We start from the raw sequence: 218,466 nt of genomic DNA on the forward strand, positions 1-218,466 counted from the left end.
ACAACAAGAACAGGAAGGTAGAAAAGTAGCCAACTACTATGGAAAAATCATAAAGAACCCTGGGATCATAATTTGAATCTTAATTCCACATGCAGTAGCTGAGGAAAGGGGGAGCAGGTTGTAAACATCCATGACTTTTACATTTGTTAAATATCAATAAAAGCGCTTTAACAACTTCAAATTGTGATGAGATTCAAAATAGAGCACATAACAAAAACCTGTATAAACTGTGAAATGTTTTGAAAATCACAATAACCTTTTTTCTTTCTTTTTGTATTAGTTTCAGAGGTAGAATTTAGTGATTTGTCAGTTGCATATAACACCCAATGTTCATTACATCAAGTGCCCTCTTTAATGACCATCACTCAATTATCCCTTCTCTTCACCCACATCCAGCAACTATTTCCTAAAGTTCAACATCTATTATGGCTTGCCTTCCTCTCAGTTTTCATCTTATTTTTTTCCTTCCCTTCCCCTACGTTCATCTGTTTTGTTTCTTAAATTCCACGTATGAGTGAAATCATATGATAGCTTTATTTTTTAATGATTCATTTTCACCTCCAAGTTACCATCCAAACACCACTGGCTATAACTGCACTTAGGAATTGAAGCCTAAGAATCTGTCAAATGCTTACCAATGATCAGTTACATCAATGCTGAACACCCTCTCTGTTATCAGTGCAATACTAATTCTTAATACAGCCATTAATTACATGTTTCTTGTGGCCCAGGGGATTACAATAGAATTATAGAACCTTAGAATTCAAAGACACCTTACAATTGTGTTTCTTCATCATAAGATTCATGTGGGGTACTTGTTAAAAACTCTAATTTCCGGTCCCAGCATCAGAACTACTGACTCACTGTCTCCAAGAGTCCTGAGAATCTATATTCTATATAAGAAATCCAAAGATACTGTTATGATCAGAAGAAACCTAGAAAACTGTTTCTAGGCAACTTTTTTTTCCCCAAACTCCTACATGATGAAAGTATTGCTCAGACAATACCCTTTAACACGGGTTAAGTTCACATTTTCAAAGGGTAATATATTCTGTTACTGGTATTTCAATCAATAAAGAGTTGGGAAGACAAGATAGCATACAAGAAATAGCAGCAAGTACTATAACTGTGAGTTTTGTGATGACATATACTGACACTTGGTGCTCAACACCGTTGCTCAAAGTACTGTTGACAATGATATACATAAAATATTAAAGTATCTAATTTCAGGTTAATACTTGATAATATTATCTGGATAGCATGACACATCGATTTGTCTGGATAGCATGACACATCGATTTGTTTCCATAATAATAAATATCAAAAAGTAGGAAGATTTCTACTTTCTTATTTTTATGACAAAGTCAGCTAACCTATGTGTGGAATTTTTAAAGCACAAGTCATGCTTGTGCCAGACAATGTAGAAAGGAACAGGAACAGGTTAGCTTCCTTCATTCACATGTGTCCCTGAGCTTCCTCAGAGCAGGTACCATGACTCTTTTTCCTTGTGCGCCCCCCCCCCCCTTTGCTCTGGCACAGAGAAAGACCTGTGTTTCTTTCCCCATCTCTAGAGTGTAAAGGACTGATGAGTCATGTTTTAAGAGGTTTCAAAAGAGCTGAGAGTCAACACATTGCTTTCAATGGTCTCCCTTCTTCCTTCTTCTCCACTCAGCACAGGCTGGGCTGAGGAGAGCATCACAGTTTGTTGCCTTGTGGTGACTCTATCGTCCTCTCAACTTTCCTTGATTGCTAAGTCTAGGTATATGACCTGGCCCAAGTCTCACTCAAGAGGCAGCATTAGCCAGCTATCTCATATTAGGGCACACACTTCCTCTTTTTAAGATTTATTTATTTATGAGAGAGAGAGAGAGAGAACTAGGAAGAGGAAGAAGAGAATCTTTAAGCAGACTCCTGCCGAGCATGGAGCCTAAGCACCAGGCTGATCCCAGGACCTGATCATGACCTGAGCCAAAAGAGAAAATCCTATGCTCAACCTATTGAGCCACCCAGGCGCCCTAGGGCACACAGTTTCTTCACTCTTCTTTATATCTCTCTCTGAGTCTGGTTCATTTTGCCTTTTTGTCCATATATATCATAAGTTACACATTGGGAAGAACTAATACCAAAGTATAGAATTAAGAGAGAAATCACATGGCCCACTTTGGTTTGAGGGTTTGGTTTACTTGGTAGAAAAGGAGCCTTCTGCATGGCTCACCCTCTCTTAGTGGAGGTCTACTTTAAGGCTTGTGTCCAAACTCCAGTTCAAATAAGGTATTCCTTTGTTTTGCTTTACACTTTTATATCTTACTCAGGGATTACTTACAGAGGAAGATAGCTGCCATGGCATGATTTCAGAATTCCTTGCTTTTGTGACAAAACTTTGGCTTAATAGAGCCCAATATAATCCATTCAAAAATACAGTTCTTGAATATATGTAAACTGCTATGATAATCCTGGGTCTGTTTGCCCTCAGATTCATGTTTTATTCTACACAGTCATGCAGTAGAGCTGACTGCTGCAGGATGCATTTCCCTGGCTTATGTCCCTGCTCCCAACTGTGTTCTATTGTTGAATGTATAAATGAATGACAATGTAAACCATGTAAACTAAGTCAGTCTGCATGGTTATAAGCCAGGGTGACTGAGAGAATCAGGACTACTATGGTGCATAACTCCAGGGGACAGCATTCTCTTTGAAGTATACCTGAATGGCATGTAGCAAAATTGTGCAGAATGGAGCTTATGTGGCCATTTTAGAGGCATGAGCCAGAAGGCTGTTAGCACTGGCAGAGATAGAAATGAAAGGAATAAAAGAGTTCTAAGTATGATAATCTTATAGGCAGAGTGGAATAGTAGGCAAAAAAAAAAAAACACTGGATTAAAATCACAAACTGGAATTGTTAATACATAAGTGATAGAGGGAAGTCACCACAATGGGTAAAATCACTGAGGAAGAAAGTACGTATCAAAATTTAGCAATGATAAGATTGAATTTGGAGCAAGGCTAATGGCCAGAATAAGCAGGAAACAGTAAGTAAAAGAAATGCAGAAGTAGGAGAGATGAATCATCTGATGTAATACTTTGAAAGCCAAGGAAGAGAAAAAGACCAAATGTGTCTAATGGACAGAAAATAGGGATGTTCAGGTGATGAAAAATGAATGCAGGGTCTGGGCAGTAACTAGTTAAAGAGACTGTGGGAAGACCACGTGCTTGGCTCTGGTGCAAATTTCCTGTTATAATTTTTTTTTGCTCTATAAAGTATTATAATTGACTTTAGGTTTTGTGGGCTTGTGATTGGGAGCAAGGACGATATTTGGATGTATCTAACAGCAATAGTTCTTAGACCTTAGGGTACATAAATATCACCTAGGGACTTGTTAGACATGCCAATCCCTAAGATCCACCTCACAAGATTCTGATTAAGACTTTCATGAGCCTGCTAACTCAGTGCCATTTGAAGTGTGCTTTGAGGATGAGAGAGTTCACAAACTATTTGTTACTCTCCTGGAAGAAAGATGTACAGATAATGAGAGTAAGGGACTAGAAACTTTCTGAACAATCTTTCATTGGTACAACACCTAAGCCCCATAATTAGTGGACTTTCCTCACTGCACAGAGCATAGAACAAAATTTCAGCCCTCTAGAGATTAAGAAAATATTAAATAAAAAGACCTTTCTCCCGTATAGTTTAAGAAGCCCTGAGCTAGATAATTCTGATGCAGATAGTCCAAAAACCAAAATTCAAAGAAATGTGCTTTTAAGTTCCAAGAATATCTTCATTTGATCACATTTGAAATATATTTTATGTGTATAACAAAGGAATATTATTTATATATGTATTTATCTTTATATTATAATGATATCCAAGTGGACTCTTATATAATTTCAAATAAGTAGGTAAAATTGGGGTTCCTGAACCCAGAGACTTTTGTTGTATTTTTATATTCAGATTTGACTTATTATTAAGAAGTAGCAACTCATTTTGTTTTGCTTTGCTTTGTTGAAATTAGTCATAAATGCCTGGGTGTGTTATAAATATTTATGATTTATGAATAAGAGTATGCAAGTGATGAAGTCCTTTCAAAATAAACACAATGATGGTGATAGACAAGTCTTCAAGATTTTGTCAATGAATGTGTTAGAAAATAATGACATTAACAATTTTTCTTGCTTTTTCTTCCTAAGAGCAAAGGGTAATGAAAATTGAGATATAACAAAATTATTTTAGGAAATTTAAACTATCACCATTTGTTCCTGAATTTCAAAGGACTAAAATAAAATATAATAATATCAGATCTGGTTGTTGTTATTGTAGAGAAAAGACCAGCGAGAAAGACACTAGACTCATGGTAAGAATAACACTGTTTACCATTTTTCTTCCTAATCATTAAATCCTTGAGTATCTCATTTATAAACATGAAAAACTCAGCTACTGGCTTGCAGAACTGATGAGATATTAGTTAAGCACAGAGATTTCTCATTGGTAGAAATCTGGCTCCCTTCCATAACCGCCTTCTACTGCTCACTCATGTTCCCAGGTTCCAATTCCTTTGCATTTTTCAGCTTTTTTTTTTTCAGCCACCAATTAAATTGCTAAATTTCATTTGCATCAGGAAGAGTGCTGCCTTAGGTTTGCAAAGATGCACAAGCTACCTCATATGAACTATATGGGTGGCCCCTGATGTTCTTTTAAAAACAAATAAATTTGTTAAATTTGTTTAAATCCCTATTCCATTACAACATATGTACACACACACACACACCTTTCCACATTATAGGAAAATTATCAAATTATGTGTTATTTCCACACTTTATCTTCCTTGAAGCACAGCCTAGCCTCATATATTAATATTTTATTCCCAAACATAACATGTCAAAGTGGAGAGTTGTGTTGACTAGTAAGAAGTCAGAAGGAAAGAAATGTCCCTGCTTCCAAGAAAACTATTGTTAGTACAGCAACCAATAAATAAAAAGGAAAGGCAGGAGGGAGCCTTTTATGCTGAGAGAAATGCACACGATGACAAAACTTATAAGGCTAAGAAAAAACAAATCATCTTTAGGAGAACTTTCACTAGAAATGGCTTTGCCTTGCAAGAGGAAAAATGCCTTGCTGAATCAGCAGTGTTCGGTGGTAGGGTGTGTGTGTGTGTGTGTGTGTGTGTGTGTGTGTGTGTTGGGGGGTAGATCTTACGTGGTTTTCAAAATACTAAACTCAAACTCACAGGCAAAAAAAAAAAAAAAGATTGTGTTGCATGTAAAATGAGAATGAGATTAGGCTCAGCAAACTGCAAATCGCAGATGAGGAAAATCAGGCACAGGGGTTGGAGAGAGAAGTTGGTAGTGTGCCCATTTCATCCTGGTACTTCGTTTCATGAATGTGCTACAAGAAGGGGGAAAAAATGAATGAGCTCTAATTCTTGTTCAGTCATTGAGCTGTTCAGTCAAGCAAGATAGCAGATAATGAATATCTACAGTGAAAAATTGATTTGTGCACTCTCAAATTTTTCATTTTATGTTTTAGAAATGTATAGATGTGTCAGGATATCTTGCTAGTTTGCTTTTTTTCCAATATTTTATCAGCGAGAAGAAATAACTTGACGATAACTGAGAAATACAAATTAATTTTATCTTGAAATGCCAAATACACTATTGTCTATCTACAACAAACATAAAAAAATAAGGTTCTCTGAAGAACTAAATAACACAGTCAATAATATGCTTTTGCTATGGAAAATAAAAAATACCCAATCCTTCAGAAAAATATTCGGTCTGGATTTTTATGAACTTTAAAATTATAAGCCATAAACTGTGATGTATATATTGGATTAGCCAGAATATTTTTTCACCTAGTGAATTTATTGGGAAATATGCACATATAAATTATATAAAGATTTAATGAGCATTTATTATCATGACTGTTTGGTATTTACTGTAAACCCTTCTTTATGTTGTCTAAAGAATTATGATGGATGAAAAACAGTTTAATTTTAGATATCAGATATTTGCAAACTTAGCAAAATTTGAGGATGTGACATTATAAATAAATTTTCCTTAAATAGGTCTTCAGAAAAAATTTTCTTAAATTTTTTTCACAGGTCAACTTCACTTCATTCAAAAACTATCTAGGGACAGTTAACTGAGAGCCATTACTAAATTGATGAAAATGAGCAAATCTCAGATACAAGAAAGAAATAGTTTATAGAGATAATCCAAGAAAAACCTAAAGCTGCTGAAAGTAAGTGAAATAACTTTAGCTATTATTCATTCACTCACTCATTCAGTATTTTGTGAATACTTTGCAACAAATATTTCATTAATACCACACAGTGATAATAACTGCCATTTATAGAGTGCTGATAATGTGTCAGGCATTGTACATGAGCAGTTTCAGAAAACTTAAGAAACTAGCCAAAGATTTCCAAACTATTAAGTACAAACCCAGTCCATGTAAACCCCAGTCCATCTGAAATCAAAGCCAATGTTCTTTCAACCACACTAATTTACATCTTTCTACTATCCTCTATAGCTTGCGCTCTGGGGCTGGAGATGAGAACATAATAAAAATTACCATATACTGTGGTAAGTGTTCTTAATGAGGTTCAGGAAAGTCTGACTAAAAAGATACTGACTGAGCTGGATGTTGAAGCATAAGCTGGAGTTTCCTAGGTGAAAGAAAGAAAAAGAATTTCATGTGATGGGAAAAGTAACGACAAAAAGACCAACAACAAAACCCCAGCATATTTGAAGTCAGGGAGACTATAAGAAAATATGGTATATTTGACAAATATGTATTATGTATCTACTGTGGGCAAAATCTACTATTTATTGGCATTAAGCAGACAAATAAAATGTGGCTATGGACTCGAATATTTTATGATCTTAGAGTAGGATAAGTAGGATAGAGTAGGATAAATCCTATAAACAACCAGGTACTCTAAAGAGTATCACAGCTGATACTATAGGATTAAATACAGAAGCCACAATAGAAGAATTAGTTTCAAATGAGAAGTTCTATAAAGACATCTAAGAGGTAACCCTTGAATAGAGTCTCAAAAACTACTTAAAAGTTCTCTAAGTACTTTCTGCTTCCAAGTAGGACAGAGAAGACCTTAGTTCCCATGGGAACGCCAAAAAAACATGGACAATATAAAAATCACACTTATGTGGGACTATCAAAGAATAATGGAAACATGAAAATCTTGATGAATTGATTTCCAGAAAGAGGAGCCCTTCATAAGAGAATAGTGAGTACTGGATGGTCTGGATTCAGGAAGAGCAGACGGGCTCTCAAAACTCAGAACTTAGGATGCCTGGGTGGCTCAGTGGTTGAGCATCTACCTTTGGCTCAGGGCATGATCCCAGGATCCAGGATTGAGTCCCACATTGGGCTTCCTGCAAGGAGCCTGCTTCTCTCTCAGCCTATGTCTCTTCCTTTCTGTGTCTCTCATAAATAAGTAAATAAAATCTTAAAAAAAAAAAAAAAGACTCAGAACTTAACTGGGTGGACACAAAGGCAACTGAACTACTGGCAATGATGGAAGCAGGTGGGAAATTTCCAAGTCTGAAAGACTGTCAAGTACTATAATTTACTCAACACAGCAAATCCTCTCTACCCCACCCCAAATTTACTGAGAAAATGGAAATGAAGGCAGGACTGATAAACTGAAAGAAAACATACCATCTGTCCCATCTCCCACATTTTTCCTTTGTCCCTATGCCTGAAATTGAGGAATCCAAAAAGGGTTACATAAAGTCCCAATCAAATCCTGATAAGAATGAAGGGACTAGCCATTCTTTAGGGAACTGAAAGTTTAGGCTTGCATTACCCAGAAGTGAGCTGCAGCCCAGTCCTAGCCAAATGAACTCTTATTTAAATGCGAATAATCATCGCTTCTCGGCCTTTTGGCTAAGATCAAGTGTAGTATCTGTTCTTATCAGTTTAAATGCGAATAATCACCTTGTCACTATAGCCAATAGTTGAGAGAAGAAACTTTCTGGAGGAAAAAAAAAAAAAACTATTATTTTTCACTTCTCACTTTTCTGAAAAGTAAAGCATAGAAAGAAAAGACAAAAATACACCAAACAGAAGCATTAGTTGAACTGTGGAATTATATCAAGCAGTCAAATATATATGAAATTGGAGTCCCAGAAGGATAGGAAAGAGAGAATGGGCAGGACAAAAAAAACCTTAGAAAATAATGACAGAAATGTTTCCTCATATGTTTAAAAATACATAAACTGGAAACCCATGAAGTTTAGTGAATCTCAAGTAGAATAAATTCATAGAAAGTGCACCTAGGCATATCACTGTCACACTACTGAAAGTCAAATGTAAAGATGAAAATTCTAAAAGGAGCCAGAGAGTCAGAGTAAAATGTATAACACACACCGAGAAGTAACAATCTCATTAAAAGGACTGCAAGGCTGACACAATGGATTGATATCTTTAAGGTACTAAAAGAAAACAACCAGAATATAAAATTAGCCTAGAATCATATAGGTAGCAAAAAAAGCCTTCAAAAATGAAGGTAAATCACACACATTTTTAGATAAATAAATACATGATAAATGATAGCTGAGAGAATTTCTTGCCATCAGACCTGCACTACAAGAAATGCTAAAAGAAGTTCTTCAGTCTGAAGAGAAATGATACTATTTGGAAATTCAGATCTACAGAAGAATTGAAGAATGCTGAAAATGGGAAATAAGGAGATAAATATGCCTCCAATTATTTTTCATCCTCTGATTTATTTGAAAAACATCTGACTACTTAAAGCAAAAAAAAAAAACATTTATATTGTGGGGTTTATAAGATGTAATGGTCATATATATATATAAGAATTATAAGTGATAAAATGGAGCTATATGGATTATAATTTGGTGAGCTTCCTACATTAGACATGAAGTGAAATAACATTAATTTAAGATAGAATATGATAGGTTAAAGGTGCATACCTAGAGCAACTACTCAGAAAAATAAAATAAAAACCCAACAGGTTAGATAAAATAAAACACTAAAATATACTAGGTTAATTTTTTAAAGATCTTATTTTTTATTTGTTTGAGAGAAAGAGAGAGAGAGCATGAGCAGAGCAGGGGGGTGGAGGTGGACAGAGAGGATCAGGCTCCCTGTGAAGTAGAAAGCCTGACACAGGGCTCAATCCCAGGACTCTGGGATCATGACATGAGCTGAAGGCAGGTGCTTAACCAGCTGAGCCACCTAGACTCCCCCTAGATTAACTTTTTTTAAAAGAGGAAAGTAAGATCAAAAGAAAAAAAGAAAACAAATGGAAAATAAAAGATGTTAAACACCAAGCAAACCATATCAACAGTTACATTAAATGTAAATGGAATAAACATGCCAAAGAAAAAAATGATGTTGTCAGAGGGATTAAAAATGAGTACTAATAATAATTAGCAATAGTTAAAAAATAATTACTAATACTAGTAATATGCTCTCTATAAGAACGTCATTTTAAGTGCAATGTGAATAGGTTGAAAGTAACAGGATGGAAAAGACGTACCATGCACATCCCAATAGGAAGAAAGTTGATATGACTATATTAATATCTGAAAATGTTGACTCTAGAACAAGGAGTATTGCCAGAGATAAAGAGAGATTTTCATAATGATAACTAGATGAATTAATCAAAATGACCTAATTTATCTAAATGTGCATGATCTCAAAAATGGAGCTAAAAAGTAAAATGAAACAGAACTTTACAGAAACAAACAAAATATAGACAAATTCACAGGAGACTAACATTTTTGCAAAAAGAAATGGATGAATTTATAATTATGGTAGGAGATTTCTTTTTTTTTTTAATATTTTACTTATTTGAGAGAGAGAGAGCACACAAGCAGGAGGGAGGAGCAGAGGGAGAGGGAAAAGCAGGCTCCTCAGGGAATAGGGAGCCAGACATGGGCCTGGATCACAGGAACCTAAGATCATGACCAGAGCCTAAGGCAGACATTTAACCAATTGAGCCACCCTGGTGCCCTTATAATGGTAAGATATTTCAACATCCTTCTAATTATTAGAACTTTTTCATATGGAAAATAATAAGATCAGATTTGGACTTTTCACTCTGGTGGAATTGTCAAAGAAGTTTTGAAGGGGAGGAGAGAGAGAGAGACTATTAATTAGTAATTATTCCAGTTACTAAGAGATGATGATGGCTTAAATTAATGAAGAATAAGTAGGAATAGAGAAAAGTAATAAACTGGAGATATATTTCATTTCTAAAATTCATAGAAACTAGTCACTTCTTGGATGCTTGGTACAGATGGGAGGTGACAATAGGAAGACTTCTAGAATCTTCAAGGATTCTTGCTGGGAAACTGGATGGATGCTTTTCATCAAAATAGTATAAAGGAGGAGAATCACAACTGAGAAGAAAGGCAGTGAATTTGCTTTGGATATTTTTGTGATATCTGTGAGATATTATTGGAAATGTCCAGTCAGCAACTGAATATGTGGGTTTGAGGACAGGAATGAGGTCACGTTAGAGAAAGTCACAGTGACTGCTGTCATTGGAATGGTTGAAAGATCCCAAGAGACAAGTACAAGGCCAAATACAGACCCTTGAACTCCATCTTAAGAAAGGGTAGACAGAGGAAGAGGAAACTTCTTTAGAAACAAAGAAGGAAAAGATAGGATAATAATCAGAAAAAGTCAATCAGGAAATCAAGAAGAGAGATAAATTAGAGGATAGCATCCAGGGGAGCTAAATGCTACAACAAAGTGAAGACCGAAGCACAGTCCTTGCATTTGGAGAATGGAAGATTTCTCCCAACTCTAACAGAATGACTTTCATGAAGAGAAGGGATGAAAACCCGACTGTATTCGATTGAAGACTGAATAATAAATGGAGGTGAAGAAAAATATAGGTTATTCTTTGAGGGATCTTGACTTTTTTTTCTTTTTTTTTTTTTTTTTTTAGGGATCTTGACTTTTGAGCTGAATAGGAACTTCTGACTTGAAATCAATAACTGGTGTCACCAATAATTAAAAAGTCTACTAAGGACTTTCAGAAAGAGGCCATAGGCACTTTCTTCAATTTAAGTGACCAATAAACTCTTCCCAACTGGAGAGATTATCATAGCTTCTCTTATGTTACGTTGATTTTCCACCTAAGTGACGTCTTAAAAAATAATTAGCTCTTAATACTGTTTTTATCAACAGTGCTGTCTATGTGAAGGGTCTAGAAAGGGCATACATTTATAAAGAAGAATGTAATAAGCACTTAAAGGCAATTTGGGCAAAAGCCTACTTATATTTTTTACAACAAAGAGTAGAAAGATTTGATACATCTTTCTTTGTAACTTATACAATGGAGATACTCTCCAGGGAACTCATGTGATGGAAAGGGTGTGTAGAAAAGAGGTAAATATTGGAGAAATCTAAATTACAGTCCTGTAGATAAAATGTTTCTCCTTAAGATAGCCCCAATTCCAGTACCATGCATACATCTAGGAAAATGTCTTACAATTCAAATTGCATCACAGATTAGTGGGTTCTCTGAGCTCTGCACTGTGATTTCTAGAAATGAAAGCAAAGGGAATGAGAAGGACTCTAAGGAGTGGTAGTAAAGACCAAAACTCCAACTTTATTCCTGCAAAGGGGGGGAATGGATATTGTACAAAGTGGAAAAAAATCCTAATTTTGTGTGTAGAACTTGGCATTTAAAAAATAAGACTTTAATTCAAGGCCCTGAGGATCCACCACCCGACCGATCCACTCACAGATGAATCTGCCCCACACTTGGAAGCACCAGGTCTGGTTCCTCCAGCGTCAGCACGTGAAGAAAGTGGTTTAACAAGCTGGGCTCAACCTCATGAACGTCTTCCAGGCAGCTGGAGACTTGAAACACTTCTGTCTGCAGAATGCCCAACGACCCCCTGTTACCTGGTCTATCTTCAAGTACGAATCCTTTCAGACCCCAGAAAGCCTGTTCTGTCCCTTTTTGTAGTAAAACAAATCTTTTGGTGGTTTTCCAAATCACTTTTCAGGAACCAGTGAATATTCAAAGGAGAACTAAATGTGAAGCTTGTACAAAAGCTCATCCCTCTAACACGGGCCATACTACATAACCTCCTACTTTTGTCAGTCCTTAACATCGACCTCTCTGAATTTTCACAAATTTCTATTTCACAAGGGAGATTATTTTATATTCACTGGCAGCAGCATACAATAAAATACTTCAGTGTAAAAAAAAATAATCATAATCATCTAATCCAAAACAACAGTTTTCTCTTCTAGTAGTTTCTGAACGGCCTGCCTAGTGACCCCAGAGTGGGGAGGGCAAGCTGTTTTGGAGGAAGCTTGCCTCAGTCCACCGCCAGGAATGCTTTCCTGTGTGCTGGTTCCACGCTCAGCCCCGAGTTGTAGGAAGGCAAGGAAGTCAATGTTCGCTTGGTCTGCTGGGTGGCGCCAGATCATCACATAACTACCAAATCCCAGCGACAACAAGCATTTCAAAAAATCTTAAATGACTAAGTATAAATACATACCTATGATCTTCGTTATATATTTTAATTTTTACTTTAAAAATCCGAATAAGGATGTCAAAAAGGAAAAAAAAGAGTATGAAATTTCTGGTGGAAATACACTAATTTAAAATGATTTTTTCCAACATTAATGCTAAAATATTTTTATATATATAGAAACACCCAAAGGTAACGTCCACACCTATATGACCTTTCCAACCAGAGAGGCAGGGATAGGTACAATATGGTTTCTGAAAAGTGAATATTTGAGTCTTATAATTACTGATATGGGAAGACAGCTCTGGGAAGACCTTGACCTTGTTTTCCTACCAGCTCCATTGTGTTGGTCCCTCATAGGGTTCCTAAGTTTCTCTTAGGCAAGCGTAGTCTCATCTCCACACTCAACTCACAATCAGGCCCGACTAGTCTACAGAATGCTTATTCACTCTCTCCCCATTAAAAATATTCCTACATCCCGTAACTTCAAGATTTACTAAAGCAATAGCTACTTTATTGAGGGGGCTATGCAGAGCATGCTTATGTTTTTAATGATTCTGTGGTAGAGACCGCTAGTTGTCTATCAAAATCCATAATTCTATTCTTCCATAGAATAGAGTTCATACTGAGTACGTGGCTACCCAGCTAAAACTATATTTTCCAGCCTCCTTTGCAGCTGTCTCCAGGATGTGACTTAGTTATTACCAAGAGAATATGAGAGGAAGTGGTAAGTGCAATTTCTGCTTCTTTGGTTTAAAAGAAAATTGCTAAAAATAAAAAGAAAAAAAAAAGAAGAAAAGAAAATTGCTTGCCCCAACATGTGCTCTTTTCCCTTGCCTTGAGCCAGGACATGGACATATCTGTAACTCAGCTTTGATCATGCAAATGAAGATATTTCCTAAGAACTGATGGATCTTGTAAAGCCACTATGTTTGGGACCTACTTTTTAAATAGCAATTTAGCCTTTACCTAACTAATATAGATATTAATAGACCAGTGAGTTTTATCTTCCATGTTTGCATTTTTAACACAGGCAACAAAGAGACCTAGTTACTTAACGACAAGGAGCCCCTTTCCTACAAGAATTCTGCACACCTTGGCAAGTCAACTGTGTCTGCTACTTTTATAACACTAATGACTTGGAAAGCAAGACTGTGTCTTACTAGCTCTAGCATTTAGCAGGGGTTTTTAGTACAATGGTAGGTGCAGAGTCGATGTTTTAAAATATCAGCAATAGGGAGGATTTGCAGCTTCCGAAATCATGCCTCAGAGGCAGCCACCTAACCTGCTTACACACAGGGTGAACCCTGCAAAGGGTAGGCTTTATGAGCACTTACATTGCCACATAGCTAGATATAACATCAAGCTTGAAAACAGACCATCTGGCTAATTTCGACCTGCCAGAAAATATGGCAGTTGATCAGAAGATCAGCAGTGAATAATATTGACGTTGTCAACTTTCCTGACAGCTGATTTGTACTCTCATAGTAGGTGTCATAAAATTCCATAAATGGTAAGGTACCTAGAGGTTAACAACATAAAAAAAAAATACTGCAGTATTAATTTACCAGATGAGAAGGAGGATAAGAAATTTGAATTTTTAGCATTCAGGCTGCTACTTGAATGCTGTGAGAGAGCAATCCTGGCTCTGCCTGGTACATCACTGAAGGCTGTGTTTGTGTAAGTGAGGGCACACCTGGGCACACACTGACTTCACTGAGGCCTGATTCTCTAATGGGCATGACTCGAGAGCATTTCTCAGTCTGCTCTCTGCACAATAATCTTAGCTTCAGTTGTCTATTTGGTCTGCCAAGTCCAGGTACCAATCTGTCACAAGTGATTGAAAGTGATTTTTGTGCTGGACTTAATTATAATGGCAAAATGAGTCACGGAAGAAAGCATTCAACCTATAGTTTCTTAGCCTAATAAATGTTCAAGAAATACAAGTAATATCTCAATGGTGATTTTCAGTCCCTCTTCACTAAGAAATCCCACCCAGGCGGTATAGATGGAGAAAACGTCTTTCAGGGCCCGTGGTCAGTCTCAGATGCAGGAATCCTAGAATAGATTGTTTTAGTTTGATGTTCTCTGTGTCTTAAAGTGAACCCTTTATCCTCCACTCTCCTTTGTCAGGCATTTCTTTAGATTCACCTTCTCTCGCTTTTGAAGATTGAATATGAGGAGATGAAATGTAGCTCTGGGCTTGGGAGAGGCATAAACAAGCCGCCTATCTGATTCCACTTTAAGTTGCCAGAGGATTTTGCTTTTATCTCTTCCTGTCCAGCTCAGCCTATCAAACAAATATTTTAGAGTTAGGGCAAAAAGTCATATATGAATAAGGCATTTGCATTTTTCTAGAAACTACCAAGAATCTGGGCATGCTGACTTCTAACATTTGTTAGTCCCTGGAAAGAATACAAATGGCGGCCCAAATCAAGCCAAGAATTTAAAGAAAATGGCTACTCTCCTATTTTGAGAAATAAACCATAATAACCTGAAAGGCCAGGTTTGAATTTAGAATTCTTGAATTCATTGGGATTCTGTAACAATACATGGCAGCAAGAGAAAGCCAGTCCCTTGTGCCCAAAAGGAGGTAACCCATTCCTTTCTCTTCCATTCCTGCTTTGACCCCACTCTAGGAGGGGCCTGGTTGCATGCCCTTCCCAACCTGTAAGTCCAAGCTCCATCTATGTCCCTGTAAACACCAACCAGTCTTTTGGTCCTTTTTGGGTCTCAGAGGGGGCCTTTAGCTGTGCAATATTTCCTAGAGATAACAGACTCTAAGAATGCCTTGCACAAATGTTGGAAGTAGGCTTGAGTTGTTTGGGAAGTAAATTCTGGGATTTCAGGTATCCAAAGCTTGGTCTAGAAGAGAGTCCCAAACTTTTGATGGACATACTCCTTGGTTTTGCAGACTTTTACATGGAAAGAAAGCATAGTCTGAGGAAGTTTATAGCAGGGGATTCAATCCCTCTTCTTTGATTCTAAGGGTGATATTGAACCTAGGGCAGCAATAGGTAGCCAGGAGAAGATTTGGGGGTTGGGTTTTGGTCCTGTTTCCTAAGTATTACCACCCAATTTCAATATCTGGGAGAGTATCCTTTTGAGTACATCAGTTGTTAGCTATGTTAGATGATGGCAGGGAGTTTGATAACATCAAATCGGCTCCCTAGGATCTGCTAAAGGCTAGAGGAAATATTTCTGAGTACAACCATGATAAGCATTGAGAATGGAGATTTCAAATAAATTATTTTTTAAAAAGAACTGTAACTGTAGCACATGTCCTATTGCCCTAGTTTCTAAATTAGACTAATTAAGATCTAACTTTCTAGTCCCAAGAGTGGACCTATAGCAATTATTTTTTCCCCTTTAATTAAATGGGTACTTATATAGAGACATATGTAAGACAGTACTTGTAAGACATAGTCAAGCTTAAATTCTAGCTCCAATGTCTCCCCTTAACTAAAGGAATGAAAGAGATGATATGTGGCCAAAGAGTTAGGTGTTATATTTTCTCCGCATTCCCTAGGTAGGATTCAAGGCGAATGGGTCACATTACTAAGAAAACAGTTCTGTTTTTTGGCTGTTCCAGGAGAGGTCCATCACTGCATGTCAGACAAGATGGTGAGTGTCCCACTGACTCAGGCTATAGGGAAGGGATGGCGTTTAGGCCTTCCATTTTATGCATCCAATTGAGTGTTGTCCTAACATTACCAACAGTTATGGGGCCTCCTGACAAAGAGCATTCTGGACAGAATGCTACTCTAAGAATTGATCCTGGTGCTAAAAGTCAACTCTCTGCTTCCACTGCAGACCTACATACATCCATAATTATTTTCTCAGGTTGCACACATTTATATACAAGTTTTGATTGATTTAGGTTATTAGAGTCTGTTGCCCAGAGAAAGAAATTTCATTAGAGTGTAGCTGTTGCTTAGGGAGCCTCAGGTTTCATGAGGAGAATGGTCCAGGAGATTTCTACAGAAACAGTTACCTACAATGATATATAAAAAAGAGTTTTTACACCAATTACTAAACTGTAGTTTTTATATACTGAAACCACGAGGCACTGTGATTACCCGAGTGATTGGCTGGGACACTGGGTAGGGTAACTAAGTTACCTAGAGGAAAATAGAAATTTGTTAGATGTATTTACATATCTCATTTCCAGTAAAAAGCAGGTCTGTCTTGTTTATAAGACACTTCTCTGAGAGCTAACATATTCTTTCATAAGCAGGAGCTCCAAACTATCTCTAGACAATAACTATCCGATCAGGGCCGGGCATATAAACCCAAATTGGGCCAATCCAATTATTCTAAGCATTTGGAATGGGTAAAATGAGGGCAGCTTTGCTTGTAAACATGGGAACTTATGTGAGTCCTATTTAGCCACCTGCATGAAGCAGCAAAACTACTGATCTACAGGGACAAATGAATTTATCAGTATACCGGAGAGAAGCAAAAAAGTGTTTTAAAAGGAAGGAGAATAATTTAATGTCCTGAGGACTTGATGTTGATCACTTCTAGGTTCTGGTCTCTCCTAAAACTTGTTTGCAGTTTTTCCCTTGCTAACCAAAATATCTCTGTATCCTCACATAAATCCTCTTTCCTGTTGCAGCATGGTGGGTTTCTATAGCCAGGCAACCTTGACTAAACATTATTTGAAATTCTCATTTACCCTGAAAAGATCTCTTCAAACACTGGGAAAATAGAAATGAGCTTTGCTTTCCTCTTGATGCATACTGTCTCCAAAACCATTTTCTAATTTATATTCTCTTAAGAGGGGGATACACACACACACACACACACACACACACACGTACATGTATTATCCACACACATATGTATTTTTTTTTTAATTTGCATTGATTCTCTGTGGCTATTTTCAATGGCTGAATTCCTCTCTATAGTCCATCTGTCCTGTCATCATGTAAAAGATTTTATAGCTATTCTGTTTCCTTTTCGGGTGTGAGAAAGATATTGGTGCTGTTGTACTTAAAATAGTTATCCACATTGTGTGCATCTCTCTCTGACTGTGATGTGCCTATTTCACAGTGTCATATCCTCCTGCTTTCTCAGACTCATGTTTCTACATCTCCCTCTCATTTGTCATCTACAGGTTTTTGTTTTGTTTTATTTTTGTTTTCATTTTTGGTAATGTCTAACTGCCATATGGAATCATGGCCTAAATGGATATATACTCAGGGTTCTTAAACTTTTTGGTCTGAAGAAATCTTTCCACACTTAATCATTTAGCATACCAAAGAGCTAGATATTTGTCATAATAGGAAATAAAACTGAGCAATTAAAAATATTTATATTCCTTTTAAAACAGCAAAAATAAAATTATTAATGTTCACATAATGTATTCTTATTTTAAAAACCTTTTTCCAATTCGAAAAAAAAACTGCAGACAAGTCATACCTTTTTATATTTTTCATATTTCTTTTATGCCTTGATGAGTAGAAAACAGCAATAATCTTTTATTTATCTCTGCATTCAGTTTGTTGCAATGTCATACATGTTATAGCCTATGGAAGCTCTATTGTACACTTATGAGAGACTTAGACTGAAATAGACAAATAACTTCATAAAATTATTATGAGAACAGTTTGACTTCATAGAGTCTTAATCACTTGGAGAAGTACTGCTATGCACTGTACAATTGCAATATTAACCTAACAATCAAGAAGTAAAAGAGTAAATATTTTAACAAACAAACAAAAAAAAAAAAAGAAATCTCTTCTGGTGGTGGTTTTTAACTGAACCAACCAAAATCATATATTTGGGGCATCCTACACCAATAACTTCTGAAGGAGAAATCATATTCCTATTTTAACTTTGCTGATAAAATACTTTGGGGAAATTTAAGTTGAATCTGAAAAAGCTTAAATATCAATCCCTATAGTGGACTGCTTTGTTAACTTTTCATCATCATGTGGGTAGATTGAATAAATTAGTAACAGACTTTACCTAAATGTCTTAGATGACTAGCATTACTTTTTCCTTTGAATGCCTACATATAGAAATGGACTATTTTAGTATTTTTCAGTTTTGCTATGGTTTTATCCTAACCTACTGATATAATAAGCATATAAATAAATATGCTAGGCAAATTCAAATCACAGAATTCTACAAATCTCTAAAAGGAGGAGAATGTATGGTAAGAATATATATGCTATGAATTGGAATATCTGAGAATGCTCAAACACCCCAACTTTTAAATTTTTTCTTCAATAATCTCTAAGCAATTTGATTAAATAAAATGTTCTTCTTTAAACTCTTTTGAAAATGCACCAGAGCAGAACTCACTTAATCATATTCTGTCTCTCCTTAAATGATTATTTCTATGCTAAATTCAATATTTACAAAGATATCTAAACTTATCTTCTTGTTCTCTTCTCTAGGATGCACATATATAACCCTTCGAGGTGATATAAAGTTAAGGAAATCAAGTTAAGAAGGAGCTGCCTGTATTGCACCAAATCATTGCACAAGGCAATAGGGCAATGTATCTACACTTTCACTATTGAGTTCTAGGTTTTTGCTTCTTTCTTCCAAGAAGTGATACCAAGGTAGAAACAAGTTGAAAAAAATGAGGATATAAAACTAAATAAGTAACTATTTATACTGACTTTAGCAATCAGCAGGAAAAGCAATTTGGTCAGCAATTTCCAGGAGTTCTTTCAAGATTGAACCCTTTTATATACAAATCATATTCTCCACTTTCATGTTTCCATTTTTTTGTATATAGCTGAATTTTCTGTCATTAGCTTCAAAAAGATCAATCTGACCTGCAAGTAATTTTATGGCTGCTAAAGAAAACTCAACTCTATTTTTTTTTAAAGGGCAACAGATTTTTTTTAAGATTTATTTATTTATTTGCGAGAGGGAGAGAGAGAGGGGGAGAGAGAGAGAGAAAGAAAGAGAGAGAGAATGAGCGGAGGAGGGGCAGAGTAGAGGGAGGCAAGCAGACTCCTGACTGAGCGGGGGGAGCCCCACCAGGGCTCAATTCTAGAACCCTACGATCATGACTTGAGCTGAAACCAAGAGTCAGAAGCTTAACCAAGTGAGCCATCCCTCATCTCTCTTTAAAGGCAGATAACAAAATCCAAAATATAGCAACATACTAACAATAATAACAATACCTAGCATCCAATCACACTGCTACATATTTTAAAATGCAGAAAATGTGATCCACAAATAAAAGGAAAGTCAATAAATTGAAAAATAAAACCCCAAAATAACAGTGGTTATAGATTTAGCTAACAAGGACTTAAAATTATCAATGTATTCTCAAGAATTTAAATTTATATATTAATAATTGAACCTAAATAAAATTTGGAGAGAAATGGAAGTTTTTTTTTAAATGAAACTGTTAGTGCTAAAAAAATATTATATCTAAAATGAAAATCCTACCGGATGGAATTCAATGAAAATTAGACTCCGCAGAAGAAAAGATTAAACAACTCAAAGACATTACAATGGAAACTATGCAAACCAATGCATACAGTAAAACATGAACAATGCTGTGTCCTGTGGAGAGATGTGATGCAGTCTATCATATCTTTAATTCAAGTCCAGAGGAAGTGGGGAGAGGAAAGAAAAATGTTTTGAAGAATAGTGGCCAAAAATGTCCAAATCTGGTATTGACTCTTAGCTCATGGATCCATGAGCACAACAACCCCAAGCAGGATAAACACAGTGAAAATAACACTGCAGCACATTATAATTAAATTGCTGAAAAGCAGGTAGAGAACAGAGTCCTGTTACTTAGAAAAGATATCTTGATTGTAGATTTCCCAGCCTCCAAAACTGTGAAAATTAAATGTGTTTAACATACCCGGTCTATGATATTTGTTGTAACAGCCTGAGCTAAGACATAACACCATGGAGATAGAGTCATGGAACTCTTATCTCAGCCATGTATCAACAACCTCCAAACTTCTTTTACTTGACAGAGAAATAAACTTTTGTCATCTTAAGGTACTTTTTCTTAGTCACTGTTATAGTTAAAACATGTGCTTTATATAATTATCTATAACTTCTAGGATCTCGTGTAGACTGATAAGTCAAATATATACCTGTATCGGCGTCTCTAACAAAGTTCCTTATTTATTTCAGTTCAGTGACTCCTCATTGAGTAACTGCCAGGATGCAGGCAGAGTCCTAGGTCCTATGGGAAACATAAAAATGAATAAGACTTCATTATGGTGCAATTAAAAATACACACTTCTTCCTGGCCCACTGGCACATGAGCAGCTGAAACAAAGAATTGTTATGATATATGGGGAGAGTGTTAGTGGAAAGAAGTAGCAATTGAGAGAAACTTGGATAACATTTTTAGAAAAGGAAATATTTGAACTAAGTCTTGAAGCAATATTAGAGTTTTGACAGATATTTTGCAGGAGGGGAGAAAAAAACATTTCCAGGCAGAGCAAGCAGATTTAGCGGTCACTCACTCCAAGTGAGAGATTGGAGATGTGCTACATAACCAAGCACCAATGAGTAAAGATTAATCTAAAAATGTGGGGTTACATTATGGAAGACCTTAAATACTGGCTGCAGAGTCTTGCTTTTATTCTTCATGCAGTAAGGAGACATCATCTTTATAATTCACTTACCATTTTTATTTGGATTTTTTTTTAGATTTTTTCTATTTGAGAGGTAGAAAGAGGGAATGCAAGTTGGGGGGGTGGTGAGGAAGGGCAAAGGGAGAGGGAGAGAAAGAATCTCAAGTAGACTCCCTGCTAAGGGTGAAGCCAGATGTGGGGATCCATCCCAGGACCCTGAGATCATGACCTGAACAGAAATGAAGAGTCAGTTGCTTAACCAACTGGGCTACTCAGATGCCCCTTTATTTGGATTTTCAGTGTAATCTTTTCTCATTGGCTTCTTTCCTCATTGAATCGTGTATTTTGGTAGCTTGTTATAGAAGCACCCCATCAAAAATGCTAAGTTAATTTACTATTGTCATTAAAATTCCTTAAATTTCAATGAAACTATGGGATGCCTGGGTGGCCTAGAGGTTGAGCGACTGCTTTCAGCTCAGGGCGTGATGGAGTCCCACATCAGGCTCCTTGCAGGGAGCCTGCTTCTCCTATTTCTCTGCCTCTCTCTTGGTGTCTCTCATAAATAAATATTTTTTAAAAAATTTCAATGAAACTATAACACTTGCTCACATCACGGTGCAACGCCAGTGACTGCTCCTGGTGGCTTTGGCAGCAGAGAGGGTCTGCCACACACAGTGACAGAGGCACCAGGCTAACATGGGCTCTCTCATCTTCTAAATAGTTTCCAGGGTCGGCGGTTGACATTTTCAACATTGACATCACAATGGTATAGAAGAGAAAGGTTAAAGAGGAACACTTGGTTCTTAATCATTTGGGCTCACAAGTGACACACTCATCTCCATTCCAATTCCATGAATGAGAACTAATTGCAAGGCTCCACTCAGATAAAGGCAATGATGGGTGAAACGACGTCTCCAGCCAGGCCACCATTGCCTAGCAGCAGCTCTATCCCGAGGAAGCCCACCATCAAAAATCTTCACTATGTAGAGGTCTCTGCCGCAAGAGTAAAATTGTTTTATATATACTGTTTTTATTTTTATTTTTTTTATATACTGTTTTTAAAAATTGAATCTCACACCTATAAAAGACAACTGTAAATACATTAAGGATAATGTGATAAACCAACATCATAGTGAAAGGCACATCCTGGAATTTTTGTTGGTTTCATGAAAACCCACTGTTTATAGATAATGGTGACTCAAAAGACATTATTCCAGAATGTGTCTTTGTTGAGAAGTCCAAGATTTACAAACATAGGACTTCAGAATAAAGACTTAAAATAAGATTTGTCCAGCCCTTCAATGTACTGGTGAAGATATCAAAGCCCCAGAGGATTGAAGTGACAAGCCAAAAATATAATTTTACACAGTGAAAAATGTCTCATCTTTCACTTCCTTTATACCATCAGGGTGGTCACTTGAGGCATGAAAAAGAAAAAGAAAAACAAACTGATTTTGGCTTCTAGAACTTCAGAGTTTATTTAGAGTTGATCATACAAGGAAACAGAAAAAAAGAAAGAAAGAAAGAAATGAAATACAGGGGGGGAAAACTGCTTTTACAAACAACAGATTACAGTATGCCCACTTTTCCACCCTGTGCACAGAGTCAGTCTCAGGGATCACGCAGCTCAGGGGTCAGCCCCTCACTGGGTATGTCTCAACGATGCAAGGCCCTCCTAGGAGAATATATCTTACTTCCAGAAGCTCAAACCACTGACTTCTAAGAAAATCTGCCTAATTTCTCTTTGTGTATTTCTAGATTTCTAGATCATTATTACCCAATTCAGGAAATTCTATAAATCTCACCCTCACTCAAAAAAAATCTCAGGTCTTTGACTCCCAAGGTCCCACTGCCTGAAGTAGCAGACTCCTTCCTCTAAAAAAATGTCATGAATGAGAACTATGTGAAGTCAATAAACCCAATTCCAAAGTTTCCAAAAAATACTATTACTTTAATGGCCATTTTGTCTCAAGAAGGAAAAAAAAAATGTATATGTGATATGTGTATGATGGATCAGATTTTTTTCAAAGGATATTTATTTGACAGTATTTTTATCCCACACAGATTATGTACTGTTGTGATCTTAAGAATTTCACATAGTTTGGCAAAGAAAATTATTTCATATTTATTTTATATATAAATATTTATATAAATATATATTTATATACATATATATATATCTTTTATAAATATGTTCCAGAAATTTTTAACCTTTGTGATGTGGAGCTATAATAACTACTGAATTAATTTCACTGAAGATGAAGATTAAAGGTTTTAATCTTGAAAGTGCTTTGGCAACTATGTTTCTTGAACAGGTGGGAGGGGGGATTTTCAGCTGGAACCCACACCAGAAAGCTACCCTCTCTTCTATGAGGAGCTTAAACATGCTCCTTTTGGAAGGCAAGTAACAATAACCAAGTACAGAACATGAAATCAGAGAAGAAAAACATTTGATAGTGCAGTCAGTCTCCATTGCAAGGAACTTGAGGCAGACATTTAGCAGATCTTAGTGAGGAAAAGCAAATATATGAGGAACATATTATGAAAAAAACTACTTTAAAGTGAAACTTGGGCAGTCACCTTATTACATTGTCTCATTTAGAAAACCCTTCTTAATTCCTTATCCTGTTTTATTCAGTGGATATTGTCCTTCTGCCACCGGTAAAATGTCAGCTCCCTGAAGGCAGAGACCCTGTCAGATTTGTTCACTGGTATAGCCCTGGTTTCTACAGCAATGCCTGGAACATGATGGAAACTCAGTATTTCTGGAAAAAATAAATACATCTCCAGAGCAAACTCACATGGTACACATGAGGAGGATCCTAAGACTGAGGTATTCCAAGGGAAACAGGAATTTGGGCAGACCTGATTAAAACTACTATCCTCCTAACAACCTATTATTCTCTTCTTCCTGAACTGAGGAAGCATATTTTTAAATCCATTCCATGATGAGCAACAAACTTGTGATACATCATTAACATATAGATTAGCATTTACTGTGCTATAGCTAAGTAAGCTCAAGTTGGCATTCTAGAAAAATGAATATCGCTTTCAATTATGTTATGGTTTTAAGCAATCATAATTAATTATAAAGTTGTTTTCATAACATCAGGAGTATTGTTCTAGGTTTTCCTGTAGATAGAAATCTAGACTTTGGAGACTAGATAGCATAATATTTCAGGGGAAGACCTACACTACTTTAAAGGATTTACACAGGGAGTACCTGGAAGGTACAGTCAAGTATGCGGCCAACTTTGATTTCTGCTCAGGTCATGATTTCCCCTCAGGGTTCTGAGATCCAGCCTTGAATTAGGCTCTGCACTCAGCTGGGAGCCTGCCTGAGGATTCTCTCCCTTTTCCTTCTGCTTCTCCCCTTGCTCTTTCTCTTTCTCTCTCTCTCAAAATAAGTAAATAAATCTTCAAAATAATAATAATAATAATGAAGGACTTAAGTAGAAAGGATTATAACTCAGAGATTATAGTCAGTTTTCTCACTGAGATAGTCTTGGCTTCAAACTTGGGAATACTGTGAAGATCACCATATTTATTTGCTATGTGTCCTTGACTAATTTATAAGAGCCTCAGTTCTTCCATCTGGAAGGTGGGTAATAATGTTCCACAGGGTTTTTCGTATGTTTAATGTAATGTAGATGAAGTGCTTACTTCAGTGTCTGACACATAATTAGAACTCAACAATGGGTTGTCATTACCATGAAATTCTCTGCTAAGATTTGCCAAAGCCAACAAACAAAAGGATGCTCTCTCTCATTAACATGAAAATGGAAAAACTGTGAAACATGTTATATCGAGTCATCGGAATGTAGTATTCTTTTGGATATTTGGATCTGACATTTCAGAGTTTTCAGAGAAAGGGTTCTGCATTTAATCTTTACAGATTACAATCTTGGCTCTAACACTTCCTTATTTCAGTGTTATAAAATCTTGGAAGGTCAGCTTCCTAAATCATCCTAATTTAGCTGCCACTTTCATGCATAGGAAAACTTCTCATTATTTTACTTTCCTATACATGTTTAAAGCATAAATCAGAAGAGGAAAATAGATATGACCTTAAAGGTATTAAACAATGGCAAATATTAAATGTTAAAGCATGGAGTTAAAAATTATGTTTTTTTCCCTTTGCTCATTTGTTTCGTTTCTTAAATTCCACAAAGGAGTGAAATCATATGGTATTTCTCTTTCTCTGACACATTTCACTTGGCATGATACTTTCTGACTCTATCCATGTCATTGCAAATGGCAAGATTTCACTCTCTTTATGGCTGAATAATATTCCACTGTATGTATATGCTATATATCTATATCTATCTATCTATCTATCTATCTATCTATCTATCTATCTATCTTACATCTTCTTTATCCATTCATTGAGAAAGAGAGAGAGCAATCAAACCAAGAAGCAGACTCCTAACTACAGAGAACAAACTGATGATTATCAAAGGGGAAGTGGTGAGGGGATGAACGAAATAGCTGATGGGGATTAAGGAGTGCATTTGTCTTGATGAGGACCAGGTAACATATAGAATAGTTGAATCACTATATTGACACTTGAAATTCATATAACACTGTCTGCTAACTAACTAGAATTAAAAACAAAACAAAACAAACCATTAAGTTGAGATTAGTAAAATACTCAAAGCTCATTACTGTCATGGTTATGGGAACTCTGTATCTTAAGTGGCCCCCAGAGAGGCACACACTATTCCCATTCTGTCTCTTGACCTTACTTCTGCACAGTCTGAATAATGCTGCTATGCCTGGGAGTTAGATGGCCCAGTATTTTAGGAATACAGAGACTTTGATATCTAAGATAGAAATTCGGTATCAAAATATCTTAGACAAGATTGTTCTAATGTATTTTTTTTAAGATTTTATTTATTCATTCATGAGAGACACAGAAAGAAAGACAGAGACATAGGCAGAGGGAAGAAGCAGGCTGTCTGCAGGGAGCCTGATGCAGGACTCAATTCCAGGACCCAAGGATCACGACCTGAGCCAAAGGCAGAGGCTCAACCACTGGGCCACCCAGGTGTCCCCATTCTAACATATTAATAGTAATATTTTATGTAAGATTACTGCTTTTGATTAATATAGACTTTATAAAACATAACCAGAAATATTAAATGAATACTTTCATTTATTAATAACATTAATTATTCATTAATACAGATCTATATTAGTAAAGATTGATACACATACAGTTAAAACAGAAAAAGAGATGTAGAGAATATTTGCAAGATGATGATATTTTGCCAATCGACTATTTTTCAGGAATCATCTTCCATTCTGAGGCTGTTCTTTTCAATCACAGTGAATCTAAATCTCTTCCCTTCATCTTTTGGGTGTCAGGATTTGTCACCCTTCCCATAAACAAAATTGATTCTAGGAAAAGGAAAAAAAAAAAACTTGGAATTTCTGGTGAAAAAGTTGACAATAATTAGTCTTTCTGAATATTTTAACAAGTCATTTAGTCTTTCTTTCTGTAAAAGATAAATAGGCAACGTCTAACAGCAAAACCCTCTCCTTGGTCTAAAATACATAATTATATCATTATTAATCATTTTCTGGTAATTTATGAAGTAAATTAACACCAACAACAGCTTGTCACGGAAAATGCATTAGTCCTGTTTTTCATATAGGAAGGCAAAAATAAAGCAGCAGAGGGGTGTTCTTCTAAATATAGAGACTCAGGCAAACATAGCGTAATGAAATGGTGATGAACATGGTGGAGTTTTAAATTTAAGGCATTAGCAGTCATCTTTTTATGCACGTAACATAAGCCCTTAGGGTTAAGAGTGTAGCTTCTCAGATGTCCTCCTTCAGCTCTGAAGCAAAGCTTACTGAAAAAGACAATATTTTCTATTGCTAGTACTTTCAAATCCTCACTAAAGCGAAATTGTAATCCAGCAGAAATGTAAACACCTGAATCCAGCCATTCTGTGTTTGTGAGTGAAAAGGAATTAGGAACTAGAGGACAAAACAGAAATAAAGGATGTGTCAAAATCCATTCACCTTTCTTTTCAACTAGGGTAAGAGAAGTGGCTTGAATGGGTTGATGCCAAGTATTGCCTTGACTTTTATGTTCCTTACAGATACATGAAATAAATGTGAATTTCAAAGTGATAAAATAAATTTGTATAATTTAAAATCTAATGGAAATTATACTGAGATATGTTTGAAAGAATTACTAGATATTATTATTAGATATTTCATTAACTCTTTACTGTTCAGTCCAAAGAGAGCCAGTAACATGGAAATAGACATAATCTCTAGCATTTTTTTCTTTTAGTGATAATAATCAATAATACTTCACCTCAAAAACCTCAAAATAATTCCAAGAAACAGAAAAATACTCCTGTTTTTCGGGTAGATGGGGACCCATAAACAACTTGCTCAGGATGTATATATTGCATTTTGTCACAATAGGAATCAGCAAGGACTGTTGTCTCTTTAGAATTTTATGGCATTAAATTGCTTATTGGAATTATTCGGCAAATTTTTAAAGTGACTTTTAGGGAAACTAACCTCATAATTGAAGGCAACAGTTTAAAATTGTAAACACTCAGAAGTGTAGGGCGTTACATAAAAGCCATTTGTCCCAGCCTTTTCAATCTGTTTCTTTGACCAAGGAGTACTATGTGTTCAATGGAGTCCTTATGCAGTCATTAATCTACTCTCCACTAAAGTGGATGGATTAGTGCACTCTTCCTGGACATAACAGCAAAAGATGGAGAGGGAAGCTGAAGCAGAAATCATTATTGTTTCATTTTTCTCTATGTTCCCCCTTCTCAAAGAGGTGTCCTCTGTATTTAACCAACATATGTATATAATATTCCAATCAGATAAAAGTAATTTTTACTTCCTAATATTAAAACACACTAGTATAACCAAAGCCAAGAGCCTAGAAGAAAGACTTCTCAATGGATACCCTGCTGTCTGCTTTTTCTTTCAAACTAAAACTAGAGTTTTAAACACAATATATATATTTTTTGTTGTTGTGTGTAGAGTACTGTCAGTTTCAGAATCATGATTCACTTTCTGAGAAATGGCACATTTCAGATAGCATCTGAAAGTCTCTAACACTGGCCTGCCCCCACGAAGAAAAAATGTTCTTCATTTCCCTGGAAGTTCAGTTTAGTAAGAGCTTTGAGTGAATATACTGAATATAAAACTAACATGATAGAAAAATACAAAAAATGTTTGGATTTTGCCCAAGAGGACTATTTGACTGAAAGAAAATTTTAAATCTAGATAAAAATGGATTATACTAAATGTAAAATTATTCATCCTCTTACTTAAGAAATCATGAAAATAATATATTTTATGTAAAGCATGAGCCACTTAGTTTACTATGCTATGCTAAGGCACCATTTCTGTCAATCTCAAGGATTTCCTCAATTCATTTGTGAGAGAAAAATAAATAAATCACTGGATGTGTATTGTCTTAAGATAATGGCCCATTCTACAGTTTATATGGGAACAATTTACAGCCCCTGATAAATGAGTAGCCATTCATTTTAAACACTACTTAAAGGGAGCAACTCTAGTTTAGAAAGTCTCATTACAATAAAGATCGTGAGACAGTAGAAATTGTCATTAAAGTCTGATAGTTAAGCATTATCACAAATAAATAAATAAATGGATTATTTGGGGATGAGAATTTTCACTGCTGTTTAACTGAAAGCAATTACATGGCCTTGGTCATCAACTTGGAAAATAGAGAGTCAAACATATTCTAAATGCTATTATTTCCTTATGCATTGATGTCCAATGAAGTTTCATTTCTTTCTATTCTCCATACTCGATAATTACATACTAATTGTAAGAAATTAGAGTTATCTAAAGGTTAAGGATGTATAGATCAAATGGCACACTCAGAATATCTTTTAACATTGACACGCCCATCGTTGGAATTGAAGTCCTGTTAATGCAATCTCAGCAAACCTAAAACTATCTCATTATTTCCAAGACATAACTTTCAGAAGGGTCATTCCGCATTGGTTTCTTGTTGCCTAAAAAGAGATGGATATCTCCCTCAGGGGGCCAATAATATCAGTACCATTGGCTAATCTAATAGATTCAGATCTAAAATTAACTAGGTCTCTTTACCATGTAACCCAACTTACACAGAGAAACTTCTCCATTCTACTTCCTTCCTTTGGTCATTCCTTCACTTATAGTTATTGTTTATTCATAATGAATGTTACATGCCAGGCATAGCTTTACAGGCTTCATATATTCTTTTATTTAACTCTAGGTGATGAGTACTAATATTATGTTTAAATAGGAGGTAGAGAAAATATGGCTTAGGAAGTATAATTGACTTGTCTCACAACCATTAGGTTACACAGCTAGGTCTTGAGCCCCATCTGACATCCAAGTTCACACTGCCAGTCTCTAGGGATACTATTACTGTGTGCAGAGCACATGGCCAAGTACACCACATGTTGCCTTTGTGTCAAATGCTGTCCAATCTACTACTACCTCTACCTTTTGTAGCTAATTGCATCATCTCTCACGAACTGCCCAGACTGGAGACGCATATTTGACCTCTCCCTTCCGCTCAAAGCCTAAAGCTAGTCACTTATTCTTTTGGACTCTATCTCTGAAATCTTCACAACTGTTCAACTCTCAATTTCTACTCCTCTCGTGGCACCACAGAGAGTTGACTTCTGAGACTAACAGGCCCTATTTCCATTCTGCTACTTTCCAGCTGTATGAGCTTAGACAAATTATATAACCTCTCTCTGAGCTTCTGTGTTGTTATTGGACAAATAGCTAACCTGTAGGGAATGGTGTTAGTTAGAGATAGGTATTTAAAATTGCTAGCATATATAATAGCTGTGTTGGCAGCTATTACCACCATGGCCCGATTTTAGGCCCCTGTCACTTCTTAAAATGCAATGCCTGGTATAAAAGAGGCATTTGCCAATGAAACACCGGGACACCTGCACCCCGATGTTTATAGCAGCAATGGCCACGATAGCCAAACTGTGGAAGGAGCCTCGGTGTCCAACGAAAGATGAATGGATAAAGAAGATGTGGTTTATGTATACAATGGAATATTACTCAGCCTATTAGAAATGACAAATACCCACCATTTGCTTCAACGTGGATGGAACTGGAGGGTATTATGCTGAGTGAAGTAAGTCAGTCGGAGAAGGACAAACATTATATGTTCTCATTCATTTGGGGAATATAAATAATAGTGAAAGGGAATATAAGGGAAGGGAGAAGAAATGTGTGGGAAATATCAGAAAGGGAGACAGAACGTAAAGACTGCTAACTCTGGGAAACGAACTAGGGGTGGTAGAAGGGGAGGAGGGTGGGGGGTGGGAGTGAATGGGTGACGGGCACTGGGGGTTATTCTGTATGTTAGTAAATTGAACACCAATAAAAAATAAATTAAAAAAAAAGAGGCATTTGCCAAGTAGCCACTGAAAGAATGTTGAAAAATCGAAATAGATTCAATAAATTGAACGAATAAATGATCTCAGATATTTAGATTACAAATAGCAGCTAGAACTAGGTCTGTTTGACTTAAGCAGTTTCCCCAGAGAATTCTAGAGAAGATACCTGTTGGGTTATTCTTCACAATAAACAGAAATGGATGGTTTGCTATAAATTGATTGTGAGCCAGACTCATGATTGCAGGGATGTGCATACCTATGAAATAGAGACAACAGTTATTTAGATGTTCACATTAAAGGATGAATAAAGAAAATATACCCAAAATACTTTTTGTAGACAAGAATAGTCATTTCGTTTGAGGAGGTAACTTGTAGAAAAATAACCATTTTCAAAATACAGAGAAATCTGGAATAAATTTAAAAATCAAAGAGCAGAAGAACAAATATTGGATTATTCATGGAATAATTCTAACTTCACATTTATGCTCAATGAAGAAGAAAGCCAGATACTAGATTCAATTTAGTGAAAGCAGTTGAAAAATTTCTTCTTTTAAACAGTAATTTTCTGCTCACTTTTTATTTATGTTATATGATTTATCCTTATAATGTTTCAACTATTAATTCTTAACCAGATTTGTTTGTACTTTATTTCTATTCTTCAGGCTTGTGGTAATTACATCTGAGTTCAGATTTACTTTTTTTAACTTTTCTGAAACTATTCTGTGGCCTCAGAGCTTTTAGGATTTGTGCTGTGAATGAATATAGGATTTTTTATGTGATTAGAAGAAGAGATTTTCTGCTTTAATAATTATTTACTATAATAATTTATATCATGTGGCTCCATTGTAGCATTTGTCAACATTTAAAGTGGGGTAAAAATTTAAATGATTGTTTTTTTTTTCTTTTAAAATTAAATATTTCTGGGCAGCCCCGTTGGCGCAGTGGTTTAGCACCACCTGCAGCCCAGGGCGTGATCCTGGAGACCCTGGATCGAGTCCCACATCAGGCCCTCTGTATGATGGCTGCTTCTCCCTCTGCCTGTGTCTCTGCCTCTCTCTCTCTCTCTCTGTCTCTATGAATAAATAAATAAAATCTTTAAAAAAATTAAATATTTCTATACTCAATTCAGATGTTTCCTTTACCAATAATGCAATGGTTTTGTACAATTATTTTCAGACTCATGAAAAAGTCATTTAAAAAATTGCAACAGAAGTGATCAGAACTGAAAAATAATGTTAGAGAAGGAAAAAAACCTGTCTTCTACACTCTTTCTTTGTGACCAGGGTATGCAAATTAAACTGAAAAAGACAGATTAACAGAAGAAATGGTTTATTTTATATCCCCAGAGGAGCTTCACAGAAAAAAAAAAAAAAAGTAAATACCCTGCAAAATGTTAGGCTTGACAGCTTATCTGGTTTATCTATCTTTTTAACAAAGGGTGGTATATTGTGGAGAATAACTAAAAAAAAAAACAAAACAAAACAAAAAAACAGGGTAGGGTGCTTCTGGGGCAATACATTATGGGGAGGTAAATATATAGGAAAAAATAATAGTAAGGGTTATTTCATAAGGTTTATTAAATAGACTCATTGCAGTGCCAACTTTCATCTCTTGTGATAAAGATTGTTCTCTGATTTGGTAGAGAGGAGGAAAGATACCTTTACAAGGGAAATTTATGCCCTGGTTTTAGGCAAATCGAGGGAGAGTAGAGAGAGCTCTTTTTTTCTGTGCTGTTTCTCCATTTTCTTCAGCTCTAAACAACCCTTCAGGCAAAGAGGTCTATTTTGGGGTGGCATATTCTGATCCCCTTCAGAATCAAGCATAACCTTGGTAGTGTAAAATGCATAGCAGTCTCCTACCTGCAAGATCAGGGCTACAATGCCCAAACTACAAGTGAATATAGACTTAGGTTTGAATTGATGAAAGAATGCAAAAAAAAGTATAGTCCGTGTCATTCCTATTCTCACTTGGGTGAATACTTGAGATTTTTTCTGTTCTTGAGCATCCCCTGATCAGATACCTGAAAGTCAAAACACTCACACAGAAAACTATTCGGACATGTAATACACCAGTGTCACTGCTGATCCCTTAATGATTGTTACACCCTCTTAGAGAACCCTAGACTTAAATTAGAGGCAGTGGGTGATAGAGCTCTGAACTTGAAGTCCGAGAACCTGATTAGGGTTCAAACTCAGCTGTCAATTAATAGTATGACCGTAGGCAAACCATTTCATGTTGTGAGCCTCTTTCTTCACCGATGTAATGAGAGGATCAAAGAATGATCTATAAGGACTCTTACATAAAAGCAGCTGGAAAATTTGTCTACATAGGCCAACAACTTCATCCAAAGCAATCTTTTTATTTCTCTAAGACTGAAATAGCCCATGCCCTCCAATCTCAGTTCCTTGAACACAGTAATGCCAAGGCCTTCAGGAGATGCTAGAATGGTAGCAGGAGTCCAGTGTGACCCACCTACATGTCAAAATCCATTGGCGCTACATAGTATTATAAATTAACCAAGAAATTAATAACATGAGTACAAATTTATAGAAATTTATCAATATGACAACTTAAAGGATGCGTATCTTTTACATATTGGCTAAACTCACAATAGTCTAAAGAATTAAAATAGACTTATGAGACATCCATTAAAGTTGTTTTTGCATTTCTAATTAAATTTTCTCCAATTATTTTTTGAGGATTACTTGTATGGAGCATAGATACTATTCAAAATGCCATTTATTCAGGGAAATCTATCATGAAGGAGTGGTTCTCAAATTGTAATGTGTTCACAAATCATCCAGAGACCTCAGAAAACAGAGATTCTGATTAAGTAGGTCTAGAGTTGGGCCTGATAGTCTGTATTTCTAACAAGTTCCCAAGCAATGCTGATCCTTCTAGTCCATGCACTGTACTTGCAATAGCAAGGACAAGCACTGATTCTAAACTTTGGATGTACATTAAATTCACTTAGGGAAATGTAAGAAAATGCTAGAGTCTGAATTTCACCTCCAGAGATACTAATCTAATTAATTTACTAATTTAGTTTTGGGAGATAGACTGGACATAGGATTTTAAAAAGCTTTCCAGTTGATTCAAACAGGCAGCTAACTTTAAGAGCCACTGGTGTATAGGTAATGACAAATAAAAGTATTAGAAAAGTAGGGACCTACTTGGTGTAAAAGAAGAAGGAAATTAATTAATTGCTTAAAAGTAAGCATTCCTGAACAATAATGATTTCATGTGTGAGGGTTAAGTTTCCCTCACAGGTCCTATCTCCTAATTGGCAGGTAAAATTCAATTTACAAATAAGCAAATATCACTAGATGGGCCTCAACTCCTAATCAAATCCCCACCCTGGTCTTTTTTTTATTATGCAGCAGCTGCAGAGACACAAACATAGCTTATACAACCAATTTCTCTTTTCTCCCTACAGTTTGCTGGACGGCAGGAGAGAAAAAGGAGATCAGAGTCCTGTAGAAATGCCAATGCCTTAATTCTGCACATTTCCCCTTAGTCATTCCTCTGGGTCGATCATGAAACCATTTGTCCTACCAGTTGCTGTTGCAGCTTCACTGCCATCTTCATTTATTTCAAAAAAAATGTGTTGCATGACCTGGGAAACAAACACTTCAGCTGAATCTGTTGGAAAATAGGAAAGTGTATTTAAGGATTAGAACTCAGACCCATCACTTATTGCATCCCATATTATATCACATTATCAAAAGAATAAAGAACAGAAAAAACAACAACAACAACAAATTCTTCCCAAGTTAGTTAATTTGCTAGAGGTGGAAGGTAGTTTAGCTCTTGCAGAAATGATACAGAGACCCGTAGAGAAAGATCAAGTTTAGCCCGGATACAAAGGCAGAGATAGAAGGGGATAAGCCTCAAATCAGGTATCCCACTAAGTGAAATATCTGTATGGACAGAAGGTTTTGCCCCCCTTAGCTACGGTCCACAGACAAGATGAAAAAGGCTTTACAGATTTGAATTAATCCCACCTATGTATTCAACCTCAAAGCCAACTTGCCTTTCAAATTCTGTATTCAGTTTTGATCTGACTTTAAAACAAAATTTACTTTCTTTCAAGACTGGTGAGGCTATGAAAGTCTAAAGAGCTTTTTTGTCATCTGTTACAAAATCACTTCAGAGCCATGCTTTAAAACCTGTCAAATTTCTCAGTGTAAGATAGTGTCTTACAACATTCTGTTCCGGTGTGGATACAAGCTGAGAGAACATGCCCCTCTTCTCCCCTTGGTGGAACTGATGTGTGTGTGAAGCGTTTCTGATCCTGTGACCCGCAGGGATAGTCTTCTTGAGAAGGGGGAAGTGAAGCCATGAGTTCAGAAGCCATCAGCCATTCCCGCTGTGTCAGGACCACTTAGATCTGACAGTGTTCCTCAAAGAGACAACGGAAGCATGGTCTTGGGTTCAGTGGTGGCCAGAAAGTAGAGGAAGGACGATGGGCCTTGAAACTTGAAGAGGAAGGAGAAAAAGGAGCTTTGTTTCTCTTGGGAGAGAAACCTGATGTGATCAGACGGGCTCCACCAAAACCACCAGATTTACAAGGATTCGGGTAGCAATACCTTATAGTAAAGGGGACCCAGCTCTGGCAGCTGACCGACTAGTAAAGCCCATCAGGCAAGATAAAGAGATGTCATAGAAGGGACTTTTGCACAAAAAATGGCTTCCTAAAAATAAATTCCAAATTGCTTGTCATCACTCTATCTGGGCCCCTGAATACCTCTTATCTGCATCTGTTACCCTCCTCTCCTCATCTAGTAGCTCCAGCTCATCATCAAGCACCAAGGCCATAGCCCTAACTCTCCTTCTACTTAAAACCCCCTTCCCCAGAACTTTCCCTGACTGGCTCTGTCGTTCTTTAGGTCCCAACAAAAATGTTACTTCCCACCCTAACTCTGCCTTCATCTGACCTAATCGCTATTTATTCCATGATATTTTAGTTAATTTACAGCATCCATCACCTCAGCATTTCATTAACTAATTGCTTATTAATTATTCATCAGCAGATGTATACTTCACTAGAAGCAGAACTCCGTCCATTTTATGCATCCCTACAGAACTGCCTGGCATGTGGTTGGCTTACAATAAATATTATCAAACAAATAAACCATGGGTATGAATATGTCCAATGATAGAAACATATAAGATGGAGAAGAGGGGACATGCACATCTTGAAATACAAGAGAATGATCTGGTACAGGATCAGGCAAGTAAGCATGCTCTTTCCTGAGGGCTGCCTAGAGTAAATCAGGATTCACATATGGAATCCAGAGAAGATGACCTAGAGACCCATATCAAGCCATGAGTGAAGAACAAAAAGCACATTAGGGTGCAGCGGAGAATTTCACCCAGTTTAGCACTGGTACCAGGTCAAGTGACTCCATGGCCCTCAGATTAAGTCTCTGGTCTCATGTATCCTGTCTTACCACAAATAAAGCCTGATTTTTGGAAAAGAATGGGACCTGACAGAGAATAGACGAGAACAAGGAAACTAGACTCCATAAAGTCACTGATTTCTTCACGTTTGTAATAATTTTCCTCCTTTTCTATGAAAATTCCAAGAATGTCTCTGTCAAGTTAAGAGCACAAGAAGCCTTCTACAGCTTTGCTAGAAGATGTCCAAGTAAATAGTAATGTGCCATTGCCCCACTTGGCTTTTTGGTGTTTTTGTTTTTGTTTTTTTACCATTTACTTAGTATCTATTATGTGCCACATGTTGGACAAAGTGGTTTACATACATTCTTTCATTTATTTTCACCATTACGATGTATTATCTCATTTTACAAATTAGAAAGTTGAGGCTCAGGCAGCTTAAAGGTTTTACTAAAGGTAACACAAGAAGTAATAGCACTGTGAAGTCAAATATTCATCTCCAAGTTTCCGAAAGTGACTTCCGGAAAACATTTCATTCAAAGCTTGTGAATTAGGTAAGTGTAAGATGGTAGGTCTTGTGTAAATATCCCACAGCACTAGTGTCGGACTGGCTCACGGTAGCTTTAGTGAATGTTTACTGCAGAAGTGAGAAGTGGGGAGAGCAGGGAACTTACTGTTCTCCTAATGACCAGATATAGCGCCAGTGATGGCTCTGGCTATTTTATTTCCAGCAGTAAATTAGAACCAAAGTAGTGAAAGCAACTCAAATCGGCAACTCTCCCAGGAGGGAAAGAGCAGAAAAGGTTGGATGTTTGTTTTTCTCTGTTTAAAGTTATTCTCTTGCACAAATGCTTTTAGAAAGCATTTTGGAGGTATTTTCATGATAAATCTGCCTATAAGAAGAGATTTTATAGAAGTCACAAATTGTTGGGAATTCGTACATTGAGTGACTGTTGGAAAAGTCTGATGTACAGCAAGTGAGCCTCTGAAGGCCAGAAAGAAGGCTAAAGGGGAGAGGTGCTTGAGGTTGGTGAGGTGGCTGTGCTCCAGGGCACACATAGATAGCCTGCCGTGGCAGTATTTAACGTTGACAGCCTCATTCCTGATTGCTGATGAAATTGTCAGAGAAGTCAGATCTGTCAGTGTGAGAACAAGTAGCTAAATTATGTGTGAAGCTAATAATGAACATCTGTCACCAGTGTACCCCACCCACCTCCTCCACCAGGAAAGCTCATTCATTCTATTCATTTACCCACGTAATTGATGAGTGAATGAATTAATGAATACTTCTCCAAAGCTCAGATATTTACATAGGAATACACAATATTTCCATGTTATGATACAAAACCCCATCAGACAGACAGGCTTGTCTTTTTTTTCTTTTTTTTTTTTTTTTTGGCCTTTTAATAAAACAGAGGACTGAATTTAAAAGAGGGTAAAAAAACTTGGGGTGAATTGGCCCTCTTTGTCTTTAGTTAGATATTTTTATTATTTTATTATTCTTTATCTTTAGTTAGATATTTTTGAACCACCGGTATTGCCAAGACAAGAAAAAAATAAATAAAAGATTGTCTAGGGCTTTGTTGTGTGAGTGAGCATCTTAGCCATGTGCCGTTTCCCAGGTGTGAGTTAGCATAAAAGCTCCATCTCCTCAGATGTGTTGTTAGTCTCAAGCTAAATCTGCAAGCTGTGGCATTACAATTTCTACATTGTGTTCGTCATCCAGCAGCTTGTGGATGCCTATTTCATGGGCTCCAGTATTACCAAATTAACATTTGCAAATTGGTTTATAAGAGTTTTATTAGCTCCGTGTAGATGAGAGTCTCAAAGTCGTAATTCCCATTATTCAGATAAGGAAATCCAAACAGGGCTGAAATAAAAGCCCATATAATACTTTACCTACATAGTTTTATTACAAGCATGGTTAGAAGGCTTATCTAACATTCTGAAATGCTTTCTGACTTTCATTAAGGAAAATGACTTAAATGCAAAATAAAGTGCTTGTTTACAGACAGCGCAACATGACTGTGACATTTAGTCACTGTGTGTGTATGTATTTTCTGGGGCCAAATGCTCTTTCAGATCAGTCCGTTAGCAGTTACTAAGAAAGCATATTAACATAATAATATAAGAATTATTTATCACACTACCTGTTATTCCAGAAAGGTCACAGCCACCACTAAATATCTCGGTCATATTCAAAGAATACAAAGCTTCTTTGAAGTCTAATTTTTGTTCTACTTTAAATCTGTTAAAAAAAAATGAAGAGGAAAAGTCTTGAAAAATTGTATAACATATGCTACCAAAATGTTTTCCACAAAATGGATGACTTGGAAGAGATTATAATGTGAAATCTTTTGTTTTCATTAGACCAATTACATTTCCCCCAGCTCCACTGAGCAGTTTCTGAAGTTGCTAATAACTGGCTTCCCAGATAAATGGTTGGTGGGAAGGGGGGAGAAAATACTACATTTTTTGAAGTTATAATTATCTAACAAAACAGGGTGAGAGTTCTAAGTTTTCAATTGCTTGGCTCCTTCCCTAGAAAAGTAAAGTTTCCCTCCAGTAACTGTATGCACTCTGTTTTTCACACCATCAAAAATGGTCCCTGGCATACTTCCAAAATACTATGGAAGGAGAAGAGGAGCCACCACCCTTGGATTGTTGGCTACTGAAGCACAGAGAGACATTAATAATCTATTATCCTTCCCATCCATTGTCACAAGTGATGTGACTTCCTTCTATTTATGGACACACCTAATATCTTCCCAAAAGGTTCTATAAAAGGGGTAAGAGATAGAAAGGGAACTAAATGTCTTTAAATAAAATAAAAGATAGGGCAGCCTGGGTGGCTCAGCGGCTCCTTCAGCCCATGGCCTGATCCTGGAGACCCGGGATCGAGTCCCACATTGGGCTCCCTGCATGGATCCTGCTTCTCCCTCTGCCTGTGTCTCTGCCTCTCTCTCTCTCTCTCTCTCTCTCTCTCTGTGTGTGTGTGTCTCTCATGAATAAATAAATAAAATCTTAAAAAAAAAGATTAGAGTCATTACCAAAAACGAACTCTATTTAAAAAAAATAAAAGATAAAAAATTATAGGAGGGGGAAAAATTGCTGGCCACTACTTCCTATGCAGGGCCCTAAGTTAGCACTGTAGGTTCCATTCAAATCATCAAACCTCAATTTATCTGATGTGAAGACTCTAACCAAAGAATCTCATAGTCTCACAGGCTGATCTGTGATTCCAAGTTAACAGAACACTGACTCTCACTTTACCATTTCACTAAAAAAGAAGAAAAAAAGAAAAGCTAGTACTTCCTGAGTCTATAGAAGCCAGAAACATCGACATGCATTTTAAAACCAGGTTGGACCTTTATGAAAGAAAAGAACAAAAAAAAAAAAAAAAAAAGAAAAAGAAAAGAACAAGGAATTCTGTATATTTCTTCCATCAGTGAAATTCCAGGACAAGTCCTGCCTAAGGAGCTCAGCCTGAACTGATGAGCCTTTGCCCCTGTGCTCTCCAGTTTGGATACAGGCAAGGCTGGTCGAGAACAGGATCCTTGCTTAGCTAATAGGCAGGCCCATACCCAGGGCTGGAAATCAGCTTGAGCAATCAGTCCAATTAGATTACTGTTTTAGTTGCCAAATACTGAACAAGTTTTTTAATTATAATTCTTCAGAAAAATGAACATGCTATGGCAGAAATGTACAGGGCCTGAATTATATCTTGGTAAAATATTATGTACTTTTGGAAAATATTAACTTATGCAGAGCCCCAAGGGTGGCCACAACATGGGCATTAAAATCTACCGATAATGAAAATAGCTTGTTTTATGCCACTGCTTTCAACTTCTTTCTTTCCACTTCCAGCTAAGAAAGATAATATGCAGCCTGATGGTTTTGAAATCTTTTCATTTTTTTTCCTGTTTTTATTACCACACTCCTTTTAACAACTAAATGGAGTGTAGGCATCTAAAAGGTGGAAAATAAATGTTCTAGTTCACCTAAAAACTGGCTATTTTTAGCATAATAGTTTTAGGATAATGGCAAGAATCCTGCAAGACTTATTACAACTTTTAATAATGCCTAATTATTGGTGGAGACTCATTTAAGCTACAGTCCTGCTCATAATATAGTCCAATGAAACCTACAGCAATAGAAACTTATTCAACCATTTAATAAAAGTATAATCTACAGCCAATTACTAATTATCCATAATTACTGGAGTCATGAATAGCCAGGTGTGAAGTAGCACTTCCATGTGTTAGACACTTAATAGAGATTACAATTTCTAATCTTCACAAAAACCTGAGGAAGTTAGCATTATTCCCATTAATTAAGAAGGTGGAGGATTGAAGAGGTTGATTTCCAGTCTCAAGTTTAAGATAAACCACAAGGCTGGTATTCAAACTCAGGTCCATTCCAAGTCAGTGTGCTAACCCACATTGCCTTCTAATCAAAATATAATTTGAAATCATAATCTCAATAAATATATATACTGTGTTAATTATGTGCCTCTTGCAAATTATGTGAGTCTTAATGTTTAGATGTGGTTCATTTCCCCCTTTTCTTGACCTTCATCTAAAATTGTCAAAAGAATACATCTAAAGATAAAAGAATAAGCAGCAAAAAGACTGAATAGACAATTAACAATTAAGTAATCATAAAATGAGTGTTTTCGCATATGTAAACATTAACTTTTGTCAAATTACTGCCATACAGAACCACTGGGTTTAAAGGGGCTCAGCACAGACAACAGGTGCAGAAAATGAAGAAAACAATTCAGAATTTCCATTTTTTTTAAAGATTTTATTTATTTATTCATGAGAGACACACAGAGAGAGAGAGGCAGAGACACAGGCAGAGGGAGAAGCAGGCTCCACGCAGGGAGCCAAACGTGGGACTCGATCCCAGGTCTCCAGAATCACGCCCTGTGCCAAAGGCGGCACTAAACCACTGAGCCACCCAGGCTGCCCTAGAATTTCCATTTTAAGATGAATCCACTCCTGGTCTGCAGGCCCTATTGTGGATTGGTGGTGTCCCTTCCTTCCCCCTTATACTAAAGACTCTTGTTTATTGACAAAAAGTCTTGGATGGGTCTCCTTGGGGTCCCTATCCTTAATACTTAGAATCCCGGTTTTGATACAGTGGGCTTGAGTCATCCTTGAAATGTTCAGGTTGCCAATCAAACCAAATCTTAGGTCTGCCCATGAGGATAAAAATGTGACACAATCCTTGACAGTGGCAGACCTAGACTATTATATGAGTACATGGTAGTTTTTGTCACTTTCTGACCAATCACCTAGACTGTGTGTGTGTGTGTGTGTGTGTGTGTGTGCGCACGTGTGTATCTATGTAGGAAAAACTCTGTTAGCCTCAAGGGGTGAACTAAAAATGCTTTCTGTCACATACAAAACATATCTGGACACTGTTTAATGTAAACTCGATTCCAATTTGGATTAGTATCCAATAGGTTAAAGTATGTGAACATTTTGTAATCCCTCCAGCAGCTGGTCATGGCATTTCTATTCTCATATTCAGCTTCATTTACCACTTTCTCTCACCCATAACACTAACATTCACCGGTTTAGAGATCCAAACGTGGCCAAACCTGGGACTGATGTCTAACCCAGCAAGAACATATTTCATGTCCTACAGAAGGTGATGTCTCTTTTCCAAAGACTCCATCATCCACATGCCTCGCTGCTCATAGTGTCATTGACATTTGCTCTGTTCTGTGCTCCCCCTCGTGCCTGCTATATTACACCTGTTTTCTGACTCTTGCAATGTTGGCTCTGCCATATGTTCGCTGTGTAACCACAGGCAAGATAGCTACCTGTCTGTCTCTCAACTGTAATGTGTATATAGAAACTGATCTCTGTCAAATTTATCTTGAGGATTAACTGAGGTATGGTAAAGAGGTGCATCTAGGACAGTGTTGGCACTATATTAGATGTTCAGCATGTGCAAAACTGAGTGAAATAATAATAATATTAAGAACAAGAGATAATATCGAATACTAAAGTCTTATCAACATGACTTCATATTAACTCTCACAATAACTCTGAGGCATTTATTATCATTGTCCCATTTAACAATAAAAGAAAAATCTTAGGTAAGCTAATTAAAGTTACGTAGTAAAAAGGTGGCAAAGCTCTCTGTCTTCAGTATTATGTTCTATTTTCCATGATCTTGTTTCAACACTTGTTAAAGATACTATGAGATGCCACATCAGTCAATATTTTTTTAAAATGGTACCTCTCAGAAAGACCATGGCTATTGTTTAGTTATTACTATACTTTTTAATAGAACTCTAGTATTTAACAGTTTAAAGTCCAAGACCACCAAAAATTCATTGACCACTATGAAGCCTCTCCCAAGGAAAATATATGTAAGACCTTCTATACATTAACTCGCTAATAGTTTCAAGGGTTTCGAGGACTCTCTGAAGTCTACCACAGAACTCTCTAGAAGTCTAGGGTGCACATCTAAGGACTGCTACAAAAGAATAAGAAATCACTGTCTTCTCATTTTCTTAGTATGTCAAATTTAGAAACTCCAATCTATTTCTTCATAACCCATATCTCATTAGTCAATACTCCAATAATCTTTCTATTTCACCAGTTCCTTACTATCCCCAGTGAGCCTGTCCCCTTTAAACACTACCCACTTTGTGCCAAATTATTGCAGTGGTTTCTTAACTGAACTTTTGGGCTCCTGTCTTTCTCTCTTCAACACATCTTGAACACCAAAAGTCTTCAGATTAGAGCAACAATTGTTCAGTGAACAACTGCTATTTTTCAGATGCATCCTTTGTGCTGGTGTCACAGAAATGAAATATGCATAGCTCTAACCTCAAGAAGTTTTTTGTCCATTGAGGAAGATGAAATAATAATATAACTGCTAGGCAGAAATAAACACAAGGTACAAGGAAAAGTTTCCTCAGTAGGGAAAAGGGAAGATGTAGTGTTATCTTGGTTGGAAAGATCAGAAAAGCTTTCTAAAACCTGAACTTGGTTTTAAGGACTAAGAGAAGTCATCCAGAAGAGTGAGGATAGTGGTTGGAAGTGGGGAAAAGATTCAGATAAGTTATCTAGCATGAACAAAGGCATTGTAACTACCAAATATATCTCTCTAAAACACAGCCTTAATCACTCCACTATCCTACTTGGAAGTTTTCAACAATTCCCCTTTCTGTATGGGACTTAACCCTCTTGATTCTTTCAAAGCCCAGTTCAAGTTCTTCCTCTTCCATAAATCCTTTGTTTACAGTCCAGTTTCTGGTTCTCCCTGTCTCTTGTCTTTTTTCATGAATCTTCTAGTACTTACTAATTGTAACTTTCTTTTAATATTTACTGTCTAGTGCTGTATATTGTTAGTAAATTTTTGTGCAAATCTTACACCACTCCATCTAACTGGTAACCATCTTATCAGTAGGCAGCATGTCTATCACTTTGCATCTGTTTCAGTTCCTTGTCCATAGCAGGGCCCAGTCAATCTGTGCTTTTGAAAAGGAGATAAAATTTCTAGGAAGTAGCAAACCAATAAGAGCATAAAGCTGTAAGACAGTAGACATAAGACCTAATTCTTTCTCCCAAAACTTAGCTAAATGGTGATCAATTCACTTTTTGAGCAACACAGTTCCCTTCTTTTTAAATGCAAGTCATCCAAGTCAGACTGTAGAACCATAATATTTAGTATTAAAATACTTTAAATGGGGATGCCTGAGTGGCTCAGCGGTTGAGCGTCTGCCTTTGGCTCAGGGCGTGATCTAGAGTCCGGGGATCGAGTCCCACATTGGGCTCCCTGCAAGGAGTCTGCTTCTCCCTCTGCCTATGTCTCTGTTTCTCTCTGTGTGTCTCTCATGAATAAATAAATAAAAATCTCAAAAATAAATAAATAAATAAATAAATAAATAAATACTTTTTAAAGTGCTATGTGAATGAAAGTTACTTCATTTGCCTTATTTGTATGTATTAAATAATTACTTTTGCCCATACACATAATCATAAAAACATATTCTCAGAGAGTTTTTCCTATAGAGAAGATATGATATATAGAAAGTGCGTGTCATACTCTTCAACATGAAGAACTTTGACTACTAAGATGTTTGTAAGATTTCATATCACATTTAGACAAAGTAACATGATTATTTTTTAGCTGCTAACACAAGTAATGTCCAAAATTAGATAGCTGGTATGCTATAAATAATAAACACTAGAAAGCACTCTAGTATTTTTAGATTATACTCTATCTTATTGGCCTTAATTCTAAACTAGTCCTACATCAAAGGGAAAGGAGAGATGTTTCTTAAATAGTAACAACTATAATCTAAATAGTCACTCACATGTTCCTTCCTAGTGTTACTAATACAGAAGCATTCTTATGATTAATTTTTCTCTCTTTGGCATGAATTACAGTTTGCTACCAAAGAGGCTTTTTGTTGTACATTAACAGAATTTAGCATAGTTGGGGTTACAGATTGAATGGGGCCCCCTGCCCCAAATTCATTTATCAAAGCCCTATCTCTCAGTACCTCATAATGAGACTTATTTGGAAATAGGATCATTGAAGATGTGATTAGTTAGGTCAAGGTCATAATGGAATAGAGGATGACCTTAATCCAATATGATTAGTGTCCTCATAAGAAAGGAGAACGCCATGTGAATACGGATGGCTACATGGCAACAGAGGCAAAGACTCGAGTGGTGCATCTACAAGCAGAAGACAAAAGATGGTAGATCACCACCAGAAGCTGAGCAGAGGCAAGGAAGGATTCCACACAGTCTCAGAGAGAATGGCCCTGCTGACATCTTGATTTTGGATTTCTAGCCTCCAGAACTGTATTTTGAGAGAATGGATTTCTCTTATTTTAAATCCTAGGAAACTAACCCAGCTGATTAAACTGTTCGATCTTACCAAAATCTCATTTAGTTATCAATTTGAAAGCATAATGCATTCATCCAGATATAAAAGAACCACAGAATTGAGAAATAAAACCTAAAATTGTCAGTCCACTCTAAAGTATTTACACCACCTATGTAGTTTTCCCTCTCTGTACTGAATGAGGATTTTAAATGGGCATTTTCTGTTGTAAGGAAATTATTCATTATGGAGAAATATACTTCAGAACTTTCAATCCATGGTCTTACTGCTCGGGAAACATAATTCAATAAATGTGTCCTGATGGACTAAAATTGTTTGTGAACTTAACACATAAGCAAATCCTTCCTTTGATAAATTGGAAGATTTTTCCTTTTGTGAAAAGTGAATGAATACATTTTAAATATAACGTTGTGTTAATGGGATTAAATAATTGATAAAAAAAAAGATTTCAGTCTTGTGAATTTAAAAATCTCATTTTTATTTCCCTAAAGAGGTTTCCAAGAAAATGGTTGATGTCTCGTCTTTCATTATGCTACGTGTATGCAAAAGTTTCATCAGGATCTTCACAAGGAATGAATTAAAGTGTGATTGGAAAGTTGAATTCTGATTTTTGAGGTATTTAAAGTTAGATAAAAGTAAATAACATGGAATTGTTTTCTTTGAAAATATTTGTATAATTTAATCCAACAGTATTCATTTAGCACACTCTATGTGCCATGGAATGTCCTAGGTATGGTGGAAACCAAAAGAAGGAGACATAACCCCCTATTCCAGAGCTCACATCTTAATAGGATAGACAAGAATGTGATCAAGAGATAGAAATGTAAAAAGTGCCATAATATAAATTTGTATAAAGTGTTCTAGAAATAAAGATAAAGAATGATTTTAACTGAGCATGTTGGGGGAAATGTACACTGAAGAGTTAATTGCGAGAGGACATTGAAAGATGAATGAGAATTTACTGGCTAAATACCATGGAGAAGGAAGGGCCTGCCAGACAGAGGGATAGGCATTAGAGACACTGAGAAGTCACAGAAGACTTTCTACTTTGGGGCTGCTGGGCAGTGATCTTAACAAAAGTAGAAAAATAGCCATCACTTTATTAGAACCTTCTATTTGCTAAATTTTGTGCTATGAATAGAAGTATGTAATGAGGTACTGTAATTGAAACTGCCACCAATTTTTTAAAAAATCTTTGGTGCCTGGAATCTGTTTGAGAAAAGGGAGGACAACTGCCAATTAATATTTCTGTTTTTGTATCACTGAAGATTCAAATTCACCTTTAAGACAAAGCATTCTTTTGTTTGGGAAAAGCAACAGGATGAACTTTTTATTATGCATATAGAACCAGTGGGATGGAGATAGTGAAGTTTGAAATGATGAAGGTATAATTTATTCTACATGATATGAAAATGTTTCCACTGAGGGTCAAAATCTGCTGCTATAGATTCTTATCATACTTAAAGGCCAGAAAATCTCTGTTACCTTCTGTCTGTGATGGAAAAAGTTGGAGGACTCTGGATGCTGGGTAGGAGGAGGTCAGAAAATACTGGGTGAGGATGGGTTCTGCTACCAGGACAGCAACGGACAAGGGAAGGCTCCCTGGTGACAATGACCTATACTTCAGAAATACCCAGCCCTGGCACATGGTTTTTAAATTACTTTCCACCTTATAAACCCCTTTTATTAATATAAAGCTTTCAGTAAAATTTGGTTAAACATTGAAGTTGTTCTTACTCCTAGTAGTTTGCCAAGGGCTACTTCAACAAATTACCATGAACCAGGTGGCTTAAATAACAGAACTTTATTGTCTCAAAGTTGTAGAGATTAGAGGTCTAAAATTAAGGCGTGGGTAGCCCTGGTTCCTTCTGAGGACAGTGAGGGAGAGGTGTGTTCCACGCCTCTCTCTTTGGCCTGTAGATGGCCATCTTCTTCCTCTGTCTCTTCTTCCTCTGTCTCTTTCTGCTATGTGTATCTCTGTATCCAACTTTCTCCTTTTTGTAAGGACTCTAGCCGTGTTGGATGGGGGCCACCCTAATGACTTTACTAACTTGATTACCTCTGTAAAGACTCTGTCTCCAAAAAAGGTCATATTTTGGGGTGCTGGGAGCTAGGATTTCAACATATGAATTGGGAGGGACATAATTCAACCCAGAACTGTTTTTCTTGGAGAAATTAAGAGAGAAGTCTGTGTCCATACTATGAGAGAAGTTGTATGAGCAGTGTGACCACAGTTTAGAAAAACTGATAATAAGGTCAAACAGTTTGGAAAAGCTGTAGTAGTGCAGTAGCCTGGATGGATTTGTGTGCTGTGCAACATTCTTGTGGAGATTCTTAAAATTCCCCTGAAGAAGGGAATTCTGGCAAAAGCCCATATTTCCTGCTCCCAACTGAGTTTGGGACTTACACATTATCATCTAGGCAATTTGTTAATTAGGCTGATGATGCTGGGGCCACCTCGGCTATAAGTATCATTATTTCAATATTATACTCATAAAACCACAGCTCAAGACAGTCTAGTGACTCTCCTAAAACCCCATTGCTAGTACCTGGCATGCACAATTTTCAAACTCAGTGGTTTTTGGCCCCAAATAGAGATCTTTCCAAAGGAGAAAGAGAGAAAAATAAATTTGAAAATAAACAAGTTAATCCCCCAATTGTTATCTATTAGAAAATAAACTGTCATATCATTTTATCTCCAATGTTTCATATGTAGTAGGAACAAAAAAAAAAAAACAAAAACAAACAAACAAACAAAAAACACCACCATCAGCAACAACAAAAACACCTCTTTAAATGACTGAATAACATCCAGGTAGAGTTCTACAGGTGCTAGGGAACTGGACAAGAGGTTGGAGGAGAGAATCAGATTTTAGAGACATGAAGAATAAGGGGCAAATAAAAGGAAGAAGAAGAAAATTCTGAAGACAAGATTTTGGTAAACATTAGTTGGGAACAGAAAGAAGAGAATGTAAGTCAGGGAGAAGGAAAATTTTACAGAGGAGAGAAAAATAAACAGAAGTAAGTAGTGCCCTAGGGGCCAAAGAATGTAAGATTTTCAAGAAAAAGGGGATGGTTAATAGTATTAGGATCAAGAACCCAGAGTTAGGGTGAGAATAGGATATCTCCTTTTCCAGGATGTCAAGGAAGGTAAAGGAAGAGCAGATCATCAAAGATGTACATAAATTTTTGAGTTCCTGGGTGGCTCAGTCAGTTAAGCATTTGCCTTGGGCTTGGGTCATGATCTCAGGGTCCTGGAATTGAGTCCCACATCAGGCTCCCTCCTTAGTGGGGAGTTTGCTTCTCCCTCTCCCTCTGCCCCTCCCCCCGTTCATTGTCTGTCTGTCTCTCCCTCTCTCCCTTTCTCAAATAAATAAATAAAATCTTTTAAGAAAAAAGATGTATTCAAATTTTGGGGTGAAGGGTAGTGAGGAAAGTTTCCTTAATGATGTGTTTTCTCTAAGGACCAGAAGCTGAGACACATGTTGAGAGTAAGAGAAATCAATATAAAGTAGCCCCTGAGGAATAGAAACCAAGTTTTGGTGTAGTGCATGTGAGTATTAAAAAAGAAAGTTCTTTGAAGAGAAACAATGAGCTCCCAGCGCCAGCCTCAATGAGGCCAGAAGGGACTGTTTTCTGGGTTTTTACTTAACAAAATCAATAGTCGGGGAGCGGGGAGTGGCTTGAGGAATAGTTTGGGGGTTGAGGATGATTGGGGAGAAATTAAAGCAGGATAAAGACCAACTAACAAAAAGCATTAAAGATACTGGGTGAGAATAAGATTGAAATGACTGATTGGATCCCAGCTAAAGTGGAAAAGAAAGGAAAAGCTAAGAGGTTTACGAGACAAAAGGCCTAGAAGAAGGATGCACAGACCATGCTGGCCTTGAGGAGTTTGCAGGAAAATTTAGAAATGAAAGGACTGAATATCATCTATCAAACATCTGCCTCTTTTAAAAAGCTGAGGCAGAGGGTGAATTGAGTTATAGGGGCACAACTTACTCTGGAGTTTCTCCTACCGGCTAGAAGCGTGATATTAAGAAATTAGTGTCTATGATTATTATTTCCTGAGGTAAGCCTTCGCAATTTCCATTTTGTCTTAACTATTTAAACCTGGCCAAAAGATTCCCTATTTGTCATTCAATGGCTATTAGAGCACCAGCTGTCAACAGTGATTTAACATATCTTTTAATTGTCTGATATCATAAGTGTTTGGGGGGGTGTTTTATTTTCCTTAAATGTAACAGAAGATAGATATTTTCGAATTCCAATTAGGAAAAAAAATAGAGAAAGATAAATTGTATAATAAAAAAATTAAAAAAATTCCTTTTCATCTTGGTATTTTAGCTTGAAGACTTGCATTTCTTCATCTATTTCGGGGAATATTGAGCACTTAAATTCAGTGCTCCTCATGGCAAAGCAATACTGCCAATGTTCAGGCTTGCCTTTGTATCCATAAAGTGGAGCTATATTTTCAAATGCATTTTTCTTCTCATCAATAGCCTATTCAAATATTTGTTATCTTTCAGCCAGCTATTCAAATGCCTCCATGAGTGAAAACATAAGAACCAAATAATAAAATGACATTACCAACCTAGGGAGGCTTACTTCCACTTCCTCTTCTTGCATCTCAGAGAACCATTTTAGGATTTGATGAGCAGTGATTCGCTTTTCCATTTCTTCTATGTTCACGTCCTCTGCGGGAAGAATGATGATTAAACTAAACCCGTCACCTTTATAAGGCAATTCCAAAACCTGGTAGTTCATGGAGGGCTCAGAAAAATAACCTGGAACAGAGAAAGAAAATATTAAATAAATATTCTTGGCAATTCCCCAAATCATGCTTCGGAGAGTGATTTTTCATATTACCGTATTTTGTTCTCAGAAGAGCCTTCATCATTGGAATTTTGACTGCTGCACCATCTTTCTTAGTAAAATTCGTCAACTGTGTGTCCTCTTTTCTGAATTTCTGCTTCCAGTCGCCCTTGAAATAAATAGCATTCACCAGGACAAGTCGAGTCAGAGGGCCAAAGTCTTCCCCTGAAAACATGTCTTTAATTTTCCCTGTGACGGGGGTGGAGGACGAAACAGGGAAACATGTGCAAGAGTGGTTCAGTGGGGCTGCTTTAAATAGAATTAAAACAAAAATTTCTTTTGCAGATCAGTTATAAACAGGGTGCTTTTTTACCTAACCTTGGCAATTCTGACAGTAAAAAAGGGAGCACTCTCAAACATTTCACTTAGAAACAGGTACCAAGAGAATCTCACTAGGAAACAGGAGATACAAGATTGTCTTAGGCAAATCTGGACAGACCTACTAATAATGGACTCTCCAGCAAGAATATTTGTGTAAATCGTTTTTCAGTCAGAAAGAACAAGACCTGAATGTCTCTTCCTGCATATTTATTGATGTTTTTCAAACTTTGTCTCAAGTTTTTCCAGCAGGTCCATCAGAAGTAATAAGTTAATGGTACACCTTCTACTGGTGTAGTAATGGTAATGGTAAACCTCCTACTACTGTGGCTACCACCACTGCCCACTGGGAAAGGGACAAGAAAGGAGTTGCTAGCATGATTTTCTTCTTTTTAACAACCAGTCTGTTATTTCTATGTCCAATGGCTATTTCAGTTAAGAGATAAAAGCATGACCGAGCGCCATGGAACTGTCCAGGGATGTTCATTTTGAGTCCTGTTAATGATACTTACCTGCGAACGCCACTCAAACCATCCATCCCACATTTTCAACCATGCCCCCCTGTGTGAAACTTCCTATAAGGAATATGGTAGCACCTTATGCCATCATGATTTTTGTAGCAGAATAAATGAACAAGGAACCAAACTACTGTTAAGCTAGGATCTAATTTATGTTTGTTATTTCACAGACATTATTATCAAACCTTCAAATAACCTCTGAAACATTTTTAAAATATCCTCATTTTAGGTGAGGCATAGCTTAGAACTGGGTAGGATTTGAACTCTGATCTGAGTGACTTTAAGCCTGTGTTCTTTCTACGGTGTCTTTCCACAGTCACTGAAGAATTTTGGCTGGATTGTATTGCAATTAAAGTTGAAATTATCGTGTTTATGATAGGACTATCAACATTTATTATTAAACATTAACACATCCAACTAAGATGTGTTAATTATTTACAGTATATGTGGGAAAAAAGGCACTTGAAATTGACAGATCCAATTTTTACCTGGCCAAAGATATTATTTCTGCTGCCATAGGCTAAAAACCTATGCTTAAACAAAAATTATTATTAAAGGTTTTCCATTAAAAATTCTGTAAATGGGTGTCTCCCCCAAAAATTCTGTATGCTTTTCAAAGCAGCTTACAATTTCTCTCAGTTTTACAATTCAGAATTAATTTGAATAACAGGGCGGCAAAACAGGAGATCCCTCTGAGCCGTAGTTTAGTAGGAAAATATTCAACCATTCTTACTTAGGATATTAAAAACCGTGAATACAATGGCAAATAATGAGTGTATGAAAATGGGAAACTTTACCATCTGTTTTGCTTTCTACCCAGGTACTTATTGTCTCTGCAGAAGTCTTTGCATCCTGAAAATCCACCAGTTTTATGGCACTCTGAAAAAATTCCTTGTTGCTATGGAGATACTGTTCTTTCACAGTGAATCCTTCTTGAAGGTAGAGGGCATTGGCAAGATTAAATGTAAATTCTTGCTTTTTCTCTGAGATGGCAGAGAAAAATGACTTCAGCACAGAAAATTCTTCCCCTAAAAAATAATTATAATGTATACTGACATATTGAACAACATAAAAACAACAGCTTTTCAGCTTTGCTTCTAAGCGCTGATTCATATCACCATTTTTTGCACCCTTACGTATAACTAACGGTCCTTTCTGAGTTAGTATAAATATTTTAAGCATTTGTCTTCATAGAATATGCATTTTATAAAGAACTCAGTTTTTATATAGGAAGAAAGAATGTCCATGTAAATTTGAAATTTGTCAAAAACAAGAATGTGCATTTAAACAGGCTGAAGGAAATTCCCTTTTTATAGTCAAATTTAGCTCATTCTTACTTGTTGGAAATTTATCTTTAGAACCTCATTCTTTGCACAACATGTGATATTTATGGAAGGAGAATTCTAATGAATACTGATGGGGGTATGACAGTGATGAGCAATCCTTTTCAATATTGCTTTTATTCCAGCTTAAGAATTGCTCTCTTGTGAGCAATGGCACCTGTCCATGTTGTGAAATTTATGAGGCAACCCCTATAAGCAGCTCTAGAGATGTGCAAGAATCAGAATTGCCTATTTCTTCAGGTTCACGAATGTATATACTTTGGCTGTCTACATGAACAATAAAGATCTTTAAACATGCCAACTATTACCACTAGCCAAATGATGCCACCAGAGTCAGCTAAAAATCACCACTGTCCTATTATGTATTGCTGTCTCATTCTGACTGCACTGTTGTTGGGAAGGTGTATGTGCCTAGGAGACAATTCAGCTTTGATCTTTGTTCAGGGGCTATTCATGACCGAAGGTGTCGATGTTTTTCATCCCCTTCTGGCTTAATCCTGGGACTCAGTCATTTTAAGTCTAGGAACTATATTTCAAATCAAAGTTTCACTCGGGGCCTTTGTTACATTTTGAGCTGAATATAAAAATGCCACTTTCATAACTTGAAAGTTGAGTATGTGCAATTAATCTTTATTGAAGAAAACATAAATGGTTCTTCATTAGAAGATACCCACTGAATAAAGAGAGAAAAGTTTTAATGAGAACTTGCCTTGAGCTGTCCATTGGAAATACGGCATCTGTGTGTGTGTGTGTGTGTGTGCGTGTGTGTGTGTGTGTGCATTTTATTGGAGAGCTAGAGGCATAAGGCATCTTTGTGCAGATAAGAACAGGTTCCTTCCCTGGTGGGGAAGGAGGAGGGCTAGAGCCCCATGACCTCATATCTTGTCCGATGAGTGGAGTCTACATTTCATTCCCTACTTGTCTCCTTGTTTTCCCCTGCTTCTGTGCAGGTACAACTCACATAACTGTATTGGAGGCTCTGGGAGGTAAATTTCATTATATTTCAAACTCCACGATTCTCCATTCTTGAGGATATAGATATAGACATAAACAATTTTAGCCATAAAAACTTACTTCTCTATGGTTGGGTTTGTAGAATTTCTGTTAAGTCTTTACAATCTTAGAATTCTTACGTAAGGAAGGGGAGGCTAATCTATTTTATTTGTTTCTGCACTGATATTATGTGTAATCGTTTGCTATTTGAGGCTGAGGGAAATATCGCAATAACTGAGAAGCTACAGAGAAAGACTTTCTAAGTCAAGTCATGTGAGTTTTTTCAAAAGAATTAATTAAGGTCAGAAATGAAGTGGCTGAATTTAAAACTAATCTTCAGAAGTTTGTAATTTATGAACATCTTAGAAGGAATGGGGGGAAAAAGGAGTGGGGGAGAAAAATAATTCCAACTCATTTGTTAGAACAAATAGATTTATGTCATGTACTTAAGGTCTAAGACTGTGTGACAGTCAGTTGCCCTTTGATAAATCACTGGACTCAGAAGTCAATGAAAAATGTCATCAAGTAGCACAAGTTTGGAGGAGAATATAAAGTTATCTGCCTTATAAATTTGATTTAATTTACAGATTAATAACTTCTTTTAGCACAGATCAAAAGGAATGTGTATACATGGCTCCTAGTAAACAATGAGAATGCACTTATTTCATTTCCTAAAACAGAACCATACAACACCTACAGGTCATGGGGTGAATGTAACCTTTGGTTTGATTGTAGTAGAAAATGTTCCAGAATTCAATACATGTTTACTTCTCCTGGTATTACAAGCCCAAAGGCCAATTATTTGTGAAATGCGAGAGACCCAAAGATGAAAAACAAAGGCAGTCATAGGATTGTAGATTATTTTAGCCTAAAGATCCATATAAATTATTTATTCAAACTCCTCTTTTTTTATAGTGAGGAATCTGAAGTCCAGAGAGACACAGTAATTTAAGAGGTGTCAGATCGTAAGGTTATTTGGTTGCAGATCTGGGATTGGAATTCATGGTTGATTCTTTTTCTATGACGCTCTTGGAATAAGGAAGCACCTCCATTAGTCTTTGATTAGTAAGCAGCATATCAGAGGCATAGCAAAAATGGAGCATTATCAGAGCCCAGTAGACTGGAGGAGGTAAATTCTGAGCAGATGTTTCTACTCAGGGGAAAGAACTGAGGACACTGAGTCTTGTGAGGGTAGGATCCCAGGAGTTGTATGTTCATCTGTGAAACAAGGCAGGTGTTAACATAAAACAACCCAATACCAGCAAATGTAAAACATAGACTAATTTACAGATAGCACCTTTGATAATCATTGGGAATGGAAGGCAGGGCCAGGACTAAGATGAGTCCAAGAGACACTTATGTTGGGCATAAAACTTAAGGAGATGCCAACAGATTCCATAATCAAGATAATATTTTACTGCAATACATTAAAAACATCAGTATTAATACAAAGAAATCCATGAGGAACAAAATGTAAAAATGTTAAATTAAGACAGGATCACTACTAGTGATTTTCCCTTCCATCTTGGGTTCTAATATGGCCCAACCCACGCACCACATTCTGATCTATCATACCCTTTGTCACCCCTTAACACCATTTTACTCATATTTCTCCAGACCCCATGGGTCTTTTCTCCATCTCCTTGCGCTCTTCCACTCTGTTCCCTTCCTTAACTCTATTTCCTTGTTCTTTATTCTTTAATTCTCTCCTCTTTTTTATTTTCCAGAGTTTATTTTTCATATTTTCTCTCTTTCTCTTGCTTGTCTTCCTTTTCCTTTTACAGTTACCTTGTATCTGTGCCCCTTTCTCTCTTCCTTAACAAAGCATTATAGAAAGCAGCTTGGTAGACTTTGTTACATGTGTTAACATACTACTGTTTAATTGTCCATATATAATCTCCCAAGGAAAATATCATATATTGTTCTTCTGATTTATGACTCTCACTGAATCATTTTTGGAATTCATTCTGGACAAGTCACTCAACGTTTCTTTGCCTCCCTGTCCTCATCTAAGCAGCAGGATTATGTCTACCTCACAGGGTAACTGTGAAGATTAAGTGAGATAGTGGATACTAAGCACAGAAACAGTGAGTGACCACACCATATATGTGATTGACACCATATATGTGTCATCCTCATTATTGATATGATTATAATATGTGTCATCCTCCTTATTTATATGATTATCATCATATTCTCAGTCCAGAGTTGATAAGACTTCTGTGTTACTCTACAAGATATAGTCATATAGAATAATTTATATTTCAGAAGCTCTTATTTTGCTGTTTTATCATACAATCAACTTTACATATCTTTATAAATGCTCTATTACTTTTCAAGGCAGTATCATGTGATTTAAATGTTTCTGGAACTATGTAGTGGGATTTGCTGAAATTAATACAGACAGTCAAGACTAAATCTGGAATGTGGTGGCTTCATTTTACATTATTCACAAAGGAAAATTTTTGCAATTACCTTGACTATCACTAACTTCTACATAAAATTGCCTTTATTTAAAACAAAGCAAATAAGACCCTGTAAAAAAAGAAAAACAAATGCTAAAATATAATTACTATGTTCTGAGGTAAACATACTGAAGTTAGTTAGTGATTAAATCTCCACACCAAAAATCTGGAAATTTCCTCTGTTGTTTAGGACATATTACCTGACAGTGATGTAAAGTTTAAAATTAAAATCATTGTGGAAGTTGAGAACATGAGGTGTCCAGAGAGATGGACAACTACTTTTTCTTTTTTTAAAAAAACATTTTATTTATTTACTTGAAGGTGGGGGAAGGAAAGACAGAGGGACAAGCAGACCCCCGCTGAATGTGGAGCCCATCCAGGACCCTGAGATCATGACCTGACCAGAAGGTAGGCACTTAACCGAATTGAGCCACTCGGACACCTCGACAACTACCCTTGCAAACAGGATGCCAGCACCAAAGTTTCTACACAGTATCTCCAGATAGGCCTTTGGGCGACTCTAAAACAACCCTTCACAACAAAAAGGCCTCAAATAGATTATGTAAGTGCTTTAAAAAAAAAAAAAAAAAAAAAAGGATTTCCTTTAGAAACCATTAACCAAACAAGCTTTTAAAATGTATACATTACCACTCTTTCTTGGTCTAGATTAGGTGAAAAAGTTAAATTTTAATTAGAAAAATAATTTTAAAAGCTAATAAAATAATGAGAGATGCACACAAAGATTCCTATGAGAGGATGCTCACTGAAGCATTTTTATAAGAAAAATACTGGAAACAACCTAATAAAGAGAGGTTAAGTAATGATATTTCCATAAGAGGCAATAAAATGCAACAATTAACAACTATATTCTAAAGCTGATGGGAGAAAATGATGACAACATAGTGAGAGTGGAAGAATAAATAAACAAATAAACATATATATATACATACAACATGATCTCAATTAATTAAAACTGGCTAAAACAGGCCAGAAGAAAATACACTGACAGACTCACAGTTTTATATCTGTATTAAAATATCTGTATTAAAAATAATATATTCTTCTGGTAACATTTTCATTAGGAAACAATTTAAATAAAATTATTTAAAATTCTCTATTTTATTATAATTTTATGCTTTTGATAACATTTTCCATGTATTTAAATTCTGCAACCCCAAGCTTCTCTCTAATTTTCAAAATAAATTTGGCCAGATCTTATCCATTATAAATAATCATATGTAAGAATCTCACCAGTTGAGTTTTCCTGAAGTTTTAAAGTTTGTCTTATCTGCTGTTGTGCTCTTCCTTTTGCTCCCAGTTGTATCATCCCAAGAACCAAAGTTGTTCCGAGGGGGGAAAATATAATGTTGTTCTCATGAGATAAACAAATAGTTTGATAAAGATCCACTGCAAATTCGACATTTCTTTGAACCAAGGGTCTTGAAGCTTGACTTCCAGAAAAAATCAATAGGAGACTCCACAACAAGATCTTATTCATTTTGACCTCTGTGCATTAATTCAAAATTCATTAGTTTTTCAAAATAATCAGAGTTTAACCAAAGTAAGTTCCAACATAAAACTTTCTAACTATTAGGACAGACTATTACAAGAAGATTCTCATGCCAATTTTCAGACTCAGCATCATCTATTAGGGGAAATAGGCCATGTGCTAATAGCATTATCATATTCTTTCAAGAACTAGTCCAAAATATAAAGCAGTCTTCTAAAATCAAAGGAGAACCTGTAATCCTGGGACACTATCAATAGCAAATCTATCTCTAAATAGCTATGTGATACTTTTTCCTATTTTTCCCATTGTTTTATTTTTTTTTAAGATTTTATTTATTCATGAGAGATAGAGAAAAAGAAGCAGAGACACAGGTAGAGGAAGAAGCAGGCTCCATGCAGGGAGCCAGATGCGGGACTCGAACCCGGGACTCCAGGATCACGCCCCCGGCCGAAGGCAGACACTAAACCATTGAACCACCCAGGGATCCCCTTTCCCATTGTTTTAAATGGGATCACTTCTAGCTCTTTATCAAGGAAATCCTCTGTCTACACTACTCTAAAAAGGTTTGTAGATCAAAAGAGAAACAATAAAAAAAAAAAGGAAGACACTCTACTGTGGTTTTGATCTATAATACTAGAAAGTCAATACTTTCTAAATTAGTTCGAGTAATCTGGCAAAGTCTTTGCAGTAGGAATTTTCACACTTTATGGAATCTCACTTCTGGAGGGCAAAATACCCCAAAATCCACCATGTACTTTATTCAAAGTGAGGAAAAACAAACTCAGAAAAATTGTAAAGAAACACAATTACAATCAAATATAAGTGGTACAACAATAACAAAAGAAGAAAGCAATTAAAAAAAATCAAAGAATAATTTGACTAACACATTTAAGAAAGTTACAATTGGAACCTTAAGCCAATTCACAACACTACTGACACCCTATGACAGTGCTCTCCACTAAAAGTACAGGAAATTCAGCCACCTGATTACATCTTAAGAATGAGTTTTGCAATATTATCACAGACCTCACAAAATGCTGACTCCGAAATCCTTATAAATTTTAGTAACACTAATTTTACCTTGCAAAAAATTCATTTTAGTAATCCTTAATAATTCCTAGATTAAAAGGTTACTAGGCAGTAACCATTTATTGAAGGTAAAGATGAAGGGCTCCAGAACAATGTATTGTCAGCCTTAAAAAATGAAGAACTATATTTCCAAAGTGTTCTGCAGACAACTAGAAGGGTCAGCATGACCCATAAATGGGTTAAGAGTCACTATTAGATATAAAGCTTACTAATAGTCAAATATTCTCTAAAACTAAGATATGGAGTCATTAGCCAACTACTTCAAATTGCATTCTAATATTTGTAATTAAACTCTGTTTAGATATACAATTTGCAAAGGAAAAAGACCTCAAAATGCAATTGAAATAAATTGTTTTAAAAAAATTGTTTTGGCAAACTGCAAATATAGATATATACTATCAAACCACGTTTTATTGAGGATTAAATTAATACATAAGGTTGTGAGTCAGTGCAACAATAGTAACAGCCAGTGAGTAAGAAAAGTTTTATACATGAAATAAATTTCAGTGAATCATTTTCTAATCTATTCAATATCTCAGAAGATTTATGATTGAAAATATCAGTTTGTAGATATATAAGCAAAGCGTTATTAGTACTTTTAAGTCATCAAGTGGCAATTCATTAGGCACATCCTGATGCATTTTATTTGTATTAGAATAATAAACAATATTATGAAGGATACAATTTTTCCCCTATAGTAGAATCAGAGGGGCATCCTCTCATTATTATGAATGATCTTAATAATTAAAATTTACATTATTTGATCATCCAATTTTCCCAGAAAATTTCTAGGCATTAAATAAATTACAAGCTTACACCAAAAAAATTGTTTTAAAAATTCACTTACATCATTGGGTTTTGGATCTTATCTCATCAGGAAGCATGAAGTACTGGTGAACTAAACAACATTCTTATAAGAATCCGACCTTCAAATTTATAATTATGCCAGTTGAGGAGAATAAAAGTAATGTGTTAATTTGATAAATTTAAATAATATCTGTATCAAAGTGAATTGAAATACCATTCCCCTACTCTATTAAACACTCATGATCAATATTATTGCATATGTACTTTACTCAAAAGCTATTTAATTTTGAGGTACTTACCCAAAATTGGCTTCTGATTATTCACTGTAATGTTATATAACTATAATGTGCCTGCTGAGAAACACTAGTACATAAAATACCCAATCAGTCAAGGCCAGCTTTATTTATCTTGAACATTGTATGATTAATTCCTCTAAACCCAAAGCAGGTGTTCACTACATTTGTATAAAAGAACTAACATGACCAGGTTAATGATCAATGATACAACTGGCAAGAATTGAGAAATAAAATGACAATAGAATTTTTAAAAATCATTAAACTTCTAAAATTTCATCCATTATTCCACTTCTTTTATATAGTAAGTAGAAACAGAATTTGGAAGAATGTACCAGGGCTTGTAAATTTGCTAGTAATTAGTTCTTTTTGTTTCTCACAGGACTCACACATCAGATTACCAGTGTATGCCATCATAAATATTTTAGAATGCCTATGAGAAAAAGGATAAAGCTAAATCAAGTCCAGAATGCACAGACAAATTGCTGCCGCATTTGCAGAGTTCTCAACAATTCATCAAATTATACAATAGTCACAGGAATTTCCTGTGGTTACATTTTAATTCTTAGCAAAAAGAGTGGATGTTGAAGAAATAAACTCCCTATGTTGAACAAAAAGACCAGATTAAGATTATTGATTTACCAAATTAAATGAAGATAACACTATTAAACATAGCTAATTTGATAATAAACATCAGTGTTACTTTTATATGTTTTTAGACTTTTACATGATTTTCTCTACTGACAGTTCATTAATAAAAAATGGACACATAATTTAATGGGTTTTGATCTCATTCTTCTAGTTCAAATCAATCACCTCAATGGCAATCAGATATTAAATACATTGTATTATTCATCAGTCATCTCTGAGAAGAGAAATGGAAAATTTGTTCCAGTTACTATTAAATATTCACTATTGATAACTAAATGTAATGTTATTTCTGATAAATTTATGAAAAAGAAATAAAATGAATGTAGATGACTTTAGAAGGAATTCATCAGGAAAACTTTCAAGAATGCTGTTAACCTCTTTCAGTGTCCTAATGGGGCTGGAGCTCGCTGACAGCCCTGATGATTGCCATAGGCCATAATCTCCTAATTCACTAAAATCCTTAATTGCCCATCTAGGCATCTCTAAATGTTTTCTAAATCTTGGGTTATAATATTACATATGCAAACTCATTTCCAGCTTTTAACTTAACACTATTAGAGATCATTTTCCAAAACAGTCATGCAGCACAAAAGCATGATCTTTCTTCTTACTCTACTATGCAATTCATAAATAATAAGTCTGAATATCCAAGACTATCATTCAATCAATGCTTTTCTATCCCTGTGGTGACACCAGCAAACATCCATCACAAGTACTGTTGGCTACCAAATTATTATTTCTCCATATTACTCAGATCATAATGTGATTTATCCAGGAACAGGCCATTACTTTTCCTTCCAATGACAGAGACAGACACTCTGTCTTAGTAAAATCATTTAATGAAGTTGTTCTGTAAGGACCTTATGTTAGAGCAGTTCAAGCAGAATGTACATTTTTCTGTCTCTTGGGGAGTAAAAAAGAATAGCTATGAATTTCTTCTCCCTGGTTTAAGCTCTTTTAATAGATAATAAAGATACCACAATTGTCCATAAAATACTACTGCAGACTTTTTAAATATTTTCACAAATCTGTTCCTTCTACAACTCTATTTTATCCCTAGAGCGTCAGCAAAAAAAATTAAAAATTCATTAGTGAGAGCCAAACTGTCTTGGTATGAATTTGCACATTATCACTTCCCCACTGTAAAAAATAAACCTAGAATATGTATAAAAATAATAGCAAGAGGTTATGGGTTCAATATCATTATCTTTCTTAGGATTTTGTAGGTTTTTTAAAGTAAAAATGTGTTTAATTCCAAATTTTAAAAACATAAAAGCAACTCTTCTCATTAATGAAGGACTTAAAAGCTTAAAAGGTAATTCTTCTATTTGAGCATGGATTAGTTTCAGGCATTATTTTCCTCTGTCAGTTAGCTCCATGTATTTTGTGTGATAAAAAATGCTCTGAAAAGATAACATATTAAATTATATTTAGTGTAAATCTACATACTACAAAGTAGTCTATTGAAATTTCTGGCACATTCTATTTTAATGTGACAGTAGAAAAATGGATCTTAAATAATTGAACCTAAGTGTTAATTTCAGAAATAGCTTATAAAGTCTTCAGTTCTATTAACATTTGATAGGCGAGACCCTGCTACCTGCCTAGCACAATTAGATGCTATAAGACAGCAGAGTAAGACATAATAACTAAATGTCTTTTTATTTTTCCTTTTGTGTGCATTTTGGTTCCAAACCATTAGAAATAGTAACATTAAAAGAGACTTTCATACCTTTAAAAGCTCTATTCTCATTAAATATACTTGTGAGACAGCTCTTCTTAATTCCTTTCCCGGAAGAGGGCCTGAAGTTAATTAAAGATGGGATTAGGGTTACACACAAGCACAGTGCCTTGCACACTATAGAGAGAAGCCTGACTATAGGAATGAGACTATTTCAGACTAGTCATTTCAAACAAAGTCATTTCCAAGGGTAAAAGAAGAGAAATACATCTAGCAAAAGAATTTCTAATTTATACCAGAAAAACTAGTGTGCTCATTCAACTTTGCTTAGTAAATCACTGCATTTTATGTGCCTTCATTCCAGAAAGCTGATGGCAGGAGAAGTGCATTCTATTATACATCTATATGTGTATACCTGGGGTCTGTAACACTCCCTTACATATGTCTTAAATAATTGGTTGGGTGGATGGATGGATGAATGGATAAATAGATGGACGGGTGGGTGTATGAATGGAGAGTAGAGCCTTTGAAAAGTATATGGTACCCATATTACATCTCTTGGACATCTTAATATTCCTCTACATTTCTGGAAATGTGGCTCAAATTTCATTCCACTGTACTGTCATCCATCTATGATTCATAAATCATATGCTTTAAGTTTGAAATGATGGATTATCTAATCAAACCTCCCAGCCAGTGCAAGAATTCTCTGCAATATCCCTGGGAGAGAGTTACTCAGCTTCTGCTAGAACATCGCAAGAAATCTTTTGTCCCAAGGCAACCTTTTTCTTTTTTAAAAAATAATTTACTTTGAAATACTTTCAAATTCACAGAAAAGTTGCTGTTAAATACAAAGAACTGTGTTTCCCCAGTTGTTAACATTCTTCGTAATATGTGCGTTCACTCTAACATCTGATCTTTCCCTATCTCATTCTCTCATATAGATATAAAAAATATATAAACTCAAATACATTATATACATGTGTTAGATACACATTATGATTAGTATTTTCTGAATCATTCGTGAGCAAGCTACAAATATATATTTTTTAATCACTCAAACATTTCTTCCTTCCTCCCTTATTCCCTCCTTTTTATCTTTCTTTTTCTTCCACCCTCCCTCCTTTTCTCTGTCTCTATTTAAAACCATGAATTCATACTGGTATCTCTAAACCCAATCTAAGACCTCACAGTTCTTTCTAGTTTTCCTCCTTTGAAATTTTATAAATATCTTCTATAAAACTGAGATACTTGCCTCTCATCCTCAATATATTCACTGATTTATTCATATACTTCCTCAGTATTGGTTTGCTCAGTGTAACCAACCTCCAACTATGGTGGCCATCTCCCCCACTTACCCTCTCTGCCTTTCTACCATGTAAATCCCCCTCCCACTGCCCAGTCGCCATACTCATGGATGCACAGAGCATATCTCTGAGGGGTCTTCTCTCAGTTCCTCTTTCTTCCTTTCACAGCCATGCAGCAGGCCTACTGCCAACTCCTCTGCAACAAGATGGGAAGGAGAGGGAAAATAAGAAATCTTCTTGTTTTAGTAGGTTTTAGGAAGTAGTTGTAAAATCTACCTTCTTAAAATTGTGTCCATTGGTTCTACTTCTACTCTTTTATCTTCAGGGAAGCTTTGAAGTATATGAGAATAGGTTATATGTCCCACAAATTCTCTTTCTTAAGCTAGACTTCCCCATTTCTTTACCTCTTCCTCTGAAACATGGTTTTCAGAACCTTTATCACTCTAATAGCATTCTCCAACATTTGTTGATTGATGCATTAAACTATATATTTCTTTTATATCTTTCCCATATGTGATTGTCATTCAATGGGGATAGAAAAGCAGTGTATATAGAAGTCACAATGCCTGACCAGGATGTACTTAAATGTAGGTGGAATAAGCAGTGTCTTCTGAAAACCTTTCCTTGGCCACTCTCTCTACCAACTAAAACATTTTCTTTGCTGATGCTGGAAATTCTACTGTTAGAGTTCATTCCATTGACTTTATACTAATAAGAAGTGAAGAGAAAGTTGAAGCGTAGAACCATGGTCTTTGGAGTAAAACAAGCCTGGTCTGCAATCTCAACTCTGCCATAGATAATTGGGCATTCTTCAAAAGGATGCAAAACTCAGATTTTAGTCCTGTAATAGATATATGATTATTGTGAGGCGTAAACACAATGAAGTTTTGCAGTTGCTGAACAGAGTAGGTTCCTATATATTATTTCCCTTACTTGCATGTGTTGTTGCAAAATTCTTCTTAAAATACCAATATTTTTGCAAGAATTCTTTAAAATGCAAATGTGTAGTAAATAATTAAAGTTGTATGAATGAATTAATTGCTCCTACAGAACATACTAAATAAAGCAGCATAAGAATGTTGGTTACCTGTTATATGAGGATATTTATGAAGAAAAAATGGATCGGGGCACCTGGGTGGCTCCATGATTGAGCGTCTGCCTTTGGCTCAGGTCGTGATCCCAGGGTCCTAGGATTGAGTCCCATATCAGGCTCCCCTTAGGAAGCCTGCTTCTTCCTCTGCCTGTGTCTTTGCCTCTCTGTCTCTCATGAACAAATAAATAAATTTAAAAAATGGATCAAAGGGGCAGCCCCAGTGGCACAGCAGTTTAGCACTGCCTTCAGCCCAGGGTGTGATCCTGGAGACCCAGGATTGAGTCCCATGTCAGGCTCCCTGCATGGAGCCTGCTTCTCCCTCTGCTTGTGTCTCTGCCTCTCTCTCTCTCTCTCTCTCTCTCTCTCTCTCTGTCATGAATAAATAATTAAATAAAATCTTTAAGAAAATAAAAAGTGGATCAAAAAAGTGAGGTATTGTGTTTCAGAACCAAATATTTCCTACCTGAGCATCTATGTAGAGTGGGTCCTAAATAGAGCCCCAGTCTCTTTGATTTTTTATTTCTAAGGCTATTACCTCTTTGTATGTGGTATGTCACTCAAGAATATGATAAAATAAAATATAAGAGTACAACATATGCAATAATTCCTCAATACATACATGGAAGAATGGATGTAAAGCTGTGGACATGAATAAGAAAAGCTGCTACTGACTGACAAGGTCTAACTGCACTATCAGAATCATTTAAAAGAGACTAGAGAGCCACCTGAGTGACCCAGTAGGTTAAAGTATCCGCCTTTGGCTCAGGTCATGATCTCAGGGCCCAGGGATTAAGCCCTGCATCAGGCTCTGTGCTCATCAAGGAGGAGTCCGCTTCTCCCTCTGCCTTTCCATACCTTCCCCCTACCCCCAGTTGCTTGTGCTCTCTCTCTCTTTCTCTCAAGCAAACAAATAAAATCGTTTTTAAAAATTAAATAAAAGAAACTAGAAAGTGTGTAAATAAGTGGAAATGGCTTACTTAGTTAAGTTTGTAGATAGTCACTATATTGGTGCTTTTCATATTTAATTTCAAGGTAGGTTTTACAATAAAAATTTATCAAAAACATTTGTCTGTAGAAGCAATCAGAAGTGCATCTGGTCAGAACACACTGTTCTGAAAATGTACATTTTTATATAAACCACTTGGGAATAAATGATACCAGTTGTTATTGTCCCTTCTTTAGTCCAATTTATCTTTTATTAAGAATATACAGAAAGTGAAAGGTGATAGATAAAAACAGCACTAAGACACCATCTGAAAACAAAACTTCCTGAAGTTTAAATGTAAAATAAAAGAAAGGCACAGAATTCTTGATTCCTTATCTGCATTTTATCTTCATACTTCATGTGACAATGAAATATTTATTTCTCTTTCAATTATAATTACTTCTTATTTCTTTTTATCTTCACTTCGCTACTTGTTTCTTGACATAATTGCTTGGCTCTTCGTTCACGATCCAGAATTTCTTTGGGGAACAGGTTTTTCTCATCAAATACAGCTTTCAAAGCTACAAAATGATGAAGAAAATGACACGGAAATTATACTTGGTAAGAGACCCAATTAAGTGAAATAGTGGGGAGAAAATTCTCGTTTCAATTCATCTGAAAATTTGTGTGTTTCTAAAACCAAGAGCGTATTCGGGGGAATTTTATCTTAGGCTCCTGTTATTCCTTCTACTTCAATTTAAATTAAAATGTTAAATTTTAACAGAGTTTGTTCTATTAATGTATTTATACCATGATAGAGATCCACCATTTCACAGTAGAAGACTAAAGAAGCTTGTGTTTTCCATTTTTGCTTTTTAATCTACTTAACAGCTATCAAAGACTCATAAAAAGCCAAGAACAAATTATTCTGTATTGAAATAAGACAATTAAAATAATCAAAACACAGTTTGACTGTCTGCATGACTAAACAAGTGCATCTGCAATCACGTCCTTGTAAGATACTTTGATCTGCAGGGATCTGTGGTTTCAGAAAAAAAGAGCCAAATTATCCCCATGAGTGGCTATATTATGCATCAGTGAGAAGTAGGAGGAAATTGTGCCATGCATTCAAGAAAATAATTTTGGCCTTTTGCTTAATTTTATCATTTCAACAAATGTTTACTGAATGTATATTATGCACAATGTTCTATGCTCAGACATAAATGGGGCACAAATATGACTAAGCCACAGGCTTTCTTCCAATTGGTAGAAAGTAGGAACAGTGCCCAAATAACCAAAATATCAAGTACAATAAGATACAGTTCTAAGAAAATATGAGCAACATAAATTTTGTTTAAACATATAAAGAGGTTATAGTAATATGCAGAAATCAGAGGAAAAGCTTTAAGAAGGGGATACTATTTGAGGTAGATATTGAAGTCCAGGTAGGATTTTAACTAATAATAAGGACCATGGAGGTGGGGAAGAGTTGGCAAGGGGAAAGGAAATATCAACTAGAGGGAAAAAAGTGAAAAAAAAATGTATGGAGAAACAAGAGCTACTATTCAGGTAATTCGGAATAATTCAGTACAATGTGACCAAAGTTCAAAATATATAGAGAATAAGGTTGGAACAGGACAAAAGAACACTTTAAATGCAAAGCCCAAGGAATATGAAATAAACTATATAAACACTGAACAACTTCACAGTGTAGTGCCATCTTTATATATTTGGACTGAAAAAAAAAGAACTCTCTCCACTTACCATACAAACGTGATCGTATGAGTCAATATCTTTCCCCTTTTTCTCTTGGATATTATATGAGAACAACCAGAAAAATGAGAAAAAATAATATGGCAGACAGTCTCCACATGAGTAAAACCCAAAGACAGAGGTAACCTGCAGCCTGCAAACTATGAAGAAGGGAGGTCTAAGAGCTGAGACTGGACAAAAGTCACGTGAATTAAAGTGAGGAGTATGGAAAGTGTAAGAAGACCAGTATCAACAGCATCTCAGAAAGTTCTAGCAAAAAGACACTCACTAAAGGTGAAGGGCTCACCCTGCAGTATAAATGCTTTATCCTTCATTCATATCCATAGATGTTAACAGAGGTGAACAAGGCTAGAAGCCAAAGCCCTCCACAGCACCTCATTGTCTTCAGAGAAACAGATGAGGCAGGGCTACATAAAGAATCATACACATGAGCTATGTTTTGCTAAAAACAATCTGCCCCTGAAGGTTGTAAAAACTGAAGGCCATTCCAACCCCATATGACAAGCTCTCCCCTAGGAACCCACTACAAATTTCAAGTCTAAAAAATCCAACTCATTAAGATTAAATAATTAAGAAGGGAAATTTAAAAAAAAAAACAACTGGTATAGCATGGACATAGGGGACTATAAGCAAAATTAGAAACAAAACAAATTTTAAAAATAGCAGGAGTAATCAATACACAGACCCACTGGAAAAATGCTGCCATTGGCCAGATATATACTGTTACTAAACACTTTGTCACAAATTACATTTTGAAACTTGAAAGAGTGTTTCCCTCTGTAAAGGGAGATCACAGAGCAGAAGTGAAAGATGTCAGGAAATGGCAAACCAGGAAGTTAGGAAGGTGACCTGGAACAACTCAGGAAAAATCTCTCCAGTGAGAAGAGACTGGTAACACAATGGGGAGTGGAGCTTACAAATAAAAGAAATAAATATAACAAGATGAAAATTAAGAGAAGACCTGAGAGAGGAAAGTGATACTGAAAAAGAAATAGATCCAATGAACACAACACTGTGATGAGTCCTCAAGAAAGAACACCAAAGCAGAACAAATACTGGAAGGCATCATGGATGAAGTTTTCCTTCAATGAGAGGCCATCTGACATAAATGGGAAAGACAGACCATGGTACCAGGAATGACAGAGTCAGAATAGTCCAACAAAGCATATTGGAGTAAAATTATTAGACTTCAAAGGGAATCATTTGGCAGCTAGACAAAATAGTTGAGTCACGTAAAAGGAGAGAAATGGATACCTTACATTAGCTCTCCTCAGGGTAATGATGAGTACCAAAGACAGTAGAGCAACATCAGCAAGAAAATCGAGGAAAGAACACGGGAGGTGTGGGTGTGAAACACACCCAAGCTGTGCCACAAATCTAAAAGTTACAGTTTCAACCTGCAGGGAATTCAGGGACTAGTATTTCTAAGACAGCTTTTCCAGAATATTACTACAAAGCAAACTGATAAGTGACCAAGGAAAATGCAGAAAAAGATTTAGTGGTGAGCCCTGAATATTTTTTAAATGTAGACATGAGATTAAAGTAATTTGAAGTCTGAGATAATAAAACAGAAGGTAGAAGCCACATGCCTGACAATGTAGAAATGATGCAATTAACAAAAAACTGGAGGGATAAGAAGGAAGAAGCTTCATTCATGATAAATCAGCTAAGATGCAAGGGGCTTAAGCCAACAAGTCAAGGAATAGTCATATAAGTAAATTTAATGAAATAAAATAATCCCAAAGGAAGATCAAATTATTGAATAAAATTAGGTAAGAGAAGAGAAGGAGAGGAATGAAAAAACATGCTCATTTTACCATCAGTCAGCATGGATGTAATAGTTACTGTCCTAGAAAACTGAAGGGCTAGAAGAATTACATAAACCAATGAGTACAAAGGTGCCATTAGAACAAATATATAGCACCCTCTTAAAATAAAACCAATGAAAAAATTACAGATCCAGTGAAAACTTTAAAAAACAAATAAACAAGAAATGTCATAAGGGTGTGAGAAATATAAAACCAAAATGTCTAATATATTAATAAATGTGCTCAATTTCATGATAAAAATGATTTTTCTTAGTTGGATCCAAAAAGCAAAACCCAACACGCATCTAAAATGAAGTGATTCCAAAAAATTTGAAATAGAAGGACTGGAAAAGTATAGCAGGCACATCAAAACCCAAAGAGAGCAGAGGTCAAAAAATCTAAAATCATCAATGCATACAGAAACTCTCAGAGGATTCAGAGAAACTCATAGCAGAGGATGCCAGAAATAGGTGATACTGGGAACTGGACAAAGCCATGTCATGGAAGGGAGGGAGACTTCTCACTGGATAATTTTTTATATGTTCTGGTACTTGATGAGTGTGTATTTTTGTTTTCTAGCAATAGGACAAAAATGAATCAACCTCGAACTACCTGCTAAGCAAAGCTACAAATGAAAATACTTTCCATTTGCCTAATACCAGCAGTACAACTCTATGGGTTTCTGTACATTAGTAGTCACTTATGCCCCACAGGACTGCAGATTAGCATTTGAGAATCACAAGGCGTTCTGAATGCCTCAGAGCTCTCCTGAGATTCACTGTGACAGCAAAGAAGAGCTCCTTTTGAAATAAACTCTCGCTGTTTTACTGAGATATGTCTCTCAACTAGATGAGGAAATTTCACCATAATTGACTGGGTTTCAGGACAGTTAAACCAACAACTAATGGATAGGCCCTTGCAGATCTAAAGGGAGACAGTGTTACCCAAAAAAATTTTTGAGTTAAAAGACAGATGTTAATAGATTGATATGCAGAGGTGGATCACTTTTTCCTGGGCCCCAAGCCTACAATTTGGAAAGCTCTCTTTAAGAAAAAAATGTGAAATTACAACTACATAATTATTTATAAAAGTAGCTATTTATTCAGGATGAGAAAATAAGTTTCAGCTAACGATTGGAATTTTGCAGAGTTGGGTTCCTTTTCTTCTGAGATCTCTTTTTGGAAAGGCACCTCAAATGCTTCCCCAGAAATGATCCCTGCTTGCAGTCTGGCTCCCACCTGGAACATTAAAACTCCCAGCAGCTACTAATATTCACAGGGATCTTTGTAGATGAGGCCCATTAAGCAACCTTTTTGGCTTCATTGGCAAATTCTTTTACGTCGCAAAAATGATGTCATTCACCTAACACCTTCTAAAGGGATAATAGTAGCCAATTCATCTTACTATTCAGAGTAACAACATCTGCTAGGTCAATGGCATAATGTTGTCATATGATAATGTGAGTGAGTCTGCAATAGATTGTGCGATACATCCAAGAGACCGTTAACCGTTTATTGAACTTGTTTAAGATTCTAAAGGAATGTCTTTAACTTTGCTGTGATAACTCGCTTTCTTGAAGTCTTAACTGGCAAGGCTAAGTTCCCAGTTATTCAATCAAACATTAATCGAGGTGTTGCTCAGAAGCGATTTTGCAGATGCAATTAAAGTCCCTAATCAATGGGCTTTAAGTAAAAGAGATTATCCTGGATAATCTGGGTGAGCCAGATTTAATCAGTTGGCAGACCTCAAAAGTAGGGCTGTTTTTGTGCCAGTACCACACTGTCTTGATGACCACAGCTTTGTAGTACAACCTGAAATCTGGCATTGTGATGCCCCCAGATATGTTTTTTTTTTTTAAATTCCCCTGGCTATTCGGGGTCTTTTCTGATTCCACACAAATCTTAAAATAATTTGTTCTAACTCTCTGAAGAAAGTCCATGGCATTTTGATAGGGATTGCATTAAACGTGTATATTGCCCTGGGTAACATTGACATTTTCACAATATTAATTCTGCCAATCCATGGGCATGGAATATTTTTCCATCTCTTTGTGTCTTCCTCAATTTCTTTCAGAAGTGTTCTATAGTTTTGAGGGTATAGATCCTTTACATCTTTGGTTAGGTTTATTCCTAGGTATCTTATGCTTTTGGGTGCAATTGTAAATGGGATTGACTCCTTAATTTCTCTTTCTTCAGTCTCATTGTTAGTGTATAGAAATGCCACTGACTTCTGGGCATTGATTTTGTATCCTGCCACGCTACCGAATTGCTGTATGAGTTCTAGCAATCTTGGGGTGGAGACTTTTGGGTTTTCTATGTAGAGTATCATGTCATCGGCAAAGAGGGAGAGTTTGACTTCTTCTTTGCCAATGTGAATGCCTTTAATGTCTTTTTGTTGTCTGATTGCTGAGGCTAGGACTTCCAGTACTATGTTGAACAGCAGTGGTGAGAGTGGACATCCCTGTCTTGTTCCTGATCTTAGGGGAAAGGCTCCCAGTGCTTCCCCATTGAGAATGACATTTGCTGTGGGCTTTTCATAGATGGCTTTTAAGATGTCGAGGAATGTTCCCTCTATCCCTACACCCTGAAGAGTTTTGATCAGGAATGGATGCTGTATTTTGTCAAATGCTTTCTCTGCATCCAATGAGAGGATCATATGGTTCTTGGTTTTTCTCTTGCTGATATGATGAATCACCTTGATTGTTTTACGGGTGTTGAACCAGCCTTGTGTCCCAGGGATAAATCCTACTTGGTCATGGTGAATAATTTTCTTAGATCAGTGGAACAGAATAGAGAATCCAGAAGTGGACCCTGAACTTTATGGGCAACTAATATTCGATAAAGGAGGAAAGACTATCCATTGGAAGAAAGACAGTCTCTTCAATAAATGGTGCTGGGAAAATTGGACATCCACATGCAGAAGAATGAAACTAGACCACTCTCTTTCACCATACACAAAGATAAACTCAAAATGGATGAAAGATCTAAATGTGAGACAAGATTCCATCAAAATCCTAGAGAAGAACACAGGCAACACCCTTTTTGAACTCGGCCATAGTAACTTCTTGCAAGATACATCCACGAAGGCAAAAGAAACAAAAGCAAAAATGAACTATTGGGACTTCATCAAGATAAGAAGCTTTTGCACAGCAAAGGATACAGTCAACAAGACTCAAAGACAACCTACAGAATGGGAGAATATATTTGCAAATGACATATCAGATAAAGGGCTAGTTTCCAAGATCTATAAAGAACTTATTAAACTCAACACCAAAGAAACAAACAATCCAATCATGAAATGGGCAAAAGACATGAACAGAAATCTCACAGAGGAAGACATAGACATGGCCAACATGCATATGAGAAAATGTTCTGCATCACTTGCCATCAGGGAAATACAAATCAAAACTACAATGAGATACCACCTCACACCAGTGAGAATGGGGGAAATTAACAAGGCAGGAAACCACAAATGTTGGAGAGGATGCGGAGAAAAGGGAACCCTCTTACACTGTTGGTGGGAATGTGAACTGGTGCAGCCACTCTGGAAAACTGTGTGGAGGTTCCTCAAACAGTTAAAAATAGACCTGCCCTACGACCCAGCAATTGCACTGTTGGGGATTTACCCCAAAGATACAAATGCAATGAAACGCCGGGACACCTGCACCCCGATGTTTCTAGCAGCAATGGCCACGATAGCCAAACTGTGGAAGGAGCCTCGGTGTCCAACGAAAGATGAATGGATAAAGAAGATGTGGTTTATGTATACAATGGAATATTACTCAGCTATTAGAAATGACAAATACCCACCATTTGCTTCAACGTGGATGGAACTGGAGGGTATTATGCTGAGTGAAGTAAGTCAGTCGGAGAAGGACAAACATTATATGTTCTCATTCATTTGGGGAATATAAATAATAGTGAAAGGGAATATAAGGGAAGGGAGAAGAAATGGGTAGGAAATATCAGAAAGGGAGACAGAACGTAAAGACTGCTAACTCTGGGAAACGAACTAGGGGTGGTAGAAGGGGAGGAGGGCGGGGGGTGGGAGTGAATGGGTGACGGGCACTGGGTGTTATTCTGTATGTTAGTAAATTGAACACCAATAAAAAATAAATTAAAAAAAAAAAAGTAGGGCTGAGGCTTCCTGAAGAGAGGAAATAAAAATCCACCATTGGACAATAGTTTCTGCCTGTACCCATGGAGTTTGATCCTGTCCTCTCCTCCCTACCTGTGGACGATAGCTTAGCCTATGCCCAGTCTGCCATGATCTTCCCTTCCTGACTCAGCCCAACTCCTTTTGGACTTGCTCAACCAGCCCCCACAATCCCATTAGCAAATTCCTTGTCTTGAATTTCAATATATGGGCCTGCTGGTGCTGTTCCCCTGAACCCTGACTGGTACACTTGCCGTAAAGTACATTGTTGACCTCAGGACAATTGTGAAAAGCAAAGTGGTTCTTAACGAGACAGACAGACTGGTTTGTCAAGGTTCTGGTGGTTTGTGACTAGAGGCTGCTGGATACTCCTTGTAAAGAAAATCTATGTTTATTCAAATATATAGCTTATCTTAAAGCACTCTCAATTCCCATATAGGTGTTATGTGGTATGTCAAATCTCAAACTTCTTGCTTTCTGAGCCAACAATTTATAATCTTGAAGAGGAGCTGACTTAGAAGGGCTAGTAACGGCTAATGTATATGGCCTCTAAAGGCTTCCCATTTACCAAAAAATTAAAAAATAAATAAAAATAAATAAAGGCTTCCCATCACTTAAAACCCAAATTCTCTGTCCAGGCTACATGGCCCCACATGACTTGATCCCTATCCCCCTCCAACCTCGTCTTGTACCAGTTTTGATCTATCTCACACTACCCCAGCAACAGTGACTTTCTTTCTCCTCTTGGAACACATCAACATTGTTCGCAACTCAGTACCTTTACACTTCCCTATCCTTGGAATAGTCTGTCCCTAATACTTCATGGGACTGCTTTCTTATCTTTCAGGATTCAGCCCCAAAATCAGAGGGACCTTCACGGCTGCTCCCCTAGTCATGTCTTATCACATTATCATGCTTTACTTTCTTCATACTTCTTATTAATATCACCATCCAAACTTATCTTCCTATACTTGCTTATTTATTATTTGTCTCTCCCCTAGGTGATAAATTCAACAAAAGCAAAGACCTTGTCTGCCATTATAACTCATAAGCCCATAGCACCCAGCATTGTGTCTGGTTTATGGGAAGTGTTCAAAAACATGCTTGTTGAATAAATGAACAAATGAATGAAGACACCTCCAGGAATGAGAAAGGATAGGCTCACTTCTCAAACTTTGGATTTCTTGCATTCCAGAGACGTGAAGGCTCTGTAATGGTGGAAGAAAGGTAGCTCTCTATGTCAGACATCCATATATCCATCCACTTATCACAGCCCTTAAAAATCAACATCTAGTGTTATCAGTAACCACTTACACTTACTATTTCCTATCTGGGAAAATACGACATTTATATATTCATCAGTTCATTCTGTAGCTGGCTTCCCAACAAGGTTTTTTATAATGATACCCAAAAGGTGTTTTAAAAGTAATGAAAATGAAAGACGTAGTGGTCATGAAGCTATTAAAACATCTTCACAGAAATAAAATGATCCTATGAACTTAATAAAGCAAAGTTAATCTTTTGTCATCTGATGCTTCCCTTGTCCCTTGATTAGCAACCAACTGTATCAGGCAAAGAATAGTGGCAAAAACCTCACAGGCTCCGTGGTGAGAAAGGACTTGATGGCAGTCTCAATAATAATAAGTGTTCAGTTTCAGTATCCTGAAAACCTTTTAATTCACACCCTCAGTCCTATTCTAAGTCTTCTAGAGAAGAGCTTCTCAAAATTTGATGTCCATAAGAATCACCCAGAAATCTTGTTAAAATGTAGATTCTGATTCAATAGATCTGAGTTGGAGCCTTGATGATGCTACATTTTTAACATGATCACAGGTGGTGCCCTTGCTATTACCAACTGCCCATATCTTGACACCAAGCTTTGAGTTCCTGAGTCTAAACTCTAGATCAGTAGTGCCAAGTTGTCATTCAATTTAGCCATCACTGAGTAACATCAGTTAGCAAAGCAATGGCATGTTGGCAAGGTGGTGAGGACTGGTCAAAATGCTGTAACTGTCTTCATGTCTCTCTTAAATGATTGTGGTTCAGGACCTGTTGAACCTTTTTTTTAAAGATTCAATTTTATTTTAATTTATTTGGAGTTTAGTTTATACAGATATACTCATTTTTTTAAGAGCTGCTTTAGGTTTAAAATGAAATTGAAAAGAAGGTAAAAATATTTCCAATATATCCCCTGTCCCCACCAATGCATAGCCTCCCCTTTATTAACATTGCTCACCATAATGGTACATTTTTGCCCCTGAGGATGAATCTACAATGATTCATCATAATTGCCCAAAGTACATAGTTTACCTAAGGGGTTCACTACTGGTGGTATGTTTTATAGGTTTGGACAAAAGATTAATGGATATATTCCTCATTGTAATGTCATACAGAGTATTTCCACTGCCCTAAAAAATCCTCTGTGCTCACCCTATTCACCTCCTCTCTCCTTCTCTGGAAATCACTGATCTTTTTACCATTTGCCTCCTCCAGAATGTCATATAGTTGGAATGATCAGTATGTTGCTTTTCAGGTTGGCTTCTTTCATCTAGTAGGATTCATTTAAAATTCCTCTACACGTCTTTTCATGGCTTAATAGCTCATTTCTCTTTAGTGAATAATATTCCATTACCTGGATGTACCACAATTTATTTATACATTCACTTATTGGAGGACATCTTAGTTGCTTCCAAGTTAGGGCAATTATGGATAAAGTTGCTTTAAACATCCATGCACAGGCTTTTGTGTGAACATAAGTTTCAAATCCTTTGGTTAAACACCAAAGAGTACGATTGTTGGATTATGTGGTAAGAGTATGTTTCCATTTGTAAGAAACTGCAACTGCTTTCCAGAGTGGCTGTACTATTTTGCATTCTCACCAGCAATGAATGAGGGGCCTGTTGCTTCACATCCTCATCAGCCTTTGATGCTGTCAGTGTTCTGGATTTTGGCCATTCTAATAGGAATCTAATAGGAGCAGTGATATCTCATTAATGTTTTACTTTGCATTTCACTGATGACATATGTGGAACATCTGTTGAACTTTTTAAAAAATGTTTTTCACATATTAATCATGTCTGTCTTGTAGGACCCAAATTTTGGTGTGTGTGTTTGTGTGTCTTTCTCAGGATGATTTAGAGCTATTATATAAAGATAAAAATAATAGGAAGGAATTATACTTCCAAGATGTCTCTTGTTTACGCTCATTCTTTAGTTATCTAAAATTTCCTGGAGTACATCACATATAACAATCTTTCATTTCTTACTTAAAATGAATATATCTATACATGGGTTTTTAATTTTAATTTTTTGTTCCAGTAAGAAATTTTCCACAATATCAGTGATCCAGAACAACTGACCTTTGTCACCAACTCAAACATATGCTTCAACTGGTTTTATAGGAGCAACATCAACAAGAATCCGTGAGACACCACTTCTGAGACCCTGCTTTGTTCCCCTCCTGTCCCCCCACTGAAGTTTATGATCACCTCTGGCTTTTTCCATAAGTGATATTCCTTTCTCTTGAACAAAAGCCAGGGAACTGACAATGTTGAACCTTACTGAGCCCTGTACTCCTGGAAAGCAGGGGTGGTTAAGAAACTCCTCCATGCTTTTGAGTTTTGGAGACAGATAACTCTGCAGATAACAGATAAGTCTTCTCTCATACTCTGAGATAAGACCTCTCTACCCCTCCCCAAAAGTCTAGTAAGATTCCTGGATCACTAACCTACCCCTGTAACAGCTCAAGCCCACTTCCTTTTCTTTGAGGCATTCCTCTTTAACAAATATTCTCCCTATGCAATAGCCTGCAATGAAATCATGTCTTTAATTGTCCCATTCACTTTGTCTTTGACAGAACAACAACAACAACAAACAATTCACGTGAGCTGTCACTAATGCAGCATTTTCTCTACACTGGAAATTTTAAAGATTTTACACATACAGTGTGAATGGATTCTAGGGAATTTATTGGCAAAACCTGACCCAGAGACACTTCTAAGTCCTTGCCAGGTTTTTGAATAAGGGATATCAAAGAGGGGCTTCAAGCTGTTTGAGAACCCACAGGGAACAACTTGGAAGCTAAAGAGAGAGTATGAAAGATGTTTCAACTTGAAAGGAAAAGAAAGAGAATACAAAAGGACATTAAAAACCCAGTAGGTAAGACTAAAAAGTCACTGGGGGATTATGGAGTGTTTGAAAACTGTCCTGGGTTCCAAAGTGATAGTTTAGAATATTGAAAGTAAGTCTGGCAGGATGCCCCTCATCATACAATTGCCAAATAACCTTCCACACGCTGTAATTATGGGGATTGCATAAGTGCGTGGAAAATGCAGCCCAAAGATTTAAGTAAGCTGTTGTAATGAAAATGTGGAGGGGGGATATGTTGGTAATTGAGATTTTTGTTAAGGGCCCTTTTATAATATTTTTTTTCAATCTAGCAGCATCCTCCCGAAAAGGAGATGAACAATTTTTCAATGAAAGTGATAAAAATAGGTAATATTATAGTAAAATGGCTGGTTTCAGAAATAAGGATAAGAATAGTCTGCCTAGGGGATATGATTTGAACAGTATTTGAACGAGGGAGATGACACCTAGAAATATTAACAACATGGACAACTGAATAACATGGACACTTCTCATGCAGGAACCACCTCTTATTAGCTATGTCAGACCAGAGAAGTGACTTAAACTCTTTATGTCTATGCCATAGAGTCTATACCACAGACTCCTCATATAGAAAATAAGGACAATGATAATTTCTGTAACATAGAGTTGTTTAGTAGAATAATAATGGAATAATAACAATAAAATATTATCAGTAAAGAAATTCTTATTAGGTGTCAGGTCCTAGGCTACACACTTCACCTAAATTATTTCACTTAATGCTCACAGCAACATTATGAGGATGGTAACTAATATGATGCCCATTTTTAGTTGAAGAAACTAAGGCACAGGGAGTGTAATTGACTTGTTCGAAGTCATATAGCTAGCAAGGGGTGGAGTCTTGATTTGAAGCCAAGTGTATGCTTGGAATTTTGCCTTTATACCATTATTGTTTTGAGTCTCCCAAGTTTTATTCACTTTATAAATGGAAATTCTCCCAAAAGACAACCATAGTCATTATTAATACCTTAGGAAAGATGAATGCAATTTCAAAAGACACAAAAGAATGTAAAGGGCCAAGAGTGGGGGGGGCATGAAAATATAGGTAAGATGATAATATGCCAGTTATTGATATATTGCCCCTCAGCTCCAAATCCACTCTCCACTGCCTCCTTTGTGATAATAAACTAGAACCCTGTAAATATTTATTTTGCCAGCTGGTTGATGCTGATCCCTGTCACAAGAGAATGCTAGAGGGACAATGGAGAAGTAGATTTTTCTTCCAAGTGAGTCTCCTCTCACCATGCTTCTGCAGGGCAGTTTCTCTAGCACTAGACTCCTACAGCATGATTCCCTCAGTACCAAGTCCCCACCAAGGCTTTTGCAGCTCTAGACTCCCATGATGCAAGCATAGCTACTCCAGAGCCCAGAACCAGCAGCTTTCCTTGTCACCTTCTCGGGTGGCTTTGCAGCAGAGTGCCACTCGTCTGGCACTACCTGGTGTAGGACTTCCTTGTTTACCCTAAGAAGTAAGCAGAGGTCTACCAGAGTGATTCCTTGCTGTGAACACCCCCCTTTGTACTCTTTTGGTGGCTTTGCAGTGAGTTTTGAGATGTAGCACCTCCCTGTGGATGGCTTCCCATGTCACTGGAGAGCAGAATTTTGACACACTACACCTGCGGCAGCTCTGCCATCTTACCATTCAGTGACACATGGATAAGCCCCCTCCAGTGAGGTCTGAGTATCAGCCCTAGCTTGGATGGGCATCTTCCTTGGTCTGTCTCAGCTCTGAGGGGTAGTGGCCGTTCTTCAGGTCTGATATTCCCAGGTTCTTTAGAATTCTCTTTACTTCCTACTAGCTAGTATTCTATAATGCTCCTATATTATATCAAAAATTTAAAAAATGAGCTTAACAATAACATAAACTCTGAAACATGCCTGCACTTGCTCTTCAGTTACCACTCTGTCTTTCTTTCCTACTATAATCACTTTCTCAGAAAAGTGTTAGCTTTTCTTGTTGACGTCCCACAAGCACCTCTATCTCAGCATATTTTGAAAACACTCTAAACCATCTTTCTCCTCCTGTATTTCCTCTCTTAAAATCCTAGTCTTGTTTTGGACATAGTTTTCCAAGCTAGAAACATGATAGTCATACACATGTTCACATCTCATCAGGGCAATAACCCTGAAATTCCCTCTCCCTAACATTTCTCAACTCCGTTACTTCCTTTCTAGGGTTTCCTTATCTTCAAAATAATAACAAATGCCATCCAATGGATGCTTAGTATGTGCTAGTCATTGTGCTAAAGTTTACCCACACAGCTTCAAAATCAGGTATGCTTAGCCCCACTTTCTACATAAGAAAACTGGGATTGGCAGCTTATATAATTTTTCCAGATATAAACAACTAGTAGAAGGCAAAGCAAGGATTCAAAAGCAGATAGCTGGCTGCAAACAACAAGCTTCCATTAGTACAATATGCTGCCTTCAGTCTAGCCCTATTATAATGCATCTACGACACAGTTTCCAGAAAGCTTTCTAAAATGCAAAACTGGTCATGTCACTTTCCTGTTTTAAACATTTCAACAGAAGTTTTGAATAAACTTTCTGAATAAATAAATAATAAATAAATAATAATAAATAAAGTTTCTGAATAAAAGATAGGTAGTGGTAGGTCCTACCATCCTTCTCATTGTACCAGACAGAAAAACAAAAACAGGTAAATTGTAGAAATAATATTTTTAAACACATCAGAGGGTGGTGGAAGCAAAGATTATCAAACTAAAATTGTGAAGATGGTAAAACCCTTCTTAGATGGGTTAAGATTGCCAAATATTTAATTCCCTCTGTGGATTCATCATGTCCACAAACCGGATTGCCATAGACAAAGAGACTTTTCTAAGGGAAAGTAAAATCAGAAGAGTTTTGATGACTATGTGGGTTGGTATGATATACTGGAATCCAGAGAAATCCCACAACTACAGTGAGTATTCCCCACAGGATGGTTTCTGAATGCTAGGGTGATGGAGATTGTAGATTGGACTGGAGAGGCAAAGTAATGTTTCCTGTAATCTTGCAGTACTTAGGAGACGATATACCAATAATAGGTGAAGCTTAAAACAGACATTTGAAATCAGAAGTAGACTAAATCTAACTAAAGCTGTAACCAAGCACTGACCAAGCTCAATTCCTAATTGAATTAATGTGATGTGCCCTTCATGTTCTCTCCCAATTAAAGAAAGAGTAAACTATCTCTGGGAGAAAACAACATTAATTTCAGTATCTATACATTTTATATACACAATTTCCGTCATAGAATTAAAAATTTGTACAAAATTTACAAGATTTGCAAAGAAGAAGGAAAATGTGACTAATAATCATGAGGAAAAAAAATAGACAGTAGAAGCAGACCCCAAGATCATCCGGATATTGATGTTAGCAGGTCAGGGCTTTAAAATTACTATTATAAGTATGTTAAAGAAAACAGAAAATTTAGACAAAATGGATGAAAACATGAATGTTTTAAGTGAGGATTAGAATCTATATAAAAAGAGATTCAAATGTCATTCTCGAACTGAAAAAATATGTGAAATCTGAAATTGATCACATGAGTTTAAGAGCAGACTGGCAAAGACAGGATTAGTGAGTGCAAAGTCAATATAAAGCACTCAAGGCCCAAAGAGGAAAATAAAATGGAAAGAAGAAAAGATTGTAAGAAATATTTATTATGTATAGAATGTCTAATATATGCATATTTGCAATCCCAAAAGGACAGGCGAGTGGGAATTGGAAAGAAACAATATTCGAAAAGATAATGGCTGAGAATTGTCCAAAACTGAAAAAACATTCAGTTGAGAATTCCTATCAACTCCAAGCAATATAAATACTGAGAAAAGTATATTTATATCCATCATGATAAAGCTACTGAAAAGTAAGGATAAAGTGAAAACCCTTTATTAAGGAGTCAGATTTAAATAAAAAAAAAAAGATATTACATTCAAAGGAGCCACAGTAATATTAAGAGCTGAATTTTAAACAGGAATTTGGGAGCAAGGAAACAATGGGACACTATCTTTAAAGACCTGAAAGGAAATAAATAAATAAATAAATAAATAAATAAATAAATAAATAAATAAATGACCATATCCTATTTAGAGTTTTAAAACCAGTGACAATATCCTTCCAAAGCCATAATGAAATAAGTGCATTTTTCAGACACATAAAAGCTCACCAGCTGACCCACACTATGAGAAATACTGCAGAACCTTCTTCAGACTGAAGAAAAATAATTTTTGTGGAAGCCGACTATTACAAGAAGGACTAAATGACACAGAAATAAGTATTATACCCTCTGGAACAATCACAAAAAGAATAATACAAAGAGATATAAAGACAGAAGAATTAATAGAAGAGATAAAATGGAATAATTCAGAATACCTGATTGAAACATTCCAATTGGTCCTCATTTCTGATAAAATAAATTCCAAGCTCTTTAGCATAGTACATTAAGTGTTCCCAGATTTGGCTGCCATTTACCTATTTAACCTTAATTCTCATCATGCCCCTTCTAGAACCTGGCCACTTGGAACTATGTGTAGCTCCCTTAGTCCTCGTTACTCATACCACCTTACATTTGCGTAAGCTACTCCTTTGCCAGAAATATCATCCCCCATTTTTCTTACCTGACTGATAACAACTTGACTTTTACTATCTAGCGCAACATAATCAGGTTTCCCCCAAAACACCCTCAATGAATCTCCACATGGTCCCATAGTAGCCAGTGCAGATCTCTATCATAGCTCTTGCTGTAAAACACAATTATTAATTTCCTTATCTATTTTGCCAACTAGTCTTCAAGATCTTTTAAGGCTGGGCCTCCACATGTTAACTCTTTGTCTCCAGCCTCCAGCACAGGGGCCAGCACAGAGAAGGCCTTCAATATCTACCTCAGAAAAGGCTAAACACGTAAATGAGCAAACATCCCTGCAGTATCTGATAGTTAAAGACTCTACGATATTACACTAGGCCTGTTACAGTCCTCTGCCCTCCTCAAGACCTTTATTTCTAAATAGCACACCAGTACCTCAAACTCAACACATTCTAAACTCTACTCTACTCAGGTGTGTCAAACTCACTTACCTAGAGTCTCCCAGTGCAGTCAACTCGGAATCACGAGGGCCTCTGCCCTACTTCATGCATTAGGTGCCTTTCCTCACACAATTTCCTTGATCTTGACTCCCCTTCCTCTTCCTTCACCCCGTGGACTCCTGCGCATCCTAAGTATGTGACCACCACTCTGCATTGCTTCCTATGCCCCAAGCTACAGTTCATCTGGCTTCTCCCTTGGTGCTTCCACAGAACCTAGCGTCCCATGTCATGCATCTGGCTGTCCTCAAAGTCTGCATGTCTCTCCTTTAAGTTGGTAGAACTTAAGAAAGAAAGAAAGAAAGAAAGAAAGAAAGAAAGAAAGAAAGAAAGAAAGAAAGAAAGAAAGAAAGAAAGAAAGAAAGAAAGAAAGAGAAAGCTAGCTCTATTTTCACTTGCAGAAAAGGCAGTTAAGTTCAATATTGAAAAGAAAGCAGAGGATGAAAAGCTGAAGAAGAAAAGGTTTTATTTTTAAAAGGGGGGGCAGAAAACATCTTTTTAAAAAACTGTGGAAATTACAGAAAAAAGTTATATTGCAAAATCAAGGAGAAAAAAATTTCTTTGAAAATATATGAGAGCATTTTAGGCATGTCCATCCAGCCACCTATGCCACACCTGGCCACATGCACATCAACCTGCCCATAAGGAAGAATTCTCTTGCTGCAGAATGTACAAGGCTCCTCATGGGAGCGCGGGACCTTGCACCACTGAGGAGAGGTGTTTGCTGCCCTCACCGTTGACCTCTCCCACTTTCTTACTCCCCAGCATGGGCATACTCCCTGCCTTCTATTTCTCTTCCCTCAGTTCTGATTGCTCCACCTTGGTTTCTTCCCCTGTGCAGGTTCTGTGTCTCTACACTTTGTCCTGGCTCTGTGGATCCTTTCTTCCTGTCTGTTCCCCAGATTCCCTTCTGTGTGTGACTCAGGAGGACAAGATAAGCACTCTCCATGTTTATTCTTAAAAGATGAATCATCCAGGGGGGTGGGGGCGGGCAGGATGATAGACTGAAAGCCCTGTCAGATGCACAAAATGGTTTATGTAGAGCCTCGAAGTTTATGGATTCATGGTTTTAAAAGAAATGAGCAGAAACCATTAGATGATCCTCATGAGACCAAATAAATGATTATAAGTTTAGAGAAGAAAAACTCTTGAGTAAAGGCAAAGGAAGCTGATAACAATTCAACTGGAAACTATGGCAATGAGGAATGACAGCTGTACCTTGCTTACAAGTGGAATTTCAAAAAAAAAAAAAAATTGTTGACCAGCTGTTCTCCTTTTCCATAGGGAACCACAGGAAGATGAGAGGCTTCCACTTCCTCCAGTGTGGACATAAGAAACGCCTCCCTCCTACAAGGGTTATGATTTCTCAAGGATGATGCTGAACCCTCCTCTCAGAGGATTTGAAAAGTTTAGAAAGCACAGATCTCAGATGGTTCGAGTGTAGTTCTGATCTCTTGACTGTGACAAGTTGGAAATTCGCACTTTTCATTAATTATTTTAAATGAGTTCCCTGCAGTGTCCATATGCTTTCTGAGTGCCTCACTGAGAATCAGGTTGTGCTTCCTGCACTCCCCCCAGGGCCAATCTCTGCGGGGAGGATTCCTGCACAGGAACCTTTCTTCAGATTCTTAGGAACCTGGAAGCCCATAACCATCAGAGAAATAGAGCACGCTTTTGCACACCTTGTTTCTGAGTCTTCTGAGATCATTCACACATATTTCTAGGCTGAGCTTCCCGTCCTCCCATTATCTAAGCCCAGCACTGCAGCTGGAAGTCTCTAATCCCATGCACGTTAAGTAGCCTCTATTTATAGTGCACCATGCGAACAGAACAAAAGCAGATTGTCAGAGGCTCTGGTCTAAAGCCCTCTTAGGATATCTCTGTCTCTGGTATCAGATTGGAAAATGAAGATTGTTGGGGGGTGGGGGGACTCTCATCCGTGGCAGACTCATAAAATATATTCATGGCATTCCGACTTCAGGAGAGTGACAAAATAAAAATACTCTCTTTATGTGTTCCAGCCTGTTGGCTGCCCTTTCTGAGAGCACAGATCAGCAGCTGAGCTATAAATCGTAACAGGCAAACCACGCTTCCTTTCATGGCAACCTCAAGGCCAACATGTTACTCCCATGCCCTCTGACTTTAGTGGGGTTTGTTGTTGTTGTTGTTGTTGGGGGCGGGGATGTTGAGTGGTTGAGTTTAAGGGGGAGAGAGGATGGGAGGATATGACGGCTGACGACTCACTTTCAGAGAGTGATGAAAGCTCTGGAATTTGGGAGCACTCCTCCTCTGGCTTTCCCCTAAAGTATCTCTCCAGGTCCAGAAGAAAAGCTGGTTTCTTCACTTCAGGCAGCTCTTTCAGGTCTCTGATGCTTAACGACCTAAATGCACCTTCCCAACAGTAGGTTTTAGGGGAGGATACGAAAGAAGTACAGAATCATTAATTCCTTCAGAAGGAGCTAGCCCATTTCCAAGTTAACTTTTTAAAATTTAACCTTCCTGTTACTCAGCTGCTACAGCTGCAGCCATCAGCAAACCCTATAAACACAGCTGTTCATGATAAATCCACGGTCCTTTTATTCAAAGGGACCAAAAGGAACTCAAGGCTCCCCTTTCATTTATTTTTTATTCTGTATTCTTTCGCTGTTTTCCCTTGAAAATGTGTGTTCTGCAGTTTTGGAAGAGCTCCAGTTTCTCTTTTATCTACCAGGAAACTGCATCATTTTTGTCAGACGGAATCTTGTTTTTAGTATTTCACAACATATCTGAAATTTCGAATTTGCAGGTACCTTTTAATTTCGCTAACACGTAAACCAGAGCTGTGTTCCTGTGCCGCAGATGCACACAGTGAGGTGATGGAAAGGAAAGCTCTTTTATTCGTGCACTTAAAAGCAAAGTCTTGGACAATGGGAAAAAGTTTCCTTTTTTTTTTTTTTTTTTTGCTTCCTGGGCTAAAGGGAGAAGGCTTCACTCAAGATGTGATTTTACGTTTGTTTGATTGTTAGCAGCGCAAAGGTGGGAACTGTGCCTTTGTCGTCATGGTGGCTCGGTATCCAGGAAAAGTCAACTAATACACACTCAGCACTCTGTGTGGGACAAGTCATGTGCTATGTCAGTGGTTCTCAAATTAAACCAGGCATTTCCATCACCAGGAGGGTTTGTCTCTACATGACTCCCATTTCTGATCTAGTAGGTAGGGATGGGGGCCCACAATGTACATTCCCAGGTTGCAGACGATGCTCATGCTGCTGGCCGTGGAACATGCTTTAAGAATCAAGGTGTTATGTCAAACCAAAGGAGAAATCTTCAGAACCTGGAGAGTGTCATTATGCACTTCTAAGTGATGAGGAGATTGAGGCTCAAGATACTTTAATAACTTGCCTGAATTTACCGGTAAATAGCAGACCTTGGACTTCAGCTCAAGCATGTTGCACCCCAAAGGTCATGCTCCAAGGCATACTAGTAGTAATAATAATAATAACATTAGTAATTAGTAATTATATTAAGTTTCTATAGTATGCCAGGCACTGTTGTAAGTACTTTACAAATATTATCCAATGTGATCCTGTAGATTAGTTTATAAATGTGCATTGAATATTAAATAATGATATACATTTTGACAGCAAAATTTCAGTAGAAATTCTAAAATTAATGTTGGGTGGCGCAGCAGTTTGGCGCCTGCCTTTGGCCCAGGGCGCAATCCTGGAGACCCGGGATCGAATCCCATGTCGGGCTCCCGGTACATGGAGCCTGCTTCTCTCTCTGCCTGTGTCTCTGCCTCTCTCTCTCTCTCTCTCTGTGACTATCATAAATAAATTAAAATTGAAAAAATATAAAAATAAAATTAAAAAAATAAAATAAAATTAATGTATCTACTCTATGAAAGTACAGCTACCCCTCAGATATACGTTTAAAACAAGATTGGCAGTGAGTAAAATATCTTCATATGACGAAGTTTTGGAAATCACTCTCACTACATTTCTTTTTTTTTTTAAGATGTATTTATTTATTTTAGAGAGAAAGAGCACGCAAGCGTGTGCAGAGGGGCAGAGGGAGAAAATCCTCAAGCAGACTCCCCGCTGAGCCCTACTCAGGCCTGGATCTCAGGACCCCGAGATCATGACCTAAGCTGAAACCAAGAGTCAAATGCTTAACTGGCTGAGCCACCCAGGTGCCCCTCTTACTACATTTCTAAATAATATCCTTCAGTATGATATCAGTTCTTTTTTACGGTTACTTGTTTTATATATAATTCTTTTTCTGGTTAGCCCAAACTAAACTTACATTGGGCTTCCTTAGAGCAAGAATAATTTTTATTCATTTTCATCTCTTAAACACTTATAAGTGTTTGAGAGAGAACTGATGTTCCATGCCGACTCTCTTTTAGAAACTATACTGGGCACATTATGTGTGTTCTCTGGCTTAGACCTTAAACTTCTGCCATTTATATGCTGTGCAGCCCTGGACAAGTCGCTGATGTCTCTAAGCCTCACTTTCCTCCTTCATTAAATAGAGATTACAGGACCTTACCTTCACATTTATTAAGGGATACCAGCATTCCTGGCACACGGAGTAGCTATTTGTCTTATTCATACCAATCTATAAAATAATAACACTATAAAAATATGTCAAGAGTGATTACTTACTGGATGGTTTTTGTACAACTTCACCCTTGTAAAGGTTATGTGCTTTTTTCTTAAAGATATTTCTTTCCTTATATTTTATACCCAAATGTATGACTTCTGATGGTCTGACACTGGAAGAAAATAATACATGATAAAATAAAATATCAACCACAAAAGGATGAATAGGACTTTCAGGCTTTAAATATATATCTTACTGTTGACAACAACAACAACAAAACAAAACAAAGAAACACACACACAAAAAAAACCCCTCTATACTGTGGACCTAAGTGTCGACATTTGTTTACACTAATTAAGTCATTTCTTTGAATAAAATGGCTGCAAGCCAGGTGATGATATAAAAGGGTAAGAGCCAGAGAGGCCAGGAGGCTAGTTAAGCAAAGATTCCCATAGCAACTGGAAGGTCAGAGAAAAAATTATGCAGAAGAAAATTTCACAGAAGCACACACTATTCTTGCCTTGTGTATAAATTATACTGGCTAACTGGTGGTACGTGTCAAAAACTTATCCAGTGTGAGGACTGGATCTTCACTTATGGTATCCAAAATGCAAAAAAAAAAAAAAACAAACAAAAAACAAAACAAAACAAAACAAAAACAAAAAAAAAACCTCAGCATTTTTGAGACTTGTCATATGAATCTATAGGGAAACTTTAGATTAGCTTGAATCCAAGGAAACAGTGTTATCAGTAAAACACAGGGGGTGACATCATTATACAATTGTACATAATTCCTGTCAGAAAACAGGAAATGGTTTCAACTATAGTTATCATTCACTGTATAGACCTCTACCCTTTACAGTGACAAGTTATATTAGTATTTTTTTTAGAGGCATCAGGTCAGAAAACACACCCATTTTTCACACAATTACCAGAGCCCCTGGGGAGCCTGCCCTCTCCCTGCTGCCTTCTTTCCTTGCATCTGTTGCTCCTCCTGCTGACTGCTCTCTCACCCCCTTTTATCTGTAGGTTGGAGGCTGCCTCTTGAGTAGCTGGAGAACCTTGAGAGGTTTCCTATACTCTCAGCCTCAATTTCCTGCTCTACACAATGAGATTCTCATTGTGGTTTTAAAGGAGAGGAGATAGATGGCTGTTAGGCGATGTGCCTAATAAATAACACTATTCAATAAATGTTCATTTCCCTCCTTCCTTTCCCTCTGCTCTATTTGGACTGTATTTCCCAAACTCAAGAGTTTAAAATATCAATACAAGTGAAATTAAGTCTATGCATCTCAAAGTTAATATTGTGTGCTATTTATATAGGTTTAAGTAGCAATTTATTGATTGAGTTTTTTTACATAAATAAATTTTGCATTTTAGAGTTATTTTAGATTTACAGAAAAGTTGTCAAGATAGTATAGCACAGATTACCATTTATCACAACTAAGAAGCCAATTAGCTATTAGCTATTGACTATTAGCTAAACTCAACATTTTATTAGGATTTCCCTAATGTCCTTTTTTCTGTCCCCAGAAATCACATTATACTCCTTAGCTTCCTCTAGTCTATGACAGTTTCTTAGACTTTCCTTGTATTTTAATGACCTTGACAGTTTTGAAAAATACTTGTCAGATTTTTTTTTTCTTTTTTGTAGAATGCCCTTCTATCTATGTTTATCTGATGTTTTTCTTAGGGCTAGATGGGGGGTTATGGGTTGTTGGAAGGAAGTCAATGGAGATGAAGTGCTATTCTCATTACATCTTATCAAGGGTACATGCTATCAACCTGTCTTATCACTGTTGATGTTAACCTTACTATTGGTCAAGGTTGTGTTTGCCAAGCTTCTGCCCTATAAAGTTACTTTTCCCTTCCTTTCCATATACTACTCTTGGAAGCTAGTTTCCACACACAGACTATACTTAACAGGTGGATGACAATGGAAGTTAAGCTCTATTTCCTTGACAGTGTGAAGTGTCTACATAAATTATTTGGAATTATAGATTTTTTAAGGGAATCTTTGGCAACCAAAGACTGAAGCAGGTGGCATTTTTTCCCCAAAGCACACTGGAATGGTTCCCTCACAATGTGCAATCCCTCATGAATCAGAACATATTATTTAGCCACCATCTGGGCTTGGCAAACCACTATGATGGCACCCTTCGAGTCATTTTAAGATAGTAAGAGAATCTGTTAACAATTAGAAGTTAGTGGTAGGTACAGGAAGGGTGGAATGTAGTATAGTTATGGCTTACAGTTGTTAGGTTAATACTTTTTCCCCCAGAGAAGTATTACTGTTATAAACTGAGGTACAAACTGTAAAGGGAGGCCTAGAAGTAGGGAGGTCTACCTTTGGACTAGATAAAACCAGACCTTTATTTTCCAAAGACACTCTGAACTCTCTCCTGCTTTTAGGCAATTTGCTTCCTGGTTCTCTCATCCAGTGACACTACAATCACTTTGCCTACCTCCCCTGAGGAGTTAAATCCACAGAGGGAAATGTGTAGGCATAAAGTAGGAGGCTCTCCTGGGAATCACACCAAACTGTACTACTGAGATGACTGACGAGGAAGTACAGCCATAATGACAAAGTTCTAACTGAAGGGCAGTTCTATGAACCACTAGACAGCAGAGTCAACTCCACATTCAAAGTCTAACTTATTACTTCCTTTCCATAGACATTTGACATTTACGGGAATGGTCACTATGACAATGTGGACACAATTAAAAAGAGGTGAATATTCCCCAAATTCCAATACTCCTAATGGATGAAGATGAAAATGGAGAATAATGTAATAAAGGGCTTAGAGGGAGTTAAAACTTTACAAAAAGGTCTTACATGGTGATGCTGGAGGAGGGCCTACTATGGGCTCTGGCAGCCTTGCCATCAATTCTATGAGAAAGAAAGGCTCTAAGATCTCTCCCCTCTTGGTTCAGGATATAGAAGAGAAGAATGACATGTGACAAGTCCCCAAGTGCCCTACTAGGCATTAAAGGAAAGTGAAAGTGCCCAGAGTAGTGGCTTATGCATAGCAGGAATTTGACAAAATATTTGATCACTTGGCTCAGAAACCAATAGCTTCTCAATATTGTCACATGATGTTTGTTGGGCAGGCAGTATTGAGCAGTGGCAATATGCCCTAGCTCTGGAGCCAGAATGCCTGCTTTGGGATTTCTGGTTCACCTCTTGCTGGTGGGTTGACACTGGGCAAATCACTTACCATCTTTCTGCCTTGCTCTCCTAGTCATGAAATCAGGATGATAATTGTAACCATTCCTAAAGATTCAGGGACAATTAAATGAGTTAAATACATAAAGACCTTAGAGCAGTGCCTAGAATTTGGTAGGAGCGCAGTAAGTATTGCACTACTATCACTTTTTTTTTAATTTTTATTTATTTATGATAGTCACACACAGAGAGAGAGAGAGAGAGAGAGAGAGGCAGAGACATAGGCAGAGGGAGAAGCAGGCTCCATGCACCAGGAGCCTGACGTGGGATTTGATCCTGGGTCTCCAGGATCGCGCCCCGGGCCAAAGGCAGGCGCCAAACCGCTGCGCCACCCAGGGATCCCTGCACTACTATCACTTTAACCAAAAACACGAAAATATTTTCCATTCAAAGTAGAGAGCTCCATCACCCCTATGGCCAGTCCTAATACTCTTGGGAACTATCAGAATGATGAGACAAAAAAATAAGGAGATGTGGTACTTTCAAAAACAATCATTTGCAGTACTAATATTTTTAAGATTCGAATTTTAAAAATTGAGTAAACTTTCATTTGCTTTCATTCGTTATACATGGGCAAAGGATGATTATTGCCACAGATTGTTGGCAAAAGTAGACTTTCAATCCTCCAAGTGTTTTATGTCATATAAGGCCTAATTTAAAATGCGATTTTAATGTTTTGTGTATTTTTTTCTTATAGCTGTCCATAAATTCTCTAATTTAATTTCTCACAGAAGATCTACTGGCAGGATAATTAGGTAATCAACAGCATATAAATAATATTAAATATCAATTCCCTCCTAACCATAATAAGGACTTCAGAACATCATAATAATTTCTCACGTCTAAGAAACATCAATTTTAAGCATGCCTTCTGTCTTACACAAACTTACTGAGAAATTACTGGAAATTTTTGTTTCATTTCCCATCTGATTATTTTTTTCCTGCTTTCTGATAATTAACCCTTTCCCCATTTTTTAAATGGCAGCCAAGGTGAAAAGTGTCAGATAATAGAAGGTAGAGTAGACTTGCTCTTTGTTGCCCTAGAATAAGAATGAAGGTCAATGAGAGAGAGTTCTATGCATGAATAGATTTGACTTAACATTAAAGTCATTTTATAATAAAGACTGGTTCAATAACAGAGAAGGCCATCTTTAAGATGGTGAGTGCATCCCATAGGAATTATTCAAGAAGAGTCTAGGATGTGCTTCTCTCAAAGATATGACAGGAATCAGTCGAGTGCATGTCTAATACCTCTTTCAAGTTCATTATTAAATTGTTAAAGGTTAATAGACACGTGGGGGGGGGGAAGTTCAGTCTCACAAATAATCAAAAAATTCAACTGAAAACAATGAGAAGATACCATGGCAACAGTTTTAGGACAATGACAACATCCAGTGTTGGTTTCGAGGCAGCCATTTCCAGGTACCTGCTGGTGGGGGAAGGTCTCAGGGCAGCAACTTAGCAAGATGACCCACAGGCCTTCAAAATATTGGACTCGGCAACCCCATTTTAAAGAATCTATTCTAATGATGAAGGCCATTGGATACTCTAATATGTATGCATGAAGGTGTTTGAGAAATGCTTTCCCAGATAACACTGGTAAACAGTCTAAATGCTTGAAAGAAAGGAAATGGTTACAAAATTCCTATGTCTGTGGATACTTCTGTTAATTCACACGGAAATGTACTCCCAGTTTTTTTTTTTTGAATGATAAACCAGGTTATAAACTATGTATGCTAGTCTCTGTTTTCATAAGATACACATTGCTATATACTTGCTTATTTGCCTGGAACTGGAAATGCCTAAGGGTCGGCACTACTGTTGTGACAGGTGATTTTTCATCTTTTTCCTTCTTGCTTATCTATACATCCAAAATTTCTCCTAAGGAACATGTATTATTTTCACAGAAAATAAATATCCTGTGAATAAATATTCACAGTAAAGACACATTCTAAAGTTATACCATCTGAGTCATTCGTTTTATCTATAACTTTTCTAGAGAAGAATAATTCTGTGTGAGTCCAGAGTCAAACATTGCTATAAATGAAGAAAAATGCATGTCCATTGTGGGTTTTGTTCCCTATTTTACCCTCTCATTTATTTCTTCCTTTTTTTCTTTTCACTTTTGCAGAATCTAAGGAAGGAAAAAAAAATCTGTTTCTCTGTATCCACTGTTAACTTAGCATTAGGACTTTCTATTACTCTCTTAAATTCTATATTCGTCTTCATCTCCCCAGGACTTAAATTGAAAATGACATTTTACCACCTACCCACTTCTCACACATAATATTATACAATACCTTAAGCGCTATGGAAACCTGTTATTTATGTATAAGCCAGAAGATAATATATGCCAAGATTTTTATCCTGGAGAGAGGATCTTAGGAGTTAAGATGAGAATGCAGCTTTAAAGCATCTGATCTTTTCCCTTGTTTTTCCTGCTTCTTCTACTTTCTATTGGCTTTTCCTGTTTGCATCTCCATCTTTCTTACTGAAAGATGCCTCCATGCGAACATACCCCCACCTGCACACAGACTCACCAGCTGTGCTTTTCTCTCTTTAGTTCCTTGAAATTCTTTCATGTATTTTTAAAAATATTTTGCATATGGACCAGAAGTGGCAGGATTCCCTCCTTGTATTTACTAGTCTGATTAGGGATAGGGTACATCCTTCACAGTAATATTGTCTTAAGGAGAAAATTATCTGTAGTCTCTCAGCATTGCATGGAAGCCACGGAGGACACTTTCCAGCTGACAATTACATTGCACTTGTATGTTTTCCACAGAGGATCTGTGGTCGTGTTCCTGGGAAAAGTGAAGAATGTACCTGCCAAGCCAATTCCGAGGATACATTTTTAGCCTTTTTCTTTCAATGAGTTCAATAATTCCGAAGTGATGTTATTCTGTACTATCTGCTTGTGATAAAGTCCTAAAATTATTTCAATCTAGTCATCTGAATTAGATAAAGCAGAAATTGTAAAGATCACAGGCCTTTTTTGGATGTATTGTCATCTGAAAAAAAAAATGCAGTATTATAGAGGCAATTTTGCTTCTTACTGCTGGAGATTTCAAGAGAAAAGCTGATTTAAAAAAAAAGAATAAATGAGTGTGTCATAAGGAACAGGAAATTAGTATATTAGCTGAAATACTCTTAAACAAGAATGTGTTATGACACTTGCCTTTATTCTGCTAGGAGTGTGACAGGAAGAGAAACAATGTTCTGTGATACCCTGGGGTAACTTTAGCTCCTCATCTGTAAAATTGAGTTGGGTGGCTGGGTGGGGGCCTTTTATCGTGTCTAAAAATCTTTCTATTCCCAGCATTCTATTATTGTACAGGATTGGTCATGCTATATTTCTAAATTGAAAAGATCCTTCTGCCTGAAAGTAAAATGCCACTTGACATTTCAGCAAGCCATAATTCAAGGAAATGGAAGAACAAATACCAAAGTGTAATTCAGTGTAACGGGATGTTTAAAGGGGGGATTTTTTCCCCCTTCTTCTATCTCCCTGTCAGCAGAGGTCCAAAAAGTCTGAAAGCAAATTAATTAATTAATTAAGAGGCAAAAGGTATTCTGATATTTCAGAGTGAGGTGCTAGATTCCTTGTGCACCACAAGGAGGTAGCTCTACAACCAACCTGCTGACACGAAGGCTGACCACCACTCTAGGATATAAATGAACTGAAGATGCGGGAACAGAGGCAACAGTTATAGGTTAGCATTGAGTCCCACTGCCCTGGGAGAGGAAGGAAGCTTCCCCTTCAGTTCTAGCTTTTGCTTACACAGACCAGTCAGAGTTTAGTGTATGCCCCCCTGGGGTAACCATTAGAGGGACAGAATGGATCCATGACTCACTAATACCTGCAAAAGTCTACAGGCAAAAAGCTGTGACTGGAGCTGCCACGTAACTAGGGAAAGAAGGGGCCCCCATGGAGCAGTTGGTGGGATAAGAATGTGTGAGCTTCCTATGGGCCAAGCTGAAGTTGACTCAGGAAAAGTGCAATAGGAGAGGCCTGTCATTGTGAGGGACTATAAAAGAAATCCACTGGATGTGTATTACCACAGGTTAGTAGCGTTGAGCCACAAGAGACCAGTTAGTGGCGTTGAGCCACAAGAGACCAGCCAAAGAGTGCATTAATTTAGAAATGAGCAACGCAGAGGTAGTCACCAAAGGATCCTGAGTATAGTCATCAAAGGACCTGCCACCAAACCTCCTTAATGTAAATCATGTACTTTAGCTAATAATAAAGTATCAGTATTGGTGCATAAACTGTAAGAGCTACACCACACTAATGTGAGACACCGTGTGGGATGGGGGTAGGGTATGTTGGAACTCTCTGTACTTTCTGTGCGATTTTTCCATAAACCCCCCAAAAGTAATATTGTGCACATAGTAAACATTTTTTCATTTGTATCAAAGAAAATACAATGAATAAAATCATCCTCTCAAAAACAATAGTTGTTGAGTATGAAAGATGAAATTATGAGAGGGGCACCTGGGTGGCTCAGTCAGGTAAGCATAGGACTCTTGATTTCAGCTCAGATTAGGATCTTAGGGTCCTGGGATCAAGCCCGGTGGGGCTCCATGCTCAGCCCAGAGTCTGCTTGTCCCTTCCCCTACCCTGCCCCCACTTGCATGCTCACTTTCTCATAAACAAACAAACAAACAAATAAATAAATAAATAAATAAATAAATAAAATCTTTAAAAAATATATATGAGAGTATGAGTTAGCAAAAAGAAATAACTAAAACTGCCTGGCATAAGGAGCAAGAGGGATGAAAGAATGAGATCTAGCAGAGTGGGGTAAAGAGAAGAAAGGGCTTCATTTACAATGAAGAAAAGGTGAGAAGAGTTCAAAGGAGACTCATGTCTAATATTCAAAGTTAAACTCTTTGAATTTCTGTCATATAAACCTCTGTGCACCTTCCCACACCGGGAGTCAACCTGACGTACATTCTGAGACAGATACATGCATATATAGAGTATGTTGTTTTGGAGGAAAGGGGCTAATTTTCACAATTAGGTTGATGATGGAGCAGAAACAGAAGACTTGAAGATACTGAATAGAAATCAAGAATTCAGTGGAGGCAAGAAATTGAACTAGATATAGTAACCGTGAGAATAGAAGTTCCCTCTTCACCACATACACCCTTGAAGTAGTTGCTGCATGTTCCAAGGAGCACAGATGGAAGTCTGGGCCATCTTGGTAGGTCCTATCTTGACTCCACTTGGCATCCAGGTAACACTTAAAATTGCTTACTTGTATGTGGTGTCATCTTTGTTTTCCTTATCAAGTAGAGAACGTTCTCGTAGGTCTAAACTTGATTCCTCCTTAGAAAGTAAAGGAATATCCCTGATGCTTTCTTCTTGAATTTCACTTTTCATTAAATTAGCATCTCTCTTAGGAAGGGAAATATGGTTTTCAGTTTGCCAATGCTTTGCCTAAAAAAGAGACTTATTTTACCTTTATGACATTTATTTTCTTTGAACATTTATGTGCTACACTACTAACTGAAGTCCTGGGCACACACAAAAAATAAAAAAACATGGTTTTTCAAAGACCTTACAGTTATGCAAGGCAGATTATATATATAAACTTTAAGAAAGGTAGAAAATTGTAAGTGTCATAAGAAGCAAAGTTTCTCTGAAAAGATAATGAGCTACAAAAAAAATGATATTCTCACTTTAAAATCTTCAATAGCAAGATGTACATTAACTAAAAACAAAACTTTTGCTGAAAAATTATCAGTTAATTGTCATACAAATACTTTCTTTCCATCTTCCTCAAAAAGTCTCAAAAAGAAAATTATTGAGCATTTTTCAAAGAAAATATGTGTATTACACAATCGTTTTCACAAAACGTGGCTACGATTCTTAATCTCTAGCAGAAGCTCTCAATGACATTTTATTTTATATTTGAAATACAGAACCAATTTCCTTATCTTACGTCAATTCCCATCATATACACAGGAATATGTGAGGGATCACAGCCTGTGTGATTCGAGGGAATTAGGCATCCCTAGGATATCTGACTGGCCTGCAAACTGATCATCTTGCCAGAAGGGACTGCAGAGTAAAATGCCTACAGGGGCCAGGAAGATAGTGTCAACGAAGGAATCAAGCCTCATACAAGGTGATAAATAGGAAACAAAGTTCAGTCCCACTGGCAATTGGGCAGGGTGGGGACTACCGCAACTAGACAGAACCCATTTTACAGTTGCTCTCAGGGACTGACACGTGTTCTTTTTCAAGAGAATCCAGAAATCTGGATTTTGTATGAAATCTTTAATGTTTAAATATGGGCAGCCAAGTCCAATTTTAAACACTGGGTGAACAAGCACAACCCAAAACACTGGCTGGCTCCCCATGACAAAGAGAAGAGGTGCCAATGTCCACACTCTGCCCAATGCAACTGTGGTTAGTGTGTAAAGAGGGGCATTGAAGACGTGCATACATCATCTCATTTCTTTGGATAGAACCATCATCTGATAGTTTCCTGGGACAAGTATATCTCTATGGATAACTCAGCCCCACCTCCATTTTTCCAACTCCAGGAATAGTCATACCATACCCTAACTTTGAAAAATCTAACTTGAAGAACAACCTCTCGGATCCATAGCTTTGTTATAAAAAGTATTTACACTTATTTAAAAAATAACTTCATTCGTGAAATATATTCAATCGCATAGCACTAAATCTTAAATACTTTAAGCAGACTGCACGTGATTGGAAAATTAAATCTTAATGTGGGAAATTACATTATTGCTTTTCCTCCTGTTTTTATAACTGCCAGACCAGAACTAATTCGACGGAAGAACAAATACAACATTCAAATGTAAGGCAAAAGTCACGACACTGTACACATCAAGTTTGTTCAGCAAAAATTGTTCTGATCCTAATTATGTTTACTAATTGGGTCTCTTCTTCTTATCTATATATTACCATCTGCCTTCCATATCCTTGTGTTCTTTCTCTAAAAGAGTGTCTCTTCTCACCATTAGGACATTCATCGCTACTATTTTCTCATATCTACTAATTCATTCTCTTTCTGTGCCCACCTCCTCTCTTCCCCTCACCCTATCCCCACACCCTGCAACCAGCAGCACCTACATTCAAGACAGCTTGATCAAAGTGAGTCCTTAAGGGGGGAAAAAAAGCTCAAGCAGAAAAAAAACCCAGAAAACCCAGTTGTCCCCAGGTTTGCTTTACTTTCTAAGACTATCCCAGTTCTGAGAACTCTTTTTCCTGTCTTGAACATAGAGGGGAAAACCACCTATTTTCACACAGGTTTTTGGAAGCTAAAATCCCTCAAAATACAAAGACTTTACAAAACAGCTAAGGACAAATATCAAAGGCATAAAAATTAACAGTTTTACTAGCATATGCTTCTTAATTAAAATAAAATTTAGGGATGCCTGGGTGGCTCAGTGGTTGAGTGTCTGCCTTCAGCTCAGGGCTTGATTCCAGGGTCCTGGGGTCGAGTCCTGCGTCAGGCTCCTCATGAGGAGCCTGCTTCTCCCTGTCCCTATGCCTCTGCCTCTCTCTGTGTGTCTCTCAGGAGTAAATAAATAAAATCTTAAAAAAAATAAAATAAAATTTAGCAGCAGACACTCTCTGGTGGGCACAATATGGCACCCACACCTAGAATGGTGCTATTTCTTGCTTCAGCCTCCTCTAAGGAACTTACATTCCAGATGTTACCCATTTGATGATACTTTGTTTCTTTACCTGTCATTCTAACCTCCACTTCAACTTCCCAGAGCCCATGAGGCATGGCCATATAGCAATTCAGCATCATATTAACGTCTTCACCAACAGAAGCATCTTTCCAACTCATCTTGTGCTCAGAATCCAGCTATGGCCCTCTGCCTTAGTCACTACACATGTATACACACACCCATTCAAGTTACCTCTCAGAGGCTCTTTTTCCTGACTGAGAAAAGTCTAGCATTTGCCTTACTTTCAGAGCAGAAGAGACTGTACAGCTCTTGCCTGCTACCTTGAGACGTCCATATAACCAGCCAAACATGGGCCTGCAACCCTGGATTCTTTTCTGATTTACCGTTGCCCTTGTGTTTCATAGGGTTGTATAAAATTTCTTTTAGGACAAGTTGACATCATCAAACTGATTCAAAAATAGAGCAACAAAAGACTTTGACTTCCAACATGAAGATAGTTGCTGTGTTCTCATGGCATGAGTGGCAATGAAGTCTGCTAAATAGAACCAAGTCAACCAGCCAGACAGAAATTGAAGTTTCAGCCTGACCTCATGGCACCAGCCTGACTGCATATCACCATGCTTCAGCAGTACTGGTTAAAACAGATCAAACTGATATTTTGTCCCTCAAGTCACAAAGGGAACAAGAACAGAATTCCCATGAAAACAAATGGAAAAAATAAAATAAATGTGAGACAATGAATGTTTCCTTTCTACCATGCCCCCCCCCACTTCATTTCCCTAATAGGCAGGTATAAATGATAATTTAGTTTCATGGGAGAAATGGTTAAAGGCATGAGTTCTGAAATGAGCCAGCTTTAATTAAAAGCCAAACTCTACGACTTATTAGCCTCTGTGAGCTCAGAAGATTAATTCAAAGTCTGTGCCTCTGTTTTCCCATTTGTTAAATGGGAGTAATGAAAAATTCCTCCCTCATGAGATGAAGAATCATGATTACATGAGATAATCCATGTGGAGACCATAAAATAGGGCCTCAGCCATACAGGAAAAACTCAACAAATGTTAGCTATTGTTATTTGGGCAGGAGTAAATCAGACAATGAAGAGGAAGAGGGTTTATTTTTCTAAAATTTTCTATATTTGATTATTACCTCACAGTCAGTAGCCTCTACCTATTTAAGCATATCAGTAATTGTATCCACATTATGTTTTTACTAAATGTTGAAATTGAAGGAGTTTTAAAGGAGAAAATTTTCCCAGAAATCCTGAAACAGTTTGAGCTGCACAGGGCTGCCATCTTTCCATGTCTCCAGAGTCTTCCACTTGATGGAACTGTCATGGTTAATGGTAAACAGCACAAAAGATGCCTGGAGCTAAGCTCCAGAAATGGAAGTCAGTTCTTTCATGACTGATTAATATTAACAGCCGATGAGATTCAAATAGAAATCAGCCCAAGTTCATACTAAATGTCAAGTAAACACTAAAATAATAAAGAAGCAACATTTCTACCTGACCAAAGATCCAGACAGAAGCACCACAGACATCGGTCATGCAAATGCTGCAGTCTGCAGAGCAGGAGATAATCAGTAAGCGGCCACCTGGCTTACACATCTCTAAGGAACTTATCTGGTCTTCATGAGGTTGGAATGATCGTATCAGAGTCGGGGCCTGCGTGATTTTGCTCTTACTGGAATTAAGACAGTAGTCCTGAATGAAAAGAAATGTCAAAATTCTAAAAAGTCCAAATATTAAATTACTGTGGTGACATAACATTTTTTCTTAAAACATCTGATACAAAAATGAAAAAAGGTACATTGGGAACAATAATCTATTCTCCAATGCAAAAGAGTAGTCCATGATAACAGGGTTTTGACAAATGGTGTTAAGTTTCAAAAAAAAAAAAAAAAACACGTTTCTAACCGATTTGCCTAACATGAGAGGCACAAAGGAAGGAAGAGGGGGAGGAAAAGAATGAAAAGAAGAAAGAGTAAAGTCAGTTATTGGAGAGAGATGAACTTTATCATACGTAGATAGTTGTCTATCATACAATTTTATAATATTATTAGAAAATCAAGCAGGTAATCAGTGACACGAAAATCCCAAACTAATTCAGGATAATGATATTGGATGAAGGGCCAGTACTCCGTTTAAATTAAGTTTACAGTCTCATTTCAAATATGGTATATCCTAATTATTTATGCTCAAACAATGCTGCAGTACCTTACTGACAATACCGCATTCCTAAATTGGGTGATTGACTTGGCACACTCTCTCTCTAGAGTGGGGAAAAGGGTAGAGGGAGAGAGAGAATCTCAAGCAGACCCCACACACACTCAGCATGGAGCCCTACACCAAGCTGGATCTCATGACCATGAGATCATGACATGAGTCAAAATCACAAGTCAGCTGCTCAACTGACTGAGCCACGCAGGTGCCCTTGACTTGATTATATATTAACAGAAGATTTTCATACTGAGAACAATCTATTTTTCCCCCTAAATTATTTAAGAGCTGTCTCTGCCTAGTACATGTAAATGTTTCCTTCAAAATACTCAGACTGACCATGTCTTCTGTTATCCAGGAAAGAGACAAGACCAGATTCATAGTCATCTATAACAAAAGGCAATCAAAAATAACAAAGATAGTATGAGAATACTTTCAATTTACTTCTATATTCCAGATTTTCAATTGTCCATCCAGATCTCCTGTGGCGAGGTATTGGTTTGACTTATCAATAGACATAATAATGGATCCAGCTCCACCATGAGCCAAAAATTCAGCCAGAAGTTGCTTCTTAAAGGTATCCCAGAATCTGACATACCCAGATCCTCCACATGACACCAGGTTAGCTCCTCCTAATGTGTAAGACAACATTTAATTAAGAAAATGTGATGACACACACACACACACAAAAGTTCTTCAGTGGCTTGCCCTGTGGAAAGAATATGGATATTGGAGGGGCAGGTAGCCCTGATATCAACTTCCAGCACTTTAATCCTCTCAAATATAAAATGGAGATAATCCAATGATAACCTTACTGGTTTGTGTTGAGTATTAAATGAGATTGGAAATGCAAGATGTTCCATTATATTGAATTCCCTTTCCTTCATTATTTCAATATAATTGGGTTTTTGAAGTTATATAGAATTAATTTGTTACTCCAAATAAACTTAAAAAACATTAATTTCAATATTATGATAATATTCTAATTGCATGAACCCATCTTTCTTAATCACCCACTGGACACATATACCAAAGAAGTAAAATTCCTCATGTACAGAGCTATGGATGCATATATGTAGTTATAGCAACATAACTAATAATTTCTCTAGGTAGCTCCATGCTTAGGATTTTATTTATGATCTTGTTTTTAATATTTCATCAAGAATTCATGGGATGCCTGGGAGGCTCAGTGGTTGAGCATCTGCCTTTGGCTCAAGGCCTGATCCCGGGATCTGGGATCGAGTCCCGCATCGGGCTCCTTGGGGGAGCCTGCTTCTCCCTCTGCCTAGGTCTATGCCTCTCTCTCTCTGTCTCTCATTAATAAATAAATAAATAAAATCTTTAAAAAAAGAGAATTCTTTGGAAGCCCTTATGGAACACTTTTTTGGTTCATAGGCCTAGAACTAACCTTTTCATTTTCTATTTTTACATGCTTTGTAGAAGCACTCTACCTAAATTATTCTTCTGTGGCAAAGTTCCTATTATTATTTGATAAATCTGTAGATGACTTTCAATTTACTTCACAAATGTACTGCCGATTAACAATCATATCTGTTTAAGGTAGAAATAATAGCATGTAGCCGCTTCGGTGGAAACAATTTGGGAATACTGATAACATTAAGAAGAATTAGTGTTGAGGAAATGAGAGCAATTTCAGGATAATAGTTCATTTTGTGAATATAAGTGAGTTCCAGAAAATAGAAAGTTTTAGACTCTAATCGTTTCAAAGTCTATTCTAAATACTCTACAGGGTTCCTAAAACTCTATAAGGGTATACCTTTATTGATTTTTAATGTTGAAAAGTCTTTTATAAAAATCATGCATATTTTCTATCTGCAAATTGAATGTAGGAAAGTAAGTATGGAAAACATTGCTCAGACGTGTTTATTTTTTTCAAACATATAATACCTCTGTGACTGGATTGCTGATATTAAGAAAAAAATGCTTTTAAAACATAATTGCTTAGGGCAGCCCGGGTGGCCCAGCAGTTTAACGCCGCCTTCAGCCCAGGGCCTGATCCTGGAGACCTGGGATCGAGTCCCATGTCAGGCTCCCTGCATGGAGCCTGCTTCTCCCTCTGCCTGTGTCTCTGCCTCTCTCTCTCTCTGTGTGTCTCTCATGAATAAATTTAAAAATCTTAAAAAAAAACATAATTATTTAGATGGAAGGTAAAACAATATGAATTATTCTCAAAAGCAGATCTTTATTTGAGGAAGATGCGGGCAGTGTCAACACCATGCTAACACAGCCATTGAAAACAAGGTGGAAATCAAGCAAATAGTTATTTCATCTACGTAGTATTAAATGGCTGTGGTAAGGCATCTGATGGCAGCAGTCTTAGCATACATGTTGGCAGAAGCACTGAGCAGGACTCTGACTTATTCTGGAAAATACATAAAAACTGGTAATGATACCCAAAGCATTAAACCCTCAAAAAAATTTTTAGGAAAAAAGCAAGCAGCTCTTTTGACCTGGGATCAGTGGTTATTTCAAATGTTGCTATTGCCCCAATCTCCAAGTTTCTCACTATTTTCTCCTAGCCCACTTTGATCCTAGGTGCCAGTGCAATCTGACTCTACCCTTCTGGCACATGTAGATCTGAGCGTTGGCGCATATATTTGGAGCATATTACTTGCTGTGCCCTCTACCCTGTCAAAACTCCTTATGCCATGGCTGGAACAATCAATTCCAATCGTCACCCACATCCAATTGTTTGCCCGAGTTTTTTGCACTCTGATCTGACCTGTGCAGCACTATATGAGTCATTGATGAGGTCTGGTCCGCTCCTGCTCCTGGACCCTCTCTCCTGAACCGTGGCCTCGTTTGCTGTGGCCTGTGGCCTGCCCTGACCCAGCCCTACTGTTAGCTGCTACACTGAGTTAGGCTCTACGAGACCTACACCTACACAGGAACAGATTAAATGGTCTTCACTGCTCCCTTTCCCAACATTTTACAAATATGCCAATCTGCAGTCAAAATGGGATTGTATATCTTACCTGTCTCTGAGGTGTTTGTTCTTGCTTCAAGGAAGCAGAGCCTCACAACGGCATTATTGCCCTTGGTGTCGGTCTCAAAGGAGTGGGCTCCCAGGGCGGCCTGGTCTGGGCTGGGGCAGGTGGAGAGGCTCCTCCCAGCACTGAAAAGCTTGTGAGGCTCTGTATCTGTGGTGGACACAAAGCTAGATGTCTTAGGGAAGAGAAACATCTGCTTTTCAAGTGACTACTTATGAAACACAACAGGCCCACCTGCATCACGGTCTCTGGTGACCCTCTTAAGTCTCCATTAAGCTTCTAGTCAACGTCCATGGTACCTTCCCCTAGTCACTGCTTCAGCACCAACTTGAAGGATCATTTGATTCCAGTTTTGTTTTGCATTTTACACACACGCTGTGTTTTCCCTTGATATGAATTCACAGGCACTTCATTTTGTTGTGACTGTTAACATCTTAGAAATCCTGACATGCCCAAGACAAATGTGACTCTAATACCATGACATTTTGGCTTATTAATCATTCATATTGATCTCGCAAATAGTGTAATGAACATGAGCTATAATGACTATTTAAATATACTTAAATGATCATTTTTAGCAGTATTATTTGCTCAGGGGTTACCCTGGGGAGGATATTCCTGGTGGAACTTCAATCATTTTGTGACGTCATCTCCTGGCCACACTAATAAAACTGGGGATATTCAGAATCAATGAATAATCTGCACATAGTTACAAAAAATCTATACAGGGGTATCTTCCAAATCTCAAAGCAAGACATCTCTAGCAATGCCTCTCTTGTCTTTTAGAAGTTTGATATTATGCACTTTTTTTCTTATCTGCTTCTCTGTGGTTTTAATCGTAGCCACAATTAGATTTGCTGTAAGAGCAAGAGGTCACTCTCCTACGGGCCAATGTGAAGGGGAAGAAGAATTCCACCCAATTCACAGAGGGTTCAAATGAACCCTTATGGTTAGCTCTTCCTACAGAAAGCAGGCCAAGAGCTTTGTGCCTGGGCAAGTAAGCCCTAAATCTCTAAGGGTTTACTCGTAACAAATTACTCCTTCAACTTTCACATAAAAAAAAAACTGTGTTGGATGACCTGTCCTTTCCTACGGCCCAGTTCAGCCCTGTGTGTCTATCCAATTGGGACAACAGAACCTCACTGGGCCACGGGAAGAATGACATCTTCATTACCTAAATAAATAATCCTAAGGAAAAAATCTTCAGTATCCCAGGAAACTGAAATAAAATGTGAAAGGCGACTGTCAAGACATTTTGCTTAAGTATAAAATATTCATATGCTCTGCTAAACTCCCATAAAATACAATATACTCCCATCTCATGCTCTTCACAGGTTTCTAAAGCAAGAAATAATTTAAGATTTCCAGGTGGCATAATATTTAACGCGAGCTCCAGACTGCGCCTGGGCAGCCTATCAAGTGAACAGGAGCTCCTACTTTCCTACCAAGGGGTACCAGAGTTCACCCCAAAGGCAACTTGGTGAGGCTTCTTGGCAAAAACTAAAGTAGATGGAAATGAGAGGCCTGCTCCCTGCTGTCAGTAATTCAGAAAAGCTGATGTGGCATAAAGACAAGAAACAGCACGCCATGGAGAACTTGCTAAGCCAAGTACATCTCAAGGTTCTCTTTAGTCACTTTGACAAGACAACGGTCTCACTAATCCCCGGTGCCTATAGCCAATCACCTATAATTGAGGAGCAAGCTGCATCAGGTACATGCATAAACAACGAAGCCTATGTGGTCTGACTCCATGCCTTTCGAGTTTCAAACTTGCACTCACCTGATTTTGATTTTAGCCGCCTCTGGTAATGGGGGTGAAGGACGCAGTGAGCATTTTCTGTGCTGTTGTTCCACAGAACAATTTCTCCATCATAACTCCCTGTGTGAGGCAGCATGGGGAAGAGAGATTGCCAGGAAGTTGGAAAACATAAGCCACAGAAACGAGCAGAAGTCACTATCAGCAACACCTCACACGCAATCTGACACACAGAAAGTACTCTCTGCATTTTTGGAAACATGAATGAACGATAACTAGTATTTTTATTAAGCTTGAGGACTCACAATCCTCAGAGGGTAACCTGTGTATTCAACGTGATAGAAATTACTGGCCTTTTTATGTAATAGTAATAAGGTATTCAGGGTAAGGGCTTCGTAATTAAACTTGAGTTTGATTCCCAGGTCTGCCACCTACTGGCTGTGTAAGTGTGGGCAAGTGATTTAACTACCCGATGCCACAATTTTCTTCATCTATAAAACTGGATTAAAACTGTATTTATTTCATAGTGTTGTTGTGAAGAATGAAAAGTACTTAGAATAGTGCCTAGCATATTATAAGAGCTGAAAATGTTCTTAATCATTAATAACTATCATATAAGTTTATATAATATATAAATCAAATCCCTCTAGGTTTCTGTTTCCCACATCTATTCATGTGTGTGTGTGTGTGTGTTTGTGTTCTTTTCATTCCCTCCCTCCAAGATTCTTTATTGAACAACGCTTTCTCCAATCCTAAAACTTTCCCTATAGAAATTCCTTCCCTACCTCTCATCACAGAGAATATAGAGAAGCCCAAATAGTGAGACTCAGTCTGACCAAGCCTGTCCTGGGGAGGAGCAGTGCGTGCCCAGACCGGTGCTCTCAGCAGCGAGGCGAGGAGACCTCTTTATTGAGGAGAGTGTCAAGGTTGAGTGAAGAGCAGATGGGAAGAGCTGAGTTTGAGTGGGATGTATAGATGGTAACTTTCTTGGCATTTGGAGAAAGAAGAGTAATATATACTAAACTCCTTATTGTTCTGGAAAAAGCAACCCGTATAAACCAAAAATGGGCCAAGGATGATGGATTTGCATGGATTGGCTGTACGTGGGAGTATCCATCTTCTCCTATGATTCTTGAAATGCTTAAGTTGTAAAGTGCTTAACCAAACCTTTTCACAAAGGACTGGTGGGATGAGAATCAATGAAGAAATCATCTATCCAGCAGTCACAAAGGTATCTTATGACACTTTTGCAATAACAAAGATGCAGCCTTATAGTTTATTTGTCTCCAGCACATTTCAGTATGTGATACTCGCTGCAGGGGTGGACTTTTACCAGCTATAAAGCAAATTCAACTCCAGAGTTGGCCCTACTGGAAAGTAACCAGGTAAGTCCTGAAGACAGTGGAAATGTTAAGTGCACGCAGAGCAGTAAACCTTATCTTGTAACACCTCATAGATATCCTGGATCTTTTCCTATAAGTTTTCATCCCTCCCAATTGATGACACTTTGGGTTCAATTTAAAAAAAAAAAAAAGAAAAGAAAAGAACTTAGGCTGTCAAAATATGGATTCTACAATTTCATAGTGTAATTTATCTTTATAAATTGTTTGCTTTGGCCAGAAATGATACAACAAACTTCTGATCCTCTTTTATATGTCACATCAAAGCATGCCTGTGCATCGTTTTAGGGGCTTGGATTTCTAGACATCTGGGGAGGCCAGGATTTAACCAAAATTACTTAGACTAAATTGTGCCAAAGGCTTAGTATGTGCCCATTATGAAACATCTGAGTGCCACAGAAGTATGATTTGTTCCTGTCATCCCTAATGCTGTTTCTGGGAAAAGGACAATAAAAATAAAAGCTAACATTTACCGACAAGCTTACTGTGTGTCAAGCACTGTATTAAGCCCTTACACAGATTATCTTACTCAATTTCCACCATAAAGCAAGATATTGATATATTATTATTTGCCAGAGAAAGCTGTGATGTACAGTTTAAATATTTTGTTTAATATGATGCATTGGGGGACCCCTGGGTGGCTCAGCAGTTGAGCATCTGCCTTTGGCTCAGGGTATGATCCCAGGGTCTGGAGATCGAGTCCCACATCAGGTTCCCTGCAAGGAGCCTGCTTCTCTCTCTGCCTATGTCCCTGCCTCCTCTCTCTCTGTGTGTGTATTTCTCATGAATAAATAAATAAAACCTTAAAAAAATATATGATGCCCTGGAAAGTGGTGGTGCCAGGATCTGAAGCCAGGTAGCCTTGCTCAAGAGCTGACAGTCCTAACCACTAGCGTGTTACCCTGGAAGTAAGGACGGAGAGTATCTATCAGTGCAAAGGCTAACTCCCCAAGAGACCTATTTATTTTGCAGTTCAGAAAAGGCTTTTTAAGCGTGACTAAGCCAAAATAAACCAAAAATTCACCACTGGTTGTCCAATGAAGGTTCAACTAACCTGTAACAAGAGTTTGTGGAGGTAAAAACGCAGCACACAAGATATCATCACGGTGCTGTATTTCCCCTTTCCATTTTTCAGGCTGGATGAAGAATTGATTGAAGTTTTGTAGTCGAAACACAGTAATAGCCCTAGAAAAAGGAAATAGGATTTAGCTGTGGATCCAAACGTGATATAGATCTTGCGTGGTCAGCATCCACTTGTCATCCATAATCCCGAACCTCCCACATTAATTTTTTTTTATTATTACCTCTTTGAATGCTCTGGTACATTATGAATATTTAATATTAGAAAGTTAATTATCCTTTCACAGCCATTAACAGCAAACATATATGCATTTATCAGATTAATTATCCATTACCAAGACTCTAAAGCAAAGATTGCCCATATAGGTACCATAGAACCACGAAGAGTTTTTTGATAGTAACAATAAAAAAGGAGATGAGTCTGTGGAGAAATAATACTCAGTAGTTTAAACAAAATTAGTAAAGTTTCTTTTCATTAGAGATTCCAGAACAGTTCACATGTTAACATTTCCCGTGGCGTTTTCCAGACTTACCTGATCACAGAGTCCTACATCACATAGCATCTTGAAGAGCTATCATTTTGTGAAAGTCTTGGAAAATGCCACTCCAAAGGAATAAAACTCTGGACAGATACATTTTGAACAGAAATAATAGTTTTAAAAAGGCCAGTATCTTGGGGCACTTCTGTGAATTTGACAGGCCAGGATGGGCAGAAAATGTAATGCCTGGTGCCTGGTAGGGAAGGGAGAAGCATGAACATTAAATTGGGGGGCATCAGTACCACCTTGTTTTCACTTGATGATTTCAGTTCTGACTACCAGACTATACGAAGTCTCTCTTTCCTTCCAGAGGCATATACATCTCAAATGAGCATTTGTAACCACAGGCTTGGGGTCTTCATGCTCACTCTCTCTTCACCTACCCGAAATTTTGCTTCTATTCCCACCACTCCAAAGGTCTCCAAATTGCTCTGTCACTGTAAGACCTCACTCTCTGAAGGATGTGGCTTTCTCCTCCTGAAAATTCTCTCCTTTCTAGTACATCCTGCTTCTCTTCCTGCCTCCCTGATCTTTCATTCCTTATTCTCTATTTTCTTCTCCCTTTTTTCTCCCCTTCTTTCATTATAGACCTTCTTATAGTCATTCCCCGATTCCCCTCTCTCTGCTCAAGTGGGCTCATTCAGGGATTCTGTACACCACCACAAGTTCCAATCTTACTTCTATAAAAATGGCTCTTAAATATATCTACATTCATAACCTTTCCCAGTGTTGAGGAGTTCCCACTTGCCAGGTGACAATTCCATATAATATCCATATATCAACAAATTCAACGTTTTCATCTTCCCTCCACACCAGGTCCTAAATTGGTCCTGGTGTCCAAATTCCCTGTTTGTATCAAGAGACCAGCATTCCAGCTTCCTGTGTGTTTCTCTTGTCACATCAAATCCTTAGACTCCATCTCTGTGATATGTTTCCATATCCCTTCCTTTCTTTTTAAACAGCCAGTGTAAGCTTCCTAGTTAGTTCAGTGTTTTCAGAAGTTTGAGTGAGGGTCATGTTTGAACTGGACCATGATAGATGAGTAGGATTTAGAAGAGGAAGGCATTCTAGGCAGAGGGAATACCCAGGTCAAATATGAGGCTAATGCCTCATTAAAAAACATTTCAGGAACGCCTGGGTGCCTCAGCAGTTGAGCATCTGCCTTTGGACCAGGGCATGATCCTGGAGCCCCGGGATGGAGTCCCGCATTGGGCTCCCTGCAGGGAGCCTGCTTCTCCCTCTGCCTGTGTCTCTGCCTCTCTCTGTGTGTCTCTCATGAATAAATAAATAAAATCTTAAAAAAAAAAACATTTCATAGTTTTCAATCCTCTACATGGCAAATTTTAATGTGTGGGCATGTTATTCGAGATCCAATATTATTGGGGTCCAATCTACTTTTTTAGAAATAGTTCTATTGTTCTACCCTTGATATTCAAAGCATAATATGAATGCTCAGCTAAATATTTGATGAAGCCACAGGAAGCCATAGGGTACATACGGTTCACCTTTTCTTTTCTTTCTTTTCTTTTTTTTTTTTGTACTTGACAGGTGAACTAATTTTGTTCTCACAGAATTGGTCATTATATTTACATTCTGAATGAGAAGTCTGATCCTCTTAACAGATGACACAGTGACTCAGGATATCAGATGGGAGGTGCGGAATGGAACTAGTAAACTCCTTCAATGTCAAAAGAATAATATATATATATATATATATATATATATATATATATATATATATATATATAATGGAATATTACTCAGTCATAAAAAAGAATGAAATCTTGTCATTTACAACAACATGGATGGATCTGAAGGGTATAATGCTAAGTGAAATAAGTCAGTCAGAGAAAAATAAATGCCATATGATTTCACTCATATGAGGAAGTTAAGAAGCAAAATAAACGAATAATGAAAAAAGACACAAATCCCAAATAGGCTCTTAAACATAGAGAACAAACCAGTGGTTGCTAAAAGGGAGATGGGTGGAGGGATGGGAAAAATAGGTAAAAGGGATTATGAGTATATTTATCGTGATGAGCACTGAGTAATATTTAATATACTTGAATAAATAAAATTTGGGGTGGGGAGCACTATTACTTACTTGGAGTTTTCCATCAGAATAAAATTTGATTTAAATTTAAGATTAAAAAATAATTTTAAAAAAATAATTAATTAATTAAAAAAATAAAATTTAAAAGACTCTCCCTCAAGTCTCCCATCCCTCACCCTATACATTTGGTTTATATTTACTTGTCTATTTATTTACTGTCTTCTCTGCCAAAAATAAGCTCTAGGAGAGCAATAACTTTGTTTATTTCCTTTCTATATTAGCAGTGCTTGGAATAGTACCTGCACATAATAGGCATTTAATAAATATTTGTGGAATTGTATGAATTATTCTTTCTTTTAAAAATCAATAATTGAATACTAATATTCTTTAGATAACATTAATATGAGGCTTAGCAAGATAAGATACTATAAATAAAGTACCTTGCAGTTCTGAAGTTGCCATGAATCTCATAAGAGCTTTACATATATTTTTTTTATTTTTTTACCAAATCGTAGGTTTGATTGAAGAGATTACCCTTTGGAGATGGAGAGAGTGGGGTGGGAATGAGAGAGAAGTCAATCCCATATAACTTCTATTATCTCTCAGTCAAAATTCAATGTCAAATGTCTTTTTGCCAAGATACTCATACTAACTAGATATATTTAGGTAATATGAGCCAGAGGCACAAAATGCATTTCATGAGATGGTATAAAAACCATCCCTTCTGATATTTGACCTTGTGTGTCAAAATCTTGAGAAACTAATTAGCTGCCACCTTTCCCTTAAAACCTAACCTGAAACTTTCAATTGAAATGACAGTTATCCTTAAAATACCTTAAGAATCCACACTGCATTTCTCACTTGGTCCATTTCAAAGATAGCTTTTTTTTTAGTTTGTACGTTTGCCAAGAGTTAAATTGAAGTGCAGAATGAGCCAATTTTAAGGCATTTTAGGAGTCTGAGGGATTTGTTCTTTTGACATTGAAGGAGTTTACTAGTTCCATTCCACACCTCCCATCTGAGATCCTGAATCACTGTCATCTGTGAAGATGATCAGATCTCTCGTTCAGAATGTAAATATAATGACCAATTCTGTGAGAACAAAATTAGTTCACCTGTCAAGCACAAAAAAAAAAAAAAAAAAAAAAAAAAAAGCTTAAAAAAAAACAACTTCTTTTAGGATGAAAGCTGGGAAAATAACATTTACCAAAGCTTATCATGTAGTAATTGTCATGGAGAGAACAAAAGAACACAATCAACTATTTGCTCCCAGAGAGCCTAATTGCTTGTGTGCTGTTAGTCCAATTATCATAAGAATCTATCCTTGTTCAGTCCATTGCTTTTTATCCTTAAAAGAGGTATCTCAAAGACAGAGAATGAGTTCAACAGAAATCAGTTCATTTGTATTCTTTTTCCTAAAATTAGAATCAAATTTTGGACACAAAAGCCATCACAGAATTAGGTCTGAGGGTTATTTGTAAATTTCCAACATACCTGTTCCCCTTCTGACTTCCAACATGATTATTCAGAAAATTACACTTTGGAAATGTTCATTCTGGTTCTCATGCTAATAATAGAAACCAGTTGAGTCACGTAGAATTATAGTACCATAGTAAAGCAATTATTAAGAATTTAATATCTTGTAATAGATAAGTTTTATTGTTGAGGAACTTCAAATCCCTAATCTAATTTCACTTAAAAATACTTTTAGAAATCAAGTTATATCAACAGCTATTTACTGAGCACCTACTTTTACGGAGCTTTGTGAAAGATGCAATCAATAAGAGTTTCAGAATTACTTGAACTTATACAAAAGATTCTCTTTTATATATTTGTATAAGTCTAGCTATTTTACAGAGATCAAACCTTCATAAATAGATATTTCTCTTTTAACAGGAAGAAAAGAAATACAGTGGGAGAAACTAAAAGCCTGAGTCTATTTTTTTTTTCTGAGTCTATTTTTATAAAGTATAGAATCATAGAATTTTAGGGAAGGATAAAATTTTAAACTATTATGATTATTTATTTGATTTTTACCAAACCTATACATATTATGTACAGATGCAAAGTTAATTATTCATTTTATCAGTGTAAATAAGACCAGGTATTTAACCAAGCATTACTTAACTGGCTCTATGTCAATTCACAGTTTTGTCTCTAAATATATTTTGCTTAAAATGTTAAGAAACATGTTTTTAGAAGTTCTGATTTCGGGGCTTCTTCTTTTTGGGGGGAGGCTTCTTCTTTTTAATGGATTTAACATATTCTCTAGATATTAATAAATGTTGGTTTTCTAGATAACCAATATGGGCTCTTCAATCCAGGTTTTCCTTAGGACCATTTCACAGTGGCATTTATCATTTAGTCTGCCTCATGTAAATTGACTCCCCAATTAGAATACGATGCCCTTGACAGTAAGAATCATACTTCTTCACATTCAGTCCATCACAGTTCCTAACTCAGGGCTTGCTACCTAGGTGCAGTTTAAAAATATTTGTGGGAAGAAAAAGGGAAAAATAATAGTAAGCTAAAACTTTGATATGTTAATTTGATAAAAACAGGTTTTAAAAAAACTTTATTTAAATTCAATTTAGTTAACATAGAGTATATTATTAGTTTCAGGAGTAGAATTTGATGATTCATCACTTGCCTGTAACATCCAGTGCTCGTTCATAAAACATAGTCCTTATGTATTTCTTCAAACACACAAAACTGATTGACCAGCTTTGATTGACATAACCAACCTATTCAAACAGATTACTTGTTTAAAAGAATATAGTTGCTCTCCCATGACTTAATGACTCTATTTGTAACTCAGAAATGTTGGAAGGAGCATGAGCTTTGCCATGGAATTTCAATTTGGCTGCCCACTAGCTTTATAATGTCAATAAGCCTATCCATTTTCTCAAAATGCATCTTCTCCCTTGTGAAAGAAGACTGGTAATATTTAAGATTCCTGGTTTATTGTGAAGAGAGAATAGATTTGAATAACTATCCTGCTTGCTTCTTACTCTTAGTGTGACCATGAGTGATTAATCTCTCTAATTCTCAGATTCCCTATTTAATGAACATTGATTAAGGCATCCAACAAATATCATTGAGCATCTACTAAGAATGAGACACTATACACACACACACACACACACACACACACTTACACTTACTTGTTAAATGTTATAATCTAGTGTTAAATAAAATACAGGAAGCTAGATGGCGATTTCTAGAGAAGGGAAGAAAATAAAGGCAAAGGGGTATGAAACAGTATGGTTTACATGGGAATGCTCTGACAGCAGGTTCCTACATTTAAGCTTGGAAAGTACACAAGTGGGTACCGGCTGGCTCAGTCAGAAGAGCATGCGACTCTAGATTGTGGGGTTGTGGATTTGAGCCCCACACTGGGTGAAGAGATTATTAGAATGTACCCAAGAATGGGTGAGAATGATACTAAGAATAGGACCAGGCCAGAGAGAGCTTCAAATTATTTTGTAGACACCCTGAAAGGTGTTAAACAAAGGAAGTGACATAGATACAATGCATTCTAGAAAGAAATTATTATAGCAAAAATGTGCAGAATCTATTCAAGAAGTAAAAAGGAGACATTGCCAGAGAAAAGGATAAATTAGAAGGCTGTGACATTGATCCAGGTAGAAATGATGCCCTAAATGATATAGTTGTAGTAGTAATAAGAATAGGTTTGAGAAATATTTAGCATATAAAATAGGTAACACTAATTGGTTGTGAAGTTGAGTGAGAACGAAGAACCAAGGCGGATATTCAGGTCTCTGGCTGCTAACCCAAGCTCTGAAGCTAAGAGGGAAAAAGTGGGTTTTGAGGAGGGAACAAATAATAAATTCAGCTTAGAATATGTTGAATTTGAGATTGCAGGCAGACGTGTCCAGAAAGCAAATGGATAAGTGAGCTTAGAGAGATAAGGGCTGATGATAAAGCTTGAGATATCTACAAAATATTGCCTACCTTTCAAATGAAGCTAAGGATTAAGTTAGATAATGTATGCAAAGGGTCTAATGCTACAAATCACAATAAATAAAATAAATCAGATGCATATTTAGGTACTTCACTCAATAAATGTAATATCTATCTTATCCTGGGCAAAATTACCAAACCAATCTCTTTATTTAGATAGAGCCTGAAGTTCAAGCTACGGCTTAACTCATACAGCCTCCCTCTAGATTTTAAAAAAAGCCCAATAAGCTGTCAATCTCTCAGTTATTTTTTCTTTAATCACTAAACTCTTGAGAATTTGGCTTAATGGACCATCCTTCTCCAACTATAACCAAACAGTGGACCTGTCCATTTTCTACTCTGTTGAATGCCTCCTAATGTAAAGGACCTTACAAAATTCTGATAAAATCTGTCCTAACATAAGACCTTTGACTTAGGAAATATAATTTTACTAAAGATTTTATTTACTTATTTGAGAAAGAGAGAGAAAGCCCAAGTGGGGGAGGGGCAGCGGAAGAGGCACAAGAAGACTCCCCGCTGAGTTCAGAGCCTGCTGCTGCCCTGGGCCTCCATCCCAGGACTCTGCTATCATGATCCTCATGAGCCAAAGTTAGAGACATCCAGCTGAGCCACTCACACACCCCGAAAATATAATTTTTAAATCTACCAATATAAAAGTGAAACAATACAATTGATAATGCACTCCTTCAACATTCCATTCCAACTAAGGGATCCAATTCCTGACAACCTTGTGGAAGATAGAAAAGATATGGAAGGATGGAAGGAGTGGCAACTGTCCCCTCTTTCATTTCAGTCTTCCCAAATCTCCCTCTCCAAGATCACTGAAAGTCACCACCCATCGAGAGAGAGCAAAACATCAGGTGTTCCCTTCCTCCCTTCCTTTTAGTCCCTCCCTCCCTTCCTTCTGCTCTATGACTAACGTGGTGCTTGAACTCAGGACCCAGAGGTCAAGTTGCATGCTCTATGGACTGAGCCCGCCAGGCACGCCAGGTCCTTTAAACCACTTCTAAAGGACTCTACTCATTTAATCTTTTAAAATTGACTTGCCTAAGCCAATCAAAAAAAAAGCCTTACCTTTGATGGTAATTTCTAACTATGGATATCTTAAAAATATAATTAAGAGAATAGTATCTCCAAAGTTTTGACATATGCTGATAAATTCTTAAAATTCTTTTTCGTTACGTTCAAAACTTAAGTTGGATCAGCCATATACTTCACCTCTACCACGCCATAATATTTGAGAATTAAACTGATTTATTGCCACAGCCCAATTATAGAAATAATTAGGCCACTGTCTCTGGAGATTGAAGTCCTTAATGGATCATGACTCTTCTCAGGATGTGAAGAAGCCTTGTCTTTCAAAGGTGAGGATTATTGAATTAGTTCTTAATATCAAGTAGAATAATCCAGATTCTACTTTCTTTCCTTATAGTTAAACTATCCCTGAAAACTAAGCTGTATTTGGCACTATGTTTTCTAGTCTGCATATACGCATTCGCATTAGAAGAAAAAACCTTTCATGTGACTGATAAAAGTCCCCAAATATATACCACTAATTTTCTAGGTATAAAACTTGATTTGAATCCTAGCTTCAAATCATTAAGATCAAAATTCCACAGTGAATAATGTTGGGCAAATTACCTATTAGAGCCACACTTTGTGAACTGTTGAAATTATGGACAATATACTTTCTGAAAATACCACACTTTAATTTTCCTAGTGTTTATACAGTGCCATAGAAGAGGTCCTGTTTATGATCCCTTGGTTGTCTCAGAAGAAAAAGAAAGAGAAGTAATTTTCCTTATAATGAAATGAAAGAATTACTCCTCGAGAACAGTAAACAGGCCGTGAAAGGCCCCTGTCTGCACTGATAGGAAGGAAGTGCTAATACAGAAGTCCATGGCCTATATCCCTCTTTGCTGCAATATAAAATAAGTAACAAAAGAAGAAGAAATATGTTTCCTTCAGACTTGAAAGAATATAATTTACACATTAGGAATTTATTGACTACAAAGTCTAGGAAACTTTTAGAGTCAATACTCAGAAAGTGGAACTATGACCCCGTCTGGAATGGTTAAAGAAAAAGATTCCAAAAGCCAGAAGAAAGCCTTATAAACACCTCTCAAAGCTGCTTGAGCTACGTGATCTTACCATGTTTTAGTCACGAAGCTTTCAGTCAGTCCCACCTCGCTCACCAGCAAGTTAATGACTCCGAATCAGTCAAGATTTCTATGTTCTTTTCTCTTTCAGATTCTGATTCAAATAACATTCTCAAAAAAAAACAAAAAAAAACAAAAACAAAAAACAAAAAACAAAAAAAAACAAAAAACAAATAACATTCTCCTTTTTGCCTCCCTACAGTTTTGCATGAAGCACGCCGTACCTCTCCCAACCCATAACCAGTATGGTCTTCTGGAGAACCAGGATCTGTGAAATCTCCACAGCTCCCTCTTGCCCAACATTTAGTGTGTGGTGACAGTAACCACTGAAGTCCCATACCTGTAAGAGAAAAAATTGAGACAAGAATAGGAAATGTCTTCTTCAGTGGGTAAAACAACACAGAGTCACAGGATTATTTTAAACCTCTGTGTTTATATTCTGGATTAGGGCTGATTCACTTAAGGTATGTCATAATTAAAGAAAATTCTCTCACCATTTAAATATACCTGTTATTTTTATTACTCTACTTATAACCCTATCCATCTATTCTAATAATAGCTGATTCAAAGGTTTTAAGTTAGTGTGTATTTTTAAGGAGAAGACTGTAAAATCATGTAGAGGCACATTTTGGAGTCTGTTGAAATTCTGGCTCTTTCTCTAAGTGTATCTATCTAAATTTCAGTTTCCTCATTTATGACACAGGAAACTTACTCCTCTGGAATATTTGGAGGATTAAACATCTAATATAGAGCCTGAAACACAGTCTTTATGGATAGATTTCCCATTTTCTCCCAGTAAAATGTCCATTTGATAGTGGATGCCAGACCCAGGCCTACAGAGGCACAAGCACTTTTGAGTTTACTTCCTCAAGCAGGTGGTGAGGACCCAGGCCCAATGAGTGAACTTTACAACAGAACATCATTACATCACTAGCAGTTAAAGCTAAGCTCTGTCATGAAACACTGTTGTTTTATCATTTACAGAGAATAAGTTTAATTAAAATAAATTAAGCAATTAAATTGCATATACCCTTTGACTAGACTCCCTTTGATTTTCAACTTCTGGAAAATCATTGCACAGAGGCACTTATGTGTGTGAAATGGAATTATTTTGAATATTTTGATATTCTTAAAGCATTTGTCTATAAAAGCTAAATTCTTGAATCAATCAGGTTGCTCATTAATAAGGGACTAAACAATCAGACTATGGAATATCCATACAGTAGCATATAATGTAGCCATTAAGAAGAATATGTCATTTCTAGATTTCTAAGCTCTGCCAAAACTGAACCAGCTATGGAGCCTTTAGCAATTTGCTTTATTTATCTCCTTGGGCTTTAGTTTCGTCCTCTGTAAAACTGGCATAATAATAGTACCAAGGATACAGATACATATATATATGGGAGGATGTGGGGGGTGCATTTGCATGTGAGTGGGGGTGTGTGTAAAGTGCTTAGGACAGTACCTGGTTCTTAGTAAACATGCAATAAAAGTTAGCTAACAATATTATATGCATTCATATGAATCAATGTCCAAGATAGAAAAATGTAAAATGCCAAACAACATATTATATTGGGCTGTCGTTAAGAAACAAATGCTGCCCTTTGGCTGGAAGGATACTCGAGAAACCAGTAACAGCAGTAGCTACAAGGGAGGAGCTGTGAACAGAGGTGAGAAAGAAACTTTCTTCTCACTGTGTAACTCTTTGATATTTCAAATTTTATTGTATGATTACATTAATTATTCAAAACATTAATTAATTAAAAATCAGGTACTTCAAAACCATGATAAATAGGGCAGTACTTTTAAATCCCGGATGACATGGGTATTGGTTTTGGGTTCTAAATTATAAATGAGATTGGAAAATGTCATTCATTCGTGTCTTTCCATGGAACATGTCCAGAGCAGTTCAACCTTGATTTATGCATCTTACATAGAGGTTGCCAGATTTCAGAATTCCATTGTGCTATTATGATAAAGACAAATATACCTTCAAAAGCTGTGATTATTCTACTAAATTCACATTAACTTCTAAGATTCAAGGCTTGAGCTGAGATGTTAGAGGGCGCACATGCTCATCACCTATGTCATTTCATTTTCCTCTAAACATGGCTTTCACCAAACCCACCTAAAATAATACCCACAAATAGGTATTGTGAAGATCTGACTGTCCCCAGGTCCTATTAAGTCCCTTAGCTGGGACTATCTGCAAGCTTTTAGCAACCGTCTGCAAGTCTTCCCTACTCTGGACCCTATAACCGGGTAACATGACAAGAAAGTGTTAAAAGGAACCGAGTCTACTTGTTTTATTTCTCAGTTCAGTCTTTTACCCTAAGACTAGTAAGTGGGATACTCACTTGCTCCTCTTGCCTAAGCCTGTCTAAAATTCCAGTCCCAGTTATTCTGGTTTTATTCCACCTTGACTATTGGGGTTGGACTTGTCCCATTAGCTTCACACATCTTACCAGTTCTCCTGAAAACTAGATTACTTAAACCCACGCTCCTAGTCCTTGCCTCAAGCCATTAACCTTCCCAAAGGCCCAGTTCTGTTGACCTCCAGAGATTCCCATTGCAACCCCCCATAGCACTTCCTTGACACTGACTGACAGTTGCCATTCTGGAATCCCCCTGAATTCCTGGCTCCAACTTCCATCATGTTCTACCCACATATCCAGATGATTACCCTCCCTCGCAGCCTACTTGCATGCATCATACACCTCACCATGGAAGGCACACCTAATTAACACCCTCTGATTCTAGTTATGACAGAAGTTTGAGAACCATTCAAAGCTTATTCTGGGAAACTGCCTTCTGTTGCCTCCGAGTGTCACAAGCCATCTCCAATCAAAAACTGTCATTAGTGTCAGAGCTGAGGGGAGCAGAGAGGATTCACTGGTAGACATGACTTCAGAGAACAAATATCTAAGCCTTTCATGAAAATGTTGTTTTTGCAAAGTATAATAGCACCTTTCTCCCAGAAGAAATTAGTAATAGTCACAAAATAAGAGAAATGGAAGTATTAAATACTGTTAGTTTATGATAATAAATAATATGATTGTTCTTCCTACTATCCTTCTTTACTGTCTCACTTCCCCTCACATAAACGTGCAAGTTATAACATGGGTTGATTTTAAAATATTCATTTGCCCCCAAATTTACATCGATGCCATTTTAAAAAGTTTACTTGGTTGCCCTGATTTCTCATTTTATAAACTGAGAAGAAAACTAGAGGCATTAGCTGAAGCATAGGAAAATTATTTGGACATTTTATTCCCCAAAGTAGTCCTCTATCCAGAACACTGGAAAAGGCTTTCTGAGATAAGTAAGCCAAGTTGCATTTTTAGTCTAAATAATTTATTCAGAAAGATCATTTATTCATTTTCCACAGAGGCTTTTTTTTTCCTAACAGCTTTGTTATTAGATGGTGCAGGTTATTTAACTCTTCTTGCCCCATCTTTCCTCTTGCATGGCCAAAAAGGCAAACGCAAATAGAGCTATAGCTACGTCTCCTCACATAGTATTTTACCCTCCTTGTATGTGGATAGAAGAGCATCACTGTGTTCTCACCTTTACCGTCCCATCTGTGCTGCCAGTCAAAAGCCGTGTCTCATTTGCATCAAGGGCCATCGTGCTGATTTCTGCATTGCCATGGCAACCAGTAAACTGTTTGATTTTCTGCCCAGTGTCTATCATCCAGAAGGAAACAGTAGACCCCACATCAGAGCTGACTACCTAAGAGAAAATAACATTATAAAGAAATGAAATATAGTCCCAGAGAACACCATTTTTATTTCAATAAAAATATCTAACCCATGGATTTCCACTACTGAGACTTCCCGCACCCCCACCTCACAATAGTTAGAGACATGTTTGTGATGTATTTTCTTTCTTTTGGTTAAGCTGATAACATTTTGATTCCTAAGCCGGAACAGAGGAAATGAAGTCATGGTTCTCTTTACCAGCAAAGATAGGAATCTACTTCCCTTACCCACTGTTCAGCTGACTGTCTAGAGGCCATACTGGAACCAAATCCTACTGAAATAAACTTAAAAATCTTCTGTGTTTAGATGAGAAAGCTGATTTTATTAGTCATGGTGCTCTGACACCATTCACTATAGGAGAAGAAGTATTTGACTGCATATCACCCTCCATTTACCATTCAGAAAAGAAACCACTACCAGACATTATGGGGGGGTAGTGAATTTTAACAAACCGCTAGAGCTGCCGCTTTCAATGCTATTAGTCCCTTTTCTCCCTTTCTCAAGGTGCTGTATATATTTTTACAACTGAACACAATTATTGATAGGCCACTAAAAACAAAGAACACAGGAAGGTTAAATATAAATCTGCATATACACTCCAAGAGGAAGGCAACAGAACAAAGGCCAGAAGCGATAGGATTATATATAGTAGCCCGACTGTGAGAAATTTTATGGTGGCAAGTAAACTGCTAATTTCAGCTCTAGGTATTTAGTCATCCTTTAAGAAAGTAAAATCACCCCCAACCGTATGACTTTGGGACCCAAAAGAATGAAAAAGCAAGCAAACAAAAAAATAAAACACTGAATACACAAATAAGTAGATAGGAAGTTGCCTGAAGCAACATCTAGACTTTGAGAAAACTTAAATCATGTCTTTATCTGCACAGGTACTGATTACCATTGTATAAAGGTAAATTTATCAATGATATGCTACTTTGAGCATTGCATTTTTATAATTAAATAGGTTCAAGTTGATTGAATGTATATTCAGAAGGCCTGGATGGCTGGCCATCATGTGTGCATGCGTTCATTCGTTTTTTTGGGCATGCACTGAACATCCACTCTGTGGCCAGCTCCATGACAGTAGCAGGGCTTCACTAATGAATCCCTGCTCTGAAGGAATCTATAGTCTAGGCTTGAATATTAAAATCACCTGGGAAACTTTAGAAACCATGACTGTACACCAGATCAGAGACTCTGATTTAATTGAAGGAAGAAGGAGCATTTTTTTAATGAGCTTCCCAGGTTATGTAAGTCCACAGCCTGGGTTGAGAGCTATTGGTCTGGATAGAGAAACAGACAAGAAACAGATAAATCCCAAACAATACTACAAGTTTAGAGGGCTCACCCCTGGTTGCAGTAGGGGCACAGGGGGGAAAATCCCAAATCTACTCCTGGGATGGGGGATGGGGAATAAAAGGTGAGGAGGGTCAATCTACAATTGAAGAAAAGAATATGAATGTATTGGATGTCAAGCCCTTTACACTCACTATCTCACTTGATCTTTATTAAAACTCTGTAAAATAAATAACGTTATCACCCTCATTCTACCAGTGATGAAATTGAGATTCTAATCAGCTAAGTACTGTTCCCAAGCTTATATAATGAGGCTTGAATCATGGGCTGTCTATGGCAGACACATCATAAGGCCTTCTGTATTCCAGCTTGGCATCCCAGATAATTAAGAGTGTGCTTAGAAGAGAGAACTTGGAGAATATTCTAAGCATGAGAAGCAATATGAAGTGTAATGCAGCCAGAGTGCAGATGATGAGATAAATAAACAGTGCAATGGCAGGTGAGGCAGCAGGTTGGTGACAGATATTGAAATCCCTAAAGAGCAATGCTAGAGATCTTAACTATTGAGAACAAACTGATGGCTACCAGAGGGGAGGTGGATGGGGGGATGGGTGAAGTAGGTGATGGGGATTATGGAGGGCACTTGCTGTGATGAGCACCGGGTGCGAATGCAAGTGCTGAAGCACGGTACTGGACACCTGAAGCTAATACCACACTGTATGTTAACTAACTGGAATTAAAATATTAAAAAAGAGCAATGTCAGAGAATAATGAGTCATGTGTGTAAAGTTCTTACTGGGATAGGGGCCTTAGCTCTCATTGGATTATCAGTGGAGTGTATGACTCAAAGTTAGCAGCAATCATTGTACTTGAGGAGGAGGAGAGCAACACGGTATTTTTTCTTGTTGTTGTTAGTTGGTTTGTGAAGATACTCCTGGCAGTGGTGTAGAGAACAAACTGGGGCTGCAGAAAGACCATGTGGGGGCTGCTGTATTAGGTCCAGGTAAGAGATGTTCACCCGAAACAGCAGTTCAGAGGTTAAAAGGAGAGGAGAGACTGGAAAATAAAAGGATCACCATTGAGCAAAGAACTGATTGTGAGCACATGATGTCTTGTATCCTTTTTTTTCCCTGAAATTACAACTCGGAATCAAACAACTTTTTAAATGATGTAAAACTGTATGTATGTTACACATGGTCTCTCACAAAATCAAAAGTAGCTTAAATATTTAATTACCATTGTTCAACGATAGTATAATTTCTAGGACAAAATTGCCCAAACCTGAAATAATGTGACATATCTCTTCAATTATCACTCCAGGTAACTGCCTGGTTTCTATTTGCTATTTGCCTTTTTTTTTTTTTTTAGATTTTATTTATTTATTCATGAGAGACACAGAGAGAGCGCCAGAGAAATAGGCAGAGGAAGAAGCAGGGAGCCTGATGTGAGACTCGACCCCACGACCCTAGGATCACTCCCTGAGCTGAAGGGAGACACTCAACCACTGAGCCACCCAGGCGTCCCTCTTTTTGCTTTGATTTGTGCAACATGCCTAGTGGTTAAGAGCCCTGAGTCTGAGACTAGGATGCCTGAGTTTGAAGGTCAGTTGTCTGACCTTGGGCTCAGTGCCTAACACCTCTAAGCTTCAGTTCCCTCCCCTACAGACCAGAAAGAATCACAGTAACCATCTCAAACCATTTCTGAGAAGTTTAAATAAGCTAATATTTGTAAAGCACAGTGAATGGTATGCAATAAATGAGCCATAAAAGTTAACTAGTGTTACTATCCTATTTAAGCTTTATTTTTCTATTTTGGGTGATACCACTTTTCATATCCAAACCAATATAAGGAAAATATTTAATATCTTGCTTTCTTTCAACCATGACAGTGAATTTAGACAATTACAGCTTTAGAAAGCAGATTGTAGATGTACACTGAAATCTCAAATTATATCATACTGGTGAATTTCTCATATAATTACTTAGGAATCTGAATTGTATTCATTAAAAACAAAACCGTGGAAACATAATTTTCCAAGCAAGAGTGAAAATGTTGACAGTATTTTTTTAAAGAAAAAGTTAAAGGTTGTGAAGACTTTACCTATTTCTATTCAAAATGTATTTATTGAGCACTTGCATGTTAGGCATTTCAGTACAAAAAGATGAACATTCTCTGATAAAAAAAAAAAAAGGGAGGGGGGCAAAGTACAATGAGACCATGTTCAAGGAAAAGACTTATTTGCTTCCTGAGACTGACATCGCCCACATTACAAAGCATCTAATCATCGACTGCCCTACTTTTATCTGCTGTAGACATTCAATCAGGAGTTAGTAACTCCCACATTTTGCTGCTTTGCAGCAAAACTCTTCCTCCTTTGACCACCTGGCTGAGCCCTAACATACTATTCATCGGCTTTTAGCACCTTTCTCTGCTCATTTCATAATTGCTCATGAAACCTGAATCAATAATGACAACAGTGGATAGCCAGTCAGATCTCATTTTATGGCAATCTGCCGTAAGGTGGAGTCTCCAGGAAAACAATGTGTTGAAAACCGAGGGCTGACCATGTCTCAGACATACCACCAGCATTAACCAGACTCTTCTGTCACTATGACAATATCAAGAATACAAGAATAGCAAGGCAGGTGGAAAGACTTGCAAAGTTTGGTGAGAGAGGAATGCATTTAACATCACTTGGCAGGTGAAGGAAATGGCTTGACTATAGGACGGTGGGGACTTTATTTTTAGCAAGCTGTGATTTTCTCAGGAATGGAGCTCAGGGATAAGTATTGGTATCATATTTACATGCCAGATTTTGAGGAGACCAAATCTCTTCAAGTTTTCAGTTCATTTCTGGCTGCTTCTCACCAGGCAAGACCTCAGCCCATGAGGACGGTGCCCCGACAGTCTGCAGAGCAGAAATGACACTCCCCTAATAACTTCCCTCTAGTGCAAGCGGCCCTGAGGAGCTAAATGTTGTTCTCTGCCTTGTTTACCCGAGTTAATAACCATTTAGGAATATGTGGGTCTTCATGTCTCCCTCATCTGAAGCTGTCACAGCCAATGAGACGATTCTAAGAGATGTGAGGCTGTATCCATGTCCCTTAATTGTCTTCTTGTATTCCAACAACAGTAGGCATTTTAGTTGTCTTTACATGCATTCCAAATCCTAGGTCTAAGCAAGAAGGGAAATAAAAATTACAGCAGCCGATGTCGCTGGCTACCAAGGGATGAGGACATTTGATTTAATTGCTGTTTATAGTTCTATTTTTTAGTCAGTGCTGTTTGTGGCCCCATAATATAAAGCAGGTTACCAACTTTATTTCTATTGTACATCAAATCTCTAGAAGTTACATCTTAGTAAGTAGTGAGGTGAGGAGAATGATAATATCTAAGTACTGGTACAGAAAAAGGGCCCAAATATTTTAAGGCAGCAATTCTCCATTTATAAATCTTATTTATTACCTCTTTTAAGTTAATTTGTAGTTTGCTCTTTCAAATTCATTCCTTTTTTTTTTAATTTTTATTTATTCATGATAGGCACACAGTGAGAGAGAGAGAGAGGCAGAGACACAGGCAGAGGGAGAAGCAAGCTCCATGCACCGGGAGCCTGACGTGGGATTCGATCCCGGATCTCCAGGATCGCGCCCTGGGCCAAGAGCAGGTGCCAAACCGCTGCGCCACCCAGGGATCCCTCAAATTCATTCCTTGAGTTTATTGAATACCTAAAATATGCAAGATGTAGGATCTGGGCATTGGGAATTCAGCGGTGAGAAACTCCTGCCCTTATATTTATTTAGCGGGGCTAGAGAGGCACCGAGATGAGAAAATAAGAGGAAAAAAGCTATATAGATATATAAATATATAGGTAGGTATAGTCTAGCGGTGATAAGCATTATGGAGAAAACTATAACTGAGACAGAGGTAGAGATCAGCAGAGTGAATGCAAAGCTGGGGGCTCTGAGAAAGCCTAGGCAAAGGAAACAGCAATGCAAAAGGTCAAATCACCAGGTACCCACAAGAACTAGGGGGCAAAGTCAGAAGAATATCACTTCCCTTTTTTTTGGCTAATATGGATTTTGCTTTTATTCCTGCCTTGTTCCATGTATGTTTCTATACCTTATCTTTTGTCCTTTACAGAAAATCTAAAAGGGAGGTATTGCAATCCCTATTTTATAGATAAGAAAACTCTTGTTTAGAAAAGTTAAAAATCCCTTGCTCAATGCAAAGTTTTGGGGAACTCTGACTCTAAAACCTCACCACTTCCCTCATTCTAAACAAATAACTGAGAAAACAGGACATCAAAGAGTAGTTGAGACTGCATTGGACTCCAGGTTCTGGTCCTGCATGCTTAGAAGTCACCCATCCTACTAATAAGTACAAATCTAAACAAACTAAAAAAAAATTGACAACTCTTATTTTATCAATAATAGAAATGAGGTCGCAGGGTAAATTGCTACCCCCAGAATTGGAGAGATCAACAGACAAATAGAGAAAATTACAATTTACCAGAGCAGGAACTCATGAACTGGAAAGTCCACGGGAAGCAGCGCCAAGAGAGGAAAACTAGAACTACAATTGATGAATTGCTGGAGGCTCAAAGTGGACAAGTCTGAGAGTTAAAAATGCCAAGGGGAGCCAGTCAGGGGGGGCCTCGACAGTATTATCATTTTATCGACCAGGATTTTACTGTAATATTGGAGAAATATCCCCTCCTGCTTCTGGCCAGGGCAGAGAGCAAGAAACTATTTCAAAACACATTAGAGTAATTCTGTTCTTCCTAACAAGGTCTTCCCTCAGGAGAAACTAATGAGGGCCTCACCTGCTGGGGTTTTAACAATGCTTAACTGATCTGAGGAAGGAAAGTACCAAATTCTAGCTGGCTCTAGCTTTCTTATTGGACATAAGTGTGGTGGACAACTGAGAAGCATATGTGAAAAAAAAGGTAATAAAAACTTTTTTTAAAAAGCATATGTGAAGTTCACAGTCCAGAGACACAGGCTCACAGAAGACTATGACCTAATGCTAGTACTCTAGAATGCTTCTCCACCCCCACCACCCTCACTGCCACATTTCTAAAGGCATATTACAGAGTTCTTACTTGGTACCTTATGTCCCACTATCAAGAAGAAATTACAAAACATACTAAAAAACACAGTTTGAAGAAAGATAGCAAGCATCAGACTCAGGCATGGCAGGGATGTTGGAATTATCAGATCAGAAATTTGAAACAACTATGATTAATATGCTAAGGCTCTAATGGGTAAAGATAGCATGTGAGAAGAGATGGGTAATGTAAGCAGAGCAATAGAAATCCTTAGAAAGAACCAAAAAGAGATGCTAGAGTTTATAAATGAAGCATGCATGCCTTTGATGGGCTTAATACTAGACTGAATATGGCTGAGGAAAGAATCTTTGAGCTTGAAAATATATCAGTAAAAACCTCAAAAACTGAAAAGCAAAGAGGACAAAGACTGAGGAAAAAAAAAAACAAAACAGTATCCAAGAACTGTGGGACAACTACAAAAAGTATAACATTCACACAATGAGAATACTAATAGGAGAAGGATAAAAGGAATAGAAGAAATACCTGAAACAATAATTACTGAGAATTTTCCCAAATTAGTAACAGGTACCAAACCACAGATCCAGAAAGCTCACATGACACAAAGAAGGATAAATGCTAAAAATAAGGATATGCAGGCATATCAGAGTCAATGATGACATCTTGAGAGAAGCCAGATAAAAAAGATAACTTACTTCAAAGGAACAAAGGTAAGAATTACATTTGAACATGATAACAACAGATGTTGGTGAGGATGCTGAGAAAGGGGACTTGCACTATTACTAGGAATGCGACCTGGTGTAGCCACTCTGGAAGACAGTAAGGAGTTCCTCAAAAAAGTAAAAATAGAACTACCCCAGGATCCAGCAATTGTACTACTAGGTGTTTATCCAAACGATACAAAAATATAGCTTCAAAGGGGGTACATGCACCCCAATGTTCATAGCAGCATTATCACAATAGCCAAACTATGGAAAGAGCCAAAATGTCCATCACCTGATGAATGAACAAAGAAGATGTGGTATATATAGACAATGGAATATTAGTCAGTCATCAAAAATAATGAAATCTTACCATTTGCAAGAATTGAATGGACCTAGAGTGTATTACACTAAGCAAAATAAGTCGGAGAAAGACAAATACCATATGATTTCATTTGTGGAATTTAAGAAACAAAACAGATGAGGGACGCCTGGGTGGCTCAGCAGTTGAGTATCTGCCTTTGGCTCAGGGCGTGATCCCAGAGTCCCAGGATCAAGCCCCACATCGGGCTGCCTGTGAGGATCCTGCTTCTCCCTCTGCCTATATCTCTGCCTCTCTCTGTGTGTCTCTCATGAATAAATAAATAAAATATCTTTTAAAAAAAGAAACAAAACAGATGAACATGTGGAAAGGAAAAAAAGAGAGAGAGAGGGAAGTAAACCATAAGACTCTTAAGGACAGAACAAACTGAAGGTTGATGGAGGGAAGCGGGTAGGGGATGGGCTAAATAAGTAATTAAGAAAGGTACTTGATATGATGAGCACTGGGTGTGGTATGTAAGTGATGAATTACTAAGTTCTACTTCTGAAACCAATATTACACTATACATTAATTTCCTTGAATTTAAATAAAAATTTTAAAGTAAAAAAAAAAAAGAATTATATTTGACTTCTCCTTAGAAAACATATAGTCAAGAAGGGAGTAGAATTAAATATTTAAAGTGTTAAGAGAAAAAAACCCACCAGCCTAGAATTCTGTACCCTGTGAAAGCAACTTTAAAAATCAAGTAGAAATAGACTTTCTCAGACAAACGAAAATTAAGGGAATTTGTTGCTAGTAGACCTCAAAATATGTTAAAAAGAAGTTCTCTAGTAAGAAAAAAAATAATTTAAGTCAGGAAACTGGATTTACATGAAAAAGGAAGGACATAATGGAAAGAATTTTTCCTGTTTTTCTTATTCTTACTTGATCTAACATCAAAACAATAATTCCAACAATGTATTCAATTATGTATGCTTATGCATACATATATGATTATATACAGATATATGCTTATATATAAGGGAAATGAATGACAGCAATGATACAGGCAAAAAGAGGGAGGAATTAGATTATTTTGTTATTGTAAGGTAATAAAATGACCTGTGAATTAATATAGTGTTATTTGAAAGTGGACTTGGATTCATTATAAATGTATATTGAAAACTCTAGGGCAACCATTTAAAAAACGTTAAAAACAAAATATAAGTCATATGCTAAGAAGTGAGAGGAAATAGAATCATTTCAAATGCTCAATTAAAACCACAAAAGGCAGAAAAACAGTAGAAGATAAAACAGGAACAAAGAACAAGGGCAACCAGTAGAAAACAGTCACAAATAAGAAATCTATTAATCCAACTATATCAATTGAATGTCAATGTGCTCAATGAACAAATCAAGCCAGATTGTCAGATTGGATCAAAAACCAAGACCTGACTATATGTTGTATAAAAGAAACCCAATTTAAATATAAAACACAGATTTAAAGTAAAATGGAGAAAGATACATTACTAACATGAATCAAAAGGGAGCAGTGGTAGCTATATTGATTCCAGACAAAGCAGACTTTAGAGCAAGAAAGTTATTAGGAATGAAAAGGGGCATACAGATAAAGAGTCAAGTCTCCAAGAAAACAACAATTCTTAATATGTATGACTCTAACAACTGCATCAAACTACATGAGGCAAACTGGTAGAAATGCAAAGATTAATCCACCTTTATAGTAGAAGATTTCAGTACTCTTCTATCAAAAAGGGACAGGACCATCAGGCAGAAAATCAGTAATGATATAGCTGAACTCAAAACATTATCATCAATCAAGTGGATATAAATGTAAAATAAACTACCTCATATAAAAACACCAAAATGTACATTTTTCTCAAGCTTGTATAGAATAGCCACCAAAATAAACCATATTTGGGGGCATAAAACACACTTTAACAAATTTCAAAGAATAAAAATCATACAATGTCTGGTCTTAGACTACAATGAAATTAAACTAGAAATCAATAACAGAAAGATAACTGGAAAAATCCCAAAATACTTGGAGATTTTATTTTTTTAATTTTAATTTTTATTTATGATAGTCACAGAGAGAGAGAGAGAGAGAGAGAGGCAGAGACACAGGCAGAGGGAGAAGCAGGCTCCATGCACCGGGAGCCCGACGTGGGATTCGATCCCGGGTCTCCAGGATCGCGCCCTGGGCCAAAGGCAGGGGCCAAACCGCTGCGCGACCCAGGGATCCCTACTTGGAGATTTTAAACAGCATATTTCTAAATAACACTTAGGTTAAAGAAAAACTCTCAAGAGAAATTTTAAAATATTTTTAATTAAATTAAAATGTAGGTGTGTCTGGGTGGTTCAGTTGGTTAAGCATCTGCCTTTGGCTCAGGTCATGATCTCAGGGTCCTGGAATTGAGCCCTGGGTCAGGCTCCCTGCTCAGTGGGAAGTCTGCTTCTGCCTCTCCTTCTGCCCCTCCCCTCACTCACACTCTTTCTCTAAAAATAAATAAAATCTTTTAAAATTAAAATTAACTAAAATGAAAATACAAATAAAAACGTTTCAGATGCAGAGAAAGCAGAAATTAGAGGAAAATGTATGCATATATTAGAAAAGAAAATGAAAAGTTAATGCAATTAAAAATAAGCAGAAGAAAAAAATTAAAATTAGAGCAGAAACCAATGAAACTGAAATTCAAGAATTAATAAAGTTGATGAAACCCAAAGCTGTCACTTTAAAAAGATCAATAAAATTGATAAGATTCTTGCCAGGCTAAATAAGAAGAAGAAAAAAAAAAAAAAAAAGAGTGAGAAGACACAAATTACTCAGATCAGAAATGAAAGAGAGGACATCACTAAGGACCATACACATTAAAAGGATCATAGAGGAATACAATAAAAACTCTATGCCTACAAATTTGACAACCTAGATGAAATTGGCCAATTTAAAGACACAATCTTCTCAAACTCACACAAGAAGAAATAGACATAAGACAAGTCCAAATAGGCCTGTATCAATGAAAAAAAATAAATAAATCAATAGTTAATAATGTCCCAAAACAGAAAGTGTCAGGCTGTATGGGTTCATTGGTAAATACTATGAAGTAGTTAAGGAAAAAATGATGCCAATTTACTACAATCTTGTTTAGAGGATACAAACAGATGGAATACTTCCTGACTCATTCTATGAGGACAACATTACCCTGATACCAAAACCAAATAAAGACATTACAGAAAAAATTACAGTCTGATACTCACGAACATAGATATAAAAATATTTAACAAAACTATTGTAAATCAAATCCAACAGTGCAAGAAAGGAATCATACAGCATAAGCAAGTGATATCTATCCCAGGTATGCAAGGCTGCTTCACCTTTAGAAATGAATTAATGCAATCTATCACATGAATAGGCTAAAAAAGAAAAATCCTGTGATCATATCAGTAGATGCAGAAAAAGCATTTGACAAAATCCAACACCGATTCATGATAAAAAAAAAATTATCAGTAAACTAGAAGGGAACTTCCTCCACTTTATAGAGTATTTTCAGAAAAAAAAAAAACTTATAGCTAGTATCGTACTTAACGGTAAGAAATGTGAAACTTCCCTACTAAGATGAGGTGCAAGGCAAGGAGGTTCCCTCTCATCACCCCTTTTCAACATTATATAGAAACTTTACCTAATGCAGTAAGACGAGTAAAGGAAATAAATGCTATAAATATTAGAAAGGAAGAAATAAACTCTGTTAGCAGATGGTGTGATTCTCTATGTAGAAAATATGAAAGAATCAACAAAAAACTCCTAGAACTAATAAGTGATTGTAGCAAGATTGTAGGATACAAGGTTAATATACAAAAGTCAGTTTCCTATATAGCACAACAATTAAAAGCAGAATCTGAAAATAAAATTGTAATAGCATTTACATTAGCATCTACAGAAATTAAATACTTACATTAAGTATAAACTAAATAAATGGAGATATTCCATGTTCTGTGGAGAGGAAGACTCAATGTTGTCAAGATCTCAATTCTCCCCAGATTAGTCAATAGATCCCATGCAATGCAAATAAAAATCCCAGCAAGTTATTTAGTGGATATTGACAAGCCAGTTCTAAATTTCATATGAAGAGGCCAAAGACCCAGATGAGCTAACAAAATATTATAGGAAAAGAACAAAATTGGAAGACTGACACTACCAACTTCATGATTTACCATAAAGCTGCAATAATCAAGACAGTGTAAAATTGGCATAAGAATAAACAACTAGGGATGCCTGGGTGGCTCAGTGGTTGACCATCTGTCTTTGGCCCAGGGTGTGATCCTGGTCCTGAGATCGAGTCCCACGTGGGGCTCCCTTGATGGAGCCTGCTTCTCCCTCTGCCTGTGTCTGTCTGTCTCTCTCTCTCTCTCTCTCTCTCTCATGAATAAATAAGTAAAATATTTAAAAAAGAATAAACAACTAGATCAATAATATCAAATAGAGAGCCCCCAAAACAGACGCACATAAATAGAGTAAACTGATCTTTCACCAAGAAGCACAAGCAATATAATAATGAATAGTCTTTTCTTTCAACAAGTGGTTCTGGAACAACTGGACACCAACAGGTGAAAAGATGAATCTAGACACAGACCTTATACCCTTCACACAAATTAGCAAAATGGATCACAGACCTAAAAATATAGGAGAAAATTTAAATGATCTTGGATTTGGCAGTGACTTTTTAAACAAAACACAGAAGGTATAGTCCCTGAAAGAAATCATTGATAAGCTGGACTTCATTTAATTAAAAAAAAAAATTCTGCACTGTAAAAGACATTGTCAAGAGAATGAAATGATAAGCCACAAATTGGGAGATATTATTTTCAAAAGACACATACGATGAAGCAATGTAATCCAAACATACAAAAAAAAAAAACCCTTGAAATTCAACAAAAAACAACCCAATTTTAAAAAATGGGCCAAAGATGGGGCACTTGGGTGGCTCAGTGGTTGAGCATCTGCCTTCGGCTCAAGTCGTGAATCTGAGATCCTAAAATAAGCGTCCCAAAGCGGGCTCCCAGCAGACAGCATGCTTCTGCGTCTGCCTGTGTCTCTGCTTCTCTCTGTGTGTCTCTCATGAATAAATAAAATAAAATCTTTAAAAAAAAATAGTCCAAAGACCTTAACAGACACCTCACCAAAGAACATAAATGGCAAAAAAAAAAAAAAAAAAGCATATGAAAGGATATTCCACATTATACATTATTGGGGAAATGCAAAGTAAAATAATGTGATCTATGCATCTCTCAGAACAACCTAAATCTGGGACACTGACAACACCAAATGCGATGAGGATGTAGTGCAGTAGGAACATTCGTCCATTGCTCATGTGAAAGCAGACTGGTACAGCCACTGTAGAAGGCAATTGGATTTTTTTTTTAAACAAAACTAAATGTATTCTTACCATTCAATCCAGCAGTTGTGCTCCTTGATATATACCCAAAGGAGTAAAAACTTATGTCCACACAAAAGCCTATACGTGAAGGTTTATAGGTGCTTTATTCCTAATAGCCAATAATTGGAAGCAACCAAGATGTCCTTCAGGAGGTGAATGGATAAATAAATGATGGCACATCCTTACAATGGAATACCATTCGATATTTCTTTCAAATGAGCTCTCAAGCCATTAAAATATAGAAAGAAGACATAAATACATATTACTGAGTGATAAAAAACCAATCTGAAAAGCCAGTATGCTATAATGGTGGATACATGTGATTATACATTTGTCTGAACTCATTGAATGTATCACATTAAGATTGACCCTAATGTAAACTGTGGTTACATTTAGTGACAACGATATGTCAATATAGGTTCATCAACTGCAACAAATGTACCACTCTGGTAGGGGGTGTGGATAATGGGGAAGGGGATGCATGTGCGAGGACAGAGGGTATATGGGGTACTTCTGCACTTTCTACTCAATTTTGCTATAGACCTAAAAGTGCTCTTAAAAAAACCAGATTCTTAAAAAAAAAAAAAAAATGAGACTGTGATGATGAGAGAAGCTGAGGAAAAGGTCCTCTCCTACTCTTCTGTTGGATTTCACGTGGCTTTTATGGAGAATATTTGACAATATCCATCAAGGTTACGGACATAAATACTCTCGATGAGATCATTTCAGTTCTAGGAATTGATTCTACAGGTATTCCCTCACTCATGCTAAAAGTTGTGCGCTCAAGGTTAAAAACTACTACATTATTTGTAATATAAAATGCTGAAATCAATCTAAATGTCCATAAGAGCTGTCTAATAAACTTTGGTACACCCACGTAATGGAATACTGCGCAGCTATAAAAAAGAAAGAGGATATTCTAGGTAATAAGATGATCTCTAGGCCAGATTGTTAGATAAAAAAATCAATATACAGAACAGTGTTTCTGTGCATAATGTTCTATCATTGGTGTAAAAAGCATTTAAAATAATACCAATTCTTAAGTATCAAGAATTATACACACCCATAATTTAAAAGTGAATATGCATATGTACCTCTGTATGAATAGAATAGCCCTGAAATTTAAAAAAAAAAAATCTGCTCTGCAAAAGACATTGTCTGCATTGCAGAAAGGGTGATCCTGAAAGTCATAAAACTGGTTGCCTCCAGTGATGAAAGCTGAGTAAATAGAAGCAATAAGAGGAAGTTTTCACTGTATGCCCTTTTGTCCTTTTGAGTTTTTTTTTTTTTAAGATTTTTATTTACTTATTCAAAAGGGACAGTAAGAGAGAATATAAGCCCAAGAAGAGGCAGAGGGAGAAGGAGAAACAGACTCTCTGCTGAGCAGATAGCCCGACACGGGCTCCATCCCAGGACCCTGGCATCATGACCAGAAAGTAAACCCTTAACCACCTGAGCCACCCAGGTGCCCCTCTTTTATCTTTTGTAACATTGAAATGCCTTATTCCTTCCAAGTTAATCACATTTAAATAAGTGTGTGCATACATGTGTGCATTGTATATGCTTTGGAGAAGCCTTAAGACCAGGGCACCTCCCACATCTCCAACAAGTGACCAGAGCTCACGGCCTCAGGACTGACATGTAACCAAGTACAGCCTCAAGCTGACCACTGAAGAAAAGGCGTGTTAATAAAAGGAAAGCCACTTGGAGCCCAGCAAATAGGGCAGCAAGGAGAAAGTTTTCATTAGTGCTCATCCAGTTCTGTTCAAAAGAGAAACTCATTGATTTTGCCCTAAATACAAGCAGTAAAGAGGTATAATGTCTTGAAAGGTGGACACAGATTTCCCTCAAGCTTGTCCACTTCCCTTTGCCCAGATTTACAATTACCCAGGGAACTACCAACTGAATTGGTTAGATAGCTCAATTTCCCCAAAAATGGATATAGAAGAGAGGACAAGAGATGCAGCGTCACTGAAAGAATTCTAGGCCAGCCCCATTTTTAATGAGTGGTCTGGCTTTATGTTTGCTGTGATAGTGTGAGAGTTGGTCCTCAAGAAACAGCACCACCGTGGCTAACGTGGAGAAGGTCTAGTCTTCAAAATTCCAAAATCAACATCCCGTGCCGGATTATGGGAAGGAACCTCATCGATGGCCTCAGGCAGGGGTCCTGCTGGAGGCAGCCAGGCAGCCGCTGACGTGGCTCCTTATATACCATGCATATGATTAATATGTTTACTTCTAGAGATTGGGCAAAATAGTGAGGTTCTGGGAGGCAATTTGTGTATCGAATTATCTAATATGCATATATTTTAACCTAGAAATACATTCCTAAGATTTCACCCTAGAGAGATAAAGTCATGAGTCTGAATATATTTATGCACAAAAGAATTCATAATAGCAAAATTCTCATCAAGGCAAATGGATCGGTAAATTATGATACGCGTCTACAATGGGTTACTGTGCTGCTTTTTAAAAATGATGAAGTAGAGCTACATCTAAGGAAATATATTCCAATATATTATAAAATGAAAAATAAGTTTGCGGAACCATATTTATACAAAATTGTCTATGCACAGAGAGATATTTAGGAAATGCTGATGATATTTCCTCAATATTTAGTTCCTTATTTGAGCTTACTGCATTGTTTTCATGTCTTATAATAAGCACGTAGGTGTTTCACAAAGATAAGTTATTTAAATAATAAAAATGGTTAATATCATTATCTGCCCAAATGTGATGATGCCTGAATGTCTAGCTTGACTATAAGTATGTCTTAGATGCAAGGCAAACTGAAACATTACCTATTTTACAGAAACACCTAAACCCACATCATTAGGATGAGAGCCCCAGTGATGACTCAGAAATTTTATCTATTCCAGTTTATATGGTACCTACAAATATATTTTTTAAAAGTTTCTTAACCTTCATGGTTTTTAATAAAAGCTTCATTTAAGAACTCTGTGCAGACAGTTCATTAAAACTGCCTCCAGGATATTGAGTTACTTTGATTCTTTCAAAATTAGGCATTCCAGGGACTCCTTCATCCTGTCCCAACTTGTTCTCCTGCTAGCTGTGAGGGCACGCATTGCCGGGTGAAGGAAAGCATGTGGTTTCTTTTAAAAGATTTTGTGGGGCTTAACATCACTTTTTTTAGATTAGGGTGCGAGGATCCACCAAAAGGCAGGAAGATAAAGAAAAGTCACAGACTGCACCAAGTTGCTTTTATACAGGGATTATATTAGGTCTCCACTGAAGCCCAAACAGAATGAAATAATAACAAAGCGTCGGCAACACGTTAAAATGACAACAACAGAAAAGAGGTTTTCATTAAACTCAGACAAAGATAAATTCTACTCAAAAGACACCAAACCACATAACCACAGAGCAAGTGCCAGTGGACCAAAAAAGCACAGATTCCTTTTGAACATGGAATGGGAAGTGGTGATAAGTCACCAAACCTAGCAATCGAGCGTGCACTTGCTACTCAGCAGAGGCCAAAGGGTTGTAGGAAAATACAGAAGCAGAAAACAAGGATCTTGCCCTTACACCAAAAACATAGGAGGAGAGAAAAATGGGAGTTCTGTGTCTGCCTGGAAAACACCTAGAAATGTGAGCAATACTCTGAAAGGGTGGGGGGGTAAGTGTGGCTTGTCCTTGGAGACTTGGAGAGCTGAGAGGATGACAGATGAGCTCCAGGACTATTTATGAGCAGGAGCTGCAAGGGCTGAGGAGAGAAGGAGCAGGATAAACAACTACCTCATCTGAAGGGGGCATTCCTGGACAAAGCCCAATTCGGGGTCCCTGCCACCATCCTCACTCTTCCTAGTACATGCTTTCACATGATACAAGGTGCAAATGAAGGTTAAGAAGAGGGGGGGCTGGGGTGCTCAGTGGCTGAGGATCTGCCTTTGGCTCAGACTGTGATCCCAGTGTCTTGGGATCAAGTCCCACTTCAGGCTCCCCAGAGGGAGCCTGCTTCTCCCTCTGCCTGTGTCTCTGCCTCTCTCTGTGTGTCTCTCATGAATAAATAAAAAATTAAAATAAAATAAAAATTTTAAAAAGGAAGGAAGGAAGGAAGGAAGGAAGGAAGGAAGGAAGGAAGGAAGGAAGGAAGGAAGGAAGGAAGGAAATGAAGATTAAGGGATACCAAGAAGTTAATAAGAAAAAAGTGCCATAGAGCACCAACATGTAACCTGAGAGGTATGGTGGGAGGATACCCCTCCCCAGAGGGGGAGCCTGGCTGGGGCTGACTGTGGGGGAGGAAGGAGGGCTGCTTCCAAAGGCAGGCCACAGAAGGTCCATGCTGGGGAGATCCATGTTGTTACCCTTTACGTGTCTCTGCTCTCCACCTCCCACTACCACACACACACACACACACACACACACACACACGCATATTTAACAGTCAATACACTGAAGCTTAGACATGACAAGCTATCTGCCCAACATCTGAACTCTGATCTAACTAACTCAGCATTTCTCAAAACTTTTGACCTTGGGATTCCTTTATGCTCTTAAAAATTATTAAGGAATCCAAACAGCTTCCATTTATGTAGGGGAGATCAAGAGAGAAAGAGAGAGAGGCCAAGACAAAGATACTATGCATCTACCACACTGGAAATTTAAACCAAGCAACTGTTAAGACACAAGCATATAAAAGCAAACATTCCTCTAGCCATTAGAGCAATGAGGTCATCAGCAGTCATGTGGCCCCTAGAAAACTCCCTGTACACTCCTGAGACCGTAAGAGCGACAAAAGAAAGCAAAAAATTAATAATATGATGAAAACAGTTTTGATCTTATAGATTCTCTGAAAGAATCTGAGTCCCCCCAGGGGTCTGAGACAACAATGTGAAAACTGCTGTTTTGACCTCAAGTCCATGCTTTATTTTTCCAAGACCAGGCCATGGTATATTCAGCGAACGACATTCACAATCTGGTTCTCGGCTCCCTTTACTGCCTCAACAACTACATTTGCTGAGTACTTTGAAACACCGGAAGAGGGACCCCTGGGGGGCTCAGTGGTTGAGCAGCTGTCTTCGGCTCAGGTGTGATCCTGGGGTCTGGGATCGAGTCCTGCGTTGGGCTCCCTGCATGAGGCCTGCTTCTCCCTCTGCCTGTGTCTCTGCCTCTCTCTGTGTCTCTCATGAATAAATAAATAAAACCTTTAAAAAAAAAAAAAGTACTACTTTTTTTCGAGAGTGCTCAAACCTCTTTGAGGATGCTCATGGTCTATCCTTCAGTGTGGAACTGCTTCCTTCTCCCCTTAGAGGGTCCCATTCTGAGACTTCAGGGGCTCCAGTCTGTCCCCCACCCCAGCCGCAGGCAGAAGTGACCACCTACCATGGACAGCTCTCTGCCCTTCTCTCTACTTCATTTCACTGGATTGCAGTTTTCCTTTGTGAGTTAGGAAGGTGTCTGCCTTCCTCCCCTTCTTTCATCCCCAGGTGTAACGGGCACCTGCCGGCGACGATCACCAAGAAGACAGCCAGGCCCTGAGTCTCCTTGAGCTCCCGGGAGGAAGAAACTAAAGTGTATGAATCTGCTTCCTCATTCCTGGCACCTGCGACTTGTTCAAAACCATTTTACTTGCTTTGTCTAATTACTCTGAAATGATCAATTATCACTGGCGGATGGCACCGTGGGTGATTTGGTTTTCTTTGTCCTTAACTGCAATATGTTTTGATAGTTATAAACGTAATACATTGTTAAAGCTTTTCTCTATAGCTTAGCCACTGATAGTTGGGGACCACTTAGGTATGAAATGAACAGCACTGTGTACCTCATATATACATATTAATGCTTTTAATTATTTATACTCTTCACAACAAAAATAAGGAGAGGTGCAAATACCCAACTTGATTGCACAGGGACCCTTCCTACATCACATACCATATGTGCACATTCTACGGTTCCCTGTCACTTGCATATACTCGCGTTGTCTTAGCCTTATCTTTGTATCCCAAATGGAAGATTCCACATCTCTGCATCCCATTTCCTGAATTCCTCGTGGAATACCACTCATCTAATGGCCAGGCGACATAGGATCTTGTCCTCTACATACATGCTGGGCTCTTTAACTGCAGACCTCAATCTGCAAAAATGTTCTCCTGGAGGTCAATACATCTTCCGGAAGCCACCAGGGAGCTGAATTAACTGGTTGCCTTCATAAAGTTCAGTAAAACATTCACAGGGGGAGCGTTCCCCCCAAATGGAATTCAAAATGGATTGTTTCATCAAGGGTTTTTATCTCCTAGAAATAGCCAGAAAGCAGAATGTTTGGAGTAGTGACATGACACACTCACTACTCATTACTAACAAAGGACTTTCCACCCCTTGCACAAAAAAAAACCCGAACTACTCATTCCTGAGTGAACGCAGAAGCTTCTGCAGAAGGGAAGGGGAAAAAATGGGTTGGAGTTACTGTTTAATTGGCCACAAACTGGATACTGGCTCTCTGCTGGGCTCCCACTGTGTGGTTACAATCAGTCCTGAAGGGATCATTGCAGCAGACCAACCTCCACCAGCGCCTCTCCCTCTATTGATGCCACACGCAGGCCCTCCTTGTCCCCTACGAAGACCTGTGGTCCGGTAGGCATCTTTGCTCCAGAGGAGCCAGGCTTCTTCATTGACATTCAGGTAGCGCTCCCGTAAGCAAAGGCTGCAAAAGTGTCATTAAAGTGGTGGGGAGACAAACAACACTCGTGCTGCATACCAAGTGGCACCACATTTAACTGAATCATTTTATTATGAATACATTCCGGGCTGCCACTGCGAGCCACTGGTGTAAAATATGCTGGCAAAATGGATCTCTGCTAATTACATTTCATGCATATTTCAGAACTTTCCACAGGGATACAGGAGGATGGTGTTCATAAAATAGAATTTTACAACCAGGTTTGCTTGCATTTGGCATCACGACCCAAACCAGCGAGTAACAAACAGAAGTTCAATTGCATTACGTTTTGTTTGTTTTAGCTGGAAGATTGTAATTCCCTATAACTGTCTGTGCTGCTGTGGTCACTGGCTGAAAACGAAATCACGCTTCAAATCCACCTGAACACACATTATTGCAGAAAAGCACACAGCTCTTCAATCATTTCTTCCCCACAATTTTTTTTTCTACATTCTTCCTCAGTTGCCTTGGATCGAATTAAGGAAATGAGCCTCTAGACACGGGGAGTTGTCAGGAGAGGGACAGAAAAGCATCATTACCTGTTTCAAGACGGAATTGTAAAGAACGCAGGTGACTGCTTTCTTGTGGCTCTTCGCCCTTCTCCTGGCCTCGCTCTTCATTGCCAACAATGCGAGCTGGTTATTAAACGAGATGAAAAGCCGTCCATGGGCCTCATCAAAGTGGAAGACACATCTGAAGTCCTGGCTTTTGGGGAAAGGACAAGCTATCCTCTGGATGGACAGCTGGTGCTGAATATCCCAGAGTCTCAAAACCTGGATATAAAGTGATCAAGTCATATGAACATGTCAAGAATAATTGTAGATTTTTAGCCAAAATCGTTCTAGTTCGCTCTCAACCCCAGGCAGATAGTTGGGTCCTCCACGGTGCTATAATTGTTCATACTTTCGTCATGGCACATACTTTTTTTGTATTTCCCTTACCCATTTAAAAGTCTTCTCACTTGTAATCTTCCCCAGGGAAGGATTGTGTTTTGTCTCAGTCGCCTGAAGAGTGCTGTCTCTAGCCAGTGCTCATGGTAGATGAAATAATACTCCCCCCAAATGTCCACATCCTCATCCCTGGAGTGTGTGAATCGGTTACTTTGCAGGGCAAAAGGTTGTTCCAGATGTGATACATTAAGGACTCCGAGATGGAGAGATTACCCTGGATGATACGGGTGAGTCCAACGTAATCTGAAGGGAGATCAGACTGATGGGATGTGAGAAGGACCCTATCTAGTATTGCTGGCTTTGAAGTTGGAGGAAGGGGGCCATGAGCCAATGAAGGTGGAAAAGGCAAAGAAAGGGATTTTCCCCCAGAGCTTCCAGAAAGAAGGTGCTCTGCCAACACCTTGAGTTTAGCCCAGTGAGCCCCATACTGGAATTCTAGCCTACAGAACACAGATATATCTGTGTGGTTTTAAGCCACTGGGTTTGTAGTTATTGCCACATTAGCAATCGAAAAGTAATACAATCTCTCTAATATACGTAACATCATATATTATACTCTCTATATAGTTAATATATATTACATAAACACATTCCTATATAACTACATCATATAAAAATATATTATATACATATTACATGTATACATATATATTTATGTCTGTGTGAAATAAAAAGACTTGGTATTAAGTGAAACCAAGCTCAAATAAAGTTTAGACATTAGATTCTTATTCAAACGCAGGCAACCAAGACACAAAAATGACATGCGGATGGAATGAGACAAGCACTGAAGAAAATAGGAAGAACTGCTCTGCAGGTGCACGTGTTGCCACTATCAGTCATGGTACAAAATTAACATGGGCCCGCGAGGGAGAGCCAAATCCAGACAGTGCGAAATCCCTCCAAAGATGCTAGGGGCAAGCTCTAGGCTAGATGTTTTGAGTTCTAATCTTGGTTCTGTCCCTTACCATAGGGCAATCTCTAGCGAGTTTGTCTCTCTGAGGTTTTGATGTAGTATCTATTCCATCCAGCACTATGAAGACTGAACCAGACCCCATGTCAAGCATGTAGCATGATGACCAGCATGTAATAACTGTTCAATAAATATTTTTATTATTAAATGCATTCTATTATTTTTTCATTGCCCAAATATTAAGACCTAAGAGCAGAAGAGGTTCTTTCAAATAAACTAGTCTATCTTATCCAATGTAAGAATTATTTCTCAATTATCTATAAAAAGTAGTCCCTGATTAAATGAGCATTTATTAGTCTAGAAGGCAGACTGCCCTGTAGTTCTTACTGTATTTTAAATCATACACTCTTTTGGGAAAATAAAATATTCCAAAATGATGGTCTACCCCCTCTTCCTAAATGTGTACACACACACACACACACACACACACACACACACACACATGATTTTCTATGTAATTTCTTTGGGTACATAGACACAGCTCTCATACATATGTGCAGATCTTGGGAATGCACAAGATAGAAATCCCTATGGTAATTAAGTATGGCTAGCCAAAGACATATTCTTCTGCCTTTTGGTTCTACTCTCTTTTCCTCTTCTTCTACCTCTGGTCCAGGGTAAATGATCCCAGTTCCTTCATCTCACCATCAGAACTCACTCCACCATGGCAAGCTCTCAATTCTCTCACTCTGTTTGCATGTTCTCTCCAGGGGAGGATCATCTTTCAAGTGTTTCTTACTTTTAAAACCATAGTTGGATATGTCCATGGTCTAAAATCCAATAGTCAAAAAAATAAAAAATAAAAAAATAAAAAGTAAATAAAATAAAATCCAATAGTCCTGGAGGGCTCCATTCTCAACCCACCCCTCTCAATCCCAAGTCCTACTCCTCAGAGACAGCCTTTTTTTAATTATTTTTATTTATTTGGAGACAGCCTTCTTTAACCTTCCTGAGTTATAGGTTTCTCCATAACATCAAATAATAGCAGTGTGTGTACGTGTGTATGTGTGTATGTACATGTGTACATATTGCCACATTAGCAATTGAAAAGTAATACAATCTCTCTAATATACATAACATATACATTGATCAAATGATTCTCTTCTTTGAAAGAAAAGAGGTTACTCACATTTTTTTCTCCCTTTTTATTCCTCTCAATCTAAACTTTTTTTTATAGGCCTATTAGTTGTGATACGTTACAATAAAATACTTATACACTAATTACTGCATTATCAATTTAAAACAATATCTTCCTACTCATCAAAATGTAAGATGAACACTTGAAGGTCCTCAAGGACCCATGTTAAGCATGGTGCTCAGAATGGGTCAATATTTCGGGTGTATTCTAACCATTGTTAGGGGTTCTATGACTTCTTCAAACCACTTATTTTTTGCATTATGATTAAGTCACTCCATCATGAATTTTGCTTACCTTGAGGTTCCAACTGTGCAAAACTCTAAATCTTAATCCTGTGAACAAATAATCAAGCCAGATGTCTACCATCCTACCTTCAAAAATGCCATAATTAAACCAAGACTAGGATTTTTTTCTACTTTTGATTCAAAAGTAGACAAAGTATGACAATATAATTTTGAATCCTAATTCAATGATATTGACGGTTCCTTCCTGATTTGTCCACATATCTCATGAGACATAGTAGAGTTTCAATAACTATTTTGGGAATTTGTTGAAGACTGTGGCTCACATAATGACTATGTCTTTATCTAGCTCATTGATAGAGCTCAATAGCTATGATAAAGTCCAAGTAATACAGAACTCCAGAAAAATGTGCCTCACTTCTACATGGTTAATCACCCAATTGCAGATATCAAACAATCCACAATGACACTTAATGAAACTTTTTCAAACATCTTGTAGAAATAATTATGTTTGATGTTTAGGATAACCTCTCCATCTACAACAATTATAACAAACTTAAAATGACCTAGTCGACCCCTGCCAGTAAACAGCATTACCAATCCTTCTAACCCCAAGAATATATACCCATGAAGTAAACTGGGGTGTTTTTGGCAAGAATTTTTTATGGAAGAACTTATTCTGGTTCTTAAACATTACTAAATTGTTTTTACTTAAAACATTTTAGAAAGTCTCCAGAATATGTTATCCTCAAAAATATAAATTCTGTAAGAGCCAAGTCTTGCAAATATTTTTCAATTGTCCCAAATAAAAATAGAATTAATAAACTTTTTTGGAATGTTAAAGCCACAGGATTAGATACATCTAAATCATTTTCAAACACTCATATTGCTTATAATAGCCATACTCGCATTGTTCAGAATCCTGTCTTGTTTAGTATGCACTCCCTTCTAAAAGGTAGAAACTAACTTCATGTCAGAATAATAATCTGAGACATATTGAATATAGATTAATAATAACTTAATAGTATTAGTGGACCATAATTTCCACAGAATCATTTTCTACTGTATAGTTCAAATAATTTATGTTGCCTTTAATATTTCATTGACATATAGCCACATAAATTAAACGAAAAATTAAAAATAGATGAGCAATAACCACTAGTCTATGATAGGTTAGTTCTTGCTATTAGCAATTAAAACTAGAAATAGGTTTTTATCAAAATGTGCATAATCATTACTTTTTCTTAAAAGTATGTTCTATTGTTCTGCTTTCCCTTATTCCTTCGAAGAACCCTTAACCTTCTCTTAATTAACAATCCCTCATCCCAGTAAGTCCCCTTCTGTCTTTAATTCTCTAATTTTCCTCTCTGATGAGAATCAAAGCAACATGGAGAAATTAACATCAATGCACAGAACGGTGTTCCGGCATTTGCCTAGAAATCATATCACGGTATGTGACCTCCCATATGTTTTTCAATTTTTTCAATACTACCACATTCTATATGAGTGGTTCTTAACCCTGACATTAGAAACACCTCTGGTGCCTTAGAAATCACCTGTTTGGGCCTTTTTGCCAGGCCTATTAAATCAGAATCTTTAATGGGGCTCAGGCATTAGTATTTTTTTTTTTATTTCCCAAGCATTTCCTTTGCGTTGTACCTTGACTTCTCTACATGGTTTTAAGGTCAATGCTAATATCCTTGAACAAGAATTCTCTCTCAGCTTAATCAGTAATATCGTGTGGCTTAGCTGTAAACCGGGTAACTGTATTCCCCTTCTTTCTTAATCAGTCTTTATCCTTTTAATCGTGGAAAATATCTCACATTAATTCAGTTTTATTAATCAAGTCCTTTGAGAAAATGTAACTTAAATATCTAGTTAGTATTTGAGAAGCATGAGTTCTTCTCTTTTATGTTTAAGTTGACTTCTGGGATAGAATTAGGCCACAGTTCAGAGAGAAGTATATATTTAATAACAATTTTCATCTAGATTTCCTAGAGAAGTTTTCTTTCTTCTTAATAGAAAAAATAAATTGACGAACATCTAAGCTTAAAAATCACAACTGAACAATTGATACTTTTTAATTTATTATCTTCCACAAATTTTGATCTAAACTGTATGCTCTGTTTTCATCATGATACCTGAGAATTTGTGATGTCTATCCACGCTCAGCCTTCCTAAGTCTAGTTCTTGAAATGGCATGTTTGGGGGCGTTCTTTTTTCTTTTGTTTTAAGATTTTATTTATTCATGAGAGACACACAGAGAGAAGCAGAGACACAGGCAGAGGGAGAACCAAACTCCTTGCAGAGAGCCCCATATGGGACTCGATCCCAGGACCCCAGGACACGACTTGAGCCGAAGGCAGACGCTCAACCACTGAACCACCCAGGTGCCCCTGTTTAGGGTTTTCTATTTCATCAGCATTTTTATATTAGAGGAATAAGTACCTAAGCGTATGATTTAATATCAAGACAAGATTTAGCTATTCACATGATGATGAGGACAGATATTTTTGTTTAATCTTTACCTTGTTCTATCTGCTAGCTATTTAATAATGCAGGATTATTCATATACATAAGAACTAAAAATCAATGGCCTGAGACCAGACACCTGGATCCTCATTTCAATATTACTCAGATCTGTCAGCCTAGGTATGTGATTTTACCTGCCCACTTCCTCACCTTTCTCCGAAAGGGACGCCTGCCAGTTCTGCAATTCGGTCAATCCTGTCTCGAATGTACAGAAGTTACTCAACCCATCATCTATAGATTCTAAAACAACAGACAAACTTAATAAGGTGCACTGTGAAGCCTGGACTAAAGAAATTTAGGACACCACTGTGTTTGCAGTCGAATTTTGCTGAAGAATTTTTTCCTGCTCCTTCAAGAGATAGAATCATTTCACATAGAAATAGAAAAATGTACTGAACAATAAGAAAATAAATACATAAAACTGGCTTTTGTCCTATAAGTATATTTGTAAACAAGTAACTTCATGGATGGGTGGGTACATGGATAGATATGTGGATAAAGAAACTGCTTTCAGTGCACTTTTTAAAACCAACTCATCATTATTTACATATTGGCAACATGTCCAAGTTTCATTCAAAGTAGGAGGGAAAAAAAGATTCATGATGTCCTAATAATGATATAAAAGTAAGGGAAAAGTAGAAAATAGACTCAGATGACTATCAAAGTGAGACCTGTTTGGTTCCATCAAACATTTACTACTAACTCCTACCATCCTGTAACAGCCAGATATAAAATGAAATAAAAGAGAGAGGAAGTATATATCACTGGGGGATTTTGAGGACAGCAGTGAAGCAGCTTCAGCTCGCTGGGGTAATCCACAAAAATGGATAGCCTACTTGCAGATGATAGGATAACGGGAACTGATGGAACTGGGTCTCCTGAATACTCCTTTATGTATTAACAAGTCTATTTATTTAGAATTTAAGCCCTTGGATAATCCACAACAGCATCATCAGTGAATGCTTAAAGGCGATTTTGTTTGATACGATATATGCAAGCAAAAGTATTCTGCTATATAGCTCAGATAATGTTTTTATCATAAAGTCATAGAACAAAGCTTCCTTTTAAAAAGTATTTTTACCAATTCTTTTTTCTAGAACTGTAGTCAAACCTAAAATGTTGGCTGGAAATTAAAATCTTCTCTTGTGCTAAACGTCTTTAAATTGTTACCATAACCATATTCTTCTCTCCCTGTTTGCTTTTTATATTCTTTTCAACAAGAATTAGAGAAGCTAAATGGCTCTAAGACTCAGATTTCTATTGTCTGTATATCACTGACCTTGAAAAATTCAAAACATTTTCTAACACTATGAATCGTTCTGCAAAAATCTCATTGATGCCCTCATTCAAGTATAACAAATTTCAGTATAATAAACTCAAGTTTAATAGACTTAATTAATACCAACATTTTACTTTAGGTGCTTTCGTTTTTCAGAACAAAAGTTTACTTGGGAAATCAAAAACATTTCTATTAAACCGATTTTTTTGCCATTATCATTACTCACCAAATACTGAAAAACTTAACAGAATTTGTCTTAGTCTTCATAAAACTTTTTCTAATTTTGCTTTTCAAAGATCACCATTCCTATTTTATTTTACAAAGTAAATGGAAAAACTTTGTTTCTTTCTTTCTTTCTTTCTTTCTTTCTTTCTTTCTTTCTTTCTTTCTTTCTTTCTCTTTCTTTCCACTTGAGATTTATACTAATCACAGCTTTGAAGGAAATAAGTGGAAACCAGCTAGAACAAGGGAATTCTGGTTCAAGTACCATTGCAGACTAGGTTTTCATAGGGAGCCTTTCTGCTTTAAAGAAACACAACTTTGGGGATGCCTGGGTGGCTCAGCGGTTTGGTGCTGCCTTCAGCCCAGGGTGTGATCCTGGAGACCCGGAATCGAGTCCCACATCGGGCTTCCTGCACGGAGCCTGCTTCTCCCTCTGCCTGTGTCTCTGCCACTCTCTCTCTCTCTCTCTCTCTCTCTCTCTCTCTGTGTGTGACTATATCATAAATAAATAAAAAAATTAAAAAAAAATAAAGAAACACAACTTTGAATAAAACATAATTTCTGCTGCCTTGCTGGGTCTTCAGAGAGTGGGGACAATCTCCACAGGTTAAAAAAAAAAAAAAAAGCAGGAAGAAGAAAAAACTTAAAATGGAAACAGTGAACAGTAGGCATAAATGAAGAGACTACAACCAGGAGCCTAAGCCTTGGACCATCAGCAAGGTGCAGTTACTGGGCAAGAGAAAAGAATAGTCGCCTCAGGACAGCAGTTTCCCTCACGTTTACTTTCAGAAACAGACAAAAATCTCTGAAGGAAAGCATCTTCGGTTTAGTTCCTCAGAATATCTATGGTTTAGCAACAGCGAAAAATGAGGTAACAATAAAAGATAAACAACATAAAAAGGAAACAAGTCACCATGAAAGAGAGCCCCCAGAGGAGCAAATATTTGAGTTAGTTACCTAAGGACTCCAAATATTGCAATTATTAGATAAGGAACAGATAATAATGAAATTGAAACTAAAGAGCCCAAAGTCAAAATCTCTAAAATGAGCAAGCATTAAAAGACTATCCCAAATTACCAGGCAGTTAAAAAAATGTTTTAGAAAAAAACTGTATTAAAAATAAAAACTCTTGAATGGGTTATATAGAAAGTAAGGCCTCCCATTAGAAACACTCACATTAAAGTCAAGAATATGATAAGGTATCTTCTAAAATAAAAAGTAGGGAAAACCTAAACATAGGATGGGAAAGAAATTTGTGCATGAAATTTTTCTAAAAGACAGCTAAAAGAATGAATAAATGAAGAAACACAGGGTGTGGTTCCTCAGTATTTTAAAGATGTCAAATATCATCATAGTCAATGAAATTTCAACCTAAATACTAATATGTTCTTTTTATGAAACATGAATATTGATCCTAAAATTTACTCGGAAGGATAAAATGCAGAAGATAGTTAAAATTGAAAAAAGGAAAACAAAAATTAGAAAATGCCCTACCATGTATCAAAATATACAATAAAGTTATGCAAGTTAAATGGTGTATTATGTAGGAAAAGACAAGTAGACTGATGGAAAGAAAGCACCCAGAAACAAATTCATACACACACACACACACACACACACGTGTGTGTGTATATATATGGTAATTCAAATGGTGATAACAATGGCATTTCAAAACAGTGAGAGACAAATCATCCAAAAAATAATCTTGGATATCCATTTGTAGAAAAAACACAAAATACACTGCAATGGTAGATGCAAACTATCTTCAACAACAGAAAAACTATTAGAAATAAAGGAGAATAATTTTATAAATATGAAGTATGGAAGACATTCCTAAGCTAGACACAAAATCTATAGCCATAAAGAAAACCATTTCTTAGACTCAAATGCATAAAAATTTAAAACTTTTGAATGAGAAAAAGAATATAAACAAAGTTAAAAGCTATATACTTTAAACAAGTAAAATATTTGCATCTATAATAAAAGATAATCAAAATATATTCAAACTACTACGAATCAATAAGAAAAAGACAGAGTTAATAAGATAAAGGGCATGGGATGCCTGGGTGGCTCAGCGGTTAAACGTCTGCCTTAGGATCAGGAAGAGATCCTAGAGTCCAGGGATGGAGTTCCGCATTGGGCTCCCTGCTTGAACCTGCTTCTCCTCCCTCTGCCTGTGTCTCTGTCTCTCTCTGTGTCTCTCATGAATAAATAAATAAGTCTTTTAAAAAATAAAAGATAAAGGACATGATTCAATAATGCACAAAGAATAAGTGAATATAAATAAATCTGAGAAAAAAACTCATCCTAATTTTTTGTCCATAAGATTAACAAAAATAATGAGCACATTAAAGTATCCATTATTGACAAGACTGTGGAGAAACAGGCACCTTTACACACCTCTAATGAGTATACCAACGTGTATAGTGTTTCTAGATCTAAATCAGCAATGACTAAAAAGGTCCTTTAAGAAGTAAATCCCTGTTGACCTAATAGCATCACTTCTAGGAACTTATCTCTAAGAATTTATGACAAAGAAATTAACACATGAGATCTTAAAGATGGGTGTGTGTGTGTGTGAGAGAGAGAGAGAGAGAAAGATGATTTATAAAGAAAAAAATAGATATATCTTTTATAATCAACAGGTGATTAATCATTAAGTTATACCTATCCATACTATGAATTACTGTGCAGCAGGTAAAAACTCAGGTCTATGTGACATCACAAAGAAACATCTCCAGGAGCTATTATTTAGGTAAAACCAAGTTGCAGAAAAGTATGTCTTGTGTGTTACCACTTACATAAAAACTAAACTAATAATAAATACTACCTTGTATTGGGATACATACATAGGATGGTCCATATAATGTATTGTAATATAATATGTTATTATATACATATATTATATAATCAGTTGACCCTTGAACAACATGGCCTTGAACTGTGCTGGGCCACTTATATGTGAATATTTTTATAAATACAGTACTATATATGTATTTTCTCTTCCTTATGATTTTCTTCGCATTGTCTTTTTTCCACCTCACTTTATTTTTTTTTTAATTTTTTTTTTAAATTTATGATAGTCACACAGAGAGAGAGAGAGAGGCAGAGACACAGGCAGAGGGAGAAGCAGGCTCCATGCACCGGGAGCCCGATGTGGGATTCGATCCCGGGTCTCCAGGATCGCGCCCTGGGCCAAAGGCAGGCGCCAAACTGCTGTGCCACCCAGGGATCCCTCCACCTCACTTTATTGTAAGAATTAGTATATAATACAGAAAATATACAAAATATGTGTTAACCAACTATTTATGTTATCAATAAGGCTCCTAGTCAACAGTAGGCTATTGAAAGTTAAATCTCTGAAGAGTGAAAAATTATACATGACTTTTCGACTGTGTGCCCCTAACCCCCATGTTATTCAAGGGTCAACTGTATATTACAATAAAAATTGTGGGGGATCCCTGGGTGGCGCAGCGGTTTGGCGCCTGCCTTTGGCCCAGGGCGCAATCCTGGAGACCCGGAATCGAATCCCACGTCGGGCTCCTGGTGCATGGAGCCTGCTTCTCTCTCTGCCTGTGTCTCTGCCTCTCTCTCTCTGTGACTATCATAAAGAAATAAAAATTTTTAAAAAAAAATTGTGAGACAATATTCATAAGCATTAACCATCACTATGTCTTGGGAGAGGAATTGATTTGAAGGGGAAGTGAACAAAAGGAATATTCACCTTTTTGAACTACATGCTTCCTCATTTGCAACTTTTATGGAAGGGCATTAACCCATTTATTTGTGTAGTTTAAACAAAATGAAAATGACTTTGTTTCTGGATGATGAGCAGGAATTTGAGGAGGAAGTGTCTGCAGAAAGAAAGGGAGGACAAAGAGGTAAGATGTAGTCACCATAGGAAAGTCTCCCTTTGTTTTTTCCTTACCAATTTTGGGGCTACAATGTAGCAATCAGGCTCTGGGGAAAAAACAGAACCTTCAATGAAGGATCAAGGTACAAAGTGATCTGATTCTGGTGGACAAATCAGGGTGAACAGCCTGGAAGAGAAGAGTTAGGAGCGATTGAAGAGCCTAATCAGGCTCACCGGTTACAATGTCATCCTCAGCAGAAAGATCTCCCAAAGGCTTTGAAATTCCTTTTGCTCCCCATGGTAATTCCTCCTCCAAATCTGCAAGTTATTGACTCCAGCAGAGCCTTGTCATCAGTCAAAGCTTAGGAGTCCAAAGCGATGTGTGATTGGACTATTATTTGGCATGATACCAAATTCTATAGGGAAAAACTTATTTGATCATCACCACAGAATGATAATAGAGCAGTCTTCCAAAAAACAACTTAAGTCTCAGTCTTTGGAAGAAATTATTTAGATCTAAAATGCTTTGGTCTGAAATTCTTTGATAGAGCAACTCATTGACCAAAATATAATTCATTCAAAGGCTCTTTGGAAAAAAAAAAAAAAAAAAAAGACGTGTTCTTTCATTTTCTCTATTCCTTAACTTAACCCCAGCCCCATAAAACATCTAAAAGAATTGTACAGCAATAAAGCAAAGGCTTAACCTGATAGCAGAAAGCCCTGTTGTCTGTTGTAAAGACATAAAGACTAAGATAATTATGCCTGTATCAAAGTGAAATGATTTAGACTAATGTAAGAGACAGCATGACAAGCTTTATTATAATGTAATAGTTTACAAGTCAAAGCAAAAATAGAATGATAAAACAGCTTTGGAAGAAGCTAGGTAGTCTTAACATTGATGATATCTATACACTATCAATTCTGACTCTAACGACTTTTTTTTCCACTTGCTTTTAAAGTTATAAAAGCTTTCGGGTGCTAAAACAGCAGTGGGTAACTGATGGAAGCCTTCTGTGACCATCTCAAGTGATCTCAAGGAGAAACCAAAACAAGAATCAGAAAACCAGGTAAGCAGAAGCATGGAGGCAATATTTTTGAAAAATCAGATATGATAGAAACATAATGTATTAAGATGACCTAAGGGGTCGGTCTTTCACAAGTATATGTGGAAATCAGTAAACCCTAATTTTTACCCTCGAACGAATTACACCTTGTGACACGCAATTACACCTTGGAGAACTACCTGCAAGTACATAGACCCCTTCTCCCTTTTGCATATAATCCCCTGAAAAACCAACAAACTCTGGAGTAGTTCTTCAGAACAACCTGAAATACTATCTCCCAGGTTAAAGTGTTCAGTAAGATGAATAAAGCACTTCCTAACCTACTTTAAGATTGGCTTTTTTTTTCAGGCAACACTTTCATAGACTTCTGTAATGATAAAATCCCTGTTATTTCTTTCATACCTATGTTTGATAAAGATTCATTCACTTAAGATTTATTGAGGACCTACCATCTGTTTGGCACAATCCAAAAAAGATATAGTCCTTAACCTCATGAACCCCAATTAGTTGTATTTACACTATTTTATAGGTCATAGTCAGCATGTGTTTCATGTACATTAATATGAGCTATGCCCTGGGAAACACAAAAAAATGAATTCAGCAAATAATCTTTGTTTTTAAGGACTCAACCTAACGTGTGTGTACAAAGCCCACTACATTAAATTCAGTACTGGGACTTATAAGAAAGTGCTCAAAGATCTCAAAAACAAAACCATTAAATGTGACTGGATAGTTAAAAAGTTTTCAGATTGAGTTTTTTGGTACTCTAAATTCATAGTAACATGTCTTCACTTCAAGGTGTCAACGAATAAGCACTGAACAGACACCACAAGGTGCCAGGCGCTGTGATGGAAACCAAGGATACAAGCTGAAAAGATACCCCCCCTGATTAAGGAAGGAAACTTGACTATTTTGATACAACGGGATACATGCTCTAATGAGAGACACACAGGTGCAACTGGAGTGCAAAGAAGGAAACACCTAGGCTGTGTGAAAAACTCCAAAAAGTTTGAAACTTTGAGGATAAACAGGCATTTGCCATTTGATCATCAAGGAGAGGGAACCAAAGGCAGAAGGAAGAATGTGCTGCAGAGCCATGAGGCAGCACGGTGGGAACAGCCAAAGGTGGGGGGACATGGCTGGAGCATTAAATGCATGAAAGAGAAAAGCAGGAAATAAAATAGGGCTGACAAACTTGGTGGGTGGGGGCGCTTTGTACAAAAGCTTAAGAATTCTGGAGTTGATATTTAGACTGAGGATTAGATGAAGTGCTAAAAAAGGGTTGTGTTTTTTTGTTTTTGTCTTTGTTTTTACAAACCACTTCACTAGCAGGGTAGGGGCAGATTAAAGTCAGACCCATCTGAGAGTAGGGAGACAAGTTAGGAAACCTTTGCAAATGGGGGGGGGGGGGCAAAAGAAGATGAGATTTGGAATTAGAGCAGTGGCAGCTGAGAGGGAGACAAGAGGCTGATAAACATATATTGCTGATAGAATCAACCAGAATTGGGAGAAGATTTACACAATAGGTGGTACGGTAAAATGGGCAAGCTTGGCAGGACTTGTGGGGTGAAGCTAAGGAGTTGAGGATGGGTTTCTGTTTAATTTTTGCATAGACATGTATCACTTTAGAATAAAGGAAAAAGTAGATTCATTGAAAGTCTCAGAGGCTGACCCCAGTAAGCCTATTGCCTATCCTTCTCTTCTCAAGCAAGGGTCTTGAAATCTATCACAGGTTATTTGGATCTATGAATTGGGCATTATGTAAAATGAAAGTTTTACAGAGAAACAAATGACAAGATTATTGGAGATTAAGAAATTTTCCTAAGGGGATATGGATAGTAAATAATGTGGTCAGGACTCGACGTGGACTGCCTAGTTGGTACCATGTTTTTCCCCCCACCATATTTAAAATACCCCATCAATATCTCTAAATAGAAATGGACTGATATACATAATTGAAATATTTTTCATATACTTAACATCTTCAAATTAACTTTGATTTCTAACTTACCAAGTGTCTTCGACATCAAAATGACAGCAAATTAGCTGTGCCTATTCCATATCTTACCATTGCCGAGAAACAGTTCCTTGTCTCTATTTGTTTTTTTTTCTATTGAATTATTGAGAACTTTGAAAACTTTCAAGATGTGTGAGAATGCAGTTCTAAGGATTAAATCTATGCGTATATGGTTTTAAAGAGTTTTTTTTTTTAATGAAATACTTTCCCCAGTTGCCCAGGACTATGCTTAAGTGACCCTAAATATCTTTTCCAAATTTAGATTTCCAAAGACATAGTAGTCAACCTGTATTTTAAAAATCAACACCATCCCTCAGAGGAATTCAGGACCACAGATATATTTAGGTAGGAACTGAGAAGGCAAAACTAAATAAATTAAATATACTGTTACTTACCTTATCTTTGGAGAAGCTGAAAAGTTGTTTTCTTGCAGCAAAGAATTGGACAGCTATGACACTGGTTGAGTGACCCCAAAGGACACCAACTGGCTTAGAGACAACATAAGGGTTCCAAAGGCAAACTTTTTTGTTGATGCCAGCAGTTGCTAATCAAAATAAGGGGAAAAAATTTGTTTTTAGAACATGAATGACCCAAATAATTTTCTTTTTTGAAATGAGTATATATTGCATATCTGTAAGTTGTTAAAACCTCTGAGAACCACTGCACCCTGCCTTGAAGGAAGGAAGACCATGTCAAGCTAAAAGGGCATGAGTTCTATCACTGGAAATGGTTGAAATGGAGGGGGTAGCGTGGAAGGAGTGTGCATGAGGTGATGGGACAACACAGTCCTGTTTAGGAGGCGACTGGTAGCCCAACCAGGAGGGCAGAGAATCCCATTTCCCAGTCCTAATGTTTCCCCCCTCTGGCTAACACAATCTAGGAATGCAGACCAAATTACAGTTATCCCAGGAATTAGAAAGGACTAAGACAATATTTAAAGTTTCCAGATTAATAAGAGAGTGGATGGAAAAAATTATTTCCACTGTCACATAACTAATTGAGTATTTACAAGCACACAAACAGCAAAGTTACACTTTTGACTGGCTCTATTGAGAGAATAAGATATTTTTTAACATAAATGGGTTTCATTCAGGGAGCACATCAAGAGCAGGGGGTACAGTGGTTCTTCAGGTCTGTGGAAACTCAGCAGAGCTTTCTTTGTTTTTCTCTTGTCTAATGCTGAGCGTAGAGCTGAGCTTCTTCCCTCTTACTTTTCCAGCACTTATGCCAGTCATCAGTGTAAAGGGGCTGAAATAATTAATCAATGAATCAATGAAATGGCTGATATTTGAGTCCTTCGGTGAACCCAGCCTTCTCTATTAGTTCTACAATTCTCTTTGAAAGATGGATATTGGCATATTCCTGAGTTCACATTCAAGGTGTCTTTTACCATGATTGTCAGCCATGATCATTAGGGATTTTGGAGACTCAGCCTCCTAGCTGATCAGTATTCTATGAATGATAATTATTAAAAGAGGCTTATATTAATGAGCCATGTATGTTCATTCTCTGTCACTACCCTATTAATTTTTTAATATCTCACTTTTTTTTTACAATGTTTGGATTAATATGTATATCAAGCTATCTATCACCTTTCAAAATGTCATATATTTGGTTAACACCTAAAAACTTTACAGCTTATATCCTCAGCTAAAATATACTCTTTTATATCCAAAAAAGGAACTTTCATTTTAAACTAAGACTCTGATCATCCGAAAATGTTCAAAAAAAAGCACTGCAGGTTGTATCCTGAAAGGGGAAAAACGTTCTACATTTTGCCGTTCTCACGCATGTGTGTACGTGATAGCAGCGGTAGTGGTGGTGGTAGCAGCAGTAGCAGCAGGTTGAGCATCTGGTGGTGTCAGAAAGATGGTAAAAGAGCAGACACAACACAAAAACCATCTTCTTTCTCTATCTCATCTTACACCCTCACAACTTCTAACAAAAACACTAATGAAAGCATTGGGGCACTCTCTCATATTTTCACCCCAATGTAGTTGATACATGCTGCACATCATAATGCATCATTATCAGACATTCTCAGGCAATAAAATGTGAGCTGTTCAAGTTGGTCTCTCTGGCAATAAAGCACAAGGTGGAGAGGCTCCCTGCATACAAATATGCACCCCAGACTATTTATGAGGCCCTCATAGTTATCATGATTTATTTTACATACCAATTAAATTGAGCTGAGAGTGGTAATCAAAAGCATGAATGCCCTCGGCAACATTGAAGGATGTCATTTTAAGATGTTTTTTTGATTTCTCTCTCCAAGCCAGCACCATAGTGTTTGTATTGCTGGTTGTACTGGAAATGATAGCATCTAAAGATGCATTGTAAGTAACTGATAAAAAAAAAAAAAGAAGGAGGAGGAGGAGGAGGAGGAGGAGAAGAAGGAGAAGGAGAAGGAGAAAGAAGAAAGAAGAAGAAGAAGAAGAAGAAGAAGAAGAAGAAGAAGAAGAAGAAGAAGAAGAAGAAGAAAGAAGAAAATCTTTAGTTGGTTTCCCACAAAACATGAGCAAAATAGAACTGCTTTAACACCTAACATCAAAAACAAAACCCAGATCATGCTCACACACCCTGACACGTGAGGAAGACTCACCAATGAATGCTTCCCCTCTCCATTAAAGAATTCACAATGAGAAGTTACAGCTGAGTCTGCATTCAGACATTTTACCCAATCTCAAGATACCTTGAGTGTTTTTTTTTTTCAATTGGAACACATGGCACGAAACAACATTAGTCAAAATAATCATATGGGATTCTAGAGACTTAAGATGAATAATTGGCCAAATTCCTAGGTTCTGCCTCTTGGGTCTGAAGCAGGCAAACAGGAGCTTAGCAGCCATCTGCTGCTCTCCAAGGTCCAGCTCATGCCCCAACCATGGTTTATTTAAGTCGTGACTGGTTTAGAATGTTAGAGTGGGATTGACAGACCTCAATGCCTGGCACAAACACAGCCAGACTCGGGTAAAAAGCCTGTCCCTACATCCTCGATGACCCAGCACCAGATAGTGGGGAGCAAAATCCCATTCCCCGAGCAAGGAAAGAGATCTTGCTGCCTTTTGTCAGGAGGACCTTTCCATTCCTATCAGACTCACAGGCTCCAAAAGGCAAATAGCTCTTAACCTCTAGGAAGAATATGATCTCCTCCTCGTTTTCTCTCCATCCTTTTCTCTCATCTGTCTTTCTTCCAAAAGAGAAAAGGAGGGGAGAGAGAGAGAGGAAGGGAGAACAAAGCTAAGAGGTGATCAGATCCTATAAAAGTGAGTCCCCTGAGCCTCTCTAGGGAGTGATTAATTTCTAGGCCGTAAAGCTCCCTGAGCACCTGCTAGTCCCCTGCTGGTGCTTTATAGGAAGTAGCAACCATCTAAAGTCTGATGACAACTGTTCTCATAGGAAGCAACCTCACTGAAAACATTCCCTTTGTTTACAGAAAATGCTGAGGGTTATTGTAACTTGACGCACAGAAGCAATATTGCAAGATCTAAAGTGTATACCATCACTATAATTATATCTTCAAATCCATGGAAATTTCATAATATCATTACAGTACAATCAAAATAAAGTATTTCCACCCAGAAAATTACTTTGTCATGTGTTCTCACATTATATCCAACTATCATCTTCAGTTTTGAGGCTATAAAGGAAAACATATAAAGAAGTACATTCTGCTCTGGTATTCAAAGTATTGCTTTTCTATTTGAATCTGCAGGCTACCAAGTGACATTTATGGGCCTGTAGTGTCAATGCCTGGCACTACACATCGGAGGCTCAACAATTCACACTCTATTTCTAGACCAAGATATGACTTGTATCTGATGAGATTGTGGAATGCCAGAGCTCCTGAGAATGCCTGAGTAAAAGGTGAGGGTAAAGCCATTTCCTTAAAATCAAATTATCTGATAAATAAAAATGTTTTCCTCACTTCTTGAGGACAGCGAAGGAAATGACAGGTTATGATGAAAAAGTTTTTAAAACATCAAGCTAGGGAATGGGCTGAGCTGATAAAATAAACAGTTTGTTTTTAATACTCTCAGTGAGCTTGAAGACTGGTAGAGGAAAAATATTTTTTAAATTACTTTTAGATAATATTTTGAGGGGGGGGGAGAAAGACAACCTGATCATGTCTGTCCATTAAGATGCTCATTTTCCATGCCACTTAGTCATCAAGAAAGGCATTAAGGGAAGTGCCATAGATCCCAGTCCTCATTTGCACTGTCAAAACGACCCTGTGTAATGGCAATTAGTTAATGTGGGAAAAGAGATTTGAAAATGAAAAGTGATACCTGGAAACCAAGTAAGTAATGCTATTAGGTGAAGGTGAGGTACGCTACAGTGAGGCCACCTTGTATCTCTGCCAACAGGTAGACGCTGTAGCAGAGGAGAAAACTGGGCCATTTCCAACGAGGGACTCTTGTGATCATTTTCCAAGATTTTTTACTTTATGAGCCTTATGACTTAGGAAAACACCCCCCACCCCACCCCCAAACTTCATTTGATGTCCTCTTGCTTGAGAGCAATTTGTTTTCAGTTGCATTTCTTATTTTGAAGTTGGAGTCCCATTCTCTGAGACCACCACAGGGTCTTCTATATTCTGAGCAACTACCATTTCAAGAGGGAAAGATAGAAAGAAGAACCCTATCTCTACCTCATTTTTAAAAGTCAAAATGCATATAATTCTGCATCGGTAGGCACATTAAAAAGTAAGCATGCAATTAATTTAATAACTTCTCAAAATACTGATTAGACCCATGTTCATGATACAAACGAATCTTCACCTTCCACCATGTTATTAAACAAGATGCAGGAAGAGGCCTCTTTCTTCAAACCTAGGCCTCCGGCTCAAAGCTGATTTCAATTGCTTTAAACACAGCGAGAGAACCAGTAGGAAGGACCTGGTGTTCGAGCCAACTCAGGGATGCACCATCTTTTTGTCTGGACTCCTGGAGATGCAGGGAAGTGGAACAAGGCACAAGAAGACACTAAATGTAGCATCTCTTCCACACTTGGTCTCTGTCAGTTGTGAAGACTTCCTAAGGAAATGCGACCTGGGAGCTCTGACACACCTCGATTCATGAGTAATTACTGATTTGGGTCTCAGTCCAAACTGATTTGTACCTTCTCCTAGCAATGGTTAAACAAAGGAGACAAAACACCTTTCCACATAGTAAAAAAAAAAAAAAAAAAAAAATCAATGTTTTTCATGATTGGCAATTTAGTGCTCACTTTTTCAGAAGCTACACTTCCAAGTCTATGATGCCCAAGGTTTCCAAGGATATTGCCTACATGAGGAGGCAATTATCTAGGACCAAGAAAAAGGAAAACTTCTCTGAGATTCAGGACATTTATGTCTTGCCACTATTGCATAAAATCTCTGTCCTTACTTTACAAGCATTTCAGAATGTAATTATTTTTCTATTAAAATATGACACAGAACCACTCAGACAAGATGAAAACACTTCTCCTTCAAAGTTTGAAATAAGAAATCGGAGCCTTATCTTAAAGCAGTAAGCTAATACTTTTAGATCTGAAACTAAGTTTTCCTTTTGACATTTCAGTTTTATAAATATTTTATCCTTAGCTTCTATGAAACATTATTACCATACTTGCTCATGTATTTCTTTCCTCAATTGTATATTCTTTCCTCACACTAAGAATAAAATCAGCCAAAATATTTCTTGAGGAGTTCTAAGAATATCAATTCATGTTGTTGGGATAAAAAAATATATATATCAAATGAAAGCAACCATTGGTTGCTTGCTCCCAGTAGGGTCAGTCTTGGGGACCAGGGAGCATACTCACTAGTAAGCCCACTGTTCTACTTTTTACTCACTATTAAGCCTGTCCTCCTCTTTCTCCCTGCTTCATTTCAGCATTTCTTTCTTTCTCCTCAGACTGAAATAACTGAGCTGCAAACAAACAGAAAAGTTGTATTTAAGCTTCTAATCTCTATTGCTAAATCTGGGAATGGGCATTCGTTCATTGGGTAGCACTGAAGTGGATCCTCTTTTCAGAGGTACTTTGAGCTTCAAATCTAAAATTTGAAATAAAAGAAAATCTTATAAAGATTCCTTACCTTTCTATACTCTGTACTTTCTCCTATTTCAATTATCTTCTCTATTCATTTTCCTCAATATCCATTCATATGGTATTATTAAACTATACATTATTTTTAATGTTTTTACCCCAAACACTTCTTTAACCATAAATAACCTATTAAAAAAATAATATCTATTAATATTTGGCAAGATTTCTTTTGGTATATTTCTTTCCTTTTGCAGTATTTTCCAATAGTATTTATCCAATGTCTTAGTCTATTCAGGCTGCTATAATAAAACACAGGTTGGGTGGCTGGCTTAAACAACAAACATTTGTTTTTCACAGTTTTGGAGACTGGGAAGTCCAACATCAAAGTGTTGACAGAGTCAATGTCTGCAAAGGGCACGTTTTGTGGTTCATAGGTGGCCTAATTCTTGCTGTGTCCTCACATGGGGAAGAAGTGAGAGACTCTCTGTGGTCTCTTATAAGACCAGAGAGAATAGGATTCATATTCCCCAGTCCTCCAAACTCTCATGAATAGGATTCTCCAGACCTCCAAATGCTCCAGACCTAACCACCTCCCAAAGGCACTATCTTCTTACACCATCATATTGGGGTTAGAATTTCAACATGATTTGGGGAGGGGACATAAACATTTAGTCCATAACATTCTGTCCCTCCCCCATCCATGCCCTTCTCGAATGCAAATTACATCCCAAAAGTCTCAAAAAATCTTAACTGTCTTCAGAATCAACTCCAAAGTTTAAGTTCAAAGTCTCATCTAAATCAGATATAGGTAGTACCTGGGATACAATTCATCCTGAGGAACATTCCTTTCTAAGCTGTGAACTTAGGAAATCAAACAAGTTGTGTGTGTTTCCCAAAAAGGGGATAGGACTGGCATGTGATAGGCATTCCCATTCCAACAGGGAGTGATAGGAAAGAAGAGAGGGGAGGGGGGAGGAGCAAGACGGCGGAAGAGCAGGGTCTCCAAATCACCTGTCTCCACCAAATTACCTAGAAAACCTTCCAATCATCCTGAAAATCTATCAATTCGGCCTGAGAATTAAAGAGAGACCAGCTGGAATGCTAACAGTGAGAAGAGTTCGCGCTTCTATCAAGGTAGGAAGACGGGGAAAAAGAAATAAAGGAACAAAGGCCTCCAAGGGGGAGGGGCCCCGCGAGGAGCCGGGCTGAGGCCGGGGCGAGTGTCCCCAGGACAGGAGAGCCCCGTCCCGGAGGAGCAGGAGCTGCACCGACCTTCCCGGGGGGAAAGGGGCTCGCGGGGAGGTGGAGCAGGACCCAGGAGGGCGGGGATGCCCTCGGGCTCCCGGGGACAGTAACAGCAACTGCGCGCCCAGGAGAGTGCGCCGAGCTCCCCAAGGGCTGCAGCGCGGGCGGCGGGACCCGGCGGGACCGGAGCAGCTCGGGGGGCTCGGGGGCGGCTCCGCGGAGGGGGCTGCGCGGCCCCGGGAGCAGCTCGGCCGGGCTCGGGCAGAGGAAGAGGCTCCGTGCGGAGGGGGCTGCGCGGTTCCAGGAGCAGCTCGGAGGGGCTCGGGCGGCGGCTCCGCGGAGGGGGCTGCGAGGAGGGGGCTGCGCGGCGTGGGAGCAGCTGGGCGGGGGGGCTCGGGCAGAGGAAGAGGCTCCATGCGGAGGGGGCTGCGGGGCGGGAGCGCGAATCCACCAGCGCAGGCTCCGGAGCACAGGGCGCCGGGACACAGCCCAGGATCCGGCCTCCCCCGGGACAGGCAGAGGCCGGGAGGGCCCAGGACAGCCAGGACGCTCCTGCCCCAGCTGAGCAGATCAGCGGCCCCGCCCCGGAGCCTCCAGGCCCTGCAGACGGAGAGCTCCGGGGTTACTGCGGGGCTGAATCCAGGTTTCCAGAGCTGCCCCGCCACTGGGGCTGTTCCTCCTGCGGCCTCACGGGGTAAACAACCCCCACTGAGCCCTGCACCAGGCAGGGGCACAGCAGCTCCCCCAACTGCTAACACCTGAGAATCAGCACAGCAGGCCCCTCCCCCAGAACACCAGCTAGACTGACTGACAACTTCCAGGAGAAGCCAAGTGACTTAAAGTACACAGAATCAGAAAATCAGAAGATACTCCCCCGTGGTTCTTTTTTTTTTTTTTTTTTTTTTTTTTTGCTTTTTGATTTGTTTCCTTCCCCCACCCCCTTTTTTTCTCCTTTCTTTTCTTCTCTTTTTCTTCTTTTTTTTCGTTTTTTTTTTCGTTTTTTTTTTTCTTCCCTTTTTTTTCTCTTTCTCTTTTCTTTCCTTCTTTCTCTCCTCTCTTTTTCTCTTTTTCCCAATACAACTTGCTTTTGGCCACTCTGCACTGAGCAAAATGACTAGAAGGAAAACCTCACCTCAAAAGAAAGAATCAGAAACAGTCCTCTCTCCCACAGAGTTACAAAATCTGGATTACAATTCAATGTCAGAAAGCCAATTCAGAAGCACTATTATACAGCTACTGGTGGCTCTAGAAAAAAGTATAAAGGACTCAAGAGACTTCATGACTGCAGAATTTAGAGCTAATCAGGCAGGAAATTAAAAATCAATTGAATGAGATGCAATCCAAACTAGAAGTCCTAACGTCGAGGGTTAACGAGGTGGAAGAACGAGTGAGTGACATAGAAGACAAGCTGATAGCAAAGAGGGAAACTGAGGAAAAAAGAGACAAACAATTAAAAGACCATGAAGATAGATTAAGGGAAATAAACGACAGCCTGAGGAAGAAAAACCTACGTTTAATTGGGGTTCCCGAGGGCGCCGAAAGGGACAGAGGGCCAGAATATGTATTTGAACAAATTCTAGCTGAAAACTTTCCTAATCTGGGAAGGGAAACAGGCATTCAGATCCAGGAAATAGAGAGATCCCCCCCTAAAATCAATAAAAACCGTTCAACACCTCGACATTTAATAGTGAAGCTTGCAAATTCCAAAGATAAAGAGAAGATCCTTAAAGCAGCAAGAGACAAGAAATCCCTGACTTTTATGGGGAGGAGTATTAGGGTAACAGCAGACCTCTCCACAGAGACCTGGCAGGCCAGAAAGGGCTGGCAGGATATATTCAGGGTCCTAAATGAGAAGAACATGCAACCAAGAATACTTTATCCAGCAAGGCTCTCATTCAAAATGGAAGGAGAGATAAAGAGCTTCCAAGACAGGCAGCAACTAAAAGAATATGTGACCTCCAAACCAGCTCTGCAAGACATTTTAAGGGGGACTCTTAAAATTCCCCTATAAGAAGAAGTTCAGTGGAACAGTCCACAAAAACAAGGACTGAATAGATATCATGATGACACTAAACTCATATCTCTCAATAGTAACTCTGAATGTGAACGGGCTTAATGACCCCATCAAAAGGCGCAGGGTTTCAGACTGGATAAAAAAGCAGGACCCATCTATTTGCTGTCTACAAGAGACTCATTTTAGACAGAAGGACACCTACAGCCTGAAAATAAAAGGTTGGAGAACCATTTACCATTCGAATGGTCCTCAAAAGAAGGCAGGGGTAGCCATCCTTATATCAGATAAACTAAAATTTACCCCAAAGACTGTAGTGAGAGATGAAGAGGGACACTATATCATACTTCAAGGATCTATTCAACAAGAGGACTTAACAATCCTCAATATATATGCCCCGAATGTGGGAGCTGCCAAATATATCAATCAATTATTAACCAAAGTGAAGAAATACTTAGATAATAATACACTTCTACTTGGTGACTTCAATCTAGCTCTTTCTACCCTCGATAGGTCTTCTAAGCACAACATCTCCAAAGAAACGAGAGCTTTAAATGATACACTGGACCAGATGGATTTCACAGATATCTACAGAACTTTACATCCAAACTCAACTGAATACACATTCTTCTCAAGCGCACATGGAACTTTCTCCAGAATAGACCACATATTGGGTCACAAATCGGGTCTGAACCGATACCAAAAGATTGGGATTGTCCCCTGCATATTCTCAGACCATAATGCCTTGAAATTAGAACTAAATCACAACAAGAAGTTTGGAAGGACCTCAAACACGTGGAGGTTAAGGACCATCCTGCTAAAAGATAAAAGGGTCAACCAGGAAATTAAGGAAGAATTAAAAAGATTCATGGAAACTAATGAGAATGAAGATACAACCGTTCAAAATCTTTGGGATGCAGCAAAAGCAGTCCTGAGGGGGAAATACATCGCAATACAAGCATCCATTCAAAAACTGGAAAGAACTCAAATACAAAAGCTAACCTTACACATAAAGGAGCTAGAGAAAAAACAGCAAATAGATCCTACACCCAAGAGAAGAAGGGAGTTAATAAAGATTTGAGCAGAACTCAAAGAAATCGAGACCAGAAGAACTGTGGAACAGATCAACAGAACCAGGAGTTGGTTCTTTGAAAGAATTAATAAGATAGATAAACCATTAGCCAGCCTTATTAAAAAGAAGAGAGAGAAGACTCAAATTAATAAAATCATGAATGAGAAAGGAGAGATCACTACCAACACCAAGGAAATACAAACGATTTTAAAAACATATTATGAACAGCTATACGCCAATAAATTAGGCAATCTACAAGAAATGGACGCATTCCTGGAAAGCCACAAACTACCAAAACTGGAACAGGAAGAAATAGAAAACCTGAACAGGCCAATAACCAGGGAGGAAATTGAAGCAGTCATCAAAAACCTCCCAAGACACAAGAGTCCAGGGCCAGATGGCTTCCCAGGGGAATTTTATCAAACGTTTAAAGAAGAAACCATACCTATTCTCCTAAAGCTGTTTGGAAAGATAGAAAGAGATGGAGTACTTCCAAATTCGTTCTATGAGGCCAGCATCACCTTAATTCCAAAACCAGACAAAGACCCCACCAAAAAGGAGAATTACAGACCAATATCCCTGATGAACATGGATGCAAAAATTCTCAACAAGATACTGGCCAATAGGATCCAACAGTGCATTAAGAAAATTATTCACCATGACCAAGTAGGATTTATCCCTGGGACACAAGGCTGGTTCAACACTCGTAAAACAATCAATGTGATTCATCATATCAGCAAGAGAAAAACCAAGAACCATATGATCCTCTCATTGGATGCAGAGAAAGCATTTGACAAAATACAGCATCCATTCCTGATCAAAACTCTTCAGAGTGTAGGGATAGAGGGAACATTCCTCGACATCTTAAAAGCCATCTATGAAAAGCCCACAGCAAATATCATTCTCAATGGGGAAGCACTGGGAGCCTTTCCCCTAAGATCAGGAACAAGACAGGGATGTCCACTCTCACCACTGCTGTTCAACATAGTACTGGAAGTCCTAGCCTCAGCAATCAGACAACAAAAAGACATTAAAGGCATTCACATTGGCAAAGAAGAAGTCAAACTCTCCCTCTTCGCCGATGACGATACTCTACATAGAAAACCCAAAAGTCTCCACCCCAAGATTGCTAGAACTCATACAGCAATTCGGTAGCGTGGCAGGATACAAAATCAATGCCCAGAAGTCAGTGACATTTCTATACACTAACAATGAGACGGAAGAAAGAGAAATTAAGGAGTCAATCCCATTTACAATTGCACCCAAAAGCATAAGATACCTAGGAATAAACCTAACCAAAGATGTAAAGGATCTATACCCTCAAAACTATAGAACACTTCTGAAAGAAATTGAGGAAGACACAAAGAGATGGAAAAATATCCATGCTCATGGATTGGCAGAATTAATATTGTGAAAATGTCAATGTTACCCAGGGCAATTTACACGTTTAATGCAATCCCTATCAAAATACCATGGACTTTCTTCAGAGAGTTAGAACAAATTATTTTAAGATTTGTGTGGAATCAGAAAAGACCCCGAATAGCCAGGGGAATTTTAAAAAAGAAAACCATAGCTGGGGGCATCACAATGCCAGATTTCAGGTTGTACTACAAAGCTGTGGTCATCAAGACAGTGTGGTACTGGCACAAAAACAGACACATAGATCAATGGAACAGAATAGAGAATCCAGAAGTGGACCCTGAACTTTATGGGCAACTAATATTCGATAAAGGAGGAAGGACTATCCATTGGAAGAAAGACAGTCTCTTCAATAAATGGTGCTGGGAAAATTGGACATCCACATGCAGAAGAATGAAACTAGACCACTCTCTTTCACCATACACAAAGATAAACTCAAAATGGATGAAAGATCTAAATGTGAGACAAGATTCCATCAAAATCCTAGAGAAGAACACAGGCAACACCCTTTTTGAACTCGGCCATAGTAACTTCTTACAAGATACATCCACGAAGGCAAAAGAAACAAAAGCAAAAATGAACTATTGGGACTTCATCAAGATAAGAAGCTTTTGCACAGCAAAGGATACAGTCAACAAAACTCAAAGACAACCTACAGAATGGGAGAAGATATTTGCAAATGACATATCAGATAAAGGGCCTAGTTTCCAAGATCTATAAAGAACTTATTAAACTCAACACCAAAGAAACAAACAATCCAATCATGAAATGGGCAAAAGACATGAACAGAAATCTCACAGAGGAAGACATAGACATGGCCAACATGCATATGAGAAAATGCTCTGCATCACTTGCCATCAGGGAAATACAAATCAAAACCACAATGAGATACCACCTCACACCAGTGAGAATGGGGAAAATTAACAAGGCAGGAAACAACAAATGTTGGAGAGGATGCGGAGAAAAGGGAACCCTCATACACTGTTGGTGGGAATGTGAACTGGTGCAGCCACTCTGGAAAACTGTGTGGAGGTTCCTCAAACAGTTAAAAATATACCTGCCCTACGACCCAGCAATTGCACTGTTGGGGATTTACCCCAAAGATACAAATGCAATGAAACGCCGGGACACCTGCACCCCGATGTTTATAGCAGCAATGGCCACGATAGCCAAACTGTGGAAGGAGTCTCGGTGTCCAACGAAAGATGAATGGATAAGGAAGATGTGGTTTATGTATACAATGGAATATTACTCAGCTATTAGAAATGACAAATACCCACCATTTGCTTCAACGTGGATGGAACTGGAGGGTATTATGCTGAGTGAAGTAAGTCAGTCGGAGAAGGACAAACAGTATATGTTCTCATTCATTTGGGGAATATAAATAATAGTGAAAGGGAATATAAGGGAAGGGAGAAGAAATGTGTGGGAAATATCAGAAAGGGAGACAGAACGTAAAGACTGCTAACTCTGGGAAACGAACTAGGGGTGGTAGAAGGGGAGGAGGGCGGGGGGTGGGAGTGAATGGGTGACGGGCACTGGGGGTTATTCTGTATGTTAGTAAATTGAACACCAATAAAAAATAAATTAAAAAAAAAAAAGAAAGAAGAGAGGGGTAATAGATGCTAAGTAAAGACAAAACCTAACAGGGAAAACTCCATTGAACCTTAATAGCGGGATCCCTGGGTGGCACAGCGGTTTGGCGCCTGCCTTTGGCCCAGGGCGCGATCCTGGAGACTCAGGATCGAATCCCACATCGGGCTCCCGGTGCATGGAGCCTGCTTCTCCCTCTGCCTCTCTCTCTCTCTCTCTCTCTCTCTGACTATCATAAATAAATAAAAATTTTTTAAAAATTATTTAAAAAAATAAATAAACCTTAATAGCCAAGAATAATCCTCTCTGGTTTGATGCTCTGCCTTCTAAATCCACTGGAATGGCAGTGTTACCTCCATGGCTCGATGGGTGCTGTCCGTACTGCACAGTGGCCCCACCCATGCTGCAGCTTTCTGATGTGACCCACTGCTTGTCCTGGCTTCTCTGTGCATGGCCACACCAGGTCTCTCTGCAGAGTCCTCATCCCTTAGGACCTAAGTTGAGGCTGTCTGCCCTAAAGGAACTAGAGAGGCAGCCTCATCCTTTGAGACTGCTTTGCAACATCTCAGAATAAAAGAAACAGGAACTTGTAGACCTAGAAATAAAATCTAACTAACCTAAAACACAGTGATTTAAAACAAATTTTTAAAAGACTGAATAAAAATGTATAAAGCCTACATAACTTGTAAAATAATATGAAACATCTAAGATACACATAACAAGAGTCCCAGAAAAAAAAAGTGGAGGGGACTGAAAATTTTGGGACAGAAAATTTTGGAAAAAATAACAATAGAAAAATTTCCAAGTTTAATGAAAATCACAGAACCATACATTCAAGAATCTCAATCAATTCCAAGCAGCATTCTCTTTCTCTCTTCTCTCTGTCTCTCTCTCTCTCTCTCTCTCACACACACACACACACACACACACACAGAAAACCAAAGCATATCACAAGTAAATTGCTTAAAATCGGTGAGAAAGGGAAAATCTGACAAAACGTTGTACCATGTGTTATAGTAGATACTAAAGAGAATAAAGGACATATTCTATGTCCTAAGAAGATTGTTTTAGTTTTCAGTTTATGTATACTTGTGGTTTGCATGTGAGGCATCCAGATTTTCTCTAAGTTTGAAGGAATTATGACAGGCAGGACACAAGTTCTGATGTAGGTACAGAAACTTTTAGGATTGTTTCACAGATTGAGCAGCATCTGAAAGCAAGATTCTTAAGAAGCCAGGAGCAAAGCCCAAATTGAGAACGATGCAAGTTGTGCAAGGAAAAGTTCATCTGAATTAGATAGAAGAGACAAAGTAAAGAGTTTGATAAAGGTAAGGAGGGCTTCAGAACAATATTGGCAAGAAAAGACTCTTCTTTGGTGGTAGGATTTGGAATATCTTCAGAACAATACTGGCAAGAAAAGACTCTTCTTTGGTGGCAGGATTTGGAATATCTCAGAATAAGGATTTCTTCAGAGGTAGTCCACATTGAGAAGAATCTGAGTATTACGCCCAAGAGGGCATCTGTGATCTGCAAATAGAACATTCTCCTCTGAGAAACTGATGTCTTTGTAGGACATTCTAAAATGGCTCGTCATTCCACATTTTCAGATCTCAAATCCCAAAGACTCCTGTTTCAGAAGGTTGTTTAAACTTCATTCTCTACTTTATCATTTCTACTTTCTCATGCTCAAAAGCCTTCTAGCCAGTCTGATTGCAGTTTCTTTCTTTGTCCTCTAACCTATGCCATACAGAACAACCAAACAAAACTTTCCTAAATGCTGTGTGCATCAGGTCTTTCCAAATGTCCTGAAAAATACACAACACACACACACACACACACACACACACACACAAATGGAATCCTACTCAGCCATAAAAAAAGAATGAGAGCTTCCAACTGATAACAACATGGATGGACCTAGAGGGTATTATACTAAGCGAAATAAATCAGACAGGGAAAGAAAATACCATATGATTTCACTACTATGTGGAACATAAAAAACAAAACAAACAAAAAGCAAAAATAAACTCATAAAAACAGAGAACAAATGGATGCTTGCTGGGGGTGAGGGATGGGTAAAATGGACGAAGGAGAGTGGGGAAATATAGGCTTCCAGTTCTGGAGTGAGTAAGTCATGGAATAAAAGGTACAGCAGAGGGAATAACGTCAAAGATAACGTAACAGCATTGGAGGGTGACAGATAGGTAGCTCTACTTGTGAGCACAGCATAACATGGGGACTTGTGGAATGACTATGCTGTACACATGAAACTAATGCAACATTGTACGTCAACTGTACTTGGATTACTATGCTTGTTTGGAAGCAGCTGGAATAGCTCTGTACAGTTTCTAGTACTGTGTTTCTCATTTCCATGTTATACAAACATAACACATAATTTTGTGCTTGTGACACATAGCAGATAACCAAAAAATATCATCTTTTGTTCCACATTCAATATAAGAAAGTTCTGGCTTCCCACAGATGCTGTTTTATAACACGATCCTATCACACAGAGAGCTACTGCTCAAGTACTCTAGATCAGAGGACCTCAGTCGTTATATCAACAAAAAAGGGGAAAAAAGAAAATTAAGATCCATTTTGAAGACAGTCAAACTAATATATCTTCATGAAAACATGAAGAAAATAAAGGAGTGGTTTTGAGGGAACTTGTTACATTCTCTCACTAAGCAGCCCGGGATGTAACTAGGGGACATTTTTAGGATCAGAGTTGGGTTGAAGTTAAATGGATTCTGTGACAATTTTCTCTCTTCTCTTGAGATGTCTTGAGTGCACAGTTCACCTGAATTAATTGCATTAAATTTTAGAAGGAAAGAAAAGAGAGAAAGAATTTCTGCTAATGTGCAGGAGCTAACAGACGGCCCAGGCCAAAACCTCCAGAGAACCAATTATTGGTTTCGAGACTAACATTTTGTGGGGAACATTTTCATCAAAGAATATAAATGTAGAAGTTGAAGGTGACTAATCTTTCATTACCATTCAAATTCAGTACCTTGCCTGACCCAATCTCCATGATGAAGATTATGCTGTAATGTATAGCAACACTTGTGATATCCAGAGAGCAGTTCCTCCCAGCTAAGGGTCACCATGGCTTCTTCATCTTCATGTGCACTAGCAGGACGCTCAAACAGGGAAATCAAGGCTGTGGTGAAAGCAATTGCTTGAACCTTAAGAGAGATGTTGAAAGGAAAACAAATATGGAGAGTGTAATTGCTGCAAAAGATTCTATGTTCCTTAAGATTAATAAGGAGCAGATATTGAATTAATGTTAGTTTCCTCAATATTATTTAAAGGATGCAGGCAGCAGTAGCAAAAGACAGAACAACTACAATGTTGGTAAAGCAATTACCAAGGGCAGTTCATTATTTGCTTTTACGATACGTTTGTTATTAAAAACACAGAGAATGCAAAGCTTTCACAATTAGGAAAGGAAACTGTTCAAATTAGACTACTGCAGAGTTCATGGGCATATTCTTGTGTCATTTAGCAAGTAATACTTTTTCAGCAGCTGAGCGGAATGTGATAGGAAGATGAATCACAGTATCCAATGTCTGGGTTTTTGTGCTGCCCTCTGGAATGCATCTATCCCTTTGTTACGCGATACAGGAAATAAGCACTGCCCAGGAGGTCAGTACAGAGGAGCCTTTTGAATGAAAATCAGAATAATTAATTTGAAAGAGTTATAAGAGATAACTTTTAGGCATTTGATAATTGATGCTTATTAAAATTTGGACCTAATAAATTAAGCATCCTATGGTGAAAAAATTGCTTTTTTTTTTTCTAAATAATGAAAATGAGACTCTACATCGGCAAGAAAACCACACGAAGGTTGTCTTTCATAAGCAAGAAAAGGAACTGTGACATAATCCGTCTTGTCCATGTTCAGCGTGTGTGGCCTTCTCATCTGTAACATAGTTCAGTTCAGAGGTCACTCTCTTTGCATTCTATTTCTATACTGAGCTACAATTTGATGATTAAATCCATAGTTCAATCTTCCCTTTCCTCACTTACCTTTCCAGTTATGTCCCCAAAAGAAAGAACTGATTTGTTGGCATCAAGGGGATCATACCAATATTCCATACAAATTGGTGTTCCTTTCAGGCCTTGAAGTTTATACTGACAAGGAAATTCTCCTTTGGACAGCAGATCATAGAAACAAATCTCTTTACTGGTAAAAGCCACTGCTATCTAAAGTAGGAAATAGAAAATCAGAAAGCATTTCTGATGAATTTAGTGCAATTGGTATAGAAAGACGACATGCAAATCTTAGCACCAAAGCAGACACTGTTCCCTGAGGGTCATTGACAGTATCACAAAAACATAGCATGGTGGCACAAGTGTACTTTATTCTAACTTTGGAGGCTAGCCAAGAAAAGAATTTTTCCCATTAAAGGCATTTGAACATACTTTCTTCTGTATCCCCACTTCACACACCTGCCAACCTCTTCCATCCATGGGAGACGAGATGATTAATCACATAGGAAAGACAAAGACAGAGGGCTACAGAATCACAAAGTCATTCCAGAAGCTTTACAAACCATGTTTTCAAAGCAAGCAGAGGCTTTCACAAAAATCAGTTGATGAAAACTCTGTAAGTAGCATTCATAAGGCAGATAAAATCCCAAAACCATTTTTAAAAGGGTCAATAAATTTGGTGATAAAATTGACAAAACTTTACTAAACTAACCCAAGATTTTTTTTAAGAAAAGAGTGAAAATACACATTACTAAAATCAGAAATAAAAGATATACACTACTAACGACCTGATAGAAATAAGAAAGTATCGTAAACAATGGAAAGCCAACAAAGTAGGTAACCTAGAAGAAAGTCCTAGACGAATTTCTGGAAACAAAAATATTACCTAAACTAACTGAAGACCAAATAGAAAATCTCAGCAGACACATAGTAAGTAAAACAATTGAGTTAGTAATCAAAAAAAAAAATTTCTCACAAAGAAAATCCCAGGCCCAGATGGCTTCACTAATAAATGCAATCAAACATTTAAAGAATTGACACCAATGCTTTACAAACTGTTTCGAAAGAAAGAAAGAAAGAAAGAAAGAAAGAAAGAAAGAAAGAAAGAAAGAAAGAAAGAAAGAAAGAAAGAAAGAAAATACTTCCCAAATCACTTAATGAAACCAGTACTATCTTGACTAAAACCACACAAAGACATAAGAAAACTGCAGATCCATAACCCTAATGAATGTAAAAATCATCGATACTTGCCAAGAGAATCCAACAACATATAAATACAGATTACATACCATGACCAGTTAATATTTATGCCAGAATTCAAGACTACCTTAACATACAAATATCGATCAATGTAATCTACTATATTAATAAGGTACAAAAACTATGATTATCTCAGTAGATACCAAAAAAAGCATTACGGACAAAAATCCAACACATTTTCATGAAAAAAAAAATGCTCAATAAACCAAGAACACAAGGAAACTTCTTCAACCTGATATATACAAAAAACCCAAAGCTGCTAGAATATTTAATGCTAGAAAACTGAATGTGTTCTCCCTAAGATCAGGAACATGATGAGGATGTTCACTCTCACCACTACTATTCAACACCACAGTGGAGTTCCCAGAAAGCGAAACTAGGCAAGAAAAATAAATAAAATAAAAGCATCCAGTTGGGAAAGGAAGAAGTTAGACTGTCTTCAGTAGACAATATGACCTTAAACATAGAAAATCCTAAAATAACAACAAAAAATGATGAATACCAATAAATGAGTTCAGTGAAGTTGCAGGACATAAGGTCATTTTTTAAAAATCTACTGTATTTCTATACACTAGTAATGAACAACCTGAAAATGATACTATCAAAAGCAGTGTTAGAGGGACACCTGGGTGGCTCAGTGGTTGAGCGTCTGCCTTCGACTCAGGGCATGAACCCAGGATCCATGATTGAGTCCTGCATCAGGCTCCCTGCAGGGAGCCTGCTTCTCCCTCTGCCTGTGTCTCTGCCCCCCCCCCTCTCTGTGTCTCTCATGAATAAATAATAAATAAATCTTTAAAAAAAAAAGCAGTGTTCAGAAAATACGAATGCAAATGCTGTGATTAGTATGCTATGATACAGTATTTGTAAATTATCTACCTGATAAATGTATATCTAGGATATATAAAGAACTCCCAAAACTCAACATAATAGACCCAAAAATAAAATGGGTGAAAGATTTGAACAAACACTTTACTGAAGAAGATATACAGGTAACAAATCAGTATATGAAAATACACTCAGTATTATTAGTCATAAGGGAAATGTGAATTAAAACCACAGTCAGATAAAATACAAACCTAGTGATACCACTAAATTAAGAGGAGTAAAAAACCCTGATCAGACCAAATGTTGGTAAGGATGTGCTATATCTACGTAATGAAATATTACACAAGGATAAAAAAGATAAACTACTGATGTATCTGAAAACAATTGAGCCAAGTTAAAGAAGTCAGACCAAAAAGGGTACGCACTGTATGATGTCAACTGTATAGGAATCTAGGAAATGCTAACTATTATATAGTGACAGCATATCAGTAGTGACCTGACAAGAAGACATGGGAGGGATTGGACAAAAGGGCATGAGGAAACTTTTGAGGGTGACAAGTGTGTTCATTGTCTTCATTGTACCATTGATTTTTCACAATATACAAATGTATTAAAATCTATCAACATGGGTGCTTTTAATATGTGCAGTGCAAGCAGCAATGTCCACAATAGCCAGACTGTGGAAGGAGCCACCATCGAAAGATGAATGGATAAAGAAGATGTGGTCTATGTATACAATGGAATATTCCTCAGCCATTAGAAATGACAAATACCCGCCATTTGCTTCGACGTGGATGGAACTGGAGGGTATTATGCTGAGTGAAGTAAGTCGGAGAAGGACAAACATTATATGGTCTCATTCATTTGGGGAATATAAATAATAGTGAAAGGGAATAGAAGGGAAGGGAGAAGAAATGGGTAGGAAATATCAGAAAGGGAGACAGAACATGAGAGACTCCTAACTCTGGGAAACGAACTAGGGGTGGTGGAAGGGGAGGAGGGTGGGGGGTGGGGGTGAATGGGTGGCGGGCACTTAGGGGGGCACTTGACCAGATGAGCACTGGGTGTTATTCTGTATGTTGGCAAATTGAACACCAATAAAAATAAATCTATTGTTTAAAAAAATATATGTGCAGTGCACTTTGTGTAATCATATCGCAGTAAAGCTACTTGAGAAAAGAAGAAAGAAAAGCAACATTCCTTAAACTTCTATGTAGACTAAGTGCAAAGGAAAGGCTAAGATTTAGTTATCAATCCTGGAGTGAAGAAAAAATGCAATATAATCATCACATAATATAACAAGACAAATATTACGTGATAATAAGATAATAGAATGCTGCACACGATATAAAAGAAAAGCTGGGCCTGAACTATGTTGTAATCCACAGTTAGCATCAGCACCAGATCCTTAGCAAGAAGGAACATCAGCGGCCACTCTAGAGGCAGCAAAGACTGAAACGCAGGTTCTGAAATCAGGCTGCCTCTGTTTACACATCTTGCAACACTGATTACATGCTGTGTGACCAGGGCCAAATTCTACAACCTCTCTTTGCCTAGTCTCTCACTCTTAAAGGGGGGAATAATAGCCACTTCATGATGATCTTGAGAAGATAAAGAGAACAGGGCATGTCACATAGGAAGCTGATGATGATGATGATGACGATGATTCTTTATGTTCAAGACATTAGAGCATACCATTCCCCACTAAAAAGAACCTGGGTCTTTGGGAAAATGGCTGATTTGGGGTCTGGCACAATAAATATGCAAGATGATCCTGGAACATCTTGTCACACCAGAAAGCAAAGAAGCTTTCAAAGACTAATACTGTTATACCAGACAAGACTCAGAAGCTGACTTGTATTCATCCCAGTGTCCAAAGATAGCACAATTTTAAGGATGGGCTAATAACTCAGTGGGCTGAAACAAATCAAATTGTTTAAGCTCATGAGGTTTTTTTTGTAATGATATTGATAACAATAATGATAATAGCTCTCATTTTTCATCTTTAGAGGATTTTGAATGCTGGTAAATAAAAGTAAAGAATTAGCCATTTATCTGGCCTTTGGTCTATGATTAGTACTACATTCTAACTAAACAATTGACAAAGGACATTTCTTTTTATAAAGGTATTGCAATTTATAAAGGAAGAGGAAATGATGGAATCAGAATGCCATCATCTTGCAACCCCTAAACGACTTGATAGATCAAGGAATATTCAGCAATAAGTGCTAATAACCCAAGAAGAAGGAGAATAGGCATTTTGCGCCTCCTGATTGAGGAACACCTATTTCAGAAAAAAAAACATCCTGAAACTGATCAAGGTAGATCAAGATTATCAATATACTGGAAATATAGAGAACTAGTAAATATGCTAAGTAACCCTATCTAAATATGGTCTGCAAAGTCTAGACTGTGGGAAACTGTAAAGGACAAACATCTAGTTTCTTTAACAAAAACAACAACAGCTGTTTTGCAAAACAATGCAAGAATAAAGAAGAGATGGAGAAAAACATGTAGATCAAAAGAGACCTATCAACAATTCACAACAGTTTGGACCTTATTCAGATCTTGATTCAAACAAATTATCAAAAAAGAAATTAATAAACTGTTAAAAAGATTATAAGACAAGAAAGTATGTACATGACTGGATATTTGATGATAGTAAGGAACTGTTATAATTAATATTAAATATGATAGCAGTATTATGGCTATGCTAAAATGGGAGACTTTTTATAATATGAAATATTTACATATTAAATAATTGCATGTTTTGGATCTCAAAAGAGGGGAGATTTAGATGAAACTAGGTTGGCTGTGAATTGGAAATAGTTAAGGGTAGTAATTGGTTCTTAATACTATTATCTCTGCTTATGGAAGCATTTAAAAATCTTCATAGCAAAGCTTACCGTCTGCTGAATATAAAATACTAGAATATGGATTCTTTAAGTTTCTTCATCCTTCCCTCACAAACTGATTTTCACTTTGAATATACTATCTTGCTCATAGGTAGAGTCATATAAGGCTATTTTTGTACTTTGTGGCCCTCCCCAACACAATCAAGAAACTGATTAGAATTGTGGCTAAAAATCAGACAAGCAATTCATTCCTTGTAACTGTACTGAGTTGTGCCATGCATTGTTATGGCCTCTCGGTTCAGCATATACACCCATGATTCTGCTATAGAGTTGGGAACGTCTTACCAGCTAGTAATGTCTCATGGCTGCATTGAGGACAGAGCCAAGAATCTGAGTCACTATCAGTTGGGTCCTTTAAAGGTGGCCAAGAAAATAGTTTGGGAAATTGAATAGCTCACTTAGCTCCACTTGCATTCCCTCCAGGTCAGAGGAGAGGCACCCAGGGTTCCTACAGTTCTTTGTCACTGTTAGTGTTATACTTGATACTGGTCAAGAGCCTTGTCCCATCATTTTTCCCCTTTTAAAGTAGTAAATTTATTTATTTATTTATTTATTTATTTATTTATTTATTTATTCATTCATTCATTCATTCATTCATTCATGAGAGACACAGAGAGAGAAGCAGAGACATAGGCAGTGGGAGAAGCAGGCTCCATGCAGGGAGCCTGATACGGGACTCAATCCCAGCACCCTGGGATCACGACCTGAGCCGAAGGCAGATGCTCAACCACTAAGCAACCCAGGTGCCCCAGTAGATTTATTTATAAAGACTAGGTACCTTGTTTACATTTTCCAGAGAAACCAGGCTTGTCACCCACAGGTGTTTAAGCTTGGTGGCATCTGAACTGATGGGAAGTGTTTCTTGCAGCTTTAAATTCTCTCCCCAGACTCCTAGTAAACCTTCCTTACTGATGGTCAGATAACGACTTGAACTTTTTAAGAAAATTACTTTTTGAATGGTGTCCTTGTGCTTCACTGGGAGGAATTCAAAGTCTTTCCAGGCGGGAACCACCGTTGCCTTTGCTCGTTCATCTTTCTCATAAAGTGCGAACAGCATAAAGGAAGTCAGCTTGTCCCAGTTAATGAAGCCATCTTGGGCCACATCCACTTTGTCAAAGAGCTCCCCATATTCTTGCTTTGTGCCCCAACCCACAGTCTCTGTCATCCTTTGCATAAACTCTTCTCTAGACATGCAAATGGCTTGACAAGGATCTGAGGGCTAGAAATAGGAATAAAAACAAGACAACAATGAAAGCATCCATAAGTACAGAGCATTGTACCATCCCAAAATATGGACCCAATCAGCAATTCTTCCAAAATGCAAAGACAAATGTCTTTTACTTTTATAACAGAACTGTATTTAATTGGGGCTAGGGAGCAAATAATTGACAGGGCTACAAGCTGATATTCTCAATAACAAATATCCTCATAAATGGAAAAGGGAGGCAGGAGAGTCAGAGATTTGATGTGATGATGAAAGCAGCAGTCGGAGTAATGTGGGGCTATATTCCAAGAAATGTTAGCACTTCTGGAAGCTGGTAAAGGGAAGGAAACAAGCTCCACTAGAGCCTCCAGAAGGAAGGCAATGAATATCAGGCTCCTTGCATGGAGCCTGCTTCTCCACTGCCTATGTCTCTGCTTCTCTCTCTGTGTCTCTCATGAATGAATGAATGAATGAATGAATGAATGAATGAATGAATGAATGAATAAATAAATAAATAAATAAATAAATAAATAAATAAATTTACTACTTTAAAAGGGGAAAAATGATGGGACAAGGCTCTTGACCAGTATCAAGTATAACACTAACAGTGACCCTGATTTTGCCCTGGAAAACCCATTTTGGGCTTCTGACCTCCCATGTTAGATGAGAAATTTGTATGTTTGAAGCTGCTAAGTTTGTGGTAGCTTGTTATAACATCAGTAGGAAACTAGCATAGTGGTTTATGGAAGATGGGTGAACAGAGTTCAGCACAGCCAATAAAATTTTACCACATTGAAACTTTGATCCAAAAGTAAGAAGTCTACTTTCATAAATACGCCATTACAAATGCATCATTACAGTGAAACCATATGTGTTTGATTTTTGTTATTAGTGGCACTTATGCTCTATAAAGTCCTTGTAAATGCTAAATTAGCAGATAACAAACCACAGTTCTGAGAGGAAATACAGTTATGTTTCTATGAGCCTCTGATCAAAATATTTTAATCACTTGATCAATTCATAATTTGTTTTGTGTTTCTGCTGAAAGACACTTAATTTAATATATATATAATTTCCCTAATATTGAATTCATGAACAACTGAGCAAAGCTTATCTAATATATCTAATAAAACTGAATAAAGCTTATCTGTTTTCATAAGGTACATCATTGCCTTGTTGCACTTAGGAATATTACACAGAACTTTACCACCACACTTGGGTGCCCTTTTAAATAGTGAAATCACCAACAAAAACACAAAATGCAAAAAGAACTTGGCACCAAGCAGACCACAAATAGGATACTTGTTTGCAGTATGAGAGCTAGAATTAAAAGGGAGCGTGTTATATTGCTTGACCTCAGCCTGAAATATATATGTTGGAGGCTAAAATAATTTGCCCCTCTGTATGTGTCTGTGAATGACTATGAAAGTGTGTCTAGTATTAATTTTGGGGCTACAAATAAATTTTAGCAAGTAGGCAAACTCATAAATACAAAATATATGCATAATGAGAATATTATACTGTCAATATTATGGTTTGAGATAATATTTCAAATAAGTATATGCTTTACTACTTAATAGGCTATTTAGATTTGGTGAGATTCATGATGAGAGGACCTACTTTTCCTACTACCTTGGAGCCAAAGGGTTGGGATTGATAGTAAGCACCGAGAGACAGCATTTGTAGAGTAAGTCAAATAATTGTAGGTTTAACCCTAATTCCACCAGTAATTGTAGAAACTACTGGCAAGTTACTTTACTGCAGAGTCTTCATTTTGCTATCTGTAAGGTAAATATAGCAATAGCAGCCACAAGAAAATTGTTTTAAAAATTAACTGAAATATCCATAGATGTAGAAAAAGCATTGGACAAATTTCAGTGCTTATTCATGACAAAAACTCTCAGTAAACTAAAAATAGAGGGGAATTTCCTCAACTTAAAGAATATCTACATCACTCAGCACCAGGGAAATACTAATCAAAACCACCTCACACCAGTCAGAATGCTAAAATTAACAAGTCAGGAAACAGATGTTAGTGAGGCTGTAGAGAAAGGGGAATCCTTTTACACTGTTGGAGGGAATGCAAACTCTAGGAAGATAGTATGGTGGTTCCTCAAAAAGTTAAAAATAGAACTACCCTAAGACCCAGAAATTGCACAATTAGGTATTTATCCAAAGGATACAAACATATTTATCCAAAGAGGCACCTGCATCCTAATGTTTATAGCAGCAATGTCCACAAGAGCCAAAATATGGAAAAAACCAGATGTCCATCAACAGATGAATGGACAAAGAAGATGTGGTGCATATACAATAGAATTACTCAGCCATCAAAAAGAATGAAATCTTGCCATTTGCAATGATGTGGGTGGAACTAGAGTGTATTATGCTAAGCAAAATAAGTCATTCAGAAAAAGACAAATACCATATGATTTCATTCATATGTGGAATTTAAGAAACAAAATAGATGAACATCAGGGAAGGGAAGGAAAACAAGATAAAAACAGAGGGAGACAAATCATAAGAGATTCTTTTTTTATGTTTTTTTTATTTTTTTTAATTTTTATTTTTTTATTTATGATAGTCACAGAGAGAGAAAGAGAGAGAGGCAGAAAAAAAAAAAAGAGAGAGAGAGGCAGAGACACAGGCAGAGGGAGAAGCAGGCTCCATGCACCGGGAGCCGATGTGGGATTCGATCCCGGGTCTCCAGGATCGCGCCCTGGGCCAAAGGCAGGCGCCAAACCGCTGCGCCACCCAGGGATCCCAAGAGATTCTTAACTATAGGATACAGTGAGGGTTCCTGGAGGGGTGCTGGCGGGGGGGGAATGGGGTAACTTGGTGATGAGCATTAAGGAGGGCACCCAATAGAATGAGCACTGGGTGTTGTACTCAACTGATGAATCACTAAATTCTATCTCTGAAAATAACAATATATGTTAACTAAACTGAATTTAAATTTTTAAAAAAGAATATCTACCCAAGAGATGTACATCTAACATCCTACTAAATAGTGAAAAGCTGGAAGCTTTCCAACTAAGATCTGGTACAAAAGAAGAATGTTCCCTCTCATAATTGCTTTTTAAAATCATATTGTAAATTTTAACCTCTGCAACAAGATAAGACAAGGAAATAAAAGGCATAAAGATTGGCAAAGAGGAAGTAAAACTGTCTTTGTCCACAGGTGGTATGATCATCTGAGTAGAAAACCTAAAAGAATCAACAAATAAACTCCTAGAACTGAAAAGTGATTACTGCAAGACTGCAGGATAAAAGATTAATATGCAAAAGACAATTGTTTTGCTATATATCAGAGCATGAAGTGGAGTTTTTTTAATAATACATTTAGTTTTTTATTGCTGTTCAATTTGCCAACATACAGAATAACACCCAGTGCTCATCCCATCAAGTGCACCCCTCAGTGCCTGTCACCCAGTCACCCCCACCCCCCGCCCTCCTCCCCTTCCACCACCCCTAGATCGTTTCCCAGAGTTAGGAGTCTTCATGTTCTGTCTCCCTTTCTGATATTTCCCACACACTTCTTCTCCCTTCCCTTCTATTCCCTTTCACTATTATTTATATTCCCCAAATGAATAAGACCATATAATGTTTGTCCTTCTCCGATTGACTTATTTCACTCAGCATAATACCCTCCAGTTCCATCCACGTTGAAGCAAATGGTGGGTATTTGTCGTTTCTAATGGCTGAGGAATATTCCATTGTATACATAGACCACAGCTTCTTTATCCATCATCTTTCGATGGACACCGAGGCTCCTTCCACAGTTTGGCTATTGTGGACATTGCTGCTAGAAACATCGGGGTGCAGGTGTCCCGGAGTTTCATTGCATCTGTATCTTTGGGGTAAATCCCCAGCAGTGCAATTGCTGGGTCGTAGGGCAGGTCTATTTTTACCTCTTTGAGGAACCTCCACACAGTTTTCCAGAGTGGCTGCACCAGTTCACATTCCCACCAACAGTGTAAGAGGGTTCCCTTTTCTTTGCATCCTCTCCAACATTTGTGGTTTCCTGCCTTGTTAATGTTCCCCATTCTCACTGGTGTGAGGTGGTATCTCATTGTGGTTTTGATTTGTATTTCCCTGATGGCCAGTGATGCAGAGCATTTTCTCATTGGCCATGTCTATGTCTTCCTCTGTGAGATTTCTCTTCATGTCTTTTGCCCATTTCATGATTGGATTGTTTGTTTCTTTGGTGTTGAGTTTAATAAGTTCTTTATAGATCTTGGAAACTAGGCCTTTATCTGATAGGTCATCTGCAAATATCTTCTCCCATTCTGTAGGTTGTCTTGTAGTTTTGTTGACTGTATCCTTTGCTGTGCAAAAGCTTCTTATCTTGATGAAGTCCCAATAGTTCATTTTTGCTTTTGTTTCTTTTGCCTTCGTGGATGTATCTTGTAAGAAGTTACTATGGCCGAGTTCAAAAAGGGTGTTGCCTGTGTTCTCCTCTAGGATTTTGATGGAATCTTGTCTCACATTTAGATCTTTCATCCATTTTGAGTTTATCTTTGTGTATGGTGCAAGAGAGTGGTCTAGTTTCATTCTTCTGCATGTGGATGTCCAATTTTCCCAGCACCATATATTGAAGAGACTGTCTTTCTTCCAGTGGATAGTCTTTCCTCCTTTATCGAATATTAGTTGACCATAAAGTTCAGGGTCCACTTCTGGATTCTCTATTCTGTTCCACTGATCTATGTGTGTTTTTGTGCCAGTACCACACTGTCTTGATGACCACAGCTTTGTAGTACATCCTGAAATCTGGCATTGTGATGCCCCCAGCTATGGTTTTCTTTTTTAAAATTCCCCTGGCTATTCGGGGTCTTTTCTGCTTCCACACAAATCTTAAAATAATTTGTTCTAACTCTCTGAAGAAAGTCCATGGTATTTTGATAGGGATTGCATTAAATGTGTAAATTGCCTTGGATAACATTGACATTTTCACAATATTAATTCTGCCAATCCATGAGCATGGAATATTTTTCCATCTCTTTGTGTCTTCCTCAATTTCTTTCAGAAGTGTTCTATAGTTTTTAGGGTATAGATCCTTTACCTCTTTGGTTAGGTTTATTCCTAGGTATCTTATGCTTTTGGGTGCAATTGTAAATGGGATTGACTCCTTAATTTCTCTTTCTTCAGTCTCACAATACCATTTAGCTCAGTATCTAGAAAAATGAAATGCATATAAATGTAACAAAATATGTATAAGATTTATATGAGATAAACTATAAAACTCCAACCAATGAAATTAAGATGAGCTAAATAAATGACAAGCTATTCCATGCTTACAGATAGGAAAACTCAAGACTGTCAAGATCTCAGTTCTTCCCAAGATAATCTATAGATTCCTTGAAATGGCAATCAAAATCCCAATGAGTTATTCTGTGGATATCAACAAACTAATTCTAAAGTTTATATGGAGAAGCCAAAGATGCAGATGAACTAACACAATATTGAAGGACAAGAATAAAGTTGGAGAACTAACTCTGACTCCAGACTTACTACAAGGCTATAGTAAGTACCCAAGGATTGTGGTATTGGCATAAGAAGAATCAAAGAGATCAATGTAATAGAAAGCCCAGGAATAGACCCACAAAACTATAGTCATTAGATCTCTTACAAAGGTCCAAGGCAATACAATAAGAGAATAAAAGAATATTTTCAATAAATGGTGCTGGAATAACTGGATATCCACATGATAAAAAAATAAATAGGGATGCCTGGGTGGCTCAGTGGTTGAGTGCCTCCCTTCAGCCCAGGGCGTGATCCTGGAGTCCTGGGATCGAGTCCCATATCAGGCTCCCTACAGGGAGCCTGCTTCTCCCTCTGCCTGTGTCTCTGCCTCTCTCTGTGTGTGTCTCTCATGAATAAATAAAATCTAAAAATAAAAATAAAAAAATAAATCTAGACATAACCCTTACACCTTTCACAAAAATTAACTCAAGATGTATCACAGACCTAAACATAAGACACAAAACCATAAAACTCCTAGAAGATTACATAGAGGCAAACCTGGATGCCCTTTAGTCTGGTGACGAACTTCTTAGATGCAACGCCAAAGGTACTATCATGAGAGAAAGAATTCATAATCTGGACTTCACTGAAATTAAAAAAACTTCTGCTCTGTGAAATATAATGTCAAAAGAATGAGAATAAAAACCATAGCCTGGGAGAAAATATTTCCAAAAGATGTATCTGATAAAGAACTCATCCAAATTATATTTTAAAAATTCTTAAAATTTAACAATAAGAAAACAATCCAATTTATAAATGGGCCAAAGACCTTAATTAATACCTCACAGAAGAAGATATACAGATACAGATGGCAAATAAGCATACGAAAAGAAGCTCCACATCATATGTCATCAGGGAAATGCAAATTAAAACAGCGAGGTATCACCACACACTCTATTAAAATGGCCAAAATCTGGAACTCTGACAAAAGCAAATCCTGACAAGAGTCTAGAATAGGATCTCTCCTCCATTGCTGATTGGAATGTAACGTCAGACAGCCACTTTGGAAGATAGTTTGGTGGTTTCTTACAAAACCAAACATATTATACGATTCAGCAATCATACTCCTTGGTATTAACCGAAGTGAACTGAAAACTTAGGTCTACACAAAAACCTACACATGGATGTCTACAGCAGCTTTATTCATAATTGCCAATATTTGGGAAAAAACAAGCTGACGTCCTTCAGTAGGTGAATGGATACACCAACTGGTACATCCTGAGAATAGAATATTATTCAATGCTAAAAAGAAATGGGCTATTGAGCCATGGAAAGACCTGGAGGAAACTTAAATGCATATTAAGTGAAAAAAGCCAACCTGAAAAGGTTGTATGGTATAGGATTCCAACTACATCAAATTCTAGAAAAGGTAAAACCAGAGAGACAGTAAAAGTTTCAGTGGTTGCCAGGAGTTAGAGGCATGAGGGGGGTGGGGTGGTAAATAGGCAGAGCATAGAGGATTTTCAGGGCAGTGGAACTCCTTCTGTTTGATACCAATATGGTGGATACATGTCATTAGGCACTTGACCAAACCCCACAGAATGTACAACACCAAGAGTGAATCCTAATGTAAAGTGTGGACTTTGGGTGGTTATGATGTGTCAATGTAGGTTCATCAGCCGTAACAGTTGTACCCCACTGGTGGGTGATGGAGATAAAGCAGAAGGCTGTGCATGTTTTAGGGTAGAGGAGACATAGGTTATCTCTGTACCCTCCCTTTAGTTTCTTTTTTTCTTTTTTTTTTTTAAATTTTTATTTATTTATGATAGTCAGAGAGAGAGAGAGAGGCAGAGACACAGGCAGAGGGAGAAGCAGGCTCCATGCACTGGGAGCCCGATGTGGGATTCGATCCCAGGTCTCCAGGATCGCGCCCTAGGCCGAAGGCAGGCGCCAAACCGCTGCGCCACCTAGGGATCCCTTTAGTTTCATTGTGAGCCTAAAACTACTCTAAAAATATGAAGTCTTAATTAAAAAAAAAAAAAGATGAACTGAGGTATGATGTGTACAAAAACTAAGCAATCAAGTGTTTAATAGAATTTGGTGTAGACTTTTAATTAATTAAATTAACTTTCTGAGAAATAATTGGTATCCAGCCCTTTGAACTACTCAGAAGTCCATCATTCCTTTCTTTGTTAAATTATTTTTAGTCTAAAAAGTTTAGAGAGATGGAAATTTTTCAGTGACCCAGATTTCAAGTGTGGAGAAAGAAATCTGATCCTAAAAACACTCCATTTGAGCCAAAATTGCAAACTGTTTCTGAAAGCTAAGTCAATGTCAATCTTGTATTTTAAACTTACATAATGACATCAATCAACCCCTTCTATTTATGTTATTATCTTAGATTATGTTTAAAACATTTTAAAGCTGAATCTCAGAGTATTTTCTTCCTGTGAATTAGTGACTTCTCTCTATTTCTAAGCACAGGAAATGGATTTGACGGGTAGATACCAAAATAAGTCTTTTATATATTCTAGAATATGGAATTGCAAATAGACCATAAACAAATAAGACAACAAACTTTCTTCCCCAAAGTAACATGAACAATCAACGTTACAACTCTGCGTATTGATAAAGCCAATATGCCCTGGGAGATGATTTGAGGGATATTCCCAATTCATAAAGTTTGATAGAAAAGAGCGATTTTATAATACACCGGAAAATTCTGATTATTGATTGTTCACGGATTCAAGTTTGAAAATAAGACCAGTTTTTGCCATACCTTTGGTTAAAATTTAAGAATTTGCTTTAACTGAACATTTCTAACGTACTTCAAGAAGCATTATGCCTCGATCAGTATATGTTTTATGTTCATTGATTCTATTATGCCAGCTCAAATAAATTCATTCAATGTATAACGAAAGCATGTGATCTTTTACACAAACTTTAAAGCACAAATGCATTAACTTTTACCGCGCAGCTAATTCTCATTTTATCAGTGGCTCCCACTTATGTTCTGGGACTAAAATTAATTCACTCCCTCTATTATGTTATACACATCCCGCTGTGGCAGGGGGATTGTGTGGTTGTGCAGTTGGGGCTCTAAACCTCAGCCTCAGTTATTACACCTCTAAATAGGGATAATGATAACTGTTAGGGCTGTGATCAGGATTAGCGGATAATTGATGTGAACCACATGGGATAATTTAAGGTGAGTATAACACATTTATACTCAATACATGTTAATTCCCTGCTAAATGGTTTAAAGACTAGAAGGACTATAAATACAAAGCCATTGTGTTAGCAATGACTCTTCTCTAAGGATTTAGCTAAATTCATTTGTTAGAGAGAGAGAGTGTGTGTGTATGTGTGTGTGTGTGTGTGTAAGGATTTGGAAGGGTATGTAGTTACTAATTTTAGTAAAATGATCCTATTTATCAGGAGTGGCCAGTTGCTAACTAGACGCTTCTAAGAGGCTTCTCAGTGGCTCCAAAGAATATATGAAGGAGACTTTCCTAACAGGATTACAAGAAGCTCTCAGTTTCTCTGACTGTTGCCATCCTGGCAGCAGAGGCTAGTTTGGGGCTTCATATGAAATAACAACTAACTGTACACATGGCCTCAGCAGCTCCTCCTCGGATATAAAACTGGTCTAAGTGAGCCCAAGGAAAGGAAGGTTTCCCCCCGTTTCCAGACCAACACTGTGAGGCACTAGAGTTTGCATCTTGTCATGAGCCACTTCTACTGCTACTTTCATGGATTTTAGGTGAGCCAGTAGTTTCTATCCTGGACTTCTTGGCAGAAGGTAACTCCATAGGAAGAATGATAAAACAATCCCTCAATCTAAAAATGAGCTTGCATATACTGATTTAGTTGAGATAAACTCTCAATCTGTATTAGATCAGTACTAAGAGGCAAAATAACTTCTCTTTGAGCCATCTTTGGGAAAAAAATACATGTATATAGAAGTATACATATATATCTAAATTAATACCACCTTATTTAACATCTGGGTATTATCCCTGAATTTGCTGCATAGTATTTGTGTGGTCATAAATCAGTCATAACAAATCTCAGGGTTTATATAAGGATCCAATAAGATAATCTGCATAGAAAGCCATCTTTACCTTAAACAATTTTATTCCAGCTTTAAGTTATTGTGTTGAAGTCACATCCACAGCAAGCTAGATTCACAAGCACGTATTTAGTAATAGCGAGGGAAACATTAAGAATTTAGGAAATTTGATTTCATTATAAAACATAAGGATAAAGTAATTAATTCTCAGTACTTTCAATTGAAAATTTAATTTGACTTTAATAAGAAGTATGGCTTTAATATAACCTGCTTCCCATAGACAATTTGTTCGAATTTGAACGTAGACTTCCCAAACAAAAACTCCTAACGGTGTTTGAAAGTGTACCCTTTCACTTCTATTAGTCAAGATCCTCTGGTCTTTTTGAAGTAGAAATTAGTACCTTGGCATCTCTTAGAACTTCTTTTATAATAAAAGTGAATAGTTTATGATCTGAGAGAAAACATATTCTCATTCAGCCCTTCTAAGATAATGTTTGTACATTTATTTTGCTATGTTTATTTAACTATCAAGCAATACAGTAACACGGTATTGCTTCCAGCTGTGTCTGGTTGAGTATCTCAGTGGTTACAACTTTAGACATTTAGAAAATCTTCCTGTCTTCCTGAAGGCCTTTCAAAGAATATTCTAAAATTCCTTTCCTTTTGCCTAGAAAGCATTTTCTGCAGATATAGTCAGTTCTCAGGAGCTATCTTTAAAAAAAATAAAATGAAAAATCATGGACTTTGTAAAACTCCCTTCAGCCTTTGAGATTTGTAAGATTTGGATTTCACGGTACCTTCTGTGAAAACTAAGTGCTAAACCTAAGTGCAAACCTCTAAATATACATCCTTTGTAAGAAACTTGACAGCCTTTTTTAAATTCGAGATCATGTACTTTCAATTAGCAATGTGTAAGAGTGCCAACACATTTTTTAAATTATTTCCCGCACAAAATAATTCATAGAAATTTACTATAGAAAATACAAGATATAAAAAAGCCAAAAATTAAAATCCTCCATAATGCCATCAACATGTCAGATTGTTTTTTGGGCAGAAAGAGAAGTACCTGTGCATTATTTTTCAGATGGTGTCATGATATACATATCTTCATATGCTGCATTTTTCACGTTACATCAAACCTTGTACAATATATATTGGTCTTTACCATCATTTTTAATGGCTGCACAATATTCTGTGGATAAGACATACAATTTATGGCCCCCACTATTAAAAATTTCAATTGTTCCCAATGCTTTGCTGTTTTATATAAACAGCCATCTCAACGCATACATCTTCGCTCACTTGTCCAATTATTTCCTGTGGGAAATTCCCTAGAAACAGAATTGCTGAGTCAGAATTTAAAGTTTTTGATATATCTTGCCAAATCCTCCTCCAAAAGATTGAACAAATTTACATTTCCATCAGCAAAATAAGAGATTGCCTATACCCAAACCCCCACTGAGCTCATTCCTCTTAAGACTCACAGTTGTTTGCTAAAAAAATAGTTCTAGTAAGCCTAACCATTTACATACTTGCTGGCAAAATAAAGCGATACATTCTCAAAACCGACACTTAATTCTTCTAAATTCCGCCAACTTTTAGAAATGCTGTTCGTGTTTGTTTTTTCCTTATTTTTTTCCTGTAGCAATATTTTATAATGAAACAAGGGAAGAAAGGTTTTCTCTTTTTCCCCTACTCTGTAAATAAGGACTTGCCCAGGACAAGACCACAAGTCCTTTTTAAAAACTATGGAGCAACAACAATCGAATTTGCTCAGAAATCCAAGTATTTTTCTAGCATGTGAAAGCCAGCAGTGGGCTAACAGGTCACTGACCCAAAGTCCACCCTCTTCATTCATGGGTGAGTATGTGCTTTCAGATCCTGAAAATTAATGTCAAATTGTGAGTTATAAGGCACTTAGAGGGCTACTTCCTTCCATCCATACATCCTTCCATCCATCCATCCACTGATCTATTCGTTAATAAATAATACATTGAGCTTATACACCACGCAAGATAGAATAGGGTAGGTTTATTTATTCCATTCATTCAACAAATATTTATTAAGTGACTGCTCCATGCCAAACACTATTTTAAGCATGCGGCACCAGGGTCTGTGCTATTCAAACACACTTCAGTAAAAAGCCTTGGTGTACTGGTCATAATGAAGGACACATGGTTTCGGGTTTACCAAAAGTGAGAAGAACACAAGAGTCACACTAATTATTGTTTTTCCTAATTTCAAACTGAATTTAGCACTTAACACATGTCAAGAACGTTCCATAAAGAGAAATTGTCCACGGACCAGAGACCTTCCCTTGGTTTGAAAGCTTTTTATTTTTTTTCTTTCATATCATTAGAATTTTGCAATGCTTTTTTCTTTTTTTCTACACGAAAAATAGTTTCTAATAGAGTTTCAGAATCTGTTTTCCCCAGGACCTGCTAGTTTTATCAAGCATTTCACCCAAAATAATATTTCTTCTGTCAAATATTTGGCATGATTTTTGGGTAATGTTCCATGACAGCTGAATGAGTATACACTATCAAAATGCATCCTTTCCCCCTATCTCTATAATTAAATTTAAAATTAACATGCTGCTTTCTCATGCTTCGTTCTGTTGCGCTTGCCTCAATTTCCCTTGGTTACAAAGCCTATAGGTTATGAATATGTATTAGCGTTTGCTGTCAAACCCTGTGAACATCTTCTGGAGCAGAAGATTAGATGTGTTATTTCAAAACAGATGCATCAGTTTAAATCAACCCCTGCAATGTTCACCTACCAGTGAACTTTCATGAGAGACTGAACAACAGAACAGGAGACATGAGTCTGCCAGCCAACGTTCATATTGCCTTTTTTTTTCCTTGCTTCAATGAATTTTAGTCAGTTTTAATTTTCATGAACAGTATGATCTCAACGATTCAAGAGCTCACCGGTTTGAATGGAGTTAAAATTTCAGGACTAACCAAGACACAGGCAAATGGATGCCTGAAAGCACCACACTACTTCTGCCCAACCCAACTTTGCACTTCTCTCTCTCCTCTTTCTGGAAAACTAATCCCCCAACCTGAATTTACCTGCCAGAGTGATGCCTTTCCCTCAGATGGCAGCTTGGATGTTCCTTCCTCCAGGAAGCCTTCCAGGGGGCCCCCTCCCCAAGGTGAGCAACATGCTCCCACAACACTGTTTTTTTGTTTGTTTGTTTGTTTGTTTTGTTTTTATGTATTTATGATAGTCACAGAGAGAGAGAGAGAGAGAGAGGCAGAGACACAGGCAGAGGGAGAAGCAGGCTCCATGCACCGGGAGCCCGATGTGGGACTCGATCCCGGGTCTCCAGAATCGCGCCCTGGGCCAAAGGCAGGCGCCAAACCGCTGCGCCACCCAGGGATCCCCACAACACTGTTTTTTTCCTCAGAGCACTGAGCAGTTTTTAACAGTAACAGCGAGTTCACTTGTTGGCATACCCTTCGGTGAGGGAAGGTCTGAGTCTAAGTGGTTTTCAGCTCCCACAGGACAGACATTGATAAGTACCTGTTGCTAGAATGAGGGAAATGAATGAATATATTTTTAATAGGCTCTTCCATGCTGCAGAAGAGATGCTCATCTGTTTTCCTAATAACTACAAGTTTGAGAAGGAGGCCAGAGCAATGAACAATGGCCAAGTTATAGAATAATACAGCATAAAATGTGGGAAAATCAGAAATAATTCTAAATAAAGTTTAGGGTTGTTTGCTATGAGAAAAGGGACAAAAAAAAGGGATATCAGACCACTCTGAGCAATGTTCTGGCTCTGCCCAAAACTCAGATGGAGTCGGACAAATCCCTTCATTGAGATTTTTGTTTCCTTGCCTGGAAAATAAAGACAATAAAATAGGTCTCTATCATCTCTCTCTTAATGCTAAAACTCACTGAAAGGAAGTTGATGGAGAAACACTACTTAGTAGAAGATCAAAGTATTTATAAAAAGCATTGCTTGTAAATTCAGCATTATTTAAATTCAGCATTGGTAGGCACACATTTAGAACAGTACCATGGAATTTGTAGTAGGATACACTGACATTTTAATGACATTTATCTTTGCACTGAATTATGGTATAGATAAGATGCCCACTAAGCCATTTGCTAGGCCTTACCCTGCTAAAGCACACTTCTATTTTACCATAATTGAGACCTCGATACACACACAAATACACACATTTTTCATTTTAGAATATGATCATGCACTGTTCTGTAATTTTCTCTTTTTTTTTGCTGAACAGTAAATCTTGACAATTTTATATGCCTGCCTTATTCTTTTTAATAGCTGAATAGTAGGCACATCCCATAATTTATTTATCCGTTCACTTGTTGGCAAATATTTGGGCTGTTTGAAATAGTCCATTTTACTGACAATCACAATGAATATTCTTATACATATATTTCTTCTGCACATGTCATTATTTAGGACAGCACATCAAATTAGAATTGCTCCTTCAAAAAGGACACACTGGATACATTTTACATTTGATACACTTCTGGAAAACTGCCTACCAAAAAACGCTTTGGCAATTCACAGTCTCAATAATAGCACCCATTTCCCGGATTCTTTGCCAGCAGTATATATTGGTAATCTTTTTAATCTTTGCCAAGCTGATAAATGAAAATGCAGGTCTTTTTTTATTTGGAGTTTCAAATCAAATTCCTAATAAGTATGAGGATCTTTTCACATGATTAACAGCCATTTGTGTGGCATTTTACCTTGAATGCATAAAATATGATAAAATATATAAACATAGTTTATGTAAAATAGAGCTATATGTGCTATGTGTAAGTGCATTTATGGGTAGAAATGAATAAACATACACTGGAAAGATGCAACATGTGAGTAGTTACTTGAGGCAGAGCAGTGGCTGAAGGTGGACCATGGTAAAGGGGACTTTCATGTGTGACTCGACTTTTTACAATGAGAATAGTGATTCCTTCTAGCTTTGCTTTAATAACAAAGGACCGCTAAATAGGAATCATAAAGATGGGTGAAATTGTATTTCACTGGCTATAATCTCTTTTTCTTGCCCTTCTACTTCCGGGAAATAACCCTGCTACTTTATTTATTATAGCCACTCCAGTTGTTTTTCCATCCCCTTGAAAAATTTCCCTAAGCTCCATCTTAGACACTCAGCTCTCTCCTCCAGGTATCTCAGCTGCACCCATGCTCTCCACTCTCTGGGATCTACAGATCTCATTTGACTTCTCTCCACCTGCCTGACCCTTATCCCTGGCTTTAAACAAATAATAGCCTTGTACTTAATCAGGACATTTGCAATGAGAGCAGCAAAAAGAACACGCAAGAAGCTATGATAAGGGTGAACAGAAACCTAGTAAGGTACTAATCCAGCCTGGATGGTGAGAGAAGACTTTCTTGAGAGAGTGATATTGAAATATGAAGTAGGTGTAGGAGTTTGCTGGGAAATTGTCAGGGAGCAGGCAGGAGCAGTCCATGCTGAGCCCAGCATTTGTTAAGTCCTAACACAGAAATACAGTTAAATCACTCAAACAACTACAACACCGCCATCATGACTTAAATAATTTGAGTCGAGTTCCAGTGCCAGATAGTTTTGACTGATTTGTTGGAACTGTAAATCCAGACTAAACACCTGTGGGGAGGTGGGACCAGGTTGGATGAGGAAGTAAGAATTCCCCCAAAGGGAATAGATGTTATGTATTCTCTACAGTACTAGGGAAGAATGTAGAAAAATAAGTTTTAGGTGAGAGTGAAGGGAAATATTTTCTGGTATCTTTGGGGCCAAGAATCAATTTGGCCTCCAGGCTCTACCATCTGGTAGGTATACAGAGAGTAATCCCTAGCCCATATGAATGTGGTCAGAAATGAGGAAATGGAACAGGCTAGTAGGATACCATGAAAAGGGATCAAATCAGCATTGTCCAATAGGACTCTCTGCAATGATGAAACTATTCTAGAATCTTAACTATCCAATATGAGAGCTACTAACCATGTGTGGCTGAGTACTTTAAATGAATCTTCATTTTATTCAATTCTTATTTTATTTCACTTTAATTTAATGACCACATTGTGGTGGGGCCACCTGGGTGTCTCATTGGTGAAGCGTCACAACTATTGATTTCAGCTCAGGTCATAATCTCAGGGTTGTGAGATTGAGCCCTACGTCAGCCTCCACACTCAGCGCAGAGTCTGGTTGAGATTCTTTCCCCATCTTCTCTCCCCCCCGCCCCCGCGCTCTCTCTTTCTTCAATAAATAAATAAATAAATAATTTTAAAACTTAAATCAGTCCATCAATCACCACACATGGCTCATGGTCACCATATTGGACAACGCAAGTCTGGAGGAGCATGACAACCTGGTCTCAGAAGTGTTGACAGACTTAGGGAAGAACGTGTACACACATGGAAGGGGAAGAAGTAGAGGAAAAGAATGTCCTTGGTGGTCCTCAGCAGAGAATGTAGGTAGCCAGAGAATCAAGATTTAATAAAGGCCATATCCATAAAACAGTGGGAAGACAGGATAAGGGAGGAAAAGACCCTGAGGGACTTATGGAAGTGAGAAGCCAGCGCCTTGGGAGAAAGGTTGGAAATCACCAAGGAACAATCCCAAGGCTTCTTATTTCTAGCAACAGAGCCAGTAGGTTCCTGTCATGATTGAGTGTGCTATACTGGGTGACAAATGTGCCATCAAAATGGCACAAATACAGTTCTTTAGTTGTCTGTTTTCTTCATATTTCGTTTTTAATTCTCTGGAAATTGGAAAAAGTAGGCCATGCAGTAGGTCTGCAGGTCTGGCTAAGCTGATGCATTACAAATGAATAGCACCAGGCATTTTGCTGCCTTTCCCTCAGCTTTATATTGAGGTTTTTGGTTGCTTTCTCTATTCCAGTCCTGGTCAAAGCTCAAGGTTAAAATATTTGCTCACCTAAAACACTCTTCCTCACCCTCTCCGATCCAGATCAATTTTTATAAGCACCTGCTCCAAAAGCACACAGAGAAATTGGAAAGGGCATGAAGCTGTTAGAGAACCTGTCATAAAATTCAGCACAAAGTCAACAGTGTTCAAGAAGACCAATCTTTCATGTGTGTTGACACAAAACTTCCCTTGCTTGTGTTTTGGTGATGACATAGTTTGCTGACCTCGACCGTGAATGCAACTCAGACATCTCCAAAGAATCTCCTTCATTTCCAATTGTGCCAGCAGCAGTGGTATTGGATTTGCTTTGTGCTATCACCTCGGTGCTGGGGGAGAGGAAAGGGGGACCCGCAGAGCTCTGCTGATTTTCTCTTGCCATCAAAAATAGGTTTTTTGATTCCACTAATAGAGTTGGAGTGAGACATGCTCTGACCTGCTGCCTTTGTTTAGCAGGCTATGAATTGACTGAGGCTGCTAAATGCATAGGGTACCATATAATAGGGTTATAGATTAAGCTCTACCTGTTTACCTTCTCATAAGCCTCCATTGAGATGCCTTGAGAAAGGAAAAGATGATAAAGCAATAGATTATTCTTATCTTTTCCTTTTTTTTCTTCCACCTTTTCTCTGCATTGATTTTATTGTAGGAGCTGTTGATTATTTGCTGATTGCACATTAATTCCAAGTTGCCAGGGCAGAGCGTCTGTGTGCTATCAATTTAACATGCTTGTTTTGTTAATGAAGTCCTTCTCCTATTGGATTCCCACTCCTTAAAGCAACATCCCAAAGGGAGGTTGCCTTGTGGCCAGTGGGACCTGAGCCATACAATGGGCTGGAAAGTTGACAATCTGTCCCTGGGCCCTGGCTCTATCCCATGGAGTAATTCAACTAAGTATTTTTGAGTTTCATTCTCCTTGTGTGTAAATGGAAAGTAAAAATGGTTACATTCCAGGCTGGTAAAGGATCAAATAACATGATACCAAACACAAAAATGCATCATAAAATCTTACAATACTTGAAAGATAATACACTTTTATTCATCATTTTTACCTCCCCTGATTTCCAGGAAGAGTTTTAGTTCAGTTATGAGGAAGATAGAGGTGGGTGGACCGACTGCTCAAGCAAAGAGGAGTCATATAATGAAAATAGAGAATTGTTCCAGAAAAATTGTGCAAGTCATTCAAGCTCTTTGGGCTTCAGTTTCCTTGATTTCTAAAGTGGGGATAATAAGGTTGTAGTGAGGGGTCAGTAAGATAGTATCTGGAAAATACTTGGAAGAATAAGTGCTCAGTTAACATAGATACTATATATTCAGTGAGTAGAGGTTAAACCACATGGCCTCTAACAGTCTCTTGATTCCAACTCCTACAGTTCCTAAAAGAAATTAAACTTTGAATAACACAACTATGCTTTTGCATTCCTTTTAGTTGTGCTAGGAAGTGGAAGCAATGAGTTACAAAGACAAATTCACTTAGAAGGATACAAAGGCATCATTTTTCCATCTCCTACTTCATATTTCATTAGCATTCAAAAGTTTTTAATTAACGTCTTGATCCTCATCTTTATTTATTTTTTACTTTTTTACATCTTGTTTTAAGTTGATCCTTATCTTTGGAACAAAGAAATTACCTGGATAAAAGTACTAGAAAAGTAACTTGTGGATTTCATTTTCTTTCAAGTGATGGTGTCCAAAAAGCCATATATCAACCTGAAGGCATTGAAACTTATTCATAGACTTGTAAAATGGTTGTTACTCAAACTTCCCTGTCGCACTTGCAATGCTTAGAGAAATGACATGGTCTCTGGACATTCATATTATTTTGATGTCAACCGTATTTTACATTTTCTTAGCAACTTCAAAAACTAGCTATTATGTAAAGAAGGATAGCTGTGGTTTGATGATTTTATAGGAATGCCAATAAGTGGAAATTATGGCCCAAGCAAGGGAAATGGAGTTCTGGAAAAGCTCTATTGAGACCTGTTATATATTGAGTTTCTTCTGAGAGTCTGGCTATGTAGGTTTCTGAGTATTTCTTTCCTTGAGCTCTCCATTGTTGGCCTCTGCATGCCACGACTTTGTTTCTTTGGTCCTGGATGCCCTGATGGGACTGTAGTTTGCCTACACTTTCTGGACTCACTGGGTTGGGTCTTGACATACTTCCAACCACAATTGTGTCTGTGTATCATCTCCTGAAATGTCTGTTCTGGCCAACATTGGGCCCAGAACCAGGGGTTGGCCCTACCCTATCTACTCCATGCTACCATTTGCCCAAGCCCTACTGAATCTTTAGCTTAAATAGAAATCTGAACCATACGCAAAAGGTGAGCTGTTTATGCTCAAAATAGGAAAGACAAAGACATTGAGAAAGGCAGAGCAAAAATCCCAGCAAGAAGTCCAAGGAAAATGTTCAAAGAAGTTCTCAGAACAAACCTATCTCGAGAGTGAACAGAATCTATACAATGCACAGATAACTTAATCTGAAACTTAATCTGAAAAGACCAGAGAGGTTTCCTAGAGTTAAAACAGTGATTCCAAGTCATTTATACTATTCCACAATAAATATAAGCATTACATGCTTTATTCTTAAATGTTACTACTAAGATTTATATAATATGTGTATTTTACTTGGAAGCGTATGTGAAACCTTCAGCACACAATTCAAAGACCCAACTTCCCATTTTTCAATTAAGGATATGGACTTTATCTATATCTGTCAACTCTTTAGCCCCCAATAAGCAATCTGTGTACCAAAAAGATAAGAGATAAAGGGATCTAGTGCCAGAATCTTGGCATTTCCAAGAGCATGTCTTTAGTGATTGGAGTACAAATCACTGCCTTTCAATTCCATGTTGCAGGACAGCAGCTGAGGGCAATTTTTCCTTTTACACCTGTGGCCTGTGGGCCTAACGCTCATGACAGATGGACTAAACTCCACTGAAACCAGCTCATGCATCATTCTTCTCTAGGTCTCCATGCTGTGCTTGGAATTCATATTGTCTCAAGGGCCTCATTAATGTTTAGTCCTGGTCGCACATTTGCCATCGGATTATTCCATTTGGTGTCTGTTGAGTCTGTTAAAAATGGAGAGACTTCATTTTCCTCTGAAAAGTATGTCTGCAAACCTCAACTTCTTTTTTTAAAACCCGTCATTAGATTTTCTATGTTCATGCAAGCTCTGAATTGCAATCTATTCTCCCTCAGCAGAACCGGCTATTCCAACTGGTCATTTCAAAATCACTGATCCAGTCTTTGAAAGATTTAAAGCAAAAGTAGAAACAACGACAACAATGAAAACAACTCTGGAGATTGATTATCCTGTTTCATTGGGTTTCCTCCAGGCTGATGAGTAGCTTGAAGAGAACACCCACCCCCACCTTCTGTAGCAGTTTCACTTCCTAACATACCAACTTCATAATGTCAACTCTCCTAACAGACCCTAGAATTCAGATTCTTTGTGTTCTTAGCAGAACAAACCACCACATTTCTGTTCATTCCAGAGTCAAAGCTGTCATCGTCTGCAGTTACGTTTCTCTGAATGTCCTCAAGCTGTCAAAATGTTTGCTGTGTCTATCAAATTACGCCAAATTCATTTGGGGCATTGGACATGAGCAGCACTGAAATTCTGCAGACAAATAGGGGTCGGATACATAGTTATATGACAATTAAAATAAGAAAAGTGTAGGCCAGAGCATGCCTTTGCTACTAGATATGATTCTATTATAAAGAAATGATTAATATAAGTGGGACATTAATTTATCTTTACAGGTAGAACCTAACCTGTTATGCATAACAGGATACGGGCAGATTTTTTTCAGTAGTTAGCAATGCTTTTCGGCAGAGAGAGCTAAAGATGAAAATTTATGCCAATCACAGGCCAATATAATGGTTCCATTTCATCATGCTTTATTAATTTCAAGGTGGGATTCCAAAATATTGTATGTCTGTTTCAAATTAAAGTGGATACTCCCAAGCACCCTCAGCGGATCTTCTGAAGTCCTAAGAACATATTTTAGCAAACATAATGAAGTAGGAAGAATGGAGGCTCATGTCTACCTAAATTCTGCAGCACGAAAGAACACTTCTTCCAATTCGCATGAGAAACCAAAAGTCATTTTGATGTATGCTGTTTACTATGCATAGCTGCAGAATTCCAAATTAATTAAGATAGAAGGAAGTTATTCATTTATAGTTAAAATTCCTAAGGCCTGTTGTATATGCAGAATTAAAATGAAAACTTTTAATTTCATTTTGGTGGGCTTGCCCCAACATTTAACCAAAAAAGTTGGAGACTGGTCCCTCGCACCGGATCTTGGGACAATGAATTGCCAAAATTGGCTTTGAAAGGGAGCTGTGTCACTTGGAGTGAAGCAGGGGAGGATGTTTGCAAACTGCCAATTGGCATTTCCAGAGTTCTACTTGCATGCGCCATGCAAGGACAGTTGTGCTGGGAGTCACCTTAGAGATCTGTTATTCCCACTCATGACCACAACTTCTGGTTTTCCAAGACTGTGGTGCTCTCTAAGAAAAACCATGTCCAAGAATTAATCCTTCCAGGATCCCTGGGTGGCGCAGCGGTTTGGCTCCTGCCTTTGGCCCAGGGCGCAATCCTGGAGACCCGGGATCGAATCCCACATCAGGCTCCCGGTGCATGGAGCCTGCTTCTCCCTCTGCCTATGTCTCTGCCTCTCTCTCTCTCCCTGTGTGACTATCATAAATAAATAAAAATTAAAAAAAAGAATTAATCCTTCCTTGATGGCAGTGATATTCAACAGCAGCAGTTGCAAACTAAATAATATTATTTAGCCCACAGAAAGGAAGGATAAAGTTACTCTGCTGTCAAATCCAAGCCTGGACGATTCTTTTCAATTCCCTGTTTTAGCCATGGAATATATAATTTTAAGGGAAAAACCTCTTTCATCCTAGTCTTCATGAACAATTCAAAGTCTCCAGCAAAGAAGATTAAGGCTTACCTCAAAGGCACTCTGAATTTTGAGAAAGTCACCCACTCCGAGCTGGTGTTCAAGCAGAGGCGGGCAGCAGTCTTGGTCTGTGGTGGCACCTCCTGTTCTCCTGGGGCTCTTCGGCCCAGGCTGTGGCCCCGTATTCAAGTCAGGTGCATTCTGGTAACTCATGATGGCTTCACCTCTTTTCAGCTGCCTTCAACTACTTCTACGCTTTTTTCTTTTTTTTAACCCTTCAACAGGTGCCTTTGGAATGAAACCCAACTTCACAACAGAATTCCAAAAGGAAAGCACGTTTCAAGGTAGACAATGAGGAAGCAAAATGTTCAAGCCAAGAGGTAAAAGGCATAAAAGCTCTCGACCCTCGCTCTTCTTTAATGCCATGGTTTACTTTCCAAATCTACAGTCAAATCCTTTTCAAACACCCCTCCTTATAGTCTGCTTAATCTGGCTTGATTAAAAATGCCCAAGGCTTCCCCCCTGTTTATACCAACTGACAGAGAACACAGCTTCTAAGTCTCATTTTAAATGCATTTAAAAAAGCAACTTCTCCAAAATCTCTTTGGCTAACCTTGCTTCTATTAACACGTTGGGGTTTTAAGCTCCATTTTCTTGTGTGACGCAGCTGAAGGCTCCTGTCCCGGTGAAGTGCTTGCCTCCGAAGGCCACCTTCCCAGCAGTGTGGAGTTTTTGTTTTCATCTGTTCCTGCTGCCTTTATGTGGTTCCTGGCAACCAAAGTCAAGCCAACAGAAAACTTTTCCTTCTTCTTCGCCACCACACTGCCCTCCCCACCCCCCCAACCCCTGACTAATTACTGACCTAAAGTTCTGAATATGTGATGTGAATGTTGGGGTTTTTTTAAAAGGACAATTCAGCTCACTCATTTTTAATTCAACTTCATTCTTATATTGTTTAAAGGCAAGTATTATAAAAGTATTTTCTATGAAGTGTGTTATATATTATGAAATAAGAGGATTAGCCAAAGAGAGAAGAGAATGACATTCTGGACTTGTATGTTTTTCCACATAGGAAACATTTTATTCTTGATGAATAAGAATCTGTTCCTTACCTTCTTTTTGTCTTAGTTTCTATGTATCTAAAATGGGGGTGTTGTCCAATTTATTGAATATAAGGGGGAAAAGCACAACATAACGTGATAAACTTTTGTAATAAAACCACTTACTGTACCATCACTGGCTGGGCTAATACTGAGGGAGGAAGAAAAAGAAAAGTTAACATTTTATTTTTTTATTTTTTTTTATTTTTTTAATTTATTTTATTTTATTTTATTTTATTTATTTATTATTTTATTTACCAGGTGTTAGGCACTACACTAAGCACACTGCATTCTTTTTCTTGTTTAGGTTTACAGTAACCCTGAAAAGCAGACAAGATCACTGTCTTCATTTCATAGATGAAGAGGCAAAAAAATGCCAGAAGCCATGGAGTTAATAAGGTATGGAATGGGGGTGGTGGTGGCTCCCTAGCTTCGGAGAGCACGCACCAGAGGTGGATGCTCTCTCTGCACCTTACATTCATCTTTGTAAAACTGAGAAGTTGTCGCTTGGTATTTTCTAAGGTCTCTTTCAGCTGTTTCAGCTGGTGTTCACAAGACCCAGGGTGATACACAGTACATTCCCTAGAACACAGGGAAGGAAGCATCCTCCAGGCATTCCTGGACCAGTTTAACAAAAAAAAAAAAAAGAAAGAAAAGGAAAAAAATGTCATTCATCCACACATCCATTTAATGTATCCATCTCTCTGCCCATCGTTCATTCCAAACACCACTTATTAAGAACCTACTCTATGTCACGTCCTGAATTGGACCTGGTGCCAGAGCCTGAGGGGTTTATAGGCTTGTGGGAGCAATTACCTGGCTAGATCATTTTTCATACCAATCCCAACCTCTTGCAGTTTACAGTGCTATGTTGAGAAGGATTCTGAAGTCATAGGACAAGAGAGGCATTATAGATTACAGATACGTATCACAGGCACAGAGGGGCAAAGGGGGGCATGTTTACCGCAAATTTGCCTCCCCTGTTTAGACCTCCAGGTAACTCAGGAAAACGTTTTTTAGCCCTCATTTTATATTAGGATTTTATAATATCCCCTAAGTCATCTCACATAGAGACAAAATAGCTCTTTGTGCCATCCTAGTTGGAAAATTAATACTAGCTTAGAATCAGCTGGATCAGTCCCATAAATGTTTATAAAATATTTTATAGTGATATTCTGGAGAGTTGGCCTTCGTTCAGGAGGAGACACTAATGAGGGAAGGCTGAGGAAATAGAAAAACCATTTTCTGAAGCTGTGCCCGGTGAGGTAGGTATCCCACTGGCTAACGATGCAAAATTCTCTAATTATTCTAAGACAGTCAAAATGCCTGGCCTACTTAGCTTCCATAAAGATGCAGCTCTAAACGTTTTCATTAGTCAAAACAGGAAAGTATAATGAGCAACTAATAAATTACTGCAGGAGTTAATCAATTGACACAGTTTTCTTTATGTAAAATCACGGTGTTGGAAATCATTCTTGATCGTAAAGTCTTAAATGGCTTTCACCTTCTTTGTAACTGGGTGGTTAATTTTCAGGTTAAACTTCCACGGCACCGTAAAATCCAGAACTAGCCTCTTGACTCTGCTGAAATGTCCCTTCTTGGCTTGCCATAAATCAATTATGGTTGTGTGAAAATCTGCCACGGCCCAGGCTAATGCTGGGCTCCGTGCGTGGGGCAACGTGCAGTGAGGAAGACAGTCTGTGGTCTCCAGGAGTGGATGGTTCATCAGGGGAGAGGGCTGAAAACCAGGGGACCCTTGCCTCCGTCCCCTGCAGGGACCCACCTGCACTCACCAGCACAGTGGGGCGCTCACTCACAGAAGAGGGCAGAGCAAGCTGATGCACCCCCAGGCCCGTCCTTCCTTTGGAACCTTGGGACTGAACCATCCTCCCTACTGATGTCCTTATCATAACCCCCTGGCCCAGCCCATCATTTATACCCACCAGCATACATGTGGGCCTCCTCTTTCCTCCAACACCCCTCCCTTTCTTTGCTCTCCCCTCACACAAAAGCCTATTCTCACCGACATGCTTCATCTTTGCCTACAATCCTCCCTCCACTCCTCACTGTCACAGGAACCAGCTTTCCCCTACCAACCCAGTTTTCCACCTAACCCTCCTGAGTCAAGGATGCCCCAATTCCTGTTCCTTGGGGACAGCAGAAAGGTGTGGTCCCCTGGTGTCCTTGCCTCCTGAGCTCGTCCTTCCCAACATGGCCCCAGTGGCCACACACCCCACAGCTCAGTTTAAGCACCACCTCCTGCCAGAGCCTGATGGAAAGCGCTAGGCTTGCCTTTGGCAACTTTTAAGCCTCAATAAATATTAGCTTCTTTCCTTCCTTGTTCCTGATCCTCCCAGTCTGAATTAATTACTCCTTCCACTCTGCAACCACAGCATTTTGTTTATACTTTAAGCACAGCACTTTTTCTTTCTGCCTTGCGGTGTAATTAGTTGCCTGTGTATCTCTGTCTCCTACTACATTAACTCTCTGAGAACAAGGATAATACCTCACTAATGCTCCAGACGTACGTTGCCAGCACAGAGCTTTGCATAAGCCAGAGCCTTGTGTGCTCATTCGTAAAATGGGTTGAAAAGAAAATGAACTTCACCAACAGCTTTGAGTGTTGGGGGAAGGGTCCTGGGAGTAGGAGGCATTGAATCAGAAACACAGCAGAATTGAATGAAAAATAAAATGAATGAGGGAAACCAACTTACGACTGTATCTTTAAAACACCTAGAATAAACCACAGAAGCACTTTAGAAACAAAGCATTTTTTATACATACAATTTCTACGTAGGGTGGAAATGCGTGGAGACCCTATCAGTCCCAGACACTGATCCTCTAGGCACCAGGAAAGCGATGATGAATGAGACACACCCATCAATCCTCAGAGACACAAATAATGCTAAATGTCCATCTTAAATTAATCCTACTTGTTGAGAAAGCAGATCCTCAGCTGAGTTTTAGGCAACACGTTTGCCTTTCTGATCCGCTGAACAGTGTCCAAAGTGACAAAACTGTATTTTTTGTAACAGCACTTCTCAGACTGTCCCAAGTACTTGAACACTGAGAATTCACAAAATAATGATATCCCAAAATAACTAAATACATAATTCTGCAAAAAGTTGCGTATTGTAAGTTTACGTTCCGGTCTGTGCAAAGCAGTGGCAGCCAAATTTTAAAAATACGTGGAAGTGGAAGGTAAAATTAAGAGAATACTAATTATTGGTGAGTATTTCTACCATTTGAAAAGCGCCTCCTACCACTGTGATTTTCTTGTGTCAGTAGACACATAGGATCCACTGAGCTGGATATGGAAATCACTGCTTAAGAATATCCTCAGGTTCAGGGCAGCCCTGGTGGCCCAGTGGTTTAGCACCGCCTTTGGCTCCAGGCCTGATCCTGGAGACCTGGGATCGAGTCCCACGTCAGGCTTCCTGCATGGAGCCTGCTTCTTCCTCTGCTTGCATCTCTGCCTGTCTCTCACGAATAAATAAATAAAATCTTAAAAAAAAAAAAAAAAAAGACTATCCTCAGGTTCAATCTTTTTATGCACATTCGGATGGATGTGCCGGACTGTTCATCACTTTGGAGCACCTCTTTGCCTCAACAAATCCTGCTCCTTGAAATCCCATGTCCATGCCCACAGTACACGTGGGCTGGGTGTCAGCGGGGCTTTCACTAGGGAGCCGCTTTCTGGGCAATTACTCTGAATTACCAGAGTTAAGTTACCAAATTCCTTTACGTTACCTCTCTGAGAGGACACTGAAGTTGATTCTACTAGGAGTTCTGGAACAGTCTGTCAAAGTCACCTTGAGATCGAACACTTGCATCCACGTATAGGGCCACTAAAACGTAGTCATAAAATCATTGCATGAAAGGAGTGACTGGAAATCCAGTAAACATTTATTGATTTTTCTCCTTGAAGAAAGACAGAAAGCAGGTAGGTTGAAAATGAAAAATTATTGAGTTCCAAAGACTGTTAGGCACTTTCACAAATTATTTTAACCTCATGATATCCCTGCAAGATACTTAATATTTTCCCATTTTTTTTCTTTTTAGTGATGACGGAACTAGACAAGATTAAGTATCTTGCCTAACCTTACACGATGTGTAAATTGCATAAATATAATAACACCACGAGATGGTCTCTGCTAAGACTTTACACCAATGACTTCATTGAATTTACTTTGATATCCCATGATGTGGTCACTATTATGGTCACTATCTTATAGATGAAGAAGCTGAGGCTGCATCTCTAGATGATTAAATAACTTCTCTAAGATCACCCAACAAAGAAATAGCGAAGGAATTGAAAACCGAGATCCTTCTGTGTACTCCATGGTGTAAAACCCTGCACAGAGCGATCTGATAAACACCAGGGTAAATTGGAATCCAGCTTGGGAGCTGAGATGTGTAAAAAGTGAGGAAAGAGAAAGTAATGAACTCAAAGTAGTTTAGAGTTTGGAGTCAGAATATTAGGGTCGCGTCTTAGTCCTCTCACTTTCAGGCCGTCAGCTCCTGGGCAAACTGAGTAATGACCCAAAATGAAGACAGCAATATTGCTTATCTCAGAATTGTTTTAAGGTTAAAAAGAGATAATATGGTCAAAGTTGTATGTAAATTATAAAAACATTATGCACATGAATTACCATTAATAGTAAGTACACAGTCAGAGGAAGGCAAATTCCCTGCAAACTCAGGGAGACCAGGTAGGAAGGAGTTCACAGGGGGGGACTACAATCGTAACTGTAAAAGGGAATGAAGCAAAATTACCCACATTATGATATTTTATATTGAAGCTGAGATTCTATGATCATTTTCATTGCTTCTAGGAAGTTCTTACATCTAAATTCATCCCAGAGAGAACAATGACCTGTCGATTTTTTTTCAAGATTAGTTATTAAATGCAATTAGTATGTGTGCGTGTGGTGTGTGTGGGGGGGAGGGTATCACTTTGGAAAAATATTTTCTGCCTTAGGATTGCTAATGGCAACTATCAAAGTTTTCTCTAAGAAGACCCGGTCTGTTTGGCGCCTGTCTGAATCTATTTTTAATAATAACAGAAATAGCTTTTTCCCATAACCAAAGTAGGGTCACAACTGTGTGTCATAATGTGACCTTCTCAGACTGAGTGCCCAGAGCCCCAGAATTAGATGTTTTATTTATAAAGCATTAAACACTTCTTTCTAGAAGTTAAGTGGATTTGAATTCAATGTGAATTCTCCGAGTGGCTGAGCCTCAGGGAAGATACTACATGCACATATACAACATATACAGACACAAAAACATATACGTGAACGTGTACAAGGGAGACAGAAACAGAGATTGAGAGAGGAGACACGTAAGAGTGTGACACTGGGAGCTTCTCACACAGGTTGCCTCATGAGGGAGGACCCTGGGCAGCCACAGTGCTGGGGTGAGCACTGATCACACACTGGGGTGGCAGAGGTAAAATCTGGAGATAAAAATATCTCTAGAATGGATAAAATACAAGAAGATGAGGGATCTAGGGTCAGGGGCAGGCAACCTGGATTTTCATGCAGTCCCTGCCCAGATCCGTGTTAACTCTGGACATGTATCTTCTTTGGGCTTCAGTTCCTACAGTCCTCAGTGGAGACGATTCCTACATGCCCATTTCCAACCTTTGCTTTGAAGTTCAGATGAGATATGGAAATACAAGACAGACAGCTTATGTATAAAAATGTATGCTGTTCCCATGCTTATTATTATTAAACTAATATAAAATGTAAATATAACCATTATAATATACTTACTGAGCACCTAGCACAGCTAGCTTGCTTGGCACGTAATAAGCACCAAATAAATATTTATTAAGTGAATTTCTACTAAAAAGGAGCTCAAAGAAAAAGGGATGAATTTGGCATTGACATATCATTTTATCTATTTTGTATGTTTTTTTTTTCCTGGGCCAATCCTCCACTGATCACACCACCACCAAAACCCTAAAAAATCCATACTACTGTGAAAAATGCTGCCATTTCACCTTTGTTTACTCTAAGACATTCTGTCTAGGGAAGTGGAGGAAAAAAAGGCAATAAAAAGGAATTCAAAACTTATTAAAAAAAAATCAAAGTTCTGAGACAAACTGTACTTTAAAAGATGGAAAGCTGGGATCCCGAGAGAGAACACGGCCTAAGTAAGTATTTCCCAAAGAACACAGTGCTCCCAAACACAGTGCTCTGATGAAGAGGCCTAAAGGCCGGGGGGCTCTATTTCTCCATGGCAGGAGCAGCAATAGTCTGATTAATATCGGAAGTACACTCCTAAATCAAGTTGTTGCAAGTGTACTCCCAGAGAAGTCATCTTACTAAATGCAGATGGAGTTTTGCAATCATTGCCTAGACCAAAGGCTGTCAGCGAAAATGGATCTTAATTTACTCAACATATTTTGATTTTGTAATTTTCGAGATTAATTTTTGCCAAAGTCTGAAAAACATGAGGTCCTTTAAAGACAAGTGTTAAAAATACACTCTCAGTTGAGGTGGAGAGTTACACATGTGTTGAGCAGATGGTAGGAATGCTGACTATGTGCATTCAAGGCCACGTCAGGTGTGTGTGTGCATGTGCGTGCATGCATACGTGTGTGTGTGTGTGTGTGTGTGTGTGTGTGTGTGTGGTGGAAAGTACTTAGCTCAGGGAAGAGTTCAACCCCTTACTGAGAAAATGCAACAGTGGTAATGGTCTAGGGCATAAATTTACCAAGCAGGATGCTACATTTCGGGAAGTGAGTCTGGTCTCAAGGGAAAAATGATGCAAATTTATGACAATACCCAGCTGTGTGATCTTGGGGAAGTTATTCAATTTCTCTGGTTTCAGAATCTTCATCAGTAAAGTTAAAAGATTAAACCACATGATCTGTAAAAGTCCCTTCCAGTCCTCAGTTTTAAAAATGGGGGAGGAGAAAGTATAAGAATGCTATGGGCTTCCCAGAAAAAGAAAAGATGTTGTGTTCCAGGTGATATTACTGCATTCATACTGGTAGTAAGTACTTTTTTTTTTTTAATGATGACCATGAAATTATCATAGGGATCAACTAATGGATCTGTCAGTCAAGCATCCGGGCACCTGCCAGACCCTGAATGCTGCACTGCCAGCGTCTCTTGCTGGATTACCAGTGAAGAGTTTAGCACTTGATAAAGGCAAATGGATTCTCTGAAAAGAAGACAACGTAAATGTAGTTGTTTATTCTCCTAGTCATTCACTTTCATACACTGATACTATGTGCCAAGCATAGTGCTCAGCACTGCTGATATAAAGTGACAATGACAGCTACTCTCCTGAAGCTTATGGTCTAGTAGGGTGAAATAAACCAACCAGCAAAGGATTATTATTGTGTAATAATCCAGTAGTGATAATATGTAGTCTATAACACCTATAAATATACACACGAGTAGATATTACCGTACTATTCTTGCAGTTAGTGTAGCTTTAAAATGTTTTCAAGCTAGAAGTTAAGAGAACAGTGAAAATCAAAACCTCAAAACGGGATTTCAGCTCAAGCAGGTGAAGGACCACTGATGCCCAGCTGAGTTTATGAGGACAAGAAAGCCATGAGCTCTGGGGTCAGTTCAACTCATACATCTAGGAGTCACACAACACTCCACTCAGATGCCCATGGCCTTGCCCATTCTCCAGTGGAGCTTGCATATCGTGATATTGCCCATTTCTCATAATATTGGTTATTCAGTATAATCATTTGCAACAGTGAAGTATAGGTGCTTGAACCATCTCCTTGGGCAGATTCTCATTCTCCTCAGTTCCCGTATACATAAACTCCTCCTAATTGCCAGAGTTAATGTGGCAAGGGCAAGTTTACAAAAGATCAGATGCCAAGGCATTTCTGAGGCTCAAAAAGGCCACTAAATGAGCCATTAACATTCTCCTCCTAGCTGCCTTGCAAGCAATTTGGGTTTCCTATTCAACATCTCTTTCTTGCCTCTGTCTTGCTAATAGAACTCCCATTACATACAGAACATCGTGCCCAACACCAGGGAAGACAAGCTGACCTCCCAGATTCCCTTGCAGGCAGAAATGACAATGACACAATTCTAGACAAGGAAACCATAAGTGGAATACTGTTGGGGCCCTGGAGAAACTTTTGTTTCATATACAACAGGAAATGTCCTCCTTCTTCTCTTTATCTTGTCCCAAAGGTCAACATGATGACTAGGATTGTTAAGACAAAAAACTAGAAAAATCTCAGATCAATACTTGAGCCACTTAACCGACATCAGCAACTGTTTTATTCAAGATTTCTTGTTATAGTAAAACAAAAACAAAAAACAAAAAGCAACCTATTTAAATATCACTTAGTGTTTTGTTACCTGTGACTTACTACATTCACAACAGATTTAAACTAGGAAGACAACATTTGTCTTGTTAGAAAATACTAGAAAATATGCAAGGATAGAAGCAGTAATAAGTGAGATTTTTTACTTGTCTGGACCTGGGTTTTTGAGAACTAGCTAAGTGACATGTCCATGTAGGCTGGAGTATGTTCTCTTAGGTGTTTTTTATTTGGGGAGGATGGGAAGAGGGAGATCAAGATGGGCGATCGACGTAGATCAGCACCCTACCACTAGTCAGGAAAATAGGAAAGCCACACCTGAAATAATTTTTCTTTTATTTCTCTGCCTTTTGTATTTTGAACACAAAGGCAGCAAAGGAATAGGTAAAGGTTGTTGTTCCTTTGTGCTTTTCCTGTTACCTGAGAACAGAGAAGTCCTGTTGTGTTTTTTTTTCTTCTTCTACCAGATAGGAAAAAAAAAAGTGGAAAACAAACAAACAAAAGGCCTAGTTGTCTTTTATTAGTTATAGGTAGAATTGTAGGGATCGTTCTTTTCAAAATTATAAGAAAATTCGGATTAGCCAGGGGAATTGTGTAGCTGAGGATCATGTGCACCCACAGAATGAAAAAGAATGCCTTATGACACTGTCCAACTCCTTTCTCTCTCTCCCTTCCTTCATTTTAGAGGTAAATTATCAGCAAAAATGAGGGGTGGAGGGCACATATTGGGGGAAATGGGGAAATTAAGAGAATACATATAGTGCTTTGACATTAGGAAAGTAAATGAGTACTTAATGATCAGTACTCCATAAATAGAGCTACCCAAACACTACTATGAGGTAATGTAGGTCAGGCTATTTTGGTTTTATAGAAAAACAAGCTCACTTAGGTAGCAAAGTGATGGAAGTTTATTATATAGTGGAGTGGACTGGATGCTTAGAAGTAAGGGATTACAGCACAGCCACGTTTGATGGAAGGTCATTCTGGATCTAAACAACAGCTGGAAATTGGATTATTTTATCTCGATAGCAATCAATTGAATTCCCATCTAAATAAATGTAACTTGAGCAATTCACCAGCGGTTCTTGTATTCCTACACTCTACTTTTTCACTATAAACTGACAACCTACTCTCTGATCAATTTTCTCCACCTCATCTTTACCCATGGCTTCTGCTTCCTCCTAATGTTGGCTCACGTGTGCTCCTTCTGCTTTATAGCCATCCTATATACGTTCAGCGTCCTTTCCCACTGTCAACCAATTATTAGAATTACTCAGTTTAGAATTTGGAGCAAAAATCTGAAGCAATGTAGCTCATCACGATTGAGCAGAGCCATACTATGGATTGACTATCTCAAAGGCCATCACCAGAAATTTAGTCCTTGAAGATTGCTGCCCCTGCTCCTATCAGCGTATTTGGGAAGGATGACAGAAACAGCCAAGATCCTTTTCCTACAGCAGTGACCATGGTGGGGCAGTTTCCTTCAGAAGACAGTCTGGAGGACACCAAGATAATTCATCCAACATTTGGGAGTGCCATCAAAAAGGGAAAGATAAGAAATATGTGAGTAGAGCAGTATGCAGAGATTAACTTCCTATTCATACTCCCAAAACCAGACACTGTAAGATAATTATAGAATACAATGAGGTATTAAGTAAGCTTGTGAATAGCTTATTTGATTTAGAAAGATGACTGCTATTTCCCTGCAGTGGTATCAAATGACTTGGTTTATTTTCTCAAAGACCTTAGTATACATGCTTGAAAAAGCTTAGCACTTTCGCTTGGAATATAAATGTCAAACTGTCAAAATCATAAAAAAAAAAAAAAAAAAAAACTCTCCAAAACAATTTTTTGGAAAAAGCTTAATAGAAGAGAAATGCACAAACATTATAAAAAGGTCAGAAACAAATGCCAATCAAGAAAGTAGGAGAAATAGACCAGTTTTCAGCCATTTTCACCACCATAGAAATTGTAATTCCAGTTAGAATTTGATTAAATTCTTTTTCAAATTTCCTTTGGAATCATGTCCTACTGATAATTTGTAGCTACCCAATGTGCCCAGGTGAAGGGACATTTTTCTGAAGCACTGGTTGCTTTATTTAGCATCTCTACAAAACAATAACAAATTATTTCGTACTGAGTGAAAGATTTTGGTACATTTATAAGATAACGTTTGGGTTCCTCCTCTAGGATATTTTCCTCTAATTTCTCTTTTAATGAAGTCTTGTAGCTGAAATTCATGGCATGTAAATTCATTTTTACATTTTTGTGGTTTTACTTTTTTTATTCCCTCATGGATTTGTATCCTGTATCCTTGCAGACTGTGATGGTTATATTTGTGTGTGAGCTTGAGGGGATCAGGGATTGCCCAGCTAATTGGTCAAACATTATTTTGGGTGCTTTTGCATATTTTTGGATGAGATTAACACTTCTTTTTTGAGATTAACATTTAAATCATAAATCTATACCTAAAGCAGATTGTCTCTGTAGTGTGGGTATATCTGATCCAATCAGTTGAAGGCCTGACCAGAACAAAAAAATCTGACCCTACATAAGCAAGAATTCTCTCCTACCTGATGGCCTTCCCGTTTTGTTCCCTTTATAGCAGACCAGAACTGATCCAAAGTTCTGATTCTCAAGCCTTCGAACTCAAACTGGAACTAAACCATTGACTGTCCTGGCTCTTTCGCCTGCCCAATTCATCCTGCAGAGCTTGGGATTTGCCAGCCTCCATCATCAAATGAGGCAATTCCTTATAATAAATCATACACACGTACCATATCATTATTGATATATTTGATATATCAAATATATATTTGATATATTTTGATATCAATATTGATATATATTGATTATATTATCATTATATATATATAAATAACTCCTATTAGTTCCATTTCTCTGGAAAACCCTAATACAAAGTCCTACTGCCCATCTTCATCCCAAGAATCAATAAGGATATATATATCATTATTGACATATTTGATATACATATATCAATATTGATATATATTGATTATATTATCATGATGATAGATAGATAGATAGATAGATAGATAGATAGATAGATAGATAGATAACTCCAATTAGTTCCATTTCTCTGGAGAACCCTAATACAAAGTCCTACTGCCCATCTTCCATCCCATCATCTTCTGGGGGGAGAAAAAGGAGAGGGAGCCAAAGCTTAAAAGAGAGCAAAAGAAATGGAGAGGAAGCTAATATTTGGGGGGAATCTCTTATGTGTCCCCAAATTTCACACATAAGGAAACTGAAATTCAGGAAGTTAAAATTTATATAAAGTCACAGAGGGAGAACTAAGGAGAGTTATCCTACCCATAAATTTTATGAAAACAAAATTTCCATTTGCAAATAGTCTTCTAATAAGTATAATACCCTGGAAATAAAGATTTTCTATATCCTTATGTCTGAGTCAGGTTTTTTTTTGTGTGTGTTTTTTTCCCTCTTGTGGGACCTTTTCTGGAATAACTAGTATACCAGCATAGACTTCCGTCTTTCACGGTTTACTTTTTGCAGTGTTACTTTGATTTATAGCACTTCATTAACGAGCACTCACCATTTCTTTTGGCTGGTATCTCCTGTGCACTCTGGCTCAATTCTTTGTGGGACTGGTCTCCATTTTATCACATGATAATATGAATACAGCTTAGTGTCGTTGTTTTCAAGAATACTATTCTACTCAACCATAGGTACCAGACTTTTACTTGCCCCATAAATCTTGAATTCCATACTCCAGGCAGGCAGGCAATATCTTGAATGGAGCTATGGACTGAATTGTGTCATCCACAATCCCTATGTTGCAGCCCTAATGTTTGGACCTTTAGGAGATAATTAGGTTTAGATGAGGTCATGAGGGTAGGCACCTCATGATGAGATTAGTGCCCTTAAAAAAGACACCAGAAAACACTTGCTCTCCCTCTCTCCCCCAATCCCCCTTCCCCCTGTCAGGTGAGAACACAGTGAGAAGGCATCCAGGAAGAAACAAGCCAGGATAAACATTCTCACTAGAACCTGACCACACTGGTACCCTGATCTCGGACTTCCAGCCTCCAGACCTCTGAGAAACATTTTTGTTGTTTAAACCATGCAGTTTATGGTATTGTGTTATGGCAGGCAGTGTGTTTAGACATCATTAATAAGACTAAGTTTTACTCAAAATGCATACTCTTACATCGTTTATCACAATTGGTATGCACAGTTCATTGGATGACTGGAAAATCATTGAATTAAGTCACATTATTTAATAATTTAAAGCCCTGAAATATTTGATTTTAGCAACAGGAGTATGCCATTTAGAACTTTCTTGGAAGACAAATTTGTACCCCAAGTTAACCTTCAAGTTACTAGCAAGAATACTGAGACTAGGGAAAAGATGAAAGCAGAGCTTCTTTCCTCCTAGTGCAGCTTCTGGACAAAGGGGACAGGAAAAACTGAGAAAAGCCAAGAGCTTTCTGCTGAGTCTGACCCAGTGGAGAACACAGAGTCAATGACTGACCTCTAAGACCCAGTCTTTTTAATCCATAGGTGCTGGATTTTCGGATTTCACAAACTAGCAAAATTATTTTAAAAACTGGAAAAGGAAACTCCAGGTTTAGAGAACAATGGTGGCTGACTGATTCTAAATATCCCCACAGCCTCTTAAATGAAATGATAAATCCGACAAGGAGAGTAAATTAGACCTGAAGTGATGTCAACCTTCAGCATTACTAGGAGACAGAGAGCACTGCAACCTTCAAATGACCTGTAGGTAGAAAACAATTCCAACAGACCCCCACTTTTCTCCTGCTGATGGCAAGCCTGTGAGTGAAGAGAGCAAGTTAAGGGGAAGTTTAAGAGATTCTGTTGAAAGGTATAGAAAGAAACAGAGGATTAAGTAACAGCAAAGGCAAAATCATCCCTAGAAAGAGAAAGTATAACATTAAATGACAAAATTCTGAATACAGGTGGGTACTTGAGAGATGGTTCACATTACTGGCACAGAAGAGGCAGGATTAAAAGTGACAGGTTTGGTAAGGCACTGCAGGAGAAAAACACAAAATATTTTAGAGAAAATGAAATATCTGGCAGTAATAAGAAAGAAACAAGGTACGCTAGCTTTCTCCTTCCCCAACATCAACACAATTCATTTCTGCTACTGAAAATCCCACTCCCTCCAAAGAGGAAACCAAGAAGCTACACAAAACCTGTACCAGTATACCCCAACTAAATAAAATATCACCTGGTATGATATATGAAAAATACTAGATTGAATTAGAAGTACAAGTACTATGAAGAGAAATGCACAAAAACAGGGAGAAAAAAATGAGAGTTGACTGAATGTAGAAATAGAAAAAGGCAAAATTATACCAGATTAAATTACAAGGTGCCTAAGGGAGAGACACGTGGATAAAAATTTAATAAAGTATCCTGTAGGAAACCAGAGAAAAAATGCAAATAAAAATTAAATTAAAAAGGAAGTTAAAAAAAAAAAAAAGCAAATCACAAAGAAAGTAGTTGAGATGGAAGTCAGGCAAAGATGTCCCAGAAGAACAAAAACAATGCAATAGGATTAATGTTTAAAACTAATTCAAGAAAAAATTCCAGAAATAAAAGAAGACCTCAATACACATAGAAGGCACATCAGGTACCAGGAAAATTGACCTGGAATGGTCAACTCTGATATATCTCTTAATAAACTATTAGATTATAAAAATAAAAAATTCTCAGTTTCCAGGGGAAAAAAAGTGAAATAAGAAAAGACAAGAGAATCAGACCTATCAGACTTCTCAAAACAAATTAAAAAACCCTAAAAAGACAAAAATCCCACAACAGCAACATACAAAGCAAGACAACAGTGAAGCTACATTTTCAAGAAACTTAAAATGTTAACCAAGATTATGTACAACCAAGATATCCTTTAAGTACCAAGACTAAAGGGAAAATAACATTGAACATACAAAAAAATCAGAGAATACTAGATAAATGTATAAATACTAATATACTGCTATCGTAGTATTATAGTGTGATACTATATAATTGTGTAATAGAAAAGCACCTGGAGGATGAATTTCATCCAACCAATAAATGGCTGAGAAAACCTAGGCAAAAGGACTTGTCAGAAGCATATCATAAATTTAAATTGTAGAATTTAGGCCATTTTCTATGTTTTGACAAAGTAGAAAAATGCAATTAAAAATGAGAAGGGATGGGGTGCCTGAGTGGCTCATTTGGTTAAGTAACCAATTCTTGATCTCAACTCAGGCCTTCTCAGGGTTGTGAGCTCAAACCCCATGCTGGGCTCCACATTGGGCATGGAGACTAGTTAGGGAGAGAAAAAAGGAATTGTAGAAAAAGAACAATGACTCTCATTTAGTAATACGTGAGAGCTAAAGAATGGACAGAGTAAAAGTTTAAGAAAAAAAAGAGGATTTCCTACAAGATATTAATACAAAGCCATAACTAGAATAAGAATACAAACTTTCCTAAATACCAAAATGAACTTTTTTGCAAAAACAAAGAGGGCACAACACGTGGAAAAGATATACAGTAATTATACCATAATACATGCAAAAACTACAACAAATGACAGAATTAAGTCCAAACATAATACTCATACCAATAAATGTGAATGAGTTTAACTCAAAGTCAAAGGACAATTTCAAAAAGCATTACACTAAATAAAAAGAACACTTTATAATGTTAAAATCCACATTTCACATTTAGGATGTAATAGGCATGAATATCTATACAACACCTAACACAACAATCATGTATATGAAAGAAACACTCAAGGGATGCAAGGAGAAACAGAAACACACTAATAGACTTTAACACACAGTACAAGACAGGTCAAGTGAACAAAAAAAGTAGATATACAAGAACTAAACAACATAAGGTGAATTTTTGGATATATATTGAATACTACTTCTTAATAATAGGAACAATCTTCTCAAGCATACATGAAACATTCATATGGATATGCAAAAATTTGATCATGTATTAGGTAACAAAGAAAATATCAACAGATAGTATAAAGTTATTACAAACAATGCTTGCCGATCACAATGCAATAAAAATAGGAATTAAAAAGGCAACCAAAAAAGATTCTTCCTTTTTATTGCAATAAAGATATTGCAATAAACAACTCTTGGGCAAAATAGGGAATAGAAGCAAACATTACAGAATTTCTGAAAACTAATAATAGATACATCTGTGGGATTACATTCTAAGCAGTGATCAGAGAATATTTCATAGAACTAAATACCTATATCAATAAAAAATAGTTACATTCCCAACTAAAAGAACTAGGGAAATAAAAACAAAGTAAAACAAAGCCTAAGGAAAAAATAAATACAAGAGTAGAATTTTTTTTAAAAAAATTAAAAATCAACATTTAAGAGGTAAAGAACAGAAAAAGCTGGTCAAATTAATGCATAGAGTCCTGGAAAAATGAAAACAACATAGACAAAATATTTGCTAGTTTAATAAAGAAAACAAAGGGGAGAAAGTGCAAATATACAGAATAAGAAGTAACAACAAATAGCTATTGATACAGAGAAAAAAAATCTAAACATAAAAGATGTGACTTCAAATGAAATACATCAGAAAACCTAGAGAATACTTTCTTAGAAAAATATGGTTTAACAATTGATTCCAGTAAAGATGGAAAGCTTACAAAAAAATATGCATACGAGAAATAAAAGTCACCAAAGAATTACTCCACAAAAAAGCACCAAGCTTGGGTGGCTTCATGGAGGAATTGTTAAATTTATCTACATAAAAATAAAAAGTGTTTGCATGATTAAAACAAAAAAGCATGAGAAAAAAAAAGATTAAAAAATGGTCCTTAAACATGATATTTAACTTCACTCATTCTGAGAGGAATGCAAATTAAAGCTACAGTGAGATATAATTTCTCATCCATCAGACTGGCAAAAACTCAAAAGCTTGACAATACATTGTTAATGAAGTTTTGGGGAAACAGAGTCTCATATGGTCCTGGTGGAATGTGAATTACCACAAACTTTATGGAAAAGAATTTGGCAATATGTAATAGAAGTACATGCGTGTGTCTTTTGACTTAGTAATCCGACTTCTAGGAATCTGCTCTGAAGGTATACTTCAAACAAAACAGATGTGTAAAATCATTCGTTTTAACATTGTCTGTAATTTTGCAAATCACTGACAACTACTTGAATGCCCAAGCACAGCAGATTGACTGGACAAACTATGTATGTCCACACAGTGGAATGCTAGGCTACAACAAACAGGTAGGGGTGGGGGGGAGTGGACGAGGGGGAGGAGAGAGAGAGAAATCTCTATGAACTTCAATACAGTGACTTTGGAAAATGCTAAGTGAAAAAAGAAGAAAAAAGAAAAGAAAAAAAAAAAAAAAAAAAAAAAAAGAAAAGAAAAGAGAAAAAGAAAAGAAAAGAAAAGAAAAGGAAAGGAAAGGAAAGGAAAGGAAAGGAAAGGAAAGGAAAGGAAAGGAAAGGAAAGGAAAGGAAAGGAAAGGAAAGGAAAGGAAAGGAAAGGAAAAAGGAAGGAAGGAAGGAAGGAAGGAAGGAAGGAAGGAAGGAAGGAAGGAAGGAAGGAAGAAAGAGAAAAGAAAAGACACTTTGTATCTATGATAGCATCTATAATAAAAAATAATCATTAACAAATGTTAGGATGTGGAGAAACAGGAACTCATATATTGCTGGTGGGAATGCAAAATGATACAGTCACTTAGAAAACAGTATGACAGTTTCCTAAAAAGTATAAATTAATCGCATAATTCAACAATTCCACCCTTAAGTATTCAGCCAAAAGAAATGAAAACCCATGTCAGCAAAAAGACTTGCACATGAATGATCTTAGCAACATTATGCACCAGGGCCGAAAAGGAAGCAACTCAAATGTCCATTAACTATTAAATAAATAAAGAAAACAGGAGTTCATATAATGGACTACTATTTAGCAATAAGAATACTGATAGAATTGCTGACATATGCAATGACATGGACATAAAAACATTATACTAAGTAAAAGAAGCCAGACTCAAAAAAAAAAAAAAAAAAAAGCCAGACTCAAAAGATAATATTGCATGATTCTATTTATGTGAAATGCCCAGAAAAGGAAAATGTAGAGAGAAAGGAGCTAGTGGTTGCTTGAAGCAGGGGAGGAGGCAGGGTGTGGCAGGAACATATATGAACTGGGACCAGGCATGAGAAAGTTAACTGGAATGATGAAAATGTTCTAAAACTGGATTTTGGTCAGATTGCACAACTCTTCTCTTTAAAATGAGTGACTTTTGTGGAACTATACCTCAATACAGTTATTTAAAGGATATATATGTGAAATTTATAAATAGGTACAATATGCATCAACAGTGCTGTTTTCATTTTTTTTTTTTTTAAGGAAGTATATGGAGTGGCCAGGCCTACCAGGTTGCCTTGACTCTCCCAGTTTTAGCACTGCAAGTCCCGCATCCCAGGGAACTTCAGTCCTGTCTCTGTGTGTACGCTACCCTTATTGCAAGAGAAAAGAGGGAAGGGATAAGAATTACCTTTGGTACTTTTCTTCACAAAAAGAAATGGGGGGAAACAGTAAAGTCAGATACCTACGAAGGGGCTGGGGAATGGGGCAGAAGGGATAGGAGTAGCACTTCTCTGTAAACTTTAGGTAAAGTTCTTTTAGAAACATATTAGTGTTCCATAGATTTTAAAAATTAAATCAACAAGGATGTGAAATATGTGTGTAGGGGAAGACCTTAAACTTGGAAAAAACTGAAACAAATGAATCCAATTTATTTCAAATAAATAACAATCACAGTGAGAGAAAAAAGAATTAACCCAAGTAGTTGTTATGAACACAGAGCGTAATTATATATCCTTATTACTGGGCAGAGTACAGGTAGGGAGAGAACTGCAAACAAGCTTTTAAGTGTTTTTTACAGTGACATGGGCAAAAGCAATTCTAAGTACTATTTCAGATGTATTACAGGATTGACCAAGTGAATAAATTGATTTTTTATAAGGCCAGAATTCTGAGGAAACAGAGACATCAAAATATGGAATGGGAAAGGCAAGAAAGAACCCTGAGGATGGACTGAAATTGGAGGTATTAGTGTGAACTCATGATTTCTGAAATCAAACACAATGTGTATATAAGCACATGTAAAATGTACATGGCACATGCATATTTATGTGTTTATGTATGTACATGCACGTTTCCTATTTCTGTCTGAATAGGCCTAGAAGCAGATGAACCCCGGCAACCAGATCTATGTGTCTAGTATCATTCCCCAGGGTTTCTTGGAGAAATTGCTGATTCCAGATCCTGGAACATCTTTTATTTAAGAGGACGCACTAAAAAAATAAATAAATAAATAAAACTAAAACGGATGCCACAAGGACAAAGGAGCCAGACTGAAGGAGCTCCTACTGGGCAAATTTAAGACAGTTTAAGCACCGAAGTAATGAATGATAAGCCACTGAAAAAATAGATAATCAAGAGTCCAAAACAATAGTAAATATAAACCTGTACAAGCATAAGTAGAGATGAATGAATGGATGGCTGAGGGAGAAAGGGTTCCTGCTGACAGTAGAACGCTGAATGCCAAACAGTACATGAGCACGGAACGCTGGAGTTAGAAAATCAGCATTTTGCGGCTAGCAAAGACTGATAAGCAAAAATCACCAAAGGCTGCTAAATCCTGGTAGAAAATGTTGATGTTATAGCATGGACTTAAAAAGTCTTATTCAGACTGTTTATTAGACACACAAGGTAAAAAATAATAACAATATATGGGAGAAACTGAAAAACACTTTGACCAGGTGACCAAAATCAATGTCACCAATGAGGAGCAGATAGACACACTATCCCTCCAGATGTGATGCTCTGATGACACAGTATCACCAATGGAGTATTCTGAGAATGTATAACCTGAATCTAATGAGGAACATTCTATTAAGGGTTGGGCGGAGAAGGGGACAAAAGACTGCATCCTCCAAAAATATGTCATATCAATGCCAAAAAGACAAAAGAGGACGTTGAAATGATCCGGAGTAAAGGGGACTTGAGGGCAAACGAACAACCAAATGATAAAAACAAAAATGGTAAGCTCTAAACAATAAGGGAAATCTGGGTAGAAAATGTATTGATGTTCTTTGTATTATTCCTAATTCTTGCCAATTTTTGGCAGTTTAAGTTATTTCTATATAGAAAAGTTAAAAAGAAAACAAGAAGGATGGATATGGGTTGCGAACCTCATGTTTTGCTAACAAGGTTATTAAAACTCCAAACA

The 218,466-nt window shown here is 37.6% G+C and overlaps 2 protein-coding genes and 1 pseudogene across 4 annotated transcripts; 1 reads left to right on the plus strand and 2 right to left on the minus strand.

Moving 5' to 3' along the window:
- Positions 1 to 7,886: 7,886 nt before the first annotated feature.
- LOC119867574 lies at positions 7,887 to 8,041 on the plus strand (annotated as a pseudogene).
- Positions 8,042 to 26,196: 18,155 nt separating this feature from the next.
- Positions 26,197 to 59,140, minus strand: SERPINI2 (serpin family I member 2). Of its 3 annotated transcripts, XM_038583806.1 has the most exons (10): positions 58,988 to 59,018; positions 58,729 to 58,807; positions 56,534 to 56,788; positions 51,279 to 51,509; positions 49,640 to 49,834; positions 49,365 to 49,557; positions 38,038 to 38,135; positions 34,043 to 34,129; positions 30,654 to 30,743; positions 26,197 to 26,459 (listed from the first exon to the last, which is right to left on the minus strand). In XM_038583806.1, exons 3-10 carry the CDS (start codon positions 56,778 to 56,780, stop codon positions 26,383 to 26,385), a joined length of 1,218 nt encoding a protein of 405 aa, XP_038439734.1. In that variant the 5' UTR covers positions 56,781 to 56,788; positions 58,729 to 58,807; positions 58,988 to 59,018; the 3' UTR covers positions 26,197 to 26,382. The 3 variants fall into 3 exon arrangements, with proteins under 3 accessions (XP_038439734.1, XP_038439733.1, XP_038439735.1); XM_038583805.1 differs by lacking the exon at positions 58,729 to 58,807 and having other exon boundaries at positions 58,988 to 59,140; XM_038583807.1 differs by lacking the exons at positions 51,279 to 51,509; positions 58,729 to 58,807 and having other exon boundaries at positions 58,988 to 59,140.
- A 5,755-nt stretch (positions 59,141 to 64,895) lies between these two features.
- On the minus strand, positions 64,896 to 198,506 carry WDR49 (WD repeat domain 49). Its single transcript, XM_038583280.1, has 18 exons — positions 197,823 to 198,506; positions 175,978 to 176,418; positions 170,236 to 170,412; positions 169,217 to 169,391; positions 155,013 to 155,180; positions 153,232 to 153,380; positions 139,109 to 139,342; positions 118,884 to 119,048; positions 115,541 to 115,656; positions 106,556 to 106,686; positions 104,126 to 104,224; positions 102,331 to 102,495; positions 99,779 to 99,966; positions 98,621 to 98,818; positions 94,695 to 94,876; positions 86,270 to 86,379; positions 83,868 to 84,014; positions 64,896 to 65,219 (listed from the first exon to the last, which is right to left on the minus strand). Exons 1-18 carry the CDS (start codon positions 197,982 to 197,984, stop codon positions 65,095 to 65,097), a joined length of 3,132 nt encoding a protein of 1,043 aa, XP_038439208.1. The 5' UTR covers positions 197,985 to 198,506; the 3' UTR covers positions 64,896 to 65,094.
- Positions 198,507 to 218,466: the final 19,960 nt, after the last annotated feature.

The sequence above is a fragment of the Canis lupus genome, chromosome 34, assembly GCF_011100685.1.
Source record: "Canis lupus familiaris isolate Mischka breed German Shepherd chromosome 34, alternate assembly UU_Cfam_GSD_1.0, whole genome shotgun sequence".
NCBI lineage: Eukaryota > Metazoa > Chordata > Mammalia > Carnivora > Canidae > Canis > Canis lupus.

Bases quoted from the DNA above. Each gene is read 5' to 3' on its own strand.
- SERPINI2 (XM_038583805.1), bottom strand. From the start codon at position 56,780: ATGAATAAGATCTTGTTGTGGAGTCTCCTATTGATTTTTTCTGGAAGT. The intron at 51,510-56,533 runs GTGAGATTCTTA...ATTATTTTTTAG, and splicing joins ACTTCAGGAAAACTCAACTG to GGGAAGAATTTTCTGTGCTG. The intron at 38,136-49,364 runs GTTGGTAATGTC...TTTTTTTAACAG, and splicing joins GTGGAAGTAAGCCTCCCTAG to ATTTAAAGTAGAACAAAAAT.
- WDR49 (XM_038583280.1), bottom strand. From the start codon at position 197,984: ATGAGTTACCAGAATGCACCTGACTTGAATACGGGGCCACAGCCTGGG. The intron at 170,413-175,977 runs GTACCTAGTCTT...TTCCTACTTTAG, and splicing joins CTCTGGAAAATGTAAACAAG to ATAGCAGTGGCTTTTACCAG. The intron at 115,657-118,883 runs GTGAGAACACAG...TTTCTCTTACAG, and splicing joins GCACAGATGGGACGGTAAAG to GTATGGGACTTCAGTGGTTA.